The sequence below is a fragment of the Geotrypetes seraphini genome, chromosome 14, assembly GCF_902459505.1.
Source record: "Geotrypetes seraphini chromosome 14, aGeoSer1.1, whole genome shotgun sequence".
Classification (NCBI taxonomy): domain Eukaryota; kingdom Metazoa; phylum Chordata; class Amphibia; order Gymnophiona; family Dermophiidae; genus Geotrypetes; species Geotrypetes seraphini.
The window spans coordinates 11,741,176-11,975,719 of record NC_047097.1 but is presented as its reverse complement, the minus strand read 5'-3'; the positions used below and the strand labels follow the sequence as shown (position 1 = coordinate 11,975,719).

Genomic DNA, 234,544 nt, shown 5'->3' with positions numbered 1-234,544 from the left:
TGAACCCCCCCTTCCCTCTCTCCCTCTGTGTACTTTTACACCAGGACCCCCCTCCCCCGAAGGTCTGTCCCCCCTCAGAAGGGCTACACCCCACCCCTGAAGACCTGCACCCCCCGAAGGACTTTACCTCCCACCCGAAGGTCTGTCCCCCTCTGAACGCCTAAACCCCACCCCTGAAGGCCTGCACCCTCCCCGAAGGATTGTACCCCCCACCCGAAGGCCTGCACCCCCCCGAAGGCCTGTCCCCCCACTTGAAGGCCTGCCTGCCTGTCCCCCCCCAAAGGCCTGCACCCCCTTGAAGGCCTGTCCCACCCCCTTGTAGGCCTGTCCCCCCCTTGAAGGCCTGCCTGCTTGTCCCCCCTTGAAGGCCTGTCCCCCCCCTTGAAGGCCTGCACCCCCCCTTGAAGGATGGCACCCCCCCAAAGGCCTGCACCCCCTTGAAGGCCTGTCCCACCCCCTTGTAGGCCTGTCCCCCCCTTGAAGGCCTGCCTGCCTGTCCCCCCCCTTGAAGGCCTGCCCCCCCTTGAAGGTCTGCACCCCCCCCCGAAGGCCTGCCCCCCCCCGAAGGCCTGTCCCCCCCACTTGAAGGCCTGCCTGCCTGTCCCCCCCTTGAAGGCCTGCACCCCCTTGAAGGTCGGCACCCCCCCTGAAGGCATGCACCCCCCTTGAAGGCCTGTCCCCCCTTGAAGGTCTGCACCCCCCCCCCCGAAGACCTGCACCCCCCCTTGAAGGCCTGCCTGCCTGCCTGTCACCCCCCCTCCCCCTGAAAGTCTGCCTGCCCGCCCGCCCGCCCCACCCTGAAGGCCTGATGCCCCGACCCACCCCGAAGGACCATTCGCCCCCCTGGCCTCCCCGCACTACCTATGAAGCAGCCGCAGCAAGATCGCGACGTCAGCTATCTTTGCGCTGCTTAGGAGCTGCTTCCTGCGCCGGGCTACCTTAAGCTACTGCCCCCCCCCCACGCCCGAAGGACCGCTCGCCCCACTGACCTTCCAGCACACCTATGAAGCAGCCCGCAGCAGGATCAAGACGTCAGCAATCCCTCAGCTGCTTGGGCGCTGCTTCCTGCGCCGCGGTCCCGCCCCCTCCTCTGACGTCAGAGGAGGGACGGGACCGCGGCGCAGGAAGCAGCGCCCAAGCAGCTGAGGGATTGCTGACGTCTTGATCCTGCTGCGGGCTGCTTCATAGGTGTGCTGGAAGGTCAGTGGGGCGAGCGGTCCTTCGGGCGTGGGGGGGGACTGAGCGGCAAGGCCGGGAACACCCCCTCAGGGCTGGTACCCGGGGCGGCCCGCCCCCCCGCCCCCCCCCCTAGGTACGCCACTGTGTAAAGCTATTTAGTACTCTGATTTTCCTAAAGAAAGCAAAACCTTAAGACCACATATGCAATAGAGTGGCAATTCAAAGCCAGAGAAACAGAGAATCTTATCTCCGACCGCTTGGAGCTATGCGGAAATACGACGATTTAATTACATCATCAATGATATTGGATTTATGAACCCTTACAAACTGGTGACAGTAAGCTACTGGGGAGGAGAACGTTCATGACTAGGCAAACTTGACAGTTCTGAAGACTGAAGGAGCAGATCCACATAGCAGCATGCAGTGCTAGAGCAAAGATGGGCAACCATGGTCGAGGGCCACTACCCAGTTGGGGTTTCCAGATTTCTCAATGAATATGCATGAGATGGATTTGCTCATATTGCTTCCATTGTATGCAAATCGATCTCATGCATATTCATTATGACCTTAAACACCCATCTGGATGGTGGCCCTCGAGGACTGTGGCCTGCCCCTGTGCTAGAGCCTGAGCCACACAGCCAGCTTAAACTCAATCTGCTTTAGTGTTTCCCATGTTGGCCCTGGAGAACCCCCTTGCCAGTCAGGTTTGCAGGATGTCCACTGGCATAAAAATGTAAAGCTCAAATGACAAAATCACTTTTGTTCTGTTTTATGTGCAATTTAGATGGTAAACATGGTTGCCTTACATTATATAAATTTGTATTTCAAAGGTTTCTCAACATGATCTGTTTAAAACAGTTGAACATAAATTTAAATTATAATGGGGTTTTCAACTTTGTCTTCTGTTATCTGGTTTGTGTTTTTGCGTTCAAGTTAGGAGATATAGTGAGAGTGTTTACATATTTCCCACTGTAGTTTTACATCCAAAACATTGGTTTGTAAAAGGTGAATAACTTAACTGTATAATAGTTATGATCGTATAAGAGGTGTGTGTACTGTATATTCCCACTCAAATCATTTTATTTTTGCAGATCAAACACTATAGAGGCAATGGCAATTTCAAGACAGAGCTGCTTACATAGATCTTTTTGGACCCCTGTTAGGTTACATAAATTAGTTCTAAATCTAATAGATGCTGGCACTGTCAGCTAGACATAGGGACATTGGATCATCTGTTGTTCTATTGTCCTTTGATACTCAGTTTTTGGAGGTCAATATGGGGACAGGTTAACCTTATACTGGAATCAGCAACCCCTTTGACATATGAGGCAGTTATATGTGGAATTTTGCTACACTTCAAGCCTCCCATGGATCGCTACAAAGGCAGGCTCTTCTCGATTATGACAGGAATAGGTGTGCAGTTGATAACCCGCAACTGGAAGAATTGTGATCAGCTCAACTTTCTGTTTTGGTGGGCCAGTTTATATATAGGGTACAAATATGAAAAGATGAATGCAGATATGTTGGGGCATAACAAAGTATTTAATTTGATTTGGGGTCCATTGACATCCTTTGTTAATTCACCATAGTTTCTTGGTTTAAAAATCTTTTCTTTATTTTTATACATGTCCAGGACAGAGTGGGTGGGTGGGGTGGCTATATTTTTTGGTTCACTTCTTGATCAAATTGTTGGATGGGAGGGGAGGGATATTTATTGATGGAATTTAAGTGCTTATTTTGTTATAAATGTATGTATAATTTATGGCACTTTGTATTAGTTTTGAAAATTAATAAAGATTTATTTAAAAAAAAAAAGCTGCTTGAATCATCCTGACATATTTTGCTATATTTGTGGGGAGCACACACTGAAAGCAAGAAGGAAACATATTTCTAAGGTTTGTAAAAAGAGCATATGTGGGTTATTTTGGTGTCAAGCTTGGAGATCAAGATAAGCCATGGGCTCCTCATATTGTATGCAAAACTTGTTCAGAGCATTTGTGTCAGTGGACAAATGGCAGGAGAAGCTGTCTGAAATTTGGATGACTAATGGTTTGGGGATCGTTTGGTATGCCGGATTGTCCTGGCAGATCCCACTCTCGGAAGTCTTACAAAAGGAGTTTCTTGTGTGTCAAATGACTGGAAAGTTTGTATCATAAACTTGTGCTTTTGGTATGAAATAAGTAGATTTTCATGTTGCATACTTGTCTTTTAATTTTTAATGTTTCCTTCATGCTTAAAAGATATTAATTTAAATACTATAGTAAAATATCCTGACTTTTTAATGGGTGAGCAGAGTGAAGAGTAGTATATGGCACATGTTCTGGAGTTCCTGTTGTAGTCTTGTGAGACCACAAGAACTCAGCAGCATGACTCTGCACGGGGCAGGAGTGTAGGAAGATCGCTCCTGCCCCGCATCACTGCTAGACCACCAGGTAAGATCCGGGGTTGGGGCAGAGCTGGCCAAAAGTTATTTGCGATTTTTCCCTATTTACGGGCCGGCTCTGCCTCTAACCCCTGCGAACAGTGAGGGAGAAGTGTATATCCTGTCTAATCATACCCTGCTGCAAAGATACATGACCACACATACTCCAAAATGGCATACATACGTAAATGCAAGTCAGTTTTTATTTTTGATCTTCAAGGTGTCCCATTTTTGCATGTCTTCTTGAGCATATTAAGACTTTTGTCTTTGACTTTTCTCAGCATATCTTCTTTGCTGCTGGCGATGCATTGAGTCAACTGCATAGTGCAGGTTGTTTATATTTTGGCCACCAATTTTGAAATCAGCACTCTTTTTCATAAAGGTTGAACATGTAAGGTGACAAGATGCATCCTTGCTGGATGCCACATTTTATTGGAAACTAATCAGTGTTGCCATATTTAGTTCTCACTGCAGCTTCTTGATTTTCATAGAGGCTCTTTATCAGCTGAGTTATGTGTTTGGGTATTCCCAATTGTTCTCCATAGTTTATCATGATCCACACAATCAAAAGCTTTGCTATAGTCAATGAAGCAAAGGTATAATGGAAAATTAGTTTTATACCATTGATAATCTTCTTTCTGTTACTCCCTGGATGATTCCAGACACTAGGTGTTCAATCCCAACCCGAAGTTCAGGTGTTGTAGAACAGTGTTTCTCAACATGCGGTATGCATACCCTTGGGGGTACGCGGGCCGCTTATTGGGGGGTAAGTGGCCTAGCCACCAATTCCCACCCATCCGTAGAGGCAAAATATAACAAGTTAGAAACAGGCACAAAGGCAATTCAGAAAAACATTGAGGAACAATGTAGAACTAACCTGCTGTGTGAAACGAGCACCCCAAGAAAGGCCTTCAGTAATATGCGTACTCACAAACTCCCCACAGGATCTGGAAAATCTTCCATTCCGTTACATCCCTTTCGGATTCCATACGTTAGGTGATGTACCAAAGCAATGGTAGCTAGGAAGGGACAGAAGAGCCTGCCCTCAAAACCAAGGTCCTGAAAACAGCATCAGACCGCACCACCACATCCACTCAGTAAAACCAGGTAAAAGTATCAAGAGAGGACCAAGTAGCCACTCTGCAAATTTTATCAGGATGTATCGCACAAGATTCCACCCACGACGTAGCCACATCTCTTGTCAAATGTGCTTTAAACAAAATTGGCGGCTACTTGCCACAAGTGATGTAAGTCGCGGAAATGGCCATTCAAATCCATCGAGCAATCGAGGACTTGGACACTGGCCTGCCATGGTGAGGCGCAGTAGTTAGAACGTGATCAAAAAGCTGATCAGACAGCCTGAACTCATTACTCCATTCCAAATAATGGAGCAAGACCCTTTGGACATCCAATTTTCTTAAGATCTGATCTTTGCACTTCAAACCCGACGGATGAAATGCAGGCAACCTAACCTCCTGGTTGACATGAAAGGCTGAGACCACTTTTGGCAAGAAGGAAGATACTGTACGGAGGAAAACACCCGTGTCTGTAATATGGAGAAAGGGTTCCCTGCACGAAAGAGCCTGAAGCTCCAAAATATGTTGTGCCGAGACAATGGCAACCAGAAAAATAGTCTTGATCGTTAGGTACAGAAGCATCCTGCAGGGGTTTGAAAGGAGCCACAGCAAGGCCCTGAAAAATGATGGTAAGATTCCATTAAGGGAAAGGAAGACGCAAGGGAGGACAGAGACGAAGTGCCCCCCCCATAAACGTGGTCACATCTGAATCAGTAAGTGAACTAGCGCCTTTGCGTGCATAAAAACACAAAAGGCCTGCAACCTGAACTTTCATAGGCCACTGCCAGACCTTTGTCTAAATCCTCCTGAAGGAAAGCGAGGACCACCAAAATGGGGGCCTTTTCAGGCTCTACCTGATCCCTAGCACACTACTGTGGAAAGCCTTCCAGGCCTTGGCATAAGAAGCCATAGTAGAGGGTTTCTCTGAGCACACGAGTCACGATAACGACCTTCGAATAACCGTGCTTCATCAAGGCTGAGCGCCGTGGGCTCTCCATTGGCACCGGACCCTGACTTAGAAGGTAACGATGAACAGGGAGCTGGAGCTTCTCGTCCAATTGAAGATGTACGAGATCTGTATATCATGGGTGGCGAGGCCAATCCGAAGCTACTAGAATCATCAGGCTGGGATGCGTCGCTATCCAGTGGGTGACCCGACTAACCAGAGGCCAGAGTGAACACATACAGGAGCTCATGAACGAGCCAGGGCTGCACCAGGGTGTCCAGCCCTAGAGTTCCGCACTGTGTTCTTCGACTGAAAAGCCCCTGACCTTCAAGTTATGCCAAGTCCAACTGAGGCTGACCCAGCATTGCACAATCAGAAGGAATGCCTTCTGCGAGAGTGACCACTCTCCCGGATACAGTATCTGTCTGCTAAGGAAATCTGCCTGAACATTGTTGATGCTGGACACATGGGCTGCTGAGAGTGACATAAGCAGAGCTCACACCCAATGAAACAGCATGCGAGCTTCTTGGCCCAAGGGAGCACTTCTTGTGCCCCCGAAGATTTATGTGGCGTTGTCAAAGATTCAAAACACTTTTCCTTCCAGAAAGGGCTGGAGAGCGAGTAGCATCAACTGATCACCTGAAGCTCCAGACAACTGATTGAACAGCGTTGCTGATGATGAGTCCACATCCCCTGCTGAATGGATCATTCCCCGCAGTGAGCACCCTAACCCAACAGGCTGGCATCTGTCATGATGGTCATCCTTTCTGAAATCCGAAGAAGCCTGCACTGATGGAAAGCTTCCTCCTGAAGCCACCAGCTCAGGCTGCTGCAAATTGGCTCCATCCAGGGGAGCGGCATCTAAAGGGAATGCTGCTGCGGAGACCACTGAGAGAAGGGACTCTTGTAACAGGTGCATGTATGCTCGGGCCCAGGGAACCAATTCCAAAGAAGCTGCCCTGGATTCCAGAACTTGAAGATACAGCCAGGCCATAGAAGCCGGGCAGTCCAGAAGAGCTCTAATCTGCTGCTGAAGTTTCTGCCTGTGTGCCTCAGTAAGAAAAACCTGACCTTTCCTGGTATCGAAAAGGAGTCCCAGATACTCCAATGACTGGAAGGGTGTCAATTTGCTTTTCTTGAAGTTGACAATCCTCCCCAATGCCTGCAACCGAGATACTACCGTCTCCACCACACTTTCACACTCCGAACAAGATGGAGCTCGAATCAACCAGTCGTTCAGGTAAGGATAAACCTGGATCCCCAGCCAGCAGAGGACATCACAACTACCATCACCTTGGTAAAAATGCAGGGTGCCATCATGAGGTTGAAGGGTAGAGTGAACTGGAAATGCTGCTGCAGAACATGGAAATGCCGAAACCTTCAATGCTCCGGATAGATTGGAATATGGAAGTAAACCTTTGTGAGATCCAAGGACGCCAGAAACTCTCCTGGAGAGACAGCTGCTATAATGGTGCGTTGTGTATAGGACTGGATTAAAACAATATTAAGCCCTAGGTAAACATGCATTTGTGGACCCCCCTTACCATGAAGCCTCATTTTCAAAAATTTCTTCACTCCTGCCTAGTCACATTCATTTTTCCTTTTCTTGCCCCCTCCTCCAACATTTCAATCTCCAGAAGTAGCAAAATGCTACTAGGGGCCTTTTTACCAGCGGTAAAAAGTGGCCTCAAGTTTACCCTTATGCAGGTCTTTCCCATGCACTAAAGGCCATTTTTTATGACCTTTGGTTCCCTTAGGGAGATCTTATATTCGGAACACTCCCAATTTTTTTAACTTATTACAAGAAGAAAAAGATCCAGCTTCTATTCATGTGTTGGTTTCAATGGATGTATGCTCTCTATATTAGTGTACCACAGTGACACTACTGAAGCAGCTTTTCTAGCAGGCACGGTCCTAGTCCTCAATTAGTATCGACAGAATTTTGATCAATTTAGTGGAATTGACTCTTTATAATAATTTTATACCAGCAGATTGCAGGCATGGCAATAGGTGCCAATTTTTGCCTCCTAGCTGACAGATTTATGGAAAATTTTGAAAAACATTTGGTCTATTTCTCTCATTGATCAACTTACATTTCCCTTTGGGCTCATTATATTGATGACGTCTATGGTCTGGTATGGAAACTCAGCTATCATTTTTTAAAGAATTGAAGACGTGTCACCCTAACATCAGATTTGATTTATGAGCAAGCCCATAAGCTTGTCTCAATGGGCGTAATTAACATTGGGCTGGATAGCCTGTGTTGATCACCCATCAGTGACTGAGACAGCAAGTCTAGGAGGGATGAGGGAGAGGGGTGCAGGCTGCAGGAGATAAGAGGTTGAGAGGGGCAGGGGATAAGTGATCGGCAGGAACAATTTTAAACTTAAGCTTCCTTCTGAAAGTGAGGCTCTGGATTGGGCAGGGTAGCTTTTGGGGTGGGCTGGCTAGGAGGATATTTAAAGGGGCATCTTCTGGGGCATGGGTCTTTGCCCCTTTCCATTGGAGGCAGATTGTCACCCACCCGTCTACCCTAGCTGGCATGAACACATTAATAGAGGAGTTCATATGGAGTACTGGTAATTGTCACAGCTCATGGTGTTCCTGAGCTACAAGGTCATGTGCTCATCGGATGATGAATAGTGTGAGGTCTTAATGATCACTAAGCAGTATTTTAACAGTCAGGTGACCCAAAAACAGCATGGAGGTTCATGCCAACCTCAGGCCCTAGCTGACAGGGTAGGGGCCAGGGGGTCAGGTCAAAATGCAATGTGCAGTTGTTGTAGCAGCATAGGGGTTAGAAATATGGCGGCAGGTAAAGGCCAAATGGCCCATCTAGTCTGCCCATCCACAGTAATCATTATCTCTTTCCGAGAGATCCCACATGCTTATCCCAGGCCCTTTTGAATTCAGACACAGTCTCTGTTTGTAAATTACTTGATATTGTTTTGCTCAATATAAAAAAAAATGAAAAAGCAGGCATATCTTATTTTTAGAAGTATGAGGCTTCACTAAATACTGCTTGCTTCTCTGTGTCTTCTCACTCTCTGTGCAGATTGTGTTTATAGCGGGATACAATCTCTGTTTACTCTGCCGACGATGGCCAATGTTTCATGATATGAACAATCATTTTGTCAGGGCTCTGAAGTGTTAAAAACGCTTGAAATCTTAATCTTAAGACGTCTTGAAATCTTAATCTTAATATTTCAACCGGCTTTAACACTTTAGAGCCCTCACGAAATGATTGTTCATATCATGAAACGTTGGCCATCGTCGGCAGAGTAAATACAGTAGCCCAGCTGTTAGAAGGGGTAAGAGGGAGATAATACATTTTATTTTAATTGAAGAGGCTTGATTGGATACTAGTCAAGCATAGTTAAAATGTCTTGGCCCTCAATACTTCATAATTACTTTCATAATTACTTGCTATGTCCAAACTTCCTGATAAATTGAAATCTGCCCAGGACTTGTCCATTTTTTTTTTTTTTACTACAGAAATATATATTACTAGTCTTTAAGCCCGTTACATTAACGGGTGCTAGAACAGATGTGTCTGTCTGTATTTCTTTATCTCTCTCTCTTTGGCTGCTGTGTCCTGCTGTCTGCCCCCAGCACACACCTCCCCCCAAAGCCCTCTTTCCCTCTCCCTGTCTCTCCATGGCCCTCTTCTGTCTACACCCCCTGAGAAAAGCTGTCTGTCCCCAGCACACCTCCCCCCCCAAAGCAGCCCCCTTTCCCTCTCCCTCCATGGCCCCTTCTGTCTCCCCCCAGCACACCCCTCCCCCCAAAGCAGCCCCCTTTCCCTCTCCCTGTCTCTCCATGGCCCCTTCTGTCTTCCCCCCAGAGCAAAGCTGTCTGTCCCCAGCACACCTCCCCCCCCAAGCAGCCCCCTTTCCATCTCCATATCTCTCCATGGCCCCTTCTGTCTCTCCCCAGCACACCCCTCCCCCCAAAGCAGCCCCTTTTTCCTCTCCCCCTGTATTGATCCCCTTCTTACCCTCCCTCCATCCCGGTGTCTTCTGGCCTGCTCCTCTTCAAAGCAGCCTGTGATCATGGTGGCCGGCTTTAGCGAACCTCGCAGGCTGCTCTCCAACTCGGTAGTACGTTCCCTCTGACGCGATCCCGTGCGTCAGAGGGAACGTGCTACTGAGGCTGGAGAGTGGCCTGCGAGATTCTTTAAAGCTGGCCACAATCGCAGACTGCTCTGAAGAGGAGGATCATCAGCGGCAGCGATGAGCGAGGGCGGGAGGTGTGTTCCCTGCCGAGGACGCGGGCAGGGAGAGAGCTTGCCTGTGCTTCCAGTTGGTGAGTGAGGGCGGGAGGAGGGGAGTGGCCAGAATGTTCCCTGCCGCCGGGTTCTAAAATGGATCACGGCCACGGATCACACACCACAGCGGCAGGGATCATGCTGTTTTAACAGCGCATGCGCCGGTAAGCTTTTATTATATAGGATATAAACATTTTTAGTGACAGCTCCAAGCTACTGCAATAAGTTGCCAGAAAGTATTCAGTGACAGTCAAATTATTTGCACTTACATATGCTGGTGAATCACGCATCACGCATTTACAGAAAATGGATATCAGGAATGTAGATACAGCAGGGTGAGCATAGAGGCCCAAATTCTCTAAATGGCGCAGTAAGTTAGATGGCAGTAGTGCCCTATTGCTGCCCAACTTAATCGTTTTACCTAAGAACAAAAGAATAGCCTTGCTGGGTCAGACCAATGGTCCATCAAGCATAGTTGCCTGTTCTCCTGGTGGCCAATCCAGGTCCCTAGTACCTGGCAAAAACCCAAAGAGTAGCAGCATTCCATGCTACCGATCCAGGGCAAGCAGGGGCATCCCCCATGTCTTTCTCAATAACAGACTATGGACTTTTCCTCCAGGAAATTGTCCAAAACTTTCTTAATTGGTGTTAATCGGCACAGTAATTGATCGTCAAACATAGGCCTGCAAAACTCTGGCCTTCAATACTGGTGCCTATGTTTAATGGTACGTGTGATTCTGCAAACAGTGTCGTAGCATGACTGACATGAGACGGCAGCTTTTTTGTAGGCAATCACCGATGTAGTTACTGTTTGCAAAATCTGGCCCAGACTTTATATATTTATGATATTATATTTGATTACAAGCAGGGGAATTATAAATGTGGATTTTTTTATGCTAAATGTTTATCGTTGGAAGATATAGTGGGGTATGTGCAAATAATTGATTGTAGTCTGAATTTTTTTAATATATGTGAATATTTTATTGCTGTAAGTCACTTTTGGGTATATATTTAGAAGTGGTTTCTAAATGTGAATAAATAAATTCCATGAAAAAACTATTTTTTTCCTAAAGAAAAAAGAATGACTTACAGAAAGGCAGTTAAAGAATGGGTATAAAAAGACAAGTCTCCCTACCAAAAACAAAGACAAGTATCACACAGTATCATATGGAGAGGTAGAAATTTATTAGAATATAAACATTCAGAATAATGCAAAACATGGGGAAGAAAACGCAACATATACAGATACTTACTGTACGAATATGCCTGAGGTATTTTATCAATAGTCTTAGTTGTCCAACTGATGCATGAATTATATTTTACAGAAACAAGAATGTCCAGCCAAAGCCATGACTATTCTTTGGTTACAATGTGCAGAAATGTGTTTGATGCAGAGGCAGGCATCTCACACACACACACACACACACACTAAGATGGGGCTTTTGACACACAACAGTTTGTATGAAACATGTCTGAAATGTGCATTGTCATGGGATTGCCAAAGCCCTTTAAGTGTCAATCTAAAGTAAATTAGACTTTTTGGTATTACTGAATCAAAAATACAAATCAGTCTATGATTTTGATCTTGTAAATACAGAGCTGTGAATAACTCTGTATCACTATGGATATAAAACTTACAGATTCCAAGAGACACAAAGACTGACTCACCATTACAAAAATCTATCATGTATCAAACATGTGGCCAATTTATAATAAATTCATTTACCTATTTAGCAGTTACTTTTGGATTTCATCTATTTTTTCTGAGTTCTATGTGCGCGCTCATCCTTGATTACCCCATATATAAATTAATATACTTTTTTAACCAAAAATTCACATCAGTTCCCTGATAGCAGGAAAAGAATGCACAGCTTAAACACAAACAGCACTGGCCCTTTATACATCGTTAGAAAATGTGTTTATGCCAACAGCAAACTCCTCAGTTACCTGTGACTTGTAGTCAATGACCATGGGTTTCTAGTAGTTTCAAAGGGCCAGCTCCGTATGTCTCATGCCTACGTTAGGAAAAAAATAGAAGTGCATCCCATCTACACTAATTTTCACTCAGTTCACGTCTCCACACTTCAATATTTTAATGGAACACAGCATGTTGGAAGATGACTTTAAAAAGTGTTTTGGTGCATTTTTTCCACAGAAAATTTTTGACCTGTTTCTTAAGTACAATAAAAGCCCTTCAAGAAAGCTGGTTGCACTTAAACATGCAGGTTGCTTGAAGTGTGAAGGCACTTGAGATCTGCCCCAAGATGTATGCATGTAAGATGTTACCAGAAACCTGTTGGGTGTTATTGCTCACACACAAATAGGATATAAAAAGCTTCACTGACAATATAATAGCTTTCACAAGGTAGACATGGCTTAAATAATATTACAGCTGTCACCCTCTGAAAAAGGTGATGAAAAAGGGCAGGACTAATTAGTTAAAAAATCTTATATTTTCAGTGAAGGACATGGGATATCTAATTTAAATACCCTTTAAAAAATAAACACAGTACTTGCTCTACTTACACAAACTCATTTAAAACTGAATAGCACATTAACTTAACATTTACACTAAATTCAGCTGCAGTACTTCATTTCACTTCAACTACCTGAGTGTTTGAAAACTCTTTCTTGTGGTATTATCATAGGGATCAGGTTAGCATAGGGCTCATGATATTTGTAAGCTTTATAGCAAAATGATTTTGCTATCCTTATATGGACTTAAAAAAAAACAAACCAGCCAGTGTAGTAGTGCATGGGAAACCTGTGTTAGAGGTATAAACGGCTGCCTCCATCTCTGGTCAACTTAAGTGCAGAGCCCATTCTATCAAACCCAGGAGGCAGCCATTAAAGGCATCACTCTTTGGTGAAACCACTGGCCCATGCAGGCACATGTCTGCCCATTGTGGAGTCCTGATGTTACACAGCACTTGAACCTGGGCTTCTGAAAGAGCCCTGATCCCCGCCTATGGGACATAGCCAACAATGCTCAGAGCAGGGGAAACAGAAAGCAGTAGGGTGAACAGGCAGAGCCACCATATAGTTCTACGGTGCTTTTGGACAGAACCTGTTTCTCAAACATAACAGCAGTAATGAGACCTAGACAGATAAATGATTAGGGAAAATAAAGGAAAGCTAGCAGGCTGTGAAGGCTTCTGACCTAAACAGAAAAGGTATGTGTTCACTTTCAGAAATATGACCATCTTATATCACTGTCAAAGTGTTTTATCCAACAAAGAGAACTTGCTCACAAATACAATACCATCTAAGAAACTCGCTGCATATTTCATGACAAACTCTAGTCTTTAGCCACAGTGTGAAATTTAGTGTACAATTAATGACTTGACCTTGCTGCACCTTGCTAATAATTCCAGCGGGCCTTTAAAATTGCCTCACATGTATGTCAGATACAAAAATATCTCCAACAGTTTCAATAATATCCAAACTGACAGCTGTATAAATATATATCTCTTACTACTTGAAACTAGAGGCCTCAGTAACTCTGTCAAAAGTGAAGAGCTGGTGAGCCCTAGCTATCTGTTTTTGTGGATTTACAACCAGTAAATGACAAATGAGCTGTGGGTACAGCTGTAGACTCCTCACACCAATACATTCTAAGTCTACAAAAGCAGCTGGTTGCCAGCATCTGCGCTTACGTAGAAACCCAGAAGCTATGCAGTACAAGATTTCAGACTAGAGAGACCCCTGAGCATTACATATTTTGTAGACCCCAAAATATTCTATCAAAAAAAAAATCCTTTACAGTGGGCAGCCTTTTCAAAGCATACTAGCTGGTACTAGGTAAAGCTATTCTTAATTATTCGTTTTTGAAAAGAGTAGCTCATTCTTCTCCTTTCTGGTAAAGCCATCACAAATATACATGCGAGACTAGTCCATGCAATATGCCATTTATGAGGTTTCTAGCACTCTTGTATCAACTTAATGTTCCTAGCAAGGTGGGCAACTGGAAACCAGCGAGTATGATGTCACTTGAGATACATAATACAATCTGTACTAACATAGCCTCCTTTACCCAATCTGCTATACAGTTAAACCTCTGGACCATTTACATCTGGACTGGATATTCTGACAAATAATTGCAAGTGTGATATACTATTCCTTGAGCTTCAAAATGATAGTGTGTGTGTGGGGTCAGGAATAATGCTACTACAACTAAATCATTACAACTGTAAATGAAAGCATAGCGTAATACGTCACTTGTCCAAAGTCCCACAGTCAGTGGCAGAATGGAGACTAGAATGCTTCTTCTGTCTCAATTAGCTTTTACCAGCACACTAAACCAGTGGTTCCCAAACCTGTCCTGGAGGACCCCCAGGCCAGTCAGGTTTTCAAGATAGCCCTAATGAATATGCATGGAGCAGATCTGCATTCCTGGCATCTCCATTTTATGCAAATCTCTGTCATGCATATTCATTAGGGCTATCTTGAAAACCTGACTGGCCTGGGGGTCCGCCAGGACAGGTTTGGGAATCACTGCACTAAACTTTCAAGAGATAACAAAATTCAATGTTCCTCTTCGGTGATGCAAAAGCCAGGCCATCAGGCTGCACCTCTGGTAGGACTACCTAATTATGTGTATAAAATGACTATCTATTCAATTAGTGAATTAGTGCAGAGCTCTAGTGAGCACCAAGAAGAGAAACGTACTAGAATACTACAGCAACTCAACCTAACAGCAGAGAGAACTTTAAACACTGCTTGGAAGACAGTGCACACATGAATATGCAGCATTTCTACGCTGTGTACAGAAAAGACTTTCTCATAAAAACATATTTGGCCACAAATTCTCATCAGTATGTGGACAGCTTAGCAGAGATTTCTGCTACTCTGTTTTTGTAACAACACAACCACATGAATACAATAAATAGCTCAAATTCATCATTCTTTTCTTCAATGATTCATGGACAAGGAATAAAGGTTGACACTTTCCATCTCTGCTCAAGAGATTTTCCTTTTTTTTCAGTGTATGTAGTTTAACAGAAGACAAAAGAACATTTTGGATTCTCTTCAGATAGCTGAGGGCAAAATTGATTTTTGGACAGCCCAATGTCTAAGTTCATTTTAGCTCATGATAATTTTGATGATCTAGGTCAAACATTTCATTTTCACCAATGCTCCAGTAGGATGAATCCAAGGTCAAAACCCCTTATATGACAGTAACTTCTATGAACTGCCTTTTCCTATCAGTCAACAGTATATAAGTAATTGACTAATACTGCCAGTTTTACACAATGTTATTATTCAATGCTAGACCTTTGGAAAATGTTCTTCAATGTACAGAAATTGAGTTTTGGTAAGCAGTCCTAGAACAGGTTCAAACAACAAAACAGGATGGTTAATGTTCACCAAATCAGAACATATCCTACAGCTCAGAGGTACAAATTAGATTCTTATAAAGTAGTGAGAGTCATTCTTATTTAATCTCACATAAATATGTAAAAAGCTCATTGGTGTCTAAACTGCTTGACCACATACATGTCCAATTAAAGCTTTAGTAGCCTCCAGTAAAAGTCTCAAACATACAACCTGTGGTGCTGGCTCATGGACTTTCTCTTTTCCCTTTCCACCCTGTAAGACCATTTCTTAGAAAGTAAGCCAGTCCCATTGCTGACCATGGAAAAAGACTTATTACATAACATGAGTCATAAAAAGTTGATACACAATCCTATACTCCATCTCCTGTATGAAATCAAGGAGGGGATGGGGCAACTGCAGTGTCAAGGAGCCGATTAACTCGGCTCCTCTAGTTCATGCCGTTTCATCACCTGCCACTGGAATAAGGCCCAGCCAAAATCAGCTCAGTTTGTAAGAGAACATAAGGAGATTGAATGGTGGGAGAATTTATTAATTGATATGCTTTTCCTAACTGCTGCTGCTCCTCCAAAGTCAAGAAGTAGAGTAGGTATATGGACAGAGAAGGTTACAGTGATTCTCTATGTGACTGTTCTTGGTTAAGAGTATAGCAAAGTTGAGAAACTCATATGCAAGAGGAAATGTCAGAATCTATAACGACTGTCCATTATATATATTCTCAGCAACTGAGCTGTTGAAAATGTACCTGTAACTCTTAAATGGAAAAACTAAATAGTAATGAAAACCATTTTTGTATATAACTGAACTGTAACACTCATTAAACGTAACGGATAAAACCCAATTTTTAAAGACATTAATTTGTATTGGTGCTGCCCCAGTATATTTTGGTTTGACAACTGAGTACAGTAGTAAATTAAATATACTCTATATCCAACACATCCGAAAGGGCCCACATTACTGTATTCCAAAAGAAAACTGAAAATATATTTATGCTACACTTCCCTGAAGCTGACTGATCAAACGAAAGGTCTGCAGTTGATAATTAAGTACTGTATATTTATCTGATGCATATACGAGAAAGTCACTGAAGACAAATGAAAAGAGTAAGTTACAAGCCAAATATTCTAGACTTTTCAATATAAGGGAAGCCCAAGGATTAACTGCTAGTTAATGGAACCTCACCATTAAGAGAGTTTGGGAAGCTATTCTCCACACAGTCCTCAGGGACCACCTGGCCAGTTAGGTTTTCAGACTACCTACAATGAATATGGAGGAAATGCATGTTAATAAATCCCACACATATTCATTGTGGATATCCTGAATACCCAACTAGCCAGTAGTCCCTGAGTGGGTTGAAAGTCACTGCTCTATATCACTAAAGCAAACTAAGAGCATGAGAATAAATTAAGGACCTAGTAAATTAGTGGAGACATCAGACTGTCTATATTTCTCCCTCACACTGGAATTATTTCCAGTCAGTATTTTAGTCATTTTATCTTAGTCTACTTCTGATGAATCTTAAACCAGTTATGTTTCTTCAAAGTGTCAACTTCTATTTCTTGTCTCTTCCTTTCTCTCACCAATTACCCTCCCCAGTCTGACAAGTCCCAGAATGCAAGATCTGTTTTTATAGTCAGTCACTTTCATGTGTATATACATTAGGTATTGCTGACATACATTTTCTATGACAAAACATGACAACATACATATTTCATCAGATGCTTTGTGTTGGGTATGGCTTAACAAAGAGGCACTTTGAAAACACACTGAGGTGTGGTACTGAAAATTTAACTACAAAACTATTGTGCATATTTTTAAGCTTGCACAGAACAAGCTAATTTTTTCCAAAAACTAAATTATATGACTATACTTAGGATAAATAAAATGGAGGAGATTAGATACTTTACTAGCTTCTGATCAAAGTGCATTCCTTTTGAAAATGTAAGGCAAGCATTCACATCTAATACATTTCTAGAAACCGTTTTCTGCAGCGAAATCTGTGCATGTTATAAGTACGTGTGTACTTTCAGATGACTGAGAAAACATTTATATGCATTTAATTTACTCCGACTTTGTAAAAAGTATCTAAGCTTCTTCCCCTCTCCATAGTCAGAGAATGGGAAAAATGCTTTTGTGAATCAGGCTTTAATTCTTTGAAAATCTGGCCCTTAGCATTTACTTTATCACAGGAATTAATTAAAAACACCAGAAATACAAACAATTATATGAAGGCTTGTGTTCTAATCTCTGTTCTGAGGGTAAAGCAAAGTATGGTCAGAGCATGAAAGGGAGCTAGTTTGAACTTTTGGGAAAAGCAGCAGCAGCAGCAGCACTTGTCAACAAGGAATTTGCTTTCTAGAAATGGAGAATGTTCCACCATCCTAGATTTTCTTTGGTGCTACAAAAAAGTGAAGTCAGCAAAACACCCACCCACCCACACAAATACACACACACACACATATATATACACACACACACACACACATATATATATATATATATATTTTTTTTTTTTTTCTTCTCAAAAAGTTTAGAAGTATGTAAATAACTTCTCAGAAGAGGTAAACATGAAGCATGAAAATGAGGTATTTTCTAGGGCATTACACAGCCTCATGTGGCTGTAGAGCCTGCTGGAGGCCTCACCACTGGGGAAGAAGAATCCTGAGGCCAGTGGGAATCGCAATGCTTCTTGGCATTTCTAGTAACAGTCGATTTCAGAGAACCGTGTTAGCGGAAAGCAACATTGGAGAAGAACAATGCTCAGGTAATCTGGGATCTGCTCAGTCTGTCTCAAATTGTTTTAGAAGCCTGGAAATCTTGTGCTGTTCTCATGACAAGTGGTATTGAAAAAGAAACATTCCCCTATGTTGACGGTTTTGAAAGAAAATTCTCTTGGCTTAAATATGTGCAATGGGGTGGGGGGGGGGTGTTGGGACCACATACAAAGGAAGCGATGATAATGCTAACTTGACTCCATGTCATCAAATGTATCAGATTCTATCTTTTACTTTATCAGTGTTATATTGAACAGGGATGCTAACCAAGAAAGTTAGAACAGGCTGAAATATTATACAAGGATCATTTCATAAATAATACAAACTATTTTTTTTAATTTACATGTTTTATTTTTTTTTTTTTTTCAAGTATTTCTTTACAATCCTTCAATATAGTCTTCCTGCTTTGCAATGACCAAGTCCCAACGTCTGGGAAGCTTCATTATTCCATCCAAGATACCGTTTTAGTTCAGTTGCCGAATGGCTCGGGTATCAGCAGAAGAAAGCTGTTCCAGAAATGCAAAACGATGTTCACGCATAGGTTGTTTCAACTTTGGAAAAAGGTCAAAGTCTGGTGGACTCATGTCTGGACTGTAGGGAGCATGAGGTAACACCTCCCAGCTGTAATCGTGTAGTTCTTCAATGACGAGTGGAGAGCTCCATCTTCCCTATGACCCAAAAAATTTTGATGAGCTAAATCAAAAGTCAAACAAATGATGATTTTTGCTTATGATCACGAAGGCATCATCACTACAGACAAAATTCCATGTGGAAGAAGTGTCACAGCAGTGTATTATCGTGATTTTTTGCAGAAAAAGGCACAAAACCCTACCTCAGTTGCTCTTGGCTGGGCCACTCATTCTTCATGACAACGCTCGCCCGCATATAGGGAATGTCATTGAAAAACTACACGAATATGGCTTGGAAGTGTTACCTCATGCTCCCTACAGTCCAGACATGAGACCACCAGACTTTGACCTTTTTCCAAAGTTGAAACAACCTATGCGTGGACATCATTTTGCATCTCTGTTAGAGCTTTCTTCCGCCGGTACCTGAGCCATTCGGCAATTGAACTAAAACGGTGTCTTGGATGGAATGAGCTTCCCGGACATTGGGTCTCGGTCATTGCAAAGCAGGAAGACTACATTGAAGGATTGTAAAGAAATACTTGAAAAAATAATAAAACATGTAAATTTGAAAAAAAATAGTGTGCATTATTTATGAAATGACCCTCGTATCATCAATCAGGTTGGCAACATTGGAATAATACTCATGTAAATTCAAGGCTTGTAGAGTAGTATCACAAATGTTCCAGTAGGATTTTGTGGCTAGATAAATACAAAGATGCCAAATACTAGCCTCAATCAGCAGCTGAATATAAGCCGTCCATATATGAAAATAGAATCTTGTCAATGCACAACAGACAATGACAACTCTGACTGAAGTCTTCATGTGACTTACCACAGATGAACTGATTTCATCTCTCAGGCTTAAGCTAAAAGACAGAGCTTGAAGGTGTGCAGAATGGATGTAGAAAGACATTTTTCCTTCCATCCTTGAGAAATGTTCATATATCAGTAATGCCCAGATATTGAGCTTGTAGTACAAACAGAAGTGGTTATTTGTTTACATTGTAATGCAAAACCTCTCTATTTCCTTCTATAGACTTCATGCACATGCTTCTGAATGAAAGCAAAAACCCTTCACTGTGGCAGTACCATTGAGAATGTTTAACACATAAGCCTGTGGGGTTCCTTGGCTGAATGATTCTTCTTTGGGTATTATTCCTTGATCCCATTTGCTTTATGTTCCAATATTTTACTACTTATATGTTCATCCTTTTTTCTTCATGGTTATAAGCCCTGTTTAAAAAAACTTTCATTCCCCTAGTCTACGCTTCAAGTTTTCCATGCTGTATTCATACTCTTCATGCATCCTAGGAGTGCAAGAAGCTTTGATGAATGTAAAATTCATAACGGTGTTTAGTGGAAGGAGCTTTCAAATATTTTAAGCAACTATAGATCCTCAACAATTAAATCAAAAGTAGAAGGAATACGGGATCTTAATTATTTTACTCACCCAATGAAAAATCAATGCAAGGGAATTCAGTTTGGAACCCTTCGCAGTAAGGGCTAGTTAAATAGTGGCTTCCATGCTTTCAGATTTTCTTCACTTTAGCAGCAGTAGAAGAGGCCTTTGGGACCACTGAACAGATCACAAAATGAGTCTTTCTGAATTTTGATACAGTTAGAATGCTTGTGATATTCATGAGGGTGGTTTTTGACCTGGGAAATAATGTCTTCCCTCCACCTGCAAGGGATGAAGTCTCAAGACAGCCCTGGTGACTACTGGATCAAGAATTTAGTGTCGCTGAGTCAACCAGGCTCCTGCCCAGAGACAAACTGTGAAGGGCACGGAACACACAACAAGGTGCAGTTGCTCAAACTACTGCAGCCAATCATAAGCATTGTCACCACAAAAAAAAGAAAGAAAAGAAAAGTGAATCTCAGTAAAGACTAACCTGTGAAGGGCCCCAATTCTAAAATATCTGGCATAAAACACAATTCCAAAATAACAATATTTTCATTGAAAAACAATAAAATCTCTGAAATGCCCTGAGGCTACTGGATTGTCAATACTCTACTTACTGGTGAGATAAGACACCCACTGGGTTACCATTTACAGCCCTTTATCCCCCCTCCCCCCCCCCCATTTGCAATGCATCAGTCATATCTTCTAGGCATCCAGGCCTTAAAGACTACACGATCCCTGATTGAATGCAGCTACCATGTGTGTCAGGACATAGCAACAGCGGCTATCAAACAAACCTTTCCCAAAGACAGCTCATAGTTCCATGGGGTTTAGCTGCCTACATTGGCTGGCTAGCCCTGGATCATTCTTATGCACCTGGCAATCCTGTGATGTCAAGGGCTCCCCCACCCTCAAGCAGACTCAACCTCCTGCTAATAAAAAATAAAAAAAGAATACAAACAGTCTAAACTGTAGCAGACAGGAATGCTTTCCAGGGTCCCTAAGAATCAAGTTGACCTCCCCCCCAAAAAAAGGATTGAGGTAAATGAAAAGCCCCCAGTGTACAATTAAGGAGCAGGAGGGTGCTTGTTTAACAACTCTGATTCTCTACATTGTCTACAGTGCCTTTGTTTTTAAAATTAAAAGATTTGCTTTTTTGCACGAATACTGTCAGAGGACCAGTCAATGCAAAATGCCTCTGTGGATTTAACTGGGGCCCAGATGTTAAATGTCACTGAAGGGCCCCTAAAAAAGTTCCAAAAAGTGGTCTTGGATAATTGTCTAAGCAAGTTCCTGAAGATGAGGTAATGTGTGTACCGCCTACTGGGCTCTCCTTCTGTTATGTCCCAGAAGAAGCAGCTTCCTGACATCTGCTCATTAGAGAGACCAGCTAGTGGAGGGCTCAGCATTGACTGTACCCTTCGAAGAGGTAGAACTCTGAGAGCAATGTGAGCCGCTGCTACTGCTGCTGCTGCTGCTACTACTTTGGCTGCCAGATGCTCCGATTAGTTGGACCACAGGTTTCTGAGCAAAGAGCACACCTGAAAAGCAAGCAAAGGACTGTATTACAAGAAAAGAAGAAAACAACTTATTTATGAAAGTGTTTTAGTGAAAATAAAGCTTATGGTGTCAAGTAGCCAGTGATAGAAATTTAAGTCTTTTTTATTTGGTACTTCAATGAAATATAAAAGTCAAATTTCAGTGTCCAATAATAAATTATTATTAATATTAACAGGAGTTGCCATTCAGCACATAACTAGGAACTGGAAAGATTATACAAGTCTGAATTTTACGTTTTGGTGGAATACAGTGTGTTATATATATTGAATGGAGAAAGCTCTTGCATTACAGAATGGGAATTATAATAATTTTAAAAAGATATGGGGGCCATTAATGACATATTTAAATGATTAGACACCTTTACAAGAAGGAATGAATATATAATGAAAAAAGATATCATATGGTAATGATTGAATTATGGAATTGGGAGGGGATGGGGGTGGGATATTCTATAAATTTGTAAGATTTATGGTTAAGAATGTACAAGTGATTTTGTATATTATATTGTATAAAATTGTATACTTGTTGATTGATGTAAAAATGAATAAAGAAGTTTAAAAAAAAAAAGAAATTTAAGTTTTTTACCGATTCAGAGATAAGGGCAGCAGGGCTAGCAGAGGTGTAAGCATCCTCTATGCTACCCTAACAACATGACAAGTTGCTGACATAACAAGTGTTCTCCAATCTAAAAAGCAGTTCATGAGGTTCACAATTGGGGGTCAAGAAATTCTGCTCAGCGCTGAACTCTGTTCAGATCTGACTGAAAAGGTTAAAAGGCTTTTAACTAAGTTGCTGAAGCCAATTGCACCCATTAGGTCTGACACTTTAACTACGGTAAACAATTCCAAACAGGAGAGGCAGGAGGATGCATGTGATTACTGAACATCTGTTTCAAAGAATACCAACTTTAGGTAAGCAATTTTGATTTCTCTGAAGAGTATGTCATCAGTCGCACAAGTGGGATCCCTTTGCCAAAAGATATCATAATCAAAGGAGGGGTAAAAAAGCAAGGTTACTTAACCTGTAGCAAGTGTTCTCCGAAGACAGCATGTATATATTCTCACATGTGGGTGACGTCATCCACGGACACTATCACTTTAAATTTTAAGGCAATGCTCATACCGTGTGCATGTTGGTGCCTTCCTGCCCAATGTCGGCTTGCTAGAGCTGTAGTTCAGTAATAATGCTAAGAAGCCAACTATGAAGTACCAAACTGAAACGCTTCTTTTGAAGTGACCCCTATCCTGATGTGCTACAGCCCCTCCGTTTCTTCCCTCCCTTTTAAGATTTTATTTTTTCTTTGTATTTAAGCTCTTACCATTTCCCATTTTTCCTTTTTATTCTAGTAAGTCTATTTGTTTTGTCGTCCCCTCCACTTTTTACTTTTAAATTTATGTTTTATCTTAACAATATTCTGATAATTGTAAACCGTTTAGGTATGTTTTTGATAAACGGTATATCAAAGATTAAATAAACTTGGATACTTGGGAGGTAGGCGAGTTATGAGAAATATGTCTGCTGTCCTTGGAGAACATTTGCTACAGATAAGTAGGTTTGCTTTCTCTGAGGACAATCAGGCATAATATTCTCACATGTGGGACTCCCAAGCTGCCAGGATCATGAGGAGGATAATGGATATATCAATATGATCCTGGTGAAACCCAGGAGGGTTGGAGGGAAAGCTAGCACTCAAAATTTAAAAAAAAAAAAAAGACTCTGCAGAACTGCTTGCCCAAACCAACCATCTTTTCTGGAGTTTTGCTCTAAACAGTAGTGAGAGGTGAAAATATGGATAGAGGACCAAGTAGCTGCTTTACAAATGTCTCCAATAGATGCTGAGAGGAGATAAGTAAATGAAGCAGCCATGGCCCTTACATTGTATATGCAAAGGAGATACAGTCCGCCAGGCAAGTAGAGATAGTTCTTTTGGCAGCTGGAACTGTCAAGTCTGTTAGGGTCAAAATCTATAAAAAGCTGTGAGCATTTCCTATAAGGCTTTATTTAGCCAGTCCAGGAAATGTGCCAAAGCACACTTGCAGTTTAAGGTATTAAGAACTATGCCACCGTGGTGTTGTTGGAGAATACTCGCACTGCTTATCTTCCCAGAAGGGGCTTGAGAATGAGTATCCTGGAGTTCCTGATGATTGATCGACCAATGTTTCTGACGAGGAGTCCACTGCCCCTGAACGGAGCGGCCCCCCACAATGAGCACTCCAACCTGACAGGCTGGTATCTGTCATAAGAGTCATCCACTCTGAAATCTGAAGAAACCTGCCGGGGCAGAGAACTCCCCACTGAAGCCACCAGCTCAAGATGCTGTGAGCTGGCTCTGTCCAGGGGAGCGGCATCTGAAGGGGATGATGCTGCGGAGTCAACCGAGAGATGAGGGATTCCTGTAAAGGGCGCATGTGTGCTCTAACCCAGGGGACTATCTCCAAGGAGGCTGCCATTGACCCCAGAATCTTCAGATAATGCCGGGCCTTGGTAGCCGAACGGTCCAGGAGATCTCTGATCTATTGTTGAAGTTTCTATCAGTGTGCCTTGGGAAGAAACACAAGACCCTGTCAAAGAGAAGGCCCAGATACTTCAGGGACTTGGAGGGCGTTAAGCAGCTCTTCCTGAAGTTGCCAACGCCTGCAGCAGACACACCACCATACTTTCGCACTGCTGACGAGATGGAGTCCGGATCAACCAGTTGTCTAAGAAAGGATGAACCGGACCCCCTGCCAGCGGAGAAAGGCCGCCACAACTACCAGTACCTTGGTGAAAGTGCAGGGTGCCATCACGAGGCCAAAAGGCAGAGCTGCAAACTGGAAATGCTGTTGCAGAACATGGAAAACACAGAAATATGCGATGCTCCGGGTAGATTGAAATATGGAGGTAAGCCTTTGTGAGATGAAAGGATGCCAAAAACTCTCCTGGAGAAACAGCAGCTAGCACTGTGTGCACAGTTTCCATGCGGAAATGAGGAATCCGCAAGAAGCGGTTGACCGATGTAGATCTAGAATGGGTCTCCAATTCTCCGAGCTTTTCTGTGGCACAATGAAGTATAAGGAGTATCTGCCTAAGTCTGATTCATGTTCTGAAACGGGTTCCATTGCTCTGGTGTCTAAGAGACGTTGCAGAGTATCGTGGACCCTAGACTCCTTTTCCGGTCGACCAGCCCGACTCCAGGAACAAATCCTGAGGCAGGCAAAAGAGGTCTAACTTGTGCTTCTCCCAAAGGATGGCTAGCATCCACTGATCTGATGCAACACGAGCCCACTCTGGATAAAACTGAGAAGTCGGCCTCTGATATGAGGCCTGACCCCTGGCATAATCAGTGCTTGTTGGGCACAGCCGCTGCACGGGAACCTGAGGCCCGAGGACGCCTGAAATTTGAACTGTTGTGAAGAGGGCGGTAGCCCAGGCAATATCTCTGGGAGGAAGAACCTGCGGATCCCTGACTACACCTGCAGGAGGAATGAAATTACAACGATACCCTCCCGACATCAGGTGAAATTTGTTCACAGAGAGACTCTTAGGGCAGCACTCAGCAGCCTGCGCCTTGAAACCCGGGTGGGTTTCACTCCAGATGCATACAGCCTGCGCTAAAAACCCATGATAAGGTCAGCAGGCTAGCAAACTCCCAGGGGAAGGACCCTGAGTTTAGTAAGGGTGGTACATTGCAGGCTGGCTTCACAGATCCACCAGAGTTTTTCTGTGAAGCAGCAGTCTAGACTGTATCCTTTTCTCAGACGGGGACCACCGAGAAGGGGGTCTCAAAGCACTGAAACCACTGAGAAACGAACTTTAAGCAAAAAAATAGACAACAACCAAGAAAAAGAAGCAGAGCAATGGCAAAAGACTTCTGCATGGATTGCTTGCAGAAATTGTAACTGGGCATTTTCTGAAATAGGAAGGGAGGGCTTGGGGGGCTTATTTTATTTATTTATATTTGTCATACATATTAAATGATTTACATATTTTCTAAAACATAAAAATATGAATATAAATATGATATATTGTACTTAAAGTATTCATGAAGGAAAATCAAGTGTGTGTTTAAAAGATTATATGTATTTTTCTGATACACTTGTTGTAATATGAAAAAATGAATAAAGAAACTAAAAAAAAAAAAGAAATTGTAACTGGATATGTTTTCTAGCTCTCAGGCTAAGGGGGTGGAGTATGTGCTCAGAAAAGTGTATGGATTTCTGCAACTCTTGGATTGCAGGTTGGGCTTGAATACCCTAGCATATAGAATTTGGAAGGGACGTAATAGAACTCTGCTTACTATCGTACGTTTCACCGGCTGCCTGTAAATGCTCAAATTTTATTTAAACTTTCCTGTATCTTGCACCACAAACATAACACCAACTCTTCAGAACAGATAATCCACCTGTTCTCCAGCTCCTTCTTCACTTCACCAAGAATCAACAACACTCACCAGCTAATCATCCTCTCATACAAGGGAGTGATATACAAACAAATCTGGAATGACATTCCAACATCTATAAGAACAGAGTCAAACTACTGTACCTCACCTTCAGGAAAAGACTGAAAACATACTTGTTTGATAAAATTCCTTTCAACTCAGTAACTGTGCCTGCCCTCCAAACTCGGAACTGGCAACAATCCATTGCCTCTCTTGTCCTTTTTTGTATCCTCCTCATAATTGTCTCCTCCATGTAACTGTATATAACCTTCTTCTATGATATTTTAATTCCTCATCCCTTCGTCTTTTTCGCCCTCTTATGGTAAATCTGTCCTACATCTACCTACCTGATAGCTACCTGCAACTACATAACCTTCCTCCTCAATGTGATGTAATTATACTTCCCCATACCACTGCAAGGGCCTCTTAACTTGTAAATCGCCTTGAACCTGTACTGGATAAGTGTGATTCAAAAATTCTGATTAGAGTAGATTTTCTTTTTGAAAATTGAACCTACCCCCACCCCCCAAAAAAGATTTGTGTCTTTTTTGTCTGTGTAAAACAACTGATAAAACAGATTTATCTGCATTACTGCCTCCCCTGACCTAACTTCACTTCCCTCCCCCCCAAAAAAAAAAAAGAAAAAAGGATCCCCGTGCATAAGTTTACCAGAATATATAGCTTTTCAAATCTGTACAAGTCTACAAGCTTTTTCACAAGTTTCCTGCTCTTGCATGAAAGAAATGTGTCTGCAATGTTGTCTTTTCCATACCTGTGTACATTGTGCCATTGATCTCAATGGACATATTAATGCTTCCAATGTTGCCAAGCGATGCACTAACTGCTGCCTCTGATCTATCTTCTGCTGGAAGAGAGAAAATTAAAATAAAGCACAAAATAGCATTGCTTCATTATGTGACAAGAAACATATACAGATTGGTACTATTTTTCAACACACTCTTATTCCAGTCTATGCAGCACAAGCTCTCTTCAAGAGGACTGTGAAGAGCCTGAGCCTATTTATCACCTAGACACACATCAGTCTGAGTATCTCCTGCCTCTGAGATTCTGGATTAGAAGCATAACGGAATGGATGCTGTGAAAACCAGATACTTTCTCTTGAATACTCCATACTCAAGCTCAAAAAACAAGAAAATCAGACACCTCACTACCAGTGTTCCCGCTAAGCTGCGTTGGCCTGTGCTCGCGCACAAAATATTACATCGCAGCGCAAAGTTTCTCTTCACAGCGCACACACGCGTCGGTAAGGTAAGGGGACGCATTGGGGGGATTGCACTTCCCCACAATTGCCATGCTTCGGTTCCTCTTCTTCCTTCCTTCCTCCCCCCCCCCCCGCGGGACCCTGCGGCACCATCAACTCTTACTCCCTCTAATGTCGGCCCTGCAGCTCCAGACTTCCTCGCACCTTCTCCCCTCCCCCTTTGGATCGCTATTATTTTAAATGTTATAGCCGCGGAGCTGTATCCATCAGTGGAGATGTCTAACCTCGGCCTGCCCCGGAACTCTTACTGCAGCAGCCGCCCGTCTAGGCAGGAACAGGAAGTCACTGTTGCAGTAAGAGTTCCGGGGCAGGCCGAGGTTAGACATCTCCACTGATGGATACAGCTCCGCGGCTATAACATTTAAAATAATAGCGATCCAAAGGGGGAGGGGAGAAGGTGCGAGGAAGTCTGGAGCTGCAGGGCCGACATTAGAGGGAGTAAGAGTTGATGGTGCCGCAGGGTCCCGCGGGGGGGGGGGGAGGAAGGAAGGAAGAAGAGGAACCGAAGCATGGCAATTGTGGGGAAGTGCAGAGCTGCAGGGAAGAGTGTTGCGGTACCCAGCTGGAGGGAGAAGGAAGATGAGGGAGGGAATTAAAGGAGATGCCAGGGCTTGGAGCGTAGGAGGAAGGTATGCCAGTCTAAGGGAAAAGGAAGGGGGAGATGTGAGAGCATGGAGGGGGAGCGAAAGATGGAAGAAAAGGAAAGGAGAGAGATGCCAGAGAATCAGGGAAGGGGAGATACCAGACTATGAGGAGAGGTGTGGGAGAGGGAAGGCGAGGAGAGAGATGCCAGACCAATGGGGTGAAAGGAGAGATGGAAGGGGGAGGCATACAGTTTCTGGAAGGGGCATAGAAGGAGAGAAGATGCCATATAGGGGAAGAGAGACGGCAGACAGTGGATGGAAGGAAGAGAGTTACAAGAAGATGAGGAAAGGAGAAACCACAGAAGACAAAGGTAGAAAAAAATTTCTATTTATTTATTGCTTTAGGAGACATGTGTCACTGTTTCTGTGAAGCATTGTATGCAGAGTCCAGCTTCTTGCTGGTTCAATTTAACCTTTGTCTATGTATTTTTATTTTATCCCCCCTTTTACAAAACTGTGAAGCGTTTTTAGCACCAGCCTTGGTGGTAGCAGCTCTGATGCTCAGAATTTTATGAGCATCAGAGCTGTTACCTCCGTAGCTAAAATCCACACTACAGTTTTGTAAAAGAGGGAGGGGTTAGTTTGTGATTACATATTCCTTACTAGGCGAAGGTGTTTTCTGTGTTCTGTGTGTTCGAAAGACATGGTTTTCTGTTAGGATTGACGGTGTAGGATTGATCTGTGCTGGTCTGGCTTGTTTAGTTTTACAATGGGTGTATTGATGTACTGCTCACTGCAATATGTAAGATGCTGCCTTTTCCTAGGTACTCATGTGTGACGTGTGGTTTGTTACTAAAAATCATGTTTTTCTTACAGATGGGGGGGGGGTGCCAAAAAATGATGGGCCCCGGATGTTACATATGCTAGGTACGCCACTGTATGTAAAGATACCAGAAAGCTGGCGTAGCAAAAACTTCTAAGTTTTGAGTATTTAACCCTCCCACAATCTCACGGGCACTCGTTTCAAGTTTATTGAGATTTTGATTTAAACGCAATATCAAATATTTTCAATGCGTATAACAAAAATAAATTTGGGGAAATAAATAAAACCATTTGAACCAGTGTTCCCGCTAAGCTGCGCTGGCGTGCGCTGGCGCACAAAATATTACATCGCAGCGCACACGTTTCTCGTCACAGCGCACGATCGGAAGAGGCGTACGGCAGATGGCAGGGCGGCGAGAGGAGAATCGGGCGAGTTGGCTCATAACTTGCTGGCGCCCGATATTTTTGGCTCACGGTGAAAAAAGTTTGCTCACAACACCCGCCCGCTTAGAGGGAACACTGCTCACTACACAGACAAAGGCACTTCTCTGAGAAAACGATTAGACCGATTCAGGAAAATGTACTTTATTAATTATTTTGCAACAGAATGATATATAAAGCAAAATAGCTTATTGGTAACATGTGTTAAACCAAAGACAGCAAAAGAAGTGGGTCATTAGACTGTGCTTAATGCAGAACTGACATCAGTTCCAGAGCTTTCTGGATAAATGCATGGGAACTCCAAAACAGCTATGGACCCTGTGCTCCTCTCCATTTTGTTAGCAAAGCTTTGACTGGTTGATTGGGAGGAAACTATTAAAAAAAAAAAAAAGAAGTGGAAGGGATAACTTCCATGTTTGTAACTGGCCACAGACCATACTATATACTGGTCCTCTCTGAACTTGTCATGATGGGGGGTACTTATAGACTATCAAAATGATGTTGGCCCCTAAGGTCAATGTCATTTTAAGTTATGCTGTCTTCATCTGCACACTCACTATTTTATTTAAAAAAAAAATAAATTTAAGACTATTTTATAGTGTTTTCTCTGAAGCAAGAAGTCTTCAAAAATGCTTTATAGAAATTAATCGAAAGGTAGGGCTGAAAGCTTTTATTTTAAGGCAATCATCCATCCCACTATGTTCTTGGATGGCTGGATTTTGAAAGCAGTGCAGCAGCGCCTGCTCCGCTCAAGGGTTTGAGTGGGAAACCCATGGCATAAATTCTTGAATTCCTAGGGATCATCAAATGCTTAGACTACATGGACATAGAATTTGGTATTCAACTTCTTATAAAAAGAAATATGATATGTAACATGTTACACATCCTCTTATTTATCCTAAGAGATCAACAGACACAGTCATCAACCCTTAGAGGAAATCCAGATATTTAAAGAGAGTCTGACGAGGCAACTCAAAAAATTATGATCTTAGCTATTCTCTATATAAAAAAGGGAGGGGAGGTAGGACAGATCTTCAGAGGGAGATCCATTCCTGCTAAAGCAAAAGTGGATCCATGAAGATAGATTAATTTATTTTTAGAACAGAACTCTTTAACATATAAGCAGGGACAAAGGATTATTCTTATTCTCTTTGAGCAAGGATGTACTAAACAGAATTATCAGAATGACAGCCTTAGTGCCGAAGATATATAAGGCCTAAAAGCCATCTTCTGGAGAATCAAGGCTATCTGATACTTTGAGGGAGGAAAAGCATCCTTACCTTCAACCTTTATTCTGTTAAAATAGGCTCTGGGCACTGACTCTACATCAGCATCAACATGCTTGGCTCTAAGGGGATACTCTAAAGTTTGAATTTTAGCATGCTGAAGAAGCAAGGTGCATTTCTTGTGTGCTCAGCTTTAGGCCTTTATTTATGATGTGTACAGGCCTTCCTTGAGTTTAAAGTTTATATTGTTTGAAAGTGTATGTGAGAAGTCTTATGTTTTTACCTACTCCTCTGCCTGACTGCAAAACAAAATGAATTCAGGAAAAAGAGATTAGGTTCTTATCTTACCCTTGATATTTTTTTCCCAGTAGATAGGAATGGTATGCTGAACCATAGGGTTATCCATCTGTGCTCATAAGCATACGTCAATCACAGCTTTTCAACTCCTCCTCCTTCTCCAGTCTCTGCTGTTCCCTTCAGTTTGTACCAAAGCTGGCAACAGCCCGACAGGGGAAGGAGGGATTTGGAGAATTCCCCAAAACAAGGTGTCTGATATGCTCAGATGAAATTGTTATCAATGAAGAAACATTAATGTAGTTAAAACATTAATCAGCCTCTGAAAAGAACAATGAAGCCAAGAAAAATAAGCAGCCTGAACATTTATGGAGCTCAAACATTCCTCCCTTATAATAATTCGATATACAGTCTCTTCCTAATCCAAAAGTCTGACTGACAGTGAAATCTTAGCTATGGTGCTAACTATTAAGTTTGAGTCAGAAAGCAGGCACTATCTACTGGAAAATATATTATTAAGGTAAGAACCTAATCGCTTTTTTCAGTGCAATAAGGATAGCATGCTGAACCATAGGGATATACCTAAGCAGTCCCCAAATTCTAGGGTGGGATAGATGAGCCTGCTTATAGTACTAAGGACCTGAAAGAGGCATCCTCCTGTGCTATGTTCACCCTGTAGAATTTGGTGAAGGTATAAAGGGAGGACCAGGTTGCTGATCTACAAATTTCCTCAGATAGAATTGCCTGAGCTTCCGCCCAAGAGGCCACTCCCTTTATCAAATATGCCTTCAACGAGACAGGAGATTGTTTGTTGCAATCCATGTATGCAGAGAATAGCACTATGAATCCATCTAGAGAAAGTGGCCTTGGAAGCAGGTCTGCCTCATCTTGCCTTAATGGTTAACTTGACAAGATGATCCGAGAGATAAAACTCATTGGTCACCTCCAGGTAATGTAATGCAAGAGAACTCTCTGGATGTCCAAAAACTTTAAGACCTTGTCTTTTTTCTTGGTCCCTGTGGGATAAAATGCTGGCAGTCTAACCTCTTGGTTGACATGAAACACTGAGACAACTTTCAGTATGAAGGAGGGAACTGTAAGCAAGTTCACTCCCACTTTCATAATCCTGAGGAACGGCTCTCCGCAGGACAGTGCCTGCAATTCTGAGACTCTTCTGACATGTAATTGCAACCAAGAAGACTGCTTTGACCGATAGATCCATAAGGGAAGGTTTCTGTTAGGGCTCATATTACCAAAGCTTTCCAGATCTTCTAGTGCAATTGGCTCCTGCAAGAATAAGTCTGGATGCACCTGAAGTCTGAAACTTTGCCCCGTCTGCAGGCAAATGAGATCCATGTACCATGGGTGCCTGGGCCAATCTGGTGCTACTAGAATTACCATTCCCAGGTGATTTGCTATTCAGAAAATCACCCAGCCTATCATGGGCCAGGGTAGGAACACATACAATAGCCTGATATCTGGCCATGGTTGAACAAGGGTGGCTAGCTCTCCACTTCTGGGTTCGCATCTTTGGCTGGAGTGTGTTGCCTTTTTGTTCTTTGAAGTGCCATGAGGTTGAACATCAGATGACACCATTGTCTCACAATGGCCTGGACCACTTTCAGGGACAACAACCACTCTCCTGGGTCTAATGTCTGTCTACTGAGATAATCCATTTGAATATTGTCCACCCCAGCCACATGCGGCACAGAGATTGCCTGCAGATGAATTTCTGCCCAACAAAACAATGCTTTTGCCTCCTTCCAGATCAGAGTGCTCCTGGTACCTCCCTGCCTGTTGATATAAGCAACTGAAGTAGAATTATTGGAAAAGACTGTTTGTTTTGACCTCCAGCAAAGACTGTAGTCATTGCAGCATCAAACGGCTCACAGTCCCAGCCTGTTGATAGACCATGTCTACCGAGATGGAATCCATTGTCCTTGAACAGGGTGACAGTTGAAAAGAGCCCTCTTCCCCAGTCGAACAAGCTAGCGTCAACTGTTAGGATGACCCAGGAATCGATCCGGAGCGGGATTCCCTTCGCTAGAGACTGTAGGCAGAGCCACCAGCTCATGCTGCTTCGGGTTGCTGCTGTCCAAGGGAGTGAAACTTGCAGGGAGTCTCTCTGAAGCAACCAAGACAACACATCCTGGAGGGGATGTATATGTGCCTTCACCCAGGGTACCACCTCTATCAAGGCCACCATCAACCCAAGAACTTGAAGGTAATGCCACGCTGAAACCATAGAACCACAGAAAATGATGGCAGAAAAGGACCAAAGCCCATCAAGTCTGCCCACTCCATTGACCCACCCCTCTGACTTTACCCCCTTAGAGATCCCACATGTAAATCCCATTTATTCTTAAAATCTGGCATGCTGCTAGCCTCAATCACCTGCAGTGGAAGTTTATTCCAACGATCAACCACCCTTTCGGTGAAGAAATATTTTCTGGAGTCGCCATGAAATTTCCCTCCCTTGATTTTCGGCGGATGCCCTCTTGTGGTCGAGGGTCCTTTAAGAAAGAAGATATCTTCCACCTCGATACACCCCGTGATATATTTAAACGCCTCAATCATGTCTCCTCTCTCTCTTCGTTCCTCAAGTGAGTACAGCTGCAATTTATTTAGCTTTTCTTCATACGGGAGATCCTTGAGCCCCGAGACCATCCTGGTGGCCATTCGTTGAACCGACACAATTCTCAGCACATCTTTCTGGTAATGTGGTCTCCAGAATTGTACACAATATTCCAGATGAGGTCTCACCATGGATCTGTACAATGGCATTATGACTTCAGGCTTCCTACTGACAAAACCTCTATGAATGCAACCCATTATTTGTCTTGCTTTGGATGAAACCTTTTCCACTTGATAGGCAGTTTTCATGTCATCGCTAATGATCACTCCTAAATCACGTTCTGCCTTAGTCCTAGCTAAGGTCTCACCGTATAGTGTGTAAGTTCTACACGGATTTCTGCTACCCAAGTGCATGACTTTACATTTTTTAGCATTGAAGCTTAGCTGCCAAGTCGATGACCAGTGCTCCAACAGAAGTAGGTCCCGTGTCATACTATCTGGCAAAGTGTTTTTACCTACTATGTTACACAGTTTGGCGTCATCGGTGAACAATGATATTCTACCCATAAGCCCTTAGGTTAGGTCTCCTACGAATATGTTGAAGAGGATCGGGCCCAAGACCGAGCCCTGCGGAACTCCACTGGTCACCTCCGACATTTTGGAGGGAGTACCGTTTACCACCACACTCTGAAGTCTACCGCTTAGCCAATCCTTAATCCATGCAGTTAGTGTTTCCCCTAATCCCATCGATTTCAGCTTGTTCATTAACCTGCGGTGTTGCTTCGTGTAGGGTAGATTTCAGAGTTGACCACATAGCGTCCACATTATCGGTTTCAGCTTGGTTTTGTAGCGCCTGACTTCATTGAGAAGTATTCTCAAGGTTTTGACCATTTCCAACTGTATTCTCTTGTCTATTGAGAAAAACCTTGTCCTTCAAGCATGTTCTCGTGCCACCATTAACTTTCTCCTTTCTGTCCTAAGCCTAGATAGAGAAGCAGAGTAGCAGGAAAGAAAAGACAACCAGAAAGGAAATGAGGGCTGCCAAAGAGGCTACCACTGTCCCCTGGGCCTTGCACTGAATAAACACTGCCATATGGCATACCCTAAGAAGGGGGTTACACTTAATGATGGTTACTCTTCTGTTTGATTTAGGGAGAAGCAGCCTGAAGCCAGTGGCTTGCTCTTCTGGTATGATAAGAACAGATGTGGCAAAATTAAAGACAAAAATCTTATGATTTAGAGGAGTGGCAAAATTTAAAATAAAATTTCATGGCCTAGGATTAGGGAAGACAAAAAAATTCCTTGTGACAAAGAAAAGAAAGATTGACAATTGCAGTAAAACTTTACCTTTTTTTTTTTTTTTAAAAGAATGGAGTTGCTGATGCTAACATATCTAACATCTCCAGTGAAGGAAAATGCGCTGAAGGGATCAGTAGGGGTTTGGCTGCTTGGGAACACTCACACATAAGAACTTAAGAATTGCCATAAAGGGACAGACAGATCTATCAAGCCCAGAATCCTGTTTCCAACAGTGGCCAACCCAGGTCCCAACCAAGTACCTAGCTAGGTCCAAGTAGCAGAACAGATTTTATACTGCTTATCCTAGGAATAAGCAGTGGATTTCCACAAGCCATCTCAATAATGGCCTATGGATCTCTCTTTTAGGAAATTATCCAGACTTTTTTAAACCCTGCTAACTGATCTCACCACATTATCTGGCAACGAATTCCAGAGTTTAAATATTTTCTCTGGTTTGTTTTAAATCTACTACCTAGTTGCTTCATCGCATGCCCCTTAGTCCTAGTATTTTTGGAAAGAGTAAACAAGCGAGTCACCCTTTCCAGTCCACTCAGTATTTTATAGACCTCTATCATATCACCCCTGAGCTGTCTCTTCTCCAAGCTGAAGAGCCCTAGACACTTTAGCCTTTCCTCATAAAAAAGTCCTTTTATCATTTTTGTCTCCCTTTTCTGTACCTTTTCTATTCCGCTATATCTTTTTTGAGATACGGCAATCAGAATTAACCACAGTATTTGAGGTGTGGCTGTACCAAAGAGCGATACAAGGATAATATAACATTTGAATTTGTACAGTAATGGTCTTTATGATTTTCCTGAAAGCCCTGGAATAAGTCTTCAGATCTAAAACTGGTAAATTCTGGCACAATTTTAGTCCTTATTTCTGACACATATTAGGTGACTTTGCACAAGCCACTCAACCTACTTATACTCATCTCTAGCCAGACTTCCAGACTTCAGTTTAACGAACAATGACCATCAAGATGTTTGCTGCACTACCTGCATTTGCCAGAAGAGGACACTATAATCCTATAGCTTATAAATTTAGGTTGGGAAACACATGAAACCAGTCAACACAACTAAGGCTAATCTGTGGGAAAACAAAATCTTAATAATCTTAATTTAAAAATGAAGTTAAAAAAATCTAGGCTAGAAGTGACAAAAAAATAGAACTTTTATACAGTTAAATGCTTAACAGTAAGAAAATGACTGGTCTAATAGAAACGTGAAAGTAGTGTTCATCTCACTCCTTATTTGTGCAAGCTATGAACTGATTTGGATTTTATTAATTTCATATATTGCAGTTTACAATTATTAATAAAATCACTACCACTTATATAGTACATATGTTAGCTTCTGCTTCATAAATAGTAAAAGAAGTAAGGTATAATATTTTGTTGAGCAGAATTGAAGTCACTTCCTTTTTAGTAAAAGGAGAATATTTTTTATTTCCTTAAATTGCTGTGAGCTTAGTATTTATATAAGGTGCTAGATTTAAATAACTTAAAATCAAAGTTTTCCATGTGGTGACACAACATATATGTTCTGCCAATGCAAGTTCTTCTACCCTACCTCTGCTGCTTCTTGCAGATCATCCCTCAGTGTAAGACAGTAAGAGTTATCCTGGGCATCAATTTCTATTAATTCCTGAAACACTGTGGCCACTATCAGCTGTACAAACAGCAGCGAGATGGGGCAGAAAGTGTTACGATGCAGTCATTCCTACCTAGACTAAGCATATCTCTAACAATAATAGGATTTGTAATGCACATATGAATACTGTTCTTTAGCACAATGTCTCTATATTTATACACCAAAATTCCTCAAAATATATCTGGGATTCTGCCTGGTACTTGGACCTGGATTGGCTACTGCTGGAAGTAGTATACAGGGCTAGATGGATATCGGTCTGCCCCAGTATGGTTATTCTTTTGTTTACTGATACCAAATAGAAATCTACTGAGATTACTGATATATTAGTTAACACTGTAACATTAGATTACATTGTTCTTTACACAGTTTATATGAGGGCCCCCCCCCAGCCACTAGGGTTTTCAGGTTATCCACAATGAATATTCATGAGATAGATTTGCATTCAATGAGACAATGCATGCAAATATCTCTCATGAATATTCAGTCTGGATATCCTAAAAACAGAACTGATCGGGGATCTACCAAGAGAGATTTAAAAGGCAGGTTTTTACAGAAATGCTCACTCCTCATTTTTATGCAGTAAAAACAGTGCATTCAGATCAATCTTATGAATATTCATTGTAGACATCCAGAAAACCCAACTGGCTGGGGGTTTAAGAACCACTGGCCTGGACAGACAGTGCTTCCTTTGGGATACAAGGTCATTCTTGATGAAGAGGAAGCCATTCGTTATATAGAATGAAGGCCTCCAAAAGTCTTAGATGCTCCCATGACTGTATCTCTGAAATAAAATATATAAACTAGAAAAAAACAACCATGGAGTTATATACTGCTGAGATTTCTTGGCATTATATTATCACAATCTTTTATTTATTTAGAGAGTCTAAATAGTACTATAAAGGGGTGAAAAAAGCCTCAGAATACGGAACAATTAACCCAACTGGGTTTCAAGCGTGATCAATTCACTTGCTCCCATTCGCTCGAAGAGGAGGCTGCGGGCAGCTCAAAAGAATCATTCCAGCGCCAGCAACCTCTTTGTAGTTTTCGTGGTGAGGGGGGCTTCTGAACCAGATGGAAGAACATTTGGTGGGACCGGGGGGAGAGGGGGAGGGGAGAAGAAGCTGAATGGGAGGAACAGAGAGAAGAGGAACGGGGGTATGTGGATGAAGAAGCAAGGAAGGAGATGGTGGTACATGGACGGAGGGAAGGGGAAGAGATGGTGCACATGGACGTGGGAAGAGATGGTGCACATGGAAGGAAATGGAAGAGGAGAGAAGAGATGGTGCAAATGGATGGAAGGAAGTGGAAGAGAGAGAAGAGATGGTGATATGGACAGAGGGAAGGGGAACAGTTGGAAAGATAGATTTGAGATGGAGGCAGAAAAATGGAAGCCTGAATATAAAAATCAGTGCCAAAGAAGGATGCAGTACAAAAAATGAAGGAGAGGAAAGAAAAAGCAAATGCATAAGGAGGCCTTGGAAACAGAGTTAAGAGCACAGAAAAATAAAATCACCAGATAACAAATGTAGAAAAAAATGTTTTTATTTTCAATTTAGTGATTGAAATATATAAATTTTGAAAATTTACATCAGTTGTTTTTATATTTTGGACTGTTCAGGAAGAAATGCATTTCTTTCTATTTCTCTTGTGGTGTACTGTGTGCAGAGTCTAGCATATTAAGGTTTCGTTTATGTACGATAGTACTTTTAGTTTGTGGGTTTGTATTTGAAAAGGGTTTTGTTTTTGTTTTCTGCACATGTGACTGAGGCCAGGTGTTCTGGTGGGGATAGAAGTCCAGAAACTTGATTACTTATGGCATGATCCCTAACAAACGACACTCACATACCCAAATTTCTAACCTCGGTTTATATTCAAGTCAATCTTTTTTTGCAGAAAAAAGGTTACCTTGGTTTATATTAGAGTATATACAGTAATGAAAATGTGGCAGCCTTGCACATTTGATAATGGCTAAAGTCAGATATCTGTTCTTTTTATTTAGATACCAAGAGAACACAGTATTAGATGAACTCTGCATACGACTGCAAGAAAAAGTTGTTTAATGGCACACCTTCTAGCCACATGGCTATCTAATGTTAGCTATCCCACACAACTACATTTGAAGAACCATCACCCCCTTATCCCATACAAATGCCAACTCCATGTCTGAACCTGCAACTGGAATTTTTTTTTTTTTTTTTTTTTAAGTTATACATTCTCTCATTAAATAGACCTGAAGGTCTGAAGAATGAGAAACCAGCTGTTACAGGGCTATTTGAGAGGACTGCAATCAATCATTCTTGAGATTCCAGCAATAAGTGTTGTTTATAACTTCAGTTTAATTATAATATGGTCCTGAGGCAGAGCATGCTGGGACCCCGAGCTTTATGATCAACACTGGAAATAGCTTTCATTCCAACAGTAAGTGACCTTTAAGAACTTAAGGTTTCACCTAATCATAACTTCAATTTGTCTCCAAGGTAACCAATACCTCCCAACATTCAAAGAGATCTTGCTAACACAAAGCATATAGAAAGAAAGCCCTTCTTGGCTTTTAGATCAGTGTTTCCTAATTGGTGTGCTTTCAAATCTGATCAGGTGTGGCACAGAAAAAAGTGACCATTGCCTAATGCTCAGGTCCAGACCACAAAATGGATCCTGTTCTTAGCATCTTGCAGCATCAAAAAACCACTAGCAATGGTTCTTAGGTATGTAGGAGCTCCTTTCTGTCTGAGAACATATGCAGGTTATTCAAGCCTCTCCTTTTCCAAGATACAGCAGGAGAACTGGAATGTGGGAAATTATAGGTGGCATCTATGTGTGAAGTACACTCATTGCACACAGTACCTTCCTCCTCTTTCCTTCTATCCAAACTTCCTCTTTTAAGCCCCTTCAAACCTCTGGTGGGGCCTTCAGTGATTCCCTATCATGGCTGTTTTTTAAATACTTTTCTTAATTTTTAATTTCAACTCCTGAGTTTTACATTAGATTTGTACCTAATAGATTTCTCTGTTTCATTTATTTACATTTGGATGCATGAATTATTTGAAATGTTATTTTGTACAAGTTTGTATTTTATGTTTACTGATTGCATTTTTAATTATAATGTAAACCAGGGGTGCCCAAAAGGTCGATCACGATCGACCAGTAGATCGCGAAGGCAATACGAGTCAATCATGGAGCGACCAGTAGATCGCGAAGGCAATGCGAGTTGATCGTGGAGCTCATCCCGGGCTCTGTGACTCGCACTGCTTTCACGCTCTACCTGCTTTCCGACGCCATAAAGAGGACGCAGAAGCGCCGGGCTAACCAGCCTTCCCCATCCGACATCAATTCTGACAACAGAGAGGAAGTTCCAGGCCAGCCAATTGCTGCCTGGCTGGCCCGGAACTTCCTCTCCGATGTTAGAATTGATGTCGGGTAGGGAAGGCTGGTTGGCTCGGTGCTTCTGTGTCCTCTTTATGACGTCGGAAAGCACGGAGAGCTCAGAACTCGGCAGTGGCGGCTTGGTGGCCTGTTCCACGATTGCGGCAGCGGTGGCTTGGGGGAGGGCAGGGAGAAAAAGACAAAGAAAGAAAGGGGGGACAGAAAGGGGGCATGGAGAGAGAAAGACAGGCAGACAGAAAGAAAGGGGGCATAGAGAAAGACAGACAGAAAAAAAGAAAGGGGGCATGGAGAGAGAAAGAAAGGGGGCATGGAGAGAGAAAGACAGACAGAAAGAAAGGGTGGCGGGGAGACAGAAAGAAAGAAAGGGGAGGCATGGAGACAGAAAGATAGACATAAATAAAGAAGGGGCAGGGACAAAGAAAGGGGAGGGGGCAGGGAGAGAGGAATAAAAAGTTGGGGGAGGGAATGAGGTCTGGAGGAGAGGAAGCATACAGGCTGAAAGAAGGGAAAAAATATTGGATGCACAGTCAGAAGAAGAAAGTGCAACCAGACTCATGCAACCAGAGACTCATGAAATCACCAGACAACAAAGGTAAGAAAAATGATTTTATTTCAATTTAATGATCAAAACGTGCCTGTTTTGAGAATTTATATCTGCTGTCTATATTTTGCACTGTGGCCCCCTTTTACTAAACCGCAATAGCGTTTTATAGTGCAGGGAGACTATGAGCATCGAGAGCAGTGCAGGGCATTCAGCGCAGCTCCCTGTGCTAAAAACCACTATCGCGGTTTAGTAAAAAGGGAGGGGGTATATTTATTTTTGTATAGTTGTTACTGAGGTGACATTGCATAATCTACCTTGACCTCTTAGAAAAAACCCCGGTATATAAATGATAATTAACATTTTCTCTGCATAGTGTGCTTTGTGTTTTTTTTAAATTTCATTGTTGGTAGATCATTTTGACTTGGTCATTTTAAAAGTAGCTCGCAAGCCCAAAAAGTGTGGGCACCCCTGGTGTAAACCATTCTGAGATGGACCATATGCACTAACAAACCTGTGGTTCATCCCTAATTTTTGTGGACATTTTCCTTGATTTTGGATTTTTCTAATCTAATCTACGATTTGTGAGTCGCTCTATGCCTAAATAGGTTCAAGGTGACGTGTGATGTCCTTTTGATTTTTGTGTGTAAATCATTTTGAGCCACTGGTTACATACAGTATATAAGACCTGATATGTTATGTTAAGCCATTTGAGTCCTTCTCTGTGCTGCCTAGTCAGAAGAAGCTGGCGTGATACATAGGATTTTTCTTTTTTTTCAGCTGATGAAAACTGTAATGATAAGTATGAATGCCAGGTGTATCACTAAACTAAACTAAACTAAGCCTTAGGTTTATATACCGCATCTTCTCCACTGAAGTTTACAGAGTTTAAAAAATATGGGAAGAGAGAAGAGAAAGAGTTTACAAAGCATAAAAAGAGGGAATGTAATCAGGAGAAGAGATTATTATATGCTAGAGAAAAGCCAGGTTTTCAGTTGTTTTCGGAATATCAAGACAGAAAAAGACTGAGAACTACTGAGCAATGGTTCTCATCCTAGTCCTTGAAAACCATCTAATCAGTCAGGTTTTCAGATGCCCACAATGAATATGCATGAAATAGATTTGCATAAAATGGAGGCAGTGCATGCAATTTGTCTCATGCATATTCACTGTGGATGTTCAGAAAAGGTGTGTCTCAAGATCTAGGCTGAGAACCCTTGCTCTAGAGCAGTGGTTCTTAACCTGGGTTCGACCGAACCCCAGGGGTTCGGTGAGTCAGTCTCGCGGGTTCGGCGGAGGTCAAAACACACCTCCGACTCAAATAGCGCTTCGGTCACGTTCAATCATCTATCAGTTATTCAGTGATTTTGATCAAGACTGATCATGTACTCTGTTTCTTGATCTATCAATCTGTAACTAACGCCTTATATACATCAATCAATTCCTGATCAAAATTTGTGATTTAACTGATAGATGATTGAACGTGACCGAAGCGCTTATGATTCGTGATGATACACCCCGCTTGTCCATAATTGGCTGCAGGTGATCACGCAACATCGCTTGGCCTATCTGTGCTGCAGGGGATTTGATGCGCACAGTAGTCGAATTGTAACTGTTGTGATGGTACGTCGTGTGATACCCATCTTAATATTTTAATCCCTTACTATGTCGAGCAAAATACGAAAGTGGTCGGACGAATATGTACAATATGGATTCACATGTATAATGGAACGTGATGGGAGTCAGCGTCCTAATTGCATGATTTGCAATGCCAAGTTGAGTAATTCTAGTCTAGCTCCGGAAAAACTAAGGGAACACTTCCTTAAGCTGCATGGAGATGGAAAATACAAGAACACAACGCTCGCTGAATTCAAGGTGAAGAGAGCAAGATTCGATGAAAAGGCTACTCTGCCTGTTCTCGGCTTTGTATTGAACTGGTCTCTGAGAGGCAACAGCAGAAGTCACACTGATTTGCAGTAAATTTCATTATTATGTTATTATTATTCGAAATATAGGAGAACTTTTTTGTTTTCAAAATTGATATTATTTTTCCCTCACTGTATACCTATGTTTTGAATTTGTAACAATCATATTTTATTTTTCCAATAAAGAAGGATTCGGTGAACACGCATATGAAACTGTACCTCCAAGAAGTACCTCCAAGAAGGTTAAGAACCACTGCTCTAGAGAAACTATTAGCTCTCTTTATAAATACATATAGACTAATCATTCTATTTAGTTAAATCTGCCATGTACACGTTTTCGATAGGTTTGGGAGATTTCTGTAAATTATTGAGGGCGGTTCTTATGGTGCCTGCAAGGGAAACAGTTGAGTTCAATTACAACAGAGAAATAGCTACCCCCCTTTTATTCAAGATACAAAGCAAGAACCTGTCTACTGTAGCTAGCATGCAGGAAACTTGGGACTCCTTTCTTATTACACAACATAGCATACCCCTCTAAATATTTTTTTAACTTAGTCTCAAATATGCTTCTAGCAATGACTCGTGCTCACCACACTTTGTAAACAGAGATTATATGCTGTAGGAAAGAGAACTCACCCTTCCCATTGATTCTGAGCTTCATAGGAATCTGTCTGGCCATGCTGAGCAGGTTGTGCTGGAACGCCTGCTGAAGCAGCCGTTGCTCTTCTTCACTTACACGGGATGCCCTCTTCTCTGGTGGTTCACCGGATTCCAATCTCTCTCTCAACTGTTCCAGTGTAGCCATCCTTGCTGCGACTGCTGCCTGCTGACTGGCCAAGGCCACAGGTATGCTCATACGGCTTGGCACAGACACCATAACAGAGGCTCCATCACCTGAGAAAAATGAAGAAATTGTCAGTCAGCCAGCCACACTAATGTTAGGGTTTCAACAATAAGTCAATCTTTGAAAGCACTACAGAACATTGCTGATGATTCCTCCATCTATCCTTTACAGGAGAAAAAAAAGAAAAAAAATCTATCTTTTCCTCTCACTTACAGTGCTGCTTGCTTCTATAATTTGTTGTATTTCTGTCCTCCTGTTGATGTTATAAATATTTAGATAAATATCCCATGCTCTTTCATACAAGGCCCAGGGTCCAATGGCAGCACCTTGAGATCTCTGGGCTGGCCTTCATCATCATTCAGATTTTTTTTCTGCTACTCCATGCCTCTCTACTGAAGCTCACGATGGAAAGGGGGATGTGGATGAGAGGAACAGCTGAAGGCTTGAAGGTTAAGGCATTTTTCAGCATATGATAAAAATGCATTTGAAAACGCCCACCGTCCTCAATAAAAAAAAATCTGAAGGTGGGCTTGTGGGGTGGATGCTATTGACATACATTGGTCAGCAGTATTGTGGCCTCATGTGGGAAGATATTCGATGGTTCTCTTTCAAGTTCATCTGGATCCAAAGTGGCTTCAACTCAAAAATGAGTGAAGATCACTGTCTTAGTGTCACTGAAGATCCACCACTTATTGCGATCTATCATGGTTTATAGCTGAACAGAATGTAATGGACTAGAAGCATTCTACAAGGCCACTTAATCATGAAATGATGCAAAATCTTATAAGGGAAATGGCCCAAGTGGAGCAATTCAGAACCACTTCTGATACGTGGATTACTTACAACAAGAATTACTTTAATGTAATGGCACACTGGATTGACACAAGAACCCTGCAGCAACAATCTACTGTTCTAGTTTGTGAACATTTAATAGGACACCAAAGGTATGATAACATCACTGCAAAACTTGATTCAGTATTTAGAGTTTACTGAATAAAGCAGAGAATGGTTATGATTATTACAAATAATGGATACAGTTTTGTAGAGGCAACGAATGTTATCAAATTTACTGCACAATAAGGATCCAACTACGTAGATGAGTTAAAATTTACTGACACTGGCCAAACAGTACCTGAATGTGGCACTGGTAAAAGACTCTTGCCTCCACATCAACTTTGTGTTTTACCTACCGTTAATCTTGTGGCAGTTAATGACATTTAGACAGAACTACTAAATTAATCGCTCAACTATGTTGGGATGTTTTATTTGTGGAACAAAGCAAGTTGTAGTACAGTGTGCTGTTATTTATTTATTTAAAAAAAATTCTAACCCGCTTAACCGATGCAATGTACAAAATCAGCATAGAACTAACACATACATAGATAAATAGAAAAATACTTCTAAAACATTTACAATCAGAATCTCAATTCAATCAAGAGAATACCTCCACAAATAAAATCTGTCTTCAGTAGTTTCCCAAGTTCTCAAATATTGGAGAACAGCCTCAACTGCCTTATTAACATACTTAACACTACAGCATATGAGTACCTGTCTTATAGTTCCAAATGACGAAAGATTGAACTTGTATTACAGCTCTGTTGACAAGTTAAGGACCCTTCCCCAAAACATTGGTGGCGTAAATTATGGAGGAAGTCTTTGGTGCCTCCAATGTTCCTCTTAAGACCTAATGAGGTATCTTTCATCAAGTTTCAAGTTTCAAGTTTAATAAGTTTTTGATTAATCGCTTCATCTAAATTCGAAGCGATGTACAATATAATAAAATACAATGTTAAAACAGAGTCATAGAGGATGATACTAACAAGGTTAAAAAAACAAATTTGACGAGACAGGAGACAAGAGGAAAGTATGGGGAAAAAGTTACATTTTAAATAAAAAGAATAAACATAAAGGGAAAGCACATAAGGGAGGGATAATGATAATAATTAAAAAAGATAAAATTTAGTAGGAGAATAAAATTGAAAATGAGACTTGAGAGAAAGCTTTATGAAATTCTCGTGATTATTTTAAAAAAAAAAACCACGTTAGAAGCATAGTTAGTTTAAGAATGCATCATTAAACAGGAATGTTTTAAGTTTACATTTAAATTTCCCTAAATTAGATTCTTCCCTTATAAAGCTCGGTAGAGAATTGTATAATGCAGACACTTGCAGTGCCTTACACTTTCTGCAAACTGAAAGCAAATATGGGAATTTGCTTCTCGCTTTAGTTTCATTAAAAACTAAAGCAGCTGTAACCTAGACTAAAAATTGTCATGCCAGATAAAACTGCATCAACTAATAGAATTGCTATTCATTTCAGTATTTTCTCCTAGATCTTGTCCTTGCTAGTGTCAGCTTGCTATAATTTCGACTGTGCTAGTATAATGATGTCATTAAGAAAGAATGAGCTAAGTCACTGTTGTGTTTAGAAGTCCACAATCTGCAGCAAACATCACCAAGCGATACAACAACCAATGAATCCACATGTAGCTGCACATATTAAAGTGATGATTTTTCTATTTTGATGACACAAGGTCAACAAACAGAGATACCAATGCTGAAATTGACAAGTATCTGCCTGACATTTTAAGAGGTCTAGAATGCCTTAAAAATATCAAGGATGACTTTTTTTCTTATACAATACTCCACTCTAGGGCCCCTGTAGAACGGCTCTTTAGTTTTGGAGGTCAAATTTTAACTGTAAGAAGAAACAACTTCTTTTATGTTAAAAAAAAAAACCAAAACCAACAGTGCTGTTAACTTATTAACTAGTGTTTTGCAATCTACTGTAATTTTATTCTCAGTGTATAAAAAACATTAAGCCGAGACTTTACTCGTAACTCTGAGCATATCATAGATAGTGTCAGCCACATAATCCACCCCTGCCAGGATAATAGGAGAGCAAACCACCTCCTCTGCACCCGGATTCTGGTATAACATTTTGAGGCAGTCTTGCATCACAAAGGATGCTGTGGCCACTGCCTTAAGACCTAAAGCCTGCACCTCAAATCATCTTTTGAGGACCAAATCCATTTTGCAATCCTGCGTATCCTTCAGGATCAGGTCCTCTTCACTTAAGACAGCAAAGTCCGTTTAGTATTCTGCACTACCAGCAAATCCACATTAGGTGGTGTAAACAATTGCTGAAATTCTGAAGCCATGGGAAACGTCCAGGAAGTGGCATTTTTCTTCCAATTCACTATTTTCAAAACCTATTTTCTAGACAGATATCTAGGCTGTTGATCAATAGGAGTGGCCTAGTGGTTAGGGCTGTAGCCTCAGCATCCTTGTGACCCTGGGCAAGTCACTTACTTAACACTCCATCGCCCCAGGTACATTAGTCTGATTGTGCACACCGGGACAGATAGGGAGAAATACTTGAGTACCTGAATGTAAACTGCTTAGGCTATAAGCGCTGTATAAATACCTTAAATAAATCAATCAATCTAAAAGGCGTGTATTAAATGTCTGGTGTGGGCAGAATTAGGGCAGGATTATGACTTGGACATTTTTCTGCTATAATCAAACATATGTCCAGAGCACAATTTTGATGTTTGGGGCTAGACCTGTTTTAATAATGAATAAATGCTTAAAAGGTCCCCAAACTGACCAGATGACCACTGGAGGGATGTAGGCACACTCCCCCAAAGATGTAAATGAAATAGTATATACCTGTTTGTATGGTAGTTTCAGATGTAATGGATAGTCCTATTAGAGCAGCAAGCAAGTTCCTGGGTGGTGTAGTCAACCATAGAGATGGGGACCCAGACCCATATCTCATTCTAACTACTACACTTATGGTGTAATATGTGAGCCTTCCACAGCCCACCCAAATCCTACTGTACATGTAGATGACATCTGTAGACATAAGGGCTATTGGTGTGGTATACAGTTAGGTCCAGCAGGTTTTGAAGGGAGTTATGGCGAGATGTGCATCTGAGCCATTTTTATGTGAAGTTCATTGCAGTGCTCCCCTAAGATGCCCCACTGCTCTGCTGGGATGTCAGTGTGGCCAGTCTACTAAAAAAATGCTGGCCCTTCTTACAACCCAATGGTTTGTTTTGTGCATTTTTCTTTTGGATGTGGTTTTCTTTTTCAAAAAATGGTTCAAAAATATAGATGCACATCTGAAAAATGGTCATTTTTGAAAAAACAAGATAGACGTTTTGCAGTTTTGAAAATGGACATTTTTTATATATTTTATTTTATATCTTTATTTATTTATATACCACTTATATCCTAAGTGGTTTTACATTCAGGTACTTTATCATATTTCCCTATCTGCCCTGATGGGCTCAAACTCTTATCTATTGTACCTGGGGGGATTAAATGACTTGCCCAGGGTCACAAGGAGCAGCGAGGGATTTGAACCCACAACCTCAGGGTGCTGAGGCTATAGCTTTAACCACTATGCCACACTCTTCCTTGTTTTGTACTGAACATGTTTGGTACTGGATTTTTATGTGTGTTCCACAAAATGTCTGAAGTCAGCTTTAGATATCATACATTATAAATGTATATTATACAAAGTGTTAGAAAAATAACCTAATGGTTGGTGCAGCAGACTGAGAACCAGGGGAACGGGCTTCATTCCTACTGCAGATCCTTGAGACTCTGAGCAAGACACTTAACCCTCCACTGCTCCATGTACATAAGTTCTTGCACATAAAACCACTTTGATTATAACCCCAGGAAGGTGGTGTTTCAAATCACATCCCCTTTCCTGTCCCTTTATATTTTACAAAGTAAGCGCATAAATCACCAAATTCTCCACTAAACATGCCTACATGTAAGACATAAAAATAGACAACTTTTTATCACTGCATGTACTTTTACAAATGTAACTCCTGGGGTAATTATCTAAAACAGATTATGAGCCTACTGGGACAGATAGGAAAAAAAGTTGCGGTGGAGAATGATAGGTTGAGGATATGGCAAATAGAGGGGGACAGGTGGTGTGTTTGGAGGAAAGAAAATGTGCAGTTTTCTCCTCAGTAATTTTAGGAAAGGAAGATAAGGTGGCAAGGGTCGAGGAGAGTTGGTAGAGCAGACTTGGGGACGTGGCTTGGTTGAGAACTCAAGGTTAATTTTGTGAACCTGGTCGTAGAAGTAAGGACAGATATTCAACAGCATAGCAAACTGGAATACACTTTCTGACCTACCAAATACATTCCCAAAAAATGATTTCATACCAATTGTATGTGGAAACTTGACATCAACATGAACCTCTCAAAGGCTGATTTAGATTAGGTTTGCTACTTGCACCTGCTGTTTGGTTTTCATTATTGGGTGAAATTTCCAGAAGCTACCTAATAACTACATGCTTTAATCAATGGGAAAACACTTCACTGGTCATCAATATAAACTGGACTCTGAATGTGCTGAGTGCTTTTATTGAGCTGCGCTTTTTAACTGGGCAAAAAAAAAAAAAAAAAAAGGGCTTGGAAAGTTTATTGCAACCTTGCAGAGCATTAGGACATGTGAAGGCCAGTACCAAGAAGGTCAAAGTTCAGAATATAAAGCACTGTAATTAGTTACAGGTATTTATTACTTCCACAAAATGAATACTAGACAGTTTCTGAAACAACAAAGCAACCAGAAACTTTGTAGGTGATTATTTGCTTTAAAATAAGGTATATTGTTCTGGGTAAGAGCTTAGAAAAAGAAAAAAAATATATATAACCAACCAATTTACTGGATTTAATAGCCGTCTTTGAAAAGGTTGTGCTTATATTGTAAACAAGAACAAAGGATCTCAAACTTGTTTTACAAAGAAAAGTATCCTAAAGTTAACTCCTAGATGTCAAAGTTATATTAGTTTATTCATAAAAGTTAATTACAAGTAATTATACTAAGTAACAAATGTATTTTTGTTGTTCCTGGGTAATAACTGTTGTTTCTTAATTGCATATGCTACACCAGTGGTCTCAAACTCAAACCCTTTGCAGGGCCACATTTTGGATTTGTAGATATTTGGAGGGCCTCAGAAAAAATAGTTCATGTCTTATTAAAGAAATTACAATTTTGCATGAGGTAAAACTCTTTATAGTTTATAAATCTTTCCTTTTGGCTAAGTCTTAATAATAATATTGTAATCTATTGCTAAAGAGACATATGATCAAGAAACTTTTATTTTACTTTTGTGATTATGATAAACATACTAGGGCCTCAAAATAGTACCTGGCGGGCCACATGTGGCCCCCGGGCTGCGAGTTTGAGACCACTGTGCTACACTAAGTATAGAAAATGGCTATCATTCTGCTCAAAATTTGCTTTTGGGACCAGGACATTGATATTCTGAAATTTACCTTTTCTGCAGAACATTCCAGATCGATTTCAAGCTGAGTAAACTTAGGGGCCCTTTTACTAAGGCATGGTAGGATATAGTTGCACTCTAAACGGTAAGGCTTACTGCGGCTATGGGCAGAGGAAGGGGTGTGTTGTGGGCATGTATTGTATGCTCACAATACACTGGTAGGCTGCAGTAAAGGTGTGCAGTGCTGCTTACCTTCGGGTTAGCGCAGGAGCCTTTGTACCAAAAAGGCAGCCGGTAAGGGCTTTACAGACACGTTGTTATCACAGCACATGTGGGTGGAAACCTGCCTGTCGGCAGACATGCCCACAAGCCATGCTTTTTTGACCCATGGTAAATTTTTAATTGCCGCAGGCCAAAATTGGAGTTAGGTGCCTGCTGCGCTAATTTTGGCCACAGGCCTTAGTAAAACGGCCCGCCCTCGGTAACTTCAAGAACTTTCTATCAATATAAATAGTAGTACAATATAACTATAGAGATCTTAAACCTATCCGTTCAGTTCAGTTCTAACTGCCTAACTGATAACATATCTGCATTGTTTTAGAAGGTATCCAGAGGCTGCAAACATCTGGCAGATGCATTTTGTTATGTATGCAGCCAATTTATCAAGACAAGAGGGAAAAGGTACATCATAGAGGCATCTGCTAAGATGTACGATGCCTAAAAGGCATATTTTGGCATGCCTATTGGGGATCAAGACAAACCTTGGGCACCTCATTTCACATGTGAGCACTGCCAGAAAAAAACTCTAGAAGGTAAGACAATTTTGTTTCTCACTTGGATGACAGAATTTACTGCTGTAAAATTTCTTTATATTTTAAAATTTTCAATGTTATATGAAAATATATCATATATGATATATGTTGTGAGAATCTCATACACAGTCATAGGAGAAATAAATTTATTATTTTCATTACCACAATTTCATTTTGTTCTTCTACAGGATGGTACAGAGGGGGAAGACAGAGTCATGAAGTTTGCTATCCCAAGAATTTGGCAGGAACCCACTGACTACTCAAGCAACTGCCACTTCGGCATGGAGAATCCTTCCAAACGTCCAGGTAGGGAAATACCTGAAGACCATGGTTTCTGAGAGCTGCGGCTACCACTACCAGGCACTTGGTGAACACTCTGGGAGATGAAGCCAAGCCAAAGGGCAGCACTCTGTATTGATAATGCAGATTCCCCACCCGAAATCTGAGATATTGACGGTAGGCCAGATGAATGGGAATATAAATATAAGCCTCCTTGAGATCCAGAGAGCAAAACCAGTCGTTCTGATCTAGGAGGTGATAAAGGGATGCCAGGGATAACATAAAAAATTTTTCTATGACTAAAAATTTCTTGAGAGCCCTGAGATCCAGAATGGGCCGCAGATTGCCCATCTTCTTCGGAACAAGGAAGTAACGGGAGTAAAACCCCCTGTTCTGCTGTTCCAAAGGAACTGGTTCGATGGCACGGAGACGACGCAAAGCTTGAGCTTCCTGAAGAAGAAGGGCGGTCTGGGATGGACTGGAAGGATACTCTCTTGGAGGAAGCTCTGGTGGAACCTGAGTGAAATGAAGAGAGTATCCTTCCCTGATGCTTGACAGCACCCAGAGGTTGGATGTGATTGTCTCCCATCGGTGATAAAAATGATGGAGACGACCTCCAATAGGGGGAAGATAGTTCAGAGACAGAACGGTGGAGGTTATGCTCTGTTTTAAACAGTCAAAAAGGCTGCGTAGCCTTAGGTGCAGCAGAAGGTTGAGATTTCTGTTGCTTCTGATTCTGCTGTTTCTTGGGAGGAGGGCGAGTGTAAGGAGCCACTCTCGGGGCAAACCGCCTCTAGTAAATAGGACATTTTGGCTTGGCAGGAGCTGGCTTTGACTGAGGTCTGACAATAGAAGCAAAGGATTTTTCATGCTCAATTTCTTGGTGGCTGCCTCAATAGATTCATCGAAGAGGTCATTGCCTGCACAAGGAATATTAGCCAAGCGGTCCTGAAGATTAGGATCCATGTCAATGGTACGAAGCCAGGCAAGGCGGCGCTTTGCTACAGAACAAGCAGCCGCCCTGGCAGACAACTCAAAGGTATTGTAAGAAGACTGAAGTAGATGTAATCTGAGTTATGATAGAGAAGCTATGACTTCTTGAAATTCAAAGTGCTTTTGAGTATCTAAATAACTGAGAAATTTAGGCAAAAGAGCAATGAGGAACTCAAAATAAGTTATAAAATGGAAATTGTAATTAAGGACTTTAGAGGATATCATGGCATTTTGATAGATGCGACATCCGAATTTGTCCATAGGTTTCCCTTCCCTTGGAAGGATGGGACCTTTTCAAGAATGACTCCACAAGTAGGGATTGGTGAGATAACTGTGAATTCTCAAATCCTTTGCAATGGAGAGTTTTATATCTGGAGTCTAATTTGCCTGGAACAGCTGGAATTGCATAAGGAGTCTCCAGGCATCTGGTAAAAGTCTGAGACAAAAGCTTGTGAAGAGGAAGCTTAAGTGACTCTGCCGGAGGTTAAAGAAGATGCATGACTTCGAGATACTCTTTAGAGTATTTGGAACCAGCATCCAACTAAAGGACCAAGTCAATAGCCAACTGACGAAGAAAAGAGGAGAAAGATAGCTGAACCGCCAATGCTTTGCCTCGAGAAGGACTCGAGGTCGTTGAGGCAACCTGGGTTGAAGATGAAACTTCGGCAAGAAAAAAGGCATCAAAAGAATAGGGAGACTTGGGACGAAGCAATCGAAACCGCTGAGTCCTCAAGGTGTGGAAGTGGAGACCTCGATCGAGGAGTCGGTGGTCTAGTAGGACTGGAAGGTGTAGATCGAGGCTTAGTTGAAGAAGGATGCTCTTTGGAAGAAGAGCTATGCCTGGAAGTATGCCTCGAGGAAGGCCTTGATCGACAGTGAAGAATGGTGCTTGGAAGCAGATCTCGAAGATCGAGGAGACTTCGCCCCGGAGATGGAAGCAGTCGATGCCACCAAGGAATGGATAGGGCTGGAAGCTGTGGATCGAAGCTCCAGAGGCTTGATGGAGGAACCTTGATGCACTCCCAAAGACTACTCATTGTATGGAGTGTGAGGATTCCTGTCGAGGCACTTGCAAAGAATCTGCTCCTTGCTTCATGTGCATAGATGCCAGACCAGACACTCGCAGAGACTCTGCTCCCAGCATAGAGTGTGTAAGCTCAGACTGAGGCATAGGAAGAGGCTCGACCTCGCGGGAGTCTGCAGAATGTCCAGGCTGGATTAGAGTAACAAGCTTCGGTCCCATATTAGTGAGGAACTGAATGAATTGCTTCTCTAACATGGTCTGGAAAGAAGCCGGCAAGGATGGATTCGCGTCTGAAACCGGAGCACCTGTTTTGGCTGGAGGTTCCATAGAGGAAGTGGAAATGTGCTTCAACTTGGAAGTCTTAGGCACCTTAAGCACCACTGCTGGAACTTTCTGCTGAGCTATCTGACCTGAAGATACAGGGGAAGATACAGCAGACGTCATTGAGGAAAGAGCTGCTGCAAACGAAGAAGGTCTGATGAGGCTCGAGGTCGAAGCAGTGGAGGCAGGAGGACCCTCGGTCGAAGGTGAGACCGAGGTCAGCTTCGGAGTCGAGGAAGTGATCGAATCCATCCCGAAGAGCTTCTCCACTGAAAGTAGACGTTTAAGGGCTCGAGGTTGAAGAATAGCACAGCGCTCGCACGACTTCAGGTGATGGTCTGGCCCAAGGCACTTGAGGCACCTACTGTGTGGGTCCGTGAGAGAAATCGCACATTGACACTGGCTTCACTTCTTGAATCCTGTTGCTGGCTGGGACAAAGTCGAAGCCCCTGGGCTGCGGCCGAGTGGCCTGCCCCGGCAGCCGAACGGAAGAAATAATTTTTTTTTTTTTTAAACTAGAAATAAAAGAAATATAGCAATTCATGAAGAAAAAGAACATAAACCGCGGTGAGAGAAGGCACGACGTAAGTAAGTTGAACGCAGAGAGTCAAAGAGGGACTTCTCAGCTCCGCGGAAAACTGAGAACTGAAGAGACGCGCCCTGTGCTGGGCGGGAAGGCACTCGCACATCCGCGGTGCGGCTGACTCGGAACTTCTAGTTTCTACAAGCAAGTCTGCTTGCGAGGCTTCCGCATTGGGGCTCCGTCAATGATGTCACCCATATGTGAGAATAGCTGCCTGCTTGTCCTGGGATAATTACACTTACTGACCAGGAACGAAAATTGTGTTATAGTGTTAAACAATTTTTTTCCACTGTTGGCTAGCCGAAGCTCCCTATACCCTTCTCTCCCCCCATGCCCCATGTGAGCCCTTCACAGACAAAGTTTTCGGACAGTTACTTCCATATCTAGATTATTGCAATTCTTTATACTGCAATATCATAAAGAAAGACCTTCAGAGGTTGCAGTTACTCCAAAACACAGCAGCTAGACTGATTTTCCATAAGGCCTGATTTGAGAAGGTCAGTCCACTGCTGATAGAACTACACTAGCTGCCAGTCAAGTATAGAATTCAATTTAAAATTGCATGTATGGTTCACAGTGCTATATAATGAGAAAGCTTGATTGGGCTAACTTCAGCCATCTAAGTTTCATACCCCTTCTATAACTCAAGAATGACTCAACACTATAAATTACCTCTTCCCTCTCCACATCAAGTTCGGAGGAAATCATTCTTCTAACCCACCTTCAAGTTTCAAGGCCCCAAAATTTGGAACTGCCTCCCAACCTGCTTACTTCAGCCCTCCTCCTTTCTTCAACTTGTTAAAAATGCATCTGTTTTCATTATACTCTAGCTATGATTCATAATGTCTACGTTGCTAACCTTATTAATCTTATGTAAGCCGCAATGATTCCCAGTTGAGATTTGTGGAGTATAACAAACAATATGTTATGGTACAGTTCTGTACCTGAGTGCACACCGTTTCAATAGCTTTCAGGCAGTATATAAGAAGAGGACTGAGGAGACATCTGGTACTATAGGAAAAATGCAAACCTTTTTTGGGTGTAGTCCCCTGGGAAGGACGAGAGGTGCCAGTGCCTCCAGGATGAACAGCAATGAGAGGAAGGTGATGTTTGGGAGGAGAGAGTAGGGATGGTGGTCGTATTGCTGTGTTTGAAGAATAGCTGAACAATGCTGAGCTGTAGCTGGGTCGTCTCCCCTCCCGCCGATTCCCATCAATGGCAGCCTGGAGCTCAGCAGGAGAACTTAGCGATTTCTTCTCACACTCATAGTGATACAGATACTTCATATATCTGGCAAAGAGAAAAAGAAGTACTGAGAGACACATTTACTGCCAGGTTTGTGAGGTGATAAATGAAAGGGAGTAATACTTGTAAATGCTTATTCTTTGGGATCCTGCCAGGTACTTGTTAGTTGGACTGGCCTTGAAGGACCTTTGATCTGAAGCAATAAGGCAATTCTTAGGTTCACAAGGGTTTCACGGCAAATAACAAGGGTGGTGTCGCCCACCATGAGCATTTACTTAATTCAGGACCCAATGGATAAAATGGGCCTTACAGTAAATAATGCCCAACAGTTAGTAAATGATCCTCAAAATGAAAGCAAGCATTATACTGCATCTTTTTAAGTTGATCAATGAAACTATTGGCATCAGGGGTAATAAAGGGTACGACAAACAAAATTTTTACATGGAGGAATGTTAGCCATCTCTCCTGATGTAACAAAACTGCTAGGCCTCATGGATTCATACCATAAGGTGTCGTGATACCATTGTCCTGCTCAATACTAACTGCTTTAATTACAGTCTTTTTCTGACCATATTTCTTTCTCTATTTAGTGGGAAGCCAGAAAAAATTTTAACAATTTATTTTGGATTTTTCTCACAGGTAGTTTAGTTTTGGCATTTATCTTGTCTTTACATTTTTTATTTTTTTTTAATTTATTGAAATTATAATAATTATAAACAAGTGAATACACTTGAGTCTCTAAAGACTGGTAAAGTAAAAAGAGGAAAAATTATGTACTTATTTAGTCCACAAACTTAAGATCCAAAAAAAGGAAAAAAAATACAAGGTATATCAAATCAATAGGACAGATTAGGAGACATGATATTTCCCAAACAGCCGGTTCTAGATTAATGGTACAACCATTGAACCAATAACTACTCCCCCCTTCTTTATCCACAATAAATTCAAGTAATTGTTTAGGCTCAGGTCTTTACATATTAACACATTGTATCACTCACTGTGTACGAAGTGTGAATGCTGCACTGGTTATAGAGGTTGGTAAATTAAGGCCTTTGGTGACTTCTCTCCACATCTTCTTATTAATGACCTCCACCAGCCCACCCTTCTCAGTCACCAGCTTGTAAAGCATGTAGAGATCCAGCAGCTGTTTCGCCATGATGGGGATACGACTGATAGGTGTTCCTGCAATTACAATGCAGCAAAATACAGGAGAACACATGGTGATAAAGATTTAGAGAGAGAAAAATCAAGAGCAAATCCAACAAATGAAAGAGAGGGAGAGGAGGACCAGACACAAGGAATGAATAGGTGAAAAAAAAAGCTACAAAGAATAAACAACAAAGTATGGAAGGAAGAGAAGGGAAACAAATATCAAATAGACAGTCCAATCACTAAAGTTCTCAGCTTACATAGAACCGCAGTAGATGGCAGATAAAGGCCTATAAATGTATGTGATACTACATATGCATACTTGATCTTGATTTGTCCTTGCCATTTTCAAGGCACAGACCACAGAAGTTTGCACGGCGTTAGCCTTGTTCTCCCACAAATGAAAGCCCCACTCCATCCCATCTAAATCAAAAGATCCAAGATCGGAGCACAGACTGTAGAAGTCTGCTTAGTACTGGCTTAGCTTCCCTGTTGATAGAGTTGCCATCTAATCACCGTTATGTTTGCCTGGCTCCATTCTTTCTATACAGGATTCCTTTGTATTTGCCCATGCATTTTTTAATTCCGTTATCATTTTTATCTCCACCACCTCCTGTGGGAGGACATTCCAGGCACCTATCACACTCTCCATAAAAAGTATTTCCTGAGTATTTCCTGCACCCTAGATTCTAGCACTGATAACTCAAACCAACCACCAATGGCTGGTCCAATGCTTGTGGCAATAACAACATAAGAATAGCCATACTGGGTCAGAGCAATGGTCGGTCCAATGCTTGTGACAATAACAACATAAGAATAGCCATACTGGGTCAGAGCAATGGTCCATCCAGCACGTATCCTGTTTCCACAGTGGCAAATCAAGGTCACAAGCACCTGGCAAAAACCCAAATAGTGGCAACATTCCATACTACTGATTCCAGGGCAAGCACTGGCTTCCCTCATGTCTGTCTCAATAGCAGACTACAGACCTTTCCTCCAGGAACTTGCCCAAACCTTTTTGAAATCCATCGACATTAACCACTGTTACCACATCCTCTGGCAACGCTTAACTATTCTGAGTGAAAAAGGTTGGATAAGTTCCTACTGGAACAGAACATACGCAAGTAAAGCTAGAGTCAAATAGGGCACTGGTCTTTGTCCTAAGGGCCGCCGTGTGAGCGGATTGCTGGGCACAATGGACCACTGGTCTGACCCAGCAGCGGCAAATCTTATGTTCTTATGTTTATTGGTTTTGAGTATTTCCCTGTAACTTCGAGTATCCCCCAGTGTTTGCAATTTTTGATGGAATAAAAGATGGATTGACTTCTGCAGTAAGCAAATTAATGGAAACGCTTTTAAAACAGAGAATGGTGAAGTTTCTGGAATCCTGTGGATTACAGGACCGGAGGATTCACTAGAGGTAGGTCTTGTCAGACAAATCTGAAAAATTTATTTAACTGGGTGACCAGAGAATTGGATAGAAGGAGTGTACTAGAAGAGGTATATTTAGATTTTAGCAAAGCCTTTGACAGTGTTCCACACAGATTTGTAATAAATAAACTGAGTGCCCTCAGGATGGTCCCCAAAGTGATGGGCTGGATCAGAACCTGGTTGAGTGGAAGGCGACAGAGGGTAGTGATCAATGGAGATCGCTCTGAGGAAAGGGATGTTACCAATGGTGTGCCTCAAGGTTCTATTCTTGGGCCTGTTCCTTTTTACCAACATTAACTTATACTACTACTACTATGTCTAAATCTTAGAGCACTGTCACAGTGAAATTCCAAGGAAATAATCTCATCTTTAAAAGGAATAGGTTTACCCTGCACAACTGGCTGAATGGTAAGTAGTCAAGATTTCCTAGATAACCAATGATTGCTATTGATTTATCTACATTTAAAAAGCAACTCAATGCTCTCTCAATCACCAATTCAAATCTGACAAAACCTGAAAAACCTGATTTTGATCAGCTTGTATGAAGACCAAAATCTGAATTTTGTCTGCAAAACTTTCCAAAACCTCAGCCAATAGTGCCAAGTAAAAATTAAAAAGCACAGGGGAGAGTAAAGTCCTTTGTGGATGATAAAATTTGATTCCAATGAACAACCTGAGTTTGATTCTTAAAACAGGAATCAAACCATCTCAAAACAGTGGAACATATCCCTACTTTACGCATTAGTCTTAGTCATTTAATATGATTGATATTATCGAATGCAGCATGCAAATCAAGTTGAAGCCACAAAGTATCATAACCTTGATCTCCCTTCACTAATATATCTACTACAGATAGAGAATGACACGGGGACAAATTTTTCCCCATCCCCGCGGGAACTCATTTCCCCATCCCATTGAGTTCTTTTTCTGTCTCTGCCCCATCCCTGCAAACTCTGTCTTCATCTGCAAAAGCCTCAAACACTTTAAAATCATAAGTGTTCGAGGTCTGTGCAGTTAAGACAGAGCCTACAGGAATGGGGCGGGGCCAGGGACAGCAACAAAACTCGCGGGGACGGGGAAACTGAGTTTCTGAGGGGACGGGGACAAATTTGTCCCTATGTCATTCTCTACTACAGATAAATTAGACTCAAAGGCACCCAACTCATATAACTTCTTAAAGAAAAAGGCAATAGTAATTCACAGCCTCAATATATAAGGGATTACAAACCTTATATACTTAAACCTTTTCCAATTGCAAAATCTCTCACATGATCCTCAGCGAGGCCGCCTCCCCACTCAATAAATCTTCATAGTAGGTGGCTTTACACCTCCTCTCGTCATCGATCCTTATATTTTCTTAAACTTTTTTTGTGCTTGTATTCTTTATAATTTTTTTTATATAATTTAATGTTTAAATACTTAAATAGTTCATAAATAGTGGCTAAAATAAATTTACTTAGCTTTAGATCAGCTCAATTTCTGGTCTCAGTTCATAGAAAGGGGGGATAACCGACATGTTTCACCCATGTGTTCTGATACGGTTTTTTCAATGTTATCTCTCCCTGTAACCATAAGGTGGAAAAATGTGTTTAAATTCACACCCTAAAGGCCCTTAAATATTTAAGTCCCCTTATAGGAAACAATTTTCTTCCTATAAGGGGACTTAAATATTTAAGGGCCTTTAGGGTGTGAATTTAAACAAATTTTTCCATCTTATGGTTACAGGGAGAGATAACCTTGAAAAAACCGTATCAGAACACATGGGTGAAACATGTCGGTTATCCCCCCCGTTCTATGAACTGAGATCAGAAATTGAGCTGATCTAAAGCTAAGTAAATTTATTTTAGCCACTATTTATGAACTATTTAAGTATTTAAACATTAAATTATATAAAAAAATTATAAAGAATACAAGCACAAAAAAAGTTTAAGAAAATATAAGGATCGATGACGAGAGGAGGTGTAAAGCCACCTACTATGAAGATTTATTGAGTGGGGAGGTGGCCTCGCTGAGGATCATGTGAGAGATTTTGCAATTGGAAAAGGTTTAAGTATATACGGTTTGTAATCCCTTATATATTGAGGCTGTGATTCTCTACTACAGAACATAAGTGATTCTCTGCTATGATGATGTCGATAGCTTGACTGATTTTTTTTTTTCTCAACATAATCTGTAAGTTGATGTAATACAACCTTTTCAAGAATCTTGGGCCTTTTACTGTGTGCTTCTATTGCTATCTGAAGATTGACAAATTGATGACATAATACCACCATTCATCGTAGACATTAGGCAGTTAAAATAAACGAAATGGAAAAGATTTGATTTAGTATTAAGATTTATGATCTTAATTGTGCTAGAAAGTTGATAAATCCATTTTATAAGGGAGAGATTTATTTAGGAGTTGGTGTTATTTTTTTACAGTTTTGAATTATGTTTTTAATTTTTTCCTTCCTTGCCTAGGAGTTGAATGTATATTTATTGTTTTTATTATATATCTTATGAGGGCTTATAGTGAAATGCTGTGTTATCAAATTGAAACAAACACTCCATGAATGATTAAAGCAGTCAGTCACAGTACCACAAAATATTCCTATGCCATTTTATTTAAGTTTATGATCTTTCATAAAACGTTACAAACCTTTACTTCCATTTTCTAAATAGGACACTTCTTGTATCAGAAGCTTGTATTAATATGCTCTTTAAAAGCTCATGCTAACTCATCAGTTATTCACATATATAAACAATTCTCCCCTGAGAATACTAGTTGCCACTTTACTAGAAGCTTAAGAACAGTAAATTCCAAGGGGGAGGGGAGCCAGATTGAAAAATGTGATTGCCAGTACTGAGGAAATGCCTTTGAGTCACTCCCTTGAGAGAAGGGCAACTGGGTGAGGGAGGGAGCATTTCCCCTTCACAGCTTTGAAAGGAAGTAAACATGCAAACGTGATTCAAGTTTCAAGTATTAAAAAAATAACAAGGCATTGAAAAGGAAGGCTGAAAATGAGCATCGTGGGACAGGATGCCAGTGCCAGATCAAATCCTTTGAGAAGCCGGTTTCAGGTCCTGTCACCTTTGTGATAGATTACTGTCAATGGGCACGTGGTGATTAATGATGGAGAGGTCAAAGGGCAGAATTCCAGAGGGAAAGGTCACCATTTAAGGGCAGACCTTGCTTTCTTTTTCTTTTTTTATGGCAATCTAATTTTACTGTATGCTCAAGCCAAAGTCATTCCCTAAGGGTGGATCATCAGAAACCTTTTATTCTATGCTGGGGCTGAAATTTCTTTTTTTTAATCTGATAAGGACTTTTCCTGCTTTCCACATGCTGTTTGTGTCAATGAATGAATGAAGATTTTTCACCACAGGCAGCCCCAGAAATCAAACCAACTCTTTGCCCTAGGCAGCCTCTTCTGAAAAGTAATCAAACTTGAATGATGGCCTTACACTCCACTGAAGGAGGTTACTGGGGCCTATCTTTATACATCTAAAAATCTTGTTAAAAATAAAGTAGACTAAATCTAGTCTAGTGGAAGCTACATTCAGGTATAACCATCTTCTATTATAAATCAATGGGTTGATTCACAGTGACCTTGGGCAAGACACTTTGGGACCCTTTTAGTAAAGCTTAGCATGCACTAAATGCTAAGAAGCCCACATGTATAAATAAAATGGGCTTCTTAGCATTTAGGGTGCATTAATTCTGTTACCGTACACTAAGCTGTAGTAGAAGAGCCCCAGGAATCCAATTAGATTGTGGGCTCTGATATACTGTACAGTGCTATGCACATCTAGGAGCGCTATAAAATGTATTATAGTTTATTAAAAATTTGATTAAATGCAAATCATAAAATTCAAAGCATTGTACAGTCAAATAAAACATTTTTTTTAAAAGGAAGACAAACTCCAAGTTCCTACTGAGCTTTAGGAGGCAAGGTCTATTTACATAAGTAAATCCACATACAGGAATAAGTGATAATTCTAAAAGATGCACTACTTAAAAAGGAGATAAAGCAGTTTTTAAACTAAGATTTGGGGTGGGGGTGGGAAAGTCGACCTTCACCCAGGAGCAGATGATTTGGTGTAGAGCAGGGATCTCAAAGTCCCTCCTTGAGGGCCGAAATCCAGTCGGGTTTTCAGGATTTCCCCAATGAATACAGTGCATGCACATAGATCTCATGCATATTCATTGGGGAAATCCTGAAAACCCGACTGGATTGCGGCCCTCAAGGAGGGACTTTGAGACCCCTGGTGTAGAGTATCCTTGAAGGATACTGTTGAATCAGAACATTTAGGGAGCCCCAACAGAGAGGTTTCAAAGAAAGCCAAGAGTGCTTAAGAGGGAAGCAGAGTAAAGATGTCAAGTTATCCCTGTCATCTTCTCAGAAGCCTGTAGATACAAGAAAAAAACCCACAATTTGAAGTGTCTGTATACAAATGCTAGAAGTCTAAAAATTAAAGTAGGAGAGTTAGAGAATATATTACATTACATTACATTAGGGATTTCTATTCCGCCTGTGCCTTGCGGTTCTAGGCGGATTACAGTATAGAAAATATCTGGGACATTCCAGTAGAATTACATTTCAGGATAAGAGTAAGTTACAGGAACAGTAATGAGTTATGATACTACAATTTCACAGAAGATAATAATTATTACAGAAGATAATACATATAACAGAAGATAATACATTTTACAGAGGTAATACATGTCAACTCGATCGATTAAATCGGGTGTAGTGTAGAAGAATTACAGTACATTCTAGATCACAGATAAAAAGATAATATAGGTGGGTATTTCCGAAGTCGTTGATTGGGAGCTCACTGGGTGGTGGTTAGAGTGATGGGAGATATTTTTTGAACAGTAATGTTTTTATTTCTTTGCGGAACTCTTTTATGTCTGTTGTTTTGGTCAGTAATTTTGAGATGTCAGAGTCTATTTTAGCTGCCTGTGTCCCCAGGAGGTTGTCGTAATATAATATAGAACTGAATGATGAGATAGATATAATAGGCATCTCAGAGACCCGGTATAAGGAGAACAATCAATGTTACCTGGGTACAGATTATATTGCAATGATAGAGTAGGTCAAATTGGAGGGTGGGTTGTGCTATATGTCAAAGAGGGAATTGAATCAAACAAAATTAACATTCTGCACAACACAGATTGTAGTGTGGAATACAGTACCTCCTGCTCCCAACTTTTAAGGTATGGGGCAGAGAGCCTGGAAGAGGAGTGGGTATCCCTCCTGCCTTTTTACCTGGGGGGGTAGGGGGGAGTGCCTTCATGACAGGAGGGAGTGGACATCCCTCCTGCTTTTTTTTTTTTCGGGCCACCTGCATGTAAGAGCTCCATTGAAATTATGTGAATTAAGGAAAAATGGGAAACTTCCCAAACAAATCAACTGCCAACAGAAGCATCAAAAGAGAACAGGTAGTACCCCTGCAGACACTATAAACATATTATACAGAATTCTTCAGGGTCCAAAGGGCTGACTGGTATTCAAGATATAAACTTGGAGGAGAATAAACAGAATGAGACAGTGGGCAGGTGCAGGAAGGACAGGGTGGGGGTCCAGAATGACACACCTATCTACTGGGAAAGATACTATCAAGGTAAGGACATAATCTCTTTTTCCAGTACAATAGGTGTGTCATTCTGGACAAGCAGGACGTATAACAACAGTCCCAGAAATCTAGGGTGGGCTGACTGCAACAGAACGTAACATGGAGGAACAAAAAACAGGGTCCTCTTTTGCCGAAACGTCCTCCCTGTAAATCTTTGCAAATGTGTATAGGGTGGACTAAGTCGCAATTCTACAAATCTCAGCTGGAGATCGGTGGTCTGATGTAAATAGTACCCTTCAGATATCTGGTGACCTCTGGATGAGATGCCAGTGTAGGTCTGTGGTCCCGAGCTCTGAAACAAAAGAGCCCTGTGTCTTGGACCTGAAGTGAAGCAATGGTGAAGTCCTTGTCAAGGCCTGCTTGGAGAAAAGCTAAAATCACCAAAACCGGAACTGAAAACAGCTCCACACACTCTTAGGCGCACCAATGCTGGAAAGTCTTCCACGCTTTAGCACAGGCAGAGGCTGTAGTTGACTTCTTAGACTTGAAAAGGGTGGCAATGACCACTTCTGAATACCCTTTGCACTATAACGCTTCACGCTCAAGATCTATGCCTTAAGAGCAAAACGATCTGGATCCTCCATGCATACACGATGCCCAATCCCTCCTGCCATCCCCCCCCCCGAACGCCCAACCAACACTGTCTGCGGAAGTCATTTAGGGACCGGCGTGGGGCCAGGCAGGAGCACGAAAAGCTCGCGCCCGACTTGTGTGTGCTGCTCTGCCACAAGAGATGAGGAGGCAGCCGTACAGTGAGGGAGGGGCAGGAGTGTGAAAAGCTCCTGCCGATACAGCGTTGGACCGTTAGAATTAAAAAAGGTACTGGGGAGAGGGGGCATCTGTCTGCCTGCCTACCACTAGACCTCCCTTGTGCCTTGTACCCTGTCCCCCTTCTGGTGGTCTAGTGGTAGGACGGGACAGGGTACAGGGCACAGGGCAGGGCAGGGTACAGGGCAGGGCAGTGGGACAGGGTACACCATTTGGTTCAGAATTTTTTTTTCTTGGTTTTTCCTCTTCTACACTTAGGTGCATATTATGGTCAGGTGTGTCTTATAGAGTGAAAAATATGGTAGTTTGATTTTTAAGAGTGTTTTCCCACCATTCTAACTTTACATGGATGAAGCAATGGAGTATTGAGAGTTCAACAATAGGTTTGGCACCTGACAATTAGATATGTGGACAGCAAGTTCAGGACCAAGCTGCTATACATCCAAATTATCCACTTCGTGTGAACAAACAAATCACTCACCTTTCTTCTGCATGAAGATAAAAAGATCATCCAGAAACTCCTTCCGTTTTGGGTCACTATCCAATTCATAAAGCTGGAAGAATATTAGAAGAAATCAACAAAGAGCACTGTTATACAGAGGGGGTATGTCTACCTAGTCTTAACTCTACAGACACGAAGGCATAATGCCACAGAGTCTCACAACATAGTGCTATGAAAATACTAATAAAATAAAAAAGTGCGCATTTTCACAGTAACAAAATACCTGATGACATTGGCCTTTACCTCCAACCTTAGATTACTCTATCTTGTCTACCATTATGAGAGGTTGAGACCCACATTCTAACATGTTGCTGTTAGGTACCATCGACTCATGTTCAAGTCCCAGTGACTTTATGAATTATAGATCTAAAAAGAAATTTGTTTTTTGCTAGTCCGGTAAGGTCCTCCAGCATCATTCTCATGGTTGTTTTCAATGTATCCAGCAATCTGATTGCAGGTTGCTCTTTGCACCTGGTTCCTTCGATCTTCACAAACATGACGGCCTTTTCCAATGATCTTTCGCTTCTGGAGGTGTGACCAAGACAGTCATAACTTCATCATTTGGACTTTGAGTGACATAGCCAGTTTGATCTCTTCCAGAATTGATTTACTTCTGGCGGTCCACGGTATGCGTAAAAACCTTCTCCAGCACCAGAGCTCAAATGAGTCAGTCTTCTTTCTGGCTTGTTTCTGTAGTGTCCAGAATTCGCATCAGTAATTGACCACTAAGAAAATGTGTGTGTAAACAAGTCTGATCTTCTTTTGGAGTGCTATTTCCTTGCCTTTGAATACTTTGTCGAGAGCCTTCATTGAAGAGTGACCCAGTGCTATTCTGCGGAGCATTTCTTCCCTGCTAGTTGCTTCTTTGTTTACAAAAGAGCCCAGGAGATTGAAATCCTTTACAACTTCTATTCTATCGCCTTCAAGCTCAAAATTGTTATCATTTTCCATATTCATGATCTTTATCTTGTGTATGTTTCAGATCTAATTCCATGTTATGACTTTTCTTACCAGATACAGCATGGCTTCTTTGCTGCTGGTGATGAGTGCTGTATCTTCTGCTTAGCGCAGATCGTTTATATTTTGGTCACCAACATTGAAACCAACAATCTCTTCTTCCAAATTTGCTTTTCTTAAGATGGCTTTGCCATAAAAGTTGAACAGGCAAGATGACAAGATGCATCCTTGCCCGACACTACGTTTATTGGAAACCAATCAGTGTTGCCATATTCAGTTCTCACTGCAGCTTCTTGATCTTTTGTAGAAGCTGTTTATCATCTGAGTTATGTGTTTGGGTATTCCCATTTGTGCTAGAGTGCTCCATAATTTATCGTGAGCCACACAGTCAAAAGCTTTGCTGTAGTCGATGAAGCAAAAGTATAAGGGCTTTTGGTATGGTTTGCTCTTCTCCAATATCAATCCAATATTTCTCAACCTTTTCTGAAACCAACCTGAACTTCGGGTAGTTTTTGCTCAATGTAAGCTTGTAGCCTTCAATGTATTTTTTTTTCAGTAATATTTTGCTGGCTTGTGGAATACATACAATCGTTCTGTAATTGTTACAGTCCTTGGCGTCTCCTTTCTTCAGTATAGCTATGAACAGTGATCTTCTCCAATCGGTTGGCCATGTTTTTTCCTTCCAAATCTGTTGACACAGTTGAGTGAGGGCCATGATAGCACCTTCTGAGCCTTTAATTAATTCAACTGGCATACCATTGATAAAAGGTGACTTGTTTCTCGATAAAGATTTAATTGCTGCTATGACTACTTCTTTTCAAATATCTGGCTTTTCTTCGGCGTCAGTTTCCAGTTCCATTTCTCCAGTGTTATCCTCACTGCCTTTTTTGTATAAAATTTTGCATAATCTTTCCATCTCTTTTTAATGTTTTCTGGATTATTCAATATCATACCATTCTAAACTAAACTAAACCTTAAGTTTATATATCGCATCATCTTCACAGATGTTGTGGAGCTCGGCACGGTTTACAAGAACTTAAAATATAGGCAGAGAAGGAAAAAAAGGTTTACATGAACTTATATATACTAATATATTCTAATACATCCTCCAACATACATTCTAACATACACATCTATTATTAAAATATTCAGAGCTTTTACAATAAAAATTAATGGGTTACCTCTAATTGTCAAAAATTAACACCCTTCCCCCCAAAGAAAATAACAAAAGCAATCAGGCAAACCTTGGCAAAGTCACGAGAAGCTTCTCTTCCTCGCCCTCCATCAGCCTCCTCATTCCATGGCAAATTTCCATTCTGAAAAGAGAAGAAAAGAAACCGTTTTTTATAGGTGTTAATAATTTTGCAAAAACCTATTAGGTAGCAAGAATATGAACTAATTTTCTATTCAAAGCTGAGCTAATTTTCTTCACATCAGCCATGTTGAAGTCCTAGTTAATCAGGACTCCAACTTATTTGAAAGTTTGTGTGTACAAAGATACATTTTGCAAAGAAATGAGAACTTCAAAGAAATGAGAACTTCAAAGAAATGAGAACTTCCGCATGGAATTAAAGGAGAATACTTTCCAGAACATGCGGATCTATAGTCTACAAATAAGCATGAATCTAAAAAAAAAAAAAAAAATTTCACCTCTATCAGAGTCAACATGATTCTCTGACATATTTGGCATCCAATCCACACCTAGGAGAAATTATATTTTACCTGATAATTTTCTTTTCTTTAGTCCCAATGGGTTATGTCCAGTCTAATGAGTTATCCCTTAAGGGTACCATGTCACTATAGAACCTCAGTATTTTGACTGACAAAGCATGTAGCAATAAACCATCATCACTGAAAGAAAGAAGACATTAGCTACAAACAAGTGATTCACAGATGCAATTAAAAGTAATCTGGACACACATGAAGGTGAAGAGGAGCGGAATGCTACCAGAATCTAAATAGATACTGAAAGTGCTGGACAATTGGACTGTTACCTAAATATATTTTTTATTATGCCAATTAAATTGTCTTGATATAAAATACATTTACTTGGCATACATACTGATCTTCTTTGCATAGGGTTGGAAAAACATCTGGCAAGAAAAACATCTTCCCCTACTTGTTTTTATAACTGCTCAGTTGTGAACTGAAAGTGATGTTTCTGACGTCACCATGGTACCCGACATAGAAACATGATGGCAGAAAAAAGCCAAATGGCACATCCAGTCTGCCCATCTGCAGTAACCATTATCTCTTCCTCTCTCTAAGAGATCCCATGTGCCTATCCCACACTTTCTTGAATTCAGACAGTCTCTGTCCCCACCACCTCTTCTGGGAGACTGTTCCACACATCTACCACCCTTTCTGTAAAAAAGTATATCCTTAGATTACTCCTGAGCCTATCACCTAACTTCATCCTATACCCTCTCATTCCAGAGCTTCATTTCAAATGAAAGGGACTAGACTCGTGCACATTTACGCCACGTAGGAATTTAAATGTCTATCATATATCCCTTCTCCCGCCTTTCCTCCAAAGTATACATATTGAAATCTTTAAGTCTGTCCCCATACGCCATATAATGAAGACCATGCACAATTTTAGTAGCCTTCCTTTGGACCGACTCCATCCTTTTAATATCTTTTTGAAGGTGTGGTCTCCATAATTGCATCCAATATTCTAAATGAGGTCTCACCAGAGTCTTATACAGGGGCACCAATACCTCCTTTTTCCTAATGACCATACCCCTTCCTATGCACCCTATCATCCTAGCTTTCACTGTCACCTTTTCAACCTGTTTGGCCACCTTAAGTTCATCACATACAATCACACCAAGTCCTGCACATAAATTCTTCACCCCCTAAACAGTACCTTTCAGGTTTTTGCAGATCAAATGCATGACCTTGCATTTCTTAGCTTTAAATTTTAGCTGCCAAATTTCAGACCATTCTTCAAGTTTTCCTAGGTATTTCTTCATGTTATTCACACCATCCGGGGTGTCTACTCTATTGCAGATTTTGGTATCATCGGCAAAAAGGCAAATCTTACCTGAGAGCTCTTCAGCAATATCGCTTATAAAAATGTTAAAAAGAACAGGCCCAAGAATAGAACCTTGAGGCACACCACTGGTAACAACCCTTTCCTCAGAGCGATTTCCATTAACCACTACCCTGTCTTCCACTTAACCAGTTCCTGACCCAGCTCGTCATTTTGGGGCCCATCCAAAGGGCACTCAATTTATTTATTACAAATCTGTGTGGAATACTGTCAAAGGTTTGCTAAAATCTAAATACACCACATCTAGCACACTCCTGCTATCCAATTCTCTGGTCACCCAGTCAAAGAAATATTTCAGATTTGTTTGACAAGACCTACCTCCAGTGAATCCATGTTACCTTCAGTCCTGTAATCCACAGAATTCCAGAAACTTCACCATTTTCTATTTTAAAAGTGTTTCCATTAAATTGCTTGCCACAGAAGTCAGACTTACCAGCCTGCAATTCCTTACTTCCACTTTTGTGGAGAGGGACCACATCCACCCTTCTCCAGTCCTCTTGTACCACTACAGACTCTAGAGTAGCATTGAAAAGGTCAGTCAGCAGAGCCACCAGAACATCCCTAAGTTACTTCAGCACTCTTGGATGTACACCATCTGGCCTACCTATTTAACTAGCTCCTCACGAACACAACCCTCTGAAAATCGATCAGGGTCTACCACTCCTCCATCCCTATTCACGTTTGTCTTCTGTGGTTCCGCTCCCGGCGCTTCAGACGTAAACACAGAACAGAAGTATTGGTTAAGCAATCAGCCTTTTCTTGATCAGCTTCTATTCTCTCCTTCTCTTTTGATTCTCACAATGCCACGAGTAGGTAAACATTTCTCGTATCAATGGTTCAACAGGCTTACAGATATGTTTTTGTGTGCTTGCAACTCATAATATTACATTATTTTGTGTATATCCTCTCATATTGGTGACTACTGGGGTTGATAGCAAGGAATGTTGCTACTGTTTGGATTTGCCAGGTACTAGTGGCCTCGACTAGTCACCATGAGGATGAGCTACTGGGCTAGAAGGACCATTGTTCTGACCCAGTAAGGCTAGCCTTATGTTCTTATTCAATTGGGAGGTAGACACCTTGGGTGGGAGTCCAGCTGGGAGACTCCATAGATCCTTTCAGATTATTATAGACTTACCGTATTTTTCGCTTCATAAGACAAACTTTTTTTCCACCCAAAATTGGGTGGAAATTTTGGTGCATTTGTGAAGCGAAGGTAACTTTTTTTTAAACACCCCCTCTCACCCTGTTGTACCTTTTTAAAATGTCCCACTCGTTGGGGATACGCAGGCTGACTGTTGCCTGCCCCCGCCGCTGCTTCCCACCCGCCTGCCGTCACTGCTCCTGCTCCTTGCCGGCCGTCACTGCACTGCAACTCCAGGAAGGGAAGGGCCAGCGTGCAGCGACTGTATATCGCCGGCCCACAAGCCTTCCCCCGATGTCGGGTCTGACGTCGGGAGAAGGCTTGTGAGCCAACGACATGCAATCGCTGCATGCTGGCCCTTCCCTTACCTTCCTGGAGCTGTGGCGCAGTGGCAGCGGCGGGCTGGGGCTAGAGGAAAAGGAATCGGCGGAGAGTAGGCAGGCTTCAACGCGGCAGGGAGGGAGGAAGGCAGGCTGCGGGAGGACGAAGGACAAGGGCTGTAAGGCAGTGAGGGGGAGGAAGCACGAACTCAGGACATGGGAGGGAGAACAAAGGACAAAGGCTGGAAGGCAGTGAGGAGGCACAAACTCGGGACATGGGAGGGAGGTAAGTCAAAGAACAAAGGCTGGAAGGCAGTGAGTGGGAGGGAGCACGAACTTGTGACATGGGAGGGAGGGAATAGAAAGGGACAATTGTTGGGCCTGAGTGAAGAAAGGAGACTCATGAAATCACCAGACAACAAAGGTAGGAAAAATGATATTATTTTCAATTTAGTGATCAAAATGTGTCAGTTTTGATAATTTATATCTGCTATGTGTATATGAAAAATGAAAGGAACAGCCTGGCAGGGAAGGGGAGACAGGGTGCAGAGCCTGGCAGGGAGGGAGACAGGGTGCAGAACCTGGCAAGAAGTGTGGGGTTGCGTGCAGAGCATGGCAGGGAGTGAGGGGGGCTGGGTGCATAGCCTGGTATATATTAGTACACAATTTGGTTCAGAATGTTTTTTTTCTGGTTTTCCTACTCTAAATCTAGGGTGTGTCTTATGGTCCGGAGCGTCTTATGAAGCGAAAAATAAGGTATTTCTTTAACAGTTGGTGTCCTTTTCACAATGGCTAATCTGAAAGTTATAACTACGAATTATAACTCATATAAATGTTGATGGAATTCACACCCATTAAAAGAAAAAAGATACTATTACAATTGAAAAAAGAGGAAGCTGGTGTTGCTTTTCTACAAAATACTCATTTAAGTAATGCTGAACACCTAAAATTGCAGAGAGACTGGTATCCTAGTCTTGACCAAACCACACCTCCAACATGCCCTCTTCAGATTTAAATGAACTGCAGACAAAGAACATAGAAATCCATCTACAAAATAGGTTTTGAACATAGTAAATCAGAAGGTTTGGCAAGATAAAAGTCCATCAACTTCTTTATGCCTCTTTTTTGGACATTTTTCGTTTTTGAAAATGATCCTTATGTGTTAAGACAGTAAAATGCCAATTAAAAAAATCCCCAAATTTGTCTATGGAATAAATAATGCAATACAAATCAACCGAGGACCTCCGGGCTGTCTTGTTTTTTTTTTCTTAGTAATAATAATAGTAATGGTAAAAAAATAATAAGGAAGATGCCCTCAGATAACAAACTCACTTTTACATACAGCAAGATACCTGATTCAGATTGTGTTCTTTGTTTTTAGGGTATAGATGCCAGACTTTGAAGAGGATAACTTTGCCTCCCTGTTCAATTGGGCAAGGTACTGGTGCATCAAAGTGCCATGTAATTTTCCAAGCAGAAAAGGTTGTATTGAAAAGATTTGAGGATTTTACAAATCATGAGCAGAAGCTACTGATCAGATGCTCAGGAGCAAAGCTAGATCAAGCATCCCAAGTTTGCCTTCATCATGAAGCTCTTTCCCTCACTGAATATGAGTCTTTATAGAAGAAATGTTGTAACCCCTTTACAAAATAAACCATAATGTAAACAGGCTTGGGGTTCTGTGGAAAGGAAGCCCACAAACAGGCTTGGGATCCTGTGGAAAAGAAATCCACCCATGGCTGTCATTGTATGGCCCCTATGGTGATTCTGGTTTGCTCATTTGGAAACCAGTAGTGGCAAAACCATCATGGACCAACGCAACACCTATTTTCATATACATTTTCTAGCCATTATTTCTCCTCTATTCTCTCTCCTTATACACCTCCTTTACTTTGTTTAAAAGTAGACTGAAAAATCACTTTTGATATAGCCTTCAATCCATAACCCTACTCCCCATTGCCCATCAACCCAGCCAGCAGATTAACCGTTTCCCTTAACTGTATCCATGACATCCTGTTTGTCTGTCTTGTCTGTTTAGATTGTAAGCTCTTTCGTGCAGGGACTGTCTTCTTTGCAACTCTGTACAGCGCTGTTTACGTCTGGTAGCGCTATAGAAATAATTAATAGCAGTAGTAGTACTTGTGATATGTGTGTATATCATGGGCTTTGCACATAAAATATCCCACACTTTTAAATAGTTATATTTCAATAAGTGCTGCATTGCAAAACAAATAAATATAAATCTTGTAGAGTAATATTTCTTCTTTCAGATGGCATTAGTTAGAAAAAGATTTAGGCAGACTTTTTTTAACAATTTACCCCGAAAATTGACAAATTTCAGCCCTTGTGTCAATGGTGCTAAATTTGAAGCAATGTTCTGATGCAGCTATTCATACTGAATTGCTGCAAATTTGACAGAGTAATCCAGTGAAGGGTAATCTATGATAAAAATCTGAAGTCTGTATCTAGTTTTGCTCTGGAGCTATAGCAGTTGATAAACTGCTCCAAATCTGTCATGAAACAAGTTTTAAGGCATACTTTGAGCAAAGTTTTTAAGCAGACTTTTGTATCCATATTGCTCATACTAACATTGCTGAAACTGGAATAAAATGTTGCACTGGACTGTCAAAAATTAGTATTTTTCATCAATTATTGTCAACTTTATGAGTAGCTAAAAATGACATTTTATTCATTGCTGTGCACGGTACTGGGGTTCAAGAAAGGATTGGACAATTTCCTGCTGGAAAAGGGAATATAGGGGTATAGATAGAGGATTACTGCACAGATCCTGGACCTGTTGGGCGGCCGCGTGTGCGGACTGCTGAGCACGATGGACCTCAGGTCTGACCCAGCGAAGGCATTGCTTATGTTCTTATGTTGCCTTTACCACTGCTGTGTACCTTTTATTTCAGCTCTCTTGAACACAGCACTGGCACATGGGTCATCTTATTTATGGGTAATACCAATAGAAGCTTTAAAAAATAGTGATTTGGTCCCAACCCTGCACACTCCTCTGCCAGTGGAATGAGCAGCACTGCGAACACCCTCATCCCCACTGACATGCCAAGTACCTTTACAATTTAGAGAATGACACTGTGACAAAATTCATCACCGTTCTCGTCCCCGCGGATAACCGCAGGAAATAATCCCATGTCATTTTCTAGTGTCTATTTCAACCTCAATCCTTCTACACCAGCATTCTTCAAAGCAAAGCTTGCGGGTCAGTGGTTGTGGCCATTCATACTCTGATTCTTCCCTCTCTCCTTAAAGAATGACATGAAGATGGTTTCCTGTGGTTATCCGTGGGGATGAGGACGGTGATGAATTTTGTCATCGTGTCATTCTCTACTTTACATTTCAACTTTCTTGCACACATTGGCACTGTAGTGGTGCACTGCTTGAGTTTTGTTCCAGAGTACACCTTTTGACTTAACTTCCCGTATGTGTGTGGGGGGGGGGGGGGGGGAACTACCTGCAAACTTTTTTCTGATGGCCAAAGGTTCTCCACTTGTAAATTATCAATACAGCATTTTGCAGATAAAAGAAAGGAATCAGACATGAGGCCATCTCCTTGTTCAAAGCTACCTGTTGAGTGTCTTTTCCCCAGACTATGCCAACAGTGAATTAAAAAAGTAGAGCTAATAGTCAAAATCATACGGAGGACAATAGCCCTCAAGTCACCTGCTAGTAACAGCTTACTGTTGACATAAAGCTTAGCAATATCATAAACTCCTTTTATAGCAAGGCAGTGAACTGTCTCTAATACCTGTTGATTTAATTTGAACCAATAATTCCTGCTGAAAAATCAATTTTATGGTGAGTACTGACAGAAGAAAGACAAGTCAATGTAGATTACTGCCAATTCTGTTATGTCAGCTGTTTTCTATATAAGGTCAAATATACAAAAGGATGTGAAGACGGTCTGTAAGATGAATGATTCAGCTTATCAAGAGTGGAAATAAAATCACAGCTTTCTTCTAATTACAGTAACATCCAGCTGCTCCCACAAGCTTCTGACTTTTCAGCTACCTTAACTCACCAGGGAAAGTAAATTCCAGATTTAGATTGTTAACTGTAAACAATTTATGCTGAATGTACAAAAAATAAAATAAAAAATTTCAGCAGCTTTCCTTTTCTAAACCTCTCACAAATCAGGCTTTTTCTATCTGATCTCTTATCAGGAGCAAAAGGTAAATTAAAATATAAAACATAACAAACCAGTAGAAAACAGAATACTAAAAATTACATATGTATAAACAAACCAATATAATTTCCAAGTAAAACCATCTACCGGTAATCCTTCTTTAATTCAGAGCTAAAATGCACAAAACAAACTAAGCCAAATAAAACTACCTTATGTGGTCATGTTTTGGCATGTTGTCTGCACTCGGGTATTATCATACAGTAAAATTAAAACACAAATAAGACAGTCAGATCCAATATGGCATGGTAGAGGCACAGACTACTGGACACACTATTTCCTTAGAGGAACTTTCCGTCTTCTAGTTCTTGCCAATTGCTGATGGGCCAGAGAAAAAGGTGCAGCCTAGATGTGCAGGTTTCCAGGCATTTGCTGAACCCAAAGCTATTCAATCTTCTGTCCTGTCTGAACATCCATTGCTACTTCCTGGGTAATTGATTTCTGGGGTATCTAGATATGAGCATATTTTGACAGTGTTAAAACTACACTGGTTACCAATGGAGTTTAGGATTAAATATAAAGTCTTGGCAATTATGCATTAAACAATCTATGGCACAGCACCTTGGTATTTAACACATGCACTGAAGAAGTACCTGCCAACACATTCTATAAGATCTGAGCCAGCAATGCAATTGTCGATTGAATCAGCTGGGGAGACTCATTACAAATGGACACAGACAACAGCAATTTCAGTTGCAGGTCCATGATTGTAGAACCAATTGACAGGTCAGCTGAGATTATATCTTTTAAAAAGGAATTGAAAACTTACTTATTTGTATGAGCTTTTTTCTAGATCAAAATGTTGCAAAATATTCCTTTTTGATTGAAATGTCTGCGAGATTTTATATTGGAAATTTTAGAAGAGGGAATGATGTTACTTGTTGCAGCTTGTTTTGTTGTGAAGATTGTGTGAAATATTCTGTATTTGTTTTATTGTAATCCGCCTAGGCTGTAGGTGGAAATTTTTAAAATAAAATAAACCTTTTGTAATGTAATCCAACTTTGAACTAAACAGGTAAAGGCGGAATAGAAAACCTGATTAACATAACATGTGGCATCAAGCAGCAGTGAGGAAAGAATTTTGCCAGGTCCTGACCTACAGATTGTGCCCCTTCAGTCAGGAAGTGTAACCACAAAGACAAGAGTGGCGTCCTGGGAGTGTGGTAGAGAGTGAGCATACAAAGATGATGCTGATGAGCTTGCCTCACCAAGAAGGGGTGATATCCAAAATAAGGGAAAGTTACTCTTTCAGATTCCAGCATTGGTGAGTGAATTGAATCAAGTAGGAGTGGAAGAATCTTCATAGGAATCTCAAAGGATTTGGAAGTGTCAGTGGTACCATTTCAAGTTCAAGAGGATATTGAGAAAACTATTGTGGAACAGTCCATTGAAACAGCAGGACAAGCATTATTCAAGCCCCAGACAATCTATCCTGTATATGATGGTGGATGGCCTCATAGTTATTTAGATGATACAGGATCCTGATGAAGTACAATGGAACGCCAATTATACGGACTATCCTCAGCAAAGGGTAGTCCGGATAATCAAATAATCAGATGTTCATTTTTTTCTTTTGTTTTTAATTTAAAAAATATATACCTTCAGCACCACCCCCCCCCCCCCAACTAGAAAAGACAGCATTCTCCCGCCCTCCCTGAACAGGCACTATCAACTTCCTGGGCCTAGTTCTACCTTGCTTTCCCTGGTGGTTTAGTGACAGCGCTGGTGCAGGAGCGATCCTACTCACTCCTGCCCATGCTCTGTCAGCGACAATAATAGCTGCCAAGAGCGAGGCTATGAGTAGGCAGAAGGCGCTACATCCTATTGCCAGAGGTGGAGACGTGCCATTCACAGGAAGGGCACTAAACATCTGTAGAGCTGTAGCTGCCAAACAGGAAGGAGGGATCGGGCAGCGTTGGAATCGTCATGCTTGTTCGCAAGAGAAACAGCCCTAACCTTCAGGTGTGTGATTAACAGAAAAGCCAGAGGGAACCATACTCCCCATTTCACGATGGAAACATCCAGAGAGAGCCGAGCCCCAACTCCCAATATGGGCTGTGAGGCAGAACTAGACAAAGGTGTGCTGTAAGCCAATGCTAGAGACCTAGGATCCTAGCCAAAGCTGCTAGAAGAAGATTGGTCTACTCCCAGATGGAACAAAGTTTAACAGCCAGGAGAAGCTGCGAACTACTTCTCGAGATGTGATGGGGCAAAGGTGGAGCTGCAGCAAATGTGACAAGGCATAACAATGTGCACATAATGCTGAAACATATGCTACCATACGTGGACAGCTATGCTGGCTCCCTTGATCTTCCTTTTATTTCTTTTTTTCACAAGCCCCAGAACAACATCTGGAACCTACAAAAGTTGTCCTCTCGTATGGCCAGAAAGCTCTGACAAGGTTACAATAAAAATGCGAGGGCTGCAAGTCCCTCACTGCAACCTATCTATACCACAATGGATGCCATATTCAGACTAGAAAGTATGGGCCCTGAAGTATCATACCACACTGATTCTTGTATCCCGCAACTGTCGGCTAGGAATCAATGCGGCTTATATAATATTAGAAATGATACAGCGGCATAGGCTTCATTCATATGAATACGTTATAATAGGTCAGTGCAGCAGAGAAGTGAATAGATGAGTTTTCAGTGCCTTGGAAATATGTGGTAAGTTGACGTAAGCTGCTTGGGAGTTTGTTCCAGATTTTGGGTCCTTGGAATGCAAAAGTGGTCTCAAAGAGGGCTTTTCTCTGGACGTGACCTGGGGAGGGGAGTGGTAGCTTCCAGTGCTGAACTGTCCTCGAGTCATTGAAAGACATTCATAATTTGCGCTAAGAGGTTGCAGTCCACAGGAAGGAAATGATAACAGAAACCCTGGTTCATCACGAGTCGGATCAGAACTAAGGTCCCCCAAAGAGATGCTCCTTTGTCAGCGTGTAACGTAGGTGATTCAGAGTCATCTTTGGTGCCTTAAGGTGCAAATTCAACCAAGTCACAGATGTGGCATTTGAAAGCCACCAGATTGTTAAGCTCATTCGCTGGCTGCACTCCCCGAAGCTGAGGCTCGAATTTGACTAGTTATAGTGAGCAGTGATTGTAAGAAGGTACAAGAGAAAGCACACACACCCCACCCAGGAAAATCCACAGGCCAAACTACTTATCTCAGGTCAGACTGAAGATCTATCAAGCCCAGAATCTGTTTCCAGTATCTGGCAAGATCCCAGCAGAACAAAACAGATTTTAAGCGGTGTAGGGCTATAGAAATAAGCAGTAATAGGAGTAGGGGTAGAAGTAGAAGAGGTCCTGCGATTAAGTCAGAGAAGACCCCCCAATAAGCACCTCTTTGCCCATGCAGTGGGGCAAAATGAGCCCAGGCTCAGCACATCCAGAATAAAAGACGCTAGCTGATCTTCCAGGGACGAGAGGCTGCACCTTCTGCTACTGTGCTAGACACTACCTAATGGGCAGCCACCCTAGCTGAGGCTATGCCCAGACTAAAGCAAGAGTGGGAAGGACTTCCTACTTTGGCAAAGTGCCTTTTTAAAAATACTTTTATATTCATATGTTTTTATCTTTTCTTGTGATAATGGAGTTCCTTATTTTTTTCTTTCTTTCTGTAAACTGCTTTGATGTTATAGCGAAGAGTGGTCTATAAATACGATCATAAACTTAAAACATGGACTTCTAACCTGGAGGAAAAGAGGAGGTAGATTCACTGGGAGACACAGGCTAACACCCCTCTCCTCCTCAGCTCCAAAGAAAACAGCGAAACAGAAAGGCCCACATTGTAAGGCCGACAACAAGGGAACCACTCAAGGAAATATTTGCATGCCAAACAAGGAAAAATCACCATGGCAGAACTGGTAGGCTCACACAGAACCATTCCCAAATGTGCAAGAGAGAAATTAAGGCACCAGACCCTAATAAGGGAGATTCAAGGTAGGATGGAGGAAACACCTCCTGAAACCCCCCTCTGTGAATCTTCCACTCCTGCCACTGACTCAGAGATGCTAGTCTGACCCATGGACCCTCTCAGGTTGAAAAACCTATGTGACCCCACACAGGAGAAGGTCAGTGGAGCCATGGTCTGAATAGTTCTGGGAAGCCTGTGGGAGAAAACAGCTGGAGCACAAGCTTGACGCTGAGTGCTGATCTCCATTATGGGAGTAACGTCCAACCAGCCGCTGCGAGAGTCCAAACCTACTGCTGAAATCACAGTAGCATTAATGATCCCGCAGTTTGCAGCAGGGTTTTTAATGCCTGCCTCTGGAGCGAACAAACCGTATGGAAGCAAGACAACAAAAAAGGCTCTGTGGTTTTTTATGCGCCCGATGCCGTTTGTGAAGAAGAACACAAGCGGCATTGGGCGCATAAAAAAACCCGACGGTAACTTTGCAGATTCGGATGCAGACAAAGCAGAACTGCTAAATAACTACTTCTGCTCAGTATTCATTTGTGAAACACTGGGATCTGAACCTCAGCTACAGACAATGGGAAGCTTGAAGGATCCATTCCGGGACTTTGAATTTACCTCGAGCAGTGTCTACCAAGAACTGACAAAATTAAAGATCAATAAAGCTTTGGGTCCGGATAATTTACAACCCAGAGTGCTTCGAGAATTGAGAGATGTCCTGGTGGAGCCGTTAGCCGAGATTTTCAATTTATCCCTTAGAGTTCCCTTGGACTGGAAAATCGCCAACGTTATTCCTCTTCACAAAAAGGGATGCTGGTCAGAGGCTGAGAATAACAGACTGGTAAGTCTCACTTCAATAGTGTGTAAACTAATGGAGACAGTGATCAAAAACAGATTAGACACGTTTCTGGACGAGGAAAAATTAAGGGACCCCCACCAACATGGTTTTACGAAGGGAAGGTCTTGTCAATCCAACCTGAGAAGCTTCTTTGACTGGGTAACAAAAAAGCTGGACGGGAGGGAGTCCCTTGACATCGTGTACTTGGACTTTAGTAAAGCTTTTGATAGTGTTCCACACCGCAGGTTATTGAAGAAGATGAACGCGATGGGACTAGGAGGAACGCTGACTGCATGGGTAGAAGACCAGTGGAGTGGCGCAGGGCTCGGTCTTGGGCCCAATGCTATTTAATATCTTTGTAAGAGATCTGACTCAAGGACTTTGAGGCAAAATTGCGTTATTTGCCGACGATGCTAAACTGTGCAATATTGTGGGCAGGGCAACTGAACCTAACAGCGCAACCGCACAAAACACTATGGAACAAGACCTACTTTTGCTAGAACAATGGTCCAGTACTTGGCAACTAAACTTTAATGCCAAAAAATGTAAGATGATGCATCTTGGCAGCGGGAATCCTTGCACTACATACACCCTAAATGAAGAAAACTTAACAAAAACTGAAGTAGAAAGGGACTTGGGAGTAATCATCCGTGAAGACATGAAGGCTACAAATCAGGTGGAGAAAGCCTCAACAAAGGCCAGACAAATGCTTGGCTGCATCAGAAGAAGCTTTATCAGCCGAAAACCTGAAGTTATAATGCCATTATACAGATCCATGGTGAGACTGCACCTGGAGTACTGTGTCCAGTTTTGGAGGCCACATTACCAAAAGAATATGAAAAGAATTGAGTCAGTTCAGAGAATGGCCACATGGATGGTCTCAGGACTTAAAGATCTTTCATATGAAGATCGTCTGAGCAGTCTGCGCTTATACTCGCTCGAGGAGCGCAGAGAAAGGGGAGACATGATAGAAACTTTCAAGTACATAAAGGGCCGCATCGAGGAGGAGGAAATCTTCACTCTTACGGCTCCCACGGTGACAAGAGGACATCCGCTAAAACTTAGGGGAGGAAGATTTCATGGGGACACCAGGAAATACTTCTTTACTGAGAGGGTGATTGATAGATGGAATGGTCTTCCACGTCAGGTAGTCGAGGCTAGTAGCATACTCGACTTCAAGAAACGATGGGACAAACATGTGGGGTCACTACAGAGGTATGATAGAGGATAGTTTCTCGAGGGTGGAAGGGATCATGATTGGGCAGACTTGTTGGGCCGTCGGCCCTTTTCTGCAGTCATATTCTATGTTTCTATGACAGCGATGGCTGTGGGAAGGTACGGCAGAGAAAGGCCCACAAGGGGAGAATGAAGAGGTAATAAGTACTGAGTCCTGCGGCTGCAAAGAACTGGTTCCTCAGTCCCTCCAAAGGAAGTCCAACTGGCCATCTCAGGTGAAATTGCTGGCTCCCCTAAGGTTTATTCCTTTTCCTTTTTAATACATTCCTCGCTGCCTTTCTGATTTTTTTTTTAATAGTGAGGAGGGAGGCAGGGAAGAAGGGAGCCAACCCCCATGAAGGGACCTGAGAAGGAGGCAGGAACTGACCTGGCACCACCAGGTGTACCCCAAGATAGGTACCCCAAAACCTAAACCCCTGGCTCACAGAATTAAAAATTAAAACAGGAGCCAATCCACAGGTAAAGCCAGGAGCATAGGATAGTACCTTCCATTTGCCTGCTGGAGACAGAACATACTGGCTTGCCTTTGAGCCTACCTTCCTACATATGACAAATTCAGTTTTGGTGTTCTCTGTCACTGCCTGCTGGTGGATAGTCACAACTCAGTTGTCTCTGGATTCATCTGCTGTTGCTGAAAAGGAATCCAGAGTTTAATAACACGTTGTACAAAGAAATATCTTCTCCAGTTTGTTTTAAATCTACTATTTAGTAGCTTCATTGTATGTGACCTAGTCCTAGTATTTTGGGAAAAAGTAAACAAGTAACTTATATCTACCTGTTCCACTCCTCTCAGTATTTTATAGACCTCTATCATATCTCCCCTGAGCCTTCTCTTCTTTAAACTGAAGAGCCCTATCGACTTTAGCCTTTCCTCATAGGGAAGTCATCCCATCCCTTTTATCATTTTTGTCACCCTTCTCTGTACCTTTTCTAATTCCATTATATCTTTTTTGAGATGCGGCGACCAGAATTGCACAGTATTTGAGGTGTGGCCACACCATGAAGCAATGCAAAGGCATGATTACATTTTCCATTCCTTTCCTGATAATTCCTATCATTCTATTTGCTTCCTTAGCCGCTGCTGCATACTGAGCTGAGGGTATCGATGATGACACCTAGATCCTTTCCCTGGGCGGCAACTCCTGATACGGAACCCTGCATCATGTCACTATAGTTCAGATTCTTTTCCCCATATACATCACTTTGCATGTGGTTCACATTAAACATCTGCCATTTTGATGCACAATCTCCTAGTCTCACAAGGTGGTCTTGCAGTTTTTTACATTCCTCTTGAGACTTAACTTAAGGCACCAACTTCTGGCAGATCAGTTATATAACATTAATTGCTAGCTTTGTGGGAAGACTGAAACCTTTGGGGAGAAGCAGTAGTTTAGTGTTAAATGTGCTTGTGAGGGGGTGTGGGTGGAAGGGGGCCACTCTCTACTATCTTTGCCATGAGCTGAGATTTAAAAAAGATATCTTAAAAGCTGCTCAAATATCTGACTAAAAGTAATAAAGACTAGATGAATCCAACAAAATCTTTTATTTAAGGAATGTCAGGATCTACGCAGATCAGAGCTGTTGTTTGATTGCTTATCAGCAGAAGTATCCCATAACCAAATATCAGTTGTAGGATGAAAATTTTATCTGTACTTCAGAATGTACCACCCAGGCAACAATTTGAATCAAACTAATCATTTATCAAAATTACAGATGTATGTAATCTCTGAAGATAAGAACCATCTCAAACAATGCAAAATTATTTCTTAATAAATTATTGAATTTATAATAGGAAAAAAATAGACCAGTTAGGACACATTATAGTATATCAACACGTCCCAGTTAGCCGTAATGAAACACAAAAATGATTCTGTTGACACTGAATGTTGCTTTGGAGAGTCTATTGTCATGTCATAGATCTAATCAGCCAGTCCACCTGATCTAAATATTTATCCAAGCCATCATATAAGGGGGAGACACATATGGGGGAGAGAATGTCTTTTCATCTGTGTTTAGCAGCAAAATAACTGAATATTTAAAACAAGAACAAATTTGGTGCTGGAGTAAAACTGGTGAAAAGACAGAATTTGAAAATAGGTCAGACACTGGAACCCACATCTCTCACCTCTTCCATGTTCTCTGGGTCAGACACACACAGAACTAACTCAGGTACAGACAAGAAGACACACACAAGGTACACTACATATATCCTTGTTTAGGAGTTAGGTTCATTCCTGCCATGGTATGTGCAAAACCAGTCCATTTGAAGAATTGCACCCCCCAAAAAAAAACAACAACAACAACTCAATCCTTGTTGGGCTGGCTTATTATAACAATACAGATGTGTATTTCATTTTGTAATTTCTTCATAGTAATGTATCAAATCATCTCAGAACCACTAAGGTTTTGATTTTCAGAGAAGAAAGAATCTAAACGATTTTCTGGTTCATTCAACAATGAGAAGAGAAATTCAGATAGATATGGATCAAAGGAGGCATGTTCAATATAAAAAATGTGTGGTGTGTGAACATGGTTCAGAAATTCAATAGTTTATTCATCCTTAGTTGGAGGTCTGCCATAAGTTGAAAATTAGGATAGACTCTACAGAAATTAGAGAAAGGTCAGGAGGAAGTTCTGGATTGTCAGCAAGAACTAATTAAAGATAAATTATGGATACATCAAAAATTGGAGACAATTGAGAATTTCAATAGAAGATTAAATCTGAGATTTGTGAATTTCCCTAAAACACCTCGTCACGTCTCTTGTCACCTAAGGATTCTATGCCACCTTTAACTAGGGCTTTTTTTTTTAAATCTAACTTCTGGTTTGTTTGGAGAAGGAAAAGAAGAATGAGACCCCTAGCCTAGATCTAACGTTTTTTGTTTTGTTTTTTTAGAAAACTCTCAGTCTGTAATTATAGCTGCTAGGCTAACATTGATAGTGACTGTCGCTCTAGAACTCAATAGAAACTGAATTTTGAGACTGTATTTTCGATATAAAGATGTTACATTCTGTGGTTCAAATGTGTTGGTTTTTCTTAATTTGTCCAAGGTAACCCAGAGTAGACACAAGGCCTTTTTGGGTCTGTGTCAGCAGGTTGCGTCTTTGGGTGCTACTTATTTCCTTCAGTTTCCTTGTAAGTGTATCATGAAATATCAAAATCATACTTATGTTTTCTTAGAACCAACACATCCCAAAAAATTTTTAGAAACTAGAATAGCTCCAATGGCTATTTCTTCTCCTTTAGCTTATATTGGATTGACATGCACTCTTGCTTTATATGAATACCAGTTAGCCTCTCTGTTATTCTTTTCCAACATCTTGCTCTCTATTATAGTGGACTTAGACATAATTGTACTATGATAAATATTTTCCTTAATGTAATTGTCTTTCAAATTCAGGTGTTAACCTGTGCATTTTCTTTTGGAAATTTGCAAAAGGAAAAAAAAAGAAAATTAGGACAGACTGTAAACAGTGGTGTGCTTTATGTTATCATCTCTCCATGTAAATTGATTTATATAAGACACCGCTGGTGTCACACTATGACCATCTTGATTAGAAGATCTAAAATATTCCCCCGAGGATGTGATTTTCAAAAATATTTAGGCAGATGCAAACAAGAACACTTTTTTTTTTTTGCTGGCAAATGTTGAGCCCACGGGGTTTAAAATATAGAGCAGCAACTGTTTCTTTAATTTGGGTTTGAATATAAAAATTGACATACTGAAAGCTGGTTAATTAGAAGAATGTGCTGAATATCTTTGGCAGAAGATTTGTGCAAGATAATAAGAAATGCAATGATGTAAATTAGGAAATCAAAATTTCTATTCCTATTGTTTTTATGTGATTCGTATTTATATTGTTTTTGTGTGATTTTAGTTTTTTCCACAATTAAGCCCTATACTGGGAGTGAAACCAATGGTAAGCTACTCAAAGTTCTTTTAAGTTGCACAATAAAGCATGATGAACTTTAGATAAAATCAGTGGCTATGAGTCGACTCAAGATGATTTATTGAGTTACTCATATGTTAATTCTCAATTGAGGAGCCAGTGAAGTGGCCTTATAGTCTAGAGGTGCCCAATTCACAATTCAAATCGATTCACCAATTCAGTTCGGCTGACTATTTTTTTTTTTTTTTTTAAATGGACTCACCAATTCAGGCCTGCTTTTGGGCTTTCCTTCTGCCAGAGTCGTACCTTCTGAAGTGACTTCCTATTCTGAAACAGGAAGATACAGCAGAGGGAAAGACTCCAGCAGAGGGAAAGCCCAAGAGTAGGCCTGTGCTGATCGGCAGCAAGGGCTGAAAATTTCTGTGAAGATATGTGCACAGTGCTGCTGCTGCTTTCAGATCACCAGGGCGGGGGGGGGGAGGATGCCGCCAATGGACCGGGGGTGGGGGGGAAGCTTGAAACTGGAGGGAAGGCCTGGAAGGGAGAGAAAGGTCTGCGGAATCGGTAGATAAATCCTTCGACTCCGACTCCTCAGTTCTGGTACCCACGACTCCAACTCCGACTCCAGGTACCCAAAATATCTCCGACTCCTCGAATCCAACTCTGACTCCACAGCCCTGGGGAAAGAGGATGCTGGCCCCTTGAAGGGGGGGAGGGAGACGCTGTTTGACTGGCAGAGACTGGTAAGAAGGGAAGAGATGGTGTACTAGTCACATGGGGTGGGGTGGGGCAGAGATGGTGCCTGGAAGAGAGAGAGAGGGTGCTGGCCATGTGGGGTGAGGGCTGAAAGGAAGGGAAGAAGAGGTGCTGGCCTCTCACAAACTGCCATGGATAGCTGGGGGCAGAGGAGGATATGAAAAGAGTGGACAAGCAGTAATTTTTCCTTAAGACTGGACCCTTGGGGGGGTGCTGGACCTGCATGGAGGAGGAGAGGGAAGAGGGAAGGTGGATGGTGCAGAGCCTTGAACCAACTTAAATTGAATAATAAAATGAGCAGACAACAAAAGGTAGAAAAAAATAATTTTATTTTCTATTTTTGTGATTAAAATATGTCAGATTTGAAATATATATCCTGCAACAGCAAGAGCTAGGACCTGTGATTTTACAAGCACTACATAATATTTTGATATTTACATGAAACAAATTGTTTTAACTTACCGTATTTTCACGTAGATAACGCGCACCTGTGTAAAACGCGCACACGTGTATAGCGCGCGAAAAACACAAATTTATGTACAGAAATTTTTATATACCGCGCACACCCGTATACCGCGCATGCTGCCCGACTCTTAAGCAAAGCCCTCCCTTCCTCCGACGTCAGCGCTGACATCAGGAAGACTTCCGGTCGGCTGTGTGCGGCAGGGCAGGTAGGGAGAAGGCAATGGCGTACGAAAGAGGGGGGAGGGGGCGGTCCGCCCCGGAGAATGTGCACAGCCGGTCAGGTCCCCCGATCGACCGACAACAGGCCCGGCCGACAAATCTCCCTGCCCTGTAGCCACGAATCTAAATTAGGTAATTTAGATTCGCGGCTACAGGACAGGGAGATTTGTCCGACCGGGCCTGTTCTGTTGTCGGTCGGGTGCAAAAGCGCCACAAAGGTGGAGTGGAGAAGAAAAGACGCTTAAGGGGGGAAAAGGCCGCTGAAAGCACTGGGGAAGACAAAGGGGTGGAAAAGAACGCTGAAAGGACATGGGGTAAACGGGAGGAGGGGGGGGGAAGGACCCTGAAAGCACTGGGGAAGACAAAGGGGTGGAGAATGCCACTGAAAGGACATGGGGAAAACAGGGGTGGAGAAGGCCGCTGAAAGGACATGGGGAAGACAGAGGGGGGAGAAGGCCGCTGAAAGGACGTGGGGAAGACAGAGGGGGGAGAAGGACGCTGCCTGACAGGACATGGGGAAGATGGTGGGGGAGAAGGACACTGAAAGGAAATGGGGAAGAGGGAATGGGAAGAAGACGCTGGCAGGGAAGAAGACAGAGGTGCCAGACTATGGGAGGAGCGGAGGGAAAAAGATGGGTGCCAGACCAATTTGGGAGGGGGGAGAAAGGGAGAGGCACAGTAACAGAGCAAATGGAAGACACAGAGAGAAGAGAGGCAGTGGATGGAAGGAATTGAATGAGAACATGAAGAAAGCAGAAACCAGGCAATAAAGGTAGGAAAAAAATTCTTTTTTTTTTTTTTTTGCTTAAGGATAAAGTAGTATATTAGTTGTTATATTAATTTATAAACATTATAGTTATATTAATTATATAACTATATATTTATAAACATTATAGTTATATTAATTTATAAACATTAGAGGCTCTGGTAGAAACCTGTTTACAAAGTATGTATTCTTCCCAATTAATATTTCCAAATTAATGAAGTCTTTTTGCTTATTTTTAAATGGGTTTCTACCAGAGCCTTTAATTCAGTAGCATAATTAAATGAAATAACTATTTCTGTAGTTTATAGGGACGGGCGGGGACAGAGGGGATTCCTCGCGGGGACGGGTGGGGACGGAGGGATTCCTCGCGGGGACGGGTGGGGATGGGTGGGGAACAGGTGGGACTTTGGCGGGGACGGGTGGGATTTCTGTCCCCGCGCAACTCTCTATCCCCAAGTTCAGGAAAGGGTGCAAAAAAAATAGAACTAAAAACCCAGTGTGGATAACACATGCAGTGAAGAAGGCGATAAGTGACAAGAAAACATCGTTCAACAAATGGAAAAGAGACCGAACAAAGGAAAACCAAAAGGAGCACAAAGGACACCAAAGGGAGTGTCACCGAGTGGTTAGAAAAGCAAAAAGAGAATACGAAGAGAGACTGGCGGGGGAAGCAAAAAACTTCAAATCATTCTTCAGGTACATTAAGGGGAAGCAACCGGCAAGGGAGGAAGTGGGACCCTTAGATGATGGAGACAGAAAGGGAGTAGTAAAAGATGAAAAAGAGATAGCGGACAAGTTAAATGAGTTCTTCACGTCAGTCTTCACGAGGGAAGACACAACCAACATTCCGGAACCTGAGGAGATCGTAAATGGAGACCAAGATATTAAGCTGGTCAAATTAGAGGTAAGCCAAGAGGATGTCCTCAGGCAGATAGACAGGCTAAAGAGCGACAAATCGCCGGGTCCGGACGGCATTCACCCAAGGGTACTCAAGGAACTAAGGAACGAAATAGCAGAGCCACTTCGACAAATATGCAACCTATCCTTAAAAACTGGAGAGATCCCGGAGGACTGGAAAATAGCAAATGTCACGCCCATCTTCAAGAAGGGTTCAAGGGGTGACCCAGGAAACTACAAGCCGGTGAGCTTGACCTCGGTCCCGGGAAAGATGATGGAAACGCTGGTTAAGGACAGCATCTGTGAACACAATGAAAACAATGGGCAGCTAGAGTCGAGTCAGCATGGCTTCTGTAAGGGTAGGTCATGCCTTACAAACTTATTGTACTTCTTTCAGGGGGTAAACAGCCAGGTAGATAAAGGGGAATCTATAGACATCATTTACCTTGACTTCCAAAAAGCCTTCGACAAGGTACCACACGAAAGACTGCTTAAGAAGATATGGAACCACGGGGTGCAAGGGGAGGTCCACCGATGGATCAAAAACTGGCTGGCGGACAGGAAGCAGAGGGTTGGAATAAAGGGACATTACTCAGACTGGAAATGGGTCACAAGCGGAGTACCGCAGGGGTCAGTGCTGGGACCGCTCCTGTTCAATATCTACATAAACGACCTAGAGGTGGGAACAAAATGTGAGGTCATTAAATTTACGGATGACACCAAACTATACAGCAGGGTTAAAACCATGGAAGACTGCGAAGATCTCCAAAAGGATCTAACGACACTGGAAGAGTGGGCCAAAAAGTGGCAAATGAGCTTCAACATAGGGAAATGCAAGGTCATGCATGGGGGGGAAAAGAACCCGATGTTCAGCTACAAAATGGGGGGATCACTACTAGGGGTAAGTAACCTGGAAAGAGACCTGGGAGTGATGGTAGACACAACACTGAAGGCGTCGGTGCAGTGCGCCACAGCCTCAAGGAAAGCAAACAAAATGTTGGGTATCATTAAAAAGGGTATCACGACCAGGTCGAAGGAAGTCATCCTGCCACTGTATCGTGCAATGGTGCGGCCGCATCTGGAATACTGTGTCCAGTACTGGTCGCCGTACCTCAAGAAGGACATGGCAGTACTTGAGGGAGTCCAGAGAAGAGCAACAAAGCTGATAAAGGGTATGGAAAATCTCTCATATACTGACAGATTGAAACAGTTAGGACTGTTCTCCCTGGAGAAGCGGAGACTTAGGGGAGACATGATAGAAACCTTCAAGATCCTGAAAGGCATAGAGAAAGTAGACAGGGACAGATTTTTCAAACTAAGGGGAACCACAAGTACAAGGGGGCACTCGGAGAAATTGAAAGGGGACAGGTTTAGAACAAACGCTAGTAAGTTCTTTTTCACCCAGAGGGTGGTGGATACATGGAATGTGCTTCCAGAGGCTGTGGTAGACAGGAGCACATTACAGGGCTTCAAAGAAGGTTTGGATAGGTTCCTAGAGGACAAAGGGATTGAGGGGTATAGATAGGTGTAGATATGGGTTGCAGGGATAGGAGTAGAGGTAAGTTACAGGAATAGGAGTATAGATAGGTTATAGAGCTAGTCAGGGACCACTGCTCAGGCAATGGGCCTGATGGGCCGCCGCGCGAGCGGACCGCTGGGCGAGATGGACCTCTGGTCTGCCTCAGCGGAGGCAACTTCTTATGTTCTAATGCTTCTGATAATTTCAGCTATACACAGCTGAAAGCAGTGCAACATGCAGAAAGTGAAAAACTATCTAAACTTCACTTTCTGCATGTTGCACTGCTTTCAGCTGTATATAGCTGAAATTAATCAGCTGAAATTAATCAGATGCAATCAAGGAAAGATTTATAAACTATAACGAGTTTTACCTCATGCAAAGTTGTCATTTCTTTAATAAGACATTAACTATTTTTTCTGCGGCCCTCTCAAATACCTACAAATCAAAAATGTGGCCCTGCTAAGGGTTTGAGTTTGAGACCGCTGCTCTATAGCGCCTTAGTATCTCTCTCCCTACACTCCTCCCTGGGACCTACGCTCATCAGGCACATCTCTCTTATCTGTACTCTTCTCTTCTACTGCCAGATCCAGACTACATCCCTTCTCTCTTGCTGCACCATACGCCTGGAACAAACTGCCTGAGTAATTACGTCAAACTCAGTCCCTGGAACTATTCAAATCCAGACTAAAAGCCCACCTCTTCGAGAATGCATTTAACTCATAACTCAGTCACTCTAAGCAACTTCCTAAGTCCCTATTTGTCCTATTGTCTGTTAATTTAGATTGCAAGCTCCACTAAGCAGGGACCGTTTCTTAAATGTATCGTTGTATAGCTCTGTGTATGTCTATCAGCGCTATAGAAATGTTTAAAAGTAGTACTAGTAGGTTATTCAAACTTCTAAGGAGAGGAGGGCATTCAATTCTCTCACCTGGTCTGAATATCTTTATTGCAGCAAGAGAAAAAGCGTGGCAGACCAAAATGCTACAGATATTTTGCAATTTGTGCAGTTCTGAAATGTTACTGAAGTATAAGAGAATACATACTTTAGACAATACATTTTTACCATCTATCATGAACAGTGCAGCAAAAACTAAACAATTACTAAATACAGTGGTTCAAAAGTAAGAAAGGGTTAAATTTATTTTGATAGTTTGGGGGATGGGACCATCGCGATTGATCTAGACATCTGAGCTTCACTTAATAAGATATTCCAGGTGGCTGAAGAGTAATCCCAAAATATCTTCTTTCTAATTGCTTTTAAAGACTTGCTTTTCTATCCCTGGAGACTTGCAATTTTGTGAAACAATTTCTCATAGATGATTAAGGTTATTAAGGAGTTCAAGAGAGACAGGGGATGAAGAAAGTGATGTTTAAAATATTTAGAAGTGGGTTTACCGTTATTTTTAAATAAATATATCTATTTACAGTATAATTTTATAAGCTGCATAGATTGACAGTTTATCAAACCATAAAATTTGAAACTCGGATAATTTAGAAACCTTTTGTGTTCAGGGGGGGCGCTAAGGAGCTCGATCAAGATGGCAGTGTGATCTGTCTGCTCCCTTATTTAGCTAAGGGAAATCCTTAATAATTCAGCTCCATCATTGTTTATAAGTGTGTTTTTGCCGCCAGAAAGATGCCTCAGCACAAACCGGGGAAGATTGAAGCGGCATTTGCACAAAATTCGGGAGCAAAACGCCCAAAACCAGAACCTCCTGCCCTGGTAAAAGATGTTGGCGGCAAGTTGACACCAGACCCCGCTGATATCGCTGAGCAGCTGCGGTACATTTCTTTGCTCTTAACAGACAGCATGAGCGACATTAAATAAATCAAATCTGAGCTCCTGCATCTTACAGCAATGATTTCAGAAGAATACCAGACTGCAGGTTTTGGAAAGAAAAATATAATTCCCTGGATGATATTGCTGTGCAGCAGAAGTCACAATCTAAGGCCATCTATCATCTTGAAGCGGCTTTAGAGGATCTCAGCAACAGAGAGCTGCTTAACAACTTATGATTATTTGGACTTTCCAAAACAGTGGAAGGGTTTAATCCAGTTAAATTTCTGGAAACTTGGCTTCCGAAAGTACTAAATCTCTCTTTTGAACGCCCGTTTGAAATAGAAAGGGTGCACCGGGTTCCACCTCATGCAAATTCTACATCAGGTCGACTATATGTTGTGGTTCTAAAAATTCTTCAGTTTCAACATGTGGAAGCCATCCTTGCAAAGTTGAGGACTCAGCAAAACATTCTCTGGCAAAATCAACAGGTTTTTATTTCTCCGGATTTCACTAAGGAGACGGCAAAAAAACAAAGACGACTTTCTGGTTTTGGGACCACGCCTTCAGAGTCTCTACATGGCCTGCTTGCACCGGCGTGCATGACGATTACGTTCCAGAACCAGATGAAGACCTACACTGATCCATCTCTTCGCCTTAAATTCGTGGAGGAGCAAAAAAAGACTTCTACAAATGTCTACTTGATGTCCTCGTTTCTGGACTAGGTTTGCTTTTCATTCTCATGGGACTGATCTATAGTTTCAGGTGTTCACTGTTTTATATAACTTTCAGTAGTCTGATATTCCTACCTTACTGGAGCTGTTTGGATGCTCATTTCAATTTGGTTACAGAAAACATGTTCCGTAGCTGGATTGGGGATTAGTGGTTCATTCCCCAGGGGCTCTCTTTACCCCCAATTTTGGCAATATTCATGAGGAGTTTTTGCAGCTTGGGACTATGGGATGTGGGTGTATGAGTGGGAGAGAGCTAGGGTAGGGATTTTTTGGTTTGGGGGCATTTGATGGTTGGTTGAATGGGTATATCATTGTATGGTTGGGATTATATGGAGGCAGAGGTCTTTTCTTACAGCTTAACATGGTCTTAACATTATTCTTGCTGATCATGCTATGGTGCTGTATTGGTAATGGCCTTCTGCAAGTTGGTCTTCTTTATTGTCAAAGGCATGTGCAGCCCTATTAAGAGAAAGAAGCTTTTGATTTATTGTAACATCTCTGGGCTGCAGTTGACTCATCTTTCCACTAAGGAATCATACAGATTGGGTCAAAAACTGTTGCTTTTCTCCAGCTGAGGGGCGCAAGCGTTGGGTGGCGATTCCACTGTCTAAACATTTGAATTATACTTTGCTCTCACAGTCTGCAGATCTGCATGGCAGGTTGGTTAAGGTTACTTTTGAAGTTGAATTCCAGAGTTACACCCTCCTAAATGTATATGGCCCTAATGTTGATGACTTTCAATTTTTTGCTGATATAGCTTATCAGATTGCACATGCTAATACAAATCATATTATTGTGGGTGGAGATTTTAATATGCCTAAGGATATTATATTGGAGGAATATAATATCTGATATAGGTCTCAGAAACATGGCGCATTTACCATCCTAGAGATCTTGATTATACTTTTCACTCTATCCCTCAACACTTTTGTATGTTTGGATTACTTTTTTGTTTCTCCTAAATTGATTTCTTGTTTATCAGTCAACCATTGAACTATTGCATGTTTCTGATCATTTAGCAATCACTATTACTTTGCATTTCCAGAATAGAACTGAGGTTTCCACAGCCTGGAGATTCAATTCGATTCTCCTGGAAGACCCTGCTTTTCTTAAGTCAGTGGAAGTTTGGACTTCAGAATTCTTTCATTTTAATACTATTATTGATACAGATTATCATGTTATATGATATGCAGTTAAACCCTATTTATGGGGGGGAGATCATCAGTTATTCAGCTAAACAACTTACGGTTCAATGAGGGATTCTGGTGGAGTTGGAGAGGCAGATTAAAACTGGAAGCGGGCTATATCTTACATAGTACCAAAGATATGCTTCTGCACCTTCAAAAATTGAAATTTAAGTTTTACTCTATTCTGACAGAAAGTGCAGGTTTGTCTATTTTGTAATCTACTTTGCATCTTGGGGGTCTTATACTAAATACTAGCACATATCTGCCATAGGAACCATTTTATTCCTATGAGATCTGCTGCAGATAACATGCAGTAATAATAAAAGGTCCCTTAAATAAAATTTGCTATTGCTGTTCAGTAGACAAGTGCCACCTTCCCACCCTAGAGATTACAGAACTACAAAACACAAAGCTTAAAATATAATTTGAAAATGTAACCGCTAGCTAAAATGTTTAGAGGCAAGAGGAATATCAAAACTCTCACCCCCCATACATGTTTTTTTCTCATTCTGGCATACATATTTTCATTTAATATTTTGCTTTTGCTCCCAGATACAAAATAAATACGACATACAAGTCCCATTCCCCCCTTCTCTCTTCCCTCCCTACTGCTACATAGCAGCAGACAGCTGCCCCAGTCCACAGCTCAGGCCCAGTGGTGGCTTGACACTAGGTAGGTCCTCAGCTATCAGCAGCAGTTTCCAAGGCAACCAGTATTTTTCTAACCCTGACAAAATAAGAACAAGTCCTTAATAAACTAATGTATAGAAATCATGTAATAATAGCATGTGACCTGGCAGCCCAAAGAATTCTGTATGCAGTACATGGGTGAATATGGGTCTGTCAATGAAATAATGGATATGGACAGAGCTGGCAGAGCGTAGCGAGAAAGTGAATGAAAGCACTGGGCCTATGATCCATGACAAGCAATCAACCTTGTCAGACCCTTCTGGTGAAAGAATTCAGCCCCTCCCCATGTCAGGAGCTGATCCAACTCTTTTCTTTAAGTGTTGTTTTACAATTATTTACTCAGTCATGGGAAGGGGTAGGTAGGGTAAAGAGAAGCATTAAAGTGTATGTGAAAAGAGAATATGACAACATTTAGTTTCAGTTTTAACCAGGCCATTTATATATATAAACATATTACTCAATTGAAGTCATTTTACCTATGTTTTGGCAGCTGTGCCTGCTGCTCCATGGATATTTTATGTAGCTGTCATTATGAACTGTGTATAGCAACCAGGAGGTAAATGAAATGCTATCTACTATAGATTTAAATATAACCTTCGTATATTGTAGCATATCTCTGCTCAAGTTTTCCACTTAACAGTGGACCTGTCATGTAATGCAGTGGGTGAGGGGGGGAACTGATCTTAAGAGACAGTATCAAAAAAACCTCCATGTTCAACCTCACAGTTTTACTACAAAGGAAAAAAAAACCTTCAACTACTTTAGTATTTAGTAACAAGTAATTGCTGTGAATATACTTTGCTAAAAAAAGGGCATGGTTCAGAACAAAGTACAGTCAAACCTCGGTTTGCGAGTAATACGGTTTGTGAGTGTTTTGCAAGACGAGCAAAACTTTGACTCGCAAACCGAGCGTTGACTCGATATGCGAGCCCCCACCCCACCCCTGAGAACCGGCTCCCACCCCCAAACCCTTGAGCGGAGAGCAGCACCAACCCACAGGACGTTCCATGCCGAAAGAGCCTGCTGCGCCTGCCGCTGATCTCTGCTGGGCTGCAGCAGGGCCTTGAGAATCTGCGCATGCTCAAGGCCTTCTGGTTCCCACTCTCTCCGAGATTCTCATGAGAATCTCAGAGAGAATGGGAGCCAGAAAGCTTTGAGCATGCACAGATGCCCAAGGCCCAGCAGCAGCAGCAGCAGCAGAATAGGTTCCAGCAGAACTAGCTGTAATGCACCATTTTGGATGAAGCTCACAAAATTTAGAGAAGCCAACTTCAAGTCCATGGAGTTGCTGATAAGCTACCTAAAGTTCTTTTAAGTTGCACAATAATAGATGCTTTTACATCTGTTCACCATTTACCCTAACAGATCTTTCTTGCCAGGGCATAATCAAGAAAATTCATCATCCTGATAGAAAGTTTTGACCCTTTGCTCAACGTCAATTAAAAAGATCTTCCCCTGCCTTTTCCCAAGCAATGCAAGGACATCTTTGTCACGTTTAAGGCCTCTGGCCTGCTTTACTATTCAAAATACTGCACAGTCTCCTCAATAGTTCAACTGTGAAGGGCCAATGTAAGGATCTGGAATTTTTGAGCATGGTTTGCAACTTGTAGCTTTGCCTTTACTTCCTCAAATAATCTGTTATAATCGATATATTTAGAGCAGTGGTCTCAAACTCAAACCCTTTCCAGGGCCATATTTTGAATTTGTAAGTACTTGGAGGGCCTCAGAAAAAATAGTTAATGCCTTATTAAAGTAATGACAATTTTGCATGAAGTATAACTCTTTATAGTTTATAAATTTTTCCTTTTGGCCAAGTCTTAATAATAATATTGTAATTTACAGCTAAAGAGACAAATGATCAAGAAACTGTTTTATTTTACTTTTGTGATTATGATAAACATACCGAGGGCCTCAAAATAGTACCTGGCGGGCCGCATGTGGCCCCCGGGCCGCGAGTTTGAGACCACTGATTTAGAGCATGAATTGGTATTTTGTTTTTCCAGTATATCAATGGAGGGGTGAGACTAGAAAGAAAAATATCATGATTTAGGGAGGGGACATGGTTCGAAAACAAACCAGTGCCAGTTACTCCAACAACATCAAAGATTTTAACACAAGAGAACCCGAACAACCCCATCATAATCACTCAGCCTATTTTCCAGAGCAAAGCTCAGTCTTCCAGGTACTAACCTTTAATCGAGCAGTAGGAAGAGTTGTATTATTATGCAGTAACACACACAGCACAAGTGCACAGACATATCCAGTATAACAAAATTAAGTTGGGAGAATGCTAAAGCAGTGAATGTATTACAAACATGCCAGATTTTTTGTTCATGTAAGATCCTTTTCAAATAGCTGGAATGAGTGGGCATGGAAAAGCAAATCATGAGCTATCACTAGACAGTCGAGAGATAAAGGGAGGGGTGAAGTGAAGGGTTTTGTCTGGTTTTCAATTTTTCCAGGATTATAGTGAGCAGAAATTGTATAAGAAAATGTGCAGAACAATCTGCATCATCAGCAAGAGTGGAAAAAGATGCAATAAGAACTTGAAATTGGATCATTCCATGCTAAGTTGTCTAAAATTTAAAAAAAACTCCCCACCATTATGTCTGGTTTTGTTCAAAATTTGTATGCAGAACTAGAACAGCAATAATAATAAAAAAAAAGCTTTCAGAAATATTAGATCCTTAGTTGCAATAGTCACTGAGCTAGACCCCCTTGTTTTACTGGGTGCTGATAGCATCGTGAACAGCAGCGATTAAAATGTCATTTTTAGCTGCTTATAAAGCTGACAATTAATTGATGAAAAATACTAATTTTTGGCAGTCCAGCATAACTTTTTATGCTAGTTTCAGCAATGCTACTATGAGCATCATGGATGCAAAAGCCCGCTTAAAACATCTGCTCAAAGTGTGCCTTAAAACTTGTTGTAGATTATCGTGACAGATTTTGACCAGTTATCAGCTGCTATAGCTCCAGAGCAAAAGTAGATACAGACCAGATTTTTAGTATAGATTATCCTTGCACTGGAACTATGAGGAAGCCAAAATAAGTGCTCCCTGCTGGAACCCTTGAAAAAGCCATTGTTGGCGAAATGGGTCTCGTCGGGCAGTATAGCTTGGAGCAAGAATGTTTGGAAATATGAAGAAATCTTAATAAAGAAGAAAGATACAAGTTGGTCTGTTCTTCTATTTTGCATCTTTTTCCTGTTGAGTGAGGACTTGCTTTGTTTGGAGTTGTTCTAGTTACCTCACTTTCCTATCTTCAAGAACCTGTATCTTAGTGTTACTAATTTCTAAGTATGAGACCACACCTCTGACTTTACTGAAGTCCCACAGGAAGAAAACAGAGACTTTGTAAAGCTTCTCCTCCAATGATATTCTCCTGTGCTTTAGCATGGCTGCCTCATTCCTGAAAGATGCTTGTTCTTTCGAGGAACCTGCACTTAAGAGCAGAGTGGCAAAGAGCCAAAACTTGGTCAGTGACCTGTTTACAGAGTGGCACTTTACTGAAAGGACTGTGCAAAGCAGCACTTGATGAACCCAGCCTACACAGAAGTCAAGCATGAGCAATTCTAAGAAGCAGAAAGCTTTAACCCTTAAAGTTAGAGCTGTGGAGTCAGAACACCAGGGGGCTCATAATCGAAAGAGAAGTCGGCACTTGGACGAACATTTCTTAAAAACGTCCCAAGCGCCGAAAATAAAAACGGGGTTTGGACGTATTTGTAAATGACCTAGGCCTTCATAGTGCCGCTCAACATCCAAAGCTAAACGGGGCGTTTCGGGAGGCATGTCGAGGGCGGGAGTTGGGTGGGACGTGGGCCGGCTTAGACTTAGTCGTACAGCATGTATAACCGAAAGTTATACAGCCCAGGATCGACGGAACTTGGACGTTGTGACTTAGACCATATAAAACATGGTTTAAATCACAAAAACCCACTTAAACTCACCAGATAAGCACTGCAAACACATAACACAGACCCCCCCACACACTACCCCAGTGATCACCACCCCCCGCACCCCCATGAAAATTTTATTCACAAGATTAAATTTCAGCCTCCAGACTATCATCACCTGGCCGCCTGGCATAGGAAAGCCTAATCGTCCAGCCCAGAGGCAGCTTAAGTCGTCTTGGGGGTGGGTTAGGGACCCTTAGAGAGGAGGACCCATCCCCATAAGCCCCTGTAATCACTGCATTGATACTTAAACATGTGCACTGCCCTATACACCCCCAAAACCCTTTTTTACTGGCATATAAGTGGCTCCTGCAGCCATAAGGGCTATTGGGGTGGTAGATAAGTGGGTCTAGGGGATTCTGGAGGTGGTTGGGGGGGCTCACCGTCACCTATAAGGGAGCTGTAGTGAGGAGAAGCCTTGGCACCCTTTTTGTGAAGTTCACAGCAGTGCCCTATTTAGGTGGCATATCTGGGTGTGCAGTCCATCACATTGCAGACCCCTACCATGTCCAACAGGGCTTGTTCTAGGCGTTTTGGACTTGGAAGGAAAGTTGGACGGAATTGTGGTATAAAGATGGATGATTTAGTGGCTTGGACGATCAGATCGGCAGGATGTATAATTAGACGATTTTTGAAAGTAAAAAAAAGTTGGACGTATCTTTCGAAAATGTGTCTTAGGCTCTTTTTAACTTTGGACGACTTGCAAGATGGACGTAAACGGACTTAGACGTCCCTTTCGATTATGCCCCTCCAAGTATTCAACTTCAACTCTTAACTCCTCTATTTTTCTACTGTCAGACCCCAACTCCAAATCCTACTATAGTATTTACATTAAATCTAAGAGAAATTTGACTAACTACATAAACATAGGATATTTATGTACAAAATTACGAGTAGAACCAATAGATCATAAAATATATTTATTTGAAGTTGAGTTTTTAGAGAAAGAATAAAATTATATTGCAATGTTGTAAGATTTTATTTTAAAGCTGGAGTTGGGAGTTGATACATTTGGTAAAACATGGCTCTATGGACTGGCAGCTCAAATTCCAACCACGCTGGTGGAAAGCTACGCTTCTAATGCTTGTTTGGATGAGAAATGGCTTGACAGTTCAAATTCAGCTCCAAATGGAGAACTGTCCAAACATCTTAAACCATCTTTTAAGTGGTATTAACTGCTAATTGTTAATCTCGGCCAAGGGCTAAAATGGTCACAGTAAATCAAATATGCTCTCGCATGTTGGAGATAATCCTTCTAGAGAAATACTGAGGGGCACTGCATTGGAATGTGATGGATGCTTGCACTGCTGTTGATCTAAAATATCTGATCTGAGCAGATCCATATGATACCAACAGGTGGTCATCCCAAATATGGCAACAGTATCATATGCTGGTAATGCCATTTCTCATACCTTACCATCAAATATTTTAAGATGCCTACTGCATAGTAATTTGAGCCGTCAGCTTTTACAGCAGCCTGAATTATTTATATCTTCCCAGGGAAGAAACCCTGGTACTACACCCAGTAACCCCCATTTCCTAGATCTGCATAAAACAGTGGACTTTATTGATTTTTAAGCTGGGGCCACTTTGGCTTCTAATAAGCTGAAAAAGAGCCATCAAATATCTTCCTATGTGGAGCCACAACACTGTTGACCAGTTTGTCAATGGCATCCATCTCCACAGCCCATCTTCAAACTTCACTGAGAGTGCACCCTCAATGGCTATGAGCATTTCCAAATGCATTCTCTTTTGTCTATTCAGAAATGCCTTGTCGTTCAAGCATACACTCCTAACCCCCATCTATTTTTCCCTTCCTGTCTTGAGCCTAGGTAGAGAGGCAGAGGAGCACAAAAAAACACAACAACCCAGAGAGACAATGAGGACCGCCAAAGAAGTCTATAGGGGCCACCATTGGTCTCTGGGGCCATGCACTGAAGAACACTGAATTATCTGAAGGAAACTGTAAGATGCCTGCAAAACTGATTCAAGGACTGTTGTCTCATACTACAATGTGCTATATGCTGACTGGCTGTCTCTAATATTCAATAAGCATTGCCAGTAAGCAATCTGATCATGGCAGGCACAGGCTAAATTAAAGAGAAATCAAAACCTCTGTCTAGATCCATTTTTGGCATTACTGCTGATATCTAGTGATAAAGAAATAGAACTGCTTGCTCCTCACTTCTATTGTAGAGAGTTGCACAGGGATAGAAATTTCACTCATCCCCAATGGAATCTAACTCATCTCCACTAAGATCCATTCCATCCCCTCCCATACCTTTAGGAGTCGGCACTATTATTCACTTGCTTGCAACCAACCCTCTGTGTCCTCCTGACCTCAACAGCCTCATGCGTTTTTTAAAGATATTCACTATTCAACCAATAAATGTTCCGAGCCTAAGTCTGGCATTCCAAGCCTCATTCTGGTGCAACTGCCTCTCTCCATACATTCCAAGCCTCATTCTGGAGCCACCAGAGATTTTGAATATACTCCTGCAGGCATCCCATTGCTACTTCTTCCATCCCTGTGGGAATTCTATGGAACTTCTTCCATATGTGCAGGATTCCCCTAATTCCCATGCAGCTCTCTATTCTATTGCCCTGACTCGAACAGAAATTATGCATTGAACTTTAGAATAGGTTACATAGTTACTAATTTTGTTCATATATTTTATGATAAATATTTTATCCTGTTTCCCCTTTTTATCTATTAATTTTGTATTTATTAATTTCTTTATCCCACACATAACTCCCAGTAGCTCTGATTGGGAAAGAAAAAGGAAAAAGAAGATGAGATTTGATACACTGCCTTTCTGTGATTACAATCAAAGCAGTATACATATTAAATGCAGGTATTTTTTTATACCTGGGGCAATGGAAAGTTAAGTAACTTGCCTAGAGTCACAAGAAGCTACAGTGGGAATCAAATCCAGTTTCCCTGGTTTTCAGGCCACTGCACAGAAAGATTAGGTTCTTATCTTTGCTAATCTTTTTTCTTGTAAATCCACACAGGCTGTTAGAGTGGGGTCATTTTTATTTTGTGGTCCAGAAGAGTGGAATAGACTGTCTTACATTAAACATCAAAAAAAATTTGGATGCTTTCAAGAAACTGTTGAAAAGACATTTGTTTTGTTGTATGAAATACACAGTATGAGATGTTGGTTGGTGAAAATCTGAGTTGTATTAGGTTGCTTGAGATTGATTCTTGGTATAGGAAAAGTGATTGGTATTGCTATTATTGTCAGGCTGATATTTTATTTTAATTTTAAGCTGAATATGATGTATATTGTTGGGGGTTTTTGTAAGATGTCTGAAATGTCTGTGAAGTACTGTTATATGTGTGCTGTTGTACTTGAAAAAGGCTGATTATAAATAAACAAACCATAAATCACACTCTATTTCAGGACAAATAGATAGTCGATCTCATCTCACAAGATCTCTTGTAGGAAGCTTCATTTAGTATCTTCATTTATGATCTCTTGTAGGAAGCCTCCCCTCTTACCTCAGGACTGACCTCTGACTTCCAGTTGGTACAAAAGCTGATAGCCAGACCTGTACAGGACACAGAAAAAACCTGAAGACACCTTTTTGACAACTATCTCAGTTTCTGTATAGCATCCCCTACGTCTAAGTCCCTCCTTTTATCTCTCCACATCCTCTTCACCTCCTCCTTTTCCCCTTCCTCTTTGATTTGTCGCCTTGAGCCTGTATAGGTATGTTTCGACTCACAAATGGAAGATTAGATTAGAAAAGAGGGAGGGATATGGGGATACTCCCCAAGAAACAAGTCTAATCTGCTCATATCATAAAACTTTATAACAATCATGAACTATCAAAACAGGATGTATAAATCTTATAAACCATAAAATCAGAACAATGCCAAGAGCCACTTTCCAATCTGCGGAGAGGTGGCTGAGAGCCTGACATCATAACTGCTTCTTTGAGGTGGAGGTAGAGTGAACTCCAGAAGATTGCAAACCTCGGTTTGGTGTTCTGATAAGATTTTTGACCCAAGAAACCTCCAGAGAACGGGCAATAGCGCCAGGAGGAATGAAAGCTAGAACGCCCTGGTCCCCTAGAAGACTGAGGCCTGCTGTCTGGCAAGGACTTAGGATTATGGTCCTACACACTAGCCATAATATCTTCTAGACCATTACCAAACAGTAATTGATGCTTAAATGATAGTTTATTGAGGATCGTCGTAGATAATGAATCACAGGATCACTGTCCAATCCACAATCTCCGGCGGGCAGAGACAGAGTAAGCTGACAGCTTGCTCACTACTCTGAATAGATCATACAGGGTATCAGCCACATAGTCCAATCCAGAAACCCAAAAGGAAAGATTCCTGAGCACTATAGTGTCAGGATCATGGAGAGGAGGGAGTGAGAAATGTTACACTGCGAGGGAGCCCACTGGTATTTTATTGAGGGTTTGGTTTTCCCAATGGGATCTTTATCCAATCTTTCTTTTTGTGTAACTATTTGTGTGGCACCATTTGTCTTTACACTCATTACTTTATTTATTTTATTTACATTTTAATTAATTTATATTCATATATTTTCATATTTATATTCATTTTTATATCTATTCTATGCAAACATTTAGGAACCCTAAGGAAGGTGATTTGCTGAAACACAGCCGGTGTTGGGTCCATGTTATACAAATGTAGACAGTATTTTTTGCTTTTGAATAAATAAAACGAATATTTGGAACATTGTTTGGTTTCCACAGTTTTGTTTTGGGTTGCCATTTTTCACTGTGGAAACTTGGGTCATCTTCTGTTTCTCGTTGAAAAACAAAACCACCAGACAACAAAGATAGGGGAAATGATTTTATTTTCAATTTAGTGATTGAATTGTGTCAGTTTTGAGAATTTACATCTGCTGTCTATTTGACACTGTTCAGGAAAAAATGCATTTGTTTCTATTTCTCTGGGGTTGTACTACATGCAATGTCTTGAATCTTAGGGTTTCATTTGTATATATTAGTACTTTTAGTTTTTGGTCCAGTATTTGCATGGGGTTTATCTGCATGTGTGACCAAGGGCAGGTGTTCTGGTAGGAATGAATGTTGAGAAGCATACAGTGTGCTTTGAGTAGTTTAATTTTGTGGTTAACCATTATGCGTTGTTAATAAGATTATATTTTGTTTATATATGAAAAAAGAATGGAAAAATTGGTATTACAATTAGTACTATTATGGGGGCGGGGTCTGGGGCAGAGCTCCCCCCCCAAAAAAAACATAAAAGCGTTCTTGCTGCCTATGCCTAGAATGACTATTTGAATAAAGTTGGGATTAAGTATGGTAACATCTATGAGGTGAAAATAATCACTGGAATGGTGTCTCAGGGTGAGGAAGGATTTATACTTCCACTAAGAATAAGTATCTTAATAAAAAATGTGGCCCCTTATGTGACTGAGTTTGGCACCCCCTGCTCTAAGAGATCCCACATGCCTATCCCATGCTTTCTTGAATTCAGACATAGTCTCCGTCTCCACCACCTCTTCAGGGAGACTGTTCCACACATTTACCACCCTTTCTGTAAAAAAAGTATTTCCTTAGATTACTCCTGAGCCTTTCTTTTTCTTCTGGTGTGTTATTTTATTTATTCAATTTTAAATTTAACACGTGGGAGGGGTCTGCAAAGTGATGGACTGCACACCCAGACATGCCACCTAAATAGTGGAGTACCTTACAGGGCACTGCTGTGAACTTCACAAAAAGGGTGCCATGGCTTCTCTTCACTACAGCTCCCTTATAGGTGACGGTGAGCCCCACAAACCACCTCCAGAATCCCCTAGACCCACTTATCTACCACCCCAATAGCCCTCATGGCTGCAGGAGCCACTTATATGCCAGTACAAAAGGGTTTTGGGGGTGTATAAGGGAGTGCATATGCTTCAGTATCAATACAGTGATTACAGGGGCTTATGAGCATGGGTCCTCCTCTCTATGGGTCCCTAACCCACCCCCAAGACGACTTAAGCTGCCTCTGGGCTGGACGATTAGGCTTTCCTATGCCAGGCGGCCAGGTGATGATGGTCTGGAGGCTGAAATTTAATGTTGTGAATAAAATTTGGATGGGGGTGTAGGTGATCACTGGGGTAGTGTGTGGGGGTCTGTGTTATGTGTTTGCAGTGCTTATCTGGTGAGTTTAGGTGGGCTTTTGTGACTTAGACCATGTTTTACATGGTCTAAGTCACAACATCCAAGTTCCATCGATCCTGGGCTGTATAACTTTCGGTTATACATGCTGTACGACTAAGTCCAAGCCGGCCCATGTCCCACCTAACTCCCACCCTCGACACGCCTCCCGAAACGCCCCGTTTAGCTTTGGACGTTGAGCAGCACTATGAAGGCCTAGGTCGTTTAGAAATACTTCCAAAACCCATTTTTATTTTCGGCGCTTGGACGTTTTTGAGAAATGTTCATCCAAGTACCGACTTAGGCCGGTTTTTGGACGTTTTTCTCTTTCGATTATGAGCCCTATACTATTTACTATTTATGTTACCTTTATTCTGTAATAAGAGTTTTGAATAACTGCGTAAAGTTTCATATGTTCATATAATTGTCTCCCAATTATGAAAAAAAATTGCTGCAGAATACTTGAATCTCTTACAGCCACAGGCCAAGTTATCATAACACAGGGGTCAATGTTCAAAAAGAACACTTTATATACTGTGACCAACTCAGCGCAGGATTAGTCCCAAGAAAATGAAGCATCAAGTACTTACGTTCCCTTACCAGAAGAGCTGACCAGGTCAGTAGCAGTAGTCAGGAGTCAGCTGGCTACACTACACACAATGAGGCTGAGCAGGACAAGGACTGCTCACTCAGCCAAACCCAGGAAACAGAACAGGTTTAAGTATAAGCCAAAGAGATGTATTGCTTTCAGAGAGAAGCCTGTCACTTTAAGGCAGTCCCAAGGAAGGTAGTATAGAGAAAGCTAGGCTCTACAGTAGAGAGCTGCACGGGAATGGGGACGACGGGAATCCCGCGGGTTCCCCCTTCGGGTCGCGGGGATCCCGTGGGGACGCCCCCTAGGGTCGCGGGGTTCCTGCGGGGCTGGATGTACTAAGTCGTGCGGCTTTTCTCCCTACCTGCTCTGCTTGCAGCACAGAGCCGAACGGAAGTCTTCTCGACGTCAGCGCTGACGTCGGAGGGGAGGGAGGGCTGCCCCACCCCGCCCCGCCCCGGGTGCAGCACAGCCGGCCAGGTCCCCTTACTTTTGTGGCGCTTCCCCGACCGACCGACAACAGCCCTGGTCCGACAAACCTCCCTGCCCTTAACCGCGAATCTAAATTACCTTCTTAACGCAGCTGTAAGAAGGAAATTTAGATTCGCGGTTAAGGGCAGGGAGGTTTGTCAAACCGGGGCTGTTGTCGGTCGGTCGGTTGGGGAAGTGCCACAAAAGTAAGGGGACCTGGCCGGCTGTGCTGCACCCGGGGCGGGAGAGAAGGAGGGGGGGAAAAGGACGCTGAAAGCACTGGGGAAGACGGGGGGGATAGAGAAGGACGCTGAAAGGACATGGGGAAGACGGGGGGGATAGAGAAGGACGCTGAAAGGCCATGGGGAAGACGGGGGGTGGGATAGAGAAGGACGCTGAAAGGCCATGGGGAAGATGGGGGGGGGTGGAGAAGGACGCTGAAAGGCCATGGGGAAGACAGAGAGGGAGAAAGACGCTGAAAGGACATGGGGAAGACAGAGGGGGGAGAAGGACACTGAAAGGACATGGGGAAGACAGAGGGGGGAGATGGACACTGAAAGGACATGGAGAAGACAGAGGGGGGAGATGGACACTGAAAGGACATGGAGAAGACAGAGGGGGGAGGACGACACTGAAAGGACATGGGGAAGACAGAGGGGGGAGAAGGACGCTGACAGGACATGGGGAAGATGGGGGGGAGAAGGACACTGAAAGGAAATGGGGAAGAGAGAGTGGGGAGAAGACGCTGGCAGGGAAGAAGACAGAGATGCCAGACTATGGGGGGAGCGGATGGAAGAAGATGGGTGCCAGACCAATTTGGAAGGGGGGAAAAAGGGAGAGGCACAGTAACAGAGCAAATGGAAGACGCAGAAGGAAGAGAGACAGTGGATGGAAGGAACTGAATGAGAACATGAGTAAAGCAGAAACCAGGCAACAAAGGTAGGAAAAGAATTCTATTTCTTTTTTTTCTTTGCTGCAGGATAAAGTAGTATATTAATTGTGTTGATAAAAATTTATAAACAAAAGAGGCTCTGGTAGAAACCCGTTTACAAAGTATGTATTCTTCCCAATTAATATTTCCAAATTAATAAAGTCTTTTTGCTTATTTGTAAATGGGTTTCTACCAGAGCCTTTAATTCAGTAGCATAATTAAATGAAATAACTATTTCAGAAGTTTATAGGGACGGGTGGGGACGGAGGGGATTCCTCATGGGGACGGAGGGGATTCCTCGCGGGGACGGGTGGGGATGGAGGGATTCCTCGTGGGGATGGGTGGGATTCCTCACGGGGACGGGTGAGACTTTGGCGGGGACGGGTGGGATTTCTGTCCCCGCGCAACTCTCTACTCTACAGTTAAGAAAGCTAGCTCCAGGTGCAGCGGGCATGGCTATCGCAGGCTTAAAATGCAGGGCTTAGAACAGCAGAAGGCAGAGGAGGTAGAAGCTGGAACCAGAAGGGTGCAAGGCGGTGCCCAGGGAACAGAGCAAAGAGGGCTGGAGCAGTACCCTTCAGCTGAGTCTTGGTTGGGCCATGAAACTGAAATGATTGAGGAAGGACTGGCAGTGCCACAAACCTCTAGGGATCATTCAGGCTGGGAAGCAATGGACAGTACCTGTGTGCCTGAGGAGCCAAGAATTTTCCCTGAATTCATGAAGGTGGGTCTCTGATGGGCAAAGCAAAAGCGTGTTTAAATTTTGCAACAATATAGGGGTTTTTTTTCCTGTTTTTTTCTCTTGAGCTGGGCTGGGAATCAGAACCTTTGTAGGAGGAACCCAGAGGCTGCAAGGACTGAGGAATAAGGTTGAAGAAACCAGAAGGAAAGGCAGCAGTATTAAGGGGAGGTTCCTACCTGTTATGTATTTGTGTTTTGCTCTTACTGCATTTTACAGGCTGTAAGGTTTGTGTTTTCAGAGGGGTTTTTCTTTTCCTTCCCTCTTACTGCTTAGTTGGCAGTCATTGCAGCCAGGTGTGAGCTATTTGCACTGAGGTTTTGGGAAGAAGGTTTTGAAAGTAATAAAGTCAGACCAAGAAGAGTGGCATTTATTTTTGTTTCATGCCTAATATGGGAATCTGTCTCTCCCTTATATAAGCTAGACCTCATTGCACCAAGGAAAAGGGTCCGATTCCCTTTGAAAATACTTACCTGGAGGCAGCCATCACAGCCCGATTACACCTCAGCTTCCACCTGCAGTACAAGCAACCAAACTACAGTGGTGAAGCTTAGTGTTTGTTATTTCTCTGCTTATCCTTTAATAATGCTCTAAAGTCTGTAATGAACTGCAAGTCCTTAAAAGAACTAACCTAACCGAAGATTCCAAGTTGGAAAGTGTTTTGTTTTGATGCAAACTGTTGCTTGTTTTTCTTTGATGTTTGTCAATTACCAGCCTAGCCATTCTGACCTGTGCCCAGTGAAAGGGCTAAATAAAAGTTATCATTTATTTTACTGACTATTTCGTGTACTGGTGATTTTTACTGGAGCAGCCAGTATACCTGAAGACCCTAGGCAAGCATCTGGGTCGGGGCTCATGCCAATAGGGTTACCTCATTTCCAGGGATTGAGTTTGATCCTCACTAGCACCCTCTGCTGTCCTGACCAGAGGCGTGGTGGGTGACAATACATATACTTTTCATGCATATACGCTTTACATGTGGAAAAAGCGCTATAAAATTATTCTGTAGTAGTTACTTGCAAGTATGAGACCACAGCTTTGACTTTATTGAAGTCTCACTGGCAGAAAAGGGAGATTTTGTAAAGCTTCTCTTCCAATGATGTTCTCTTGTGCTTTAGCAAGGCTGCCTCGTTCCTGAAAGATGCTTGTTCTTTCGAGGAACCTGCACTTAAGAGCAGAGTGGCAAAAAGCTAAAACTTGGTCTGTGACCTGTTTACAGCATGGCACTCTCCTGATAGAACTGTGCAAAGCAGCACTTGATGAACCCAACCTACAAAGAAGTGAAACATGAGCAATTCTAAGAAGCAGGCAACAGCACCTGCTACCCAGAAAAGTGCTGCTGACTGGGATATTAGTGGCCCTATCAAGACAGTGCCTCTGAAAAGCTTTATAAACAGCCTCTGTCCAATTTGGATATTGCCAGGGTGGAAGGGTGGTCCTGGAATTTATCCACATATTGACAACAGAAGGCTGTCCTAAGTTATTCAGAGAGCAGAGCGCATATATTATCACTATCCGAATAACTTCTAGCGTAACTGCCTTATCCAAATAGTGGTGCTGAATATCTGGAACCTTTTTGGACACCATAGATAGAATTAAAAAAAAAACAACAACAAATAAACCAAATGCTGACTGCAGCAGCTGAATACTGACCTGAAAGGTTACAGCAACAGCTCAAATCAAAACTAGTTCCTAAAATTCTACCGTTACTATCGTTTCCTTTTAAGGGTTAGCATATATTCCTAAACCGACACATTTCATAGTGAATATACGTTTTCCTGCCTCCAGAAGGGAGCTTCCTCCTATTTTACACTTCCTTCAGAGTAGCCTTTTATGGTGATGTAGATGTTGACAAGTTTCCTAATGTGATTACTGCCAATGACTTAAGTGCAGCATCACCTCTACTGGCAGCCAAATATTAATAGGTAGGGATGGAGGCACTAGTGCTCAAGGGTTAACAATGCAAAGAAATCACTTATCCACCATTGATCACATAAACAGTGGGAGAGTGTGGCACAGTGGTTAAAGCTACAGCCTCAGCACCCTGGGGTTGTGGGTTCAAACCCACGCTGCTCCTTGTGACCCTGGGCAAGTCACTTAATCCCCCCCATTGCCCCAGGTACATTAGATAGATTGTGAGCCCACCGGGACAGACAGGGAAAAATGCTTGAGTACCTGAATAAACTCATGTAAACCGTTCTCCTGGGAGAACAGTATAGAAAATTGAATAAATAAATAAAACACAGCAGGAACACGAAAGATGGATAATTGAAGGAGGCTTGCAAGAGCATAGCTTTGAAGTATAAACCAGATGCAGAGACGAGGGCATTAATCAATTTGCTCATTCAACAATTCTGTACAAGACAAAATTTCAAAGGCTAAACAAATGCTTTCAACAGCAATACTAACACAATAAAACCTCTCTTTCACATTTCCCACTCTCTCAGTTGCAAAAAACAATAGGTTTTGTTCACAATTCCTAATCCTTCTAATAAATTATGAAAGGAGCGAGCATGTTTGACATAGTAATAGTGAGACTGCAGGAAATGAATGGCTCTGAGAGCGCTTTCAATGTTGCTAATATCCTGGAATTATAGATGACTCTACCCTGAAAATAAATCATTTTACATTAGGTCAATCATGTACAATTCAAAACAAATTACTGTTCACACATGGGTACACCAACTACAATCCTGAGGGAAGATGGCCCAGCTTCCTGAAACTAATATCCCATCTAATTAAAGGAATCGCACCTTTTTCCCAATATTTAGATATAATATCACGAGTGCTTCACAGAAAGATTTTTGAAGACCCACACCTGTAGTTAAATGGATTTTTCTGTCAATATTAGGTACTGGTGCTTATGCCCATTAGCAGAGTAAACCATTAATCCAACTATTCTCCATGAGCATAGCAGAGGGGTTTCAAAGCAGTAGATAGCAACATCCTATGCAGAATCTGAGAACTGCTAATCCATCACATTCTTGCTTATTTGCCGCCCCCCCCCCCCCCCCAAGGTGTTCTCTTCAAATCTGAAAGAATCAAATTCTATATTCTCACATTATAAGTTTTGAGCCTGATTCTTTTTCACATTGATTGCTACTAACCTGTTTCAGCTGCTCATCAAAGCTTCGGTTTGGATGCCTGGATGGTGATCCTGCAGAGAAGTCTATTGTCCTGTCTTGGTTTTCCTCCTTTATTCCTTGTGGTCGCTGTGCTTGAGTCCCTAGCATTGGGAGGTGCCTGGAGGTAGAGGCTGTTCTTTGGTCATGCTGGATGGTATTTGGGGCCTGGAAGTATCTCAAGGAGAGAGCAGAGTCTTTTTCAGTTATATCCTCCTCCTCCTCCTCCTCTTCATCCAAATAATCTTGCTCTGTTTCATCTACTAACAAGCTGCCCTCCTCATCCTCATCCTCCGAAGGTTCAGGAGTCACGCTCCTCCCGGCATAAGTTGGTAACACCCCTGCAGAAGGTCCAGTTGTGGCCCCTGAAGACAGTACTGAGCCGCAAACTCCCTTAGATGTGGCTGCTAGGACAGCCTGCTGCGTTGCCAGCTGTTGGGTGTAAAGCCGTTGAGCCTCTCGAATCTGTCTCTCTCTGTTCTCCATCCCTCGTGCCACCTGCTGCTGTTGCTTCTGTAGTTGCTCCATGACTGCTTCCAGCCTCATCCCTTGCTTGGCATGCTGGTGAAAATGTACACTACCCGAAAGAACAGGTTTAAAGCCTTCTGAAATCAATGATGGCTGGAAAGACAACAAAAATGGAATGAACAATCTGTCAGCATGTAGGAAAACTTTTTAAACATGAGGCAAACAACTAGACTGCTTAGTAATATAATAATCTGAATTTATAGTAATTCTCTGCTGTGATAAGATTCTATCTGTTCTGCAGACATCAATAATTCCTTACAACCACTAGTACAAGTGGGACACTCCCAAGAAAAAATTCAAGCATACATCACATAAGATCTGCCACATGTTGTTTCCAAGTCAATGTCACATAACAGCTACTGCAAATTCTCCTGTTGTCAAATGATATCAATTAAAGCAATAACATACTCAGAGCCTCCAATTCTACTTTTTGTTGTAGTACAGGTAATCAAAAAGTGAGTTTTAGTACCATAATTTGTACAGATGTGGTTTGGAAATTATGAAACACATATAAAGGTCATTCAAGACATCAGTTTTGTAAGCTATCTTTCTGTCTCTCATTTAAAACTGCAGAGAGAACATCATTACACAACCAGTGTTTCCTTCTGGTTCTCTTACACATGCAAATCTCTGAATGCATATTCTTTGTGGTACTCCTAAAAATCCATCTATTCAAATATGACTCCAGAAGAGGATTGCAAAACGTAAGTTCAGACACACAAATTCAATCCCAAAACACCTCAAGGTCAACATTACTGGCCAACAATTCTGTTCAGTTTGTCTCACTTGCAGTGAGCAGCCTAAAAAGTAAATGCTTGGTAAGTTTTAGAATGTGTCTTAATTGGTTTGTAGAGATGGAGTAATTACTATGACTCATTCAGAACCGGTACTCATTGTTATGAAAGCTGACCTCATCAGAACAGGATGTGAACCTAGAAATTACAGGTCACAGGTTTACACAGATGCTAAAAGGCATTACTTGGGGCTAGATTCACTAAGGACATCGATCATGTCATGACCATTTTGCGATCGCCAACTCGATTCACTAACCTTCTGGCCGAACCTGGCCGTATCCGATCCGATCCACACATGCAAATGAGGGAAATGGCATGCAAATGTAGGAAGGCAGCAATTCACTAAACAATTTAAGGAACACCGACTGGGCTGGCCGATCAAAAAAGAAGCGACCGCTGAAGATCAGTCACTCACATCTTGTCCTGCTCTCTGCCGCCCTAAAATCCCTGCCCTGCAGCAAAAACCCTGCTCTCTGCCCTGAAAGGAATCAGCAACCGACTCTCCTGCTCTGCCCTGAAAGGAATCAGCGCCCCGACTCTCCTGCTCTCTGCCGCCCTTCCCTGCAGTTTTAACGCGGGGCTACACCGTGGGGAAGGGCGGCAGAGAGCAGGCGAGTCGGGCGGCATGGGCTTCATTTCGGTCTCCTTTGGCATGGTCCTCTTCACTTTCGTTCCGGCCAGTGCTCTCCTACCGGCGGGGCTCACTATGGACTGACCGCAGCCTAGTCTTGCTGTCACAGTCTGGGCATCTGAATCATTGCCTGGTACCAAAGACAAATCAAACTCAACGTCGCCACTCTGAGAAAAATGCCTGGACCACGGGTAAAAGCATTAAAAAAGAAAAGTTGCTACAGAGACCATCTACAGGCAAAGAAGACGGTCTGCGCATGAATCAGGATCGCTCTCCAGCGATCTGTGTGGTCGGTGGGGGGCATTCCTCCGATCACCCCCATTTGAATAAGGGCTCGTTGTGGATCAGTCGGCCTGCCACGGATCAGGTAGGTTAGTGAATCTAGCCCTAGGCCTATCCCTCAGCTTTCCGTTATTTCTAGGAAACAAATTTTGATTAGATGAAGATTAAATATTTTCTTTTCCCATGTTCTATAATCAAAACACAATGTGAACCAGTCATAGGTGGAGTACTCACATTCAGAAATGTGACTTCAGAAATCATACCAGACCAAAAATCTCAAGCAAGGTGAATAAAAATAATTACACAAAATAGTGGATTTTATTTTTGAAATAAAATTAATTCAGGCCATCTTTTACTAAGCTGCGGAAAAGTTCCTACCATGGCTTAGAGCGCTAAATGCTCCAACACTGCTATGACACTCACTGGAATTCTATGAGCAATATTTTAAACACACACACACAATTTAATTAAAATAAAAACAAGGGGGGGGGGGAGGAAACAGGGGAAGCGTATTGAGAGATGTAATGGGTAATATGGAATATATGTTGAAGGAATGATAGACATATGATGAAAAATTTATATGGTGAATTTAAATGTAATGACTATTTTATTGTATTATATTATTGTATATTTTATTAACCACATCTCATTCATAAAAACAGCAATGCAGACTGACTTTAAATTTAGTGCCTAACCCGGTTGTAAGCTAGATGGGAAGCATAGTCCAGAGGTTTGGGAGCAAAAATACAAAGAGAGACGTCACGTTGACTCAAGACAAATCCTAGAGAGGGATGAAGAGTCAATAGATTCTGCTTGGATGAACCTAAAGAGCAAAAAGCAATTAAAGAACCAACAGAATCACAGGATAAACAGGGAAACAAAGTTTAAAAAAAAAAAAGCCTGATGTGCTAACAGCAAGTGAAGTAGCTCATTTTCTGGCTTGCCAGCAGCTTTGTGCATTACACCGATATTAACTGACCTTCTGGTGAATTTCCTGTAGGTATGAATTTTTAAAAAATTTTCTGTGAATTTTCACCAATAGTATGACTACATCAGGACTGGGCAAGCATGGTCCTTCAAGGGCCACAATCCAGTAGGGTTTTTATGATTTCCACAATGAATATGAATGAAATATATTTGCATACAATGGAAGTAGTACATGCAAATGAATCTCATGCATATTGATTGTGAAAATCTTTGAAACCTGACTGGGTTGCAACTCTCAAGGACCTAATCTGCCCACCCCTAAACTATATGAACCAAACAATGGGAGGAGTTTACAGAAACCAATTAGTTACTAGTCAAGTAAAAAAGGACTCTAGAAATAGCTAGCCACAGGCCTGGTATACCATTAAAGAAACAAAATGAACCTGAAAGACTCATTATTTGGGGTATATACACGCACCTTTTAGTTTTACTTCTGCTCCTCCTTCTCAACTCTTTTCTGGAATGACTGCCTGAATGACTTAAGGGGAAACCTACCTCAGCAGTGAATCCTCAGCTGAAGAAGAAAGCTACTGTAAGCAGCAGCACGTGGCTCAATAAAACATCCGTGTTCAATTTACCAGGTGCACAATGCAGAAGAGGGTTTAGCAAATAAATAAATTTAGAAAAAACAGAAAGAGAAAAATGAAGGCAGATAAAGACCATATGGCCTATCTAGTCTACCTAACCTTGCCACTAGAGAATGACACTGGGACAAATTTTCCCCATCCTGGCGAGTCTTTTCCTGTCAGCTCTGTCCTCATCTGCACAAGCCTCAAACACTTTAAAATCATAAATGTTTGAGGCTTGTGCAGTTAAGGCAAAACTTACAGGAATGGGGCAGGGACAGCATCAAAACTTGCAGGGATGGGACGGGGAAATTGAGTTCCTGCAGTGTCGGGGAAAAATTTGTTCCCAAATCATTTTCTACTTGTCTTAGAGATCCAACGTACTTGTCCCAAAGCTTTCTTGGTACACACTAGCACTGGGCATATTAAAATGAACGGTAACTTGTCCATTAGCTACCGTATATATTCAAATATAAACCAATCAGAATATAAACTCTCAAAGGTGGAGTATTTTTTTGTTTTTGTTGAAGGAGGGAGCTTGTCTAGGAGAGAGGGAGAGAGAGGGAGAGTTTTGGAGAGAGGGAGGGTATGGACCTGGTTCCCCCAGATATATCTCCTAGGCCGGGGGTCGGCAACCTGCGGCTCCAGAGCCGCATGCGGCTCTTTTCCACCTTTGCTGCGGCTCCGGTAGTGTGTCACGCAGGCATGCAGCTTAAGTCCGGCGTCGCAGCGGGAAATAGCCATGCTGAGCAGTGAGCTCAGCACATACACAGATGAAAGCCTTGCTTGCTGATTGGTCCGGCGGCCCCGCCCCGCCGTGCCGCCGGACCAATCAGCAAGCAAGGCTTTCATCTGTGTAGTGCTGAGCTCACTGCTCAGCATGGCTATTTCCCGCCGCGACGCTGGACTTTTAAGGTGCCTGAAAAAGAAATCATCCTGGCCGGGGTCGGTGTCATGCTCCGGAGATCTACAGCCTTCCTATCTCCCTCTCCCTTCTACCTGCTTCCGGCCACATCCCCTGCTCCGCGGCTCTCTTCGGCAACTCAGCAGCAGCTTCTGACGTCGGGGCCTACCCTCTGCGAGTCCCGCTTGTTTCAACTTCCTTTTTCCACAAAGGCGGGACTCGTAGAGGGAAGGCCTCGATGTCGGCAGCTTGTCTTGATCACTGCTGCTGACCAGTTGCTGAAGAGAGCCGCGGAGCAGGGGGCTGTTGCCAGGTGCAGGTAGAAGGGAGAGGGCCAGATGCAGGACTCGTGGGTGAGGGAGGAGAAGAGAGAGAGAAAGAGAGAGGGGAGGGAAACAAAAGGAAATCTTTCATACTGGGCTGGGCCGGAGTGGAGGGAGGGTGGAAAGATTCTAGCTACAGGGTGCAGTAACAAAGGAAAAGGGGGGAAAGCTGAAAATGGAGATAGTGACACAAAGAAGAGAAAGGGTAAGCAGGACCTACTGAATAAGGATAGAGATACAGAGGGGACATGAAGAGGAGGTGAAATAGAGACATAGAAGTAATGCTGAAAAAGTGTGTGGGGGGGGGGGAGATAAAGACATTGAAAGGGCAAATGGTGAACATGGCGTAAAGATAAGAACAGAGACAAATGAAGATTCTGAAAAAGTGGTGAGATAGGGATATAGGTGAGATGGACACAAAGAAGGGTGATGCTGGAAAATAGGTGGAATGGTAATTCTGACAGACACAGAAGGGAAATGCTGGATCAAGGAGAGATGGGGCTCAGGCTGGATGGAATGAGGAGAAATGCCTTGTTGGCCCGGAACTTCCTCTCCTACGTCAGAATTGACGTCAGGGAGCGGAATGCTGGTCAGCGCAACACTTCTGCAGGGAAAGCTTGGGACGGCGGTGGCTTGGGGGCTGTTCCCCGATTGCGGTGGCAGCAAACCGAGTGGCTTGGGGGACGGCACGGAGACAGAAAGAAGGGGGAACAGGGAGACAGAAAGAAAAAGTTGGGGGAGAGAATGAGGTCTGGAGGAGAGGAAACATACAGGAGGCTGAAAGAAAGGAAGAAAGATTGGATGCACAGTCAGAAGAAGAAAGTGCAACCAGAGACTCATGAAATCACCAAATAGCAAAGGTAGGAAAAATGATTTTATTTTCAATTTAGTGATCCTGTATATAGCATTAAGATAAGAAACAATATATGCAGTGTTAGATTTGTTTTATAATGGTTTTGCGGCTCCAAGTTTTTTTTTCTTTTCGAAAACGGGTCCAAGTGGCTCTTTATGTCTTAAAGGTTGCAGACCCCTGTCCTAGGCTCTTGCACACCTAAGCCTCCCCTGAGGCTGCAGCCAAGGCTAATCAGACAATGGGAGCCTGATGGAGAGAAGAATCCAGGAGCATCCATCTGCTAGAGATACAGAGCAGCAGAGTTGTGACCTAGTACCTTGGATGGCATGCTCCACACTTCTCCAGTACACTCTATCTCCACCTGCAGCTAGGTTTTTCATTCTCTTATAAAGCTTTAATTTTAGTTAAGAATGTGAAGCACATTGGCTAGAGTGCAATGAAGGAAATGAACTCAAAGTTGCATCTTCTGACATAAAAGATTTGGTAACATCTTAATGAATCTGAGGAATGTCTTCAATGCACTGTCCTGTACAAAAGTGTTTTCTGTCATGCTGGTCCTAGCCAAACTGGATTGGTCTGTAATTAAGAAATAACCCCAAATGCAGTATTAGTAGTGAATACCCTGTTTGAAGGGTTTTAAGATCTGAGGTTCATACCAGAACACACATTAACATTATCTCCTCTGGACAAGACATATACTGTTATCAGGGATCTTCCTTTATTTAAATGTACATCAAACAGTGAAAATGGCCATAGGGTACATCTCAATTAGTAACACTAAGTGCCATGGTCACACAGTAAAGCTCACCACAGCATATAATTCAGGTCTTTTTGTGCCAATTTGCTAGCTTGTGTATTTACCAAGAAAAAAATCAACAGTAATTAAGTACTAGAATTAATACACAGTTATTTCAAAATGAAAATCTCTGCACATACTTCAACATACCTCCACCTCCTTTATGTATTTTTATTAGGATTTATTTACTTTCTTTTTGAAGAAATTCACCTATCATTTCCACCAAGAGGACATTCTAAGCATCAATCACCCTTTGACTTTCACACAATTTTTTTTTTTTTTTTAGGGAGGGCCAAAAGGCATTTTACATGGCTACATGTAATAAGACCATTCCAAATAAAATTCCAAAATGCATATCTGGCTGATGATAAAGCCACCCCTTGGGGATTAGCTCCCATGAAAAGGATCTGGGTGTCATCGTAGATCAGTGGTTCCCAAACCTGCCCTGGGGGACCCCCAGCCAGTCAGGTTTTCAAGATATCCCTAATGAATATGCATGAGAGAGATTTGAATACCTATCACTTCCATTATATGCAAATCACTCTCATGCATATTCATTAGGGATATCTTGAAAACCTGACTGGCTGGGGATCCCCCAGGACAGGTTTGGGAACCACTGTCTTAGACAATACGATGAAATCTTCCGCCCAATGTGCGGCGGTGGCCAAAAAAACAAATAGGATTTTATGAATTATTAAAAAAGGAATGGTTAACAAGACTAAGATTGTTATAATGCCCCTATATCGCTCCATGGTGCAACCTCTTCTGGAGTATTGCATTCAATTCTGGTCTCCTTATCTCAAAAAAGATATAGTGGCGCTAGAAAAGGTTCAAAAAAGAGCGGCCAAGATGGTAAAGGGAATGGAACTCCTCTTGTATGAGGAAAGACTAAAATGGTTAGGGCTCTTCTGCTTGGAAAAGAGAGGGCTGAGGGGAGATATGATTGAAGTCTACAAAATCCTGAGTGGAATAGAACGGGTGGACCGATTTTTCACGCTGTCAAAAATTACAGACTAGGGGACACTCGATGAAGTTAAAAGGGAAACACTTTTAAAACCAATTAGAGCAAATTTTTTTCCCACTCAGAGAATAGTTAAGCTCTGGAACGCGTTGCCAAAGGATGTGGTAAGAGTGGATAGCATAGCTGGTTTTAAGAAAGGTTTGGACAAGTTCCTGGAGGAAAAGTCCATAGTCTGCTTTTGAGAAAGACATGGGGGAAGCCACTGCTTGCCCTGGATCGGTAGCATGGAATATTGCTACACCTTGGGTTTTGGCCAGGTACTAGTGACCTGGATTGGCCACCTTGAGAATGGGCTACTGGGCTTGATGGACCATTAGTCTGACCCAGTAAGGCTATTCTTATGTTTACTCCTTGCCTTTATTTTTTATTAATATCTGAAGTACTGCCAATCCATAATAGGGCAGAGCAGTTGACATAAAAATAATAAAATACAACTGAAATCAGAAAAGAACTCCAATAATAAATAGGACAAACCATCCACTTATACCACAACCAAAGTTGAGCAAGGAAAAAGAAATTAAACAATTCTATAGCAAAGCTACGGATTTATAGACTATACTCCTGATATTTCCTGACAATATGTTAGTCTTAAGTCTTTAAATCTTTTCACAAAGGCCTCAGCTCTAATAGAATTTGGAAGACTGGTTAGGTAAATATATTCAGCAAGTTATGTTATCCTATTGCAGTTTTTGGAAATTAATTAAGACCACTTTGTTCGATAAGTTTATTACTTAGTGAGTTTTATTATTGAAATTCTATTTTACAAATATTTGTATTTTTTACTGTATTATTGTATTTCGCTGATTGTCCAGCTCTTTTTAGTGTAAACCGCCTAGAACTTTTAGTAATGGCAGTATAAAAGAAGTTATTATTACTATTATCTTTCAAGCAGGGACCGTCTCTTTCATGACTCTGTACAGAACTGCATATGTTTGGTGGCACTCTATAAATAGTAGTAGTAACCAAAAAAATGCTCTTTTACAAGTTGCCACCCAACATGCAAATGATTACAGGTGGTACAGCCAAATTATTATTATTTAAAGAGCACAGTGTCCTTGCAGGCATTTAGCAGATACCCTGTGCTGCTAGATATGAGGGTACTTGATCATGATAAGCCCTAGGAGCCAACACTAATAACTTAAAATCTGTTCTGAACATAACAGGAAGCTGATGATAATGAATATATAGGGAAGTGATACGATCATATTTTCTAGCATTGTCCAGCAAGCATACAGCTGCTTTTTGCAAGGTCTGAAGTCTTCTCAAATTGGACATTGTGTTCCCAGTATACTACTACTATCCATTCAGTCGTGTCCGACCCTTGGATGTTCTGTAGGCCAATCTTCCCCATGCTTCCCTTTTTCCACAGCTTCTTTCAAATTGCTTGATGTCATTCTTGATTGTATCCAGCCAACAGGCCTTTGGTCTCCCCCGCTTCCTTTTACAACTGACCATTCTGAGTAGCACCTCCTTTTCTAGTCAATTTGCCCTCATCACATGTCAAAAATAGGTCAGTTTCTGTCTGGTAATCTTGCCTTCCAGGGACAACTCTGGATTTATATAACCAAGAACATCTACGAATACCATGGATAGCTAGGATCACCAACAAAAGATGTTATTGATTCCAGTACAGATCACTAATGTAATTGATGTGAGAAATTAAGAGCATGGATATTTAAAAAAATACATTTGCACCTCAGTACATACCAAATTCAGGCGTCATTTCCACATTTGAGTGTCTCAAAAAGGGAGACATAATTCTAGATCTCTACACTCAGTTTATGACCATTATAGCAGATTGTATGAAGCCTGTCTGAGATTTTAATGTGCTAAGAGGGTTTAACTGATAAACTAAGATTACAAGTAATGAAGAAATTCTTACCAATGTAACCCCCATAACTTCCTCATCAGAAGCGACCAAGCAGTAAGAGTAGGGGATCGATATGGTTCAAATCCCATTTTCCATTAATGCTTGTAAGCATGAACAAGTTAAACTCTTCATTTCCTCAGGTATTACCTTAGGTTATAATCCCCAAAGGAAAGAACCTACCTACTACTCCTGAACTGAAATTTGCCTTGAGCATGGGTTTGGAAAGATGAATATGCCAAGATGCTAATAAAGAAGGCAGAGACCTTGAAAAGAAGATTGCGTTGGAAGCAAAAACACATAGTAAAAAACTTTTTTAGGTATATTAAAAGCAAGAAACCGGGAATCAGTTGGATAACTAGATGACCAAGGGATAAAAGGGGCTCTCAGGGAAGACAAGGCCATAGTGGAGAGATTAAATTAATTCTTTGTTTCATTCTTCACCAAGGAAGATGTGGGGAAGTTACTAGTGCCAGAAATGGTATTCAATTCTGATGAGTCAAAGAAACTCAAACAAATCTCTGTAACACTGGAAGATGCAATGGGTCAATTTGACAAACTGAACAGTAGCAAATCGCCTGGACCAGATTGTATATGTCCCAGAATGTTGGGAAAATTGAAAAATGAACTTGCAGAAATATTGTAAGTTTTTTTTTAAATCCAGCATAGTACCGGAAGACTGGAGTATGGTCAATGTGATGCCAATTTTTAAAAAGGGTTCCAGAGGTGTTCTGGGAAATTATAGACTAGCGAGTCTGATGTCAGTGCTAGGCAAAATGGAAGAGACTATTATAAAAAACAAAATGACAGAACATATGCATAAGAATGAATTAATGAGAAAGCCAACATGGATTTAGTCAAGGGAAATCTTGTCTCGCCAATCTACTGCATTTCTTTGAAGGAGTGAATGAAATGTGGACAAAGGTGAGCCGGATAATATTTTGTATTTAGATTTTCAAAAGGTATTTGACAATGTACCTCATGAAAGACTTTTGAGGAAATTAGAAAGCCATGGGATAGGAGGTAATGAACTATTATGGATTAATAGTGGGAGACATGCACCCTGGATCTCTCTCTCTTTTTCCCCACTCCCTTTGCAGCAAGGGAGGGAATGAAAGAAAACAGATGACAGTAAGAGAGAGGGAGACGTTTCCAATAGGGGTGGAGGAGAGAAGAACAAAAGTTGGACTCATGGAAGGACAGAGAGAGATGTTTATTGGGGAAGGGAATGAGGTCCAGAGAAGAGGAATCATGCAGGAAGCAGAAAGAAAGAAATCTTGGATGCATAGAAGGAAATGCAACCAGAGACTCATGAAATCACCATACCAGACAACAAAAATAGGAAAAATGATTTCATTTTCAATTTAGTGATCAAAATGTGTCCGTTTTGAGAATTTATATCTGCTGTCTATATTTTGCACTATATTTGTCTATTTTTCTATAGTTATTACTGAGGTGACATTGCATATTTTAAAATCATCTGCCTTGACCTCTTTGAAAAAAAATACTGAATATAAATAATAATTAAGATTTTCTCTGCGTACAGTGTGCTTTTTTAATTTGGTGGTTACCATTATGTATTAATAAGATTATATTGTGTGTATATGAAAAATGGATAGAAGAAATTACATCACAATTAGTACTCTTATTATGGGGGTGGGGTTTGCTTTTAACATCCATAGATCTTGCTCCCTTCAAGCATGTGGCTCTGATTCCCCAGCAGCCTATACTCTAATGCTGAACAGCCGGATCCCTCACACTACATCTGCAAAATCTGTATGGAGCTTGGACGGACTGGGACAGAGCTTGGACGGGACTGGGGCAGAGCTTGGGTGGGGGTACTCAGTTGATATTTGTTAGACTTAGAGGGTACTTGGCTTGAAGAAGTTGAGGATCACTGGTCTAGCATGCTGAGGATCAGAAGTAGCTCCTGGGAAGGAGGTGGTAGGTGAGGGTAAGACGGGGAGGGGGTGGCACACTCTTTTTTTTTTTTGGGGTGGGGGCTGGATTTGGTGTTTAGGGTTCAGGTGACAATTTGGAGGGTTATGATTGTCTACTTTGTTATTTCACAACATAGATATTCCTTTCATGGTACATGAATGTCTATGCGTCTACATTTTGGTCATCTATACTTTGAATTTATTTCTAAAATGGACGATCTTGCTATACGTAGCCAGGAATAGATATCTATTTCATGTTGAACAAAACGTTCTACATCAGCAGATTATGTTCTAAAATAGCAATGAAACTTCAGACGCCTTACTTGGAAATTTTTGTTTGTTTGTTTACTTAAAGATCCTTTCTAAAATCCCACTCCACATGGGTGGATAGAGGAGATAGGAGTGGACACTGGGATGATGAGTAGATGAGATCCTCACAAAATAATGGTAGATTATCAGTAGCAGGGGTCTAAAAGAGCAAATGAGGGAGTTATGAGAGGGGATGGAGGAAGGAGCTCAATGACTAAGCATGTAGGATTATAAGCATTGGTGATAATTCAAACTGAGTGACTAGATGGGAAGTTACATAAAATCACTTGGATTCAATCCATTTTGAAGGCAGATACAGAGGTTTGTGTCCCTTTTACAGCAGCTATGAGAGATGTCCAAAAAGGTGCCTATTGGCAAAAGTACCTAAATGCCTTTATAAAATAGACTTCCAGAAACAGCCCACTTTTATATCTACTCTGAATATGGTGTAGCATGCACTCACAAATTTAAAAAATATTACAACTTCGCTCAAGGTTTTGTGTGTGTATGTACCACCAAGCAACTTCATGAAGTCTTATGTGTAAGAGTTTTTATGTAGACATACCTTTATAAAATTACCCTTAGCCCCCCTCCCTCATTCCAGATTCTTTATATGGAGCTCAAAATTGCAAGCTGAAATTTGGGAACGTGCCCAAATTCCACACGCAATTTAACTACTTAATGAACAAAGCACTGAAAATTGAGCCTTAAATTATCAACACTGGTTAGCTACAATTAGAATTTAAACGCACATCTTGCTAGGTGCATTATAATGCGTGCATGTGAAAAGACGATGTAGCCATCGGAAGCTCATGCACATTCCAAGAATTTGCACACAGTTACAAAATATGCCTGATCTGTGCCTAATTTAGACATGGGAATTTACACTAAGTTTCAGTTAGTGTAAATCCTCACGCCTAAAAGTTAGAAATGGATTCCAGTGCTAAGTATAAATGACACCTAACACGGAGTGCAGTTTACAGAATAGTGCTTAGTGCTCATTCTTTTTGGCGCCATAAATATAATTTTGTCTTCAGTGTATTATGAACTGTGCTTCTCAGTCCTCTTCTAGAGGTACAACTGAGGCTTCCAGGTTCCACAATGAAAGTGGATGAGATAAGTTTTAGAGACCCACTGAATGCAAATTCATGTCATGCATATTTATTGTGAAGAGCCTAAAAACCTGAATGGCCAGGGTGCCTGAACGTCAAGGTTCAGAAGAACTAACCTAAAGAACTTCTGACTCTCTCCTTATAGAATTTGCTTTTAACATCCATAGATCTTGTTCCCTTCAAGCATGTGGGTCGGATTCCCCAGCAGCCTGTACTCTCATGCTGAACAGCCGGATCCCTCAAACCACATCTGCAAAATCTGAATGGACTGAGCTCCACCTTTTTCAATAGAATTTAAAAAAACTTATTTGAAGTCTATAGGTATATTTCTATGCTGTCATCTGTTTCAAAGAGTAGGCACCCACCTGGACAACAACTAAAGCCTCTCAGCTACTTCTCTAAGGACCTGATGCTCAAAAGCTTACCGTGGAAGTAAGGCTGGCTGCAGCCACTCTTACTTGCAAGTTAGCTCAGTCTCCAATGCACAAAAAGGATCTCAGGAACTCTTATCACGGTAGCAGCCATCGAGAATCCTATGCAAATACATTACGAGGAGCTCATCAGTATTAAAATGAGTACTCTATGTAATGCACAGAAAGGACCAGTGACCTTTTATCATGCAAACTTTTCTGGCAGGTGTGGAGCTGTCAGTAATTTTAGCAGGAGAATTTTGCTTAAATTTAGAAGCTGTTTGTGTGTGCTCTGTGCGCACGTGACCCATGGGCACAGGACAAAACATGCATATAAAATATGCACAAAGCTGGGGGCTAAGATAGCGTCAGGGTCGGACATGCATGAGAAGCTCTTGTCCTAAGTTGAGCCAAACCTAACCTATTCACAGCACGGGGAAGCGAAAAGGATTGTCGCGGGTTGTTCCTCCTGCAGCCGCAACTCCTCAGCAGCTTGTCCAGATGACTAACTCCCCACACTATGCAGGAGGCACACCCGGCTACAGGAGAAATGCTAGTACAGCTACAGGTAGAGGACCTTAGCATTGATAGGGCTTCGTAAGTTCTGATCAATGACAGGCTCTCCTCCAACCCGGAGTAGCGAGTCCCATGCTGCAGGTGGTAACTGGGTCTCCCAAAGTGGAAACAGAAGTGCTTAGCCCTGGAAAAGCGTCTTGGGGACCCTGTTTACTTGGAAACCCAGACGGAGATCTAACAACAATCTCCAGCTTGGAGACTGAAGAGACAAGAGAATCCAGAGAAACGATTCTACAATATGGAGAGTTGGTGAAGCCTGCCATCATTAATATGGAAGCTATTTGAAAGGCAAGAGAAACCATGGACTTCAACCTGAAAAAAGCCATGAGTGTTGAGGAACGATTGTGGTAATATCAACTCTAAGGTGAAGCTTCACGGTAAAGCTCTGAAAGGATATGGTGAGAGAATTCAAAACATGAACCATAGTTTTTTGTTCAGTAAGAATGTATACTTAGGGCCGGATGTACAGAACTCTGACAACCCAGTAGAAAACACCAAGTTGAGAGCTTTTTTTTTTTTTTTTCATTTGCCAGATGATGCTCAGCACAAACAACGAGTACCACAGTGAAATGGGGAGGAACTGTGCCTGGCACCTGCATACAAGAGCTGGGTGGTAGGCGCAGCTCTTGTGCTCAGGCCCAGCAGAGTTCAGGGCTATGATCCCTGGTGCTCTTAACTGAAGCAAGAAGCAGCCAGGGGGGAAACACAATTTTTCAGTTGCTACCATAGCAAAGAGAGCTGAAATTCAGAAGTCTTTTTTTTGTGCGATTTGGATGTAACTATTGTGCATATTTTATTTTTTTGTAATTATAATTTTTTTTTGTCATCAAACAGACAAGCATAATCAAAATACTTGAATATAGATTCACAAAACATAGGTAATTTGTACAAAGTGGGAAATCTTCCCACTAATAAGAAAATAACTAACAATGTATTTAGTGCACAATCAAAATAAAGGCCAAAGAAAGAAAGAAACCCCCCCAGAAGAAATTTAACCCTTGGGGACGATAAGGAAACAGAAACCTAGCAGCCAGCTTGCATTATTACCGTATTTTCACACATATAAAGCAAGCGAGCTATACACGATTTTACAAACCGAGCATAACCATGCGCGTTATATGCGTGAGCGCGTTTTACAATTTTTTTTTTACATTACTGGTTCCCCCCCCCCCCGACATCTGATTCACCCCCCAGCCCTGAAAGCCTGATACCCCACCCCGAAGGACCGCTGGCCCCCCCACCCTTAAGGAAGCAAAACGCTGGTCTAGGCTGTCAAGTTTATCTAATATGCATTGCAGTTTACCTCCAAGAGTAGCCTCCAAGGCAGCCTGTATCTCCGCAGCCACTTCAGCCACCCATACCGAGCTGGGGGTCATCGGGGTAGGCGAGCCCACGTGGTCCGCCATCTTGAATTCAGCCGGCCCAGACTTTCCACACTCTTTTCTTGTTAATTTGGTGGCCATGAATGCCGCAGATCTTCTGACTGGCTTGCCCGTAGTATATAAACTCACAAATAGTACATATATAGCAGGGAACGCGGAAGAAAATTGCTGAAAATTTGCAGATCTGCTTTACGTGTTGCAGAGCTGCAAGTGCTTGCTGCTAACAGCCCTGCTGCTTCCTCTGATGTCAGAGAAGGGGCGGGACCGGGCAGAGGAAGCAGCAGGGCTGTTAGCAGCAAGCACTTGCAGCTCTGCAACACGTAAAGCAGCTCTGCAAATTTTCAGCAATTTTCTTCCGTGTTCCCTGCTATATATGTACTATTTGTGAGTTTATATACTATGGGCAAGCCAGTCAGAAAATCTGCGGCATTCATGGCCACCAAATTAACAAGAAAAGAGTGTGGAAAGTCTGGGCTGGCTGAATCCAAGATGGCGGACCACGTGGGCTCGCCTACCCCAATGACCCCCAGCTCAGTATGGGTGACTAAAGTGGCTGCGGAGATACAGGCTGCCTTGGAGGCTACTCTTGGAGGTAAACTGCAATGCATATTAGATAAACTTGACAGCCTAGACCAGCGTTTTGCTTCCTTAAGGGTGAGGGGCCAGCGGTCCTTCGGGGTGGGGCATCAGGCTTTCAGGGCTGGGGAGTGAATCGGACGTCGGGGGGGGACAGGACTTCAAGGGCAGGGCGGCGACAGGAGAGTCGGGGCGGCAAGCAGCATGCGCGGTATACGCATGCGCGTGCTATATGTAAATTTATTTACATAAATGTTGTTTTCCCGCGCGCTATACCCGCGCGCTATACTCTATTGGAAGGGCTATAGGACCAACTGTAACCCCACCACCACCTTTAGCCACAATAAATTCCAACAATTGTTTGGGTTCGAAAAAGAAAATTTTTACCACCATAAGTAAGACAACATTTTGCTGGAAATTTCAAAATAAATGAGATATTGCACCTTAAGATTGACAGTAAATTCTGAGTGGAAATCAATAAAACTTCCTCAGATATCTACGAACTATCTCAATAGCTGAAATTACTGTAGATCTAGGGAAATTTAACATTCTCAGATTATTTTTCCTTTGATAATTTTCCATACACTCCAACTTTTTTTTGAATAGCAGATCTTTCCTTAATAATGTCTATTTGCAAATCCTTAACTTGATTAATCTGCTGTTCATGCACAATAGCTACATCCAAATCGCACAAAAAAAAGACTTCTGAATTTCAGCTCTCTTTGCTATGGTAGCAACTGAAAAATTGTGTTTCCCCCCTGGCTACTGCTTGCTTCAGTTAAGAGCACCAGGGATCATAGCCCTGAACTCTGCTGGGCCTGAGCACAAGAGCTGCGCCTACCACCCAGTTCTTGTATGCAGGTGCCAGGCACAATTCCTCCCCATTTCACTGTGGTACTCGTTGTTTGTGCTGAGCATCATCTGGCAAATGAAAAAAAAAAAAAAGCTCTCAACTTGGTGTTTTCTACTGGGTTGTCAGAGTTCTGTACATCCGGCCCTAAGAATACATTCTTACAGAACAAAAAACTATGGTTGTTTACTCAACAGAAAATAACATATTACTAACAATGCTTAACAAGTCTGATCTTGGCTTTAAAAATGTATACAGGGTCCAGGATGCTCACAGGTCCTCATTTTCAGTATAAATTTTCTGCATAGTTTGGACTAAATTTCTTCAGTTCTGAAACAGGATCAGTGTAATACGGATAAAAATGCTGGATATTAATAGAAGAACCACCCAATATTGGCAACACACAGCACCTCAGGCATATATTTTGGAAAGACAGAACATAAATCTGTATAAACAACAAGTAAAGGTATAACATGACCCTTCATTCTCAAAATAAATTCAGTTAGGGAACTGGGTGTAATACAAATTCTGCAGTTTAGAAATGACTGGTAAGTACTATTTGATAAGGAAAAGCTCAACTTGAAGGAATATCCTTTTTTATATTATTTTCAGTATCTCAGAAAATTACAGCCTCTTAAGAAATACTAAAATCCAGATGTTTACAACAGCTTGCCACTAATCGGCACCACATTAGACCATACTTTCTCACGAGTATCTCAAAACAAACAATAGTTTCCCAATACAAAACAAAGATATTATGAGTAAACAAAGAGATCCTCAGACTTGGAGCAGGGTTAGGTTTAATGCTACATTTTCAACTCTTTTTTTTAATCTCCTATCATTAGATACCTCACAATTCTTCTGTACTCACACCAAAATAAAATAATCTAAAATCATAAGTCAAAATATCAGTAACACCATCAACATACCCTTTCTTCACCAGTAGTGTCATGTGTTTTTAAGTTTCATATATTACAAAATATATGCAGGGGTATCTGTGTTATTATCTTATTCACCCCTTTTTACAAAACCGCAAAAGGGGTTTTTAGCACAGGCCAGAATGCAGAATGTTCTGCGCTGCTCCCAACATGCATAGACTTCTTATGAGCATTGGAAGCTACACAGAGCATTCGCCGCACAGGCATGTGCTAAAAACCACTTTCATAATTTTGTTTTTAAAAAAAAAAGGGGGGGGGGGGTAATGCTTTATTTCATGTCATTCATTGTCCAGTTCCAACACCAAGTAAACAAATCACCAGCAGTCTTATGTAGATTAAGGATGCAGTGCCAGGTTTCAAATCCTGCATCAGGGGTCAGCGCTCATTTTCAATTAAATAGGATGGTAGTAATCCAGTGATGGACACTGATTAGACTACTGCCTGTGTATGCAAACAAGCACCAATTCCTGATGCAGGATTTGAAATCCTAACCCATATTGCATTGCATTAGAGATTTCTATTCCACCATTGCCTTGCGGTTCAAGATGGATTACAAAAGAATTACCAAAAAACGTATTACATGAAGAAGATATCTGGTAATTTCTAGAGAAGAAAAAGAGTAGATGAGGTTGCTTTGGGGAATCAGGAAGGTATTGGGAAGGAGCTAGCGGTATTAAGTCGTTTGCATGAATTTCTTGAAAAGTAGAGTCTATTTCTTTTCAGAATGTTTTGTAGTCTGGGAGTCATAATTAGTAGAATGTTTGGTTTTGCTGCTTGTGTGACCAGGAGACCATCATATAGTTTTTTCCAGGTACATAGATGGTACATAAATTTCCAGGTACATATAGATGAGTCATCTATTGAAAACTGTTGGCAATTTGTGAATATGTGTTTTCATTCACATAGAATTGCTGACAATTTGTTTGGTTGATAGGGGATTGAAATTGCATAACAAGTTTTTGTTATTAACATTTTTATTCCTCACACAAATGATATGTAAAACTTAGAAATACATGAGGATGCTATTGGAAAGGAGTTAATGTTACATGGACTTATGATTTTGGATTATTTTATTTCGTAGCAAGGAGTCCATTCTTTGCCCACAATTTCTGCTACAATGGGAACAAACTGCAGCAAATAACGTGCACTCATTATTAAAAGACCCTCTTAGTGTATGTGAAAGATAAGAGCACTGGAATTCAAAATTCTCCATTTATTAAAAGAACAAACAGAATACAAGCGATATGTGCAAGCTCCTAAGGCTCTGTAGAGATGCTTTAACCTTACTCTGGAAAGACATTTATAGGGACAAAATGGTACTACACTCTGCAAATCTGTGCAATTTTTGACCCATGCTAAGATTCCTGAAATGGTCCCAAGTTAATGTCAGTTTGTGATGAACTTACACATGCCTAGACCTAACTACCACAAAGTGCACCAATATCAACTTATTTCACATTGCCACCTAAAAACTATTTAATAAATGGAACTGATTTTTGATAAAACACTTCTTAGCTGTGTCAACAAGCCCCCTTAGCCAATCAGATGGTATTTATTTCTACAGGAAATATTACACCCTACCACAGATGTGGCTGCCACTGTGGGAAATATATCTTGCTGACTCAAGGCTTCAAATACAGGGATAACAGAGGAAATATTACAACCTATCATCCATAAGGTGTCAAATACTGGATCAGCAAGGGACATATTACATCCTGCTGCTAAAGCATCAGATGCAGTGGCTCTGTAAGAAAAATCACACTCTGCCAGTGATAATATGACAGGTATGGAGCCAGTATGGGAGACATATACCCTGCCAGTGATAAGGTGACATTACACCTTTGCTGGAATAATGGGGGATATTACACTCTGCCAGCAATAAGATACAGTGCCTTTGAAGGAAATATTACATAGTTCGGAAAACATTATACTTTGCCAGCAGTAATTTGCCAGATATGGTGCCTCTGTGGAAGATATTACAGCCTGCAGACGACAAAATATCAAATACGGTGCCTCTGTAGGAAATATTACATCCTGCCAGCATTTACGTGTTAGATACAGTACCTGCGTGGCAGGCATTCCACCCTACAGGCAACAAATACGTCAAATACAGTGCCTCTTTAAGAAATAGTATACACCGGCAATGATAACGTCTTAGATACAATGCCAGCATGGGAGCAATTATGCACTGCTAGCTACAAGGCGCCAGATGCGGTGCCTCTGTGGGAGATACTACACACCCCATCAGCAATAGCTTATCAAATAAAGGGCCCCCTGTAGGAAAAACTACCAAAGATACAATCAAACGCATTCGGCTACCCTCACACTCTCCTTCGCCGAGCACCCCTCCTCACACGCATTCGGAGGGACTGGATTCTCCTCCCCGTGGTCTGCTCTCTCTCTTCCCCCTCACCGCCCTGTCCGCGATCCGGCACCTTTCCCCCTCAAACCTTCTCCCAGTCAAACTTATACCTGAGGTTGCCCACCAACAATCCCGCAGCTTTCCTTCTCCGGTGCCCCGTCCCCCATGACACAACTTCTCTCCGTCAGAGGCGTCCCACCTTGCCGGAAACAGGAAGCAGCGTAAGAGAAGGGCGGGACGCCGGAGAAGAAAAAACTGTGAGGGCCTGCGCGGGCTACCTCAAAGGCAAGTTGGAATTAAGAGAACTGCACGGGAAAGGGGTTTGCGGTAATCCCGCAGCGATGGAAGTACCAGTTCCCCTAGGAGTGTACGAACCTCTCAGTGACCACCTACCTACCCAGAGTTCTCTCTAAGGTCCAAGTACCGCCTCCGCCTCCTCTTTTTTTTTTTTTTTTTTCCAATAGTTCTGCGCAGCCGCACTTGTCCTCTGCCCCCGATTGACGCAGCAAGGCTCGTACTGACACACGAACGGGCCAGCGGCATCTGAGGTCACCTGATCTATTGGCGCAGGCGCAGGCGTGCGGCGACCTCCACGTGGAGCCAGATCGTTGTACGCTACACCCACGTGCCAATAAATGAGGGGATGGTGACCTTTGATGTGGCTGGCCCCTGGTCTATTTTATATGCATGACATGAATGGTGACAAAGTTCAATTTAAAAAAGTATCAGTTTATTCTGTTTATTTTTATTTATTAATTAACGTCAGTCTCCATACAGGCAATCATATCACTTTATCCATTATGGAAATAGTAATTTAAATGGATGGAACCACTGAACATAAGCCTAAAGGGAGCAGCTTGTGGTACAGAAATAATGAATTTATTAAAATAATAATAGTATAAGTAAACTGAATTTATAAAAGGCAAGGATAATACAAGGTTCGGTTGGTGGTTAATGTTCCTGTTCTGGGCTAAGGTTACAATATTTGTCAAAACCAATAAAGAGGACACCTGACTCCACCCATGCTCCACAGACAGTGTGCTGCCCTGCCCTTGCCTTCCACTAATCTAATCCCTAATCCTTTCCTAGCGCAACCTCTCCCTCTCTAACCCACACTACAGCCACCCCAGAGTCAGGTCAGGTATGGCTTTCTGAATCCCCCCTGTCCCCACATCAGTTTTGCCAGATAATTTATTGTAATCCTGCCCAATTACCTTGAAAAAGCAGCCCAATGTAAGATGGGGTGCTTGAAAGTTCTTAGCCCAACTAACTTCCATCGAGAGCTATACACTTAGTTCAGCAAGTTTCCACTTTATTCATTAAGTACTTTTCCAACAGACTGAAAAAAGTGGAAACCTGCTAGCAGTGGATAGTAAGGGTGAGTGGTGCCCAGTGCAGTGGCTCCCCTTCCCTGCCCTCTTCCCCTTCCCTTTCCCCGTACCTTTTTAGCTTCTCCATGTGAGCAGCAAGCTGCCCACGTCGATGTTGGCTCGCACTTTGACATCACTTTCTAGGAGCGGGTCCCAGAGTGATGTCAGAGAGAGCGCTGATGCCGATGCAAGCAGCAACTTCGCACCGGGGAAAGGTATGGGGGAAGGCAAGGGGCACACGCATGCAACAAGGTGAGGCAGGGAGCGAGCAAGCGGGTAGGGTGGAGAGGAGTAGGGTTGCCGCTGCACCCTTAGGAAGACCGCACCCGAGGCAGACTCCCCGCTACTGCTCGCTGGACTACATGTATAGACCTCAATGGAGATTGCCCCAACTTCATTGGATGGACTAAGAACTTTGACTCCTTGTGTTTCTCTTTTGCACAATCTGCACATACTTAGGGTTACCAGACGTCCGGCTGCCGACGCTGCTGAAGTGAGGTTTGTCGGTTGTCTTGCGGTGGGAGGGTCGGCGGGGTGCGCATGGGAGGGAGAGATAGGAAGGTCAGCAGGGGTTTTGGGGGGAAGCAGTCTGCCCTGGGTGCTCCAAGGCCTGGCATCATTAACTTCTTCGAGCAGCAACAGCGTTTACAATTTGCTGCTGTTGCCGGCTTCGGGCCTTCCTCTGCTGGGTCCTGCCTACTTCCTGTTTCCATGAAGGCAGGACCCAGCAGAGAAGAAGGCCCAAGCTGGTAACAGAAGCGAACTGTGAATGCTGCTGCTGTCCGAAGAAGTTCATGACGCCCGGCCTTGGGTGACAGAATGAGGAAAGGGAGTAGAGGGGGTGAGAATTGCTTGCACTGCACCCAACTGGAGGGAGAAATAGAGGGAGAAGGAAGATGAGGGAGGGAATGAAAGGAGATGCCAGGTACGTTAGATAGATTTTGAGCCCACCGGGACAGACAGGGAAAATGCGTGAGTACCTGATTGTAAAAACCACTTAGATAACCTTGATAGGTGGTATATAAAATCCTAATAAACTTGAAACTTGGAGGGAAGGAAGGGAGGAAGAGATGCCAGGGCATGGAGGGAAGGAGGAAGGTATGCCAGACCAAGGGAAAAGGAAGGGGGAAAGGAAGGAGGAGATGTCAGAGCATGGAGGGGGAGGGAGAGATGGAAGAAAAGGAAAGGAGAGAGATGCCAGGGAATCAGGGAAGGGAATATGCCAGACCGTGGGATGGGAAAGAAAGAAAGGAGAAGAGAGAGATGCCAGAGCAAGGGGGAGGGGGTGGTGTCATAGAGAGAAAAATGGAGAGGTGGCAGAGCTGAAATCAATCATGTACAAAGGATAGAAGGGGCACAGGATAGACAGTTTATGGAAGGAGCATAGAAAGAGGGGAAATGCCATATGGAATGAGGAGAGGGCAGACAGTGGATGGAAGGGGCTGATGGAAGACAAAGAGGACAGATGCTGGCTAGAAAGAAGAGTGAAGATGATTAAAGCAGAAATGACAAAAGGTAGAAAAAATATTTTTTTGCTTTAGAATAAAATAGTAATGTAGTTGTATTGATAAAACTTTTATAAACATAAAATAAGGTAATCTTTTTATTGGACTAATTTTAATAAATTTTTTACTAACTTTTAGAGACTAAAACCCCCTTTTCTCAGGTCAGGACAATATAATGTAACAGCAGTATACTATATTAACCTGAAGAAGGAGTCTATGGCCTCTGAAAGGTAATTGAAAAACAGATTAGTCCAATAAAATGGTATATTCTTATTTTCAATTTTTGTTTTATTTCTATTTGTTAATTTGTAAAGTGGTGATTGTTTGTCAGTTTCTTCAAATTTACATCTGCTATATTTATATTTTGCAGAGTATTACGGGGCTATGTATTCATTGTTTCTGTGGTGTTTTACTATATGCAGTTTGACTTCTTGGCGATTCAGTTTAACCTCTATCTACATATTTATATTTTTAGTCTGTGATTACTTATTCCATACTGAGTGAGGGTGTATCTGTGTTCTGTGTGTATGAAAGACATGGTTTTCTGTTAGCATTGACTAGCCTTGTTTGGCTAAATGCATCGGGCATGGTTCTTGGGAGCACCTTGAATATACCTGATTTGAATCTCCTTATTTTCTGCCCATCTTTTGTTTCATGTTGGATTCTTTGGTGGACTGCTTGCCTTGTTGTTTCATTACAAGTTAACATACATGGAGTGGAACATACTAGAGGAGTTACAGATTTGGTTGTTTATACATACATTTGGGTTACAGTTGGTCGACATAGAATGAGGCAGTTGAGAGGCGTTGTAAACTTGGTTATTAATATATTTCGGATAGTATTACTGCCTTACAATATATTTGAACACTTTTATATATGTATGGAAAGGGTTCAGAGTTAAAGTCCTGGGTAAGTAGGTGGGAAGGAAGGGGGATTTGTTCAGAGATGTTTGGGGGTTGCATAGAAGAAAAACTGTGCACTGGTATGCTAATCTTTGTTTGCTTTGAATTAAAAAAAAGAGAAATACAAGTGGAAATAAAGAAGTGAATAAGATGGGGATGGGGGGTGGGGCAGGGCCAGGGGGGCCCAGTATACTTGTGTGACCAGGGGCCCTCTAAGAATTAATCCTGCCCTGGAAGGGGCAGATGCTGAAGGGAAAAGGGGAGAGAAGGAGCAGACACTGGATGGAAGAGGGGGAGAGGGGACAGGTGCTAAATGAAGGGGTTAGAGAGAAGGGACAGGCACTTGAAGGAAAGGACATGCGCTTGATGGAAGTGGGGAAAGAGAAGGGGAAACACTGCATAGGGGGGTGGGAGAAGAACAAGGATAGGTTTAGTGAAAGACTAAAATTTGAGAACCAGGGAAAGACATGGCAAACTGTATTGTTCTCCAATGGCTAAAGGAAGCAAGGTGGCAAAACTCATTAAGAGGAAACCAGGGAAAACATTTTGAGCTACAGTTTGCTGCCAAGTAAACTTTCACAGTACTTGCTTCCCCAAGTCATATATGCCATTAACCCAATTTCAATAAAATATAATTTGCCTCCTTTTCCACTTGAGGATAGTATAGGTTGACAGTAAAAAGAGGTGGATTGAGACTGGATAGTAAAAAAATAAAAAATAAAGTCTTGACATAGGCAGAACAATATACTGAAGAAAGTTTAAAGGAAAAGGAGGAAAGAAAAATTAACAAATGGACAGGAAATCCCGGTAAGAGATTTAAGAGAAGATGGTAAAAGTAGAAATCAGAGACTGGGACCAATACAATTAGAAAAACTAAGCAGCCAGTTTTGGCCCCCTTTTATCAAGCTGCATTAGGGTTTTTTGTCGCAGGTCACTGTGGTTAAAAACTCTGATGCTCTTGGAATTCTGTAAGCATCAGAGCTTTTACCGTAGCTAGAAAGATATCAGTGAGACTCAAAGAGCTCACCCACAGTCTGATTTTAATATGAAGGAGTTACTTTTGGTATCTACAGTGTACCAGCTTCAATAAATCACTATCACTAGACTTGAATATGAAATGCTAGTTGAGAAACCAGTCATTGTTCTGTGACACAAAAGAGAGCAAGAAGTAGGGTGATCAAGTTGGCCCTATTAGTTGAGCAGGCCTTGTGTTTTGAATTGGGATGAGGGATCAACTGTATAAGAAGAACTAATGTACTGTTTCCTTCCCTGTTATTTTTTTAGCATTCTCCTTCAATGCAAATTTGCATTACAAACATCGTTTTTCCCTTTTAAAGCTGACATGGCTGTTTTGTTATGCGACAGCTGATGTGATGATTTGCCTATCAGGTGCCTCTGAGGGGGTGCAAGTCCTACGATGCCTATCATTTTCTGAGGAGTCTGTGTTGTGTTTCACAACATGGGAAACAGCACCAGTGAAATCCAATTTACTGAACTTATGTATGAACATGTTATTATGAAAGCTTATTTTATTTATTTGGATTTAACCCACACCTTTTATCAGTTGTAGCTCAAGGTGAGTTAATTCAGGTATACTATTTTCCTGTCCCTGGAAGTTCACATACAGATTGCTCTTCGGTGTTCGTTTCAGCACAGGCTATAGTTTTTTGTTTGCAGTTTTATTTGATCCTCCATTGACCTGGGACCCCTGATGAAGGCGTGTTAACTGAAACACAGACTGTGTCGGGTCCCTTGGTTTGTTTTTAGGGTGGTATTATTAACTGCATTCAATTATTTGATACAATAAATTTAGTCCACATCCTTTGGATATCCAAGTGCCAATTATCGCTTATTAAGACCCTTTAATTGCTTATTAACTACTTAATTTGGACGCCTAAGTCCCACCTAACTTTAGGTTTGGCCAATTTCTTGGAGGAAAAGTCCATAGTCTGTTATTGAGAAAGACATGGGGGAAGCCACTGCTTGCCCTGGATCGGTAGCATGGAATATTACTACTCCTTGGGTTTGGGCCAGGTACCAGTGACCTGGATTGACCATCGTGAGAACAGGCTACTGGGCTTGATGGACCATTGGTCTGACCCAGTAAGGCCATTCTTATGTTTTTAGGCATCCTTTACAGAATCAGGGCCTCAGACCTGTTTTTAGATCACCTAAGTCACAACGTATAAGTTCCGTCCAGGCAACTTTGTAAAACTTTCAATTATCCCTGCAGTACAACTATGTCAAGGTTGGCTCACATCCTGCACATATCTCACCCTTACCACTCCTCCAAAAATGCCCCTTTCTGCTCTGGGCATACAGCGGGATTCAGAGGCCTAAAAAGTATCTGGATACGTCTAAAAACCCATTTCGATTATCGGCACTTGGACGACCTGTCTTTTTGATCATCCAAGTGCTGATTTGGGCAAGTTTTTAGATGTATTTAACTTTCGATTATGAGTCTTTTAAGCAATAGGATAGGCTGTCCTACCTTTATCTTTCAGGGGCCACAGTATATTTTGTAATATTTGGAGGGCCAAAACATGCACCATTTCATTTTGCTGTATATTTTGTCAATCATGGTAAAATATGATAGTGTCATCCCCTCTCCAGCCTTCAGTCTCTCTCTCTCCCTGTCTCATGCAGGGCAAGATTAACCAATAGGCCATGTAGGCACGTGCCTAGGGCCTGAAATGGTCAGGGGGGCCTGATGAAGGAGGGCATCAACATTGTTTTTTCCAAACGGCGATGGCCCCCTCCAGCATCGATCGTCAATGCGGGCCCCGCCGATCGGCAACACGGGCCCCCATCCCAATCGGCAACGCGGCTCCTCCCCCATCGACGGAAAGTAAAACAAACAAGCAACGTGGGTAAGAAAGGCAATGGGAACTGTAATTGTGTAAGCGGTGCTGCTTGCCCAAAGCTTCCCTCTGACACAGCTTCTTGTTTCCGCCTGGCCGCATGGTGGGGTGGGGCGTGGCAGGGGGCCCAGTGTACTTGGGTGCCTAGGGGCCCTGAACGAATTAATCCTGCTCTGGTCTCATGCACCTCCCTCAGCCATCTATCCTTCACCAGCCTCTCTTTCACCTGCAGCATGAAGTTATCCATATGAGCGAAGAATATATAACCAGTAGTGTAAAACTTGTCCTCACAACCCTGCAGGCATGGATTACAGTCTCGAAAAAGGTCTGACCAGATTTTCCAGTTTGGCAGTTGTTTTATCTGACACTATGAAAGCTTGTTAACACATTCAGTGTAATGAAGAGTCAGTCTTCACCACCATTGTCTGTTCTGTAGTATCATTGTTTCAGTTACAGCAGGCAATAGGGTGATGACAAATTTCATCAGTGCAAGTACTTTGACCAATAGCAGTTCTCTGGTACACTGTCACATGTGGAGTCCTGGGTAAATATAAATTTGTAAGCAGCAACCACAGACCTCCATTAACTTCTTTTCTCAAACCTCACCGCCACCATTCACATTTTTGTGGATATCTTTTGTTTCATGAGTAAATCAAGGAAAAGTTTTGTTTACCTGCAATTACATCACTTTCTTTTCCAGCGATAAATAATAATAATAATAAAAAAAAGATTTGACATTGATATGTGAACATTTCTTAAGAAAAAACTGGATATTTCATGGGGTGTTCTAATTTTTTTACCTGACTGTATTTTCCAGTTTCACAGAGATTTCTTTTAGTTCCTCCACATTGTCACCCTTAAAAACCATTTCTGGTTCAGGTAGATCTCTTACATATTCTTTCGTAAAGAGCAAAGCAAGGAATTCATTCAGTCTGTCTGATATAGCCATATCCTCCTTGAGTGCCCCTTGTACTCCTTGATGATTCAACAGTCCCATGGATTCCCTCACAGGTTTTTTGCTTCTGAAATAGTTGTTACTATGAAATTTGCACATGTAAGAGAAGAGAAGCAGCACCTAAAAGGCTCTTCCTCTCCACTCAAAGACTGCATGGCAATTGCATACACTAAGGCAGGTAAGGGGAGAAGGGAGGAAGTGGACATTGGATACTCCTCCCAACTGGCCAGCATGATCTTTGGTGCCTCCCCCTCTCAGATCATTATAGCCATCATGAGGTATGGGGACCATGGAATCCCAAGAGCCATGATACAGTAGGAATAGGTGAGCCACAGGGGCAACAGGAGCTGAACAACCTTAGGACAAGGCAGGGCCGTACTGAGAGCTGCAAGAACAATGTGGTTGCACAGAGTTCAAGGGAGATGGAGGCACTAAAATTACTCACTATCCATTCTTTCTCTTCTTGTCTCAGTGCTGTGGGCAGGATAGGGGTGCCAGGGGTTATGTTGCATAGAGTGTGATTCCAGCTGAATACAGTCCTGGGAGGGAGAGAGAGAATTACATATTGCTGAGGGGAAGAGGGAAAAAGTTTGTCTTGCAGGAAGGAAAGAGAGTGCTTTTGTGGGAAACAGAAGGATACGAGAGAGGAAGAGACAGATAATGGATAGAAAATAAAACAAAGAATATGATGTCTCTGTATCGCTCCATGAGTATTGTGTGCAATTTTGGTCACTGTATCTCAGAAAAGATATAGCAGAAGTAGAAAAGGTTCTAAAGAAGGGTGACCAAAACGATTGTTGATAGAACTTCTCTCATATGTGAAAAGGCTCTTCAGTTTGGAGAACAGATGGCTGAAGGGGAGATAGGATAGAAGTCTACAAAATCCTGAGTGGAGTAGAACGTATAAATGTGAATCAATTTTACTCGTTCAAAAAATACAAAGACTAGGTTTCACTCCATGAAATTACACAGTAATACTTTTAAAACAAATAGGAGAAAACATTTTTTCACTCAACAGTTAGGCTCATTACCAGAGAATGTGGTAACAGTGGTTATTGTATTTGAGTTAAAAATGGTAAAGACAATTTCCTGGAGGAAAAATCCATAGTCTGTTATTGAGCTAGATATGAGTGAAGCCACTGCTTGCCCTGGGATTGGTAGCATGGAATGTTGCTACTACGTATATGAGATTCTGCTAAGAACTTAGAAACATAGAAACATTGAAAAGTGACGGCAGAAAAGGGCCAATGCCCATCAAGTCTGCCCACTCTATTGACCCACCCACCCTCCTAACTACCCTGTGAGAGATCACACTCTGATGTCCCATTCCCTCTTAGAGATCCAACATGAGCATCCCATCTGTTCTTAAAATCTTGCATGCTACTGGCCTCGATAACCTGTGCTGGAAGCTCATTCCAATTGCCAACCACTCTTTCGGTGAAGAAGTACTTCTGGTATCGCCATGAAACTTCTCGCCCTTTATTTTCAGCGGGTGCCCTCTTGTGGCCGAAGGTCCTCTCAGAAAGAAAATATCATCTTCTACCTCAATACGACCAGTGATATACTTAAACGTCTCAATCATGTCTCCCCTCTCTCTACGTTCTTCGAGAGAATATAGCCGCAATTTGTTTAGCCTTTCTTTGTACGATAGATTTTTGAGTCCCGAGACCTGATTGGCCACTGTTGGAAGCAAGACACTGGGCTAGATGGTCCATTGGTCTGCCCCATTATGGCTCTTCTTAGGTCTTATGTAACGGAGAAAAAAAGAGAGAGAATGTCTAGGAGTGGGCAAAGGGAATGGGAGCAAAGAGGTGGGGCGGAGAGAGGGTGGGAGACGGTGCATGGGTTGGGTGAGAAGAGCAAATGTTGGGGCCATTTTTAATGTAAATGTAAAGAAAGCTTTTGAGACCATTTATTCTCCTAGAACTCTACTTTTTAAAAACTATGTTAACGTGACACTAGTTATGACACCTAAAATTGTTTAAAAAAAAACCCCAAACAAAAGAAACCCCACATTATTTTAAGGGACAAAGTAGAGTTTTTCAAAGAAGAAAGACTTCCTTAAAAACTGCTGCTTGTAACAGTAACATGTTACAGTCCAGGGAGCCCTCTGCTGGCTATCAATGCCATTCTTTACTTCTTGTCTGAGAAACCTGAAAATGAAGACTTTGGGGTCCTTTTACAAAGGCGTGGTAGCGGTTTAATGCGCGGAATACTGCGCGTTAAACCGCCTGCCGCGCTAGTACCTAATGCCTCCATTGATGAGGCATTAGGATTTTAGGCTGCTGCAGGGGGTTAGCGCGTGATGAAATGTCCGACGCGCTAACCCCCGTAGTGCGCCTTGAGTAAAGGAGCCCTTTGTTTCTGTGTAAAGCAGGCAGAGGCCCTGCCTCAGGATGCCACCCTGCTCTGATTTATAAGGAACAGGCTAATCCAACCTGGCACGTGCATGCATGGATTTGTTCTTCCAATTTTCATTTGTAAAGCAATGGGGAAATCCAACCTATATATCTGTGTTGAATTAGCCTGCCCGTTTTAATATGATATTAGGGGGGTGCTTGGCCTATGAGGATGGGGATGGGAACCAATCCCTGCCCTGCCAGGTATATTTATAGCAGCTCATGGCTGCTGCTTGTGAAAAGATTAGAGGTCAATGGCTTTCAGGGTTGTAGACTAAGCACATGAATTTGAATATAAGAAAGTATGTTTTAGGAAGAACATCATTAATTGTTAAAGAAATTGTAGAATAATCAGATACTGTTCTACTCAAAATAGCAACATCAACGACATTTGGGAGGAAAGCAGAGGATATAAGGAAAAAGTCAATACGAGAAAAACTTTGGTGAATTATATATTTTTTTCTCCTCCTCACCAAGGATCAACTAAACCAAAATTCTTTTTTTAGATCATTCAAAACCTCAATAGATTTAGGGCTTCTTTTGCAAAGGTGCGTTAGGTCCTTAACGCGTGGAATAGCGCGCGCTAGCCTCTACCGCCTCTTCTTGAGCAGGCGGTAGTTTTTCAGCTAGCGTGCGCTAATCCGGTGCATGCACTAAAAAATGCTAGCGTACCTTTGTAAAAGGAGCCCTTAGTGATTCTATAGTGGCTATTACTGTATTTTCACGCATATAACGCGCGCGTTATACATGATTTTTACAACCCGTGCGCGTTATATGTGTGAGCGCGTTTTACAACTTTTTTTTTCAATCCGATCCGGCATCCCCCCCTGCGAACCAGCATCCTCCCCCCCCCCGCTCGCGTCATCCCTCCCTCCCCCGTGATCCTATATCCCCCCCAGCACCGCAAAACATCTCTTACCCGATTGGGCACCGACACAGGCACCAGCACCAATGCACAGGATGTGCCAGTGCCCGAAGATCCTCCCTCATTGGGTTGGGCTGGGCTGGGCGGGGCGGTGCGAGAGAGATCCTTCTTCCTGCGTCGGGCTGGACTAGGCTTTGAGCATTTGCGCATGCTCAAAGCCTTCTGGTCTCGCTCTCTCCAAGATTATTTGTGCACAGATAATTTGGTCCTAAATTCAATCTTCCCACTTGGAAATGGTTACCTGAGGTTTCTCGCATCCAGTAGATGGGGTTATTGCTGCAGAGGATGTTAATGGTAGTTCCCAGGATGATTCGATCTGCCACCGGCTCTTTCTGAGCAATGAAATAGACATTCCGCTGATTATCTACTGAGCTGTTACCACCAGAGGGAGCCTGATAAACAGAAGGGAGTAATCACAGAGGGGAAGAAGCAAAAAGGTTATTCAGTTCTACTGTATATTTCTCATAAGGGGAAGGGGCATCTACCTCCCCCCACCTGCACCCCCCCCAAAGAATATTACTTCTACTGATAATCAGTAGAGATAGACTGTCATTTGGAATAACACAGGAAATATCAATATAACATAACAAAAATTTTATTTGTATACCGGGATACACCGTGAAGTTCGATACAGTTAATATAAATGATCTAAAGACAATACATAGGTGATATGGGTACAAATACAGTCAGTCTAGGAGCAAGACAAGTTCTGCATCAGATACAATCATGGTAATTAACATGAAACATCAGTGGATAAACAGCCTGCATTACAGTTGACATTGTAGTTGGAGGTTTCCAAGTACAGATAGCTGGGGGGAGGGTAAGAAATAAAAGTATTACATGTATCTGCGTAATATATTCTATGTTTTCATGTCATTACTAATTGAAAATGAGCATAAAAAACCCCCCAACAAATTTCTCCCCAAATTCTATATAGCTCACTCAAATTTAGACACAGATCCTAGGGGGCTCATAATTGAAATTGGCACTTCGATGATCAGCAAACCAAATTGTCCAAGTGCCAATAATCAAACCGGATTTTAGACGCATCTAAAAACGACTTAGGCCTTTTCAGTGCTGCTGTACGCTCAGAGCTAAAAGAGGTGATTTAGGAGGAGTGGTGAGGGCAGGATTTGGGCGGGACGTGGGCCAGCCTAGACTTAGTTGTACTGCAAGTATAACTGAAAGTTTAACGAGGCTGCCTAGACGGAACTTATATGTTGTGACTTAGGCCATGTAAAACCAGGTCTAAGTGCCCAGAAGGTATCCAAAGTGACCAGATAACCACTGTAGACACAAAGTACAGAACCCCCACACACTCTCCCAATGATCACTGAACCCCCTCCCCCATCACCATAAAAAAACAGAATAAAAAATTACATATCTGCCTCCAGAACATCAGCACCTGGCATAGGAAAGCCTAGTAGGCGGTGGCCAAGTGGGTCTAGTAGGTTTTGGGGGTCTCACCGTGACCTATAAGGGAGTTGTGGTGAGATGTTTATGTGGCACTGTTTTTGTGAAGTTCGCAGCAGTGCCCAGTAAGGTGGCCCACTTTTGTGTTGCCATGTCTGAGTGTCCAGTCCATCACTTTGCTGGCCCCTCACACATCCAAAAGGTCTTGTTCTAGGCGTTTTTGACTTGGACGATTTTTTGGACAAGAATGGAAATTTGGGCACATACGCCAAACTCAGCATGCAATTTACAGGTCCTTTTACTAAGGCCCGCTAACCGATTTAGCACGCACTAATCTTTAGCACGTGCTAAATCAGTTAGCGTGCCTTAGAAAAGGGATCCCCTAATTAGGTAATGAGCCAATTAGCGTCACTAATTGGTTGCTATTATTCAATTATTGGCATTAATTGGCAATAATTAAAAATACCACATGCATCTTTTTAGTCACTATTCTATACAGATGTGTGTGAAATATTTCTTGCAGATACAAAAAGTGGGTGGGTCCATGGGAGGATCATGAGGAGTTTCAGTGCGGTGTAACTGAATCTGTGCATAATTTAGGAATGATGATTTACAACAGGTTTCGCTTGGTGTAAATTCTCATGCCCAAATTTGGGAGTGGATCTTAGTGTTAGGCACTATTCTATAAACAGTGCCCAACTTTGTGCATCATATATAGTATAGTGTTTTGTGTTCATATTTTGGTGCTCAATTTACAGAATTTGGCACAAAATGTGTTTATATGCAGAAAAGAGTGGTTTAAATATTGTCTACTTTGTGGATATAATTATACATGGGTAGGTTTCTATGCACAGGGCTGGGATAGGGATTGCATTTACGCACATGGTTTTGTATTTACAAAAATATACATATGAGGGGTCTCTGAAAAGTTCTCGGTCCAACCAAGAAGAGAATGATGTGGAGCCATGAAACTTACAAGTTATTCCAGATACTTTTTGTTTCAATGATATGAAATAAAAAGTGTCTCAAGAAAAGTGTGGAATAACTTGTAAGTTTCATGGCTCCACATCATTCTCTTCTTGCTTGGGCTGAGAACTTTCAAGTGGCCCCTCGTATTGTGACGTCATAATGCCTCATTCCACCAATGCCTAAGAGCCAACCTCACCGGTGATGTCACAATGGCTTGGTTTCCCTATACTTGTGCCCATTTGCTAGATGCATTTGCTTCATTGAACTGAAAAGTGTCAAGAAAAATGTGGAATAACTTGCAAGCTCCATGGCTCCACATCATTCTCTTCTTGGTTGGGCTGAGAACTTTTCAGTGGCTCCTGGTATTGTGATGTCATAATGCCTCATTCCACCAATGCTTCAGAGCCAACCTCACTGGTGATGTCACAATTGTTTGGTTTCCCTCTACTTGTGCCCATTTGCTAAATGCATTTGCCTCATTGAAATGAAAAGTGTCAAGAAAAGTGTGGAATAACTTGTAAGTTTCATGGCTCCACATCATTTTCTTCTTGGTTGGGCTGAGAACTTTTCAGCAGTCCCTTGTATAATGCTACTAGAGAAAAGTCCTTGTACAAATAGCTGATACAAATTTGTATGCATACTTTCCTCTAATCAAATTCCAAAGAGGAAGTTTTCCCTTCAAAACTGATGTAAAATCTGTGGTCAACAGACTGACACTTTCGCAGTCAAACTGAAAGTTGCCCTCGTGTAAGATGTATGCTATCTTTGATACATTTAGAAGTATGCACTCATGTATACACAATAGTAAATGTTTGAAGAACTGAGCTGGAATATTTGCTTTGGTTCATGTGATAAAAAAAGTGTGTCTGATCAGACATTAACAAATATTTAATTTAGGATTTATATCTTTGTACATCACCAAGCAAATGTCCATATACATACACACACAAAACCCTATAATAGGCTATTCAAAATCCTTAGGCCTACCACATCCTGGGGAGGTATAATGCACATCTTACCTGCAGGGCCTTGTATTTTTGGCTGATAGAATCCAGGCTGGGCACCTTGTCCTTATCCATTTTGGTAACGTAGCAGGCAGAAGGATCACCCTTGATACCAATCACACCCTAAGAGAAAAGAAACACTAACATCATTTTACCATTTCAGCTTCTTTTGAAACGTTTTGGCATTTCTTGCAGTGGACAGTGTGAGCGCATCCTGGGATGTTCCAGATTTATGTTGGGGGTTTGACATATAAATCATTATTACCTTATGAGAGTGATGTGTTTTAATCTCTTTATTTTGATATTAAGTAATGAAGTTACCAATTATTCCACAGCTAGTAAAAATAAACCACATTTAGAGTATTTTCCCATATAATTAAGAGTGAGCAGTTTTGGGGTTGGGGAGTGGGCCACACACATGGCAGGGTTGAAAGACTCCTACAGTATGAAAGGAGCTGTCAGTACTGGTAACCAATCACTCGTTGTGAGACCTGTAGAGAAGACTTTCAGGGCTCTCACAGTAGAGGGATCTGTTTTAGAGAGATGCATGGGAATGGAGTTGGCAGGAATCCCATGGGGATTCCTTCCAGGTCTGTGGGAAACCTGTGGGGATTCCCCAGAGGGTTAACAGGAATCCCACAGGGATGGAAACAGTTCCTCTAGGGTTCCTGTGGGAATGTACATACCTTAGTGACCACCTACCCATCTAGGGTCCTCCAAGACATCCAAGTACCTTCCCCTCCTCCCTTCAATAATTCAGCACAGCGGCACTTGATCTCTGCCCTTAACAGGCCTCTCTGTTCAATAGGCTGCGGTTCCTACACACTACTAGTGGCTACTATCACTATTTATCATTTCTGTAGCGCTGAAAGAAATACTGACTCAGAAGCTTTCCCTCAACCACAATTTCCTGGTTCCACCCAGGTGCAATGCATCAGAGGAAGGGGATCACGAACGGAGAAGGTTATCATGCCGCTGTACCGGGCCATGGTGTGCCCTCACCTGGAGTACTGCGTCCAGCACTGGTTGCCGTACATGAAGAAGGACATGATGCTACTTGAAAGGGTCAAGAGAAGGGCGACTAAGATGATTAAGGGGCTGGAGGAGTTGCCGTATAGTGAAAGATTAGAGAAATTGGGCCTTTTCTCCCTCGAACAGAGGAGATTGAGAGGGGGCATGATCAAAACATTCAAGGTACTGAAGGGAATAGATTTAGTAGATAAGGACAGGTTGTTCACCCTCTCCAAGGTAGGGAGAACGAGAGGGCACTCTATAAAATTGAAAGAGGATAGATCAGTATGAATGTAATAGAGTTCTTCTTCACTCAGAGAGTGGTAGAAAACTGGAACACTCTTCCGGAGTCTGTCATAGGAGAAAACACCCTCCAGGGATTCAAGACAAAGTTAGACAAGTTCCTGCTGAACCAGAACGTAAGCAGGTAGGGCTAGTCTCAGTTAGGGCACTGGTCTATGATTAAGGGTCGCCGCGTGAGCGGACTGCTGGGCACGATGGACCACTGGTCTGACCCAATAGTGGCAATTCTTATGCTCTTATGTACCGGGCCATGGTGCGCCCCCATCTGGAATACTGCATCCAACACTGGTCGCCGTACATGAAAAAGGACATAGTACTACTCAAAAGGGTCCAGAGAAGAGTGACAAAAATGGTTAAGGGGCTGGGGGAGTTGCCGTACAACGAGAGGCTAGAGAAACTGGGCCTCTTCTCCCTTGAAAAGAAAAGACTGAGAGGGGACATGATCGAAACATTCAAGATATTGAAGGGAATTGACTTAGTAGAGACAGAGTTTGTTCACCCTCTCCAAGGTGAAGAGAACGAGAGGGCACTCACTTAAGTTAGAAGGGAAAAAGATTCCGTACAAATGTAAGGAAGTTCTTCTTCATCCTGAGAGTGGTAGATGTCTGGAATGCTCTCCTGGAGGATGTTATAGGGGAAAGCACCCTTCAGGGTTTCAAGACAAGGTTGGATAAGTTCCTACTGGAACAGAACATATGCATGTAAGGCTAGATTCAAATAGGGCCCTGGTCTTTGACCTAAGGGCTGCCGCGTGAGTAGACTGCTAGGCACGATGGACCACTGGTCTTACCCAGGAGCAGCAAATCTTATGTTCTTATGTACATACCTCCCTCCAGAGCAGCGTCGGGCCGACAGCATTCTAAACAGGCTGCTTTGCGGCCTTCCGTGTGCCGTGTTACTGATGACATCATCAGTGAAGCGGCAGACGGAATTCCCTGACCACTGTCATTGTAAATTTTCGGGCAGCTTGATGGCAGCAACGAAGTGAGCCTGTTGCCATCAGCCTTCCCTGGAAGTCTTCATTCTGAAGCAGCTTCCTCTTCTTACTTAGGTGGGACGCTGCCAATAACAGAAAGCTACCATGCTAATGTTTAAATTTATTGTAATGAAGAAAAGATAATTTTATCAAATATATTTAACATATTAAAATATTCTAAAAATATGAATTTTTATTATTTTGTTGGCAAATGCAAGATTTTAGGTCGCAATAATTCACCTGTCAACACTTAAACCTGAAAAGTACTCTGGAGATATAAGTTTAGTTTTGTGGAGCTTTATTTATAGCTTAGGTGGCCTTAATATGGCATCTTCAGCTGCTTATTTAATGCTGTTTGTCATAGGCAGCAAAGTCTCTTATTAAACAGCTGGGAACACATTTTGGAACACTTGCTTTTTCTCTTTCTTGTTTTGGTGTTCATGAGGCAAATCTCTCCTTTTTCTTCTTCCAGAAAAAAAAATGCATACCATATGAAATTAAAGGAAAATGAGGACTGCATATTCAAGTAGATTACCACTTCATTCACCATACTCAGATATGTAAGGACATTTAATTAAAAAAAAAACCTATTTGTTGTTGTTATGATGTTCATAACTTTTAACACTAGGTGGCAGTAAAAGTTCACACTATGATCACTCCATATTTTTGTGTGCATTTCAAACGATAATGCAATTTGAGGTCAATGAGAACTTTGTAGGTGAGACATTTTATTGCACTAAAATATACTTGCAAATATCTCTTGAAAACTATCTTCCCTTCCCTATGAACATTGTAATCCTTTCTTCAATCACCCGTTTTGTATATACGACCAAGATCTGGACCGAGTATGTCCTCGCTGATTGCAGAGTGCTTGGGGAGAGAAATTCTGAACCTGCCTAGAAAACGTCATCTATCTGGGACCTTAGAGTGTGTCTTCCTACCAAATACCCCTCCGGAGGTAAGGATGGTGGTCTCCTCCCTTCCCAGATGTGCCCCTCTCTGTATCCAATAAGGAAAGGTGCTTAGGTCAGCTATACATACCTGGACCATCTGTCAGTTTTAAAGTGAATCAAAGACCTCTTGAGAGAGTGAAATTGTGTCAAAGACAATCATCTGCCAAGATAATAGAATTCAATGATCTTCCTTTCATAATATATATATATATATATATATATATATATATATATATATATATATATATATATATATATATATATATATATATATTTAATAGAACCGTCTGTTTCTCATGTTTTCTGCTGAATCCAATTTGTTATTTCCTAGCCTTTGGAAGACAGTTATGTAGAAGATTTTCAGGTCAGCGTGCTCGTATAGCTGTCAACAGACTCTGGTGGCTTAAGTCCTGGTTTTACCCCACCACGTGCATAAAGATATCATTTTCATTTTTCACACATGTGTTAGAACAAACAATGGACCTGCCTATCTGTTTCAACAAGAAGCTTGATGGTGCTGTTTTGCTGGAGAACCCATTTCAGTATCATGGGAAGCTCAGTCTGTTTTCTGGATTTCAAGTAGAATGTAATGACATTTCATGTATAGAATGAATGGAGTCTGCTGCTAATTTGTTGAACTAAAATTCTTATTGTATTGCTTTTATTTTACTGTTTAAGCCTGTTGCATTAATGGGTGCTAGAATAGATGTGTCTGTCTTTCTTTCTGTCTCTCTCCTTGGCCACTGTCTATCTGTCTTTCTTTCTCTCTCTCCATGGACGCTGTCTGTCTGTCTTTCTTTCTGTCTCTCTCTCTCTCTCCTTGGCCTCTGTCTGTATGTCTGTCTTTATTTCTTTCTGTCCCTCTCTCTCTCTCTCCTTGGCCGCTGTCTATCTGTCTATCTTTCTTTCTGTCCCTCTCTCTCTCTCCTTGGCCGCTGTCTATCTGTCTGTCTTTCTTTCTGTCTCTCTCTCTCCTTGGCCACAGTCTGCCTGTCTTTCTTTCTTTCTGTCTCTCTCTCTCTCTCTCTCTCTCTCCTTGGCCACTGTCTGTCTGTCTTTTTTTCTCCTTGGCCACTGTCTGTCTGTCTTCTTTCTCTTTCTCCTTGGCCGCTGTCTGTCTGTCTTTATTTGTTTCTTTCTGTCTCTTTTTCTCTCTCCTTGGCCTCCTGTCTTTCTTTCTTTCTTTATGTCTCTCTCTCTCTCTCCTTGGCCTCCTGTCTTTCTGTCTGTCTTTCTTTCTTTCATTATGTCTCTCTCTCTCTCTCTCTCTCTCTCTCTCTCTCCTTGCCCTCCTGTCTTTCTGTGTGTCTGTCTGTATTTCTCGCTGCCCCCTGCCTGTCTGTTTCTCGTGCGCTGAGACACTTCAGCTCCAGCCCCCTTCTCCCACCTACCTTGTAAAAATCAAGCAGCTCTGGCAGGGTCCGACGTAGGGAAACCGTGGCACACAAACCGCCGCAGGGTCCAGCTGGAAGAAGTTTGAGGAAACCGCCACATGCACCCCAAAATGCCGCAGGCTCCACTGCCACACGTGTCGCACTCTGTTCTGAGCCACAAGCGCCACATGCTATACTGCACATGTGGCATCACGGAAGCACAAATCACAGAGGCAGGGATCACGCCATTTGATATGCGCATGCGCGCTTAGGGTTTTATTATGATAATGATCAAAAATAATTGCTTTTGTTCATTATTTGCTTTTCTGCAAATTATGTAATAATGTTATTTGATATCATTGTAATCCATCTTGTACCAGGTAACAGGCTAAGTGAAATATAAATGCCTAATTAGCATTAATCCCCCCTCTTCTTTAACAAAACTGTAGCATGGTTCTTAGCGCCTGCCACGGCGGTAACAGCTTCAATACTCATAGAATTCTTATGAGCGTCGGAGCTGTTACCGCCGTGACCGGCGCTAAAACTCACACTATGCTTTTCTAAATGGGGGGGAGGGGGGTAAATGAGATTAAATCAATTAATTTTCACACATAGCCACCAAGTAGTAAACTGGTTCCCTTTATTCACATATACAGTAAAACCTTGGTTTGCGAGCATAATTTGTTCCAGAAGCATGCTTGTAATCCAAAGCACTCGTATATCAAAGCGAATTTCCCCACAAGAAATAATGGAACCTCAGACGATTCGTTCCACAACCCAGAAACTTTAATACAAAATACTATACGCACTTGTATTGCAAGACCTCGCTCGTTTAGAACAGTCACTACACTCCCGCAGCGTCAGAGAGAGAAGAACCATCGGCTCAGTTGTGATGATGTGACGCGTGTATACTATATGTGCTTGTAATGTAAGACTTTGCTCGTTTAGAACAGTCACTACACTCTTGCAACGTCAGAGAGAGAGCCATCGGCTTAGTTGTGATGTGTGTATACTGTATGTACTTGTATTGCAAGACGTTGCTTGTATATCAAGTTAAAATTTAATAAAATGTTTTGCAAAACACTTGCAAACCAAGTTACTTGCAATCCAAGGTTTTACTGTATTACTAAACCAGAACCACACTTTCTCTGCATCTGTTGTTTATTCTCATGTTCCTAATTAGTTGTCATGTAGTAAGAACAATCTGGTAGCTGGTTTATCTAATAACTGGCAAATCAAGGTTGTTATCCTCAGAGCCTCATTTTTACTAGACACAAATTCAAGTACTGAACAGAGCTTTCCTTCTCCATGTCCATATTCTCTGGCAATGTTCTGTAATCTTAGTGCACAAAAGGTGATTACATTTAGGCACTAGGAATGCGGAGGACTATGACTTAAAAACGGGATTCTGGGCTAGCTGGACCTTAAGTCTGTTCTAGTATCACAGTTCTTATGTTTGAAATAAACCCCCCCCCCAAAAAAAAAAACAAAAGGAATTGACCCCAAAATATCCACAAAGAAGAAAATCCAGAGAAAACAAAAAAAAAAAACTCTGTGGAGTGATGATGTTCCTAAATGGACTTTATTTGAAAGTGTCAAAGTTCCAAACGTACACTGAAATCATCCACATAAAATAATTCCATCCACATAAAAATAAATCATCCACATAAGAGCCTTAAAGGACCTAGTCCGCTAGGGATACAGGACCCAACACGGTCCGCGTTTCAACAAAAAGTCTTCAGGGGTCCCTGGGGGTCCAATAAAGGTGAATACGTGGGAAACAATTATGTGGTGAGCCGGAAGTGAGACACTGCTTGCATTTGCAATAGAAAGGGGTCCTGTATCCCTAGCGGGCTAGGTCCTTTAAGGCTTTTATGTGGATGAAATTATTTTATGTGGATGATTTCAGTGTACCTTTGGAACTTTGACACTTTCAAATAAAGTCCATTTAGGAACACCGTCACTCCATAGAGTTTTAAATAAAAGCCCTGCTATTCAAGAAATCCATCAAGACAAACTAACACCGCAGGAAGCATTTCAATCCCCCGAAGTAACCCACCCAACTCTGTAACTCTTCTGGAAATGTCCAGATAACCCCTTATGTCAGGGGTAGGGAACTCCGGTCCTCGAGAGCCGTATTCCAGTCGGGTTTTCAGGATTTCCCCAATGAATATGCATGAGATCTATTTGCATGCACTGCTTTCAATGCATATTCATTGGGGAAATCCTGAAAACCCGACTGGAATACGGCTCTCGAGGACCGGAGTTCCCTACCCCTGCCCTATGTAATCCGCCTTGAACCGCAAGGTAATGGCGGAATAAAAGTCACTCATGTAATGTAAATTGCAATCCCATCGGAAGTCCACTCCTGAACATGCCTACACCCAAGTCAAGCAAAAATGAGTAGTCATGTCATGGCATGTACACAGAGGGGTTCTTAATTTTAAATACATATACAGGCATATGCATGTGACAAAGCCTTATACAATACCTCCTCTCCCAAGGTTGAATCTACTGCCTAGGACTTTAACATTTCAACTGCAACTGAAGAAACAGGAGGAATCTCTTGATAAGACCTGAATTGATTTTTGGCGTAGAATTTGATGTATTTTCTGTGTTTATCTAGTGTGACTATTGCTTTCTCAAGATAAAGGACAAATGAAAGTGTTGTGTTTCTGTACCTTGAGCTGATAAATCAGTGTAGATGGGAAAGCAATAAGAAATATCCACTTGAAGTGTTTGTTACAATAGCACAGACAGATTTTTAAACTCATTAATGTCTCGTTTATGTGCAGGTAAGTCTGATGTATAGCAAGATTTGTGAAAGTGATTATCCTATTTCAGTTTGCAGAACTCAAAATACATGTGTTTCTACAGATCCAAGGATGGAACAGAGACCAGCAGCTAATCCAGAAGTGGCATGAAAGGTTTTCTGTCTTGTCTTCTGGTCCTCCTGTAGTAGTCTGTCTTGCTTAGTCTTCTATTTGTCTTGGGTAACGAAGAAACGAACAAAGCAGCAGGAGTTCTTATAGATTTGCTGCATGGTCTCCTTTCCAGAACAACAAAAATAATTCCTTTCAGGGGGAGAAGCATGATGGTGGCTTAGTAAAGCACGTCGACGTAAATATTGCTTTATTCTTGACTATTTTGCCTCCAGAATCATTACATGACCCCAAAAAGGAAGGGGAATCTTCCAGCTCCTGCCCAGGTATTGCAGACTCCTCCAACACAGCAAACAGAAATCACCAGTTATATGCAAGTTTTATACAGGGGTGAACTTGTAGGAGTCTGTGAAGAATAGGGTTACCATATGGCTCCAGAAAAATCAGTACAAAAATTCAACAGTGGCTAAAACACTCTTCAGACCTTCCCCAGATATACTCTATTTAACACATAAAGTGGGAGGTCCCAAAACGTTTTCAAAATGAGTAATATCTTATTTTCTCACGGACCTCAGTGGTACCGTCTGCATGCCACTAAACTTTCAGAACATGCAGAGCAAGTGGCACCCCTAATCGTCATTGGTCCCTTATACTTTTTATCATTTTTCATAAATAGTTTATTTATAGTTTATATTTTAAATATATTTTAAATATATCGGTACTTATCTTTAGCTACGCGGGTGGGGTAAGCACTCCGATGTAGGCTACGTTTCGCCCCGCGGGCTGTATCAAGGAAATCCCCCTCAAATAGACCAGCTCATGCTCCCCGCGTTAAAGTTTTTAACGCGGGGAGCATGAGCTGGTCTATTTGAGGGGGATTTCCTTGATACAGCCCTGCGGGGCGAAACATAGCCTACGTCGGAGTGCTTACCCCCACCCGCGTAGCTAAAGATAAGTACCGATATATTTAAAATATATTTAAAATATAAATTATAAATAAACTATTTATGAAAAATGATAAAAAATATAAGGGACCAATGACGATTAGGGGTGCCACTTGCTCTGCATGTTCTGAAAGTTTAGTGGCATGCAGACGGTACCACTGAGGTCCGTGAGAAAATAAGATATTACTCATTTTGAAAACGTTTTGGGACCTCCCACTTTGTGTTATCCAGAAAAATCAGGACAGATCGAGATATCTGGGTTTTCTTTCAAAGGAAGCAGAACCCGGATGTCTCAATCCATCCTCCTTTTCTTGGTGCCATATGGTAACCCTAGTGAGGAAGAGCCTGGACCTCGGGAAGTTCGACTGGTCCAATTTAACGAGGTCCAACACTCCCAACTTTCTCTCTGACCTCTTATAAAGCCAACTCGATCTCTCTGCTGCAACCACAAAGTATGTATATGCCACTGACACAGACAGAATTGCATCCCACATCAGTAGTTCAATTCTTTATTTCAAACTTGCAGGTAAATGTGTCCATCAGAGTGTCTAGCTTCTCCATCAATCTGTCTAGATTCTCCAGTTTTGTTCTTCCCACAGAAACTTTGCTGGCTTGTTTCCATATGGATTTCAACTTTGTTTTAACCCTAGCATGGCTGTTTATAACAGCACCACTGAATTTTGGATTTGCTTTGTGCCACTTAGCAAGTAATCCAGTCATTAGGTCCAGAACTAGGTGAGGATTTGGCCCAGGGTGCCAAAGGCCTGTGCCAGTGACATCACCGGCCTATAAATTAAGCCTTTCCTGTAGCAGATCCAGCATTTCTTCCTTGCCCTCCCCCCTCCTGCTGTGTCAGGTCATCACAAATCTTTATTGGACTAAGCTGTTCTCCCAGGTTCCCTGACATTTTCTCTCCTTGGTCATCACTGTTCTTTTCTTCATGTGTTTCTGTAGGGTCTTTAGCTTCTTTTCCATTCATTCCCCTTGTTAAATCTGTACTAGCTCTTTTTGTTGACCTATGTTTATCCATAAACTCAATATTCCAAGTTTTCAAGTTTGTTTAATCTTTGATATGCCGTTTATCAAAAATATACCTAAACTGTTTACAAATATCAAAGTACAGTGGTACCTCGGAATCCGAACGCCCTAGAACTCGAGCGCTTAGGAATCCGAACTTTTTTTTGTAGTAAATTTTGCCCCAGAATCTGAATGCTGCTTTGAAATATTTAATATTTTACCTTAAAATTCAGTGTATTTAATGTTAAAATTTGAGTTTGTGGGACCCAGGAACGGGTTAATCAAGTTTCTATTATTTTCAATGGGAAAAATTGTCTTGGAACTCGAACGGGGTTCTGGAACGGATTAAGTTCGGATTCCAAGGCATCACTGTATTGTTAAAATAAAATAGAAACTTTAAAGTAAAAAGTGTGTGTGTGTGGGGGGGGAGGGGGGATGACAGAACAAATAGACTTACTGGAATAAGAGGGAAAAATGGGTAATGGTAAGAGCTTAAATACAATGAAAAAAATAAAATGTTAAAAGGGAGGGAAGAAACGGAAGGACTTTAGCACACTAGGTTAGGGAATCGCTTCAAAAGAAGCGTTTCAGTTCAGTACTGCCGACTACAAGGAAGCTGTTAGGGCTATGGGAAAATAGAGTCAAGCTGGAAAGGCATCTTTAAAAAGGAATGTTTTTAGTTTACATTTGAATTTTTCAAGTGCTGTTTCTTGTCTAAGGTCTGACGGAAGGGTGTTCCATAACGTGGGGGCAACGACTGAGAAAATGATTTTGAGGGTAGAATCGAGGAATAGTTCACGAATAGAGGGGACAGAAAATAGGTTCTGAGTAGTGGAAACATAGAAACATAGAAAGATGACGGCAGAAAAGGGCTACAGCCCATCAAGTCTGCCCACTCTTCTGTCCCACCCCATCAAGTCTGAGTGCTAATGACCCAGTTCCTTAGCTCGACCCCCGTAGGGATCCCACGTGGATGTCCCATTATAAATTGATATATGGTTTTACAAATAAAAAACAAAAAACGGGTCTAAGAGACATTTGGAGCATTGAGATTAAGCATCAAATTTCTGCTTCTCAATGGCCACGAATTTGGTCTTGGAGAATTAGATGTACAATGTCGGCATCTATGAGACAGACTTGGTTCTTTTTGTTGCATAGAGCTCTTTTGACCCCAGTACGTTTACAAAAGTTTGATAGCTCTAGATCTAATAAATGTTGGCACTGTAATCTAGAAGCAGGGACTTTGGATCATCTAATTTTTTATTGTCCTTGTATTAACGCCTTCTGGAAGTCAATTTGGTCTCAAATTAATTATTTTCTAGAAAATCCAGTTGCTATGTCATATGATACAATTTTGTTTGGAACAATGATGAGAGCAAAGAGTCAAATTTCAGCAAATAATAATAAATTACTAATGATTATGACAGGGGTTGCCATTCAAAATATAACTAGAAATTGGAAAGATTATACAAGACTTAACTATACTTTTTGGTGGAATTCTATATGTTATATTTATAAAATGGAACGAATTCTTGCTATGCAAAAAGGAAATTATAACAAGTTTAAAAAAATTTGGGGGCCATTGATTGAATATTCAAATGATTAGACACTTTTTTTTTATAGAAGAATAATATGATATGGGATTGGGAGGGTATAATGTGTGAGATTCAAATAAAATGTTGATATGTGTGGAAGGGAAGGGGGAGGGGGGATAATATAAGATTTAATATTATATGAAGTATACAAGTGAATTGTATGAATATTGAATGATTATTGTATACTTGTTATGAGATATGAAAATGAATAAAGAATTGGGAAAAAAAAAAAAAAAAGTTGAGCACACTGGTGGCCTTGACCACTTGCACCGGAAGTTTGTTCCAGTGATCTACCACCCGTTCTGTAAAGAAATACTTCCTGGTGTCACCATTAAATTTCCCTCCTCTGAGTTTGAGCGGGTGACCCCTTGTGACCGAGGGTCCCCTGGGGAAGAATATATCGCTTTCCGCCTCGACACGACCTGTGATGTACTTAAACGTCTCAATCATGTCTCCCCTGGAAGGCAGAGTCCGGAATGGGGTATATGGAATGAGAAGTTTATCGATGAACGCTGTTCTTACCTGTTGTTTCCACCATTTTTGCCTGACATCAATGTCAGACTCCAGTTTCCAGACCCAACCCTTGTATATAAAAACCGGAAGGTAAAATGCAGTTCAAGGAGACAGATCAGTTTCAGCTGATGCAGAATTCAGAAAACAGAGCTGTTGCAAATGCTATGATTTGTATATACCAAAGGATCTGATTGATGGCACGTATAATTTCTGCATAATTGTCATCTACTATAATAAAACCCTAAGCGCGTGTGCACACTTCAAACTTTGTGATCCCCGTGTCTGTGATTTTCTGACTCCTACTGCGCATGTTTAGTTTGAAATAGCGACCGCGGACAAAACACCGGCGACTCCCCCCTCCCGCCCTCACTCACTGTATGTCTTGACATGTCAAAATCTGGCCCTCGGGGTAGTAAATCTGGCCCACTGGCACAAACTGCTGCCGCCGCTGCTGCTCTTCATTCGCGTCTGCCCTCTTCTTCAAAGCAGCCTGCTGAGGATTGCCAGCCGGCTGTAGCGAACCTCGCAGGCCGCTCTCCACATCTGTAGCACATTCCCTCTGATGTGATCCTGTACGTCAGAGGAGGGACGGGATTGCATCAGAGGGAACGTGCTACCGAGGTAGAGAGCGGCCTGCGAGGTTCGCTACAGCCAGCCGGCGATCATCAGCAGGCTGCTTTGAAGAGGATGGCAGACGCGAATGAAGAGCAGCAGCAGCGGTGGCAGCAGTTTGTGTCGGTGGGCCAGAAGAGACCAGGAAGCCGGGATGGAGGGAGGGTAGGAATGGTGGTTTGGGAGCAGGTATTAGAGAGCAGGGAAGAGGTGCTGCTGGACAGGGGGGAAGTGAGAGGGGGAGCAGTGAAGGGGTGCTGCTGGACAGGGAGGAAGTAAGAGGAAGGTAGAAGGGCTACTGCTGGACAGGGGGAGCAGGGAAGGGATGCTGCTGGACACAGGGAAGGTAAAAGGAAGGGCAAAGGGCTACTGCTGGACAGGGGGAGCAGGCAAGGGGGGGGTGGTGAACAGCCGAGGAAAAAGAGAGACAGAAAGAAAGAAAGACAGAAGCCAAGGAGAGAGAGAGACAGAAAGAAAAAAATGACAGACAGACAGACAGAAAGCAGCCAAGGAAAGAGAGAGACAGAAAGAAAGAAAGAAAGACAGACAGACAGCGGCCAAGGAGAGAGAGAGAGAGAGAGAGAAAGAAAAAAAGACAGACAGACAGAAAGCGGCCAAGGAGAGAGAGAGAGAGAAAGACAGACAGACACACACATCTATTCTAGCACCCGTTAATGTAACGGGCTTAAAGACTAGTGTAGTAACAATACTAGGAGGCTTAGGCAACATTACACCAAGGCTGGAAAATTTTCTACAGAACCTCAACATTTCAGATTTGATAACCGTGGGCTTAACAAAAACAGGTGTTTTTTTTTTGGGGGGGGGAGGGGGAGAGGTTCAAGATACATTATACGAAGATACCTGGATAATTCTTAAGCTTCTGGCTGAAGCTTGAATTCTTCAGTGATAGCAAACAAACGTTTGTTCATTTATGTGCCATGCATAATAATACTAGCTAGGATCTATTTAGCATATTTGATCCAAAATCTCATTTCAGATGTAACCCTGCAGAAGAACCCTTGAAGTCATTGCTCTGGTGGCTGCTCAGGCTGGGTGTTTCTTGCAAGAGAACTAGTATAGAGGTCTGCACGGGAACGGGGATCGCGGGAATCCCGGGGGTCCCCCCCTAACCCACAGGACTCCTACGAGGACCCCCCTCTGGCCCACGGGGATGGAAGGCTTTGGAAGCAGGGTTCGTCCATATAATATAATGGACACGTCAGCCTTAGTAAAAGAGGGGGTTTATAAGTTAATTACCTGAACAGAAAACAAAAAAAAGGGTTCCACCATAGAGATTCCACAAGGAAAACAGCAGCGCAAACACAAAAGAAACTGTGGAATTGATGATCCTATCAGAAGAAATTGCTGCTTTTTATTGGGATGGGCGGGGACGGAGAGGATCCTGGCGGGGACTGGTGGGGACGGAGAGGATCCTGGCGGGGATGGGTGGGATTTCTGTCCACGCGCATCTCTCTACACTAGTACTCACTATTGTTATTATTTTATACAAATATAATTGGGTCGGATCAATGCATCTGCTCAAAGCTCAGCGTCATAACTAACACCTCCTCTCTGTGCAAGAGCTGAGAATAAAACCGGTTATTCCTTTGTCTTCAGTACTAACCAACTATAAAACAACGGAAAATTAAAAAAATATAGAAAATGGTACAATTACTGCTTATCAGTTCTGTAGCACTGCCAGACATATACATCACTGTACATTAAAACATGTAAGAGACAATCCCTGCTCAATAGAGCTTACAATCTAATCAAAACTGGCAAACAGGACAAACACATAAGAGGCTGCTATAATAACATTCTCCTCCATCGTACCTTTAAAGCATGCAAAGCACCTGTTTTCCCACCGAAGCTCCTGAGATGGTGGCAATAACAGTAACAAAAGTGTTTTAAATAAACAGTGGCAGGGACGGTGCGAGACCAAGCTTCCTATTGAATTACACACCTGGGAAATCTAAATCTTCTGAATTTCCCTTCCTGCATGTGCACTGCTGATTATCATAAGCCACACCGAGAGACGATGGGGATGAAATGATGTGCCAATAAGTGCCACCCCCCCCCTTTTTTTTGATGGAGAAGATCAGAAATCCATTAGAGCTGAATGCGTATGCGGCACTGTTTAGTGCCGAATTAGGAAGGGAAATTGAGTGGGACCTCTGATGCGGAACAAGAGTCCACCGCAGCCCCTGAGTGGTAAGAAGGCTTATGGAGCAAAAACAATAAACATGACCTTCCACCGTGAATTCCTTTTAAAGCATCATCCTTGACAAATGTTTCTCAGGAAAATCATTTTCATAATCCTAACACTAATTACTTTCCTAGGCAAGTTGCATGTCAAAATGAAGAAGATGCATGTATAATAGGGGCTCAGGAAGCTAGGAATTATTTTAAAAAAAAAAAGGATGGTTAACAAGAATAAGAATGTTATAATGCCCCTATATCGCTCCATGGTGGCGACCCCATCTGGAGTATTGCGTTCAATTCTGGTCTCCTTATCTGAACAAAGATATAGTGGCGCTAGAAAAGGTTCAAAGAGCTGGTGGAGCGGTGAATGGCCTTGTCCCTGCAGTTAACTGAGGATCGCGCTGAAGATCGCATGGTCCAGCGCGATCTTCCCAATTGAGGTCCGGGCATCTCCCTCCCTCCTTCCTTTCTCCTTACCTTCGCTGGCTTACTTTAATTTTCATCTTAACAAGCAGTCGGAGCCTTGAAGTTGCGTGCAGCTGTCGTAAAGTCCTCTTCTGACGCAACTTCCTGTTTCCAGTTGCATCAGAGGAGGGAGCTGCTGGACTGCAGCAGGAGGGAGGGTGGGGGCTGCTGGACCGGGCGAAGGTGGTTGGAGAGGAACAGACGCTGTACACTGTGGTGGGGAATATATGTGGGGGCGGGGATGGAGACTGAGCTTATGGTGATGAGACGGGGATGGAGCTCGCGGTGACAGGATGGGGACGAGATCACGGGGACGGGGACAAATTTTTTCCCCGTGTCATTCTCTAATAAGTATTATGCTGACATTGTATTATATTTCTGTTATCTGAATTTCAGTGCTGTTATTAATTTTGTAGTTCCTTTTTGTTGTTTATATAGTATGTACACTGTGGTGAAATCACTGTCAGTCCAGGCAGTTTATTTAGATTTTAAATAAACATAAATAGGCCACCCACATTTACTGTCACTTTCATAAGCAAGTGTATATTTAAACAATCAAATGGCAGTGGAAAACCTTCAGTGCTATTCTGTAAGAGCATGCATAAGTGGTGTAGCAGATACTGTAAAGGCAAGGGGACTTTCATATGGGCAGATTTTAAGAAAGACTGCTAACTACTGTACCTATGCAATTTACCAAATCTGGTGCTATTAACCCTTTCAGGACCAAGGGACATATTTGTCCCATAACTTTAAAATCCTATAAATTTTGATTGGGATAGTCTACAGTTCTAAATTTGATATGTACGGATTCCATATGATACTGCCTTTATGTAAACAAACTGGTTCTGACATTCATTCATTAGCGTCGTTGCCAGATTGATGAGAAGATTCACTTGCCACACTGTCCAAAAGCCAGAAATGTGATTTTTTTAAAAAAAAATAATGATATTTCACAAAAAAAAATCAATTTTTTGGCATCTGCAAGCCCTTTTTACCATAAAAATGTCGTCAAAACTACAAAAATTGGCCTACGATCCTTATGGTCCTGAAAGGGTTAAAGCATGCCATTCTACCAGAGAAGTGCACAAAAGATTCACTTATATACAGGAAAAGGCCTCAGAAATAGAGCTACGCACAGTCATTATATCACAGACTGAGTTGGTCAGCGTAGTTTTAATGCTCCTTGCTCCAGTCATTGGCCAAAAACCCGGGTACTTATATTTTGTTTTACTTCAATTATTTATCTTTTTTAACTTTTTTTCAAACTTTTCTTCAAGTTCTCATGCACTACTCCATTGAACTGGAAAAAGTGACTAATAATAATAATAATAATAATAACTTTATTCTTATATACCGCCAACAATCTTGCGACTTCTAGGCGGTTTACAATAAAGAGAAGTGGTTTACAATATAGAGAAACTGTAGATACAATAAAGAGAAACTGTACATACAGCGAATAAAGGGTAGAGTATTACTTAACTTAACACAGTGCTTGATCTTTGAAAATACCGACGCGGCCAGCGTTTCGCGGAGTGGTGTTCTAATCCGCTGCGTCAGGGCCAGAGTTTAGGCATTCCAAGCTTCTGCATATAAGAAAGAAACAATTATTCCATTATATTTAAAATTTCACCTAACAAATGAGCAAAATTGTACTTACTCTACTGCTCTATTATGTCAACGTTTTTCAGTTAACATCAAGATGGCGACCACCTCTATTTCATACACTCAGGGAAGTACTAACGTCATCACTCCCTATAACTCTTATTGGTGCACTACTATTTTCAAACCCTATCACTCTAGTCGGTGCTCCTGAAGGGTCCTAGTAGAAATGTTGCCATTCCATGTTTTTATTTAAACCGTTTGGATACAAAGTATCCAAACGGTTAACCCATCGTTGTTCATATTGGGCTAAATATCGCCTAAAATTACCTTCCCTTATCCCTGGTTTTACCACTTCTATTATTACTGCACGTAATGACATAAAATTGTGGTTTTGTTCAATGCAGTGATTTGCTAGAGGAGCACCCATATTTAAATTTTTGATATTACTTTTATGTTCTGTTAGACGGATATTGAACTTCCTAGACGGGTTCATAGACAACTCGGCGAAAGACAAAGGCACGCGCCGACAACTGAGCGCAAGATGGAGGCGCGCGCTGAAGAAAATTACAGTTTTTAGGGGCTCCGACGGGGGGGTTTGTTGGGGAGCCCCCCCAGTTTACTTAATAGAGATTGCGCCGGCGTTGTGGGGGGTTTGGGGGGTTGTAACCCTCCACATTTTACTGTAAACTTGACTTTTTCCCTAAAAACAGGGAAAAAGTTAAGTTTTCAGTAAAATGTGGGGGGGTTACAACCCCCCACACCCCCACAACGTGGCGCGATCTCTATTAAGTAAAGTGGGGGGGGGGTTTCTCCCCCACGCCTCCCCCGTCGGAGCCGTAAAAACTGTAATTTTCTGTGGCGCACGCCTCCGCGCTGTGCTCAATTGTCTGCGCGTGCCTTTGTCCCGGCGCGCTTTTGACCTGACACCCCTAGATGTCTGTCCTACATATATTGGATCACACGGGCATTTAAGAACATACACTACCCCTTGGGTTTTACAATTAGAAGTGTGGTTCAAAATAAATTCTTTTTTTATCTTTTGGATTGCAAAATATCTTGGTGCATGACATTAACTCGCACATTTGGCAATTGCCGCATGGGCGATGTCCCTGGTTGTCACTTCCCTCACTCAGAATAATACTCGGGGGCATTGAAGGACATAATATCTCCTTCAAGTTGCGATTCCTTCGGTCAGCTATTCTTAAATTGCAGTCCTTAAACCAGGGGTGTCCAATGTCGGTCCTCGAGGGCCGCAATCCAGTCGGGTTTTCAGGATTTCCCCAATGAATATGTATGAGATCTATTAGCATACAATGAAAGCAGTGCATGCAAATAGATCTCATGCATATTCATTGGGGAAATCCTGAAAACCCGACTGGATTGCGGCCCTCAAGGAGGGACTTTGAGACCCCTGCTCTAGGCCTTTGTTTTATAGGATATGATGTTGGATCAAAAGTTGTTGACTAGCTTCTCAGCAGGATTGGGCACTCATCTTCTGTCTTTGAGGGAAAGAGTGGTTTCAGTAGTCTGGGGAGATGCAGGAACTCATTGGAGGAAGGAGTGGTCTAGTGATTAGAGCTACAGCCTCAGCACCCTGAGGTTGTACATTCAAACCCCAGGCTGCTCCCTGTAACCCTGGGCAAATCACTTAATCCTCCACTGCCCCAGGTACATTAGATAGATTGTGAGCCCACCGGGACAGATACGGAAAATGCTGGAGTACCTGACTGCAAACCGTTTAGATAACCTTGATAAGCAATATATAAATGCCTAACAAAATAAATAAAAATTTAACCAGCAGAACTCTCAACAGTTGTCCCTCGAAACAGCATAAGGCACTGCTCCATAAGAACATAAGAAGTTGCCTCCACTGGGTCAGACCAGAGGTCCATCGCGCCCAGCGGTCCGCTCCCGCGGCGGCCCATCAGGTATATGACCTGTGAAGTGGTTCCTGACCATTTATATAACTTACCTCTGCTTCTATCTGCACCCCTCAATCCCCTTATCCTTCAGGAACCTATCCAAACCTTCCTTGAACCCCCGTACTGTGCTCTGGCCTATCACAACCTCCGGAAGCGCGTTCCATGTGTCCACCACTCTCTGGGTAAAAAAGAACTTCCTAGCATTTGTCCTAAACCTGTCCCCTTTCAATTTCTCCGAGTGACCCCTAGTACTTGTGGTTCCCCACAGTCTGAAGAATCTGTCCCTGTCTACCTTCTCTATGCCCTTCAGGATTTTGAAGGTTTCTATCATGTCTCCTCTAAGTCTCCTCTTCTCTAGGGAGAAACAAAGGAATTAATTGGGCCACCCCCAAAGAGAAACTGAAACAACAGCCATAACAAGGTGTGCTCCTTCTTTCCTCATGACTGTGGAAAGAAACAGCACTCAAACGCAGCATCACAGAGCTCAACTCTAGACCCTGGCCATCTTGCCCTTCTCACCCTACCCTCGCTTACCCTTCTGATCTATTAGGGAGCACAAACACAAGAAAATATAAAATCACTGCTTCCTGTCTGTCTGTTTAATTGTGGGCCAGGTTAGGGGCAAAGTGGAGGCGGCCGTATAAATTAGCCAGGTAGTGGCAATAGACGTTTCTGCATAAATTATTCATTGGACCGTAGGTTTTTTTTTTTTTTGCTTTCAAGTAAATGGAAAATTCTGGCAGAGGATCAGCACACCTTACATTTTTGTGCCCACCGTTCCACAAGACAAAGACCTGGCCTCAATCTGGTTGTGTAAATGTGGCAATGTTCTGTAAGTTATGGATGGAATTCAATAAATGGTGCCAAAATCTTGGCACAGAAAAACCTGAGCACTAGGCACTAGCCTATAGAGCAAGCGCACCCTTTTTAGAATAGCATTCGGCGCAGATCCCACGCCTAACTTTTGGGTGCTGTACTTACGCCTGCTAAAAGCTGGTGTAAATGCCACCATCCAACTTCGGAACACTTCCAGTGATTTCTATAAATCCATGCACAACCAGGTGCCCAGCTATAGAATGTCCCCTTACACACACAAACATTGAACACAACTACTAAAACAGATAATTCCCATTCCCATGTATAGTATACGCCCTGGTTTCATCCTCTCTATATCCTAATAAGTAACAGGTTTTCCAAATAATCAATTTAATCCATATTATCTTCCACTATATCCTTCTACTTAACATTTTATGAAAATCAGATTAGCTTTTATGCAATGTAACCAGAATTAATTTTCCCATGAAAGGTAATTTATTATGTTATGAAATTCCTATGTAACGTTATTTCTTATGAAATGTAATCATAAATAATTTCCTATGTAACATATCCAGAAATAATCTAATCTAATCTAATCCTTAGGTTTGTATACTGCATCATCTCCACGTTCGTAGAGCTCAACGCGGTTTACAGTAGGAGAAATAGGAAGGAACTACAACAGGGGGGTTAGAGGTAGAAGTGTGAAGAAAATTTAGAGGACTTGGGATGCCAAGATATAAGAGTTTCCTTGATTCCTAAGTCGGAGGGAGACTTACATTTTTTGAGAAAAGCCAGGTTTTCAGATGTTTGCGGAAAACTTGGAGAGAGCTCAAGTTCCGAAGAGGGGAGGTACGGTTGTTCCAGAGCTCAGTGGTTTTGAAGTGGAGGGAGGTCCCTAGCTTTCCTGTGTGGGAAATGCCTTTTAGCGAGGGGAAGGATAGTTTTAATTTGTGGGAGGATCTGGTGGTATTAGGGTTTAAGGAATTCCAAGAAAGAGGGATATATATATATATATATATTGTATCTATGTCTTTATCTATTCTATCTGCTTTATCTAATAATTATTTTTCTTGGATACTTTAGCTAGATTGTGAGCCTTCGGGACAGTTAGGGAATTTCTAAGTCCCTTTTTTCATTTATTTCAATTTTTATTGCATATTTAGGGTATCTATACTGTAAACCGCTTTGAACCTCACGGTATAGCGGTATACAAGAAATAAAATTATTATTATTATTATAATGTTACCAAATATATGGATTAAGTTAAATTCACTGTTGACATTTAACTTAATCGGGTGATTTGTGCTAGGTGAATATTGATTTCCATATTTCTTGGATGGTTGAATCAGCCTAGTGAAGCACAAATTTCCAAACATGTTAATAATGGCCGTGTATAATGCTCGGTGTTGTGTATGAATACTCATCATTATACAGGGCACATCCTCAGGTGGGATCTTCAGAACTCTTTATGCGCATTGATGGATTGTTTCTATCACAGAATTAATGGTGTGAGCGCCATAGGTCGGAGCAGACAAGCCATTCATCTCTTTTAGGTTCTCGTAACTTCTGACTGCTAGAATCTCCTCTCTCTCTGATGAGGGCACTTTACACGATTTTAATCCATGAATGCAAATGAAGATATTCAAAGGCCTTTCATGTAAAATCAGCTGTTGGCTCTACATCCCTCTCTCATTTTGGTGTTTTTAGATTTGCTCGCCTCACACATGGCGCCGGCCTTTGCTGCTGTATATTTTAGCACTAAATTTACACTTATGCAAATCTAATCAACTACGATTCAGTCCTGGCTAGAAAAAGAAAAACATGAAGTCCTCCTTAATTTCTCTTCATGTTAGTCAAATAGTTCACACTTCACATGACCTTGGAAAGAGCTATGTTTAAGTCTTTTCAAAGCTCGTTGATTTCTAAAATGGAAATTAATGGAATTTTCATAATTGTTTTCAGTTGAACAAGGTATCCATTGCTAACCAATTGAGATACTGGTACATAATGGCAATTTTAGCACAAACTTGTAGTAACAATCCTCCTAATAACTAATCAGTGTATTTGCATAAATACTGACAGCAGCAGACTGATTTGAACCTGGCTGCTCCCACTGAATATCCAGCCACCTGCTAGCTCCTGAAATTTATCCATGTACTGCTGTTATTCAGTATCAGAATCCAGAAAGATAACTGGGTATGTTAGAAACATGATGGCAGATAAAGGTCAAATGGCCCATCCAGTCTGCCCATCCACAGTAACTATTAAGTTTTTCTCTCTCAGAGATCCCACGTGCCTATCCTATGTTTTCTTGAGATCAAAGTCTCTATCTCCGCCACCTCTTCCAGGAGACTGTTCCACGCATCTACCACCCTTTCTGTAAAAAAGTATTTCCTTAGATTACTCCCGAGTCTATCTCCTCATAACTTCATCCTATGCCGCCTCATTCCAGAGCTCCCTTTCAAATGAAAGAGACTCGATTCATGCGCATTTATGCCACGTAGGTATCTAAATGTCTCTATCATATCTCTCCTCTCCTGCCTTTTCTCCAAAGTATACATATTGAGATCTTTAAGTCTGTCCCCATATGCCTTATGACAAAGACAACCAACCATTTTTGTAGCTTTCCTCTGGACCGATTCCATCCTTTTTATATCTTTTTGAAGGTGCGGCCTCAAGAATTGCACACAATATTCTAAATGAGGTCTCACCAGAGTCTTATACAGGGGCATCAATACCTCCTTATTCCTACTGTCCATACTTCTTCCTATGCACCCTAGCATCCTTCTAGCTTTCGCCGTCACCTTTTCAACCAGTTTGGCCACCTTAAGATCATCACATATAAACACACCCAAATCCCGCTCTTCTGTCGGGCGCATAAGTTCTTCACCCCCTAAACTGCACCCATTCCTTCAGCTAAATGCATGACCTTGCATTTCTTAGCATTAAATTTTAGCTGGTGTTTCTTCTTCCACCTTAGTCTTTTCTATTCTATTATTTACTTTTTATTTAAACCACTTAAATGGCAACCTGATGGATGGTGTTATAGATACTAATAAACTTGAAACTTATTTATAGTCCATGTATATTTGTTTTCACCCAATACACTTTGATTGCACTGCAAATGGAACTGCAAGCCCATAAGATGCCTTCCAAATGGCTGTGCTCACACCTGATATAACCCCAGACTACCAGAGAATGACACGTTGACAAAATTAATCACCGTTCCCGTCCCCGTGGATAACCGCGGGAAATAATCCCATGTCATTTTCTATTGTCTATTTCAACTTCCGTCCTTCTACACCAGCATTCTTCAAAGCAAAGCTTGTGGGTCAGTGGTTGTGCTCAATTATACTCCGATTCTTCCCTCTCTCCTTAAAGAATGACATGAAGATGGTTTCCCGCGGTTATCCGCGGGGACAGGAACGGTGATGAATTTTGTCACCGTGTCATTCTCTATCAGAAAAGAAGTAAAGACTATTCTTTTCAAGAAATTCCTGCAAACAACTTAATACCGCTAGCTCCTTCCCACTTCCCAATACCTTCCCAATTCCCCAAAGCAACCTCATCTACTCTTTATCTTCTCTAGAAATTACCAGATATCTTCTTCTTGTAACTTCTTGTAATTTCTTCTTGTAACTTCTTTTTGTAATCCGCCTTGAACCGCAAGGCAATGGCGGAATAGAAATCTCTAATGTAATATAGGGCTCCTGTTGCAAAGCCGCGTTAGTGATTTAACGTGCGTAATAGCGCACACTAATCCGCCGGTTGCGCTAGCCGCTACAGCCTCCTCTTGAGCAGTCGGTAGTTTATCGGCTAGCGCGGGGGTTAGCGCATGATAAAACGTCGCGGTGCGATAAAGCCGCTAACGCAGCTTCGTAAAAGGAGCCCATAATGTAGCGATTCACCTCTGAGAGTGTATGGCCGCTCCATTCAGATGTCTTGTAATGTATCTGAAGACCCTGAGGGAAAGACAACCGTAGAGTCATTTTTCTCAGAATTCCATTCTTTGGACATTTTTTTGGACATTGATTGTTCTTCCCTCTTACTCTTCATTTGTTTTCAAGTAAAATACTGTTGAAATAGCTAAAGATAAATACAATAAATAGAAAAAAAGATACAGATGCTGGCCAAATCCACCTCTCTAAATGGACCTCTCTAGCATTCTTGTACTCCTTCTAATCTCTTTGCACTCCTTTTACTAAGCAGCATTAGCGTTTTTAGCGCACGCAGCATTTTAGTGTACGCTAAACCCAAGCTACACGGCTAGAACTGACACCAGCTCAATGCTGGCATTAAGGTCTAGCACCGGCGGCAATTTAGCGTGCGCTATTCCGCCCGTTAAAGCCACAACGCGGCTTAGTAAAAGGAGCCCTTTATTCTAGAAGTAAACAGTATGTTTACATTGTTTTCTTTTTAATAAGAAGCAATTGCTATTCTGGTTAAAAATCTGACCCCTGCCTGATTCTGAAACCGTATGGGATCCTTCTTCAGTGTTGTGTGCTCACTCTGTGCATATTCACATCAAAAATTCTTCCTTCCCAGTTTTATTTGAAATAGTTTACGTTGCTATAGACACATCTGTTATTGATTTACAACCTAGTTCTCAGTAGACAAGCGCAAGCATTGGTGCTCTCATACGGTTTTATAAATAGCTGCCTTTGGAACTGATTACCTGAATTTGTAGTTTTCCTCCAGAGGGCTCTTTTCAACTTAAAGTGCCGATTTTGGCAACAGGCACTTTGAAAAGATACCTAACTAACAACGGGTCCTTAGCCTAGGTGTGAAAAAACACAGACACTCCTGGAGAGAGCCAGAGAGAGCGTTTCTGAGGGCATTGGATGACGGAGACAGCGGCTCCTATCGTGCTGCTTTTGGAACTGATTACCTGAATTTGTAGTTTTCCTCCGAATGGCTCTTTTCAACTCAAAGTGCCAATTTTGGCAACAGGTACTTTGAAAAGACACCTAACTAACAGCGGGTCCTTAGCCCAGGAGTGAAAAATGCTGACATTCCTGTGGTACGCGGCCACAGGCGCGTGCCCTAAGGGGCATGTTTGATCCCTTGGGAACCCCTTGGAGCCACTGGAGATATAAACATTTGATAAGTATATCATTTTTTCCCCTTTGGTGTAAAAAATTGTTATCTATTATGGGTAAACACAAGGGGAAAACTCAAGTGTCAACTCCTGTAACATCTGCCCCGATGGATTGACATGTGATCTCTTCAGATCCATTGAACAACCTGAAGTCGGTACGGGTAGAGCTTTATCACTCTCCAAAGCATCCGCTGAATCAAACTTTTGCTGATGCTGAGTTTCAGTGGAGCCCTCTGGATGGATTTTCCCTGGCTTTGTGCGAACGCCTGCTCCTGGAGTTCAGTGTTTTCATTGGTGGTAGTAGTAGCAGGCCTTCTGTTGCGTGGTTTGTCAAGAACAGATCCTGTTTCGAGAAACTTGCCATGTGTTACGCGATGGAGCAGTGTGACAGCAAAAAGCTTCTCAAACTCTCGCTGAACTGCAGATGGAGACTGAAAAACTTCTCGCCAAGCGGCAATTTGGCTTGGCTGCATACGTCAGGGCTCAAGGAGCATACCAGCTTTCACTCCTTGGCATATTGTCTTTATGAACTTCTAACATCAGATCCTATTGTCTGACTGGAATTTACTTTATTTCATTTATTTTATTTTTATTTATTGTTTTCTCAGGTACTTTAGCTAGATTGTGAGCCTTTGGGACAGCTAGGGAAATCCAAAGTACCATTTTTATTTATTTTATTTTAATGTATCTTTAATCTATCTTCATTGTAAACCGCTTTGAACCTCACGGTATAGCGGTATATAAGAAATCAAATCAAATCAATTTTTCAACGCTGCTCTAATGTCAATTGGCAAGCCATGGATAAGGGATGATACGCATAGAAAAACTGCAAAGCCTAACTATTCTTTTGCTGATGGCCTCAAGTCTCTCCAAATGATACCTGGAATGAAATAGAAAAAAAAAAAAAAGTGTGTAGTGACTTTTGGGACATCCTATATTTAAACGCTTTTCTCTCAGAATTATGGGTTAGATGGAATTTCTTTGATAAACTGGAAACTGATTTTTTTTTTAAATCCATATCTTAACTTTGTATGCAACATTGTTGAAAACTTATTAAATAATAATAAAAAAAAAAGAACTATGGCCTTTTTTTCCACAAATGTAGGCCTTGGAAACTACAAAGAAAGACTGATAGCCCAGGGGTCCATAATACCTGTACTCGTCAGGGAGACAGTTTTGAAACACATCCTCCTTTCTTCCATCAAACACAATTTAACTTCAAATGATTCATTTAATCTGCTACGTCTTTGACAGTCAATACTAATCAGAACATAAAAATCAAGAAAATAATTGGAAAACTACAGAAAGACCACTGGGACTTGATCTCATCCTTCTGCTGAAATGGCTCTTCATTCAACGTCTCTTTTTATAACCTCTCAATTTTGAAATTTTGAGGCTCTAATTACTCCCTAACCCTCATGTTAAGACAAGTCAAAGCAATCACATTTTTTCCAAAGTACTTATTAAATGCTTAATTGAAAGTCCCTTAAAATATATCCTCCTTTTCTCTTTCCAGTTCTGACTGCGAATATCACAGTTAAGGTGATGCAAAATTAGCTTTTCCTTAGGCTTCCTATTGCTAAGGGATAACATTGCAGATTCCAGATTAGCTCCTTTGTTTCCAGGATGCCAGCTTCTTCCTTAACACAATCTGCAACCGAATGACTGTATGATTTCCTGACAGTATAATTACTGCTCCCTGCATGTTGTGTAGCTGAATAGCCTGGCAAAGTAATTAATTCATTCTCTCCTGACTCATTCTCACAACCCCTCAAAAAATGATTCTTAAACATCAGCATTCAGGATACCGTAGGTGCTGTCGCTGAATCGAAAGGATTAGCTTAAAGGGTTTATTTCTATATCGATGAAATGAATATGAAAATTGAGTTAGGTTTTCAATTAATACTGCAGTGCATATAGTAATAGGGTTATTAGGATAAATCTTTGGTCAAATCAAAAAATGAGAGACATGTTTGGTACACTGTCTAGTCAGAGAGCACCTTCGAGGCCCTAGTTCCTGCACATTTTACAAAGGGTAATTCTCAAGTGTGACATATATTATTATTGTATATATCAAACACTTCCCTCTTTTATGAAAGAGTGCAAAGTCTAATCTACATACAGGAGGAGGCCTCAGTAATGGAGCCTACGCGTAGTCGTATTCAATACTGGTATTTAAAACACTAGATACTAACGAGCCACAGTTTATAGATCGGCTCCTAATCCCTCATACTTCAAAACGTTCACTTCGGTCCAATACTCAAGGTCTATTAATGGTCCCCTCATTGAAAATAATAGGAACCAGACGCCATGACATCTTCTCAGTTATGGCTCCTCTTATCTGGAATACCCTCCCCCTATATATCAGAAACATCAAAGACCTTAATTGATTTAAAATTAATCTAAAAACTTATCTCTTTAAATCCTCATTTAACCTTTAGAAAAACCTTTTGGAGTACATGTAAACAATCAATACTTTCATACACATCTTCCCCAACCTACTCGTTTGTTCCTACCCACATCATACCCCTTTCTTCCCTTGAGGAAACTACAATTTGTAACTATTATTCCCTAATGTTCTTTCCTAATGTTTCACAGTTCGTCTGTATTGTCAATCTGTCATAGCACCTTGAAAATTGTTAATGTAAATTAACTTGTTTTATTGTTCTATACTATAATTCTTTTATTATGTAATTCGCTTAGATTTAATAGGCGAACCATCAAATTTTAATAAACTTGAAACTTGAATGACTGAGGTATTCAGCGTCGTTGTTTAGCTCCTTTATCTCCAATCATTGGCCATACTCCAGTATCTCTTATTTTAAACCACTTAATCCAACCCGTTTTATTTGTAAAAGGTTTCTAATAACTTATTCTAATTTTTTCTAATTTTTCATAAAAATTCAATAATACCATGTCTCCCTCTACTTTCTATTTTCTTTCAGCTTATCTTTGTTCATTTCTTTGCACTAGTTCATCTTCATGAGACTACACTTCTTAATCTATATATCTTTTCAATTGCCTTCAGCGAATCATCCTTATATGCTGCTAGAGAGTTACTTAGCTTTAGTCAGCGCTTGTATTTCGAAAAGAGCCAACGTGGCCAGCGTTTCGTGGATGACAATTCAAACCCACTGCATCAGGGCCAAATTGTATAGGAATCAAGCCGCTGTAAACAAAACATAAAGTCAGCAAACAATGATGATACTAGCGTAACTTATCCTTCATAAAATATCTTACTTACTGTTCTGTATAAATCTAACAGCAGTCTCCATGCAGTAACAAAATGGCGACAGCCTCTATTTAAAAAGCTTGGCGGCGTACTGGCGTCAGTACAGATGCCAAATTTCATTGGAACATACAAGATTCGTATATTCTACGCTCAGAAAAATTGGTAAACATTCTATAATACAGAAATCTCATCCAAATTTGTTTAGTAAAAATGTTGCCACTCTATCTGTTTATTCAGGCCATTAGGACACAAAGTATCCAGCCGACTAATCCAGCGCTGCTCATGCTGGGCTAGCGTACGACGGAAATTGCCCCCCCTGCTGTCAGGTCTGACTACTTCTATGATGACAGCCCGTAGTGTTAGGAAATCATGTTTCTTTGTGATACAATGTCTGGCTAAAGGAGCACCCATATTTTGATTCTTGATGTTACTTTTATGTTCGATAAGACGAACATTAAATTTCCTTGATGCTTGACCTATGTAAATTAAAGCACAGGGACATTTTAAAGCGTATACAACCCCTTGAGTTTTGCAATTAGAGGTATGGTTTAAAATGTATTTTCTGTTATCTTTTGGGTTCTGAAATGTATTAGTACATCGAAATCTGAAAGAGATATTATGCCCTTCTTTTTCTAAGGAGACCCCGAAGAGTATAGTGAATGAAACACAGGGGCATCAAACGTGTGGTGATTGTCAAATATGTGTTCTGATGGAATGGACTAATACATTTCAGAACCCAAAAGATAACAGAAAATACATTTTAAACCATACCTCTAATTGCAAAACTCAAGGGGTTGTATACGCTTTAAAATGTCCCTATGATTTAATTTACATAGGTCATTCAAGGAAATTTAATGTTTGTCTTATCGAACATAAAAGTAACATCAAGAATCAAAATATGGGTGCTCCTTTAGCTCCTTCACTAATCCAAACATTCGGCATCTCTGTCTGACCCAGTGGCTTAGCAAAAGTGAGAGGTGCCCGGGGAGGTGGTGCCCCTCCCCTGTCCCTTCCCTTCCCCCGTACCTTTTAAACTTTCCTATTGCATGCAGTATCACTAACGTGCTGCCCACGGCGGTGGCGGTTCTCCCTTCAACATCAGTTCCTAGACACGGGAAGTGACATCAGAGGGACAGCCGATGTTGGCGTGAGCAGCAGGTTGGAGTTGCTAGAGGTACTGTGGTGGGGGGGAGTGAAGGCGCATGGCGGAGGGAGGAATGGGAAGGAGTGGAGGGTGGAGAGCAGGAGGGGTATCGGCACCCCCACCTAGACAACACCTGGGGCGGACCATCCCCCCGTTCCTCCTTACTACGTGACTGGCCTGACCCCCCCATTAACATCATTGTTTTGAAAATGAGCACCATAGTGTGTACCTATAGGGTGTTATGTACATGGGTAGAGCATGAATAGGCTAGGGGTGTGTCTTCAAGTGACACATGTAATTTCTTTTTTTTTTTTTTAATTATTTATTTATAGAATTTTATAGAATTACCAAGCATAAACATCTTGTACAGAAAAGTGCAATCAAGAACCAAATTAACTTAGATTGATTTTCAAAAATTGAGAAACACAACATAAAATAGACTCACTTGATCACACAATAGTCCTCAATAACTTGGATCCAAGATTTAAAGAGTAGAATTTAAATTAATCAAGATATTAATCGAAGAAAGCCGTATGTCTACTGCGGTACAGAGAACTAAACTTCATTAGGCGCATCTATTCCTTTCTCAAGACGCTTCATTGAGAGGAAACTTATCAAATGAGATGGGTCTGTAAAGATATACTTCAAAGAACAGTATCTAACAACACATTTGCATGGATATCTCAGAAAGAAAATACCCCCTATTTGAGTCACTCCAGGTTTCAGAATTAAGAATTTTCTTCTTCTTTTATGAGTCTCTTTTGAGACATCAGGAAATATCTGAATATGGTCCCAGGAAGTCCTCGGATCTATTTTTAAAGAAAAGTTTTAATATCCAATACTTGTCTGGAGCCAAAGCCACAGACATCAAGAGAGTGGCTGAAACAGCCGTTTCTCTATCCAATTGTTCCAATATAGCTGAAATGTCCAATGGTCCAACCTTTTCTTTTTCTTTGACTTGGGATTTAACAGGAAGATAATATACCCTTGTAAGAGGAGGTAAAGAGCTCTGGGGTGGCATCCATTGTCTTTCTGTTTTTCTGTTGCTCTGCCTCTCTGCCCAGACTCAGGACAAAAACAGGAAAGTGGATGGCGGGGGGGGGGGGGGGAAGAGCTGCATGCTTAAAAGACGAAGGCTTTTCTCAACAGACAAGAGAATGCGCTTGGAAACGCTCACAACCTTGAGGCTACTCTCCAGAGAAGTTTGAAGGTGGGCTGGTGGGGGTGGATGTCATTGACACCCCCTGGTCAGCAGTTTTGTGGTCCCACATGGGAAGCTATTTGGCGGCTCTCCTTCAACTCGTTAGAATCCAAAATGGTGCCAGCTTGAAAATGAATGAAGATTACCGCTGTACTGCATCCTGCATTACGTAATTTTTGCTATGTTAGGTGCATGCTAATGTCTAACTCAACTTAATACTGTAAAAGTACCCCTAAAATTGCTAACATTTCTGCCTAGTTTGATCTATTGATATTTTATACCTTTATGATTCTAAAGTGGATGCTCCCGCTACACACAACTGGTGCATAAACGTCCATTTCACCGTGAATTTTAGAGAAGGCTTTAAACTGGCAGATTCTGGTTGAAAATACTAGCAGCGCTCGAGGCATCCTCGCCTGGACCTCTTAATTCCAATTTGTATGTCCTTTCTAAAATGCTGCTATATCCCCTCCTTTTATGAACGCGTAGTGTGGGCTTTAGCGCCGGAAGCAGCGGTAACTGCTCCGACGCTCATGAAATTCTGCCATTGCCGTTGCTGAAACCTGCGCTATGCGTTCGTAGAAGGAGGGGCATGTTACATATTTTATTTATTCTAAATATGATACATTATTTCTTTGAGGATCAATGCTAATCATTGAACAGGAACTTCAAGTGGTAAAGCTGCAGACAGGCTTTTTTCACCCTGCAAGCTTACTTTTATGTATGGAACACTCTTCAAAGGATTAATATGATCTTCTAAATTATAGATTTTTTTTACTTCATCTTCTTTTTTGAATAACAAAAACTTATACTGCTAATAGAAAGCTTTCAGCCCTCTGCAATCGATACCTTAAATAACTAGCCCTATGTAATTACGAGATATATCAATGCAAAGGCTGCTTAAGGAATGGCTACAAGTGAAATTATCTCACATTACAGCTAAGAAGTCACCAATTATCACAATTGATATTATCATAGTGTCTATGTCTGCTAGCTATTCAAAGTCACAACACTGAAATAAAGAAATCACAGAGCAGATGCCTGAATAAAGTGCTCCCGCCTTTGCGCAGAGTTAGCGTAGGGGTTTGCATGGCTTTATTGCACAATTTTATAGGTGCAAAACATGTTTTGTGCATGAACCTTGTGTAGACATCAATGCACAGTATGATTAAATCCATGGCAAAGAGGCTAGTATCTATTCTGTGCAGATGCATGGAAGTGTACAGGAGAATGAAAGGCTTTTCACTGTGCCAAAGCTCTAATGCCAAGTCTGAGGAGGCTTAAAAGGTTAATTTGTTCTTCTGCGGTCCCATTAGTGGGGATTCCATACTGTGTTTTTTCTTTTTACTGCCAGTATATTAAACCTGAAACCTTCTTTCTTGGTTCCACAAAAAAACAGGTTAAAAAGCTGATTTTTGGAAAAAGTCATTTTGATCATGTGACCCCTTTGCTCCTGAGTCTTCATTGGCTCCCGGTTTATCTTAGAATTCAATTCAAATGTGCCTGCATCTCTTTCAAAATTTTATATGGCATTTTTATTCCCCTCGTTCCCTTATTATGGAATGGTTATAGATTTTCCTTTCCAAGAGGCATCCAACAATTCAAACTCTCTCTTCCTTCAAGAAAAGGAATTAAAGGAGTTAAGATCTTCAGTCAATCTCTTGCTTTTAAACTTTCTCAACTATGGAATGAACTCCTCTTAATGCTGAGGATCCCCAGTTCTTTCCAATCTTTCCATAAATATCTAAAAACTTTTCTTTTTGCCAAACATTTCAAAAACTAATCTCTTTGAAACTTTTGCTATTACTTTCTTTAGTTTTTATTTAATCATTGTAAACTTTCTTTATTTTTTATCTAATTATTGTAAACCGAGTCGAGCTTCCTTAGGTTGATGACCCGGTATATAAAGTTAAGCTTTAGTTTAGTTTAAAAGAAGAGAGTGTTGAACTTTGCAAACATACAGGGCTACGTACAAATGTATCATGACCCAAAGTTGCACATTATATTTGCACATGTGCTTGAATGCTGTCCTGTGCATATATATTGGTATTTCAAAAATTTTATGAACAGAATTATTTCCAGCACATAAGCAGATATACACACATGCAACTTAAGAACCTAAGAATTGGCATACTGGGACAGTCCAAAGGTCCATCAATGACCTTTCTAACAGTGGCCAATCCAGGTTGAAGGCACCTGGCAAGATCCCAACAAAACAGGTTTTATGCTGCCTATCCCAGGATCAAGCAGTAGATTTCCCCAAGCCATCTCAATAATTGCCCATGGACTTCTCTTTTAGGAAATGAGCCACCCCTTTTTGAAACCCTGCTGTGCTAACTGATTTCACCACATTCTTTGGTAATGAATTCCAGAGTTTAATTACACATTTGAATAAAGAAATATTTTCTCTGGTGTGTTTTAATCTACTACTTAGTAGCTTCATCGTATGCCCCCTAGTCCCAGTAATTTTGGAAAGAGTAAACAAGTGATTCACATCTACCCTTTCCACTCCACTCATTATTTCATAGATCTCTGTTATATCTTCCCTGAGCCGTCTCTTCTCTAAGCTGAAAGAGCCCTAGCTGCTTAGGCTTTCTTCATAGGGAAGTCATCCCATCACTTTTATCGCCCTTCTCTATACCTTTTATTATTCCGCTAATTTTTTTTTTTTTAGATATGGCGACCAGAATTGCATAGAGTATTTGAGCTGCGGCTGTACCAAAGGCATTCTAACATTTTCATCTTTGTTTTCCATTCCTTTCCTGATTATTCCTAACATTCGGTTTGCTTTCTTAGCCGCTGCCTCACACTGAGCGGAGGGTTTCAACTTATCCTCAACAATGACACCTAGATCCTTTATCCTGGGCAGTGACTCCTAGCACAGAACCCAGCATCACATAGCTATAGTTCGGGTTCCTCTTTCCTACATGCATCACTTTGCACTTGCTCACATTAAACGTTAGCTGCCGTTTTGACGCCCGGTCTTCCAAACTCTTGCAATTTGTGGTTTAACAATTTTGCATCATCAGCAAATTTAATGATCTCACTAGCTATTCCCATCTCTAGATCATTGATAAATATGTTAAAAAGCAGTGGTCCCAGCACAGACCCCTGGGAAACCCCCACTATTTACCCCTCTCCATTGAGAATATTGACCATTTAAACTTAGTCTCTATTTTCTATTTTTCATCTAGTTCTTCGGGTGCTGATACAATTTTTTGTACTCATCCTGCATGCGAGCTTTAGTTGCCAGACCCATGTGCACATGCGTCTGCTGTGATCTCCTATTTGCAAACTATTTGGTTATCGCCTTGGAGAGCTAAAATTGTGCATTAGACTTGTTTCAGGAAGCTGCCCACTAAGCATCGTCAAGCGACTCTAATGCAAGCTTACGGCATCAACTCCCAGCCAGTGGCATTGTAAGGGGAGGCAGGAGGAGGGGGGTTCGTCCTGGGTGCCCCCATCCTCCTCTGTGCTCCCCGCTCCTTCCCGACCCTCCTGCCACGCATGTGCGCCCCTTCCCTTGTACCGCTTTAATTTTCCTGGTGCGAGCAGTATCACGTACTTGATGCCCGCGTCGGTGTCGGCTCTCTCTGATGGCACTTCCAGGTCTCGTGTCCGAGGGAGAGCCGGCACGAAGTGCGCAGCAAGTTCATGATGCTGCTCGCATCCGGGAAATTAGAGAAATGTGGGGGAAGGGGGGTTTGAGAAGGAATGGGGAGCACAGAGGAAGGTGGGTGCCAGCGCCCCCACCAAGACGGCTCCCAGCAATATAGGAAGGGGCTGTTGGCTTTAGTGTGGGAATTCGGAGCCCCTTAGTGGCTGCTCCTCTGAGTATTTGGGGGTAGGGGATTGGGGGGGGGGAGAATGTTTTTAAAATCCAATAACAAAAATGCATCGCAACTGAGTGCAAGCAAAATTATTCGGAACACCAAGACATAGTCAATAACCGAGGCATATGAAATCTGACATCCTTGTGAGAGTTTCCCTAGAGTCTATCAGCTTACTTAGTAAAAATTGTCCTAGTGACCTTTCAAGAGGTGATGTCATCCTTATATCTATTTATTTATGCAGGCTTGATATACCACCATGCCATTCGTACATTGCACAGCAAGATGGTTTATAGTCAAATTTAAAACAAGGAGAGAAAGGAGACCGACAACACAGGAGAGTCAGGGTAAAGAAATGAAAAAGAAAACGAGAACAAGGGAGGAGATTGAACAGGCGCACACAGGGAAGGGAAGAGAAGACACTGCTGAAAAGGTTAAGGGAACCATTAAGGAAGTGGTAGATCACACATGTTTTCAGAGCTTTCCTAAATTTCTGCAGTGAAGGTAGATGATGGATATACAAGGGGGGGGGGGGGAGAGTTCCATAGAAAGATAACAGACGGCAGAATCCCTTCCGACATCCATAACCACCAAGATAATTCCATTTTTTTTACACGATTACTTCTTGTCCAAAGAAAGGAAAAATTGCTTGTTTGGTTTATTCAGCCAGTATTAGAAATATTGAAACATAGCCCACACCGTTGTGAGGTCTTTGCCGCTACTGTGTAAAGAGAAACATCTGTCTAGAAATAATTTGCTCTCATATATAACAAATTGTGCTTACTCTCTCCCTCTTTCTGTCAGCTCTGCCTCTCTGATCTCTCTTTAGTCTCTGCTCTGATTCTTTGTTTACCATGTAGATATGCTCCAAAATTACCCTTAATCATTGTATCTTTCCACAACAATTAGGTTGGACTATAAGGGGGTAATGGTATAAGGCAGTGGTTCTTAAATCTGTCCCGGGGGGCGGGGGAGGACCCCCCAGGCAGTCAGGTTTTCAAGATATCCCTAATGAATATGCATGAGGCAGATTTACATATAATAGAGGTGATAGACATGTGAATTAGAGAATGACACGGTGACAAAATTCATCACCGTTCCCGTCCCCGCGTATAATCGCGAGAAACCATCTTCATGCCATTCTTTAAGGAGAGAGGGAAGAATCAGAGTAGAATTGGGCACAACCACTGACCCGCAAGCTTTGCTTTGAAGAATGCTGGTGTTGAAGGACCGAGGTTGAAACAGACACTACAGAATGACAGTCTCTGGTATCCAGAGCAGATATTGTGATGTCATAATGCCTCATTCCACCAGTGCCTAAGAGGCAATCACATCAGTGATGTCACAATGGCTTCATTATCATTGGCTCACATAAGCACAGCCACTGACTCGCAAGCTTTGCTTTGAAGAATGCTGGTGTAGAAGGACTGAGGTTGAAATAGACACTAGAAAATGACATGGGATTATTTCCCGCGGTTATCCGCAGGAACGGGGACGGTGATGAATTTTGTCACCGTGTCATTCTCTAATGTGAATCTGCCTCATGCTTATTCGTTAGGGATATCTTGATAACCCGACTGGCTGGGGGTCCCACAGGGCAGTTTTAAGAATCACTGGTATGAAGAGCCACCTAGTTTTACGCAGAAACAATGCACATAAATAACAGTATTCTGGTCATATATGTGCTTATGTAATATTCAGTGGTATGCAGCTAGATTGCAGGCGCGTTCACATGCACAGGAGAAACTATTTTTCGGTACTAAGAACTTGCCTGCTTGGAGAAGGTCACTATTCAAAGCAATTTAACCAGACAGAAACAGCTCTTGACTACTTAAATCACCTGTTCGGAGCTAACTTCAAATTTTCAGTGACTGGAATTGCGGTTCAATTGATCACGAAGAATTGGAAAAGCCATGATAGATTAAATTATACATTTTGATGGACAACTGTATGTATGAAAGAATGAATGCGGAATGTTTAGGATTTAGTGCTTTATTTAAAAAAAAAAAAAAAAAAAATATGGAGTCCATTGGCTTTATTTGTTGATTCACAGTAAATGAGAATATTTTGCCTTCTGAGTTTTTTCATTACACATCCGGGGTAGGAGAAGGGGAGGGGAGGGAAAGATACTGGAAAAATGGAAATGAAATATTGTTATTATAGTAATAAAGTTGTTTAGTATTATCACTTATTGTTAGTAGGGGGGATATAGTTATATTTCTTTATACTATTTATATGAAATGGTGTATTTTCTGTAATAACTTGATACTTTTAACCAAATGTATTACACTGTTGTAATTAAATAAAATAATAAAATATTTATTTTTTAAAAAAAAATTTTCAGTGGCACTAACTGTAAATATTCAAATACTGACGGACACAATCTGATGAGAACCAGGTTTCAGCAAAGGAAGATCTTGCTTGACAAATTTGCTGCACTTTTTCGAGGGAGTTAACAGGCAGCTAGACAAAGGTGACCCGGTCGACATTGTATATCTGGATTTTCAGAAGGCGTTTGACAAGGTCCCACATGAACGACTACTTTAAAAAATTGCAAGCCATGGGATTGAGGGTGAAATACACACGTGAATCAAACACTGGTTGGCAGATAGAAAGCAAAGAGTGGGGGTAAATGGACAATACTCGGACTGGAAAAACGTCACCAGTGCAGTGACGCAGGGTTTGGTGCTTGGGCCTGTGCTCTTCAACATATTTATAAACGACCTGGAAATTGGAATGACGAGCGAGGTGATTAAATTTGCAGATACGAAGTTATTCAGAGTAGTAAAGACGCAGGAGGATTGCGAAGACCTGCAACAGGACATAAACATGCTCGAGAAATGGGCTGCGACATGGCAAATGAAGTTTAACGTGGACAAGTGTAAGGTGATGCACGTTGGTAACAAAAATCTTGTACACGAATACAGGATGTCTGGTGCAGTACTCAGAGAGACACCCCAGGAAAGAGACTTGGGAGTACTGGTCAACAAGTCAATGAAGCCGTCCGCGCAATGCGCGAAAAGGGAAAACAGAATGCTTGGAATGATTAAGAAGGGGATCACGAACAGATCGGAGAAGGTTATCATGCTGTTGTACCGGGCCATGGTACGCCCTCACCTGGAATATTGCGTTCAGCACTGGTTGCTGTACTTGAAGGACACAGTACTACTCTAAAGGGTCCAGAGAAGAGCGACTAAAATGGTTAAGAGGCTGGAGGAGTTGTCATACAGTGAGAGATTAGAGAAACTGGGCCTCTTCTCCCTTGAAAAGAGGGGACATGATCAAAACATTCAATATACTAAAGGGAACAGACTTAGTAGATAAAGACAGGTTGTTCACCCTCTCCAAGGTAGGGAGAATGAGAGGGCACTCTCTAAAGTTAAAAGGAGATAGATTCCGTACAAATGTAAGGAAGTTTTTTTTCACCCAGAAAGTAGTGGGAAACTGGAACGCTCTTCCGGAGGCTGTTGTAGGGGAAAACACCCTTCAGGGATTCAAGACAAAGTTAGACAAGTTCCTGCTGAACCAGAACGTACGCAGGTAGGGCTAGTCTCAGGGCGCTGGTCTTTGACCTGAGGGCTGCTGCGTGAGCGGACTGCTGGGCACGATGGACCACTGGTCTGACCCAGCAGCGGCAATTCTTATGTTCTTATAAACTGAGATTTTGGGGCCAAAAAAAGATCCAAAAATGGGAGTCTCGGTTTATGTTTGAGTCTTCCCCTTCATCACCACTGCAAGCCTCAACAAACTGGCAGACTTTTGCTTCCACAGTTGGTGTGTGCCCGCACCTCTACCCCCATCTGAGCAGAGCTAAAATTCCCTCCCTCCCAAGCGAGATTAACCCCCCTCCCCCCAGGCCTACCGTGATATCCTGGTGATCTAGCAGTGCTTTGGGTCAGGAGCAATTCCTATTTGCTCCTGCCTACTCTTTCTCCGCAGTAAAAATGGCCGCCGAGACTTCCAGGAGGGAGGATGGTAGGGATGGATTTATACTCGAGTATATACCGTAACCATTTAGCACCACTGAAAATGTCCAGTTAGCACCTACCTCAAAATTGGGTTATTCCAGGGATAGATTCAGCACTTAACCAGCCAAGATCACTACATACATAGGACCGTGTTAGAGGTTTCTACTGTGGGCCTATGAGCGTTGGAGCATTTACCTTGCCAGCCTACGGTGTTTCTCTGTGCTGGACTAACAAACATCAACAACAAGACACTCCTGATTTGCCAAACAAATCCTAAACTAGAAAAAACAAGGAAGGCAACCAAGTCACATCAAGGTCTGCGTGGGGGAAGCCCACAGTGCCAAACTTGTCTCACAACTTATAAGCCAAATACAGAGTAACAAGTCAAAAAAGCATGTCACACTGTATAATGTTGTAGGGTGCTCTCAGTGTGAACCCTCAGTGATAGGAGCGCAGCTCCGACACTTCACTTCTGGGTCAAGGCCATAAGCCTCCACCCACACACCATCATCGAGCGCCCTGTGTGTGCAAGAATCAAAGCAATCAACAATCAAAGTGAGTAAATAAAACTCAACACAACACAAGCAACCTGAGCGACCCCCACACAAACCCTGCCAGCCGAACCCCCTCAAAAAGCACGCACAAAATCACAACGAAATCAAAAACCATACCAAACAGTGAAAAACATATCCAAAAATAAACAATACTTATCCAAAACTGTCACACCGACGGAAAAACCGCGCCAGGAGGAAAGGTTCAACCGCGCTGGTTTCGGGAGGAGCCCTTCTTCAGGAACCTAGCCTCCAACAGAACACGAGCAGAGAGGACGGCTGGAGGGCGGGGCCCTACAACATTATACAGTGTGACATGCTTTTTTGACTTGTTACTCCGTATTTGGCTTATAAGTTGTGAGACAAGTTTGGCACTGTGGGCTTCCCCCACGCAGACCTTGATGTGACTTGGTTGCCTTCCTTGTTTTTTCTGGACTAATAAACATGTCTCATTTGGTTATTTTCAGACATCTCACTTGCCTCTTTTTTGTGCTTTGTTTTTGACTATATCGAGGGTGGTTTTGTGCTTTACTCCTTGTGCTTTTAATTATTAAAGTGCCAACATGTGACTATTAGTGCATTCAAATGGAAAATTAAACGTAGCGAGCTACTTAATATTTTTAGAGAGCGAGAGAGAGGAACAACTCCGTGAGAATAAAATTGCCTTCCACACGTAAGCAATATTTTAAAAACTGCACCATTCATTTTAGGATTGATGTCATAGAAAGGAAAATTCCCTCTGGCTTTAGCATGAGATATTAGTATGCAGAATGCTTTTTTTTTTTAAACTTTTTATTTATAGAATTTTCATTCTTTCAATACATGAATCACATATTATAAAATGTATAATAAAATATATATGTATGTACAAATTCATATCATAGATATTCATCCCTTTCCCCTATTAATTGTTTTTCCATTTTTCTTTCATATTAATATCTATATTTCCCACCCTAACCCTATATTACTATTATCAATGTGCTAAGATATCTGATCTCTAGAATAATTAGTCAATGGATCCCATATTTTCTTAAAATTTTTAATATTTCCTTGTTGTAAAGCCAACATTTTCTCCATTTTGTAAATGTGACATACCGAGTTCCACCAGAATGTATAATTTAGTTTGGTAAAATCTTTTCAATTTTGTGTGATTTGCTGCATGGCAACTCCTGTCAATATTAAAAGTAATTTATTATTATTTGCTGATATTGGACTCTGTGTTCTCATTGCAGTACCGAATAATATGGTATCATATGAGAGTCCTACGTGATTTTCTAGTAATATATTTATTTGGGGCCAAATTAAATTCCAAAAAGCTTTTATACAGGGACAAAAAAAAATTAAATGATCCAATGTCCCTACTTCTATTTTACAATGCCAACATCTATTAGATCTAGTATTATCTATCTTTTGCAAGCGCGTCGGGGTCCATAACCTAAATTATACATTCTGGTGGAACTCGGTATGTCACATTTACAAAATGGATATGCAGAATGCTTTTGAGACAAACTTATTCATGAACTTTACAAGAAATATATTTCAGTCTTACAATAAGCCAAATTCAGGACAATGATGAAATAATTTTTATAGTTTTTATAAGTTTGAGGGATTTTACAAGGTTTAAGAGAAAATATATATATATATATATATTTTCTCTTGCATTATCTGGTCCTAGCGATGAGCAGTGCCATCGTTAATCAGACCCATCATAGTAGAGGACCGAAGTGGCAAAGTAAACAGAGCACCTTAAAATTTGAACCTATTTTCTAGATCCCCTGCCTCCATTCCTTTTGGTGTGCCAGAGGCATGCTTTAAGAGGGACGAAAATGCCTGTGATCTTTGTTCCATGCAGTGTGAAACAGCGAGGCAGAGAAGAGAGGTTTTTTTTTTATTATGGTTTGCACGGATCTGCCATATATTTTCATGCTTCAGACACAAATCACCGAAAAACTGCTCCTTGTACTGTATTTCTGGTAAGCAGAGACTCACTCTTTCATTCTGAGTAATCTGTTTTTCCTATTAATCATAAGTCTGAAGGTGCAGATGGATTTATTCAGTTACTGTATGGACTATGGAACATTGCCTTTTCTCTCTCTAGGCAGCGCTATATATATACTGGGATTTCTGGCATGATGGCTTCATATATTTCTGCTTATTTGCTTCGAATGGAAGAGAATTCAGTGAGCCACAGTTTTTTTTCTCTGAAGTTGTAAATAACAGCAATCTGATTTCTCTTATGTCAACATTTCAATATCTTTGGATTTTCTTCCTGAGGAAAATGTAATGATTGTTTAGAGAGAATGCCCAGCGGTGCCCCAGTTACTCGCCTACTTCCCAGTGTGAGTCTATAAAATTGGCTGCTGGTTTCCATTAGCTTGCATTAGACAACTGTGCACTCTTCTGAATAACTTTCATTTGCAGTAGATGAAGGGAGATCTGGCGAGAGGACGAGGCTGGGGATGAATCATCTATGTATTCTTTCTGGAAAAAAAATTTCTAACCCACTTAAACCTAAGTGGTTTTTACATAAAAACAAACATATTCCACCGGCCTGGGACGTGTGAGGACAAGGACTTTGAAAAAGGCCGCCTGGGTCATCGTAGACACCCGGCTAGGAAATTATTTCCACGCCAAGCGCGTTTGTGAGGAGATCGCTATTATCCCTAGCAAGAAATTGCGCAACAAATATCGCTGACTATGTTACTCATCTGATGAACCGTTTCCAGAGAGGCCCAGTCAGAGGCATCTCCATCAAACTACAGGAAAAAGAAAGAGAGAGACGGGATAACTACATCCCAGAGGTGGGATGCCTCTTTTCTTTATTGATTATGAAAAACATACAGTCAGTGCAATCAAATACAATAAACTAATCTCATAAAAGCACTTATATATAATAAATATATATTACTAGTAATATATATTTATTATATATAAGTGCTTAGCGTTCTCTTCATTTAAAAGCGGGTGAGCCGGCGAGAAGGAGGAGGTGGTGGTTTTGACAGTGAGTGAGGGCGGGAGGGGGGAGTCGCCGGCTGTGTTGTGCTTTCCCGATCGCAGTGGCGCTGCTGTTGGTGTCAGAGCTCACCGGGCCCTTTGAAAGCAGCGCTAGGTGGAGAGTAGGGAGGCTGTTGTGAGGTAATACGCGCGCATGCGCACTCGGGCGGCCACATCCCGACAGAAATGGGATCAGGGAACACGCTTGTCGCAAGTGCGCATGCGCGGGCTAGCATTTTATTATATAGATAATAAACCCTCTATTTTATAATTCCTCCCACCCTCCCTCCCTCCCTCCCTACTGGAAGTGTATTTAGCTTGTAATATCAGATCTGGTGAAATAGATTAATTTATGACAACTTCAGTTACCTTGAATGTGTGTTACAAAATCATCTAATGGACCCCAGATTTCTTTAAATTTCCCTTATCTTTTACTACAGTTTTTTTTATGCCTCTTACTTCTGCCCTGTTGCCGGGCTTTTGGAAACTGAAAGCACAATGACCTTTTACGAGCCACTACAGTAGAATATGAGTACAGGGGTGCCTCGCATAACGAACGCCTCGCACAGCGAACGCTGCACACAACGAACTTCATGTCTTGATTCATACAACGAACTTCGTTTCACACAACGAAGTCGCCCGAGCTGCCGATGAATTGCATCCTTCCGCGCAGGCACTGCAGGCAGTCGTTAGTCACTGGGCTTAACTGCCCTCTCTCACAGCCCTTCGCCTGGCTCCCTGTGCAGTGGCGGACCGTCGGCTCGCCTCCTTTTATGGAGGGGCCCGGCGCCTACTGCTGATGCGTTGGGGGGGGGCGGAGCTACTCTCGCCGCTTCCCCGATGCTAGAAAAAAAGCCAAAAAGCAGAAAATGGATGAAGATGTGCAAGATTCGGTAGACTCTACTTAGTCTGTCTTAAAATTTAAAAAATGTGTGTTTTTAAAAAAAAAAAATTATGTTTTTAGATGTATCTAAATAAAAATAATAACAAAAAATTTATCTTTTTTTATGTCATCTTAGCATATTTTATGCTACAGAACGAATAATTTTTTTTAACATGTATTGGTAGAGGTAGAGGTAGGCAATAAAATTAGTCAGGGACCGCTGACCAGGCAATATGCCTGATGGGCCGCCGCGTGAGCGGACCGCTGGGCTGGATGGACCTCTGGTCTGCCCCGGCGGAGGCGACTACTTATGTACTTATGTACTTATTGTTATGGGAAAACGCGTTTCACATAACGAACTTTTCGCATAACAAACTTGCTCCTGGAACGAATTAAGTTCGTTGTGTGAGGCACCACTGTATATGAGACTTTATTCCCAAGCTATCCTATCAAAGGATTATTTATTTTGGGGTTTATTCATATCTGCTGCAAGGTTTTACATGCCTTCTCCAAGCACTTTGCACCGGGTTGTGGACTGTGGTGTCGCTGAATCTCTGACATAACCGAGCTGGTCACACAGGCCCACAGATGGGGATAATATAAGGGCTAGCCAAAATAGAGGCAAGAAAACATTTTGTTATGCCTAACGTGACCATTTATTTTTTTTTTCATCAAAAGAGGGCATCTATTAATTGTCAGTCCTGCCCCCAATCCCACCCTAAGCATCTCTTTCAGAGTGGCTGAACTGTTTGGCTAGAGCAGTGCCTCCTGAGATTTCAGGTGTGCCATGGTACACTGGGGAGAACGAGAGGCGCCAGCGCCAGCTGACTGCCTACGGGACATGGCAGTCAGTGGGCTCTAGCACCTATCCTTCTCTATGGCCCTTTTCCCTTCTGGCGCCCCCCCAATGGCGTCTCAGGGCCCGCTTGGAAGGCCTTCAGCCACACGCGGACATCGACATGATGATGTCATGCATACGCGTGAGGTAGTGGCCGTGGCTTGAGAAAGTTCGCTTTACACTAGGCTAGAGGCTGTTTGAGAGGTAATGTGTGTAGATTTCAATCTATCATGAGAGAGCAGGTGTGTAGTGGATGTGTTTGCATCCCTGGGGTTCCGTTCCGTTGGGGTGGGGTGTGTATACCTCCGGTTATATAGGTATTCGGTTCCCCTCGCCTGCTTGAATTCTTCTGCCTTTCCTGCCTTTGCTTGCTCAACCTTCCACCCCCTTTCACTCTCCCATCTCTTCCATCCTCCTCCTCGAGGCACACTCAGTATCCCCTTCTATCCCTTCTCCCTCTGATACTTTCTCCAGCCCGGCTGTAGCCATAGTCTGCCTCTCACCACTTTTCCTCTTTTCCCTTTTCCCCTCATACCGTCTCTTTACCGCTTCCCTTCTTCTTTGTACTCTTTCTAGCCCCTTGCACTCTTCTTCTCCTCCTCCTTCCAGTCTTCCTTCCTCCCCCTTCTCCCCTTGCATTTCCTCTGCCCCACACCTCTTCCAAAACTCTTTTGCTGGTAAGGTTGGAGCTCCCCCTCCTCACAAATTGTGCCTCTTTGCCATGCCAGCAGCTTTTGGCTCTTCTGTTAATGGAAATTGCTCCAAAGCCTCAGATGCTACTCAACCCAAAGGCCTTAAAGCCTTCGGCGCAATGCCCTAATGCTGTCAGCTATGTTTGGACCCCTCTGAGCAGGGCATGAAGAAGGCATAGGCAATCTAAGTATGTGCTTAAGGTTGTGTGGGGCTCTGTCAGATGTGCTAATTCAGTGGACCCCCCAAGGTAGGTTTTTTGCCTATTGATGAATTCCTCCCTAAATCCTTTGACTATTGAGTCTAATCCACAGGTGTCCTCGAGGGCCGCAATCCAGTCGGGTTTTCAGGATTTCCCCAATGAATATGCATGAGATCTATTTGCATACAATGAAAGCAGTGCATGCAAATAGATCTCATGCATATTCATTGGGGAAATCCTGAAAACCCGACTAGATTGCGGTCCTCGAGGAGGGACTTTGACACCCCTGGTCTAATCTGATATTGATAACGCCTCCTTTTACTTACTGTAGTTTTTTTGAGATGAAAGCTATCTACTTTCACCCTGGAGTATTTTGAGGACCAGCTATCAAGCAAAATGTACTGGAGAACAAGAGCTGAGGCCATTTTGGTGCGAAGTGAAAACAGCCACATTGTTTTTTTTCTTAATTAGAAAATATGTCTTGAGGGAGGTTTGTGATTGGGAGCAAAGTGCTGACACTTACTGAGATAAATTTATTTGCTATGTAGTTAAAACTAATAGATTGCAATTTCTTTCTTATGTATGCTTTGTAATTGTACAATAGAACAATCTCATTTACAAATGAGCTTCAGTACATATCTAAGGATAATGTACTAATTTGCCAAATGATGCATATTGCTAAACTGTATAAAAATCAATAAAAACATTTTAAAGAAGATCATTTCCTGAATTTATGACACTTGCTTGAGTTTTTTATTTTTTATTTTTTAGCTGTTTTGGTTCGGTGGGCACTTTTGTTTCTGTAAGAAGCAGCATGGTTTTAACTTTTTTTAAATGTTGTTTCTTTGTGCATCATTCAACACCAGTTCAGTGTGAAAACCTACGGGTCCCCTCGCCACAGGAAACCTAACCAGGATCACAGGCAGTTGGTGACTCAGCTGTTTGTGAAAGCTAAAGTGGGGTGGGACTGGGATTGGAGAATGGCGATGTGGGGTGTGGTAGCCCAAGTTAAAATCCTTGGAGTGCAAGCCTCTCTGTCTCGTCCCATCTCATCCCCTCACTCCACTATTGCACCGTCTTTTTCTCTCCCTCAACCAACCCCTCTTCACTCGCTGATACCTCCTTCCTGCCTGAGTCCATTGCAGCAAGAACAGTGTGGCCCTGACTCTGGAGGCTGCAAAGAAAATTAAATCATTTTTGAGGCTAGAGCCCTGAGTGTGTCATTGCCAGCTTTGCTCATCTCTCTCCTTTTCCTTTCTCCCCTGTGATGTAACTTCCTGTTTCAGGGAGGAAGGAGGAAGAAGTGGGAGACAAGCAGAGCTGGCAGCGGCGTGCATAGGGTTCTGGCCCCATACATGATTTAATTTTCTTTGTAGCCCCTGGTGTCAGGGAGATAGGGACAATCACCTTTCCTATTTGTTCTCACCGTGGATTCAGGCAGGGAGGGGAAGTTAGAAACATAGAAACATAGAAATAGACAGCAGATAAGGGCCACGGCCCATCTAGTCTGCCCACCCCAATGACCCTCCCCCTACCTTTCTCTGTGAATAGATCCCACGTGTCTATCCCATTTGGCCTTAAAATCAGGCACGCTGCTGGCCTCAATAACCTGAAGTGGAAGACTATTCCAGCGATCAACCACCCTTTCAGTGAAAAAGAATTTCCTGGTGTCCCCGTGTAGTTTCCCGCCCCTGATTTTCCACCAATGCCCCCTTGTTGCCGCGGGACCCTTGAAAAAGAAGATATTTTTTCCACCTCGATGCGGCCCGTGAGTTACTTGAATGTCTTGATCATGTCACCCCTCTCTCTGCGTTCCTCGAGTGAATACAGCTGCAACTTATTCAGCCATTCCTCGTACGGGAGATCCTTGAGTCCCGAGACCATCCGGGTGGCCATTCTCTGGACCGACTCCAATCTCAGCACATCCTTATGGTAATGCGGCCTCCAGAATTGCACACAGTATTCCAGGTGGGGCCTCATCATGGATCTATACAATGGCATAATGACTTCAGGCTTATGGCTGACGAAACTCCTACGTATGCAACCTATGATTTGCCTTGCCTTGGATGAAGCTTGCTCCACTTGATTGGCAGTCTTCATGTTCTCACTGACGATCACCCCTAAGTCTCGTTCTGCTTCAGTTCTTGTTAGGATCTCGCCATTAAGGGTCTCCAAATCAATGATACAACTGTATCCTCACTCCTATTCCCAGACCCATTTAATCACAATCAGACTTAATGGACCATATTTTACTCCCCCAGTCCCCCAGAATTAATGCAGCCCATCAAGGCTTTTCAGAACTACTGGCACCTTCCAGATCTGGAGTCCTATTTTTAGCCTCTTCTCATTCCTTAATGCCCTCCCCCAAGTCATGGCCTAATCTTTCTGCCTCCCCTCTCACACCCAACAGCCCCCTCAAACTTGTGATCTCATTACTGACCCTTTTACTCTTTAATAGGTGCAATCTAGTCCATCAATTACCCTTCCCATCCATGGTCCCCCAAGTCACAGCCTAATCTGGCAAAATATTTTAGCCCCCACATAATTCTAAACCCCATCAAAGCAGCCATCTGGACCTCTCTGAGATGGCCTCTATCGGAGCCGTGACCTAATTCTCTATCAAACTCCTCTGAAGACACAACCTTCATTGCAATAGTGCTTTGCTCTGATTACACATTGATCTTCCCCAAAGATATGAGGGGGTGCTGAGCATTATTTTGCCACTGTAATTGAAAAAAGTGTTTTCTTATTTCATTAAGTGCCAATTTGCAGAAATGAAATTCTATGTTTTGACTGAAACAACTGCTCATAGCATGATTTAATCAGTGACAGAAAAGCGGATAGCGTAGCTGGTTTTAAGAAAGGTTTGGACAGTTTCCTGGAGGGAAAAGTCCATAGTCTGTTATTGAGAAAGACATGGGGGAAGCCTCTACTTGCCCTGGATTGGTAGCATGGAATGTTGCTACTCTTTGGGGATTCTACATGGAATGTTGTTACTCTTTGGGGATTCCGCATGGAATGTAGCTACTCTTTGGGTTTTGACTAGGTACTAGGGACCTGGATTGGCCACTGTGAGAACAAGCTACTGGGCTTGATGGACCATTGGTCTGACCCAGGAAGGCTATTCTTATGTTCTTATAATATACCGGCGCCTAGTGACACCTAAGCATGCCTAGGCACCGGTAGGCAGGATTTTATAAGCGGCACCTAGCGGTTGATTGACAACTACGCCGAGCCGTGCCTACAAGGTAGGCACATTTAAGCACCATTTATAGAATCTGGCTCTTGGAGCTTAGTAGTTGATTTGGAAAGGCAGGTTAAATAGGCCACAGGCCTTTGTGTATCATTATTTTCAATGTCCTTTTGTTTCTGTGATTAAAACCAGTGTGCCCTATCCTGCCATATGGTACAGCTCCTATTTTAAAGGGCTTCGGGGCTGTTTCCGCGTGACTTTGTAAAAGAGGCCGTAAATGTTTCAATAAAGACCTATCTTTTTCAAGAATTTGTTATGAATGATTCCTCAATATTGTAATACTTGGTTTTAATTTGTATCACCATAATTACTCATGTAAACCGCTGTGAACTTCATGGAGGTATTGGCGGTATACAAATAAAAATTATATTATATATTGTATTGTATTTTAATGAAAAAAAAAAACAACTTTCACATAGAACTTATTTGGCTGATATTTAAAATTCTAATGGGTCCTTTTATTGAGCTGCTTTAGGAGCTAACATGTGTCTTGCAGTCGTCCATTTGTTGTTGCATTGGGCACATTACAACATTACACGGTAGTTTCTGAATGCATGCATGCTCACCGTGTACTAAATAATTTGTAGTATATTTTTTAAGGGGCGTGACAGGGATGGAGAGTGGGCATTCCTATACTAATCCGTTAGCGCATCTACATTACCATGCAATAATTGGTGAGTGCATGAATAATGCAGGAGCCCTTCCCGCCTACAAAATAGGAGCAGACTGACCATTTGGGCAATCAGGCAGTGCCCGAGGGTCCAGAAAAGTTGAGGGGGACCCAATATCTCCGGATCTTTTCCCGATAAGCCCCGCCAAAAAGTTAACCCCCGCCACCCAAAAAAAATTATAAAAAAGAGGCGCGATCTGTAGAAAGTAAAGTGGGGGGGGGGGTTCCCCCTCCACGCCCCCCCATCGGAGCCCTTAAAAAAATGGTCGACAGTTTATCGTATTTTTTTTAATAATGTTAACTTTCATATCCTCTTTTTTTATAATCTTTCTTGGGTGCTCCGACGGGGGGGGCGTGGGGGGGAACCCCCCACTTTACTTTATACACATTGCGCCGCGTTGTGGGGCCGTTGTGCTGAGAACTTCACTGGTTAAGGTTGCGTGCGCTGGCAAAAGGTGGCGGGGCTTATCTGGAAAAGATCCATACCTCCTTCCCACATGACTGACATCTCTATCCTCTCCGTTCCTGGGTCTGACACTCCCCATCTTTCTCACCCCCCTCCCCTGTTCTGGCATCTCACCTGTCTCTGACTAGGGTTACCAGATATCCAGGAAAACATGGACATGTCCTCTTTTTCGACGACTTGTCCAGATGCCCAGACAGTTTTTCAAAAATGGGAGAGTCTGGATGTAGCTGGCTGTTCCAATTCCCCCACCTACCTCACCCCAGGCAGGCCACTGTAATTAATCTTCGAGCAGTCGGCAACAGTAGCAACGAGGTAAGCCTGCTTCGGAAGCCGCCTCACTGCAGCAACTTCCTGTCCCCGCGTAGATGGTTTCCAGGGCAGGTCTGCAGCAGCAGGCTTACCTTGTTGCTATTGCTGCCAGCTGCCTGAAGATTAATTACAGCGGCCGGGCCTGAAGAGGAAGTAGGTGGGGGAATCAGGAGCTAGAGAGCAACGTCAGAGAAGGGAGGGGAGGAAGCTGGAGAAACTGCATGAAGGGAGGGAGGGAGGAGCTGGAGAAACTGCATGGATGGAAGGAGGGGGAATGGAAAAACAGCAAGAAGGTAGGGGGAGGAAGGGGGCTGGAGAAGTATTATGGAAAGGAGAGAGTGCTGGAGAAAAGAGCATGGAGTAGGGTAGTGCTAGATGGGTGGGGAGAGAGAGAGAAACAGCAGGAGAGGAGGCTGGAAGGAAAGAGAGGGACGCTTGTGTGTGTGTGTGTGGGGGGGGGGGGGGTTGGGGTTGAAAAGAGAGAGAAAGAAAGAAGCAACCGCAGGAGAGGGGGTTTGGAGGAAGAGGGAGAGAGAGAGAAGCACTAAAAGGGTTCAGAGGATGGGAAGGGGGACCAAGGAAAGGGTGGAGTGTGGGTAGGGCTCTGGGTAGAGTGTGAGTGGGGGGTCAGGTGTCCTCTTTTTTTTGTCTTCACAAATATGTTAATCCTATCTCTGACCCCTCCCTATGCATTTATCTCAAAAGTTCTTTTTTCTGTACAGGGCTCCGACATAGGCTGTCTGCTGCTAACCAGAACCTTTTCTCTGCCATGGCTTGCCCTTGCGTATGCAGGAAGTTACATCAGAAAGGGGTGGGCCATGGCAGAGAAAAGGTTCTGGTTAGCAACAGACAGCCTATGCTAGGATCCTGCAAGGAGAAATTAAGGGTTCCTTTTACAAAGCCGCGTTAGCGGTTTTATCACACGCAACTGTTTAGCGCGCGCTATCCCCCGTGCTAGTCAAAAAAATTACCACCTGCTCAAGAGGAGGCAGTAGCGGCTAGCGCGGCCGGCAAATTAGCGTGCGCTATTACATGCGTTAAACCGCTAACGCGGCTTCGTTAAAGGAGCCCTAAGTTTTGAGGTAAATGCAGGTGGGGAGTGAACCTGGGGAGAGATGGAGAGATGTGAGACCTGTCAGTTCACCCCTAGGCTCCCATGCTAATTTTTAAAAATGGCTGGATGCAAATGGCAACATTAGTATAAGGCCACTAATGGGAAAAATAGAAAATTGTGGTTTTTATAGCTGTAATAAATATATTAGAAAGACCTGTGTACTAGAGAGTTGCGCAGGGACAGAAAGCCCACCCATCCCCACCTGTCCCCGCCAGGATCCTCTCCATCCCCGCCAGGATCCTCTCTGTCCCAACCCGTCCCCGCCAGGATCCTCTCTGTCCCCACCCGTCCCCGCCAGGATCCTCTCTGTCCCCACCCGTCCCCGCCAGGATCCTCTCTGTCCCCACCCGTCCCCACCAGGATCCTCTCCGTCCTCACCCGTCCCCGCCAGGATCCTCTCTGTCCCAACCCGTCCCCGCCAGGATCCTCTCTGTCCCCACCCGTCCCCACCAGGATCCTCTCCGTCCTCACCCGTCCCCGCCAGGATCCTCTCCATCCCCGCCAGGATCCTCTCTGTCCCAACCCATCCCCGCAAGGAATTACCTCCATCCCCACCCGTCCCCATAAAAAGCAGCAATTACTTCTGACAGGATCATCAATTCCACAGTTTCTTTTGTGTTTGCGCTGCTGTTTTCCTTGTGGAATCTCTTTGGTGGAACCCTTTTTTTTGTTTTCTGTTCAGGTAATTAACTTATAAACCCCCCTCTTTTACTAAGGCTGACGTGTCCATTATATTATATGGACGAACCCTGCTTCCAAAGCCTTCCATCCCCGTGGGAGTCCCGTGGGCCAGAGGGGGGTCCCCGTGGGAGTCCCATGGGTTAGGGGGGATTCCCGCGATCTCCATTCCCGTGCAGACCTCTACTGTGTACGTATGTGCTAAGAGGCTTACTTCTACTGCAGTTTTGTAAATGGACTCCTAAAAGTTTTCTGCTGTAAGTTTACTACTAGAGTTCTCATCAGGGTCAAATGCAAAAGGGTCATCACTTCCATGCCTTCAAAATAGATTGCAAAATATCACTGTAACCCTCTTGGGAGCCATAAGATATTTTCACAGATGACTTCTCCATTTAAAATGAAGGGAAGTTGAGTATGTATGCCAAAAACGAATCAAAAAAATCAATAAAATTTTGCTACAGTGGATTCATCTTTCACTAATTCATCATTTTTCTCACCTAGTTTTTGATTGGGTCTTCTCATGTTATCAGTGTCTGCTTTTCTGATACATTTCGGCATTTGAACAGTTTTTAAAAATGTCTTTGTGTTTTATTGATTTTCTTAACTGAACAATACACACCTTCGAGAAACCTGGAACAATCTGTCAGAGTTGCTGACCATATTTGGCTTACAAAGAAAGTGAAAGAAAGAAGGTGGGAACAAAAGGAGTGCCTAGGAGGAATATGGCAAGGAAGACGCAAAAAGGTATGGGACACAATGCCCTGTTGTGAATTGGATCCAAGAGACAGTGGATGAGGCGATAGTGCAGGGAGGAGGGTTTTACATTTGTTAGGAACTAAGCAACATTCTGGGGAAGGGGGGAGCCTATTCCGCAACGATGGGCTCCACCTTAACCAGGGTGGAACCAAGCTGCTGGCGTCAACATTTAAAAAGGAGATAGAGCAGCTTTTAAAATAGAAGGGGGAAGGCTGACAGTCACTCAAAAGAGCATGGCTGGGAACAAAGTACAGTATCTTTAAAAGATATCACCATAAAAGAGACAACAAAGCATCCTGTTAGTGAGATTGCAATACAGACCACAGTAGACCAGGTTTCCTTAAATACAGAGCAGGCTGATTTTAAAGATTGCAAATTATCCATGCCAACTGCTGAGCAAATTTAAATAGATCTGACAAACATTGTTTGAAATGTCTATATGCAAATGACAGAAGCCTAAGAAACAAGATGGGAATGTTAGAATATATTGTACTAAATGAAAAGATAGATATAATAGGCATCTTTGAGACCTGGTGGAAGGAAGATAACCAATGGGACACTGTCATACCAGGGTACAAGCTATGAAAGTGATTTAAAAAAATACGATGAATGCTGCTGCCAAGTGCCATTCGATGGAACTGCAGGGATCTTCAATACAGGAAGCAGCAAGTCAAACCTTAGTAACAGTGTGTGACAAGTTTCAGCTTCTTCGATGCAATCAGTTGGTTGTGAGCTATAGTTGAGAGAAGGTGTTTTAAAGTGTGCCGTAAATAATGGATCATGATCAATGCATTAACATAAAATTTCATTTCAAACTGCAAAAAAGTGCTAAAGAAATATTCAAAATGTTAAAATTAGTTTATGGCGATGCTGCGGTGACCATGGAAATGATTTACAAGAGGTTTGAGCAATTTAATAATGGTTGTGAATCAGTTGAAGGCAACGAGAGATCGGGACGTCCTTCAGCAACAAAAAGCCCTTGAGAATGTTGAACAAGTAAGTGAAATGATTCGATCAAACAGGCGATTGACTATTAGAGAAATTTCTGAGGATCTGACCATCTCTTATGGTTCAGTTCAAAACATTTTAACAACAGATTTGAACACGAGGCGAGTGAGTGCAAAATTTGTTCCACGCGTTGCCGGAGAATGTGGTGAAATCAGTTAGCTTAGCAGGGTTTAAAAAAGGTTTGGATAAATTCCTAAAAGGGAAGTCCATAGGCCACTATTGAGATGGCTTGGGGAAATCCACTGCTTATTTTTAGGATAAGCAGCATAAAATGTGTTTTATTGCTTGGGATCTAGCTAGGCACTTGGGATCTGGGTTGGCCACTATTGGAAACAGAATACTGGTCTTGATGGACTGTCGGTCTATCCCAGTAAGGCGATTCTTATGCCAAGAAGTCTTACCATGGACATGCACTGGCATCCTGCAGTAAATTTGCCAATTTCTGCACACACGCCGCAGGGTAAAATATATATTTTTATTTTCTGTGTATGGAAGTAGTGATTGCATGTGCCAGCCTTAATCAGTTAGTGCATGAAGCATTGCTGTATGTTAATTGATTAGGGTGGGGTTAGCATGGAGGCCTTTACCGCATGCAAAACAGGTAGCAGTTGGGGCTCTTGCAATTTTTATAATGGCCGTGTGCTAATGGCAAAATTAGCACATGGCTGTTAATTCAGAAAATGGGAAAATAAGTTATTTTACCGCTACGGTAAAAGTGGCCTTAGTGTGTGGGAATGCTAAGGCCACTTTTGCAGCTGCTTTAGTAAAAGAGCCCTTAAGACAGAAACAGGGAGTAGAACTAAATGGTAAGTTTTGCAAATGGAAAAGGGTTAATAGTGAAATGTATAAACTTGTGCATGCGTGTGCACCCTTATGCAGAGTTACCAGATTTTACGTATGTAAAATCTAGACCCCCCCCTAGGCCCACCCCCCAGGCCCGCCCCATTCAACCCACCCTGCCCCCTCAGCCTGTTTTGCAAATGGAAAAGGGTTAATAGTGGAATGTATAAACTTGTGCATGCGTGTGCACCCTTATGCAGAGTTACCAGATTTTACGTATGTAAAATCTAGACCCCCCCCTAGGCCCACCCCCCAGGCCCGCCCCATTCAACCCACCCTGCCCCCTCAGCCTGTTTTGCAAATGGAAAAGGGTTAATAGTGGAATGTATAAACTTGTGCATGCGTGTGCACCCTTATGCAGAGTTACCAGATTTTACGTATGTAAAATCTAGACCCCCCCTAGGCCCACCCCCCAGGCCCGCCCCATTCAACCCACCCTGCCCCCTCAGCCTGTTTTGCAAATGGAAAAGGGTTAATAGTGGAATGTATAAACTTGTGCATGCGTGTGCACCCTTATGCAGAGTTACCAGATTTTTACGTATGTAAAATCCAGACCCCCCTAGGCCCACCCCCCAGGCCCGCCCCATTCAACCCACCCTGCCCCCTCAGCCTGTTTTGCAAATGGAAAAGGGTTAATAGTGGAATGTATAAACTTGTGCATGCGTGTGCACCCTTATGCAGAGTTACCAGATTTTACGTATGTAAAATCCAGACCCCCCCCCTAGGCCCACCCCCCAGGCCCGCCCCATTCAACCCACCCTGCCCCCTCAGCCTGCCCCTCCCGATGCAATTTGCTGTTCAAAACCCGTACAAAGTGCCGAGTTTTGAAAAGCCATCCGGACGTCCGTTAACCCTACCCTTACGGGAAAAAGAGTGTATCTGTTCGAAATAGTGCACCCTCTTGCAATTTAGAGAGGAATTTATCAATGTGTGCAACTGGGAACACAGCCCGGAGTGGCCAAAAAAGGCTGGACAGCACCCACTGAATATCAGTCAGCTAGCTTACAGCGAGCGCACGCTTTTTCTCAGAAACTGACAAAATGGCTAGAAAAACCTGAATAAGACAAAAAAAACGACAGGAAACATACATTTTCTGGGTTGCTCATCCCTAGCATCTATAGCTGACTGCATAAGTTCTTTTTGAATATTGACTTTTGCGTGATCAAATGGTCACTAGAAATGGTGGTGGACAGCACTTCAAGTTTCAAGTTTCAAGTTTTATTAGGATTTTATATACCGCCTATCAAGGTTATCTAAGCGGTTTTACAATCAGGTACTCAAGCATTTTCCCTCTCTGTCCCGGTGGGCTCACAATCTATCTAACGTACCTGGGGCTATGGAGGATTAAATGACTTGCCCAGGGTCACAAGGAGCAGTGCGGGGTTTGAACCCACAACCCCAGGGTGCTGAGGCTGTAGATCCAACCACTGCGCCACACACTAAAGAATGACAGTCTCTGGTATCCAGAGCAGATATTGTGATGTCATAATGCCTCATTCCACCAATGCCTAAGAGCCAACCTCATCAGTGATGTCACAATGGCGTCATTATCCTAGACTTGGCTCACATAAGAATCAGAGTATGAATGGACTCAGCCACTGACCCTCAAGCTTTGCATTGAATGCCTAGATAGTGACGCAGATGAGGCCCAGAGCAATGGCATAGATGTCCCCTGCAGTTGAAGAGGCCGTGGTCTGAGGCACTGTGGAACTATGTGGGGCGCAAGCCCCCGTGTGCCAGTGCTGAGCCATGCCCCCCTGCATAATCCCATCTCTGCAAACTGGATGAAATGGAATTCTCACGCATGCAGAAAATCTCTGCCCTGTGGCTAAGTGTCGTGCAATTATCTGCTCCACTTGCACTAAAATACCTGCTCATGCTAATGAGGTTCATTTTCCATAAAGCTTCAATACTGCTGACTAAGGGCATCTGCAGGAAATCATAGATGGGGAATAAAAATTACACCGGACCACCGAAGCGCCGCACCGGCAGTAAAGTGAATGTGACACCTGACGTTAATTTACTGTTCGTGATAAATTGCCATAGTAATGACTTGTGAATGAGTTTGGATTTATGCTCTGCCTGGTACGGTGTGCATTATGAATGACAATGAGACATGGGCACGGTACCAGGAGAGGGAAATAAGTCTCATTCAACAAAGGTCTGGTTTCAACACCTAAAGCAACACATTCTACTACTGTAACAGAAAGTTTTTCTCTGTAGACAGAGGAAGCCACAAACAGGCCTTGTGCTATGTTTCTTGCAAGCCTGCCCCTATCCTGAAACCATCAGAGGAAAAGGGAAGGTTCACATCAATCTTCCGAGTGAGATGCATTTGTGGCACTGTTCATCTAAACCAGGGGTCCTTGAGGGCCGCAATTCAGTCGGGTTTTCAGGATTTCCCCAATGAATATGCATGAGATCTATGTGCATGCACTGCTTTCAATGCATATTTATTGGGGAAATCCTGAAAACCCGACTGGATTGCGGCCCTCAAGGAAGGACTTTGAGATCCCTGATCTAAACTGAGTGGAAGTCGTCCATCTATAGTCCTGCCAGAGGGGGATGCTATTTCACTATCAGATTTTCAATAGTAAGGGACAGGCAAGTTCTGCAGGGCTCCAGGGAACATGCCTGTCTCTAGCAAGTCAAACTTGATATTGAAGCACCACCCCCTACTGGTAGCAATGCACATGGAGGCCACCCGCTCAGTTTAGAGGAAACAGTGGTTTGTGGCCCTGATTCACAACAGTTTAAGGTCCATGAAACATGTTGAACCAGGTATGTGGAAGCTACTTGCATGAAATTTTCCACTCCAATACTGAAATTCAGTGAAGAAAATGTAGTCCTGAAACTAGGGTTACCAGACATCCGGATTTCCCCTGGCATGTCCTCCTTTTGAGGGCTGGGGCGGGGCTAGGCAGGATTGAGGGTGGGACTGGTGTGTAATGGGGCGGGGATTGGGTGTTACTGGGAGGCCTGGGGGCGGGATTTTACTAAAGTAAAATCTGGTAACCCTATACCTTCAAACTAAACTAAACCTTAAGCTTATATACCGCATCTTCTCTATAAATATAGAGCTTGACACGGTTTACAAAAATTAAAAGGGAAGTACAGTGGGCGTCTTCCAACTACATTGTTGCCAGTAGGGGGTGGTGCTTCAATCCTGCAGAGTTTACCTGTCCCTCGCTATTGAAATTATGATAGTGATGCAGCACCCCCCACTGGCAGGACTGTAGATGGAGGACTCTTGCTCAGCTTAGAGCAGTGGTCTCCAACTCAAACCCTTTGCAGGGCCACATTTTGGATTTGTAGGTACTTGGAGGGCCTCAGAAAAAATAGTTGCATGAGGTAAATCTCTTTATAGTTTATAAATCTTTCCTTTTGGCTAAGTCTTAATAATAATATTGTCATTTATAGCTAAGGAGACATACGATCAAGAAACTGTTTTATTTTACTTTTGTGATTATGATAAACATACCAAGGGCCTCAAAATAGGACCTGGCGGGCCGCTTGTGGCCCCCGGACCGCGAGTTTGAGACCACTGGCTTAGAGGGAACAATATACCCAGCACTTGCTTTTTGATAGTGTGAACTGTTCCGAATAATACTGTATATCAAGATGAAGCCAGAGAGCAGCCTTAAGCTCAGGAATCAGCTACGTTTGTGCCTGATTCAATCCTATCTGCAATGGAGAAAAGCAGTCTTGTTTATCTGTAACAGATGTTTCCTATAAACAGCAAGATTTATAAGACACAAGTATCTCCCACATCCCTCAGAGTTGCATTCCCTTTTCCATGCTACAGCTTTGGCACTAGCAGAAGAGATGACGTGATTGCGGCATGTGGGAAGGACTGCACGTGATCAGAAGGTTACACTAAGTTCTAAATTCTAGGAGCGAAGTTCCGTCCTTGCTAGGGCTGTCTGGGTGCCCAGATGGATTTTCCAAAACCCAGCAGTTTGCCTGGGTTTTGGAAAGCTCCGGTCATGTCTGGAGGGCCATGTCTGAAGGGTGGATGATGTCGCAAGCATCCGTGTATATGCTCAGAGGCCCTCGGACGTGGCCCGGAGGTCAGGAATGAAAAGATGAAGCTTGATGGGGATGGGGCTGGGGGCAGAATGGGTCATGGCTGGTGGCAGAATGGGGCGGGGTTGGGGCAGAACCAGGCCTGGATAGGGTCAGCTTAGGGCATGGCCACGCACCCGGGATTTTTCAACCCAAAATACGGTAACCCTAATCCTTGCACCATTGAAAGACTTCACTCTCTTGTGTGCCATAACAATCTTGCTGTCTTCAGAAAACATAGGTAGGCAACTTGCTGGGGGCTAAAACTAGCTTCTGGCATTTCATTTTGGACTAGATTCAGTGAATGGCGCTCAAAATGCAGCGCCCCAAAAAAATAGACACTGGACACTATTTTATAAAGGACGCTCCATCATGGGCACTTTTTATAGAATAGCATGTTGCACCGTGATTTCCACTCAACTTTGGATGCAAGAATTTATACCAACTGAAACTAGGCGTAAATCTTGCTGTGCAAGTGAGGCGTGGATTTCTGTATTCTATAATACTGCGTCCATCTTTAGTGTATGACCCTGACGTGCCCCTCCCATGGCCATGCCGCTTTTTGAATTGGGCGCTAAAGGTCTTGCAGGCAGATCTTTACGGACTCGTGTAGTAGCAAGGGTGGCCCGTCCAAATGCGTGCACGACAATTGTGCCCCGATAATTGCGCGTATGACAAATGCGCGCACTGAATGTGAGTTGACCCGTCAAATGTATTCCGACAATTGGATACTATTTTGTCATTTGTAACCCTCTTTTTTGAGGGAGGACTCCCCCCCCTTACTACCCTTAAAAGATTCACTTCCTATCTAGTGTTAAGGTAAGGTTTACATGATGATTATCGGAACCCTTTACATAACTGGATATCTGGAAGGCCCTGATTGGCTCAGACTGTATGTATACCTTTCGCATTTCACGGAGCACAATTGACGGGGCGGCATTGTCCTGCCGCACTTGTCCGTGCGCGCAATTGTTGTGCGCGGATTTGCCGTTAGCAAGATGCACACGCAAATTCAAACTGTTGCCAATTGGCGCCAAAGAATTGATTGCACCAAAATTGTTGGGGGCTGATTAGCTCATTAGCCAATTTAGTTGCGCCCCTCGTGGGATTTTGCATGTGAAAATTTGTGCATCATCGATCGAATCAAGGGGATTATGTCATGGATGAATATAATCATGTAGCGCAGTCCGGTTTTGAGAACTTTCCAGGATTTGATAATACGTATGAGATGCATTTGTAGACACTAGAAACATGTTTCTATAAACTACGCATAATTCGTTCATTGACCTCAATTCTAGAAACCGAATCTATCAAAATTCTTGTTCATTCTCTAATAATCTCTCACCTAGATTACTGTAATTCCCTACTCAACGGCCTTCCACAAAAAGAAATTCGCCGCCTTCAACTTATACAAAACACCGCAATAAAACTCATCTATAACCTAGGTAAATATGATCATGTTACGCCAGCTTTGAAAGATGCTCACTGGCTACCCGTGACGCACCGAATCACTTACAAAATCATCCTTTTGTCATTTAAAATAAAATCTTCTCACCTGCCGTTATATCTTCACAAACTTCTCATTCCTCAGTGCTCTACTCGAACTTTGAGATCTTCAAATCAAAATCTCTTATTGATTCCGTCTATAAAAGAATTTTATTACACACGCAAAATAAATTTTGCAGTAACTGCCCCGACATTGTGGAACTCCCTTCCACAACCACTTCGTGACGAACAACACCTTGACAAATTTAAGAAAAACTTAAAAACTTTTTTATTTCGAGATGCATTCTCTTCCACTTAATTTCTCTTTTCTTAATTTCTCTTCTATCTAATTTTGCTCTTTTATAAACATTCAATATATCTTATCCCCATCCAACATGTTTTTTTCCCAACCCCTCTTTCTCCTTTTCCTACTTACAATGTAACTTTATCCATCCATTCCCTCTCTCCTCACTGTCAAGTCCGTCTTGTTATTGTTTTTAATGTTCACTATATATTATTTAAATTATTTAATATTTTTTCAATTGTTTCTACTCTTATCTGTCATTTTTAAATCTAATGTAAACCGTCCAGATATTTGCTTGATGGTCGGTATATTAAAATCTAATAAACTTGAAACTTGAACTTGAAACTTGATAGAAACATGACGGCAGATAAAGGCCAAAATGGCCACTCTAGTCTTCCCATCAGCAGTAACCATTATCTCGTTCTCTAGATCGCATATTCATTATGGAAATCATGAAAATCTGACATTTATAGCCTTCACAGTCTGAGGCTGTGCACCCGATTGTACTGAAATTTGCAGGCTTTATTTACAGTGCGTTGCGAGGGGGGGGGGGAGCACGATTTATAACCTCATGAATCCAGTCAGCAATTCTTCCTTATTTTCAATCTTTCTGAAAATTGACTTTTAAAATAGGAACAGCAATTAGACATTTAACACCGCCCCCCCCTTTTACTAAGCCGCAATAGAGGCTTCTACTGCGGCCTGGGGGGGGGGGCGCCAAATGCTCCGACGCTGCTCAGATGCTCATAGGAATTCTAAGAGCGTCAGAGCATTTAGCTCTCCAGGCCGCGGCAGAAACCTCTACCGCGGCTTAGTAAAAGGGAGGGCTTAAGAACATAAGAATTGCCGCTACTGGGTCAGACCCGTGGTCCATCGTGCCCAGCTGTCCGCTCCCGCGGCGGCCCTTAGGTCAAAGACCAGTGCCCTAACTGAGTCTAGCCTTACCTGCATACGTTCTGGTTCAGCGGGAACTTGTCTAGCTTTGTCTTGAATCCCTGGAGGGTGTTTTTCTCTATAACAGACTCCGGAAGAGCGTTCCAGTTGTCTACCACTCTCTGGGTGAAGAAGAACTTCCTTACGTTTGTACGGAATCTATCCCCTTTCAGCTTTAGGGAGTGCCTTCTCGTTCTCCCTACCTTGGAGAGGGTGAACAACCTGTCTTTATCTACTAAGTCTATTCCCTTCAGTACCTTGAATGTTTCAATCATGTCCCCTTTCAATCTCCTCTGTTCAAGGGAGAAGAGGCCCAGTTTCTCTAATCATTCGCTGTACAGCTGCTCCTCCAACCCCATAACCATCTTAGTCGCCCTTCTCTGGACCCTCTCGAGTAGTACTAACTTCGTCTTGAATCCCTGGAGGGTGTTTTCCCCTATGACAGACTCCAGAAGAACGTTCCAGTTTTCCACCACTCTCTGGATGAAGAAGAACTTCCTTACGTTTGTACGGAATCTATCCCCTTTCAGCTTTAGGGAGTGCCTTCTCGTTCTCCCTACCTTGGAGAGGGTGAACAATCTGCCTTTATCGACTAAGTCAATTCCCTTCAATATCTTGAATGTTTTGATCATGTCCCCTCTCAAGGGAGAAGAGGCCCAGTTTCTCTAATCTCTCACTGTACAGCAACTCCTCCAGCCCCTTAACCATTTTAGTCGCTCTTCTCTAGGCCCTTTCGAGTAGTACCGTGTCCTTCTTCAAGTACGGCGACCAGTGCTGAATGCAGTATTCCAGGTGGGGGCGTACCATGGCCCGGTACAGCGGCATGATAACCTTCTCCGATCTGTTCGTGATCCCCTTTTTAATCATTCCTAGCATTCTGTTTGCCCTTTTTTGCCGCCGCCGGGCTTCGATCGAATATTCATAAACCACGTGGCTTGGGGGTGAAGGGGGTTCATTCTATCTGCCGATATACTCAAGCATTTAAACTGAAAATAATTTATGGACTGTAGTTCAATCACATAACTGTCACCAGTACAAACTCCTAAAATATCAGAAAGCTCTCCATCCTTGAAAGACTTTCCTATAGGTTTAACCTTTCTAATTATTATAGGCTATTTATTATGAGTTATTAATTTTTAATTCAAATAACTTATTATTATGCTTTGTTAACCATATTAGTACAATATTAAGGACATGGATCACGAACTATTGATACTGTTACAGGGATTAATCAGCAAATGTATTTATTGCATTTAATAATAAATGTACAACGCACTAAATTATATTATTTAAATAGTGCCAGCCAACTGCATGAGCAAAAGACTAATCAGCTCAGTGTCTCATCAGATGCTGAGGAGTACAAAATAATTTGACTTATGGTGCTGCGGTAACCTTGAACAACCTTTGTTGAAATGAATAGCTTTTTTTGCACGATCCTGCTTTTCCCCCACATACACCCACCCACTCCTCTCTATTTGTAGCTCTTGTTCTCTCTCAGTTTTTACATATTTAATCTCAGCGCATTAATAAGTACAGCATGTCCTGTAAAAATGCACTCTTGAGGCTCAAAGAGTGCAAACTGCTGCCCTGCTGGGTTTTATATTAAAACATCCGACATCCCTTCCTTGCATTCCTATCCCCCCCCCCCCGTCTCTCCCTTTAGCACCCATTTGCCATCCCAGTGAAGTATATATTTATAACATTAAAGTGACTGAAATGAAGAGGGATGGGCAAAGGAGGAGAGGCGGGGCCGAGTACCAGGCTGAAAAGAGAAGGTGGCATGCCCACACCAGTGTGTATAGCCCAGAGGCCTCCAACTCAGCTAGAGGAACTGGAAAGAGATTTTGCCAAAGATATCCAAAAGTGGGAATAAAGAGAAAAATGCTGGAGCTGGATGTGGATTGGACTAGCAAAATATCCTGTATATTCATATGCTAGCTTTAGATTTCTATTAAGAACTATAAAATTAGATTTAGGAAGAAAAAGCCTCAGAAATGTTTGCTATCAAACATTCGTAGACAGAGCCACTGCATTTCGATCAGGGGTAAAAAAAAAAAACCAACCCCCAACCCAAAACATTCAGGGCTCCTTTAACAAAGGTGCGTTAGGGCCTCAATGTGCGGAACAGCACGGGCTAAAATGCCGCGTGTGCTAGCCGCTACCGCCTCCTCGTGAGCAGGCGGTAGTTTTTCGGGTAGCACGCACTATAGTGCGTACCTTTGCAAAAGGAGCCCTCAATGTCTACACATACTCAAAAAGCAAAACGACTTTTGTAATTTGTGCAAAACCAAAAGGAACTCTGAATCCGCTCTCGGTGGCTAGTGTCTCAATCGTCTGCTTCAGGGAAATTCAGGCTCCTGTTTTCAAAAGATGCTATTTTTTTTCAGCAATTTGAGCATTCTGAATTGGATTATTCCATCTGTGGAATTCATAAGAATAAGAGATTGTGGATGTCTTTTTCAAACAGCTGTACACAGATGGTGATGGAACTCATGGGGGACAGGTGCGACCTTGGACCTATCATTACTCACACATGGTAATCATGGCCTGGATGCAATAAAGGATCGGAATGAGAGAGCTTGGGCCCAATATTCTGCCCATGGTGCCCGCTGCCTGTTTTAAACCTAGATGTGTGGCGCAGTGGTTGGAGCTACAGCCTCGGCACCTTGGGGTTGTGGGTTCAAACCCCGCGCTGCTCCTTGTGACCCTGGGCAAGTCACTCAGTCCTCCATAGCCTCAGGTACGTTAGATAGATTGTGAGCCCACCGGGACAGAGAGGGAAACATACTTGAGTACCTGATTGTAAAACCGCTTAGATAATCTTGATAGGCGGTATATAAAAACCTAATAAACTAGAAACTAGATAATCAATGCTGGGCCATTTCCGGTGGCTAGCACTAAATATATGGTATTTTTTGCCCACTAAACACTTGCCCGGTTAAGCCGATATTTGGCGGCTGACCAGTTAAGCTAAAGATAGGACTGCTATTTATGTGGTATGATTGAACTACTAATCATATCTGGTGTGGCGCTGAATATCCATGCCTAGGTGGGTAAGTCATGCAACATATTCGGTTTAGTGCAGGGATCTCAAAGTCCCTCCTTGAGGGCCACAATCCAGTCAGGTTTTCGGGATTTCCCTAATGAATATGCATTGAAAGCAGTGCATGCACATAGATCTCATGCATATTCATTGGGGAAATCCTGAAAACCCGACTGGATTGCGGCCCTCAAGGAGGGACTTTGAGACCCCTGGTTTAGTGGTAGGCGCTAACCACACATATTCAGTGGGACATAACTGGTTATCTCCGGCTAAATATCTGCAGTTAGCTGGAATTGTGGAAAGAATCCTTATATCTCAAAAAAGAAAGACAATATTCTCCTTGAGGATGCTGGTTCAGAGAAATTACTTGGAGTTAAAATAACCGAGGATTCCTGAAAACACTGTATAACCATCAACATCTTTAATTAGTATCACATCTAGACAATAAGAACATAAGAACATAAGAAGTTGCCTCCACTGGGTCAGACCGAGGTCCATCTCGCCCAGCGGTCCGCTCCCGCGGCGGCCCATCAGGTCTGCGACCTGTGAAGTGGTTTCTGACCACTTTTATAACCTACCTCAAGTTCTATCTGTACCCCTCTATCCCTTTATCCTCCAGGAACCTATCCAAACCCTTCTTGAACCCCTGTACAGAATTCTGGCCTATCACTTCCTCCGGAAGCGCGTTCCATGTGTCCACCACCCTCTGCGTAAAAAAGAATTTTCTAGCATTTGTTCTAAACCTGTCCCCTTTCAATTTCTCCGAGTGACCCCTAGTGCTTCAGGTGATCAAACTGTAAGATGAATTCTAAGTTCTTCTTCTTTCCTTTCCATACCATTAAAATATCATTAATAGGATTGTATATTTATTTAAACAACTTAGGAATGTCAACTATATTTCACGACCTTGCAAATATAAAAAAAAACCTCCACAGTGTTGGTTTTGTATCTCAAAATATTAATTAAGCATGTTCAAAATCTGTCAAGCACTTCATGAGACTGAAGACAACTTCTAATTAATTTCACAGGCAACCCCCCCCCCAAAAAAAAAAACAAAAAAACAACCAACCAACAAAAACCACAAGAAAAGCACAAGAAAAAGGGAAACTTAGGTTCAAATGTGGCTTGATTACAACATCAGTACAATCTATAGCCTTTAAGGGTGAAGAAAAATGAGCAAATGTCATAAAAGTTTCACATGATTTGCTCTAGGTGCTGTTATTTTCATGAATAAAAATCTGATTCGTTCTTTTTGAGAACAGCATCAATAAACTACTAAGTACAGTGGCTGTCTAGATATCCTTGTGGTCCGTCCACACTGTGTAGTCAGAACTGAGCACTGACAGAATCAAGAAGCATGCATTGTACATTATAAAGCAGACATCCAGTCTCATCCTTCAGCCACACACACACATACGAGGGTGATTGGAAAAGTTTTGGTAAAAAAGCAAGTCAAACAACATAGTCTCCATTGAGGGCTATACACTTAGGGGCTCATCAAAATGTAAACACGTCTAAAAACCCGCCCAAGTCAACACTTGGAAGACCTAAAAGACAGGTCGTCCGTGTGCCGATGATCAAACCACTTTCTGGACTTGGCCGCAGGACTTTTTATGCCTCTGAATGTCGCTGTGTGCCCAGAGCTGAAAGGGTTGTATCTGGAGGAGTGGTTAGGGCAGTAAGTGGGTGGGATGGGGGCTGACTTAGACTTAGTCGTCCTGTAGGGATAATCGAATGTTTTACTAGACATCCTGGATGAAACTTTAACGTTGCGAGTTAGATGATGTAAAAACAAGTATAAGTGCCAAAAAGGTATTCATGTTACATATATCCACTGCAGAGACATAGTAAAGATCCCCGCACCCTCCCCCCCGTGTTCACTGACCCCCCTCATCCCCTCACTTAAAGATCAGAATAAAAAAGTACATATCTGTTTCTAGAACATCAGCACCTGGTATAGGAAAGCCTAGTAGAGCTGCACAGAAGTGTCTTACGTAGCCATGGGGGTGAGGGGTGGGCTAGTGAACCATAGAGAGGACCCATAAGCCACTCTAACCACTACATTTATGGTGAAACATGTGCACCCACCAAACCCCTCAAAACCCTACTCTGCTGCCATATAGGTGCCACTTGAAGCCATTAGAGCTATTGGAGTTGTAGACAGGCGGGTATAATGGGTTGGGGGGGCCTCACCATATCTATAACAGTGTTCTGGTGAGATGCTTATCTGGCACCCTTTTTGTGATGTTCACAGCAGTGCCTTCTAAGGTGCCCCACTGCTCTGTTGCCATGTCTGGGTGGCCAGTCCATTACAAGATTGGCCCCTCCCACGTCCAAACGGTCTTGTTCTGGGCATTTGGGACTCGGACGAAATTGTGATTGAAAATCGGTATAAAGATAAGGCAATCCTGGCATTCAGATAGATTTTCAGGAAAAAAAAAAAAAAATTCTAGATGTATTTTTCGAAAATGGGCATTTTCCCACTACCGAATTTGGGCGCCTTGCGCCATACGCCCAAGTTGGACTTAGATGTATGTTTTGATTATGCTCCTCCATGTCTAGAAAGTTTCCAGTTTTCTAGTAAGCTATTTTTCCTATGACGCGAGAAAACTGGAAACTCGCTGGACCAATCCCCCTCTTTTACTAAGCTGCGCTAGCGTTTTTAGCACGCGCTGCAATTTAACATGTGCTGCCCCCGCACTACGCGCCAAGAACTAACGCCAGCTCAATGTTGGCGCTAGCGTCTAGCGTGCATGGAAATTCAGCATGCGCAGCTTAGTAAAAGGAGCCCTAAGTGTACAGCCACACTTTTCAAATCACCCTCGTATACCAACTCCTGAACCAATGTAAATGAATGCAGCCTCTTTTTAGCGCCAATGTCAGCTGCTTGTGTGCTGGTGGTTTATACAGACATGGGAACCTATCTGTCTCTACTTTATAATTATTCTTATATTTCACAATACAACTTGTGCTTTTATGCTTTCAAAAAGCTCTGACTTCCCATAGGGCTTAGTTCAACCCTATGGCGCACACCGTCATAGGATTACGCAGGTGCGTGAAACAAGGCAAATTAAAGCGAAAGAAAAAACTACTTTCAAACAACGAATGTGTTCCCTTTAAAATAGTGCTGAACTGTTACAGACTGGAAAACGGTCAAGGGAAGCACTTTTCTTAAAAAGGATCATCGGCTGTTTTTTCCAGGGCTGTGGAGTCGGTAGATAAATGTTCCGATTCCGACTCCTCGGTTTTTTGTACTTCTGACTCTGACTCCGACTCCAGGTACCCGAAATTTCCTCCGACTCCTCGACTCCGACTCCACAGCACTGGTTAATTTTCAGATCGTTAAAATGGAATGCCAAGTTGCGAGAAATGAGCATTTTCGACACCACCTTCTTTTTGCTTTTAATCAAGGTTCTAAGGCCGCAGAAGCTGCTTGCAACATTTGTGCTGTGTATATAGTGGGTGCTATAGCTGAAAGAATCGCTCGTGATTGGTATGCCCAGTTCAAAAATGGAGTCGGTAGATAAATGTTCCGACTCCGACTCCTCAGTTTTTTGTACTTCTGACTCCGACTCCAGGTACCCGAAATTTCCTCCGACTCCTCGACTCCGACTCCACAGCCCTGGTTTTTTCTCAAACGGCGGCTATAATCAGTTCGTTTGAAAGACGCCCCATGGTAAGCATATGATTTCACGCCGACCCAGGTTCTGAATCAATGGGTTCTACTGAGCTTGGTTTTGGGGAAAACTATTCCCTTACTAAAACAAACAAAAGTGATAATGCATGCCATCATTCACGGCGAGATAAGGCACAATTTATTTAAGGTTTTTCATATACTACCTATCAAGGTTATTTGTTTGTTTATTGTTTAATTAGTTTTTTGATTAAACGCTTTATCGATTCTGCAAAGCGTTGTACAAAGCATTAGATAAAATAACATTTCAACAAACATAAATTACAATAAAACATACTTTTAAAAAAAATCTTTAAGACGAACTATTACACATACTAGGTTATTAAGGACGAACGAACAAAAGACACACTAAGAAAAAGGGAAGAAATACAATCGCTATAGTAAATGAGAGAAACATTAAGGGTAAGCACGAAAGGGCAGGAATTAATTAAAAAAGGAAGACTAAAATAACTTTAGTTAAAATCAGCTTTTAAAAAAAAAAAGAAAAGGAATGATAAAATTTTAGTTAAAAGCATCTTTAAAAAGGAAACATTTTAAGTTGCTTTTGAATGTTTTTAAAGTATTTTCCGTTTTTAGATACAGTGGGAGAGCGTTCCAAATCGTAGGAGCTGTTACGGAGAAAATAGAGGTTCGACGTGTGCCAATTATTTTTAAGGAAGGAATGACTAGGTTAGACTGGGATATAGATCTCAAAGATCTCGGTGGGTCATAAGGAATTAATACTCTATCTTTGAAAGCTGGGGAATTAGTCTGCATAGTTTTAAAAGTCAAAAGGGCTATTTTATAAGTTATCCTATGTGAGATTGGTAACCAGTTTTTTAGCAGAGGGGTAACATGGTCATACTTATTTGCTCTGAAAATTATCTTGATGGCCGTATTTTGAATTAGCTGCAGACGTTTCAAATCTTTATGATAAATGCCTTTTAAAAGCGAATTGCAATAATCTATTTTTGAAATTATGAGTGAATGAATCAAAATGTTAAGAGAACTGGTGTCAAGAAAAGGGGCCAATGATCGAATCATTCTTAGTTTGTAAAAACAGTTTTTAACCAGAGCACTTATTTGTGGACGGAAAGTAAGTTTATTGTCTATAAGGACTCCTAAGATTTATCTAAGGAGTTATCTAAATGGATTACAATCAGGTACTCCAGCATTGTTTCCCAGTGGGCTCACAATGTATCTAACGTTCCTGGGGCAATGGAGAATTGAGTGACATGCCCAGTGTGGGATTTCCTGCTGGTATGCAGCCCGAAGGGCAAGGACACTAAATATCTGTCTTTGAATGGTGAGTCTATAAACAGCAAATAGCACATGATTGACAATCATGCTCAAGGCTAGGCACCTTTCTAGAAACAGGGCCAGATTGACACAAATGATAGCGCTATAAATTAGTTTCCAAACTATCCTTCCTCTAGATTTGTCCCTTCTTTCTCCGATCGCATTTTGTCTACCTAATATTCTCTGAAAACCATGGAGCAGCATTTGTTGCTACTCCTATTACTGATCATTTCTAGAGCGCTACTAGACATGTACAATGGTGGCTCCCAACCCTGTCCTGGAGGTCCACCAGCCAGTCGGGTTTTTGGAATCGCCCTGATGAATATGCACGAGAGTGATTTGTACATAATGGAGGAGACAGGCAGGCAAATCGTCTTATTATATGTCCTGCCGATCTGATCGTCCCAAGTCGCTAAAGCGTCCATCTTTATACCACATTTCCGTCCAACTTTTCGTCCAAGTCCAAAATGCCTAGAACAAGCCCTGTTGGACATGGGAGGACTCTGCAGAGTGATGGACTGCACGCCCAGACATGCCACCTATATAGTGGGGTGACTTACAGGGCACTGCTGTGAATTTCACAAAAAGGGTGCCATGGCTTCTCCTCACTACAGCTCCCTTATAGGTCACGATGAGCCCCCAAACCACCTCCAGAATCCCCTAGACCCACTTATCTACCACCCCAATAACCCTTATGGCTGCAGGAGCCACTTATATGCCAGTAAAAAAGGGTTGTGGGGGTGTATAGGGCAGTGCACATGTTTCAATATCAATGCAGTAATTACAGGGGCTTATGGGCATGGGTCCTCCTCTCTATGGGTCCCTAACCCACCCCCAAGATGACTTAAACCGCCTCTGTGCTGGACGACTAGGCTTTCCTATGCCAGGTGGCCAGGTGATGATGGTCTGGAGGCTGAATTTTAAAGGTGTGATTAATATTTTTATAGGGGTGGTGGGGGGGGGGGGTCTGTTTTATGTGTTTGCAGTGCTTATCTGGTGAGTTTAGGTGGGTTTTTGTGACTTAGATCATGTTTTACATGGTCTAAGTCACAACATCCAAGTTCCATCGATTGTGAGCTGCATAACTTTTGGTTATATATGCTGTACAACTAAGTCTAAGCCGGCCCATGTCCCTCCCAACTCCCGCCCTCGACACTTCTCCCGAAATGCCCCATTTAGCTTTGGTTGTTCAGTGGCACTATGAAGGCCTAGGTCGTTTAGAAATATGTCCAAAACCCGTTTTTACTATCGGCACTTGGACGCATTTGGGAAATGTTCGTCCAAGTGCCGACTTAGGCCGGTTTTTGGACGTTTTTCTCTTTCGATTATGAGCCCCTTTGCATATAAATTGTGACTTCATCCATACTTTGTTCAAAACCTATCCCCAAACATGCCTACACCCAAGTCATGTAAAAGTACATGTGTTCTTGTCATGTATATTTTTGCATAAAATGATGTAAGAGGCATTTTATATAAGTATAGTTTCATATGCATATGAAAATACCTTAATAAAATGTAATGTAATGTAATGTAATTTATTTCTTATATACCGCTACATCCGTTAGGTTCTAAGCGGTTTGAAGAAAATATACATTAAGATTATAAATGAGAAGTAAGAAGGTACTTAAAAAATTCCCTTACTGTCCCGAAGGCTCACAATCTAACTAAAGTACCTGGAAATTAATAAAGAAGAGAAAATAAAGATGGTTGAAAAAAGAAAAATTCTATATGAATTTATAGGATGGAAATTAAACTGACAGTGAAGAACTGTATGAAAAATACATATGGAATGCAGTTAGAGAGGGTAGGTTACAATCTATTGATGGTATTTGTTTAATTGGAAGGTGTTAAGGTGGGTAATTTGGGGGAAGGTTATCTGAAGGTAGGTGAATCTTCTGGTAAAAGAGGAGGGGTTAAGATATTTGGATGAATTTTTTGAAAAGCAGGGTTTTGATTTCTTTTCTGAATGTTTTGAAGTTGTCTGATATTGTCATAAGATTGGAGATGGAATGGTTGCCCTCCACATAACATAATGCTTTGGGTTGGGAAATAGAAAACCCAGGACCAGATGAAACCATTTCGAAAACTGTTCTTATATTTTTTTTACAGGTCTGACTCTGGAGTTCTCTGATCATTTTCACTTATTAGTCACTAGGTGGCAGTGAAGGAAAGCTGCTCCAGCAAGTTTCTGCCATGTTTTACTCAAGTTAATTTTTATTTTACATATGTAACATTGAAAAAATGTACCCTGTATGCAAAATTCCACTTAATATGTGATGCAATAAGATTTAGCATGGGCACAGTAAAATTGGCCCAGATGGAGCATCATGCATTTTGGCTAAATAGTGTGCACTAGTTTATTTACTGACAGAAAGCCACACGATCCTGCTAAACTATGCATGCTCACTTCTGTTTTCCTATTGATATATTCTGCTTGATTCTATGTCAGTACTGAGGGAGAAACGGGAGAGCTATTACACTCCAGGAGTAAGGACAAATGAGAAGAGAGTCAAAGAGAGCATTAAACAGACATTTTTTCTAACCATTGAGTGCTTATTTCTAAAAATCTGTTAGAACAGTATGAGAACATAAGGTTGAGGAGAGAAGAGAGCAAGGAATTGGGTGACATAGAGAGAAATTAGGCTCCTGTATTCTGGCCACATTGTTTTTGGAAGACACCAGCTTCTAACCCTTCCCTCATCTATCACCAATGCTGCTCTAAGCTGAACTCTTTCACTAGCTTGCATGATAATTAGTTAACACTTGGTCTGAGCTTCCATAATCTTATAAAATCAATATTTTCTTGTTTATAGGTATCTAGCATTCAGCTTCAGTTTACACTTCAAAAACACAAATAACAGCATACAGTAGACTCAGTTAACTGGTACCCATGAGGATTTATAGATGTCTTATAAATGTAGTTTCTGGTTGCTTAAGAGTTACTATTAAAAATAGGCCTAACTATGCCATACTATGCCATACCATAAACTATTCCAGAAAAACTTACATACATGTAGTAGGCAAAGCGTGGGTATACGCAGGTGTGGTATGCCATTTACACTTAAATTTCTACCAGAAATTGATTTTATTTTCATTTTTATTTAAAGTATTACAGTATTTCTTAGATTTTGTTTTTCTGGTCGCTTGAGAGTTCTGGTTAATTGAGTTCCGATTAACAGAGAGTCTACTATATGTACAGGTCAACTGTTAGACTCACCACAGAACTTACAGACCCCTGAGCAAATTGTATAATGCTAATCTGCAAATTTGTTTTCAAAGGAAATTAGCTATAGAGTTTGCCTTTGAAAATTTCTATCCTGTATTTGCTTGTGGAAAGAATAAACTCCCCCTTGAGAAATATATGCAGGAAATTAATAAACTCTCTGTTAAACTTTTTTTTGAAAACAAAACAATGTCCAAGCATATTTTGCTGAGACAGAACACCAGTTTAAATAAGATTTGAGACTTTACTGGTAGCCAGTGAAGCCTTAATAATAATAACTTTATTCTTCTATACCACCATAATCTTGCGACTTCTAGGCGGTTCACATTGAAGAGAGCTGGACAATCAGCGAGTTACAATATGCAGATAGTCAGTGGAATTATAGTGTACAGAATTAAAAAAAAAAAAAAAAAAAAATACAGCGAAATTACAGTATACAGTTTGCTAAGAATTTCAGAGGGGACATATTAGAAAAATAGGTCCCGAGTTACAAAATAGAGTTTGATTCAGATTTCAGAGGGGGCATATTGGGAAAGAGAAATGAAAAAAGTGTTCAGTGATTTTCTGATTAGGTTAGATATCTGTCGAATAGACAAGGAGAAGCATGATCAAACCTCTTTTTTTTAAACCCCATCTTCACAGCTGCATTTTGCAATCTAGATAATAAAGAAACAGATAAAAAAGCAATACAGACCATTACAATAGTCCAGAGAAGACAAAATTATTGATTGGGTCAAAATAGCAAAAAAAAAAAATAAAAAAAAATGTTTTTCAATAAAAAAAGACTGAACATTTCTAAATTGGTGCAATTAAAAAAACAACTATCATGGGCTAACTGAATCTTTAGTTGGCCCATGTGCCTAAGGCCCTGCTCATAGAAGAGGCATTAGGCAACTGGCCCAATTATGGTTGGTCCGGGTGCCCAAGGCCCCTCCTATGGTTGGGGCCTTAGGCACCTGGGCCAATCGGGCCCTAGGTCCTGCCCCAGTGTATCCCACAATGCACAGGGAAGGGGCAGGCCTGCCATTCTGAGGATGGTGGGCCTGCTGGCCGGCCATAAAGAAAACCCGGCCGGTCAACTTTGAGGTTACTTGGGGGGGGGAGGTCCTGGGTAGGGGGGGTGGGGGTCCGGGGTGGGTTGGGACCAGTCAGGGGGTGTTGGCAGGAGGCTTGGGATCCCTCCTGCCAAAATCTCCGGTTCAGGGGGGAAGGGGTGTCAGCAGGAGGGCTTGGGATCCCTCCTGCTGTGATCTCTGGTTCAGAGGGGAGTGTCAGCAGAAGGGCTTAAGCTCCCTCCTGCCGGGGAGATTAGCAGGGATCACGGCAGGAGAGATCATTGCAGTGGGGGGTGGACAGCGATCAACTCAGCGGCCCCTATTCGGAACTTATACCTGTTTTGACTTTGTCTAAGTCAAAACATATAAGTTCTGTCTTGGCAATCTGTCAAACCTTTTTGGTTATGTCTACCAGACGACTAAGTCTAGGTCAGCCCACCTCCCACCCTTTCTACTCCTCCAAAAATGACCCTTTTCGCTCTAGGCATTCAGAGGCAGGGTAAAGGCCTAAGCAGGTTTTAGATACGTCTATAACCAGCTTTGATTATCGGTACTTGGACAATCTGTCTTTTTGATCGTCCAAGTACCGATTTAGGCCACTTTTTGAACGCTTTTTTTAATTTTTATTATGAGCCCCTTAGTTTTCAGATTTTTCCCACAGACACAAATGAGGAGAAATAACTATAGAATATGTCCCCTAATACACCAACGGTGTCCACTGGACTTAGCATTATCTACAGTAATAAAGGGGAGAAAGACAGAGGAAAGTGTATCTAATTAGGTTTTGCATTATGCTGTTGATACTCACAAAAGAAATGATTTCATACAGATCTTTTCTATTTGTTTTATTTTTTTTTTTTTTGCCTCATACTTTGCATGAATTTCGTTTCTTCGGTGTCTTCAGATCTGCTACTTCACACATGAGTGGCCGATTGCCTAATAATTATCTTCTTGTAAAATCTGCTTCTCCAGCTACTACTTACAGGGAAAGCACACTGCCACTGCACCATCTGTGAGCACCAATTAAATGATGCAGCCTGGTACGGTGAAACCCTTAGGACTGCATGGGATAGGCCTGTCTTCTTCATTCTACTCTTTGGGGAGTTATTTGAGGACGAGTTATTAATGCACCAGCTCTCCCCTGTGTTGAAACTTGCTGTTACGGACTAACTATTGATTTTGTAGAGCTGTATGTTTCTTCAATTAGCGAGATTTAGAGTGAAGAAGGGCAGGAACTGCTTACGTAGCATGTAACTCTATCTCCCCGCAGCAGAGCAACATAAATGATGGCAGATAAAGGCCAGCATCAGTCTGCCCAGAAAGGTGGCCAGGGTTGTATCTGTGACTGTGCAGGTTACCTCCCCCTTCTCTTAGTCTTTAGAGTAATGGTTCCCAACCTTGACCTGGAGGACCACCAGCCAGTCGGGTTTTTGGGATAACCCTCATGAATATGCATGAAAGAGATTTGCATTTAATGGAGATGACAGGCATGCAAATCTGCTCCATGCATATTCATTAGGGCTAGCCTGAAAACCCGATTGGCCTGGTGGTCCTCCAAGACAGGGTTGGGAACCACTGCTCTATGGTTTTATTTCATCCTCATGCTATATAGTCTTTTTACAGTTGAGTCAATACATCGAAAAAATTTTGGCACTCCATCCTTGGCCATCAGGATTTCAACCCCATTGCAGCAATGAAATGACCATTGCGTCTCTTCTTAGTGAGGTTCATTCTCATCTAGAAAGATCTGTATATTTCTTTAGATCTGTCCGCAGCATTTGATCTGGTCAATCATACACTACTCCTGTCTCGTCTTTCAGAACTAGGACTTACCGGCACAGTTTACCAGTTTAAATCATTTTCACAGGACAGAACATTTAAACTTCAATCATTTCTTTCCTCCTCTTCATCATCAGTTAAACAAATTCATTGTGGAGTTCCACTGTGCTCAACTTTATCACCTACGTTGTTCAATCTTTTTCTGAGTCCACTGGCTTTAATAATTCAAGAATTTACTATGCTATCTTTTCATATTTATGTGGACAACGTCTTCATCTTTTTCCCTACCAGGCTAATAAATCCCATTTTACAATTGTTAAAGACCTGCCTTCCCCTCGCTAAAAGGCATTTCCCACACAGGAAAGCTAGGGACCTCCCTCCACTTCAAAATCACTGAGCTCTGGAACAACCTTACCTCCCCCTCTTCGGAACTTGAGCTCTCTCCAAGTTTTCCGCAAACATCTGAAAACCTGGCTTTTCTCAAAAAATGTAAGTCTCCCTCCGACTTAGGAATCAAGGAAACTCTTATATCTTGGCATCCCAAGTCCTCTAAATTTTCTTCACACTTCTACCTCTAACCCTCTGTTGTAGTTCCTATTTCTTCTACTGTAAACCACGCCGAGCTCTACGAACGTGGAGATGATGCGGTATACAAACCTAAGGATTAGATTAGATTAGATTAGCTCGCTTATTGGTTTCTTGATCATCATCTAGTGGCTTGTTGATTATCTGGCCATCTCTCCCATCCTACTGATTCACTTCATCTCCTTGGCACTGGCATTACTTCAATCAAAGTTTTTGTTGCTTGTGTGCTATTTTCAGTTCCCAGCTTTCTTTTGCTTCTCAGGTCTCAGCTTTATATAAATCTAGTTTCCTTACTTTAAGACAAGTGCTTACTTACTGTTAGAAGCCTCTTTGATCATAATTCACTGCATGAATATTATTTGATTGTTTATGATCCAACTAAATTACTTCAGAAAAATAGGGAGATATCGAAATTAAACTCTGTGATGAATACTATATATCAGAAATACATCCAATCAATCACAACTCTTATTGTAGCTAATTACTTTACTTAAATAATCCTAAAACTTTTTGTCAAGTGCTCAGACCATATAACCTTTAATTTGGTGATAACGCCAAACTGTGGTTATAATAGGGACCCTCATTGCCTTTACTGTCCCTAACCCAACCCACAGATAACTGGAAGATGATAAAACCACTTATCTGGAATCTCTGAAGAGTTGGGAGTTCAATAACCACAGCTGCAAAACGTGCCAGTGTTCAAATGTGCTCAACAGTGCTAATGTTTAAACTTAAATCCCCATATTGAAATCCATGGCCCCCCCCGACTCGAGTTTCGGCTCTTCATCAGGAGGGGGTCACTGTTAGAGTAAATCAGGACATTTAAAATATTAAAACCTATCATAACATCTCCTATTCTAACTTTATTTTCGTTATCACTCTTATATCATTTACCTCTATTCTAAATCTTTAATGACTCATTCATGACTACTAGAAGAACATAATCTCATACCTTATATTGGCAAAAAATACCCAGAAGGCAGCATTGAAAGATTGGGCACCTTACTAAACAAGATCTCAAGCTGCGCTCTATATAAAGCTATTCAACTGCTGACCGGAAGTGACGTTTCCCTAGCATAGATCTAATTTATAAATTAGACCACTCTATGTCCAAATTTAACCCATGAGGCATAAGGGTTTGCCAATTATATATAAACCTTTGTTCTCTCAATTCAAGGAATTTGGATAAATCTCCTGAATAATCTTTATTTAATCTGAAGCAAAACCGTATATCTCAGGCCTTCTATGGGATGGGCTTCCTGCAACCAATGGGCCACCAAAGGAGCAGTGACTCGTTCCCTACGGATATTGCTAAGATGTTCCGTTATCCGAATTTTAATTTTTCTGATAGTCTGGCCAATATATAAAGTTGTTGGAAGCGGTTTATTGATTATGTGTTTTTTTGTGTGGACTGGCAGCACAGTGGAGCTTAAATCAGTTTTTACAGGAAATTAATTTGAAAGATCCTAATATAAAATGTACATATAAACAGGATAAATTTCAAATTTCCTTTTTAAATATAAACATTTTCAAAACAGGTAGTCACATAACCACCAGTCTCCACAGAAAAACGTCAGACCGTAATACACTATTGCAGTACCAAGTTTTCATTCCCGCATTCTTAGGAATAGTATCCACACCGGTCAATTCCTCCGTTTAAGGAGGATTTGTTCGGAGGAGGAAGACTTTGATAGGCAAGCTAACCTGATGTATAATAAATGTATAGATCGGGGTTACCTGCGGAAAATCATTAAAAGAGCGTGGAAACGAGCTAAAAATTGTCATTGTCCATGGCTCCTGCAACCAGTGACACATAATAAGGAACAGAATATAGCATGTGTTTTACCATACACAAATAACAGCAATGCAATCAAAAAGATTATTTTAAAACATTGGTTTATCCTACAGCATCACCCCTCGTTGATAGAAAAACCAAAATTTGCCTTTTCTAGAGCTCAAAACTTGGGGGAAAAATTAAAACATAGAAAATTTGAACGTAGGTTACATAGATAACCTTCCCATCAGAAGTGTGGCAAGTGATGCCATTGCCGGTATGTTTTAGAGCAAGCGAATATTGAGATCCCTTCACCTGCCTTTCTTGCAACACACTTTCCACCCCTGACCTGTCCCTGAGGCTAGTCACTGTGGAGGAAATTGCTCCACCCTACATGATAAGATGATCCTTTATCCCTCCCTGATTCCCAATGTGAAGGCTTCTAAAAGGTTCAAGCTCTGGGCTGCTTAACTTTTCTACTAGCCCAGCCAGCTGTTCTGCTTTGCTAGCCTTGGTTAATATTGAGATCCCTTTTACTGGGGGGAAGAAATATGTTTTATCTACAGGGACCGAATTTTTCTGATAGTCTGGCCAATATATAACTTTCCATAAGGACAAAATATACAATATATGACCCCGCTTGAATTGCAATAGGTCCCTGTAGATAAAACATATTTCCTCCCCCCGGTAAAAGGGATCTCAATATTAACCAAGGCTAGCAAAGCAGAACAGCTGGCTGGGCTAGTAGAAAAGTTAAGCAGCCCAGAGCTTGAACCTTTTAGAAGCCTTCACATTGGGAATCAGGGAGGGATAAAGGATCATCTTATCATGTAGGGTGGAGCAATTTCCTCCACAGTGACTAGCCTCAGGGACAGGTCAGGGGTGGAAAGTGTGTTGCAAGAAAGGCAGGTGAAGGGGTTTTCTGAGACTGAGCAATCCTTGGGGCACTATGTTTTAAGATATTGAAGAAGGAGATAGATTGGGTGGCTTAGAGCCAGCCCAGGACAGCATCCAGAAACAAGTGCTGCCAGAACTGTATTGAACCAAAGCAGCTAACCTGTACTGAAGGTGCATTTATTTTGACAGAAACTGAGTGGACTTACTGCACATTGTTGAAAGTTTTTTTTCCTTTATGAACTGAGTTTATAGTTGAGATATCAAATGAAGAACACTTGGCTGAGGGCAAGGCCAAGCCCTTGAACTAGCAATTGTGAATAAAGATATACTTTTTGGAACTGCAATTGAACCCAGAGCTTTATTGATCAGTATCACAGTCATCGCCCCATTAGCACTGCTGGGAATGCTGGATCATGCACTTGTGATGGAGGTCCTATGTTACTGGCAGACCCTAGCCCTATCACAAAATACAGTATATAATATATATATATATATATATATATGTATAAACACCCGCAGGAAAGTCAGAAAGAATGCAATACTCTGCATGCTTTCCCTTCTTATTTGCATGTAGTTTATAGCTACTCTGAATAAAATTCAGATAATGGATGTTTAGTGCAGCTTATAATGAATACTGCTCCCTCCTGTATAAGCACCGCTCTTTTTTTTTAAAAAAAGGGACAATACTTCTGTTACTGATTGTTTTATGTACACTGTATGCACTCCAGGGAATTATGTATCAAAAAATCAAGACAATGTACAGAAAAACAACATATTGAACAGAATAATATTTGCAGTGTTCTCTTAGGCTTCCACGGCTGGCGTCACTATTGTAGCAGGTTTCCGGGTCTCACCACGTCTGTGTAGAAAGAACCGACGTTTCGGCCATCATGCATCAGCAAGATGGCTGAAACATTGGTCCTTTCTACACAGATGAGGCAAAACTAGGAAACCTGCTACAATCAATATTTGCAGTATTCTGGAAATGTGTGGGGGTATTTTAATACTTAGCTTGCCAGTCCCCTTGCATCTTCTGATCCTCCATCTCTTCCTTCCTGCCCTCCCATGGGTCCATCTCTCTTGCTCTCTCCCCATAATCCCAACATTTCTCCCTCTCTTTTGTGGTGTTCTTTTTCCCTCCTCCCTTGAACAATGGGATGGAGGAAAAAGAGAGAGGCTGTATCTCTCTCTCCCTTCCATCCCCAGATCTAACATTTCTCCCTCCATTGCTACCTTCCTTCAATCTCCAAGTCTAACTTCTCTCCCTTTCTTTTCCCAACTTCCCTCCCTTCTTCCCTCCCCCAGGTCTACTACCTCTCCCTTTCTTTATACCACCCCTATCCCATATCGCTCCCTCCCTCTGTACCACCAACAGGTCTAATATCTTTCCGATTCAATTAAAGCTGTTTACATATACGCATTATATGTAATTACTTTAACACGTAAGAAGCCATTTTCAGCTTTATGCCCTTCCTTTGTGCTGACTGCATAACCTGGGCAAGCTCACTGTAAATTTCCTGTTATATTTCTCTGGGGGACTGATGTCAGGTGAGAAATTTTACTCGTCCAAGAAGGTGTAATAGCAAGTGTCATGCATGTTGCAATAAAGCCAGTAATGCATTCAATGCCTCCAAGGATGCTGAGCTCCAAATACCTCATTACGTACTTATTAGTGACAAAAGCATCGCTATTTGACCTGCAGCCTCTTCTCAGTCTGTGAATAGCATTTTAAACATATGCCTGGCTTTCCCTAATAGCTATTTAGCAGCCTCAAATTGGACAAATTAACTCTTTATTATCATGGAAGACTAAAAAGTCTAATTTAAGCTGAAGAGCTCCATTTGTATTTCTGTAATAAACACAGTTACTCAAAGCCTTGCAGGTTCAAATGACTTTCTCAATGCAATAATTCCCAAATCCCCAAATTATTTTCACAGCTAATCTGCTGCCATGTTGTGTAAAGGTAATGGCATTTATTTTCTGACTAAATTTATGATGCTGAAATACCACGTGATTATTGCATGAGTCAGAGCTGGTAAGAATGGCTTTTTTTTTTTCCAAGCCACACCATCAGGACATGTTTGAGCCGCACGACTGTTACAGTTCAGTAAAATGTACTGGAATTTACAGTCTATTAAAGTCTAGAAAATCCACAGATTGTGATTGGAGAGAGAGAAGGGGCAGATTTTAAGATTTGGTCAGAAACAGAACATAATAATAAATGACAAAACACCTGCAAGTCATTTCTTTGCACAACTGTTTCCATTAATGCATCTTTTGTTCAATGATTTTTAGGTCATTTTCCCTCCGGAGATTGGATTTTCTATCTGCAAATAGAAGCTTTTGCATAACATATGTGTTGCCAGATGGCTCCAGGTCCGAACCAGGCTCTGCTCCATGACTCAAGCTATTTGGCAACTCTAAAAATATCTACCGTTGTAAAAAGGGGGTAGACGGCCACTATTCAGGAAACTTGGACTAGCTATAGGTATTCTGGTGGGCACTTGCTAAACATGGCAGAGTTGCCATTTTCTCAGTCAGACAATGAGCCTGGCTACCATTTCATAAACTAAGGGCTCCTTTTATCAAGGTGCGCTACGGGGGTTTGCGCGTCGGATATTTCATCACACGCTAACCCCCCGCGGCAAGCCAAAAAACTAACGCCTCGTCAATGGAGGCGTTAGCGACTAGCGCGGCAGGCGGTTTAACGTGTGGCATTCCACGCGTTAAACCCCCTACCGCAGCTTGATAAAAGGAGCCCTAAAACTAAACTAACCCCCCTCTTCTACAAAACTGTGCTAGCGGTTTTTAGCGCAGAGAGCCGCGCTGAATGGCCCACGCTGCTCCCGACGCTCATAGGCAATCAATGAGCACCAGGAGCAGCGCGGCTCTCTGCGCTAAAAAACGCTAGCGCGGTTTCATAGAAGAGGGGGTAAAACTTAAATGTATAGACCGGGGTCATCGCCATAAAAATGGAGCGCGACTCGGTTAACAATCAAGAAGTAAACCAACAGTGACAAGAAAAAAAAATTGAAATAAAAGGAACAAAAGAGTAAAGATCAGTGGTCTCAAACTCGCGGCCTGGGGGCCACATGCGGCCCGCCAGGTACTATTTTGAGGCCCTCGGTATGTTTATCAAAATCACAAAAGTAAAATAAAACAGTTTCTTGATCATATGCCTCTTTACCTATAAATGACAATATTATTATTAGGACTTAGCCAAAAGGAAAGATTTATAAACTATAAAGAGTTTTACCTCAAGCAAAGTTGACATTTCTTTAATAAGACATTAACTATTTTTTCTGAGGCCCTCCAAGTACCTACAAATCCAAAATGTGGCCCTGCAAAGGGTTTGAGTTTGAGACCACTGGCTTAACTGTAACCATGACATCCTGTTTGTCTTTGGGAAGCAGAGCTCAGCTTGTGATGTCATAATGTCTCATTCCACCAATAAGAGCCAGCCTCATCAGTGATGTCACAATGGCTTGATTGTCCTGTTCTCCCCTCTGCCCTCCAACCCAGCCAGCTGATTAACCGTTCCCCTTAACTCAGTGGTCTCAAACGCTTTAATAAGAAATTAACTATTTTTTTCTGAGGCCCTCCAAGTACCTACAAATCCAAACTGTGGCCCTGCAAAGGGTTTGAGTTGGAGACCACTGGTAAAGATAAACCAAAAGGCGCCATCACTAGGATAGCTATTTTCTAGACCTTAAAGAGGCTAGTGCTTCTAGCTGCCTAAGTACAAAGTATCTTAAGGTCTTTAGGAATTCTAAACTACTGACTTGAAAGGGACGAGAACAGAAAGTGGCACAGGCTCTATTTGGGGTCTCTACTTAGGTGAATCTTTGTTTTGGGTATAGGTAACCTTCAAGGGTACTTATGTGCATTCCTGTTCAGAGTGAAGTGGTGACAGAACGTCTTATGTGTACGAGATGAGGGATCCAGTGACCAATGCCCCTAACCTTGCTGGCCTCTATGGAAGAGGGTAACTCATGAAGGTGCCAAATCCATGGGAGCACTTTTGATGCCGAGAAAGGCTGCTGTTCTGCTGGGGCTGAGAGAAAAGCTCTAATTTCGTCAGCTTTTTTACTCTTTTTTGCCCGTGGCTCTGAATGACTGATTACGTTTGAGCCGGGTAGAGTTAATAATAAAATAATAATAATAACAGTTTATATACCGCAGGACCGTGAAGTTCTGCGGTATATAAACTGTTATTATTATTATTTTATTATTATGTTATTATTATTATTTTATTGTTACAAGAATTACAACGAGGCACAGGAGAGTGGGTAAAAGACAAAAAACAAAAGGAAAAACTGCAGATGCGATGAACAAGGTGTAAAAACTGAACTTTATTTTTTAAAAAAAGAGGTTCAATGTAGCATTCAAAACTGAGGGCTCCTTTTATGAAGGTGCGCTAACGTTTTTAACGCATGCACCGGATTAGCACGCGCTAGCCGAAAATCTACCGCCTAAGGAGGCGGTAGCGGCCAGTGCGCGGGGCAATTTAGTGCACGCTATTCCGCGCGTTAAGGCCCTAGCGCACCTTCGTAAAAGGAGCCCTGAGTAAAAATTTTAAAAATATAGAAATGGTTCTCAAGTGCGAGTCCACAGGATCCGACGCGGTCCACGTTTCGGAAAACACTCCTTCCTCAGGGGTCCAAAACATCCAAACGCAAAGACTCATAGAACCGGACAAAGCAAGTGAAGCCTTGAGGCGCGTAAAATCTCCTAGGCAGCCGCACTTTCGTTTTCGCTGGCTCTGACAGACCTCTGACATTTTAGCGCTGACGGATCCTAATGCTTTTCCCTCCTTATGCTGAGACTAAAAGTAGAAACCGCAAAAAGGCAGAATAGTCAAAAGGTTCAGGAGGGGGCCACTCAGGGACCAAACTGAACACCCCACGTAAAACAACACTATTGTATATTGGGTGCCCTCGGTGTGAGCGAGCAGCGACGGGAGACAAGCTCCAACGCTTCACAAATCAGATAGAGGTAATATACCCCCAGCCGCACACCAGGGCACCCGGTGTGTGCAATAATTCAAACGTGAAAAATTCACAAATCAGACTAAAAGTGGCACAGACCTCAGGGCAAAAGTTTTGCCGCTCGTCTCAGCATAGGGAGGGAAAAGCATTAGGATCCGTCAGAGCTAAATTGTCATAGAGGTCTGTCAAAGCCAGAAACTACAAGTGGCACGGACCTCAGATTTTTAAGGACGTGCGGTTTTAGATCCGCGAGGTCCGCGTTTTACCCCTTCCCCAGTTGTAAGCCAGCAGCACAGAGTGAGAGGATTATCAGGGAGAAAGAATAAGCAGTTGAGGTGAGAACCACGGGGGAGGGGGGGGAGGGAGAGAGAGAGACAGGGAACATGAGCAAGGGGAAGCACGGACAGTACAAATGAGCAACTAAAATTAAGCGGAATGAGACAGGGAGGAGGAGAGTAGAGAGGACATTGCAGCCAACTTGATATGTGGAAAGCACTTTCATCTCTTTTTAATTATGTATGATTTTTTTTGTTTTGTTTTATGGTACAATTATTATTCTGTAGATGAGATTTGAATGTCCCGTGCCATGTTTTGAATGATTTGGGAAAAGCTGGATGTGGATATTACAAACAAATGATCAAAGTGGAAAAAAAAAAAAAAAAGAGAGAGAGAAAGAAATCCTTGGATCCCAGTTGAAAGGAGGCCATTCGTCACATAAACTGCAATAGCACCTTCTTTCTCACCCTGTTTGTTTATACTGTATTTACAATAATTTTCAATTAACACTAATGCCTCCTCTTGGTTATTACCTGAAGTGAAGTGGTTAAAGCCAATAAAGAATAAGGAAAGACTTCCCTTCATGTTTATTTTATAGGAAGTATGTAGCGTGAAGAAACCTAGGGCTAGATTCACAAAGGGCACGGATCCGATCCGATCCGGGGGGCTGATTCATGAATCGCCCTCGTGCAAATGAGAACAATCGGAATCACGACCCCCATCCGACTGTTGGGATCGCTCTCTAGTGATCCCGACGCATGCGCAGACCATCTGTAGATGGTCTGCGCATGCTTAAGAGCTGTGACCTTTTTTAAAACTATTTTTAACTTTACTTTTGTTTCTTTTTTTTCTTTGTGAGCCCGTGGTTTTAATCCGTTTTAAACCCGCGGGTTAAAACCCCGGGCTCGTAGTGCGGGGAAGGGCAGGAGAGATTCGGGGCGAGAGCGGGGCAGCAGGAGAGATTCGGGGCAGGAGAGAGCAGGAGATCGGGGCAGAGAGCAGGGCGGCAGAAGGCAGGACAGTCGGAAAGGACCTCAGCGGCAGTCGCTTATGTTTGGATTGGCCAGCCCAGTCAGTGTTGTTTTTTATTTTAGTGAATCGCTTCCTGCCTGTATTTGAATGCCGTTCACTCCTCATTTGCATGCGCAGATCGGAGGATGATTGGGACAGAGGTTAGTGAATTGGGTTGGAGGGAAATCGGGTCGTAAAGGGGTCGCTAAGTGGTCGGAAGTTGATCGGTGGGCCTAGTGAATCTAGCCCATATTCTCCTTGACTGAAAATGTATGGAAGATGGGCAATTTGTGTGGAGTTTTCACACCCCTATTTTTTTTTTGTTCTCAATTTAAATATTTACATCAAAATTATAAGACAAACAAAGAATACATCTTACAATATTCAAATTGTAGTCAACATTTAGAAAAAAACAGAAAATGAAACATGTAGCCTGTTGTAGTCCTTCAAAAGGAAAAGATCTGTGATTTTAAAAAAAATACAAACCTTCAGAGCCAACATAAAGAAGAAAACAAATGAAATCTATCAACAGACAAGCTGCCTTTACATAAATTACTGTATATTAGCGCTGTCGAGCACCCTAGCAACAGCAGTCAGAATATTAAATAGTGTAATTTAATGTAGCCATGTTTATATTTATAATTGTAACTATATTTTTAATGTTTTTAGTTTGTACCTATTTTATGTTAGTATAAATACCTGAGAAGAGCGACAAAAATGGTTAAAGGACTGGGGGAGTTGCCGTACAACGAGAGGCTAGAGAAACTGGGCCTCTTCTCCCTTGAGAAGAATGAGAGGGGACATGATCGAAACATTCAAGATATTGAAGGGAATTGACTTAGTAGAGAAAGAGAGATTGTTCACCCTCTCCAAGGTGAAGAGAATGAGAGGGCACTAGCTAAAGTTAGAAGGGAAAAGATTCCGTACAAACGTAAGGAAGTTCTTCTTCACCCAGAGAGTGGTAGAAATCTGGAACTCTCTTCCGGAGGCTGTTATGGGGGAAACACCCTTCAGGGATTCAAGACAAGGCTGGATAAGTTCCTACTGAAACAGAACATACACAAGTAAGGCTAGACTCAAATAGGGCACTGGTCTTTGACCTAAGGGTCGCTGCGGGAGTGGACTTCTGGGCACGATGGACCACTGGTCTGACCCAGTAGCGGCAGTTCTTATGTTCTTATGTTCTCTAAGTTCTCAAATGACTGTGTTCTATCCTATCTTATCTGGAAGGGCTGTGGCTCACTGGCTGAGCTGCTGCCTCTGCACCCAGAGGTTGTGAGATCAAATCATGGTAATGTTCCATGTGACCCTGGGCAAGTCCTCCAGTACCCGCTGCTATGAAATGCCCATTCCCATTCTTGTATCATTTTGTAAATTCAGATTTGGTTCTACCATGATTTGGTGATCAATCAAGTTCTGAATAGCATAAACATGAATTATAGCATCCAAAGTCATTCGCTCAGACATTCCAATACCAGTCCCAGGCTTTCTAGGATCTATTGGCCCAATATTCAAAGGGAAATATATGGATAACTATGGCTGTTATCTGGATATATCACTTAGCCACAGCTTCCTGGGCATTTTTAGCAGAACTATCCAGATACCACCCTTCCCAGACATTCCAATCTAGGTCCCCCAGGTCTACTTTAGAAATCCCTAGTAGTCTAAGAGTACAAAACAGGAGCTATCCCCAGTTGCTCCTACCCCATAGTATCCTTCAATCCCTTGTGGAATCCATAAGATTACCAATAGGGGGTCAAACTGCAATATCCCCAAATGTAGGACTGGAAGACTACTGCTAGTGGTTGAGAGGTGCCCTTTTGAATTCAGAGCCAGACATGGCAGGAGCAACCGAGGATCACTTCTGTCCTGTACCCCTATACAGCCAGGGATCCCTTCACTTCCCTCTATGGTCTGCCATCTCTCCCTACCTCTTTGGGGCTTCTGATATTGCTCTCCCCCCTCTCTCCATCCCCTCCACGCATCACTCTTCTAAATGCTCATGCCACTATCAACCTCAGCAAGGTAAATGCTGTCTTGCATCTACCCTTGAAGCTTTCAGTGCACAATGTCTTACCTACACAAGAAGTGGCTGTACACAGAAGGCTTCTGGGGCAGGAAGAAAGCAGTGCTTACCTCACTGGCATTGCTGGTGGCCTGCAAGTTCTGAATAATGCAGCAAAAGAACATAAGAATTGCCGCTGCTGGGTCAGACCAGTGGTCCATCGGGCCCAGCAGTCCGCTCACACGGCGGCCCTTAGGTCAAAGTCTAGTGCCCTGAGTCTAGCCTTACCTGCGTACGTTCTGGTTCAGCAGGAACTTGTCTAGCTTGGTCTTGAATCCCTGGAGGGTGTTTTCCCCTATAACAGCCTCCGGAAGAGCGTTCCAGCTTTCTACCACTCTCTGGGTGAAGAGGAACTTCCTTACGTTTGTATGGAATTTATCCCCTTTTAACTTTGTTCTCTTTACCTTGGGGAGGGTGAACAACCTGTCTTTATCTACTAAGTCTATTCCCTTCAGTATCTTGAATGTTTCGATCATGTCCCCTCTCAGTCTCCTCTTTTCAAGGGAGAAGAGACCCAGTTTCTCACAGCCGGGGAAATTAGTAGTAAGGGGTACTTCTGGCGCATAGGTGTCTTTTTCTTTGAAATATCTGTTTGGGGAGCAACCGCTTCCCCTGCCCCCCACCTAGCTACGCCTGGGGTTTCTGCATAAAGGAAGCTTAGTTGTGAGACTCTGAGTACAGTCCTTTTAGTTGCAGTCAGGACTGAAGCACAAGAGTGTGTGTCATAATTCAGGATTTTTCTGCCACATTTTGGACACAGAAAAAAAAAATCCTACTTAGGTAACATAGCAACAAGAGAATTATAAGAGGCTTGCTGAAAAATAATGTTGAAGAACAAACTACATAGGAGAGCTTTGTTTCACGTCCATTTGACTGAGCAAAATAATAATAATAAAGCTGAGAAGGCCACTGAATGCAGGCAGGCCATGCATGTTCAGAACAGTTCCATTCTGTTGCCATGGGGGTGCCATCACCCACTTGTGTGCCCGATTCAATCCTGCTTAGCTCCTCCTTCTTCATTCACCTGAGGAAGACTCAGCCCTGTTTTCCTCCTCAGCTTTTCTACCGATGGGCCAAATCCTTTTTGAGCCCCACTTTTTCAGTTGCCTTGGAAACCAGGCTTTCACTGTGATCTCGATTGCTGGAGGGGGAGGAGGGGGGGCGGATTCTTTGGTTCCTGTTCCTTCCTTTCTACTCTAGATAGGGTTACTGTATGGCTCCAGAAAAAGAAGGACGGATTGAGACATCCGGGTTTTACTTCTACTGAAATCAATGGAAGTAAGGAGGACAGACAGAGACATCTGGGCTTTACTTCTCCTGAAATCAATGGAAGGAGGACAGACAGAGACATCTGGGCTTTACTTCTCTTCTTTTATTCAAGTTCTTCAGTCTCTTCTCATATGTCTCATGGCACAAATCCTGTACCATTTTCTTCACCTTCCTCTGAACTGTCTTAAGTCTTTTTACATCCTCCAAAACTGGACACAGTACTCCAAGTGGGGCCTCACCAATGACTTGTACAGGGGCATCAACACTTCCTTTTCCGCTTCACTTGTTCAATTCCCCCCCCCCCCCCATGGCACATAAAGAAATCATTTTTGCCAACATTTTCATTAAAGCTGGAGTCTCCATGTTGCCATTCTTACTTTGGCTACAAATAATTTTTGTATCTCTATGCAAATCTGTGAGAATAATTTTGAGGCAGTAACTACCGGTACTCGTGTCATTCTCTAGCATGTCAGACGTGTGAGGCAGCTTTGAATAAAGAGAGATCAATACCAAGTGGGCAACAGTTTTCAGTTAGAAGAAGCTTTCTAAAAAAAAAAAAAAAAAAATTATCCAGTTTATTTATTCATCTGTAGCTTTGATGGAGATCTAAGCTGCCCTTGAATGTACAGAAAGGTCATAACGATTCACATAACAGCTCTCCTGTTTCTTCATGCAATTAATGTAAGCCATCCATGGTGATGACTTTTAAGGGACAACCATGTGGGTTAGCTTATGTGTTTATCTTCTGTTATGTGGCAGAGCTGAAAGTCACCGAGGTAAATATTCAGCAGTAGACTAATTGCATACATTTTAAATGGAGAAGAAATCTATTGAAACATTATGTGGATTTTCAGCAGCAGTAAGTTTCCAAGTTTATTTATAATTTGATAGACCAGCCATCAACAAATATCTGGTCAGTTTACAAAGCTAAAATTACCAATTTAAAAAAAAATATAGATAGATAAAAATGAGAAATAAAAAAAATAAGAAAGGGAGGGAGGGACTTGACAAAGATGATTGGGAGGGGAAGGGTTACTACATAAGGTAATAGGGGAGAGAAGATATTATAAATATATCTAAGTGAAAATAAACTTAAAATGAAGGAAGGAGGGGGGAGGGGAAAAACAAATAGGGAGAGGAGGTCACTTCTTAAAAGCGGTTCATAGTGAATGCTGCTGGATATCTAAGGAGAAGTCTAACTTGTATTTTGAAAGGCATCTTGAAATAGAAAAGTCTTGAGTCTAGACTTGAAGTTGTTAAGGAGATTTTCGAGACAGAGGTGTAATGGCATGGCGTTCCAAAGGGTAGGTGCAACAGCGGAGAAATTAATATTACGTGTATATCATCCCATAATAATAAACTTCTATTTATTATGACAGGGGTTGCCATACAGCTTATTCTAAAACTGGGATAGACTGAACTATTCCTTTTGGTGGGAGTCTCTCTGTCATGTTTTTAAGATGGAACGTAATATGGCCATACATCAGGGATATTATAAGAAGTTTCTGAAGATGTGGGAGCCATTGACAAAATTTTGCAAAGAGTGATTGCTGATTATGCCCTTTGGTCATACACGTCCAGGATGGGTGGGTGGGAGGGCGGGTTGGAATGTATTTTTCAATTCTCAATTTGAGTGTAGTCAGTGGCGTACCTAGGGGGGGGCGGGGGGGGGGGGGCGGGCCGCCCCGGGTGCCAGCCCTAAGGGGGTGTTCCCGGCCTTGCCGTTCAGTCCCCCGCCACCCCCGAAGGACCGCTCGCCCCACTGACCTTCCTGCACCACCTGTGAAGCAGCCCGCAGCAGGATTGCGAAGTCAGCGTCAGCATCCCTGCGCTGCTTCCTGCGCCGCGATCCCACCCCTCCTCTGACGTCAGAGGAGGGGCGGGACCGTGGCGCAGGAAGTAGCGCAGGGATCGCTGACGCTGACTTCGCGATCCTGCTGCGGCTGCTTCATAGGTGGTGCGGGGAGGCCAGGGGAGCGAGCGGTCCTTCGGGGTGGGTCGGGGCATCAGGCCTTCAGGGTGGGGCGGGCGGGCAGGCAAGCAGGCTTTCAAGGGGGAGGGGGTGACAGGCAGGCAGGCAGGCCTTCAAGGGGGGGCAGGCCTTCGGGGGGGGGGGGGTGCAGACCTTCAAGGGGTGCAGGCCTTCAAGGGGGGCAGGCAGGCCTTCAGGGGGGTGTAGGCCTTCGGGGGGGGTGTAGGCCTTTGGGGGGGTGCAGACCTTCAAGGGGGTGCAGGCCTTCAAGGGGGGGAACAGGCCTTCAAGGGGGGAAAGGCAGGCAGGCCTTCAAGGGGGGGGACAGGCCTACAAGGGGGGGGACAGGCCTACAAGGGGGGGGGACAGGCCTTCAAGGGGGGGTGCAGGCCTTCAAGGGGGGTGCAGGCCTTCAAGGGGGGTGCAGGCCTTCAAGGGGGGGAAAGGCAGGCAGGCCTTAAAGGGGGGGCAGGCCTACAAGGGGGGGGACAGGCCTACAAGGGGGTGGGACAGGCCTTCAAGGGGGGGACAGGCCTTCAAGGGGGGGACAGGCCTTCGGGGGGGTGCAGACCTTCAAGGGAGTGCAGGCCTTCAAGGGGGTGCAGGCCTTCAAGGGGGTGCAGGCCTTCAAGGGGGTGCAGGCCTTCAAGGGGGGGAAAGGCAGACAGGCAGGCCTTCAAGGGGGGGGGACAGGCCTACAAGGGGGGGAGAAGCTACAAGGGGGTGGTACAAGCCTTCAAGTGGGGGACAGGCCTTCGGGGGGGGGGTGCAGACCTTCAAGGGAGTGCAGGCCTTCGAGGGGGGTGGTGCAGGCCTTCAAGGGGGTGCAGGCCTTCAAGGGGGGACAGGCCTTCAAGGGGGGAAAGGCAGGCAGGCAGGCCTTCAAGGGGGGACAGACCTACAAGGGGGGGGGAGAAGCTACAAGGGGGTGGGACAGGCCTTCAAGTGGGGGACAGGCCTTCGGGGGGGGGCAGGCCTTCGGGGGGTGCAGACCTTCAAGGGGGGGACAGGCAGGCAGGCCTTCAAGGGGGGGGACAGGCCTACAAGGGGAAGGGACAGGCCTTCAAGGGGGGTGCAGGCCTTCAAGGTGGGACAGGCAGACCTTTAAGGGGGGACAGGCCTTTGGGGGGGGACCATGATTTAGAAGTACACGGAGGGAAGGGGTGTTCAAAGAGACATGCATATGCCAAACTTTGGGGGGGGGGAAGAAATAATGGGTCTGAAAATAGAGGAGAGGGAGAGAGATGATGGACCATGGGATTTAGGGAGGGAAGGAACAGAAAGGGAGAGAAATTGGACACAAGGGATGGTGTGGAGGATGGATAGAGATACTGGATAGGAGGGTAATTAGGAAAAGAAAGGGAGAGATGGTGGACTCTGGGATGGTGGGGAAGGAGGGAGAGATGCCGGATGAAAGGGTATTTAAGAAAAGGTGGATCTGTGGAGGGAGATGAAAAAAAGGAAAGATACCAGACTTCCTGGGAAGGGAAGGGAAATGGAAAGGGAGGACAGAGTTGGCAGATGGATGGTTAGCATGCAGAAAGAAGGAGACCCTGGCAAGCAAGTTATCAGAAGAAAACCAGAGCCTTGGACCAACAAGATTTGAAATATAACCAGACAACAAAAGGTAGAAAAATTAATTTTATTTTCTGTTTTGTGATTATAACATGTCAGATTTGAAATGTGTATCCTGCCAGAGCTGGTGTTGGACTGCAAACGTGAGCTAGGATTTAACAGAAAGAGGAAAAGTCCTTTTTGTTTCTTTATTTTATTTACACCACAGCGCCAGTGTGGTTAGGAGAAGCCAAAGGGGTGAAAAAGCTATAAAACCCACCAGGAGTTTTGAAAAAAATCACCCAACTGGGCAGGAAAATCGAATTGAAAAACCAATTCAATAGGGCTGAATCGAATCAAAATTTTTTTTCCCTGTATCTGGCAGCATTAGTTTGCACTACTGTCTTAGACTTTAGGACCTGGGATTGGGGAGAGATGGCATCCTCAGTACTTTATAATGCAAGTGAAACGAGGATTTGGTCAGACTTTTGAAGGGTCTGCAGAAAAAAAATATTGTATAGGCCGGGGACATGAGACAGCAGGAAATGGGAACTTTTCTTCCTTCTATTTTTGTGAATGGAAAGGCTGAGGATGTCAGAGAGGTCAGTTAAAATATGTGCTTTATAAGAAAATATAATAATGTGTTTTATAAAGTTTATAGCATAGCTGGCCTACCCAGTGAGGTGTTCCTAGTGGTGCTGGTGGCAGCGTGTCAATGTGTTGAGAGGAAGAGGTGGTCTGGGAAATTCTGCTGAGCAAACTCCGGGCCCATTTCCACCCCCCAGTTAGTCCACTCCACTCAACTGATTCACACACTGAGTGGGTCTTTGGGTGTTGTTTTGGGATCTCTTCCAGTGGTTTATCTCCTTCTGGTCCAAGGAAGGAAACTTTGTTATCCTTAGCATTGACCTACAGAATATGTTTGTAACAGCGCTGCTTGTGTGGCATTAGGCTATGTAGTGACTGAAAGAAAAAAACAGACCTTTGCACATTTTTGCACTATATGGTGGGTGTATGAGGAGATTCACATTTCCTGCACAGCTAAGTCCATGTGAAGTTACCTTGTGCTGTATTTGACATCTAGCAAGGTCTCTGTTTGAAAGGAAAGATCTAAACTTAAAAATGAAGTGGCCAGAAGTTATGGTAAAAGCAGATAGTGTAGCTGGTTTTAAGAAAGATTTGGACAAATTCCTGGAGGAAAAGTCCATAATCTGTTATTAAGACATGGGGGAAGTGTCTGCTTGCCCTGGATCGGTAGCATGGAATGTTGCTACTCTTTGGGTTTTGACCAGGTATTAGTGTCCTGGATTGGCTACCATGAGAATGGGCTACTGGGCATGATGGACCATTGGTCTGACCCAGTTAGGCTATTCTTATGTTATGTTCTCATCTGTAGGGGCCTTTGTTTTCACTTCTTATTTTAATGTATTTTTTTTCTGGGAACTTATCAGTGTTTTTTATAATGGGAACAAAAATGGAAGAGAATTAATGTGTGTGGAATGGGGGGGTAACTAATTTCTTCAGCTAAATAATTCAATCCACTTCAAACAGACATAGGAGAACTTGTGCACCATTCACACACCCTCCAACCAAAAACGTCAAAAGAAAAAAACTGTTCGACAACCTCCTAGCCATTCGAGCTGCAACACTCGACCCCCAACTCTACAACCAATTGATATCAACCACAGACT

General features: G+C 42.3%; 1 protein-coding gene across 8 annotated transcripts; it reads right to left on the bottom strand.

Annotated features, from left to right (window-relative positions):
• Positions 1-19,121: 19,121 nt before the first annotated feature.
• On the bottom strand, positions 19,122-139,673 carry ARID3B (AT-rich interaction domain 3B). 8 transcript variants are annotated; one of them, XM_033919458.1, is made up of 9 exons: positions 139,548-139,673; positions 108,368-109,003; positions 66,057-66,128; positions 63,835-63,907; positions 55,385-55,568; positions 54,172-54,431; positions 42,667-42,924; positions 26,779-26,871; positions 19,122-21,570 (listed from the first exon to the last, which is right to left on the bottom strand). In XM_033919458.1, the coding sequence occupies exons 1-9, from the start codon at positions 139,656-139,658 to the stop codon at positions 21,407-21,409; spliced, it is 1,851 nt and encodes a 616-aa protein (XP_033775349.1). In that variant the 5' UTR covers positions 139,659-139,673; the 3' UTR covers positions 19,122-21,406. The 8 variants fall into 8 exon arrangements, with proteins under 8 accessions (XP_033775349.1, XP_033775350.1, XP_033775354.1 ...); XM_033919459.1 differs by having other exon boundaries at positions 26,779-26,868; XM_033919463.1 differs by lacking the exon at positions 139,548-139,673 and adding an exon at positions 128,787-128,914.
• Between the last annotated feature and the right edge of the window lie 94,871 nt (positions 139,674-234,544).

Coding starts and splice junctions, on each gene's coding strand:
- ARID3B (XM_033919458.1), bottom strand. CDS start 139,658: ATGTCTATTTCATTGCTCAGAAAGAGCCGGTGGCAGATCGAATCATCC. Junction 42,925..54,171: donor GGGGACTACACCCAAAAAAG/GTTTGCATTTTT, acceptor CATTTTTCTCAG/GTGATGGAGCCTCTGTTATG. Junction 21,571..26,778: donor CAATGGCACAATGTACACAG/GTATGGAAAAGA, acceptor CTTGCTTTTCAG/GTGTGCTCTTTGCTCAGAAA.